The sequence below is a fragment of the Falco biarmicus genome, chromosome 1 (assembly GCF_023638135.1).
Source record: "Falco biarmicus isolate bFalBia1 chromosome 1, bFalBia1.pri, whole genome shotgun sequence".
NCBI classification, from domain to species: domain Eukaryota; kingdom Metazoa; phylum Chordata; class Aves; order Falconiformes; family Falconidae; genus Falco; species Falco biarmicus.
Window position 1 is genome coordinate 3,895,343 of NC_079288.1, and position 203,133 is coordinate 4,098,475.

Sequence of the window (203,133 nt, forward strand, 5' to 3'; positions counted from 1 at the left end):
CACTTTCCATGGTGGGAGAATGCCCCTCGGAACGACCTAAGTACTTCTAGGCTTCTATGACCTAAGTACTGGGAGTATTAGGCTGCTCTATACACACCATACAACCTGTTGTAAATGCATCCACTTCAAGTATTTGCCCTTTAGCACCAAGGGGCAAGAGAAGAGCATCACGTCTCTGTTTTGACCGAAACAGCGGATGAGATTGCTCTTGGATCGATGTTCTGGCTCTGGCGAAGCTACTGAACATAAATTCAAGCCATACAGACATCCTATATGCACACCCTGCATCTAGGCAGACTGAGCCGAAACGGAGAGAAGGGAATCGGCTCGGCTTTCTGCCCTACATTCTTTTTAGCAGAACCATAGCACGCGCCGGTTTGGCACGGCTGCACCCAGGGCCCACCGTCACCGGGCTCCCCACGAGCACCGCGACGGCGTTACAGCTGCTCTCTGCCCTGCAGCAGGGAAGGGCAGATGTCCATCTTTGTCGTCAGTCCATTTTCTTATGTAAAACAGACCAACAGCATCTTCTATAATGGTAAGTCAGATCACAAAGCGTTTTCTGTCATTTATCAGAAGCATCTATTAATGAGGTAAAAACTCTTGAACGTTTCTTACCTAAAGCTCAAGTGGCCAAAAAAAACCCACCCCAAAGTGGCATTGCCATGGCATTTGCTTTAAATCCTTTTACTTTTCTTGAATGAAAGAAAACAAAAATTTAGAATTATTCAATCCTTGCTCCCTGGCACAACTAATACAAAGATCCTGGCACAAGTATTGCTGTACCAACAGAAACAGCCCATCTTTCATACCAAGGAACATGATGTGCAAATTTTTCTAGGCACCATCGATCATCCCCATCCATCTTGACAAGTTAATTGTCTGCAGTTTTTTCTAGGAAAACCACAAAATTAAAAAACTAACAAAACAAATGAAATGTGCTTAACAATGATATGGGCAGAGCAGGAAGCGTCATGGGCTCGATGCTCTGGAAACGTGCAGATCCGATACGCCCGAGTTCCTTCTAAAAAGAACATTTAGAGTGGTCAAACACACTGTTCTTGGTGCTACTTATAGCAGAGATGCCACATACATAGCAGGATTGCTTACGCAGCATGATCTCTACAAAAGAACCTGCCGAACCAGACAAATCTGGGAACAAAACATTAATTAATCAAAGTAAGGAACAGTACTTAGAGGGTTTGTAAAGCCAACGGCAGCGTTCACGTACAGCTACGGACCAGTGGTGCCACAGCCCGTGCGATTAAGTAAACCAGTACGAACTACAGTAGATGACAACTTCCACGACAACATATGGACGCGAGGGCTTCGGCTCTAACCAGCCGGCTTCTGCGCGTAGCAGCTCGTTATCGGTTGCACGTGGGACACCGCAGGCTGCCGCGCGAGGAGCTGCTCAGCACCGCAGAGGGTGAAGCTTCAGGCGAGACCGAGCGGAGGGGGAATCGCCCCCACGACACGCTCCTGGTCCGGAGGAGCGCGACGCTGTGGACAGACCCCAGCACACACCCCAGGTGGATCCACGGCACCTAAGCGTCCTACAGAGGAGGGAGACCGGCACACACAGAGGAGCCTACGGCAGCGGGAGCAGCGATGGCACGTGAGAGGGAGGCAGCGGGAACGCTCTGCCCCACGCCCCGGCTGCCCCACAGCTTTTCCGAAAGAGGCTGTTTCCAAAATTCAGTCTTCAAATACACACAGCAAAATCTACCAGTTGCATTCACTCAGTAGCTTTTTAAAGGGCAGATGCTCTATTTTGAAATGCAAAAAAAAGTTTAATTTTTTTCAAGTCTAAATAGTTTTCTAAGAATCTTTCCAGCTGGAAAGGCAGGAGCAAACCAGGCACGCTATGGACATGCACATTCATACCCCACATCAGAACAAAGTCTACCCAGGACACATACTGTACCATCAAAAGGTGTGAGCATTATTTCAAAATCCCTCTCCAAGTTACCCCTGTGCTCAGGGGAGAGCATCGCCCCCCACGCATCCCCCCCGTTTCTTTCTCTGACTTAGCAAGGCCAAGTTTAAAGCTTGCAGTTTCCAAAAACTTCAGTCTTCAAATACACACAGCAAAATCTACCAGTTGCATTCACTCAGTAGCTTTTTAAAGGGCAGATGCTCTATTTGAAATGCAAAAAAAAAGTTTAATTTTTTTCAAGTCTAAATAATTTTCTAAGAATCTTTCTCTCAACTCCTTATTAGTTCTTCTCACCGCTGTGACAACCTCCTGTGAGACACCTGGATTTTTCTCGTGAAAAACTGGAATTTGAGAAAATAAACCCAGAACTTATTCTTGATATTAAATACAAGCTTTCTAAATTTAGATCTGGATGACCTTGCCATTTTAAGTTTTCCAAAGACAACGACGGGGGTTTATTCCTGGACAAGGAGCATGGCATTTGGCACTAATTGTACTTCTAAGCATAAAAAAGTCAAGGAGCCACATACCGAGTCGGTGTATATGCCCCAGCCACCACCCACTTCCTCCACGTTGAGACAATTTACACAAACCGAACTTGTAATTTTGAATTTTCGCTGTTAACTGCAACAGGTCTGTATTTTCGGTGCAGCCTGAGCCAGTGACCACTGCAGCCATCTGTAAGGCTTGATTTGACTTTAGTAAGAGTTCTATTAAAGCTGTAGAAGAGTTTACAATGCAGTTTTAGGGTTTTTTTTGTAAAACAGCTATGTCTTCAATAAACATTGGATGATTTGCTCCAAAAAGATCCCGCTCAGGGTTACATACATGACATATAAAGGCCAGGCAAGACATTCCAAAATACATAGTCTTTTGGAAAAAAACTAGCTCTAAGAAATGCAACTGAAGCACGCTAAACATTTCCAAAGCCAAGAGCCAGAAAATCTCTACCATACCATCCTCTAACTCCTAGATGAGGGCACTTGTGAAAATTCAGAACCCAAACCAGCAGGGATTTTCATAAAGTTATAGAACTGAAATTGTAATTCAGAGAGAAAATGCTCCTTCACCCATACTACTTTCAGTGCAGATAAAATGCCAGGGTAAAACAGAATAAAACGTGGCGAGATGCAACCATCTCCCCCTTAACTGATCGACAGATAGCAGTAAATTAACAAGTGATGTTTATTAGTTTAATATTCAAATATGGTGAACAGAATCAAAAGACTGCTCCATATAAATGAATGATTTTTGAAACCCCTGAAATTACAATGCCGACTCGGCGAAGTGAAGTGCATTTGAACCCTACCTCTCCTCGGTCATAGTCTCGCACATCTCATCAAGAACTCTTCACAGACCACAGCGTTCAGGCGCACCGACTCTTCTCCCAGAGCAGTGCCAGGTGCTCCGCCGAGGAGAACTGGCACGGTTCCGCTGAAGGAAAAAGACTTGAGGCTAACTTACACTGAGCACACGTCCAGCCCTTGCAAACGAATTTCCCATGGACCTATTTCTGCAGCCATCAGCTGGGCAAAAACCCATTTAACAGTAGTTTTGCTTGATTCAAGGTTGCAGAATTTGTCCTCTACTCATTTTTGGGTCCTCTTGATTTGATGCCATATGCTGAAGTGCTAAGCATAACTTGGCAGGGGCTTTCCCCTCCCCCAGCATCTTTCGTTTGGTATAGCCATTAGGAAATAAATTAACGAGTTATGCACGCTTTTCTTTACAGCAAAAAGAAGGAAGAAGTTTTTCAGATAAGTTTCTGAATCATAAACCAGCAAAGATTTATAATAAAAAATGTATATGCAAACCTCTGCAGTGTACTGAGTTTAAATCAACCCCATTATATAAAGACTCTTGCCTTAAAACATGAAGTCAAACGCAAAAAAACCCCTGATTGTAACCAGAGCAAAAATCTGATTGAATACAGCAGCAGCCACTGCTCATTAGTCAGGTGTCCCATGGACAGCTGTACAAATCTGGAATCACCCCCACACCCCTCTAAAATTTTAATTCTTTTATGCAATAAGTGGAGGAATACTGCAACTACACCCAGCTCAGTCCCTGTAAAATATTTCCCAGATTTAAAGTTATTTCAAGTGTAAAAGGAGGACTGCTCATCTGGAGAAGCTCTACAAACACCCCTCTCCATCTCCCCAGATGCAAAAGTATGAACAGTGTGCAAGACCACAAATCTTTATGGACAAAATTTATCTTCTGAGTTTTCATACACACTTGTTTCTTTAATTTTTAAATATCCCGTAACTAATTTTTTTTTTTTTTTTCAGTTTGTATTCCTAAAGGGCCAGGTTTGTGAAGTACTTAGCAGAACTCATACAGATAAATAACCTGGTAACCATTCCTATCCCCACAAAAGATTTAGATTAATTTGGATACAGCTTTGACAAACATTAAATCTCTTCTTTAATGATGTTCCTCAAACAAAACAGTTAGCAAAATATCTGAATTTCCTTGTATAATGTCACATTTTAATGTAAACATCAAATAATGTACCAAAAGTTTTACCGGAAAAAAAAAAAAATTAAAGCGGCACAATTCTTTATACCACTGGAGAAAGGGGGAGGAAAAAGCCAGATTACAAACATTTACACATGCATAGTGGAAAAAAAATTAAACAAACAAACAAAAAAGTATTTTACTAAATTCACGCATTTTTTTTAAAATAGTTATTAAATCTACTAAGCACCAACATACCTAAAAATTTATTTTCAGCTTCATGATTCATTTAAAAAACCTATCAAATTAACTTTTCAAACAAGCTTATATTACTAGCTTGTCCAAAAATAAAATGTAGAGTTTTTTGTTTTTTTGTTGGGTTTTTTTTTTGTTTTTTGTTTTTTATTGTTTTTTTTAAAGTATACCAATACTTTTTATCTGAATGTTTCCAAACAATGGCATAGGTGTCTGCAAAGAATGCCTTTACTTTACCCTACAGTGGATGGAAAATACAATACCACATCATACAGAATCTAAAACTATAAAAGTCTGAGAATGCAGCATCCCTTCACAAAAAAGCTGATAAAACTGAAAGTATTTAGAAGATGCTGCACCTTTATTTAAAAAAAAAAAAAAATTAAATGAATTTAAGCAGAAATAACATACATTTTTACATTAACTGGCCATTTCTGGTACAGAAACCCAGCATAGTATGCTAATGTTATTGAATAAATGTAAATGCTACTTACAATCTTCTTAAATACAATTTAGACAAACTTTTTTTCTTTTTTTCTTTTTTCCTTTTTTTTTTTTCTTTTTTAAAGTTGCACAGGTAACCTCTCAGCTGCTAGTTTAATGCAACATATCATTAACATTACACAAATTAAAAAATAACGTGTGATTTCCTACAGAAAAGCTTCCAAAAAACTGACCCACATCAAAAAATGCAAAATAATGGAATATAATTAAAAAATTAGTTGCAAGTCTAGCAGCAAAGCAATTAAGTGAGGATATATTTACTAATATAAACAAAGGGAATATTTGCAACTACAGGTGAAGCCCCAACTATCTTAGTTCTACCAACACAAATAAAAATTAAATTCTCTCTAAAAAAAATAATCTTGATTATTTAAAATAGGAGTAAAAGCCATTGCTACCTGATGAACTACCTAGGCTAAGTTCCTGAAACAAGGACAAAGGGTCGCTATTCTTTTTTGTCTGCTCAGGAGGAGGTTTGGGCTTTGGCGGAGCCCGCAGAGCACTTGCGTAGGACATGACGGGCTTGCTCCCACCGGCGTTCTGCTGGCTGCTGCTGTTCGACTCGACGATCTGCTTGTTGGGCATGAGAGGGGGGAACTGGCCGAGATGCTGGAGCACGCTGTAGTTGAAGGAGTTGGATAGCTGTATGTTCTCGGCCTTCAGGTGTTCCTCTGGGGGCTTGACCGTCTTCGGTGGAGCTGCGAAAGGAGTAACCAGAGTTTGTCTACATGAACAGCGCTGACCGCAGAAATCTGCCTGTAGTAACCCCCAAGCAAGTTCTGCAGGGGACAGAGACCACCTCTGCTGGTAACCTTCCCACCACCACCCATCTTCTGTGTTTGTCACTCTGGGTCCTAGGAAATGTCTTATTATGAAGTTATCGAGCTTCATTCCCAGCTACTGGATCTGGTCTTGCCTCGTCAGCAACGCCGAGCAGACCGACATTACCGACACATTCTCCGTCTGCGTGTACCTACACAGTTCCTAACACTGAACCTGCAATTCTGCACAGGCGGATTTAGCAGAGGCACTGAAGGTAAGCTGCTTCAGAACGGGATATACTCTAATTTAAACACTTCATCCACTGAGACAGCACAAAGAGTATTTCATTCTTCTTGCTTTATAGCTTAATAGGCTAAAATTAAAATTTACAACACCATATATAATTCATTCTCAAACAGCAATTCAGACTCCTGAATGCCAACCAACTAATTACTGGTATTTTAGTCTGAATGCATTCCTGCTAATTGATATGTTCTTGCTCCACATTTAACAACTCCTGTAACTATCAGAAAAAATGATGCTTTAAACCATAGGTATAAAACTGCTTTCAAGTGAATTTCCTGAATCCTAATGAGGTATTTCACTTTTGTCTGGAGAATTCTGCAGTCTTACATAGCTGGAGAAACTCTACACTGAAATGCAGGTATATATTCTATCTAAAATAGCCTAGGAGCTGGGCAACAGATACATTCTGCAATTATTTCAGTCTGTTAATGAGTACAAAAGTAGAAAATCGAAGTATATAGTTAAGTTTCTCACTGGAAGGATCACATACAGGCTTTTGTTTTTGATAAAATACTCAAAAAAAAAAAATCCAACCCATAGAAGAATGCACATGGGAAGACCATAAGTAAAACAGTTCTGCTAGGGTTGCTACGATTAAAAAAAAACAAAACAGAACACAAGCAGAAAAATCTCCACAAAATAACAACAGCACTCAAGAGTAGACAAGTAATGACAAGCAGAGCCAGAGGTAAAAGCTGTGTGTGGTAGAGGTGTCTAACAGAAGAAAAAATACAAAATAAACATCTTGACTAAGAACTTAAAATAATTTTCTTTCTACCCAGAGAAAAAGCAATACAAATCAAGCTCTCGGCTAGCAATTTAGGGAAGTGCTTGCATATAACAACACTGAGCACTTCAAAGCAGCTCTCCCTGCACTCCATAAATCCATGCTGTTGTAACTGAATACTTGTGCCACAGCCATTTCTGATGTATAGAATATATAAGCCCTTGAACGGTCTGGTGTCAGGATTGCTCACTCTCAGGCAACGAATACAGGTACAGGACTGGTTCATAGCATCTCATTCTCCTGGGTTTTTATTTCATGCATAGAAATCAATAGTAACCAGAAACACCGAAGTTACTGGTCATTAACCCTTAGAACTATAAAACACCATTTGGGCTTTAAATATGATCATCACAGCCAGTGAGCTGTAAATGCAGAAAAGCACAGCAGCCACAAAAATGGAGATTTGTTTGCATGAACTATTAGGTACAGGGCAGTGTTGCACAGATGTTTATTTACAAAACAGAAACCAGCCTTAACTACAGTAAAAAACATTTTCATAGCAAATGCAAATGCTAGTCAAAACTTGCCCCTTTCATTTAGGATTTATTATTTGACAGCAAATGTATAGGTATGGTACTTTTCCATACACATATTTCCTCTGAGGATTTTACTCACAAACGTGTTCCCAACCTTTACATAAAAGCAAGAAAACGTGGTATCAGCTGATCCCAGTGCAACCTTGCCAGGGTTCCTGAGCTCCTGTTAGATAACCACAGAGCCTACAGAGCAACTTCAGAGACAGATGCTACTCTCGATGACACATAATAATCATGCATTCAGCTCCTTGATTTTCAGTAAAAATATAAATAGACTGAAGGAGGTGCCCTGAACTTGAAGCTTTTAACTTAGCACAAAAGACGCTGCCATAAACATGGTTTTGTAAAATAACATTTTCACACTTTGGAAATGAAAATGTACATTAGGGACTTAACTCTTGAGTGCTGTCACTGATGTAAACAGCTTTTTTTCATTCATTCCACACTGCATGTTTCTACTTCACAATTACTATACCAGGAAATTACAAGATAATTTGGCCAAAAGCAATTAGATCTTTTAAGGGCAATAAAACCAGCTTATAAATATTTTAAAATTATTATTAATTTTTACTAAAAACATTATTGAATGTTTTTAATATTCACAATGGAAAGATTTTCATATTTTTATCATTTTTTTTTTTTTAATTATCACTGGAAATCCTTGCAGCAAAATCACGGAGAAGAAACTGTACTATCCTGGTAATTTTGTTTCTCGCAAATATTAAAAATATGGAGAACAGAAGAATGCTCTACTTGCAGCTTTTTTTAAATCACTGAATTTCATTTCTCTCTGCTAAATCAATCAACACTGCTACTACCACCAGGGAAGCCCGGTTCCAGCGTGATTCTTCCACACTGAGAGTTTAAACTTCATCATTACTTTGATGGAATACCAGCATTTACTAGGGAAGACAATGAGATTACTAATTCAGTTCATGTTGTTTCTCCCCCAGACTGTACTACCAACAAGAAATACCACTGACTCTGGAAATAAACAATCTACCTTGCAAATAAATCCCACCAGTTACCCCAGCTCCTCTTCGAAAAGCTCAGTTGCACTTGAAACCACTGGCAGAGAATATGTGGGGTTACTAACTCCTGTGAGAAGACTGAGAAGCAGCGTTGCTTTCTGTAGATGAAGAATACTCAGCAGTATTCTTTAGACATCAGCAGCGCACCAGAATGTTAACAAGATAGCAAATGAAACCAGGATTACTCTCAGCAAACCTTTAACTACTGAAACAATGGAGACTTCAAAAATCTTTGTTCAAATTAGTTTGGGGATTTGAAGAGATGTAGGAAAGGTTTTGTGAAAAGAAAAAACAAAAACAAACCCCAAACCAACAACAGACCCTTTCATTTAGACTTGCTCACTCCACTGAACGGTCTACTTAATGGAGCAGAGACAGAGAGAAGCAAGGAGCAGGTCTGCACCTACCTAACAACTCCCGGGGTGGAACTGCTCTGTTGGCTCCGTTGCATGGAATGTTTGGGTATGGGGCAGATGAGGAGGAGTTTACCCACAACTCAGGTGATGAATAGTTGAAAGATGACTGGTTGCTGTGGTCCTGAAGCTCTTTACACTGACCAAGACTGTCTTGAGGAGTGCTTAATTCTTCAGAACAAGCCTGGACTGAACTAGAGGAAATTCTTCTTTGGTACAACGGCCTGCCTGGTCCTCTTGGTTCATACTACGAACAGAAAAAAACATAACAAAAAAGTTTTTTTGCTCCTTTGATTCAACTGCATGTATCAATTACCAATTTTCCATCCATTTTTTTCCATGCAATGGCTTATGAAAAAAGAAAAAAAGTCGTTTGCATTTAGAAAAAAAACCTAACTCATTTAAAATTATATGTTGTATATTGCGGGCACTGGCAATGCATTTTAATCACACAAAACAGAAACAGAACCTTAAAAGGAAGTGCAAGGAGCATCAACAGATTCCTAAATTCTTATCAACCTGTACATCTCACACTCCTACCTGGGAGATGTACCACACAGTGAGAAGGAAGACACCCATAATTCACAAAGAAGCAAAGGAAGCACAGAAACATACAAGAGCAAGAGAAAATGTTCAATTGCAATGTAGAGAGGAAAAAAAAAGAAAAAAAAAAAAGACTTTTCATTTCCAAAGGACAAATGAGTAACTCGTATACCAGGATTTGGGGAAGCACGATAGATGTGTATACTGGATTTTGTGTATATACATACAAAACAAATGCTATGCAGAAGTGTGTGCCCGCAGGAAATAACGCAGAGAATTCTACCCAAACCCACAGAAATTACTCGCTTCCATGATCTACAGGGTTTATGTAGATGAAACTGGCAGGTGCTCCATCATTTAACCCGTTAGCTTCAAGTTCAGGTTTAAGGACTCTCTCAAACTTCCTCAAGATTCAAAGCGAGTCTGTTGTACTACAGATTATTTTTAAAAATAAATACAATATTTTCTCCCTTCTGCACTGTACTAACAAGAGCAAAAATAACAGAAAAGTCATAGAAGTATATCTATACTTGGTAAAGGGAAAAAGTAAGTATTTGAGTGAAATGTCTTAAAAAATTAGCTAAATAAACATCAAATAACTCGCATGCAGTGCCCCAACATTGTTATTATATCATCCACAAAAAGATGGGGAGAAAAACAGCGCATGAAAGAAAACTGTAGTATCTCATTAGAGCCACCACACTACTGTATCGAGGGGACAGCACTCGGACATCCCACCACTCAACCCTCTAATATTCTTCAATAATAAATAAAAATTAAAAAAAAAAACCCCACACCCAAAAAAACCCTCAGATGTTATGGCCTGAATCACACCCAAAAAGTACACTTTTCAGTAGGTTTAACAGGCAATTTTGGTAAGCAATCAGGAAGTTACCAAAGTTCTGGATACTTGCAAGAACAGGACCAGCCAGAATAACTTCAGTATTCCCTTTGATACGCAGTTTAAATCTGGTTTGACTAAACACAGGCAAAAGCTTTTAAGTATCAATTCCATGAGCGGTTTTATAAATTGTGATCAAGAAAACTGTTTAGTGAGGATACTGGAAGTTGTGACACCTCCCCTGACACCCGCCTTATATGAAAGAACTGTTAAAAATATACATAAAACTCTAATTTCTTTGTGTATTCAGTCCCACCTACCAGCTAACTAGCAATCTTGGAAACTTTACAAGCAAGTTTCTGTCTTGTAATACTTTTACTGCATTTGGCATTTCTGTCACATATTTCAAAAGGATGAAGGAATGAGAACTAAAACAAATTTGCGCTAATTACATAAAGGCTCGACTATTTGTCTTCAGATAGCGGGAGCTGTCACAAACTCTATAGGAATATTTATTAGTTTATTACTGCTGAAAAGTCATTGTTCCTATGTCCCGCTGTACTGATGGCATTAACTGTTGTCACAAAGTATTAGATTTTATACAAGGTGGCACGGCTTAATGGACCAAGACATAGAATTTCTAAATGTCTATAAAACCAAACATTATTACACCTCTATCTGGGCCTGAGGACTCCATTAACCTCTCTGGATCTGTATAAGACAGAAATTTGTAAAATGCACTGGAATTCAATTTTAGTTATTTTGCTCAGGCACACAAAGTAAGTATTTTCTATTTTCAGAAGTTGAAAGACAATTAAATATGTTATCACATTGGATAGTGATGAGCAGGGATACCCCACACAGCTTCTCTGAAATCCTTGACAGAAATGCATCACAGAACAAGCTGCTTAACTTGATGTACAAATACTGGATTACATGCAGTCAGTGCAAGATTATCTGGGAATATTAATTCTGGCATTCCAGGAATACATCCTGGCCCCAGCATACTTCATGGCTACGTGTCATACACTCCTTAGCACTCCAGATTACAACAGGGATTAAAAACGCCTGTTCAGAACGTGACCTGTCCGAGTTATGGGATGCAGATCATGCAAGCGCATACATCACACCCCCTCAGAGTCCAGAACAAAAAAAGATCCAGGGGGACAGAGCCAGCTCTGGTGTGGCAGGATTTGTGCTGGACCCAGATTCACGCAGCACAGCTGGGTATTTCTGCACTGATTTCTGACACTGAGCCCCCAGAGTACACAGGACGGCTTTACACAGAATTAGCTCAGGCCAGGTGGGATTTATTACATCAGGTTTCTTGAACCAGTTGTACTGCTCTGGTCTCAAGTTCTTATGAAAAGTAAGTCAACCACATTCACAGGTTAACACTGAGCCAAATGGCTGGCTTATTCAAACTGACGTTCCAAAGAGTCATTTCATGAGGTTTCACCTGGGGTGTCATTAATTCGCACTCCAGATAAATGACAGGCAGATAACAGAGCAGTGACTGCGAGAAAACTCCAAGTAACATTCAAAAATCCGAGACCTCCTGCTCAGTAGAGACAGTGTTATACCTGTGGTGATGGGAACTGCAAGTATGCACATGGTGAACAGAGAAGACAGAAAGTTTTTACCTCGCCGAAATTCCCAGTGTGAGCTTTTAATACGTGAGGCATTTTGCATTCGTGACCACTTCAAAGTATAATTTGATATCAAAATGACACGACGATTGCACACGCAGACAAAAATGCCTACCTCTTCTAAGCTGTGGAGCGAAGAAGCAGATACTGCTCGAGATGCGAGTGGATGAAATGGCTCCTGACCAACTGCATGCTGATGATTCTGTATTTGTATAAAAGGGTTTTGTTGCGACCTATGGGGCAATGGAGGTATACCATAATGAAAGCCCTGCCCCATAAGGTGATTCTGCTGTAGGTTAGCATAAGTCCACGATCCATCAGGTTGCAGGTATTTCAAGGGGGACGGGGTTATATGTTCAGATGGCATCGAGAAAGGGGGATTGTATATTTGGGGTAAATGCTGCTGAAATGCTGGGTTACTGGGTATTTCAATGTCTCTGTTGTTTTCAGTGAAGTTAGGGAAGTGACCGCTGTGGTTGGAGTTGCAGGAAGGAGAAGGGAGAGCTGGTGGGCTTCTGGGCTGCACTTGTCTGTATTGCAACAGTCTTGACTGAGGGGGTGGCATTTCAGCTAAGTCCCGACTTTCACTTTGATCACGGTGTGACAGTTCTCTGAGCAAATCCTGGAATCTGTATTGACAGAATAAATGTATCAAGAGAAAGAAAAAAAATGTTTTGCTGAAATCCCACTCTTTTTTTCAGGTGGAGAAAACTCAAAAGCACAAAACACCGGTTTTAAGTATCCTCATCCTTGCGCTTACTGACCCTAACTTCAAAGGATGTGACTGAGCCATCAGAAATTAGGCACAAGAGGATTAACTGAATGAAATACCTACCTGAATCATCTCAAAGTTTTAGTAACTCTTGAGATTTCCTTTTCAGTCAGAAGAATCAATTTTTTGTTATCTCTTAAGAGACAACTAAGGGAAGCATTTCCTGCTTTATTATACAAAGTAAAAAACTTCACACAGTTAAAGAAAATTTTAACCCCTTAAAAGGCAAAAGCCAGAACCATCAGGGATTCCCCTCATTCGCACCATATACTTCCAAACTTCTCCAAAAGGTCAAGAATATTCAATTCAGCACTTCACAGAGTCAGACAAGAGAGCATTTAGATGCTTTACCATGGCTATAACAAACCAGATGAAAATAAAGCATAGTGGGAGATGACAGTAAACAGAGGCAATTTAAAAACCCAGCCTTCTCAATATACGTGATTAAAGCTGATGACCACTGGAACCATTTTTCTGTTTATGTTCAACAGCTTCCTTTCTTGCCCCCTAACGCTCCATCTCAAACATAATTTTTTTTTTCATCTGCTTTTAAAAGCAAAGGCTTTTTGAAAAGGTTCAGGTTTTATTGGGAGGCAGTGCTTGGGGAGGGGTTGGTTTGTTTCTTTTCAAGCACATAAATCTGAGACTGCTAATTCAATTCGAAGAATTTACAACTTAAATAGGCCTTAACTATACTCAGACACCTCCTTCATAAACACAAGGTTGTTACACTCTATCCATTCCTTATTCCATAAATACAGCACTGAAAAGCTCCATAAAAGTATTTTTTCCACTACAGCTTTACTACCCAATATACTAACAGAATAAAGCATAACACATAATAAAAGCATAGTTGTAAGTCAGCCTGCCAACTATTTTAACCTTCATCATAACGGCAGCAAAAAGCAATACCTTTAAGTGTCTTGCACTTGATCACAGTGTTACAGATAGGTGCCCACTGCTCAATTTTACACAAGCTCTGATGACTCAGTAAACAAATACCTTGAATATGTTGCCTCTGTTTCATCTTCTGTATTACTGGCAAGTTTCCAGTTTGCCCTAACTTGCTGCTGTTGATGCAATCCAATTGGTTGCTGAGGAAGATGTGGTAGATGAGGATGGTGATGGTGTTGATATGGAATAGTGCCTTGACTGAGATAGGCATTATGTTCATTCCATTGCTGTAACCTGGCTTGTTGTTGCTGCCTTATTGTTTCCAAAGCTACATTTCCATGCATACGATCTATAAAAATAGTTTTAAAAAAAAAATTTATCTAATGCCCCTTTTTAAAGATCTTTATGTCAGAGATAAAAGAAAACTTTTTATACAACATATTCCAGGGCCTACCATATACTAACTGCATTGCAGTGTAAAACCTGGTTATTTAAATCATATGGAAAAAAATCATATAAACATGAATCTTCTAATAAAGTGCTGAATAGTCAAACATGCCTCAAGCAGCAAATTATGCTCAATGACATTACTTATGGAAACTAACCCAACGTCCCAATTCAGAGCAATATGCCTGAAAAGGTAAATACCTCCTTCATTTTCACTTCAATGTAGTTATAATTGCACACTCTGAATTTAAATAAAGAAAAGTCACCTACCTAAAGTGTCCCCTAAGGGCATTCCTGATGGATTCTCTTCCACGAAGTTGTTCAAGTGGGTTGGCAGAACAGGGTTGTGCTGTGCAATGGGCCTCAAAGGATTACTGACTTCTTGTAACATAGGTGGGGGGTGTTGTTCTGAAATCACAGCATCTATAGCAGGAGAATGCGGTCGGTGGGGAATTGGATTATTAAAAAAAGATTGGCTGGGGCCTGCCTGGTAAGCAGGGGAAAGCTGCGAAGGTTGTGGAGGCTGCTGATTCAAATGATTATGCTGCTGCACTACCTGGCTTTGCTGGGGTGGCATTTGGTTTTGTTGTTCAGGCAAATGATTTTGTTGCTGAGTTAAAAGGTTTTGCTGCTGTTGCAGAGGATATGGCTGCCTTGGTATCTGTGACAGGTGCTGGAAGTGGCGATTGGGAACTGCGTACTGGGAGTGGGGTGGGGTGAGATGCAGGTTCAGCTGCCTGGGGTTAAGATTATCTTTGCGATGAAATTTAGCGTTAGGATAACCAACACCGGAACGTGACTCTGGGCTTCTGTTCTGAGAATTCACTTCTAAGTCAACCTAGAAAAACAGAATGAAAAACTTTGAAAATTAACATTAAAAAACCTAAACTAGAACACGTCAGTAATGAATAAATCCATTAAAAGAGAGAATATTAAAAATACACCAACTCACAAACCCAAAAAAGACAAACCCACCTGCTTGGATTCCAGAGGTTTCTTCTCAGGTGTTCGAATTTTACTGATTTCAGGTCCAGCAGGGGTTTCACTTTTCCCTAAAAACATTAATTAGTTTCAATGTAGAAATTATTATTTGGGTTGGGTTGGGTTTTTTTCCCCGACACAGGAAAATTTAGACTTACTAGTATAGCATTTGCAGCATCAGAGACATTTAATATAATTTACCCAAATATCACTCTTTCTTTAATCTCTGCACTTTGCTCATTATTCATCACCAAGTAGTTCTTCCAACTTAATTGCAAAGAACATCAGCAGTAGTTACCACTGGACTACAGGACAGAGACAGACCAATTATACCCTCAACACACATACACTCCCCAACTTTGAATCTCACAAAATCTTAGTTATTTTGTATTGGCAAATCACAAGTTACTTCCTTCACTCTGTAGATTCCTCAACGTCACTTAAAAGACAGAAAGAAAAAATTCCTTTCCACCGCACCCTAAAGTACAAACTCCCTCAAAACAAAACTAATTTGCAATGCAATTTCAACAACTAACCATTTCGACTTTGTTCATGTTGCTCCTTGTCTTGATGCTGAAGCTGCTGCTGTTGTCCTATGCTAACTGGGGAATGATGTCCCAGGCCATAAGGTATAGGAGACCCACGCCCATGTGCCTGTAACAGGTTCATATTATATGCCATAGCTGCTTGATGAGTAATGATTCGAGGGTCAACTGCAAACCTACCCTGATACCCCGTCCACGGTACCTACATAATTTAAAAAAAAAAAAAAAAAAGAAAAAAATTGCAATCTGTTAAGGTACACTAAAGGAAGTAAAGTAACAAGCACACTGATATTAGCTGAGTAATAAGCAATTTTCCATACATCAGATGACCTGACACACTAACACACAACTGCAGGTGGTGCTGCAAAGGGAGAGCAGTAGGAACAGACCTAGCAGCAAGAGGCAAGGAGCAAAAGTTTTGGAGAACTATCCTGGGCAAAAAAAATTTGTATCAAAACCCATTCTTGTTTCAACGGTCTCAAAATTCACAGAGAAGAGACTGATGGACAAACCGCATTTTAATAAACTTGATATTAATCTCTTCTGTAAATTAATAGGAGGGGGTGAAGTTCAAGAAAATGAAACACCCTTTCTCCCGGTAATTAAGAGACATTAGGCTACGTCTCAGGGGGGGTGGAAAGAGCCTCTAACCTGAGGTCCTTTATGGTCCTTTTACCACTCAGTGCTGTAATCTTGTAACAGGAGCGGGTGTATCGTACCTCAGCACCCATGAGACGCCCGGTGAAGTAACAGGACTACTGGTAAAATCAAGGGTCTCTTGGTATGTTAAGGATGGCAGGGCTGCTCCCCAGTGCCTGTGCTACATGGCACAGCTGTGACAGATCATCTTCCTAAATACTGGAAGTAAAATCCACCTCCTGAAAGCATGTCAGAGTCAGGAGTTTTTACAACGTTTTAAATTTTACTCCTAAAAGGAATGCAAAGGAAGACAGCTCTGGATCAAATTCGTTCCATTTTGCCCTGTAGGGAATTTATTAAAAGAAGGAAAATTTTGCATAAGAGGAGAGTGCAGGGGAAGTAATCATCAACACTCAGGCTGACAAAGCATCCTTTACTGATGACAGCAGACAACCTCCTCATGTTTTTACCTTGGATATGGAAACTGCCTTAAACAAAGCAAAGAGATCATTTTATCTTACATGAACATAAACACATTTTACTTCAGTCCCTACCTGGTTTAAGAGTAACAACTTTCATGCAATTCTTTTTTTAATTTAGTGTTTGCCCTTGAAATGTGCACTTTGAACTTCAGCTTTAGGCTACTACTGCATCTGTACAACCTCAAATCATCTCCAACAAGCTTCTTTTCAAAATTAGATGTCTCATTAGTACCTCAGTCACCCCACTTAGTAATTTAAAAAATCCATCCTCAGGGAAGGTGAGCTCAAAAATACTTTTTTAAAAATATATTTCTTTTGACTGGAAATACATAAAAATACATTAACCTTGGAACAATAAGACAGAACTTTTTAAGTTACCTTGACTTAATATTAATATAATGTGAGCAAACATGACAGAGATACAGCTGCCGGCCTCCTCACTGCATTTAAAAGTATCCATCAAATGAGGATTTCTAGTAAGCTAGGAAGAGGAAGAAATCTTGACCCAGCAGCAAAAACCAATTTATAGAAGCCAGCTGGTCTAAGACATACAACTGAAACTAGAGTTCCTACAGAAGTCCCCTATACAGCATCAATAACCAATAGAGGACTCATAATTATTAAGAAAACAAAGTAACTGTATGCCAACATTTAGCACTATGATGGAATTAAACACATCTGCAAGCGTGGGTTCCACGTCCTTCCCAGAGTCTTCAGGAGCTGTGTACAAGACATACATGTCACTCCACAGCATCACATGTGCAGCTTTTGTTCTTTTCTCCCCTTTTTCCTCCTGGAATATGTGACTGTGAAGGTTAGAAAATAAAGCAGATGCTGCTTCTTTAATTTGTGTGAATTTTGGTGGGATAGGTTTATTTGTAATGCAAAATGCCATACACTAATGTAGCCTAAAAGACCTGATTAGGGATCTTCATCGTGTTCTCAAATGCCATTAAGGAAAGGGACTGGAGAAGAAATTGATTCACTATGAGGTTCTGGAAGGGGAAAATATCCCATTATGCTTATTTTTCTTATCACTTCACTTCAGACACCTTGCACTGCAGACATCCAAAGCTGGTAATTTAAACTGCACGAAGCCAATAAAGAGAAACAAGCTCCATCTGAATCACCTGTGTCTCTCCAATGATTAAGAACTGAAATAGGCAATTAATTCAGATGCAGGTATCTCAAGTCAGATGAGACAGATTCCACTGGTGTGCCTAAACCTAAAGCTGAGAATATACACCAAGTTACATGAACATGAAATTGCTTTTAGGCTGCCTCGAGTTATTTGTGGGAGCAATAGTTTTAAGCCCTCATTTTCTGATGGTTCTCTGCACAGCCACTCCTAAAGGGGACATATTTGAAGTAAAATGCTGAAAAAAACTTGCAAAATATTCACTAACTGATTTTGCTATTTATTTTTGTATGTACAATAATTGAGGGGAGGAGAAAAAAAAAACAAACAAACAATGAATTCTTACAGGCAAAGGCACAGACATGACCATATTTCCTCCATAGACAGCAGGTACATAGAGAATACTTGTCCCAGTGTGTGGATCTATCCTTTGAACAGGACTTGGAGATTTCCCCAGATTGGGGTGAGGTCCCAGAGGAGGAGGGGGAGGAGTATATGCTCGGATAGGATTTCCAATTAGAACAGAAGGATTGGGCTGAACTGAAAAGAAAGAAAGAAAGAAAGAAAAAAAAAAGATATATACATACATACACCAAAAAAAAAAAAGATCATCACACTCAAAAGGAATATGAAGACTACTTCTTTCTTTTTTTCATCCTAATAGCTTCTATCTTTATAAAGTACGTGTGCAACTCTCTAACACTATAGCTCTGATACATCTACAGAAATCATTAATCAAATCCTGTTTCCCATTTCAAAAATTTGAAGAGGCAGAAAATATGAGTTGAGATGCAGAGAAACAGGTAGCTGGTAACTGCATTAATGAAAGAATGTCCCAACCCAATTAAATATGTTGACAGTCAGACTGGCTGTTAAACACTGCATCAAAAACTAAAATAATCCTCCTGTCGTTAGGGAAGACAAGCTTTACATTATTGCTTTTTCAAATTAATAACAAAATTATTAAGCTGTTACATACTACCTTGCAAAAGTATGATCAGTAACATCTGGATATATGACAGCACAATTTAAGTTCAAAGTACATCATTAAACAGTGCATGCAACACAATATCCTAACTCTTCTAGTGCAAATACACTGGTACAGTATTTTACATCATGAATTTCAAACACAGCCGGTTTTAAGCAGCCAACAACTATGCTGTGTTAAGGCTCTGCACAACACCTATAAAGGGACAGCCTTGGAAATACCTGATGTCCACTTAACAGCCTATAATCCGTTTCCCAAATGCACACAAGTAGTAAATGGCTTTCGAATAGAGACCAGGCACTCAATTTATACGAAATTATTATCAACCTCACCGGAGCCAAATCAGCATGAGCTCGGAGGAATTCTTCAGTAACCGCAGAGATACTTACCAATTCCATCAGGTGGGAAATGGTCATTCTGATTATGAAGATGGACCTTGCCCTTTAAACAGAAAAAACAGTAACAGTTATGTTTTGCATTCTTACATAAACCAAAGCTTTTTATTTCAAGTGAACATTATAATTAAATACAAAATAAAGTTTGAAAGAAGTTAGCAAAACGTTTCATTCTTACGCATTCCGCTGTTCACTTCCATTACCTGACTACGAATTCAGAAAGCTGGACATTAAATACCACTAATTCAATTAACCAGTGGGTCATTGCTGTCCCTCTGGGAATACTCTCTCCTAAGGTGTTTTCAGATGCAAGGACAGTTACAGCAAGCTGCCTTGAGTTTCATTTCTCACCGTTTTATTTCCTGCTGCCTCATTTCTTGAAGGAGCACCATCCAGTATAACACAACCCTCAGTATTCCTCTTCCATAGCAGCTCTTAGTGGAAGCATGATCCATTTTCTTCTGCAGGTTTCAGCTCAAGAACCTTGGAGACGAAGCAGCTGCCACTAGTTTTACTCACTTACTCACCCAGCCTCATTAGATATTGCCTGCCTACCCCATCTCCTGTATCTGCTTCTGGACTGCTCCCCAAAGTATGGGATAGCAGACTCAAAACCCAGAGTATTCTGGGGAAACTGTCTTTCCTTGGTGAATTGTACATTAGAAAAGGAGATTAACAGAACCGAGTTATCCCTCCTACATGCTCATGAGCTTACAGCATCAACTAATTAGTTAATATGCATAAACTGTGAGCACACATTCAAATGCTAGTATGCTCTACAGTCTTTTGCAGGATAGGAATACCTTACTTAATCTGGACCTAAGTACTTTCACAAATTTAAAATAAATCTTAAGACTCTTTGATGCTACAAAACTTTTTTTGCCCAGGAGATAAGTCTAGGCAGTTTTCCAGCAGTCTGAGCAAATTAGTCAGGGTACAGAGACAGGTTGTTTGACAATGTTGACTCATGCATAAACCAGATTAAAGAACTGGTCTCTGCATTTCCCTCTCATTTTAAAAATGAATTATTGAAAAATAAAATAATACTTGCTTTTCATTGCAGTACTTAAAAGAAACCTGTTTATTCACTAAAGAGAAGATTCAGTCTAAAACTGTAGAGCAGCTATATGCCTTAATCACTTATGGTTTGCACAAAGTATTTCTGTATCTCTTACGCTGTCAGTTAGCATCAAGCTATGTGCAGAAGTCTACCAAATCTCTGGTTTTACCTACCAGACTTGTATTTTATAGGTGCCATATTTTTAAAACTGAAATAGCAAATAATGACATAAATTCATAAGAATAGCTGTCCTGTTGAACATTTAGCATGTAACGGTATCAGACCGGTAAATATATACCAACTGGGGCCACGTGTGCGTCAGGGAAGGGAGGTGCTGGCTTCCTTCTGTCTTTTTCTTTTAATGGTTTTGATAGTTTAATCACTTTCTAATTGTCTATTATTACATTAACTGTTGTAATTTCTCAAAGATTTCCACGACAAGGTTCGTTTCCCCACCCATCTAAAAACCAGCTAAACCTACATTTTACCTGATGGCAGTTGAGAGCACTGGAGCACAGCTACACTCAGTTTCCTCTAAAAGCCTGCTCCACCTTCAGAGTATAAAAATCCACATTACATAAAGGCACTTAGAGGCAATTCAGACCGAGATTCAGGTGACTTAAGCAGTTAACAGCCTCGTCACTCCTAGGATCCTCCTTTCCGTCAGCTGGCAGGAGAGGAGAGGATTCTCCAGAGTTAATCAGACCAGTGGTCCTCACCGCCTGTATGAAATGTCCAGGATGACAATGCATCCTGATTAAGTGCCTGAATCCGGGCCAAAAAGCTGGAGCACAGGCAGTGAGCGGGAGGTAGGCAGAGCTGTAAAATTCAGAGCCTAATTTACTGGATGTTAACTACCCTGCAGGAAGCTCCGAGTTCTGAAACTTTCCGTTTCCACATCACCACCTTTAATAAGGGCTGCGCCCACCCAGCTCTGCTGCTCCTCCCGCAGTGCCACCACCCCCGGCCAAACCACCCGGACGCAGGTGAAGGCAGATGCCCCCCCAGACAGGGCTGCCACGAGCACAGCAGCCCCACCGCTAGCCAGCTCCACAGTAGCTATTTGCTTCTCAGAGAGACGGGACTGAAACTTCTCCTCTTCTTTAAAAAATAAACAGTAAAGAGGTTTTTAATGTCCTTACATAAATCCAAGAGCAATTCTGCTGAATAAGGCAGCGCCAGTTTTACAAAATCACTTTTCACAGCATGTGAAAAACAAGCCCTGAACTGCACAGATGTCCATAAACTCACCACAAAATGCTGTTCTCACTTTTTCGCTACAAAATACACCAGCACTAGGCTTTTAATCTTTCATCTTTTAATGTTAAATATTGTACTTAGGAGGTCTAAAATAAGCAAAGCTAACCATCTGCTTTTAAGGCTTGAGCAAAGGGAAATGTATCGCTTATCACAGACATCTTCTGTGTGTGTTGCAGTATTACCTGCTTGCTTTCTGTTTCTGCACATGCTAGCTGTCAACTGTATTCAGAGGGAAGAGATTTTATTACAATTATGATCTAGGTGGTTAAAGCACTTCAGATCTTAAGCTGAAACGACAGTGCTGGCAGTTTGAAGGTGTCTCTTCTGATTTCTGCAGCACAAGCGCTCAGTTTACTAACAAACTGGAAGAAAAATAAACAGAATGGTCTAGTCACAAGACTCTGACTTCCCTCACCCTTTTTTTTTTTTTTTTTTAAATGTACCATACCTGCATTTTCAAACACTCTTCTTTCGGTTTAGGAAACAAAAGTATGGAGAGTGATGTTCTATTATTAAAGAAAATGTGTTCAAGACCAAAGCACTCATGAAAAATCAGAGTGCAGCAATGATTTTTAAAGACAATGATTTTTTAATTCACAGTTTTCTGTACGCCTAGTGTTTTGACACATGACTAGATGCTTTAGAAATCTGGTGTTTGTTTCAGAAAGTAATGCAATCTTGATGAAGAAACCAAATGTTCTCACTTACAAACTCTCTTTTGGGAAGGACTGCCAAAGGGAAGGCTTTCCTTTTTGTACTGTTAAAAAGCCTGTTGTAAAAATTTCATTTAAATGATAAAGCCAGCAGCAAAAATGCAAAGCCATGGAAAACATGCATGTTTCTTCCTTCTTGTACAGCAGAATTCATCACAAAGCTAACAACCTGCATTTTATTTGCGTCTCTAAACACAATTTAATTAAATTATAACTCAAATGGGTTTGAAATAAACTACAAAGAACTATGAAAACTGAATTAATTACTAATATATCACCCCCCAAAAAAGCTCCAAAATTTAGTCTTATTCTCTATCACCTTAAGGAAGCGATGTATTTGTATCACTTCTTTACCTACTTTTATAAAAACAACTAGTAAAATTACCACTGAGCGGCAATTTCATCTCTCTGCTCTCTTGATGCTAATGAGATCTGGTCTTCTGAAGGACATTATCAGTGAGCTAATCTACGTGATACACTGGTTTATAAAGTATTATTAATTAAATCACACAACTATCTTACATAACAGAAACCCCTGAATTTTAAATGTGATTTTTAGATCAAACCAAATTGCTATTTATTACTTTGTTGCTTCCTTGTACTTCTTGCCACTGCTACATCAACCCGCTGGTTTTTGGGGTACAGTCAGAGCACAAGCTGCTCGGGACCGGGATTGCCTCTTGTTCAGAAGCTTTCATTTGCCTTATCTAAATACTGAGGCCAAGATCCATGGCTGAAATTCATCAGAGTCGGTGCAACACAGTCAATGAACAGAGTGACCCAAGGTTTATCTTTCAGTAAGGAAACAAGGCTTGGACAACCCCGAGCTACATTGCTAAATACTGTATTATAATACAAGCCTAGAGCTTTCACTTGAAAATGCCGAGGATCCCTCTGGAATTTGCATTCATAGCTGACTGCATTGATGCCATTTTAAAACAAACAACTTGTTCCATAAACCTTTTTATATCATTTCTCAAAAGGCATTTCTACATTCACTTCCACCTCCTGACAAAATTCATCATCAGTAAAACCTTACCTTCGGTGGCGACTGCTGCTGTTTGGTGGCATTCGCTGAATGTTGGTGCCGAAGAGCTCGGGGGATAAACTCTGGAGCCAGTGGGTTCAACACATAAGTTTTCTTTAACTCCAAAGCTTCCAGCTGAGCTTTGATCTGTTCAAATGTGATACCATGGAGACTTTCATTCTCGTGACATAGGGCAATAAACCTTTCCCAAAATTTCCTATGGAAACAATTTTTAGAAACAATAAAAAGGAGTAAGACTCGATGGGTGTTGTTAAAATTAAAATAGATTTAATATAACTGTGTGGCATTTTTATTTTTCATGTATGCTCATTTTACACACCAAGCCAGCCATCCTGCAACCTGATCCACGCATCTGAACCCCACAGCATAATGCAAAGCTCCCCAGTCACTTAAAATGGACATATGGGTCTGTCCACACATATCAGATCACAGCACTGTGTATCACATTTAAATACCATGTGTATATCACATTTAAATATGGTCACAGACAGGTCTGACTTGGAATTTTTTCCTAGAAAATAAAACACAGTGAATAAAATGCTTAGAATTCTGGAAAGCATGTGATTTATGGAATTTAATAAAGCTCAAAGAGTCACAGGGATTATATAGATTGTCAGTCCCAGAACATGCCCAAAAGATTCTACGAATTTAAATAGGTCATTCAATTCCAGTGTCACAAATACCAGAGTCAAGATATACCCTCAAAACTACTCTTGGGAAACACTTCAGAGTCACATGAAAATGTCAGAGGAGCATCTAGAGGGCCGTTGAGATCCTCTGGTGGAAAACAAAAGCACCTATTTCACCGTGTGTTAGATACTCCTTTAAAATGTAGAAGGTGTGTCAAGCCAGAAAGACAACCATCAGATGACACGTGACCTCTAGAAAAATTCTGTATCCAACTTTTTGGAGGGTGGAGGGGTTATTTAAACCATGTAATAGAAGAGAATTCCTACCCATCTTCTGCTTTCTCATGACGTGTCTTTCTATTGCTTACAAAAAAAGCCTTTACGTTTTCAATATCCAGCCAGATCTACACAAAAATTTTAGACTTGCAATTTATTTTTTTTTAACGTCAAGGGAATTTTTAGGTGAAGTTACTTAAGCCTAAAAGCTATTTAAATAAGATCTGAAGATGTCACTTAAAAAGAAAACCAAACACCTGATCGAGTTGTTCTCTTTCAAAAAATCAAGTGTAATGAAAATTATTTTAAAAGAGTATTAAAAAGACAATGATCTTAAAGGTGGACTTGACTATAACTCACTCTAGTTATATAGAGTCTATATCTATATATATAGATATATACAGATATATATAGAGTATATATCTATATATATATATAGAGAGAGACCTCAGTAATAAGGTCTGGCCTATAAGCAAGCACTGTTATACTGTTATTTCCCCAAAACCTGTAAAATGAGATTGCTACATGCTAATTTTAATAGCAGTGTCACATTTTGCTGAGTACCTGGCTTGTGAAAAAGAGTAAGTGCCTCTCCTGCAAGAATACTGTAATGTTACTGATGTATTTAAGAATTCAAAATAGTTTTCCCTAAAAGCCCATCTTCTGTTGTGATTTTATAGAGGGAAGAAATGCTCTTTTAAAATTCAGAATACAAGATGGCCCTTTTTCTGCATTTCCCTGTAAGGCAAATGTAACTTGCAAGGTTTTAAGCAAGGATTAAAAACCAAAATGAAATACTTCGCTGGGATGCTTTAATGACGGAACTCCCTCTGATTAATCAATTCAGTCACCAAACCCACTGCCAAGTACCACAAATCCACTGAGACCTATCCACTTTTGCTTAAAATGCCCCAAGCAGTCTCTCTACACGTGGAACACTTGTACTGGGGTGTAAGAACAGAGAATAAAATACCGCTGCCTCTGTTTTACAGTGTGCTCTGGAGTTTAAAGTGAGTGTCTGCCAAAACAGCCCTGTCTAGTCCGATTGCAACACACAGAAATGTAATGATTACCCTGGGCATACTTCACAAAGCTCTCTACAACTATCATTACAGAGCCTTGACTCATTTTGACAGGTATTAGAATATTTATAAAATTCAAGTACTCTCTAAACTTTTTTGAGGTCTGTTTTTCCTAACGAAATGTCACTTCTTTCAGACTTCTGTACTCCTGTTGTACTAAAAAAGAACCATCTTTCCAGCAGCATGCCTGAGCCCCTCCAGCACTGTTTCAAAGGGTGAACGTTCAATTATTCAGTGAAACAAGACAATGGTGTATTAAAGCGAAAGCTTGAGATACATCTTAATAAAGCTCCACTGCTCCTTGTTTCTTAATTATCTTTTGGGTTTATAATTTTGAGCAGCTATACATATATAAAGCTGCTGTTCTTCGAAAAGCAAACTCAATCCCTAACTGCCAAGACTAACTCATGTACCATGCTGATAGCCTATACTTTGATTTTAACAAGTTTTTGCATGCCCTATTTCAGATACGTTGAAGGAGCCATACTTGGAGAAACTGCTGAGCTCCCACATTTGAAAACTGGGTCCCCCTTGAGTATCTAATTTAAAGCCTCAACACTCAAAATTCAGGAGGTTATCTTCCCCGTTGGGATTCAGAGTACAATGCATGATCGTTCTCCAACAAAAGCTGTATTTAAACAAATGGTTAGAGAACCAATAATGGTCCTAGTTAGACTAACTAGGGATTAACTAACTCTCTGACTTAGGCAACACCGCACATCCTGAACCCCAACGTAGGGAAAAGAAGCAAAATTTATCAACTCAGAGTAATTTCCGAACAAGTGGTAAGAGAAACCTCCGTCAGCACAGCACGGCAACCTCTACAGCTAGTCATGAATCTCTGCAGCGTAAGCATCATGATGGACTAGAGACTGTTACCAGCAGACTGTAACAGACATCATTTATGGATCAAGTGCTCGGGAGGCACAGAGCTCCTTCTCATCAGTTACATAAACCAGATCGTGTCTAAAAAGAAAACCAGGCAGGTAATGGGAAAAGTAAAATAAAACCACAGCCATTACTTCTCTTTTAATAAGAAGTTATTAGCAGTTTAGAGCCAATCACTGTGTTAATGTATGGATGCTTGTGACGTCCCCAGCAGGTATGTGGTTGAATTCAGGTCACATTTCATATCAAAAGTTTGGTTTCCATTTGGGTTTTCAATCCTAATCTTTGAAAACCGCATCCATTTTCAATACAGTAGATGAATACTGCTCAGGAAAGTAGAACACAACATAGATAAAACAACTAACACATATTTTTAGCTTTATTTTAATAATGTAGTCAGTGCAGCATTTCCTCTCTTCGAGAAATAAGCCTCAGGGTTTATCTCTGATCATCCCAAAATTTCAGCTCTTCCATCAAAGAAGAAACCTTTGAAGACCAACAACTTGGTATCCTTAACATCAGTGTTTACATCTCTTAGCATTTTTCACATTTCTTCATTTAGGTCTATAAAAAGTAAATTCACTCAAATCTTAATGAGTTTTTCCCTAATATCATGAAGACACATAAAAACACAAATAATGGTTTTCAAGTCTTCTACTCTCATACAACTGCCATAATATTCAACTTCACAATACTACATTACGTCACAATTTTTAATTCCAAATTATATATTACTTTTATTTATAGATAAAATAATAAAATTATAACAGGCATATTAACAAAACCACTAGAAAATAAAATGAAGCTTCTTCAATTGTTACTGTCAAGTAAAAACTAGAGCAACTATATATACATTAAAAGACAGTTTATCAACGACCAGGTGGTGGATATCTCACACTTTTTCTCTGTAGGCTGTTACATGTGGTGACTCTGGATAAGAAGGTAAAACCAGAACAAACCAAACCCAAAAAAGCAACAAAAAAAGCCAGACTTGTCCACCCACAGAGGATACTAAAACGCTCTGCCTCTCGTCTGGAGTGGTTTTCTTCACTATCATTGAAAACAAAATGTCCCCTCTCTTCCCTGTGAGCAAGACTTACTAATCGGGGGACAGGGTGGCCCTTGCACAACTGCATGCTTCCAGCTCCACGGTGACCTGGCAGATGGCACCACAGGAGCCACCGCGGCATACGACAACGCTCCTCAGTCTGCACGGGGCTACACCTGCCTGCTCTGCCCGAGGGGTGAGCTTCAGCAGCACGCGTTGGGCAAGCTGAAATCACGCCTGCAGATTCAAGCCTCTGCAGGAGCTGGGAACACAACTAACACTTTGCCATCTTCGTGGTATTTGTATGGAATTTTAATTTCATTATACAGTTATTTTAAGGGTTTAAATATGCTGTGTCTTATTTGGCACCTGAAAGAAAATCCATCTTTTTTATTAAATCCATCAGTCACAGATAAACACATTTTCTATCATCCTTAGCCTTGATTAACTACGAAACATATATGAAGTACCTGCATCTTCCAATGGAACATAAAGCAATAGGATCTCCCACCACAGCCACCAAGGACTGTGCTCTTGTAATGGCAGTGTTCAGCAGTTTGTAATTAGACAGAAACCCATAATCCAAGTCTTCTGTTGAATCCTCCAGTAACTGCTCTTTCCTTTTAATTGGTGTTTGCTTATGTTTGCATGTGTGCCGTGTTCGTACTGTGCTGAGAAACAAAACTCTGAACTGTTTTCCTAAAAGGAAACAAAAAACAAAGGTCTGAGATAATTGTAGCTATTTCTGCTGGTAACACCATCAGACCACTGCACTTGCCAGCCAGATTTCACACCTAGATATTCTGAAGAAGCTACCCTTCACATGAATAGCTTTATGCAAGAATAATAAGATTTAAAAATTTTAAAAGATGCACTATAAATAGCACATTCTATTACAAGAATATTTTCTCTTTAAAAAACTTATTTTTCATCTTGATATTAATCACTCCAGAACTTTCTGGAATGCTAGCTATCTTTACAATGTTGCCAGTCAGCCGATAACAGATCTTGGATGGATTTATTTATTCTACCTTAAAAAAAAAAAAAAAAAAGTTCTGGACATTCTTGTATCATATTTCAAAATTTCCCAAATATACAAGTACCTACCATGATAGAACACACCACTCACTGTCACTCAGCTACTTTATTATCTTCCTTTGTTTATTACTGACTAAAACTGCAACCTAGCAACAGGCTACACCTACACAAAATTCTTGTTATCAATGTGATTCCAGGATCACATACCTAAATTCATGGATTCCTTTTTACAGTCTATTCCACAAATGCAAAAATCAGTAAAACATTTCAAGGCTAAAGCCTTGTTACATTTTTACTTGGAACTCATCATAAAAATCCAGCAGTTTTCACATTTTCAATTTTTCATTAAATCAATTCATTTTTTTAAGTAAGCTTGAACTTAATTTTGAAAAAAGATAAATAAATAAAGTTTATTGCTTTGGTATCCAATGTTGGAGCAACATATAATCAGCACAGTTGCCAATTTGATTTTGATACCTCGTTTTTTATGGACTACATCACAGCTCTCCTTTTGTTCCAATCGTTTTAAGATTATTTCAGTAAGTCTTACTTAACTTCACCAGTCACACTTTTCACTTCCTTAGCATATCTTTGAGACATGTAACTCTTACTTACCCTGAACGTTTAGCACTCTCTCTACACTGACATCAGACAGTCTTTTTTTCCGAAGTTCAGCCCGAATTCTGAACACTTGATCAGCATAAGGTGTTACGACACCTATACTGCCATCATCCAATTTGCCCCAGGCAACAGGCCATTTTCTTCTTAATTCTTCAACACGCTCTACTACCTCAAACACCTTAAAAGAAAGTCAGAATTCTTAAAAGTATGCTCCACCGAAGATCATTCTTTGATAAGCGAATTTGACTTTTAAAGCTCTAAAACGTTTACGTGACAGAGTATTACGTAGTTTTACTGAAGAAGCAAAAATACTCTTGCATTTCATAGTGATACTCTAAAATATCATGTATTAAAACAATGTATTTACCATACAGTACCTTTTTTCAATCTTAATATAAAACTTTGCTCACAGAAATGTCACCTTTCAAGTACAAGCAGGGAAATTATATCAATAACCTTAATTTTCATGCTTATGCTCTTATGAAAATGTCAAGCACAGTAGGACATTTCTTACCATAGTTTATTTAATTTCCGAAGTAAATATACTGCCTAAATAGGATTATTTTATTTTTATTCTGGATTTTATATATGTCATATTAGAATTTGATGACTCCAGAGCAGAATCAGTTCCATTCCAAAGGATACCATGAGGAGTTTCAGATTATCCATCAACTGCTAGCTCATCTCTATAAAATACTATTAAGCGTGCCACCTGAGAGGACTAACGAGTAATAAAACCCGAAAACCTCCTCCTGTGAGGAGACAGGCTCAAAGTTACCTCCTGCCAAAAAAGCACCAGGCACAGCAGCTTCTGTTTCAACACACGGAACTGATACCGCGCTACAGAAGGTACTTCTGAATAAATTCAGAAAAGGTTTGTAGTTCCCCCTTTTTTTTACATTTGCATTCACCATGTCATTCAAAAACTGTCAATATGTCATTTAATAAATATTTATCCAGCTATATAAAGCATGATAATTGATGAACGCAGTTTTCCTACAGCATCACAATGCAAGCTCAGCCCCTTCATGGAACCCAGGCAGATAGTCTTTCCGACAAGAACCTCAAGCATTCCTAACTTTCTTCTCTTCCCTGCTCACCCAGTTATCTTTGGCTGCAGAAAGGGGGTGTGAAAAATAAACGGAATGCTTCCAACTTTTATAGTATCTCTTTTTTGAATCGGTAAGCGGGAATTCTAGGGATTTTTATGGACGTTTCAGGAACGTGAGGAGGGATATGAATCACAATGGGTATGTACAATACTATAAAGCATAGTAGTTCCTAACTGCTAAGAGTCTGTTGGTTTATGCTGACTTCTTAGCATCTAAGATCTACTTACATGACAGACATTCTCATTTAAGTGTATATTTTTAAAAAATGTATCTGAACTGGAACAGTGTATTGAAAAGCTCAAGAATTTAAAAAAAAATCAGGAGGAAGCAAATAAATAAAAAATCTATTAATCCTTAAAAAGTCACAGTTTCTTTTTGATAGTTTCACGTTTTCAGAAAGTATGGAAAACAGGTGGCTGTTTCTGAGAAAATCCTGAATATAACATTTTGCAACATAAATTCTTGTATTTAAAAGCTAGTTCTACTGACAAAGGATACTGGAAAAAAACTTTACTGTCTATGAAAACCAAAGCACAAAAAAAGATCTTTTGCAGGTATTTCGGCAAGCTTCTCTGAAAGCATATAGCTGCTGGATATGTATTTAGAATTAACACCATATAGGAAAATTTTAGAATTAAAGCCAAAAATGGAAAGTGTATTTTCCAGATTAATACTTAATACAGGCATCAATGAACCATAAGATGCCCCAATGCAAAAGTCCATTAAGGGTCAAAAGCAAAAATCTCTCTCATCATCTGAATTTCAGTTTTTCATGTTGGTATTTAAGCAGCTGTTGTCCTTCATTTCTGCCTGTAGCTACTAATGACTCACAGTTTTCAGACAGTTACTTGGCCACTGAAGATATTTTTAGGTTTATACAACTTTTTTTTAAACGGCAAAGCAATTCAAGTAGATTAATGAAAGTAGTCAGGTGCCTTCAGTTTTTTTTCAGTCATGTGTCCAGGAGTCATTGGATCTGCTAACTTAAGTAGATCTTTTAATATATCAAAGAATGCATAACGAGTGCAGCATAACAACAAAAAGGTTAAAAACTGTGCACCAGATGAACTGCACAATGATCAACAAGGGGAAACAGGCAGCTCTGCAGTGCTTCATAATAAATACTGCTGGTTAACTGCATCCTAACTTCAGTTAAAATTCCTCTAAGTTTAAAAAAAAATAATGACTGCTATGTCTTTGTTTTTCTTTAAATGTCAAGGATATTTCTTAAGACATCTTTTCGGTGGGGGCGGGCAGAAGGGAGCTGGGTCAACCCTCCCCTAACTCAAGGTGACTGGAAAAAGGCATCTTCTGCTATAAAAAGTATTACCAAGCTGGGATGGGGGTGTGTGTCTGGTGTGGACAGGGGCATCGGGGGGTGTGTGCATGTGTTTTTGTTTGGTTTGGGCTGGGGGGGAGGGTTTAACTCAAGGGAAGGAATGAGAATGAAAGTAATTTTTGAAGAATACAAATAAACCTCTGTGAAACAAACATACTGAGAACAAGCTTAAGCTGTCACCTACAAAAAAAAAAATATCTCATCTGCACATGATCAGTTAGACACTGATCCTAAACATATTACAGCAAATATGAAATGTTACTCCAGAGGACTGAGTGGGAACATTTCTACAACAGTCAAAGAAATCTAAGTTTTACTTCAAATTGCAGTTACTCTCAGTTGCTAAGATACATCCATCAGAATGTCACAGAAACCATCAGAAAGACAACCTGAAGAATGAGCCCAAGAGAACTATATGCAGCATATAATTTGCAAAGAAAAAAATAAAATAAATTAGTGGAAATGTTTACTACAATTGCAATATTCACTCCTTCATGTTCAGCAAAGTCCATGTTCCCCTCCCTAGTAGAGGACAGGTTACATCTTCCACCTACACTGAGCAGAAACCAATAAATTTGGGGGGAGGGGAGCTTTAAGAAAACCATCAAGAATAAAGCCAAAGAAGAGTTACCTCTGCATTATTGTAAAAAGCTGTACTATTTTTTTCTTGCACATCTTCTCCGCGTGCTGTGAAGAAAGTCAAAGGGTAGAAATCTTTGTGTGCTGGCTGCTTTCCACTTGCCATCAATTTACCTTCATAGAAAAGTTCGGATGTATAACTGTAACAAGGCAAAACAGAATAAAATGTGGAGTCTACATATGAGTTCACTGATAAAATATGCAAATCTCACTGATAAAATATGCAATCACAAAATACTTCATAAGGAACATCGAACCACTGATTACTACTTGGCATGTTCAAGTGATTTCTCTGAACTGCTATTTCCATACTGCAGACGAGCAGAAGGCACTAAAAATATGTTTTTTCAACACTTTGTCTACAAAGGCAGTATTTTCTTCTAATCTAAAGCTCAAAGTTACTAACATTCTCACTAATGTTTCACTCAGAAGTTCTGGTGACTTGAAGCTGGGCATAAGGAACACTTGCTGTCTGGCACTGGTTATTGCTCAGGCTGGCTGGACAATGAGCCTGCTTACGTCATTTAAGAGCCATTGAACTTGGAAGATAAATTTACTAAAGATTTCGCGCCTGCTGAGCACAAGGCAGGCCAAGCGTTCAGCTTTCAAGCCAGCTTTTCCTCTGTGACTTCTGCTCCAGCCCAATCTGTGTTGCCAGTCATCAGAAACACGACGAGAACATGCTTCCTCTGCTGGCAGCAGGCATTACAGAAGCTGGCTTGAAATGAAAAAGAAATGAGGCAAGAACTACTTTCACGGGGAAAAGCAGGAGGGAAGAAGACAAACTGAATCGAACGAGACAAAAAACCAGCAAGCAGAGACTGCAGGTTACTATTGGTAGTACTGTAAGTACTGTATACTATTTGCATGCGCAATAGCGCTAAACCAATGTACTGGTTTTCATTAATTAGTGAATTCTGGTATAATCTAACTTTTGAATGCTTAGCCTCTGACCTTAATGTTCTTCAGGTCCAACTCTGTGAATGCAGTAACACGAATACAGCCTGACATGAAGGTGACAAAAGCGGGAGACCGTGCAGGCATGCGCCCACCTAGTTCTTCCCGGCTTACAACTATTGTAGCTCAAGATGTAAATAACTGGTCGTGGAGAAGCTAAAGAAATCAGTCTGCTACCAAATCACCATCAAACTGCAGCCCACTATTGACCAGAACCGGCTTACGCTCAACAATCCTGAGGAATACACATCTTTTCTGTGGACTGAGTTGCAGCACTCCACAGCTGCCAATGAGCAAAACAAACGATTTCTTCCGCAAATTAATTCTTAGTACTGAGTTCTCATTAAACAATAAAACACCCTTTCTACAAGGACTGTTTTTTCCAATCACCGCTCCAAAGTCAGGCTAAACTAATGGCTTGTTCTTTCCTTCATTTCTTGTGGTCTCTACTTCAGTTAGGTAGGTATGCTCAATGAGCCCACCACGAACCACCCTCCTAAACTTACTTCTGTCTTAAATGCCGTGGTCCCATTTGTCAGGGGAAATTCCACATTATTAAAAAAAAAAAAAAAAGTAGACTTGAGACAATATCCTAAATGGACCACCATCAGAGTATTTCGCAGGTTCCACTTCACACAGCAACACTTTCTAGTGCAACTGGGCACACTGGACTTTCACTAGACAGATGAGTAGCCCCAGCGGTATTTCTGCAATTCCTGTCTCAGTGCTCAACACAGTGGATCCTTCTAGGAATGTACTGCCTGAACTCCAACTGCTGAAGTGAATTTTCATGATTTTTCTGAGTCAAACTTCATGGAAGTGATCTCTAACCAAAAGCTGAAACGATCTCTTGCTATTGAGATTCTCTCTCATTTCAAACTTACAATTTCAAGAAACATGTAAGAAATTTAGCATCACTCAGTCTATAATTACAAGGTCTGTAAAATGAAGACAGATCAAGCTGTATAACAAAATATGTTACATTCTCACTTCTGATTCCCCAGAGCGCTTAAATACTTCTGCTATTGCTTTGAACACAGTGATAACCTAATTAGTATGACGGGATACCAACATAACATTCCTCAGTACATATCCGAGCTAGAATTTAAACTTTAGCATTTTTCCCCATGACTGCACTGATTCTTTCCAGCACTGCTCATGGATGAGTTCATTACACTAGCAGCCATTAGTTTATCATACCATAAAAATGCAAACCTACTGATTAATGTGTCTTACAAGAAGTAATAAAAGAAGACAACAGAACAGAAGCATGCCCAAAACTTGACTTATTTTTTATCTGTTCGTAGCTGTACATCCACACGTTCCTTACATTGCACATAGCTTACTATTCCAAGATAATCCACCCTAGTAATTCTAAAACTCTGAAACAGTTTAAACAAACACAGACCCTATATAATGTACTGGATAATGGTTAAAAAGGGAAAGTTAGCTCTTCTTTGGCTTACTGTGCCAATCTTGCAGCCAAAGCACCCCCACCTGATGGAGAGGTCTGTCATACACCTAACTGAACCCCTGGCATCTGTTTTAGGACACTGAATTTCAACTTAGTAACAAAGAATTACTGTACTAATTAACTTTGGAAACAACTACGATTTCATTACAGAAACACACAGCGCTTCTCTCTTCATTCAGCTGTGCTTGGCTGAAGAGTCGTTTTTGTTCACTCACACCAGTCAAAGCAGCACATGATACAGTGAAAAAGTTCACACCTACTTGATGATAGCTTCATGGGAGCGATAGTTCTCACACAGCAAGATCCTGCATGGAAATTCTGCGGGGTAGTGCTCATAGAGCCGATCAAGCAATGAAACATGAAGGTTTCTTTCCCTGGCAAATTCACTGTAGACAAAAGGACTGAGCTGTAATAGACACACACATACAAAGAAAATGTAACTAAATATGTGGACTTGGAATGTCATGCTCCCAACATACGTATTTTGCATCACAACAAAAATGAAACCTTACTTTTACTGTACATTCATAGCTGGAAGAATATACCATGGCTATTCCACAGAAATGCCCATTTCTACTGCAAAAGTGGCAAGAGACCAGCATGCTCTTAAAGGAATAATAAAACATTCAGTAACTATGTATAGAGGAGAGAAGAACCCTTATACCTGAGCTTTTCTTTGTGGCTTGCCAAGATGAATAACTCAAAGCAGAGAGCTGTTTAACAAAAAAAAAAAACAAAAACAAAAAAAACCCACCAAAAAACTACAACCAAAAACCACTCCCAAACCTGTGTTTTGAATGACGTTACACCACTACTCTGACAATCACTTTACAGTTACTACCAAAAGTAGTACAAATCAGAAAATACAGGAATTTGTAACACAATTCAAAAAAGTTAAATAGAAAGTCATTTGAAAAACTGAAACCCAAGTGACCTAGTTACTGTTACATTAAAATAATAGTGGGCTTGTTTAACAACAAAGCCGTCATCTACTACAGCAGGAAAAACAGAGCCCAAGAGGATGAAAAAAGATTTTTAAAATAAAATTTTAAAATGTAGAAATTAAGCCAACCTCTTCTGTCATTCCGAATCTGATTCAGATTCTAAGTTCTATTTTCAATTCAGATAAATATGAACTTTAGAAAAGTCAATACTTGATACCTCATAGAACAGCTTCTGTAAGAACCTGAGCTATAGAACAGCTCTTTACTTGTGTAGCCCGAGCCAAGACTCCAGCCATCCTGCTGGGCTGATGAGATCTAGCCCGAATTTAGAATTTAGGAGCCTCCCATCTCCTAAAAAGCACCTTTGAGTTCTGTATTTAAAAAGCACCATCTCAGTCCTTGGGATTACTATTATCCTGACTTGAAGTGATCCAGCAGTATTAAATCATAGGTGGCCGCACTACGTTTAGTACTATACCAAAGCAAACATCCGCTCTAGTGCTATTGTGAAATGTCAAGAGAATTAAAAGCAAATCTGTAAAAACAAATAACATCTGGCCTAAATCAACAAAGCAAGTAAAGTTGACGTGTCCAAGCATGATTTCTCGTGCCTACAAGGCTGTAAAGTTACATGCATAACCAGCACTTGAAACTCTTCTAAACTCTTTAAACCAAGCAATTGCTAGACACGTCACAGTAACATAAAGGTACTGGTTAGTTTCAGTTTCCTATTTCTGACTTGTTCAAATCCTTACCAGATTATGTGGCTTCTAATAAAAATAGAAAAGTTGTCTAAATCATCATACACATTCTCTGTATTCTTCAATTCTTTCAAAAAGCAACAAGGAACACCAGTCATAAAAAGCAGAAGAAACTCCTACCCTGATACTCCATATCTTATGCATATAACATCCCTTAAATTTTCCTTGGCTTCCCCCTCTATTATATGACCAGTAGAATTTATGCGTGTCCCTCATCAAAATGAAATTTTATCTGCATATAGTTCAGTGGTTGAGCAGGCCCAAGTCTGTTCTATCGCAGATTTCCTATGAAACTTGGACAACTCATGTGCTTTTTGCCTCAGTTCCCTTACTTAAGATGGGGACAACAGCATATTCTCGCTTAGCAGAAATACTACGAGTCTACATTAGATATTATGAGGTATTCATATACCACAGAAATTTGGAGCAGGTAAATAACTGAAATACATAAATACAAATATTATATATACACACTATACATGCAAAAATTATATAGCTCTTACTTGCATATGGTCTCCAGCCAAGACAATTCTTGTGTTTTTATTAGCTAATGCTAGAGGCATAATAGTTTCACACTCCATAGCTTGCGCAGCTTCATCTAACAGAATGTGTGTAAAAAACCCTGTGAAACAGAGAGATCAGCAAATAAATTAAACTTGAAATATGATAAAATAAAAAGTGATAACAATACAAGAATTTGTACTGAAAGTTCTGTATTCTGGTAGCAACCAAAACCAGAAAAAATTCAGTATGGCTTACACAAATTAATTTCTAGCAACTACTAGAAACCACACAAACAATTTTCAAACCCAAATGGCCAACAGTGGTGAACTCACTGCTAGTGACATCAGCAGTAGCCCACAGATCTGCCTCCTTCTGCTGATACATGTCAAGTTAAACTTATCTGAGCTTTCCTTATACCAAGAGGAACTGTCTCTTGGCAAACCTGCCTCAGGAGGTTTCTCAAACCTGGAAATCTTTCCATCACCATGAGGCTTGAAGAGCTTTGGACAACAACAACAAAAAGGACTTCCTCATGTACATCAGTCTTATTAACTATTTTATATACTATATTTCCCATTAAAATTGCACACATACCTGAGCACTTTGCTGGTTATGGGCTTTAAGGAATGTTGGGGAGAAAAAAAGGGACAGAAGTTGAAGGAAAATTTACATTCAATCTCATGATAATATTGGACCAAAACGTTTGGCGGGTGGGTGGGAATCTATGCACTGGATAACATGCACTTGAAAAAACCCTGGGCCACAGCAGACTTACATGTTATGAAATGTAAATTCAGGACAGGTATAGAAGAGAAGTGGCTTTATACATTGATATATATATATATTAAGGTTTAGCACCAACTATTAGAGGACTTTGTGTACCATCCAATTAAGATTACATACATAAAAATGTAGCAATTTTCTTTGGAAAAGATTACTTTCATACAGCTGCACACACATTACTATGGCATGACTGTACACAGCTCACAGCCAAACAAAGCAGTTACTTCCATCTAAAGACCTGGAAATATTTACCATAAATTCCATATTAGCTTTCTCTATTGCAACAAATGCCTAAATGTAGCCATAAAAAACCTAACCGTAACATCTTCTGCAAGGAAATTCCACTTTCTCCAAAAAGCAAATGGATTTCATTTAGAGATCAAGAAAACAATAAACCCTAAGCAGCTTCTGCCTCAAAAAAGTCAGTCTAATGTATTTCAGTTTAGAAAACAACTCTAGAAGTATCCCATTAACATACCATGGGGCTTGCATGTGTGGGAGTTGTTTGCAAAGCTACACAATTCACAAAACAAGAAAAAAGCTCTTTGTGTGTATTTATGCTTACATGCTCCACTGAGTATGATCTTAATGAACATAATATGCAAAGTCAGAATCTCAAACGGAATTTTCCCTCTTGGATCTCAGAAATACCAGATCATAGTACTGCTTCTTGATTTAATATTTTTTTTTAAATAAAGAAGAAACAGAATAAGCAAAAGGTTAACTTGAATGCCAGCAGCTTACAGCTCTGTAATAAACATCTATTCATTAAAAAAAAGGCAACCATTTCAAGACGATCATTGCTATATTCTTCAACAGTTCAAAGAACTGGGTAAGGAACTGATGATACTGGTAAGAGGAAGGTAATCCTCAAGCACAGACACTTCTTGTTTAGAAATTATCTTACCTGGTTCAAGATCCAGTTGACATAGATACTGTGATGTATTTAAAGTAACAACTACTACGCGTTGCTTAAGAATGTCTTCTTTCTGGGGCATCTGAAAGGTGGAATGCGTGCTTGAAATCAAACAGTACTGATGCACAACTGGGTGGACAGTCTTCACCCAGCGATTTCTGAAATATACCCTAGAAAAGAAAAAGGGAGCTTATTTTCTATACAGTTTGAACGCGCTTATTTTCTATACAGTTTGAACGCAGTGACAGCCTAATATTTCAAAAGCTAATGCCCTGTTTTCTGGTAAATAAAATGTAATCTTCAGGAAGCAAAACATTACAACTATGCAGAATTTCATGCTAAAATACACTAAAATGTCTTGGATTTACCTTCCATTATTTGCTGCAGTGCACTACTACATACATGAACAGTTACCAAGGATTAATTCACATATGGCAATCTGTAAATTCTTCACATGTTTAGGTTCTGCAACCCTCACATCAATGACTATTTCATTTTAAACTATCCATACACTCATTTTAAAGAAATATTTCCTCGGCTGAAGTATAAATATAGCCCATAGTCTTGGAACTGACAGCTGCAGTGGTCCACGCATTTCATCGACTGCAGCCACAGGATCTTTTAAAAAAATATATTTTCAAAAGACATTAATAAAACCCTGTACTTCCTTTTACACATACCATGTGTCTTCTGAGTTCTAAGAACCAAACAGGAAGTATATTCATCTTTTTATCATACAAGGCCATAATTATTATACGCTGTATAAAAGAATGAGAAAACAGTGCCAAAAAGGATAGCTAGAGCCTAAAATATCAGGACATTGTCAGCGAAGCACTGGACTTCACATTTCTTTCCAAAACACATAAGATCATTTTAATCACCCTATCATGAGATCAACAATGAATTTTTCTTAAAGTGATGAAATGTTACGGCCAGCCTAGCTAAATGGAAGAGGAACAGAGAAGACACAAAGACTATGCCCCAGAAAACAGAATACAAATAACTCCACAGAGGTATATAGGAATATACCAAAGCACAGCAGCTGAGGATCTGGATAAAGATGTCAAAGGGCTTCTCTGTGGGGTGTTCCTCAAAAATATAATCTGTATCAAGTAAGAAATGTGAATCTGAAGTGGAACCTTTAAACTAGAGGGATCTATTGTACATATATTAATATTTAGAATTATTTTTTTTAATTTCCAAAGCAAATTAATATTAGATGACTTAAACTAATTTCAGTTCTAAATACGGGATTTAATGCTGTTTGGTTTATCTATTCACTAGTTATGTTGTCCTGCATCCATATTACAAATCCCAAATCATTAACAAAGTATTTGGAGAAGTGTAATTATGCACTTAAGTGCAAAACATGATTTCACCGGCTGGACTTTGGATATCACGTGGACACCCACGTTTGGAAATTACAGCTGATTTCCAATAATGTAAGAGAAACAATTATTAGGATTATAATTATTATGCTTTGTGAAAATACAACGTCTGTTTTGGACAATAAGCACAAAAAGAGGTGCAAAGGCACTGCAGTATTCTGAACCGTTTTTGAATCCGACAACACAACCAACCACCACTGACACTCCGTGACCAAAGGTAACTCCAGTGCAGGAGCAACCACCACACTCCTGAGTCGTTCTCACAACGAGAACCTTCTAATGTTACCCCAACATATTTATTTCTTATCAGCCATCAAACTGATGAGTTCTGTTTGATAAACTGTTATTACGTCCATGTAACAACATGAAGTCATGGCTTAATTGCTAGAAGAAGGTAGTAGGAGCAAGATAACCCCTGCTCTGTTTATCCCAGCCATTCAGTCAGCTTTAATGGGATTCAGTTTCTCAATCTTAACTGAGGGCAATACTTACCTACCAACTCACAGGAGTACTGTGAGGATTAATGAGTTTATTGTGAGTTTATGTTTGTAAAGCACTTTGAGATTCTTGGATGAAAGGTGCTATTGAAATGCAAAATATTATGGTTATTAGACATTATTATACCATGCAGTGTCTTTTATTACAAAAATTCAACTATGCGTGACTCACAGATTGGCTGACAGCATTTCAAACTGCATTGCTGCTTACCCATTAATTTCTTTTATTTTGACGTGAGATCAAAAAGGTATCCCAGAGCTATTATTCACCACTGGCATAAGAACACCTGACAGATGTGACTACTTTGAAAATACCGTGATACAAGTCAGCCACACTGAACAAGGGATTTCTTCCTCAGGTGTAATTTGGTCTAATAAAATCTCCTGTAACTTCATTATTAGTTGGGTGGGGGTTTTACCTTAAAGTTAGAGGAACCCATCACAAAAATGGGTTTTACCTGCTTAACACAAATCGTAACGTTTCATCCTGCAACATAATCTTTACTTCTGATTAAGCAAGTGACTAACCTTCTAATCTTAATACCTGCATAAGTAAAGTACCTGAATGCCAGCAAAGCTGGGCTGTTACTGATCGAAACACCCACTAGTATCTGCAACACATTCTATTAGTGTGCAGCTATAGGTACAAAGACGAGCAAAAACTGCAGTTACAAAACCAAAACCCACCCATAGTTCACATGGGAGTATATTTTCCTGACATCGTGTGCCTCACATCAAGATTTCATTCTGGAGAAATTAAAACCTTGAAGGCTGAGGTTTGCCCAACAAGAGGCAGTGAAATTACTAGCAAATAACCACATCAAAATGGAAATCCCTGAAGATTATAGATTAGGGATTCAATCTTCTGCGAACAAAAGTACTGAATATATCCACCGTACTTGCTAATGCTCAGTTAACACGCACAGGATCTGCACATCACGTGGAAATTTCACCTTTATTTCAAAATGTGGCATCTGGATATCTACAACAAAAGCCTTTATTTCTGTGTCCCTCTAGCCAAAGAATGGAACAAACGGTCAACTAACCCATCTATGCTTCCACCAATTTTCCAGCCATTACATCAAAAAAGAAATTTGCCTAAATATTGCTGTTAAATGTTAGTCAAATTGAGTACTTCCTAATCTTTCATGTTTTGCTTCCATTGATAAAGTTCCACCGAAGGATTAATTGGTACAAAACAGACTATTTGCAAAAGTCGCGAATATGTATCTGTAATTAAGATTCACAATAATTTCCTTGTTCAGGTTTCAGGCTGGAACTCCTCCTAAATCACTTAAAACACACCTCTGGAAGTTAATAAAGGGGGAGTCCTGAGTCAGAACACCTGAGGGAGGCTGAGCAGTTTCATTTGCGCTCCTGTCCTACAAAAACTTCTTGTGACTTCTTACAACAGAGTGAATGAGAACTAAATTTAAGTTCTTCAAAGCCTATCTTCCCTGTTCTGAACTGGAAAACACTAACTCCTCCCAGTTCTTGATAAAAAGGCCAGGATTCTCCCTTTAGGCTGTGCTCCAAAGAACTCTCCCTGGATAAACTCCAATCCCAGCTCCCCAGCTTTTGTGCAGTTTTTTCTCACCTGAAATCCCTCAAGCAAAAAGAACACAGAAGCTTAGAGGAAAAAGAACCTAGCAGTTTAATTTCATGCCTCTGTTAAAAGACATGGGGGGGAGGGGGGAAGTCTAAGTAGTCCCAAGAAGCCTAAAGAAAACTTTAAAAGCACCTGATTTCCCTCTTACATTTCTTTTGATTCATTGCCAAAGACAGGCTCGTTCACACAAACAAGTATGTTCCTTGGGATGCAGGAAACATGTGAAGAACCTGTCTCGTAGCCTGAAAGTTAACTTTTTAAATCAGTCTTCCTTTGAGGATGGCATAAGATAGAAGCCAGTTTCAATAGGAAAAGTAATTGGCTACAGAGGCATTTATTTTACAAACTAACATTTGATAAGATAAATTAATACCATTTTCAGTATGAGAACTTTACCCCAGTCAATCTGGAAAAAAAGGGCAACCGTCCTTTAAAACCAGCTGGGTTTTTGGTTTGGGTTATGGGTTTTGTTTTTTTGATGTTGTTTGTTTTTTCGTGGTTTTTAATTCAAACTTTTGTTCGCTCTGATTGATTGATTTTTATAGTCTGGGTATCTCGAAGCTAGCAGCTACATACTAAAGGTTACATGCATACTTATACATGTATGTCATGATCTAAGTATTTAAAAAATTAATGGGAAAGGATTCAGCTGAGATATTTTAAAAGAGAATCAACTTATTTTCTGGCATTGCTGAACTGGTAGTCGGCAATAACATGATTAGGAATAAACAAAAATATTAAAAATACAGATAAAAGCAGTATTTACCTCCTTCCTTTTCCCCTAGTATTACATACCAAAACAAAATATGGATACAACTAAATTTGAAATATGTCAGTAAAATAATGGTAATAAACAGTAGGTATCTCAACCACTGTATGCCCAGAAGCATACAAAGAAACTGCTATCTGCTTCCTAGCTCTTGGCTGGATTTTTTAAGAGATGGTGATGACCTGAGGTACCTAGCTACAGTGCCCACCTCAGCAGCTGACCTCCCAAAGGCTCTAGGAGATGATGGAGAGAGACAAGCACATCCATAGAGTAAAAGGGTACACAAATCCGCAGCCAGTTACTACTCCTTACAGCTCTGACTCACTGTCTAAAAGTGCCTGCTTCTCCACACTTAAAACCAAGTGTCTCAGCACCAAACAGAAGTACTTAACCGAAGGCTCTTTCCTCCTACGTGTAGGTTAGGGTTGGGTGTTCTTTTTTTTCCTTTCAGAAACACTTCTGCATTAATTTACGTAAGTATAACAAAATTGTTTCAGTGCCAAGTTGCTTCAGTAAGAGGCTTTACAGTGTGCCCCTAATACAGTTGAATCATTTAATCAAACCCAGGGGCAACTTTTTGTTTGTTTGTTTGTTTCTGGGTACAGCATTGTTTATGAGCACCAGGACTATGAGAATTTGGCCTTCAGTCCTCACTGGTATTTGATTTACATGCAGAACTTAAGACTCAACATAAATTCTCAGTGTTCATTCTGACTGCATCTTCCAAAGGGCATGGAAAGTTATTTTGTTAGGAAAACAATATAGGCGTCAAACTTTTATGTCACATCATTGACAGGGTAATTTATTTAGTGTACATCTTACCCACAGAAATTCACAGAAACATTTACACAGTTCTCAGTACTCAGTCAATACTAAATAATTTAGCAGTCCTCCTTTAAAAACAACATAAATATGGTGCTCCCCACTAAGCTATGGAAACATTTCTAGCAAGGATACTGTTCAACCAACTCATCACTTGTAGAGTAAATAAAGAAAAAATCTAAAGCAAACTGTTCAGCCGTTTTAGAAACATAGAAACATAGAAACAGAGCACACCCAGCTCTGATAATTAGCTGCTTCTACTCCACTTGATATTTCCTTTAAAATACTGCAAGAGGCACAGAGCACCCTGTTTAAACTAACCGTAATGATTTTAACCTGAAAATACATCTCCACAACAGTCAGTAAGAAAGGTAACAGGTCCATAATTAATTTTATGCTGGGAGTCTCACATAGCTCTAGCTTTCAATTCAGATAAACCGACCCTTTAACTCCTACCAGGTCAGGTCGGCATGCAGTTGCCTTTCAAACCACATATGCTTCTCAATTATTTGTAACATTTTTAATTTGAAAACATACATACTTGTGGATTCGTAAACATATATAACTATACACACAATTCCAGAGCTGCCTCCGTCTTCTAGAACTCTAACTTCTTATAGAGGTAACAAGACCCTTTGAACAATATCATACCATCTACAGCAGCAATATCTGAAGGCTTCTTAACAAATACTATGAGAATTATACTTAAATTCAAACATTCAGTGACTTTTAAATCGTGCTGTAATTTTCTTGGCAAATAAATATATATATATTTTAACCATAAGAAAAATAGCACTTTTGTTCATGTATGTTTTTCATAAGTATTTCTAATACTGGATTATATAGTTGAACACAGCACATAAAAGAAGGTAGCAAAAGCCTGGCAACCACATTAAAACTGTATTTAACTCCTTGCTCTGCTAAATCACACTTCAATATTTCTGGGAGTGTCAATTACACACATTTTTTTCCTTCCACAAAATTAAAGACACCATACTGGTTTTCATCACAAAGTGCTTTACAAATCACATTAAGACAATCTGTGTTAAAACACAATCAGATCAAAGGTAACTTTTCAAAAATAAGCTGCCTTCTTTTCCTTGGCCAGATCTTCAGTGTCTGTAAAATGTCACATGGCAACTGAAGCCAGCAAAGCTAAGAGAATTTACACCTGTTGTAAAACTAGCTCTTCCACATAACCTCATTGGCTCTACTGACGTTGCATATAATATAAGTTCAGGATGGCTTTTAATAGCTAGCAAGTAAACACACAGAGTCATTTTCCTAGTAATATAATAAAGTCACACAGTGGCATTCAGAAAATAATGCCCATAATTTTAAAACTATAGACCAAGCTAGCAGCATACAGTATATATTGTGATTACTGCACAGAATATTCCCAGAAGCCGGTTTCTGCCCATAAATAAATCCTCCTTAACTATTTCAATGCAAGCTTACCCTCCTTGCTCTTAAAGTTTCCACCTCTTCTTCATTTTTTTTTCCTTACCTAATTTCCCCCAAACACCCACGGTAAGTACATTTAACCACATATACAATGCGGTTATCATTAACCACATATACAATGACTTATCAGAAGAGGCCAGAATACTTTCACATGATTCTCTAAATATGTAGCTCCTATGACATCAATTTTTCACTTCAAAAAGCCAGGTGGGTAGCCCCAGTTTCCAAATTATCATTGTTAAGTGTAAGTCAAAATTTTCTGGAATTAAAATACAATTAAAAATCATTTTATTTTATCATAGTAGCTTTTAAACGAGCATATCAAAAGTTTGCTCATTAGGAAAGACACATTTATCAATAGAATAATAAAAGCTTAAAAAAGGATGTCTTTATTTTTATTTAACAAATGACCCAAAATTATGTTGACAATGTTTCACGATCCTTTTAGTCTATATTTTTAAAAGCACTGCTGGTAATGCCAATATGCTTTTATGTTTTAAAAGTTCTTTAACCTTTTTTATAGACACCTTTTCTTAAGAATAGTATTTTATAGATACATAATAAGCCTTAAAAAAATACCTGAGAGGTCTTGCCTGGGGATTGCCTGCTTCTACATATGGATGTAAATAATCCTTTATGTAGAGATCAGCAGCACTATTAGAATGGGTGCAAATGAGAATCCTGCTGGAATAAATGGTGCAAATAAAAAAGCAATGAAGAAACAGAAAACAATTCAAAGCAGTAGAATACAAAAAAAAGGAAACAGTGGCCATCTTCCTGCACATTTGTCTTAATGAAACTAGTCACTAACCTACCGTAGTTTGCATGATTCAGCCCTTTAGCTCAAATCCTTCAGTTATGAGAAGATTTAAAGTTCAAACAGTTTTTCAATAATTATTTTGTGATTATTAATCTAAACTTGATTTTAAGTAAGGAACAGCTTTTATTATCTAGCATGCTGTAAAACTTTCCATGTCGAGCAAATCACAGTCATTCTACATATTGTCAATTTTAATTAGTTTTGTTCTAAATGGAAAATACAGGCTAAGACTATAAAATTACTTTATCGTTCAAAACAATGACGGATGGCTTGGGTTTTGTTTGTTTTTAAGCTGGATGGAAATACTGTATTTTTACCTTTCACTTGAATTTAGAGTAAAAAAAAAAAAAAAATCACATCATCTCTGCTAATCAAGTATTGCTCTATATTTAGTGCCCATCTCACCTAGTATCCTGTTGTTGGAGTATGTGCTTGACTGCCTGAGCCAGAGTGAACGTTTTTCCTGTCCCATAGGGACCGATGATAAGAACAGGAGGCAGTTGTATTGAAAGTGGAGTAGTGATAGCCAGAACAGCCTCTTTCTGCTTAGCATTTAGTCGAGGGTCCAACTGCTCATCCCATTGTCTGTACAAAAGGAGGCAACAGAGTTTAAAAACAAACTATGACAATCCACTGTCAGTCAGAAATGAAATGAGGTAAGATTTCAAAAGCTTTAAAGAAATTAAAGAGCCTATATGCTACTGTATTGATTGTGTCATTGAGGCACTCTGAAACAAATCTAGCAAAACAATCACACGCTTTAATCACAAAGATTTGATATCTGCAAGAAATCAGTTTGGTTTTTTTCCCCAAAAGGAATCTACTTCTCAATTTACCTTATCTCACCTAATAATAATTAACCTGCATAGTACACCTTTTAGAAAAAGCATATGCTGTATCATCACCTGATAACCAAAGCAAGTAGATACACAATGATTTTCTGCTATTACTATGCAAAATGTAACATTAGTTCTGTTTCTTCCCTGCAGTATTTACATTATCAACTTTAAAAGTCAACAGTTACACAACCCCAGGGCTTGGTAAAAGTAACAATTTTTTAAAAAAAAAGGTTACCAATTAACTACAGACCTCTCTTTACACTTTTTGTTTATTTTGAGATCATTAAGGCACATACCTCTAATGGGAAAGCAGTCTAAAAAAAGGATTTTGCTGTAACCAGCTAGTGATACCAGCATTAAGAGGAAGATGCTTTCAGAAAATTCCAATGAGCGTAAGAGGTTAAAGATTTGTAGACACAGTTTTTAATATTCCCACTGACAGATTTAAAAGTAGACACACATAGTAAAAAACACCTGTCACTGCTGCACATATGGCCATACTTTAGTAACGTGATCTACTTTGCTACAAGCGCTATGCTTCTTACAGACTGGGAAAGTTTCTATTCAGTAGTCGTTAGCAACAGGGAGTAAAATCAAGAGGGAATTGACTGAATTCCTAACTTTTAAGACAGCTATGAACTACAAACTGGCAGGAGACTATGAAATACTGAAAGTAATAGGGATGTAAAACAAAAATAGAAGAGAAACAGAGGGAAAGACAGTTTTGAGTCAGAAGTACTGATTCTCAAGGTAGGGCAAACCAAACCACCAGATGGAAAAAAACATGCTTATCACACTGACTTAAGCCGAACTACAACCATTATATATATCATTTATAAGAAATATAAAAGATTATACAAATAAATCATATCAACTACAATGGTATGTAGGTTTCCGTAAGTAAAATTCCTCGACATATAACAGAGAACATGAAGTTCTAGTTTACTTGACTTACCTTCTTACTGAAATCACTGCTTACTTCCAAACTATTCTTAAATACTATTTCCTTGCAAGATTCACTCAAAGCTGTCAGTGAAGAGATTGTCACTGACCTCCATTAACTTTGTAGTATAACTATGCAAAACCTATTCCCTTCTTTCTGCCCGTACTGTCAAAGCTTTGATGCATGCAGCAATCATCCTCACCCAGAACACTGCTCCCACCCTTTTATCATCTCTGTTCTCCCTACACTTAAGACAAACTAAAATTTTTCCAGTAATTTTTGTCTTACATTATCTTGCCGTCTCAGGTTTCTGGCCAGATCACTTTCCTTTTAATCCTCAAGCTATCTTCTGATTTGTACCGCATCACAATCACACCCTTAACCCTCACCTTCAAGACACCACGGGGCTCCTCACACGCTGTACGGGCTATCAATTCCACATACCTCTCATTTCCCTGCCTCTAAGTACGGAAACCTCATGCCTCTTTTATCCTCCCCCACGCAGTAAGAATACTGACCACGCTGCCTGAGCAACGCAGCCTCACATTTCCCTTCCCTGAATTTCCTCTCCGCCACAAACTGTTTTCACGGCATCAGCCTTTAAGTTTCCTTAAAAGTATTTCTGTAACGTAAGGGTTTATAATTTCATCCAGGAAACTGTAAGATACATACACAAAGTAACCCAGGACTGCCTGCAAGCACAATGCTGGTCCTTGCAGGACTCACTCCCACACCGTTCTCAGTCATCCCCCTCAGTTCTATGTCCAAATTTGGGCTCCCTGCACCAAACTCAGAAAGTACTAATGGATCATCCCTTACAAGCAGGAGTCTGCACGCTTGACATCCTGCACAGCAAACTCCTTGTAACTGGTAGTTACATTCCTATAAAGTATTATGCATCATTTCAGTGAAGAACAGCAGAACAGTGAACAATAGCAGAACTGTTTTCTACGGCTACAACACAACTGCAATGCCTATAAACCCACAGCTCAACCGAGGGAAAGCCAAGCAACAGATTCCAGTCCTCCGAGGATCACCTTTCTTGTTTTATTTAGAACAGTTTCACTCCCTTCTCTGAACCACCCTCATCATTAATGAGGCACAAGGCATGTTTCTTGTTCTAGGGCAGATTTCAGCCATCTGTTATGAGAAATTCAGTACTGCATTACCACACAATCTTTGATATTAAAGTGTTTGTATTCTTGTACCTGTTGGGACTCCAGGGTATGGTGGGAGTCATGCTGACATCTGGAAACAAAATACTGTTGTCCTTAATCCTGTCCAAGGCATAATGCATCTCACAGAGGGGTAAGCGATTTAACTGAAACTGAAGTTCAACCTGCAGTACAAAATGAATGAATGAATAAATAAAGAGGTGAACCAAAAATGATTAGTTCAGAAAACAGTTGTTAGACTTTGCTGCATATGATACATTTTTAGCTTCCTGCAAACTACTGAGTCTCAGAAGGAAACAGCAAACATAATTCACTCAAAAGATTTGCAATAAAGTTAACTTGCTGCTTCTGTTGTTTTGAAGCGAAGATAAATACAGCAGTCTCTCTAATGTAATTTTGTTGTTTGACTCTTAAGATTAGATTCCACTGTATTTTCAGAAAAAAAATAAAGCGAAAACATCCTTGGAATTATTTTTTGAATACAAAAAATACTCCTGGAAAATATTACTATCCTAAAACATTGTTTTTACAAATACAAGCTTCCATCCCTTATTGTAAAAACAACATAAAAAGTGACAGGCCAGAAATTTTTCCGGATCAACAGATGATATAAATGAGACGGGTGGCCAGCAGAGATAAGCCACAAACATAATTTATTTCTAATCAAACATTGTGGAATAATATCATTTGTCATTTATGTTCAATTATAAGGACTCTCCAAAAGTTAATTTCTAACAGTGCTTATCAATACATTCAATTTTTGTTCTCTCAATTACTTGTCTTTTAATGCTAGTAAATAAAACATGATATCAACAAAATTCTGGTTCAAAGCCAGAAACAACACGCAGAGCATGTTAACATTCCTGGTCAAATTCAGAACTGAACAATGGATAGTGAAATTAGTTTATACATACATATACTAAAAGAGGAAAGGGGAAAATACATTCTAAATTGGAACATGAGATAAAAGCAGCTCCTGGGGAAACAATTAATAAAAACAGTTCACTCAGATTATCATTTACACATATTTAAATTTGCAGTTGCTAATCTCTTCAAAAACAAATGAATCTGATCAGAGCATTACACCAAAGAAATACACATTAACAACTCACGCAGAAACCTTTATACAAAATTTGACAGACCTGCACTAATATAAAACAGCATAAAACCACCAAAAGCTGCTGCAGAACTTCAAATGACTGATACACATTTTTAGGTTTTTTTTTCAAAGCATTGCTATCTATGACTAAATATTTACCTAAGTACTGTGCTACAATTCTGATGAGCACTTGTGATTAAATGAGACTGAGTACTTTTCTGAGATTTACAATGAACTGTGAGCATGCTTACAAACAGCCAGCCAAATTACTGCTACCTGTCTGGAAAAGTACCCCTCATTTACCTGGAAAGCACAGCAGCAGTATTTAAAATTTCCATGGTCATTGTTACTGATAGCACCCCATGTCATCCAAGAGAAATACCTTGGAGGCAACACACTCATTCTAAATGTACCCCCATACCCAGAGCAAAAATCTCGTCTCAGATCTACTTAATCTTCTCCTCTGGTACTCACTGATTCTCTATTAGTCAGTCCATTATTACTTAATCACACTTTAATCTCATTATAATTATTGCTACCAACCAGAACTTTCAACAAACACAAAGCAATATGAGAATATAGTTTTGTAATTATCTTTTCTGACAACTTATATAAAGATTTCTAAAAGCCCTTGTCAGCTAAAAAAAATGTTCCTTATATACTACAAACAAACCCCAATTTGTTGTATTAAAGATCCTTGTGGTTATCAAAATAAGACAGCAAACTTATGGAAAAAAGGAAGAAAGAAACGGGAAAACAAAAAGAAAAGCAGATAATCACTTCTCTAAACACAACGGGTCTCCTTTAAAGTCATATAAACTTCTCTCATGAACCTTCTCCTATGGAGGAATAATTTAGCCTTCTAGATTTAACTACTTGTTGAACATGACACTCCTTTATCTGCACACAAAGTCACTTCCTACTATAGGGATGACACCTTGTGCACCTGTGATGTTTACTACTTGAAGATCATCTCCTTCAAAGGACTTGCAAAACACAGCTCTTCCGTTTGGGTTTTTTTTCCTAGCATATTTAAATATTACACTGTTGTTATTATGTAGCTTGTAAAGTCAGCACTAGCTTTGCTGGAAATAAACAATGTTTGCTTGTATCAGTGCAGAATGTAGCCATTAACTTTCAGTCTCTGGCAGATACAAAGACATTAAATATTCATCCTGACTATCACATTTTACAGCAAGACATATAACCATAACTCCAAAGAAAAGGGCAGTTAGAAATATGTACAATGTTAAGCATGGAGTTCACTAAAACGACTGTAACTCCTAGGAAAACTTTTTTTCAATAGGACATATGAACTTACAGGAATTTTTTCCCCCTGTTCCACCATGTAGTTTATGCCTATCCACTACCTTAGCAAACGCCCTGGTCTTCAAAGCGGTGTGGTTTGGCACTTGCCAGGAACGCCGGCGCCAGCTCACCCTGCCCGAGGGGCACCGTGAGCCCCCTTCCACAGCTCTGTCCTACCCACCTCTACCCAGCACCAACGTGTCTGCCCAACCGTGTCCCACAGATGTGTGGAAAACGACTTCCCAACAAATGGCAGCGGTCCCAACCTCACGGCTTGATCTGTACAGGAAAAATATCTTTGCTCAGAGACCCAAGGCTAACAAAAGGCCACTCAGCGTAACAATGATAACTTAAATGCAGAAAAAAACCGTGATGCTCATCTGAGTAACACTTTAATAGCCCTTCTTCTGGGAGCCCAAGAAAGATGCCTAGCATTAAATACCTCTTATTATCTACTTGCATTCACCACTTTTAACAGCTTGTGATTTGTTTTGTTTTTAATCCAGTTTGGATTGAATCAAATAGTTCTACTTGCTGTTGCAGAGTACTGAATGAGGCCATCTGTGAAGGAGAGGCATGTAACCTGCTTTAATATATATTCCACAACAAGAAAACAGTGGGAAAGGAAGTTAATCCATTGCCAGTTTCACAGAAGAGGACACAGAACAGAATAATCGCTCCAAAAATAAAACAGTCGCAAGTTAGTTTGGTCACCAAAAAGAGCAGCACCCAAGGGGGGTTTAAAGCACCAGTTCTCCATCCCACCTTCATGAACAATGCACTTGATAAAAGCAGAATTGTGTATTTTAGTTAAGCCAGGACAACAGGCAAACAAGTGATCAGAAAGTTTCTGAGATGAATTATTAGAAGAGGAAAGGAAGCAAACCACCAAACTTAGCCAAAAACTACAGGAATAAAAGCAATTTTGTCAATGTGTAAGAATCACACAGGGAATACCAACTCCACTGAAGACAACAGCAAAATGTCCAGCATCTTGAATAAAAATGCTATACATCCAAACTATAATATCCTTATTTTAACCTGAGGTTCCCTTTCCAAATTTGCAGTTAATTAATTTTAAAAAATCAGAATTCATTAAAATACAGGTAACACTAAGGATCTGACCATCAGTTCACTGATACATATACAAAGTACTAAATGATTTCACAAACAACTTAAGGACCCAATTTTTAATGCTGAATAGATTTGCTGCCTCAGAAGTTTTACAAGACACTCAAAGAAAAATAAACCAGTTACTGAAGCCCCAGCTCATTTTGCATTCCACTGGAGTTTCTGATAGAATCAATTAGTAAGTTTAATCATTGTTTTAAGAAAACAAACACAAAACCAAGAGCCTAGAACAACATACATCTTCCCAGACCAATTATCCACATTAAATTAAGAAATTAGGATTCTTGTATATGCTTCGCCAAAACAAAATGAATAGGAGATAATCCTCTGGTGAAAATGTATTTATTTCAAGCAATTCCAGTGACCTTAATTTGAGGTTATTTCTGTTTGGTAACAAGATCAATCATAAGATGTACTGCAGACACACACTAGGCATGGGTGAGTATTTGAATTATTTAACTAGAGTTTTGTCTTCCCTTAGAGCATTGGATGAAAAGGTAAGTATCTTGCTTGCAAACTACAAAATATTTTTTTAAAGAATTATATATTGATATATAGACATATACATCTTCACCCATTTCATGTTAATTGTAAACAAAAGCCTGATGTTAACTGCCAACACAATTTTCTCTAGCAAAAGTGTTGTAACTCCTCATTCTGTGACCGAATGCCTCCAAGACAGATAAGTCTTGGATGCAAGTGTCAGGGGAGCAAGAGACATGGAGGCAAATATTACCATTCTGAAACACAGGATATATATAATGAAAGTACTTATTCCTCTTCCTCATGCCTCCATCTACTTTACCAGCCCTCACCACCTTCATCAAGGAAATACTGTAAGTTGAAGATTTTTCCACTGAAGGACCATACTCCTTTTGTTCTAATATGGGTGCAGAAAGCAGCATAATGCCCATTCATAACATCAACAGACCTTACTGAAAATTAATCTCACCTCAGGCCTAGGAACAAATAGTGGAATACACAATGACACAAACAAAAAGAATGAGAAGATACAAAATAAAGAGTCCAAGATGCAAGAAAGACCCAGTTCTAGTTGGCTATGTCGAGAGCCACAGAGATTTTGGTTTTTATTATTATTTTTAGAAAAACCACATCCCTCCTTTGACTTCATTAAGAAAAGGTTCCTGACATCTCTGGTATGATGAGCAGGTGATAGAAGTCACAGCAGAGAGAGTAAGCTGGAGAAAAGTTCAGGCAGCAGGAGTAAGCAATATATTCAGCAGTTTTAGACTGAGGGGAGAGGGATAGGTAGGTCTGATTGAAGAAAGCCCATGAACTACCCACAAACACCTACGTGTAGGAACATAAAAATAAAACAAAGCTTTCCTTTGAAGTCCATAGAGGGCTTTGTACTTGAACCAGAGATGTAAAAACAAATGGCCAAGTCAGCTTACAAATCACAGTCTCAAAATGTTGAGATACTCAAGCAAAAATCTGCAAGCAATGCCTAATCATCTCAGAATATTGCCAGAAATTAAATTCATTAAAAAGTATTTTTACTCTGTACAAGTCCTAAAATATTATTTTCCAAATAATAAGACTCATATATACATGTGCACACCCATACGTATATACGTGTATGTTTACACATAAAAAGATTTCACCTATCTGAAATTCTCATCCATGCTCTGCTTTCCGTGTATGACAACTAATAACAAAATTCCTTTTCTTATCTTCAAGCAATTAGTTTGGGTGAAGCCAAAACAGACATAGTGCAAAGAGTTCCCATACCAAAACCATTTCGACTTCCACTTACCTGCATTTCACAATCTGCGCGAAGATTAAGTTCTTCACAGCATTCCCTGGATACCCTCAAGAAGATATAATCCTTTGTTTTTTCCTCAATAGCTGCTTCATAAACCTTCTCTTTGGTTCCTTGGGTCTGTGCTGACTTCTCTTTAGTGACAGGCAATAAATAAACAGCGTTGACTTTGGTCATCACCAGCCGTCCAGCCAAAGTGTCTTCCGAAAGCGTTTCAGTGAGCTTAAAGCGGCCAAAAAGTTGTCCATTCTGGGCATACTTTGCACCTCCAGAAACACCAGTGAGCATGAAGCTTGCTACAATCTGCAATTGCACTTTTATGTTGAACCTAAGTAAGAAAGCAACAAGTCAGTGCAGAAAAATGCTCTCAGCTTCAGAAGCCTCATTAATTCAGACTGAAGATGCACTGCCTTATATTCTGAATGCAAAACTTTTAAACAGAAACAGGTATAGCCAAACTGGCTCTTCATATGTAGCTGTCTAATGCTTACAAATTTTCCTTTCGATTATAGCCTATAAAACATATATTTAAGAGAATCAACATCTACAAAGCTTAAAAAATAGAACCCTCACAAGAGAGTATCAAATACTAGACTTTCTGAGACCAGAATAATTTTAAGGTGAATTCGAGTGCTGCACATGTCTCAAAGCAGCAAAGATTTCCAATGGAATAGTTCGTAAGCTTATGTTAGGTATTCAAGGAGAGAAGTGCAGGCAGGGACCAGAGTAAGATTCCCATTTATTTCATATTTCTTCGAGGCTGCACACCAAAGAGGGCAAGCTACATCTTAATAGGTAAATGGTATTACACCTATAATTCAGAAGGATTGATGAAATGCCTCAAAAAAAATCAAATTGTAGGCATTAAAGTGAGATAATTTTATTTGAAATGAGGGAATGGCATCACAGGCTCAGCCATATAAACCATCTATCCACTGAATTCCTATTAGCAGGAGTTTCTCCTGTAATCACAGACGTAACAAATTCATTCTTTGTAGTTACCATTTTCTAGAAGTCACGTGCATAACACATTAAAGTGACTTATTAGCACACTTTATTGACCTCTCACCAAAACATAGTAACCTCCTCCTAGAATGCTGTGGCTTTTTAAACAGATTGCTTCGACCTGGTTTTAAAAAGAACAAAAGGGGTAAGAAGTCTGTCACACTTAACAATATTCAGTTCTATTCTTATCAGCAACTTTTTTCTGAATTTGCAACAAATTACAGGAAAAAAAAAGGTAAAAACCAAAGGTTTTCACAAATGAAGTAAAATCTCTCAGGGAAAAAAAAATCCCAACATTTTCCTATAATACTTTGCATGCTCATACTGTTTTTATTTGATCTGTTCATCTTGTAATTTCTATTTTAACCCAATAAACTGTTAATTTATTGTTTAAGCCCTGTAGTATCAGTAACCATAAGCCTATAACAATAAAATCCAACATTTTAGCTTGCTTAGTAATTAAATATCTACCAAACCAATCAAATATATTTTTTGCGTATCTGGCAAATCATGAGTCTTGCACAAAAACCGCACGTTTGCCCCCTTGCGGTAGCAGCTGCTGCTTTACATAACACACATTAAGTCAGATCCAAATTTCACAGCCATCCACTCTCAAAAAGCAAGAGATGTCTTCTTACTGAACATGGGTTGGGTTGGTTCAGCAGTAACCACAAATGCCACTGCTCAAGCTACAGTTAAAACAACCACTCAGAAGCACATACTTCAGAGAGCATACCAGAATTAAGCACAACCCTTCCAATTTCCACATGTGCTAAAAAAAAACCGTAACAAAACAAAACGCAAGCTTTCTTCTATACAAGTGCTGCACTATTTCCAAAGGAGCTATCAGCAAGTTAGCAGTATCTAAACCAGCTCGTATCTCATTCACATCGCTGTTAAAATACTAGGTAAAACATTTAACACAGTATCAAGAGCTCAGCATTATTACTAAGATACAATCACTTGCCATTGTAAATTTATTTTGTTAAAATTTTCTTAAAGTTGAATCCTATACTGCTGAATACGTATCATCTCATTCTCAAATGTGGATTTGTAAAAGCATGCTGGAAAACAGTATTACTGCCGTTCTGAGCCAAGGCACGTTCATAAATGACTGAACTCAATCTGCTGTGCTAAAGGGAATCTAAAGTTTAGAGATTAGCAAGCGATTCCCATTGAGTAAACTGACACCTTCTGGCAAACTGCTAAACTACAAAATCCTCCAAAAATTATTTAAGAAAAAAAAAAAATAATCTAAAGTTGCTTCTTTCATCCATTCCGCACCCTTACTTCGCAGGTTTATACAAAATAAGAGTTTCAGTCAGGCTTATACAAATTAAATGAACAAAAACTTATGTTTCCTTCTAAACACTGCAAAATCCCCAGCCTACTTCCTGTGTTAACAAAACTAGCCGAGAAAAAAAAAAAAAAAAAAAAGGGGGGGAGGCTGCTTTATATAGTTAAAACACACAAAAATTAAAAAAAGACTTCATAAATCATTAATCCACCCAGTACCAGTGCAAACAATAAATTCCCAAAAGGCAAATAAACCCATTCTGAACAAAGCCCCATATAACACTTTCTTTAATAAGTACGTTCAGCACATTTCCCCTTACATTTACACATGCAGAATTCAGACAGCGTGTACAGTGTGACACCTACCTATGTACTGATAAATGTAAGACACAGTAATGACAAAAGCAAATCTACTTTCCATCAAAGCCAGTACTTCACATTTTCACAGCCACGAGGATAAGCCAGCTCAGTAATTCTGGTAGCAGAGTGGACTGCATGGAAGGAGCTGTATGTCACCTCACATGCTCTTTAACATTCGTATAAGAAAACACACAGTAAGTTCTAGATGCATCTGTCTACATCAATTATATGCTGTTTCTCTCTCGAATGTGCAAGAGAGAAAGGAAGAGTTTTAAAACCACCAACAGATGTATGCAGGGCAACAACTTCCAACACCAAACTAATCTCAAGATCAGAACATTGTTTTGCTTTTTCTTAAAGTGTGTTTGCAGTCGTAAATTACACAGCAGTGGCTTCCTTATTACTCTATTTTGTGATGTACTCATGCAGAGTAATTCCTACAAACACCTCCTGAAATATTAGAATAAACATGATTTAGAAGTAAAGCTCTCTGAGACCATCCAGAATGTACTCCCTTATAACCGAGTTCAAGACTTTAATGCCACCGCAGCCTTCATCCAATACTTGGTAGTAGTTCCACTCAGGTGATCGCACATAAAGTCTGAAACATTGTTTTCCTAGAAAGTGGGAAATCGTCAACATTCTTAAAACCTGGCAATACACTCCAATGTAAACGGCAGATGCTGGTGTTATTCCATCTCGTCATAAGAGACAATGTTGACAACCCTACTACTTTTACGATATACATACACAAACCCATTAGAGAACAGCAGCTCATCAACACTGTCACTCATAGCACCACTTCAGAGGTACTACAACCCACTTGCATTTGTATTTCTGGGCCCATTTCTAGGCTTGCAATCCTGACGCTTCACTGGAGAATACCAAGTGTGTGATCTTAGCCACAGAGGATCAAAAAAGCGTGCTAGTTTGAGCCTTGTTGCAAAAAAGTGGGTCAGCTACAAGATCAAAAGAGTATTTCTGTCATCAACACTATCAAAACAGAAGATTTCAAGAACATTATTAAAACTTACTTTTATTAATCCACTGGATAGAAAAAGCAGAGCAGTAACTTATCACTGCACCAAACTGTCCAAAGGGGAAGCATTACACACGAGATACACTTACTTTCCCTTCCCTTCTACAAGCATGCTGCTCTTTGGTTTCCTATGAGGCATGAGAGTGTAATTCTCAATGTGTAAATTCACCCAGTAAAAATACTGTTGACTTTTTTAACGTACTTCATAATGTTTACTTTAAACCCACTTCTGTCTTAAAAAGCACTAGAAACGTCAACCTGATTATAAATATGTATGATGGCAAATATTTCTATACGCTGAAAACAGCGTTCAAGTGTGATTCCTCCATATGTCAGATTCCAGCTCAAGAGCAGAGCACAGCAGTGATGAAAGACATGCAGAAAAACTGCTCAAATACACTGCCCTTCATCTGAGATACAACAAAGAAATTGAACCATTTTTCTGCTTTAGAAGCATTAGAAATACAACTACTCATAGTATTTTCTTCCTAAATTCCAGAGGGGTGATTCAGCTGAACCTCTATAGCTCTAGGAGTGGTTCATCTTAAAAAGACATTTCTGATTTGGAAATTAAGAAGTTGATAGAACTAAATTTGCTACCAAATTAAGTTAAAGGGAAGTTATACCTTTTTGGCTTTCCATTCTGAGTACAGCAACACTTTAAAACTTTTGTACCACATGACTGCAGGAAAAATTTTTAACCACAAATATTGAACTACAGAAAAAAGGGCCAGTGAGAGTCTAAACATGGGAAGCTCACATCTTTTTCCTAACTCTGTATTTGTTCATGCAGCTAATCCAGTTGGTAATATGGACATAATACCTAAAGACAGAACAAAACAAACAATGTATACTATATGCCTTTTATTAGGAAATTTTATTCAGAAGCTGGGTTTCAGCCTATTTAGAGAATAAATATAATAGTCAGCTGCCACATCATCATAAGATCAGAGTCTGATCCACCCACAATTCAACCCTTTACACAAAGATTTCATATATTACTTTGCTATAACCTACTTTCACCAAGGAACAAAAATATGACTCCTATTATTAATATCCTCTTGTATAACGAGAGCCAAAAAACTATAAAAAAGAATAATTATTATACAGAAATTAACAAAACATTGTACAACCGCTGTTTAAGTGCCTCCAACTGTAAGCATAGACTGATACATACTATTTATTTAAAATTAGTTACCAGTAAATTACATTTGTTAAGTACTAGTGACCTTTATCAAAAGCTGTTATTTCCAGACTCATATTCAAATTAATTTCAAAGAAATAGGAAGACTCAGTATCTTAAACAAGCCTGTAGGTTTAATGAAAATTGTTGCCACGCTCGTTTTAATAGGACAGTAAGAAATATCTAAGAAATTTTTTTATAAAAGTATCACTTACTTGCTAACTTCCTTATACTGTGCTATCTCCTCAATATAAAGGAGGTCATGTAGCCGTGACTGATAGTTGGTCTTGGTCAATGATTTGTCCAGGACAGATTGTGTAAATAGCTGGTCAGCAGAAAGAGGGATTTGGTATCTGGTAAGAAGGCTCTTCTCCAATTCAGTAGTTTCATTAGGCTCAAATTCTACAATAGTCTTAGAAGTAGAATCCCAACGCTTAGCTGTGGTTAGTAGCTGTTGCCGTGCATGCATCAGGTATTCAAGATCTGAATGTAGATACAGAATAGGGAAAGGAAATAAGTTCAAACTCCAGATGTTCTTGGGTTTTATTAAAAGACAAAACAAAACACCACCCCAAACTAACCCACTACTAAAAATAATCCCATTAGAGACAACAAACTGAATGTAAGTAAGTCTCATCTGCCTACAACAGCTTTGGTAAGTTCACTGCTAGTACTTACCACTCCTACTTTTCAGGTGTACACAGAGAGCAAGCAGGCTCTCTAACAGTATCAGAAAATAAAATATTCTATAGATAGCAAATAGAATTAATACAGACAAACAAGGAAAGCACTTATATTTTAATAATCACAAGCAACTTGCAAGGACTGGGCATCACAATATGCTTTCAAAGCCTAACTGCAACACCACCTCATTTAAAAAATATGAAGTAGTCAAGAGCCTTACAATATAGACTATAAAATTTAGAAGGTAATAGAAAGAAGTTGATAAACTAGCTGGTAAGAAACCATTAAACTTGCAGCATTGAAAATATTTTTAAAAATTCTACAGTACTGTAATATGTGTATTCTGCAGAGAGTTGCATTCTATAGCTAAATTTACTCTGCCAGGCATAACTTTGTCATGTTAGGTTACATTTCCAAACTTAGAAAAAAGGAAATTAATTTTTCAGAATACCCTAATTTGTGGGACCACATAGTTTAAATAATAAACAGAAGACCAAGCACTGTCTACAGCCACCCAAAATATATCCATTAACACCACAAAAACACTATGAGAACAGTGCATCAGCCAACAGAATTGCAGTTAAATTGCAGAGCTGAAAATATTTGGCATTTATAGTGAAGCTATGGTATCTTAATGCATCATCTCTGAGTGAGATTTAAGATAGGTATCCAGGGTATCACACCAACGCTGAAAAATGTGCAAAGAAGATATTTTCAAATTCAAATTAAATACTTAACATCATCTTGACTGCCTTTATTCTAAAGAGAAGGAAGCTTTTTAGTAAAAGAAATCTCAGTTCAGCTCAACTATGACCACAGGAACATAGCTTATTTCACTCGCTGATCTGATGTGTTCACTGAGAAACCACGTTTAAATATCCACCTTGAGCCTGAACCACACCATTCACTACAGCTGTATGGCAAGAAAGTCCATGTGTGTGTGGTTTGTGTTTGAAATGATCTCACCATAAACAAAGCTTTCTCTGGTGCTAACCGTACCTCAGGTCACAAAAGCTCAGTAATCACACTGGGATCGAATCCTTGTTTGCTAGAAAGGCAGCCACCTAATTCCCAGCACTAGAGCGGCTTCCACTGGAAAAACAGTTGCTGGCACAGATTGCACGTACAGTGAGCCTTGCTTAAAAAGCATTTTGTACATTCTCAGCACACAGAAAACTGCTCTTAGCTGTCTTCTTCCACAGCAAATAAAGATTTCAAAATGCATAACAGAGGCTCCTCCATTAGAATATTTTCATGTTGGCTTTTCTTTCCTGCCCAGGTACCTAGAGAGGCCCCTGAATTACATGCAAACGTAGAGACCTCAGGCATCTTTCTGTTTGAAAAGTACTTCCATGAGATCCCAATTCATATATATCAAAAGTAAACGAAACTCCAATGGGATCGGACACACATCCCTTTCACTTGCCTGCTCGCACACTTCTTCGATTACCTTGGCAAAAAGCCCAGGATATTTGTATCTACATTAATTTGCAAAGCACCTAGCACTCTTTTCATCTGAAATAAATACAGCAACAACCTGCTTGAAGACTTCAGCATCCCTCTGCATGCAGACAAGCCACATGTGAAAAGGGCTTGTCGGTAACTACTGTCAGTGAGTGCTATCTCAACTTCATCACTTTTCACATGGATTTGGACTGGCTATTCCTTCTGTCGCCTTGGTTACTAGTTTAAGCCAACAAGGACCCAATGATTAGTTTGACAGTAACTCTGACTTTGCAAATAAGTTATGGCTTGGTTCTCTTGATCCTAAACAGGTTTACAATAAAAGGACACCTGTTCCCCACAAGCTCCATGTCTTGGGAAGCCAGTCTGCTGTGATAACCCACATTGTTACATGGAGATCATATAATTGCTCCTGAAAAGACCACAGCCTTGCTTCTAAGCATAGCTTCTTGTTCACAATGCAATACTCTCTGCTTCATGAGGCATTACAACTTGTACAGTCTTCCTGCTCTTGGCTACAAGTATTCGGGTCATCTGGAAAGATCAGTTCACAATCTTTGCTATTTACAGTTTCTTTTTGTTAATGTTGCAAACGTTAACCTGTCATTTGAAAATAAAGGCCAAGAATAGAAAATTGCTATTTTCTTAGTTTCCTATTTTTTCCTTCTTTTTCCTTTTTCTTCTTCCTGCTTACATCCCAGTGCTACAATTCTGTTTCTTTGGTGTTTGTATCTCTCAATTTTTCATTAAAAATTACCATACTGTATCCCACTCCCTTGCTTGCTGCCAAGTGACATAGTGACCTATAGTAAGCTTTCTTAATCTTTTAACCCTAAATCAAAGTGCTTCCTTCTTTTTGCGCCTCTTCAAATATCTTTTAGTCTACTGACATCTTTCTGATAATGTGGCTATTTCAGGTTTGACTTGAAAGGCACAGATCAGTTTCATAAACTTATAATAACATGCAGTTAAGTTTTGTTTTCCTTGAAAACACACAAATATATAGTTACACTTTCTTTTATGTTTTCAAACTTCATGTCAACAGCAATTCATTGAGTTACAAGCCTATGCTTCCCCTCTTGCCTTTGACAACCCTAGTCACATATTGCAAGGGGAGAAAAATAAACCAAAAAAAACCCAAACAAAGAAAATAAACAACTTCTCAGACAAACTGCTTTAATTAAGGCATGAACTACCAGGTGTGTTCTTATACAGAAACACTTCATCTCTCTACTGACCTTTTTCTGTGTGTTTAACTTTTTCATCAATACAAAAATAGTCATAAAAAAATAAACATATGTGAACTTCCAGTGCTGTCTTCAGACACATAACAAACTAGAAATTCTCAGCATTCTGACAAGATTTAGGAGCCATATGCTGACAGACTAACAGTCATACTCCAGCTATCTATCTTAGTTAAGCTTTTGTCCACTATTTACAATCATATATCTGATGAACATAACACAGAGTAGAAGACATTCATCAGCTGTTAATACAGATGCTGTTCTGCCCAGAAATATGGGAAGAAATGGCATGAAAGATTTCCACTATTCCCAAAAATTTTTTTTAATACATTACCTTCAGTTGAAGCAGCATCAATCATTACTCGTTGCATGAGGACTGGTTCTAATCCAAAGTCAAACACAACAGTTTGGCGAAAAGTTCCAAAGATTTCTGTGTTAAAGGCTATACTGACTTTGTATATATAATGATCTATTCCGTTCTGGACCATTTTTCCTCCTATCCATTCCTGACAGTTTTCTGGAACTTCTTGTGATACCTGGGTAGTGCTGTCTCCAGCAGATATTGCAACGATACTAAAATGTGGACGATGGGCATCATAAAGCAATGCCACTCGATACAGCATTCTTGCAGGCTATAAAAAAAAGGCAAAGGTTGAAATGACACTGTGTTGGAAAACTGAAATTATCTCAGGAATATCTTCATTTGCAACCAGATAATGAGAGCTGCTAAGAACTCTCAACTTCTCAGAGCAGGTACAAGTCCTGCCCGCTTTCCAGAAATCTGGGCAGTCGATATGTAATCACCAGAGCTGCTGGGAAGAGAGAGAGGAGATGGTGCTAGGAAGTGTCTCTGTTTTAAGAAGAATTATGCAATTGAAATATTAATTGCAAAAGGCTATGGGCTGCATTCTAGTTATAATTGACTCACGTTCAAAAGATAAGTAATCCTACCTTACAAGTGAGAGCAAATGTCCATGTCTGATGAGACTTTTTGGTGGTGACAGTTACCGATAGCTCAGGGTTATGTTCTACTCTCACTCCTTCTACACATTCACTAAGCTAGATTAAAAGAAAAAGAAGATAACATTAAACTTCTACAGGCAGTATCAAAACAAAAACACTTGGGAAAAAGTAGAATTTTTTAACAGAAAGTGGAAAGTATTCTTTCCTGCACTGTGTAGAATTGATGCAAGTCCTGTGTAGGAATTAATAAAAGTATGTGCTAATTCAGAGAGACCAGCAAGCCAAATTACTAGATCATACTGTGCAAGCAAAGAATATAATAATTTAAGGACAATTAACCGCAGGACTTGTTTTTCAAAAACCAACTTAATTGTAAATGTTTGAAGTAGAATGCTATTTTGTTTGGAAAGAAGGATCTGACACAACGAGGCCCAAAGACTGCATTTCCAGAAGACCCCAGATCTCACTGACGTCAATGAGACTACTAGAGACACCAGGAAACCAGATTCAGGCTTTCTACTCATTAATGCATTCTGCAGAAAGTCCACTCTTCCCAGATTTTAATCAACAATAGATGGACCGAAAACTCCTTAGGGTCAGTGGTAAGTAGAGCTGGTCGAATGCCACGACAACACTCTCTGGATTTCCAAACAGCTGCTAAAATTGATTTATCCATACCCCACACTCTTCGGTATTCAAACGTTTTTGAACGTTTGGGGGATTGGCTTTTCTTCATACAAGTGCCTGCAGTCGCAAGCAAAGACAAGGAGCCATGCACAAGCAAAAGTATTCTCCACTAAGTCATGAAAGCTTCGCCATTTATTGTTCCCCAGTTTAAAAAGTTCTGCCATCTAGTCAAGGAACAGGAACAATACCATGAGACTTGGATGACCCATCCTGCACTGGGAGTAGTAAATATGCAAAATGCACAAGCTGTGAGTAACCCACAAGCTGTTAATTCACAAACTACTGAATTCCTGAAAAGACTGAGTACATTTGCAGAAATCAGCCTAAGTCTCTGGTATCTTTGCAAGAAGACATACGGCAGGATGGAAAGGGGAGCAAATTGGTTGGACAATTTCTTGGTAAGGAGTAATTCGACCAGCTCTGATAGTAAGGGCCAAAAACAGGCTCATCTGTTAGTTTTAAATATGAGCACATAGGGAAGTAGTATATTTTCCTTACCACTTTCTCAGGAGATAACGAATTCATCCATTTCTCAATCAAGGTTTCCATATAACTGCCCGAACATTGTTTGTTTTCCTTCTGCTGTTTTAATCTGATCAAGCGGGAAGCATATCGTTTTTGCCATTCTGTTAGCTCTTCCTGGGAATGTGCTGAAGTACACTGTGCACCGTACCTGCAGATCCCTTGCTCTAAAAATCTACATAAAATAGGAAAAACGATTATGCCTTGAACTTTTCGGTCTCCAATTAAAAAGAAAAATATAAAAATTTTACTTTTAAAGCCAGAAGGACATTCTTTAAGTCTCTTTCACAGAACTAAAGGCAGTTTAGTTCGTGTGAACTGATTTGGAAATATATACATGTACGCAGCACTTTGTAAGAGAGGTGGCAGCCTCTCTTAGTTCAAACTTCAGAAGAGTGTATCAAATTTCTTTGAAACATAGGGGAACAAAAGTCTTCTTAAGAAATTTCCAGCTTCAAAGAATCAAGTGTTTGTACAGAAATTAACACAATGAGATCATGGACCATCCCTGAAATGACTAGGCATTGTATTAATATGAATAAAACACTGTTAATCAAGGGTAAAGGGAAGACAGAGCATAATTTCCTCCAGTAGTTACATTATTAGCTGATAAATACTCAGTCAGCAGTTTTTCCTGGAGCAACAGTGACATCACATGGTCCTTTCTACTAAATACACCTACACAGAAATCACCTCAAGAAAAGGTTTCATCCTCTTCTTCGTAAACAGTGTATCAGTCTAAAAGGATCTATTTTTGCAGAGGTGAAGGATTTGATAAATAGTACATTTTTCATTTAATGGCATGTGTTGCTGCATTAAAATTAATGATATTCAAAATGCCTGTATAAAATTTAAGCATTCTAGTTCTAAGAATTTACTGCAAGTCTGGGCAAATGCCTATATAACTTGGAAACTATTTTTATAATTAAACTTTGTATTAAAATTGTAAAACACAAGGCAGTAGTTTCACCATCATTCTTCAAAACTGAAGCACTTAAAAAATAGATGACAAAATGAAGAATAAAATGGGGAGTGGGGTAAGTTCTGTAGGTGCTAAGAAAGTACAGGATATACAGAATAAACATCAGGCCAGGAGGCTGTTTTGTTCGTTTTGCATAAGGAGACTATAAAGAGTTAATTTAAGCATCATGTTTATAATAAATAAAGCCAGACAGGCTGATCTCTGTCAGGATATTAAGTTTACAGAATCTTTGTAAACATAACATCATTTTAATTTCATGTGGATATCTACATATACTAAGAATCTCTTCCTACAGTGATGACTTACTGTAAAAAAGAAAGGATGCACCAAGACTAAATTAATACAGTAAGTCAGGACCCCACATCATTGAGAAACACAGCAGAAGGGGATCAGTGACTAAATAATCTCTCCGTAATATACTACATAGTGTAACATGAATTAGAACATGAACTCTGAGCTACGTGACAAAAACAAGTTAACACCTGACTGTATGAAAACCTTGCAGCAGAAGGACCTGGATACCTAGGCCACACTTGTATCAGTGGTTATCATTCGATTTAGCATACACTTTTCCTTTAAATTTAAGTCTTTAAAGGTTTGTGTGCCCAATTGTAAATAAAATAAGCATGATATATATCATTATGTTACTAAAGACATTCCCAGGCTTAAGTTGCTTAATATATTTCAAATGAAAATATTTTCCTTGGCAGTCAATTTCAGTAGCTCTGTTTTAAATCTTCCAATTCCCCATTGCGTTAGAATGCTAAAGTACGATTATGATTTTCATGGCCCAAAGTAAATGGAGTGAAAGCATAAAAAAATTGTTGACGTGTTCTTATTAGCTACATAGCAGATTAAAAATCAAGTGAGTTTCCTTTTCGTTATTTAACTGGAAAGCATATTACTTTAAAATTTTTCATCATTATGCAAGCTTTGCAAGTGCTCATTGTTCATATTTATAACAGACAGGTTTTTTCTCATTTTTAGTTTCTTATTTAATACCTCCTGCAATTCCATAGCTTCATTAACTAGAATAAATATGCTGTACTGCTGCTTTATGGCACACAGGGGAAAAATAAACTGCAGCTTCAAAAATTCATATTCAGTACCTGTAACTGCCTCCTCATAAGGAGCTAAAATCTTTAGCCCATGGTCAGAATGATACTGTTCATATGGATTTGCTGATTAAGGCATATCCTCCTCACTGTAAGAGTTAACAGTGGGCATAAAGCTAATTACAGCTTTAGTGGAAAAAATGTTTCAGAGCAATAGTTGGAAGCATGGTACAGATGTTGCTCAACATAAAATCATCGCTAAAATCTGTAAATATCTGCTTTTTAAAAATTGCTGAATACGCACCAGATACAATAAAAGTCAACAACAGCTGCCAAGATTTGGCATCTCTAGAAAATCATGCCAAAAGCAGCCTAAATTCAGCAATTCAGTTGTGTAATTTAAAAAGGTCAGATTCCTGCTTGCACTTCCAAAATAATTTATTTGCATCAGTTACATATATGGGAGAATCAAAGGCATGATGCTGGTTCCTCCCCATTTATATTAATACAGTTTGACTTAAGTAATGATGATTAACAGCACAAACTACAGGCAATACTGACTAGATGACTGGAAAAGACAAGGAAGAGAAACTCCAATACAAGCCATCGGATCTTCAGCAAGGCAATTCACCTCTGTGTACCTGAGCTTACACAAAATGGAAATAATGAGATCTGGACGGAAATTCCATAAACATTTCTTTATCTGGAGACAAAGCTCATCTATCAACAAAGCCCATTCAGCTGAAGGCATGCACACCCTCTCTGATGTCAAAGCACACCTCACTGTGCTTCAGTTTGCTAACACTGTTGCCTGTGGGAATTTTTCACATCTCTGAAATTATACAAATTAGAAAGTTTATAAATGCAAGTGCTTCTGGATAAACTGACCCTTCTAAAAATCTGTGAACGAATCAACTCCTGTTCTAACAAGTACCTTCATTTTGCTGACCTCTTAATCGTTCTGTCAGCAGCTAAATAAAAGAGGAAACATTATGATCCCTTGGAGAATGTTGATATAAAGCACTGACTTTACCTTTTACATAGTGTATATTCTTCACTGCTTGTGACTCCCCTGGGTGGAGGGCGGAACTGCCAGCCATCCCGGGACCCTGCAGAGTAGTCAAACCATAGATTATTTTTCTAATTGCCAAGTTTTTCTGAGTCTGGCAGTAGCTGTCCAAGGAACCACATCTCTAAACATCAAACCAAAGTGTATTTGTACACAAGCAAAATTACCCACCAAAAATTAATTTTTAATCCCTAACAAATTTATTTGAAACAAAGGTCCAAAGGTTATGGAGGCAAGTTTCAAAAAATATGCAGAATGGATCAGGCTCTGATACAGTGCTTTGACCAATGAACAGAAGTTCTGCCTTCAAATTCAGTCAATAAGGATATAATTCTACCACATTTCCCAGGGCTCATCACAATAGTCAAGCCCCTTTTTTGCTTTCTGACTACTATGCAGCGCTGAGCACTGAGCAGAACCCAAGTCTTCTGACTGTGAAATCAAGTAGCTTTATAATTGAGTTCCATACCTTCTTCTAAATCTTCTACATGATATCCTGACGGTACTTTACCAGCTGCCTACAATTATATGAAAAAAACCCACAGTTATAAAGGAACACAAAACAATTTCATCAACAAGAACTGCTTTAGCTTCTTCGCTGTCAAAATATGGTTTAGAACAACCAATACAAAAATATTAATTACCACTCTGAAAACACTTCCAGTTACAAACATGAATTTCATATTAACCTAACAACTGGTCTACAGACGTTGATAAAAGGAATTCTGCCAGAAACACCGAGTCCACTCATTGTTAGAAGAAAATTTTAGAGATTTTTACAAGACCAAATTCCATCTTTTTCTATGATAGTTTTACTGTGAACTGCAGTGAAGTTTTTAAAAGGCCAAAGGTCTGAACTGTATTGAGATGTCATTGAGCTTTGAATCTACATTAAAAATAAAGCCCAAATCAATGACAAAGCGTAAGGGGAAAGAGAAGAAAAAAAGAGGGAAAAGAAAGAAGTAGCAATTTAATCAACAGATGTGACAAATTAACCTCTAATACAAAAAAAGGTAACTGAGAAGGCATTTACATTTGTTAACCAATTTCTTAAGACACATTTATTACTTCAGAATCATTTCCAACAGAGAAAAATATAATAAATAATTAAGAAATACAGATCTAACCACTTTGAATTCTTTCTACTTGCTACTTCAAGAGTCAACAACCTATTAGCATCTTCCTCTATTTTCTCATACATCATGCAAGATTGTGATGAAAGGCTCCTGAATAGGTAGGTGGTAAAGACCAACAGACCACTGGCAATAATGATGTCTGAACCAGTATGTTCACGGTGAGCCCGGATCTCCTGGGACACATGAAAACAAGCCTTTCAGCTGTTTCAGGTACTGCTCATTATTTTCCCAATAATATGCTCATTATTACCTCTGTTTCAGCAAGAAGTGTTTTCAGCCGTGTCAGATCCTTAGTTACCATCCCGTTCTGGGGGAGAAAGAATATTAATACATCAAACACATAATCCTTCACATGCATCAAACCACCAAATTCATTTCTCCCCCCACACCACCACCAAGGAGAAGGGCAAGAAGGAAAAATGAGTTTGACTTACAAGGTGCAATTTTAAATGACAGAGACTACGTAACACCAAAGCAAACATCAGGGTGAAAAAGGGAATTCACTGGCCAAAACTAGCACTAGACTTACAGCAAGTATCACTACAGGACAAAGCAGGAGAGCAGTGTACATAGCACAGCTTGGGGGAAAAAAACTTCTTATGAAGTTTGGCTGCCATTCAAGATAAATATTAATAGCTATAATGTTTATTGATTGCTATCCTCCAGAACAGTACTCTACATGCACAGTAGCCACAGAGGCAGCACAGCCCAACGGACAAGGACTCAGGAGATCCGTGCTCTGTTATCAGCTTGGCTACTGGACTGCTGGGTGACATTAGGCAAGTCCCTTCACCTCTCCACACCTCAGTTTCCCATCTGCAAAATGGGGCCTGTGAGACTGACTGTCTTCACAGAGCACTTTGCAAGCTACTGATGAAAAGCGCTACAGTGAACCATATGCTACGGTTACTGAAACACTTTGGCTCTAAAGGAATTAATATAATAAACTTGCACTGCTGTTGCATTGATGGATTCATTTCTTCTTAAGAATCTACTTTACAGCTTACTAATTTCTACAATTTCGTAACTCCTCTGAGTAACAATTTTTGAGTTTTCACTAAAAAGCAAAGATTAGCCATGTAACTAAAAATAACTGCATATTCAAGTACATCTGAAGTAACACTCTTTCAAAGTTAAGTTTATCTGAAATATATAGCTAAGTAACCATTTCACAGTCATTTAAGTCAAAACTTTGATTAAAGGAACCAAGACCTGTGGTTTTTCTTTCAATAATCTCTTGAGAAATTTAATTAATTGCTACTACATTTGTTACGACTCCTACACATTTTGACTGTGCTACTGAGCAGCAGAAATTACTCTCTCTGCTGAAAACAGACACTCAAGAATCCTCACACTTAGGCTTTTTTCAAAATGATTTTTCACTTCTTCAGTAGAAGGCTACAAACTGAACCTGTTGAGCTTAAACATATTAAGGCACAAAATTTTTTACCAAGAATCATTCTCTTAAGTCACTGGGGACGAAACTGGATGGATTCTAACTCTTCAATAAATTAAGTCCAAAACTTTGTTTCATTTCTTCTCTTAGACAATGGCAAAAGTCAGTAAATCAGTTGCTGATTTTTATTCCTACTGAAAACAACTGTGTCTAATAACCTAAAGCTTGTAAAAATCTCTCAAACTCTGCTTTGGTACAACACTCTGGAATTATATATGAAGGCACCTCTATTTGCACAACAATAGCTCAGACTAAGGGCACTGTACGTTTCCTGCGATAAGGAGCTTTTGACTATTTTACTAATTTTTCCTAAAGGCAAGTTTCCTTCAACCTCACCAGGAATTTTTCAATGAAACATTTTTTTGTTAGAAAACACCAGCCAGACAAAGAAAAAACCCTTTTCTTTACATAAAAATAACCAATGGCAGGGGGGGAGGGAATTCAGGATATATACCAGACAAACAAACAGAACTCCCTAGTAAAAACAACCTACTGATTAAGTTAAGCACCAAGATGTAGGAGACATTATCCAATTTCAAGGTAACTCTCCTACGACAGTTTCTGATGTCACTTACAAGTTCCTCATGGTCTGACCAGAACTTTTTCTCTGTGCTATGACCATGTTTCTGGATTTAGCATCACCAGCAGTTCACGATGATGAACTGTGTGCTGTTTATTCTAGACTACTGAAATAAAAAGGAAACCATCCTTTGGAGACTTACATATGTCCCTAATCTTCCCCATATGAGTAGTCACATAAGAGCCAAAACAGTTACTTACATGTATGGAGTTAAAAGCATCTTTAAAAGTTTTGACAGGTCAAGGGTAAAAATAGCAGCTTTGAACTCAAATCTTTGTCTTTGTCTTGAAATGTAAAGCTTTTTTTTTTTTTCTGAAAAGCTTTTCATGCTGTCTTACAACTTATCATGGGCCAGTTATTTAAAAGTCCTACCAATAATTTTTCTCCTTTCATGGCTAAACCTCCTGAAGCACATACAAAATGGTATCAGGTGCAATTTCAATGTAAATCTCAAGCTTTTGCTTACTTTATTTTTTCCTAGCCAATCACACAAATATGGAAATTATTTTGCATTCCCTGAGGATTCAGAGCCAACAACAAAAAAACTTTGCACAATCATAACAACTCTGAAACACTGGTAAGGCAACAACCTAGGTATCCTGATAACGTATACTTATCTTTGTCTTTTTCATACAAGTAATTTTTGTTGTAACCTGCCAGTCAAACATATGTTCAGAAGTTTGTTATTAAACACATTTTTTAAAAAGGAAATACAAAACTACTTTTTATATTATGCAGACTGCAGCAAACCCACTTACCAGTGATTCACCCATCAGTGATTTGGAAAGAACATTAGACACAATTTGCAGCTTCCCTTTAAGATGCATGCAGCAGAGCACTGCACGGAAAGATCCATCTCCCTTGGCCAGCCCCTCTCCCAGCACTGCAACACAAATCAGCAACTATTAGCTTCATCACAGCATACATTTAAATAAGCTATATACAGTTTTCCTTCACCTTTAACATGAAAATAAAGTCTGAAACCTGGGTTGAATCCATGGCTTCTTGGAAAGACAAGTCTTGGATGTAAAGGAAGTATTACTTATTCTTGTCTAACACTAACTTGAAACTTGTCTCCCACCATCTAAAAAATGCTGTACATGAGCTCAAAAAAGGTTTGTGATGTTTACATGCTAAAATAGACAAATACGGGAATGGTAAATTCAAATATCTGACACAGACACAAAGGACCTCCTCTTCACAGAAAGGATAAAAAAAATAGCAACCAACAACCTCGCAGTAACACAAACATGCTCAGGAAGATCCATTCATGCTCACAAAAAGCATGCCCTGTCGTTTCCAAATATAGCTAACCTCCTCACGGTCAATTCCTGCTACTTTAAAAGGGCTTTTATTCACTTAGGCTGTAAAGTGCAGGATATAGGAACGATTGTTTGAGTCCAGAAATTTACAGGCTCCATGTAACAGAAACCTTTCCTAATGCTTTCTAGCACTGGATCAGATAGCTAGCCAAACAGACACTTTCATTGACACTTCCAATAGTGAAAGGACTTATTTCACAATATAGACGTGCTTCAGACAAGCAGGAGTAACACTTAATCATATATATTACCTGTCCAGAAAACGAAATGCCAGAGTGACTAAAAAGCTAGTAAGCTAAGCATATGAGTTGAAAAGAAGGCTGGACAGTTGTCTAAAATTACAAAATTTTAATATATATTACTGTTATTGCAGGCAACATCAACATCTGTGTTTATACTGCTACTCACGCAGATGCAAACAGCTCCTGTTAGTACTAACAGGAATTTTACACTGATCACAACTTCAGGATTACATTTTAAAATAACAAATCAAAACTCCTCACTCAACAGACATTCACATGATTAACAGAAATTGCATTAAAGACTGAAGCAAAAAAAAACAGTCCCACAGAACATTTACATAAAAAACCCTAGAATCTCTTCCATAAAAAAACCTAGACATCTCTTCAAAACAAAAAGGTAACTAAATCCTCTTTATAAAGTGCCTCAAAGATTAGTCTGAATTCACCACTCCGATGATACTGACCGCATTTCCAAAAATAGAGCTTTACTTCCCAAACCAGAAGCAGCAGCACCAGAAATAGCTTTAACATGTCTGACAGTTTGCTATTTTAACCTCAAAGATTAGATGTCCAATTATGACATTTTATATTATTAACTGTATAGTATCACCAAGCTAAAACATACAGTTGCACATAAAAGTTTCAACACATTAACCAGTACCTTTTGGTAAAGGTTTGTGGAAACATTTAAGAGATTGTAAGTTATCATCATTCCTTGTAACAGTGCAAGCAGCATACTATAAAGAACATCTATTTCTCCAGCTACTTCAAAATGTACTTATCATTCAGGTTAAAATAAAACACTGTCACAGGTATGCAACATGTCAAGTCTTGTAAAAAGACAGAACAGCAGCTTGAATAAAACTTTTGCCTATTAAAAAAAAAATTGTATCAAGGAAGTGTGAGTATCAGGTAGTCCACACCAGGGTTGTTTCCTCCCAAGGATATTTCAAACCTAAAAACCTTCAAGATCATAAACTGTCAGATGCTGGGCTACTGTTGATAACAGCACATTATAGGCAACCACAACCAAATAGTTCATTCATATATTCAAAAAAATTGGTGGGTGGGTATATACAAATATATACACACACACAACATTTTATATACAGACACACTTAAATATGGCAGTAATAAGGTGAAAAATTATCTGGAAATAATATTTGCAGAACATGATGGCATGAAATAAGAAAATTAACGTTAAATTGGATGCTATTTCCTTGTTACTAATACACATTTGAAAGCTGTTTTCTCTACTTAATTAAAAAAAAAAAAAAGTAGAGATCAGCGCTTCTATTCCACCCACTTCTATGCCCATCCAGCAAGAGAAGAAAAACAGTTCAACATGACCATTTCTTTGAGATACTTGTAACTGACACATATGCCAATAAAAGTTTTGAAGATGAACGTCACCCATCTAACCCTATGACGAACCCATCAGATGTCATCAATGAGAATATTATTCATTAAACTTCATTCTCCCTCCTACCTCCTTTAACCATCATTCATCTTTCCGTATGTGTCTCTCTTCCTTTTATTTGCCATCATGAAAGACAACTGTAAGGTTAGTCAGAATATTACACCCTTGGCATGTAGCAACAGTTAAAAGAAGCAGCTTTAAAAAAAAATCCAGAATATTTTAAGAATGGTACTGATTAAGCCATGTTCAGCCTTTTCGAATTTGTTAAACCTTAATTTTACACCTACACAAAGCAAGTTTACTTTTCTTAGTTACGTTTTATGGACCTTCACAAGCAGGCTGCACAGCCCCACAAGTGCCCCAGACTATGACTTGAGTATCAGTGAAGACAGATGCATTTAAAACAAAAAACCAAGCAAAGAAAAAAAAAAAAAAACAACTAGGAAAACCCACACAAAACCAGAAAGGAACAATTTAAAGGTTATCATCGCTAGCACAGGAATGCCAGAATAGTGTATCACACAGTCTGTGTAACAAAACTGTGGTTTGAGGAAACCTCCTTTCAAATTCAAGAGTAGTTAAGGTACTAAAAACTGAAAGGTGGGATCTACCCACCTTTTCTTTCCAAATCTAACTGATAAACTCTGTTCCAACACTTACCAAACGCAGCAGAGTTCTCAGTGAGTTTTGAATCACTTGCATTATACATGAACAACAGAACATTAGGAAGGATGGTTAATTCCTTTAAAAATACCCTGACTGAACAAGGCAGTGAAACATGAAAGGCTCAACTTCAATGTGACATATGCACATTTGGAAGCTTTAACAAATAGGAATATATGTAAGTACACCATCTTGACGGTCTCTGAATCAAGTCCCAAAATGCAAACCAAAATATCCTCCCTGTCCCTAGGAAGAAAGACAGAACTATCAGCTGTCTTTATCTTCACAAGAATCCTAACGCTATCAATTCATCCTACATTTGTATACTGAAATATCTATTAGGCAAATAGCACCACTGTGCCAAAGACATGCATTTGAGTTCTGGTACTTGAGTGTGAGTTACAAAATAGTGAGAGCTCTCAAAACAGAAAAAGTAGAAAAAGTATTATCAAGTAGATACATAGTTTTAACCAGGGGAAAAAAGAAAAAAAAAAACATTGTTAGCAAACTAACAAATCTGGGCATCAGTTTTAAAAATTCAGACAACTGACTGCAATTCATAACACTATAATAAAAAAAAGAAATAAGCATACCATGCCTACAGTCTTCATCTGCTTGCCCATACTTTTTCTGAAAGGTAAAACATGAAAAGTTTAAAAATAGCATTATTCCAGTTAGCATAAACAACTACATGCTTGAGTTACAAGTCTCTTAAAACTTTTCAGAATCCGTTACACCTCATCTTTTCCTGGGTGGAAGATGTAAAAAACACCAGTCACATGTCAAATATAATATTATTGATTCTTAGAATGCTGACTTTTTCTCAAATTCTCAGCAAACTGACATTTTAAAAGAGGAAAATGAATGGGCAAAGGTGTATGTTTTATATGTGTTTGTATGTGGCTCACAACATCTCGGAAAAAATACAAAAACATAACTTCCTATTCTAGCCACTGTAATTTTTTTTACACTTGCACTAACATGGTACTGTTGAAATTTGTAAGGTATGTATTTTATCTTGCACTGTCTTAACACTGGTGATGTTAAAAATCACTTTTTTTAGCAAAACAAGAAGGACAATTTGGATTTTTTTTTCCTTTACTTTTTAAAAAAATTATAAACCTTCAAGTATCTATATAATTCAAGCCTTTAATAGGAAGGTTTTGATTACAAGTATTTTTCCAGAGCCCCTGAAGACTTACTGCAATAATTTACTATGATGAATATCCAGAGAGGTGTCTCGCAGGATTTGCAACAGCATCAATGTCAGGAACATATTAAATACTGCTAAGCACCTCTCTGCATATTGGCCTATGTAAATAATTTTGAGGAGTCAGGTCTGTAACAAAACAACTTCCATTAAACTAAAAAAACAAAACAACTTCAGTTATTTCTGAATTTCTTCCCCTGAAGAGCCATAAGATAGTCACCTCTTAATTTAAGAAGTTTCCCAATTCTTGTTTTGCACACAGAGTAGTCCAATTCAGCTCCCTATTTAAAGAATGCTTAAAAATGCTCCCTAATCTGATGGGCAAGGTTTATCTTAAAGCTGTCCAGCAAGGTCTTACAACTTGGCCAAACTTTTTCCACTTGAGATGAAATTGTTCATACCCAATACATGAAGATTTGGGGTGGACAAGACCCCTGTATATCTGTTAATAACATTTCCAGAACAGAAAAATACAGAAAAATGGAGGTTCATTAAGCAGATTATAGGTTTATTGTTAAGCATTGTAATGTCCTTTCCTTAAAGGAACTGCACATCTGTGATACTTTAAAGGAAGGACACAAATTTGCAATGGGATCATCTATAATTCAGGGTTATGCCTCTTCCTTGCATTTACAAACCTTTACCAAGACCCCAGTTTTCACATTTCCATTAAAAATCTGCCAGAGTCGTAGAGTTACATCTTTCACCAGATATGCTCTAGCTTAGCAGTGAAGAACTAGTATATGATCAAGTATTAAAAGATTAATGTTAGGCCTATGCTAACGGAGCTAAATCAGGTAAGAACCAGCTACCTGAATTCTGCTATTTCCTAACATTGTTTTTTTAAATATTTAGATTTGCTAGCTTAATTTCAAGCTTTTTAAAGGTCAGGTAATTTGGTATGTAATTCAGCATAACTGTACAAACCTAATACCCTAAAACCAGACAGTTTGCCTTCCTGGAATTTTTTATTATTTTTTTTAAGTATTTTTCTTCATTCTTTTAGAGCACTGTGATTCAGACCCAAACTACTTAAGAGGTCCCAATCCTGAAAAATAAACAGATCAGAGAAAACTACGAGACAGAAGCCTCATACATGCTTTAGCAAGAGAGATGCTGTGGCAAAGCAACATGCCAATCCCAGGAAAACGCTGAAACTTATTTAAAACTTGATGGTACAAGATACTTGATTGTGCTTTCCAGTTCACTAGGTACTATTAAAGAGTCACACTCACAAGTTGTAAAAAGGAAGCAATTCTATACAGAAGAGTCTCGATTTTGATGCGGTCGATTTCTGCCTGGCATGCCTCCGGGAGGTGAGCTGGGGGGTACTGGCTGAGGGAAAGGAGAGCCTCTGTGCAATGCTTCACTGCCACTTCATAATCCTGCTGCTTAAGAGATTCACATGCTTGTTCACATGACTTCTCTGGTCTTCTGTCTGCCATGACTCAGGGACAGAAATCCTAGAGTGGGGGCAGAGGGGATGATAAAATGTTGGTTAGCTGCATAATGGCAGTGACAATTTGCCAACCAACTTCCATTCCCATCTCAAGGTGCAGCACCACATCCCCTTCCTTCTGTGCCATCTGCATTTCCTATCCCGAGCTTTCTCACTAACTAACCTCTTCCCAGTCTTTTCTCCAGCGCTCCCAGCTCTGTTTCGATTCTAATTCAAGAAGGTATTTAAGCCTGTGACTGATTTTAAGAATATAAGTAGCGCTTTCAAATTTTAAAGTCAGCATGGATTTAGGCACTTGGCTACATAGAGGCTTTCGGGTCTTTGCTGGCAACATGATCTTTGCTTTGGAAGTAACACAACTCATCCACCAACTGCCCCTTCTCCAAGCCTGCAGCCATTCACTCCAAGACACCTTTCCCTTCAAAACACTTCTCACCTACGCTCAGGGGACAGTCGCTCGCTCTGGCTGGGTGAAGCACAACAGGGAAGGACAAAGATGTACGAGAAAGAAGTGGAGGTCAACAGCAAACCACTTGTCTCTTCCTCCAGCTGGGCTACTTCCATTCATGCCTCAGAAAGTCTAGATACCCCTGCACACCAACACCTTTGTGCAGAACTTCTTAAATAATTTTAAAGCAAATATTGGGGAGGGTTGAAACAGTCATGATAAAAATCTGTATGCAAGACAGACAACATTATCTGCCAGTAAACTGAGACAAACGGTTATCCACTATCTACACCACCCGCAGAAAAGCAAAGCACTTCTGTAATCTGACTACATTATCCTTTGACGTAATATTTAAATATATTATACATATCCCTAGAGACACTATACTTTAAAGCAGACTTGACACTGACAAAAATGTGTTCTGATAACTGAAAGAAGGAAAAATGTAATTCTCATTTTCATTTTTAGCAAACAGCACACTATCAATATTTATGTCTATATATCAACTATTACAATTGTCTCAACTATCTTTAGCCCATTTTAAAAATTCACTGCTAAAAAACTTCCTTTATGCTTGATCTTTTTAACCAAACTAAGGTAATGTACCTTCAAGAAGTTAATTGAAGGTCAAATAAATGTATTTTCTTTGTATGAAAAATAATTTGCTAACCCACTTCTCTCATTAACACCTGTGTAAGCAAATACACGGTAGAAATGTAAACCATACTTCCCATATGTTATGCGACACAGTGCTCTATGTGTTCCCTTCCATTCTTAAAATTTGATTTTCAATATTGATATAGAAACATAAAGGAAGATTGATTTTTCAAGACAATTTTGACTTAAGCCACCTTCTCTTTTACAACATTCATATAAAAAAATCTTATGTACAAAATGTATCTTCCCAAAAATGAAGGAACACAAGTATCAGTATTTTGCAGTTATCCTGATACAAATCTGTGACATATGTCTCTTTCTGTGATACTTAAGAATGACCTTGCAAAATATTACCCGATTCATGCAGGTAATTTCTTTTTCTATTAAAAATAAGTCCCCATTTTCAATCAGAACAGGAACAGGCAAGTAGGTTATGCATTTCCATACATATGAGTAAATTCATTCATGGAATAATTCCATTAAAGACACGCAGCTGGATCGCTTAAGCACATATTTTCAATCATATAAACGTCAGGTATTCTTAAGCTGTTTATGCAAGGATCCTTTCTAGATATAACTAAAAATTACACTCATTTCCATCTCACTAACATTTTAGGCCACGGTCCATTCTACAAATCTAGGATCTGCTTCAATAGTTAATTGATGTTTTTCTCATGTACACTCTGTTTTCCCCTAAGGGACTGAAAAGAGGGTTTCATGAACTCTGCTGCGCTGCCGGTTTCCTCACTTCCTGGCTGACATACAACCAAAATTCCTTTGACCAAAAGTCTGATCAAAGCTTCTGTGTTTATTCCCAAAACTGATTATACAGAGATCCCATCCTAACTGACCTGACCAGCATAACTGACAGGCGTCGGAAAACTGGGTTACCGAACCCTTCTCCAACATGGCGCCACGTAAAAGAAAAACATGTTACTTATCCGTTATCTTATGCTGGTTTGATACATATTGACCTTGGCTGTTTCAGGAGAAGCTGGATTTTCCATGCCCAGCAGTGGCCTACGGTACTGCAAAGGCCACACAATTTCTTTGGTCGACTTGAAAACTGAAGAGGGCAATTCAGAGGACATAACTGACCCTAAGCAAAAACCTGTGGATTAAGTGGAGCCAAGAGATGTCAGGACCTGGCTGTTTGGCTACCCGGCTAAACTGAGTCACACTATCAGTATTTCACAATGTAATTAAAAAAAACCACTGAAGTCACAGTGCATGGGACAATGATAGATAAGGAGCTGCTGCAGTGTAATTTGTTTTTAAAACAATCTAATCGTAACATAGACAACTAGTATGTGGACGACATACAGAAAATTACACACTCAGGCTCTCAGATTTAATTTCAATTCCATTTATACCCGTAAGTGCAGACACAAACATGCACGTTTATTGGGTATTTGCACCATCTACTTCAGATTCCAATCCAGATCCTCTCAACTGTTCCTTGGAGGCACCTGGCTCTTCCTGCTGACTCTTTAAAAACCCATGCTCCTAGTTTTGGTCCCCTGAGCTGTGCCCAAATTAGCAACTGAGACTAGACTATGTGGGTTACAACCATGCTTTCTTAAAATCCAGTCTACTGTAGTACCTGACCTACCCGTGTGTAAAATTATTTCAGAACAGTTAATATTTTAACAGCCAAGGAAAGGAGACACTTGTCAAAATAAATTTGAGTTCTATAAATGTATATTTTTAAAAAATTTCATGTGTAAAACTGGAATTTCTACATTCACTCCATGAGTATAAATTATTGCAGATTAGAATTGAAAACTTAAGTGTCACAAGGTCAATGTAATGTTGCCAATTCTGTTTGCAAAACTGAGCAAACTGCATATGCACTTCACTTCTTCTGTCTGTAAAACCGAAATTAAAATACTAAGCATGTAACAGAACAAATGTCAGGATTATTCATTTTCTCAAAATGACCTGGAGAGCTGCATGCCGGAAGAGTTCCAAATTCAAATCTGAGTAACAATTTATTCTAACAGCAAAGTTTAATACATCTTCAAAATTCAAAATTTTGAAGTAACAATACACAGGCATTGAAGTTACACATCTGAAATAGGTGGGCGGACATAAGAAATAGAGGCACAATGTCATATCAACAGAACTTTTATTATCAGCATTTATAAAGCATTTCTTAGCTTTGAATCGTCTCACAGCAGCACCGCTGCCTACAGAAAGGCTCCCGATTTATGCACTCAAGTAAACCATTTAAACACAGTGCCTGTGAATCCCACCTGATACAACAGTAAACATCATGGTGACTAGAGCACAGGCAAAAGTTTACACAACTCTTCCTCGCTGGCTAATCCAGAAATCTAACCCTGGCATTACTGTTTGTACCTCCAAAAAACTCCTGCCTTTTAAGCAGAAGAAAATGTACTGATCTTACATTTCTTTGAAGGTCAAGTGGTGCTCAGCTTAGCTTCCTCAAAATACTATTTAAAAGACCCGGTTAGTTCCAACTGGTATAACTTAAACTGGGTATTTTTTTTTCAATGAACTGTGAGGGACTTTTTTTTCCTCCCCTACAACTAATGATTTTCAGGCTCAATATTCCTAATGAGTATTTCGCCTTCTTTCCAAAGGGATTCTATAAACAAACGTGAAAAGAGTAATCTCCAAATAAAACTGCATATTTCCCCTCCAGAACTGCAGAGGGGGTTGGGAAAGGCAGAAGGGACAGCTTGAGGAGGAAAAGCGATAAACAATGTGATCTACACAGTCATTTATTTTCAAGCAAACACTACGCCTGCTTGGTGCACAGGAGGCTTTGGAAGAACTACTCCACAGTCTGATGAGCCAACTTCAAGCTAAAAATCAGCGTAGGAGGAGAGAACACCATGAACTAAAATTTTAGTGTTTCAAAGCAGTTTAACTCATGACTGTGCACTTTCATGCTTCACAGCTTACCAATGTATTTTATGGAATCAAAGGGTCCATACATTAAGATAATGATAAGTTAAAAGTATGCGACAGTTCCTAAAAAATTTCAAACAGATGCTTTTTCAATTCACTGTAAAGCATCTAGCCAGATAACTCTCGTGTACTTCATAAACAAACAGATTAGAGGGCACAATGCTGTTCCTATTAATGTTCTTGGCAAAATTCCCAATGTCTGCCAAGACAGAAGGATCAGATCGGAGGTCTTGCATGCCAAGCTGACAAACAGTAGACAAGTCAGTAAATATTTACATATTTTAACCAGGCATTAACATCTCTTGTAAAGATTTATGCTAAAGCAATGATGTTCAACTTGCAGTCCTACAGTGAGACTGGTAGGAATTTACTGTCAATTGAATATACTTCAAGAGCCACATCCTGGGATTTGCAAACCGAAGCCCATGAATGAGACCCATTGCCATAGGGAACATGCAGGGGAAAAGCCTCTCCAGCTGCCTCCCATTATAACCCATAACCCTTCAAACAGTTCTGCTGAGAGAAAAAAGCACCCAAATATTCCTTGCCAAAGCTGTTCAGCTGTGTCCTCCTGTTAGCAGCCCGCTGTATTGCAGGAAAGGAGCGGGTAGGAAGGGTTTGCTCTTCCATTCCCTACCGCGGTCAAGCTGGCACAGGCTCAGAGAAAGCAGGGCAGGAATTCAACTCGTTCTGCCCCTCTCTAAGGAAACACGTGTGGTGACCGTGCCGTGTTCCCGAACCCTTGGTGATTTTCCAGCCCTTCTCACAAATTGGAAAAGCTGGCCACCAACCTGGACAGAAGTTTTAAACATGTTCAGGTAGGAAGTCAAGAAGAGACAGCTGTTTTATCATAACTTCCAAGCAATTCCTTTTAAGAGGCAAGAAGAAATCTACTAGGTTTATTTTTGAGGCTGGTTGCTCTGTCCTTCCCCAGTAACTTTTGAACTTCAAGTCAATTAGAACTGAATTTCACAGAAGTCAAATGGGTCTCAAAGATGCTGCAAAGTTTTATAAAAAATGTGTAACAAGACAGATAACAAAACCCAGACTTTAAGTCCACCCAGGAAAAGGATAAGTTATAATTCAGCCTCTTATTGATACCAAGACATCAGTTACCCCACCAATTACTGCCACATGCTGCCATCTACCCAGCGAGAAGACAGCACTGTACCAAAATATCACTCATCAATTTATTTTTCTTGCCCATAATGATAAAAGCCATAAACTGCATTCATTTGCTCAAGGATCCATCCAGTACTTTTCAGGTTTCAGTAAAGCAGAGTTCCCAAACTTTTTAGACTATAGACACCAGCAGTACACATCGCATGGCTTTCTGAAGTTCGTTACTGGTAAAATTGAGATGTAAGCTATTCACATACGATGGCCTCAGATATTTGTCGTTTCCATAATACAGAAAATTAGTATTTAGGGAGTCAGAAAGTTGGTACAGACATAATCCCTGTGACTGAAGAGTCTTCTAGCTCCCTCTCGCTCAAAATTATCAGGAAAAGACCAAAAAGACACTTTTAATTTACACAGGTATGGAGAGATCTGGGTTCATTTAATAATCTGCATTAATTACCATACCTTGAGTACACTACACAGTAAAATTTTAGCTACTGTGAAAATGCCAATGTTATAGTTAAAAATGATGGGTCACTGAAATTCAACTATCAAGACAGCAAATAAAACTGCATTTGTCCATCCACATACTAAAATAGGGAATAATACATCTATCTAATGTTAAATCATATTATACAGTTCCTCTGCCATCTCTAGTGATCCCATCTTAAGGCACGCTTGCACCCCCAGATGTTAAGTAATTGCTTTTGTAGTACTCCACAACACCACTCACATACCTTTAGATTAGCAAAATAAAATTAAATATTTATTTTATCACTATAGGTGAGGAAAATAAACTTATCTTCACCTTAAGACAAAAAAACATTTTATTCAAGCCTCTAGGAAGGAATAAAACACAGCTGCAACAAAATACAGAAGTCACTTTCAGACGTACACAGGAAAAATACACTTTCCTAGTGTCACAACATACATGTCATAAATAATCCCACTCAGAAATAATTTAATAAAATGAGAGTAGATAATAATAGTGCACTATACCAATGTGAAAGGCTTAACAGAACAGCGAGAAAAAGGTGCACCTTTCATGCGCAGGGTGCAGAAAAGAATGACATGAAAGCTGCTTTTGCTTCTTTTTATTTTAAGAAAAATAAAATAGCAGAGATCTCATGCACTCATTTACTGCAATTATGGCTGAAGTCAGTAATATTAGTTATACACAGCACTCAGAAATGTACTGCACACCTTACAGAACAAATACAAAAGTCTCCACCCTTGAGAGAGAGGACAATCTAATCAGCTTTCTGAAATAACTGAATTACTCTGGTTAATGTTGTACAACTCCAGGCGAAATGACCCTACTTTAAATTCCAAAAATGATGTTAAATCTGAAATGGAGCATACAGAATGAGAAAAGCTTATTTCAAGGTTTTATTATATAGCCAAACAGCAGCAAGAACTTCTGCTACATGGCCTCTCAGGAACATGATATGCTTGATGTCAAGAAGGGGGGTGGGGGGGGGGGGTGTAATTAAAAGGTTCATGATGCCCCCTACCATTAAATACTTAGGTTACCTTTCCACATTGAAAAACCAAAGAGAGTACCATAAATTAGGAGGACAACTGATCTCTGGGCACATAAATGGAGAGTCTGATCCTGTAAACTTACATATAGAGTAAACACATCCACATTTACGGAAAAAGGAACAAGTGCTTGTGGATGCTTTACCATTCATATAACAATAGGAAGAAAAATATAGCAGCAACTGAGATTAAGAGCAAATGCCTTCCACATCTGGATCCTGTGTTCTTTAAAACATTTTACATACATCACAGATAGTAACAACTTTAGATTTTATTGCATGCATAGATTTATTTTATGCATTATATCAGTACACTTTATTAAGCCATTATTAACACTTTATTACCTTTACTAATCTCTTGTTTTCATTTTGGAAATAACAGCAGAAAGGAAAATCTATACAGCCAGTGGCAGCAACATTTACACATGGACAAAGTGTCTATCTTTGGCTCAAAATCTGAAAATAACTCATGGCCTTAGCACTTGTAAACACCTCACCCACCACAAAAGCACCCTTAACATCATCTCCTGCCTTTAAAATGATCCTTTTTCACACAGCTGTCTGAAAATATTACCCACCTTGATGAATCCAAGCAAAATACGTGACAAGTCAAAGTACAACATTGCTGAGGGAACTGAGGGTGTTTAGCTTGGAGAAAAGGAGGTTGAGGGGAGACCTACCTGAGAGGGGCTGTAGGCAGGGGGGGGCGGTCTCTTCTCCCCAGTAACAAGCAATAGGACAAGAGGAAATGGCCTCAAGTTGTACCAGGGAGGTTTAGATTGCATATTAGGAAAAATTTCTTTGCCGAACGAGTGGTCAAGCATCAGAACAGGGTGCCCAGGGAAGCGGTGGAGTCACCATCCCTGGAGGGACTTAAACGGGTAGATGTGGCACTTAGGGACACTGTTTAGTTGGGGTTGGCAGTGCTGGGTTAACAGCGGGAATTGTGATCTTAAAGGTCTTTTCAACAACCTAAATGATTCTACATTCTATGATCTACCTGGTGTGTACTTGCTTTGACTGAAAACCATTCATAACCGACAGATACCAGATTCCTAGTTACACAAAGCAAATATATAAATATATTGCATTCATTAAAATTACAGTACAAATACTAGATTGTAATGTTTAATACTCGAAAGTTGTATAATGACAAAAGTATCTGTACAAGCTTATGTTGGCCCTCTTGTGCGTCTGCGTTATGATATTGCCTTTAACTTGTTAGTCACATACTACATTTTCCAAGGGCTACCTGGCAGAATGAGCAGGCAGAACAGAGGCTGCTGCTTAATGGACACATAGTTAAATACTTCAACACAGGGCCTAAGGACTTATTTACTACATGCTGCTAAAATCTGATTCTCAAGACTGCATTTGAATGTTTTCATTAACTTTTCAATGCTCATAAATACTGTGACCCAGCACTTCACAAGTATTAAGAAAATATCTTTATCCTTCTGACGTTATTCGCATTTTACAAAGAATTAAGACATTAATACACACTGAAGTCAAAAGTTTCGGTAAATGTCTTATATTCAGATAAAGACAACTAGAAGTGATTTTTCCCCATTATGCTCTGCCCTGTATTATATAGCCCTTTATATGATCAAAGTGTCTGCCTGAGTGATTTATGAGTATTCAGCATTTCTCTACATCACAACATGGGAGCATCCATTAGAAATACAGAAAATGAAGTACAGCAAAGGTGAGGCTTAAGTATGATTTGCCCTTTTTTTTTTTTTTTGCTATCCCCTACTCCATTTCTGAAACACTTTCTAATGTATGCTAACAGTGAAACTGTATTCCAACAATTGTATTAGCATTATAAATTATAGGTACCCATACAGTACAGCTTCCCTTCTATTTCTTTCTAGCACTAATATTTTTCAATCTCAATCTCCTTGTTCAGCCACCCCATCTCCATGTTTACTCTACACATTCTGTGAAAAACTGCAGTTTGCAACCTCTGTTTAAATCCAGTCGCTGCCTCGTCTATGCTGCAGGAAGGCAGCGTTGGTAGGAAAGAGGAACTGGGTATGGGGAGTCGAGACGGGGAATTCTCTGTGCTCTCATTTTTGTCCAAAGTCATACCAGGGAACATGCAGAAGCCCTACCCTTCAAATTGTACAACAATCCCACTTAGCTCAGGCTGAAGTATATTCACTGCAGGGATGATCTTTTAGATTTGTACTAAATGCTAACTTGACCAACACGGAGCAGATTTTCACAGGGCTGATAACAAGTATACGCTTGGCAGAAACATCATACTACACCACATCTCAACTTTTTACGAAGCAGCACTATAGGTCATCAGATTTTTTTCTTTCTTTTTTTTTACCCAATTTTTAGAAAAGAACCATGCTGGCAGAACCCTTCACTCCCTGCACAGCACCCAAAAAGTCAGCCTGCGATAGACACCTACCATGGGAAATTTCAACCCGAATAATTAAAATCTGGCAAGTAATAACCAACTGAAATGAGGAGTATGTCATAGTAAGCATCAGGTAACATAATAATAGGTGGTGCTTCTGCCCCACCTAAAGTTCTTTTGGCTCCTTCCTAGAAAATCTTCACGTAAACAATCTTTCATAATAACTGGTTAACAGCAGCAGTTTGTATTCCATATACCTGTATGTCCTTAGTGCTTTTTGAGAGTAAGAGTTTCTCACACTTACCCAAGATGAGGGCATTTTAATTGAAATACTGTCCCATGGTTACCATCTTATCCCCATAACAACATCACCAATTACTTACTTTAAAAAAATGCATTAGAAAAGTAATTTAATCTTTGCTTCTCTTAATAAAATTTGCTAGAGAAAAACAAAGGGAAAAATCAGCACTGCACAACAGTCAGCTCTCCATGGAGCAGCACCAACCTGCAAGTCTCAAACTGTAACAGACTTTGCAGAAGAACACAGTATTCATATTCTAAAAGCTGTTTTAAACATCATAATCCACATCTTTTAAAACTACAGCCTACTTGTGGCAGAACCTCTCTTTTAAACACCTGAATAACAGATCACAGCCTTGCTCCTGAGTGTCACTGCACATTTCACATTATAACTTTTAGTAGTAATTTTGTCCAACAAAAGTGAACATCATTAATCTCAAGGAGTTCCACAGTCATGCAATTACCAATATTCTTCTCAGCTGAGTCATGAGATATTGCCAAAAGTCCTTTTTGAGAAATGTCTGCTGTATGATATATAGATAAATCTGTGTATATGTGACTAAATATCTGCCACCTAATTTTCAAAATGCCGAACGAGTACAGAACTGTGCTCCCAAGGAATGCACTGGGCAGTCAAAGAAGATTCCCAGGCATCATTTCAACACAAAACACATCAGAACATTTACAAATGTATTTCAGAAGTTTAAACGCAAAAACATACGTCACAGTTTTCCATGATGCTCACCGAACTTGCAACTTGCACAGCGCTGTCTTCAGAGAGCACCTGACCACAGTTCATTTGCCAAAATTCGCCAATTTCATCAGTCTCAGAAACAGAATCAAAATTAGTTCCTAACTTTCACCCTTGTGTTCAATTCACAGCTACTTTCAATACAGCTGTATTTGGATTTCAGCAATAGAAGTGTTTTTAAATTAGGAAATTATTTATGGCAGTAACTCCCTTTTTGGAAAACCCTATGCAAACTCTTCCCTGCCCCCCCGCCCCCAACCGCTAAGGAGCTCCAAAGCTCAGTGGCTTCCATCCACGCTTTCTTAGCAGGGATATTGTAGTGATGCTGAAACAGGCTTTCCTCAAATGTCACCTTCATTTTCATACAAGAACTTTCTCCACCCTTGACATGTCCCAGTATTGCAAAGCAGCACACCCCTATGATTAGCAGATCTACCTGAAGAACACAGCTATGATCACTAGTGCAAATGCAGATGCCACAGTATATACCACAGTTCTACAGGTGGATAGGAAAAAACAAATAATAAAAGCCCTAACTCCATTTTCTGTTTGAGATGCAAAACATGAGTCGCTCTTTCAATCCATTCAAGAAGGAAAAGAAAATAAAAATCTTCATAAAAAACAACTGATAGTTATGTTGCACAGTTACAGTGCACAGTTCACAAACTGAACACAGAAATAAGCCAGAAAGTTGTGACACAACAGGAAAATTTTCTTTCAACATACCTCAGTCTTCACTGCAGCATTATAATGAACTTAAATTTATTATAGTAGCGAATAATACTGTGACTGAGATTTTTGTTAGGCATTTATACAGTGCTTAGCACAAAAGGGTCCTACCATAACAGATTTAATAACACAATCATGCCACCCACAGATACTGCAAACACATCTTTCCCAAAACCATACCTATTATGTAACTGTGTATGATATTTTTGTGTGCTGTTTTGAAAGTTCAAAGCAATAACTAACCTCCACCACTAAAAATTGCTATCTTTATTGTAAATAACCTTTGAAATTCATTTTTACATGACCGTGCTTCAAACAGCTTGGCATAATACAGCTAAGCCTGGTTTAGGGAGTTGTCTTCTTACTCTGTATTTTAATTATATTAACCCTTCTGCATCTAGATAATGCTTTTAAACCACCCCTGTTTCCTCTCCTCAAATGCATGAATACAATACTACCAACAGGTTCAATTTTTAGACCTCTCCTGAAAATAGAACATGGATTCTCAAGTTCTCCTCACACAGCAAACCCTACGGGCAACACCACAACTTGTATCCAAAACACAAATTTCCCAATGGCATTCACCCTACTCATTCCTTTTGACATGAACATTAGAGATTCAGTCACGTATCTTAAACCCCACTCAAAGAACAGACATCAGCAGGAATGAGTAACGATCCTACTGTGGTTAATGGCATAATTCCGACAAAACTTCGGAAGATCAGTGCCTAGCCAAACAAATATAAACAAAACTACAGCCAAGTACTATCAGTCAGTTCAAACGACAAAACAAATGTCCTGTACCATTCCAAATGTGTGAGTGTCTTAAGATATGGTCAGAGTACGGTTACCTCAAAAACCATTAGCACAAACAACTATAATCAAAAACATCACTTCAATAAAATAGCCACAGCACTCAGCTACAGCACTGTGAGCACAGCTTCAGAAGTACAGTAAAAAAACACATTCCCCTTAACGACCTCCCTGCGTAGACAAAGAGAAAAGCCCAACTCTGGCTCCCAAGATGGCAGAGGAGCAGACGCAAGGCTGCTGTCGTGGCTGGTCAACAGTACTTGGGAATCCCAACTAGCTGATGGGGATGTAGTAGACAGCAACGAAGGAACATCACTTGGAAGCAGAAGCGCGCTGCCTGTCCCCATTCCCCCCAGAACTACCGCAGGATAAAATTAAATTTTCAGTGACAAAAATACAGATAATCTTACATTAAGTGAGAAGATATATAAGGAAGAAGCATTATTTTATATGCTGCCAAAACCACTATGCTTTTTATTTGTGGCATTTTCCATTTATTATGTCCACAAAGATTTGCTACTTTCTTGGTTTGCTGAACCACTAAATATTTTCCAGCAAATTAAACACTCATGCCACATTACTAACAACCAATATTCTCAAAAACAGCTTGTCATGTTATGTATTTTCCTTTTCCCATGGGGTCTGAAGGGCCCCAAAAGATCTTCTAAGCATATTTAAGCAGTGTAATTTTTACTGTTTTGATAAATACAGTATTTTTGCTACAGGTAACTATGAAAAAAAAAACCAAACCTGTAAAATTCACAGACTGAAAGATCATTTCTAAATAACACTTACCCTAACTACCATAAAACCAGTTTAGACAAATCCACACACTGCTCACACTTCTCCCCTTCACTTCCTGCCACTCCAACATTCAAAATTTCATACCTAACATAATTCTATTATTCTTTTTCTTCCAACGTTTAGTCATTACAGCTCTGAGAATCATCAGCCTTCCTACTGCCTACAAACAGGAGAGATCACAAAATTTATTTCCCTAAACCACATATAAGCCAAAGATTAAAAATATCCACCTCTGTCACATCATTCCTCATGCAAGTGGTACTTCCTGAGACTAACAGAAACAAATCACACAAGTTTACAGTAACATCAACAGAACATCTCTTTACAAAATCACTTGCAAAAGCTCTTGCTATCAACTGTGTACCTACTGCTTCTTGGAAAAGCTGTATAGTTCAGTGTTACAAATTCGAAATTACCTTCTTGCCAAAGTATGAGCCTCCTGACACCTAACAAAGACTCCACACCACTTAGAAAAATTGATAGTTTGTACTCATTCTAAGTAGGAAGGGGCCACAGTAACCATTCAAACTTTTTAGTTATGAAATGAAACCTCTCAGTGTAGTAAAATTACATTTAAGAAGGAAAAAAGATTGAGATGTATGATTTCTTATCTGGCTTTCCTGTATTAAGTCTGAAATTAGGTATTTTGGAGGACTCTGAGAAAAGACTGGATAAATAACCAGTGCATCTCTATTAAATTTATGACAATGAATTTGCATATAAAATTATAGAGAAATATTTTGTTATTATGTCACAGCCACATAAAGCATCCTTTAACTTCAACTAGCAGTGCAATAGAAATGCAACAGAAAAAAATTCTTACCCATGAGTAATTACAATCTCCCTGCTTAAATTCCTAATCACTTCTTTTCCTACGTTAATAGTCACTTTTCTGTGTTTCTCAGACATGAGTGAGTCTTTCTGGTTGAAACTTCATGTTGTAAATATTTGTGTGAAGAAAAGATGAAAGCTCAGTAAGCAAGACTGTTTCTGAATACAGAATTTAAGTTACATATCAATACCACCATAATGAAATCACGAGAAGCTGGCCTGTTTCTGTGGAGAGTCTGACCTTGCAGACTCCTCATTTTACTATCTATAAAGTTCAGTTATTTTCTTTCTCTTCCCCACCCCCTGTCAAATAAATACTAGGAGAAAACAAGTGTTTACTTTCCCAGTCACAAGCTCCACAAGACCAAGCATTCCTTGGGTTTTTTTATTCCATACCCTTGCTGTGTGCAAACTTTTGGAAAAGCGGTCTCTTTTTTAATATTCTCTCTTTTCTTCCTTGCTGAAAAAAGAATGACAGTTGGAGAAGTCTACCAAAGGAAGTAAGAAATCAAACATACAAAGTACAGTGTCTTTAAATATATGTCATTGATATACATAAACACAAGCGTTGACTACTGCCAAAGACCACAGAAGAAACAGCAGGACAAACAAGAACAAAAATAGGAAGGTCTTGTTTGTTCTGATAATCTAACCCATAATACTTCCATTGAGAGGGGGAAAATACATATACCATGTAGCGATAATGGGATCTTGCCTTAGGACCTCAACAAATGAAGTAAGAAAAGATTAAACAGCTATAATACGCGAGCAGGAGGGGAGGTCAGGAATACAAAATTGGCTGTTTTCTCCCCCACGATGAGCCGCTAGCAATCCTGCACAATGAGCAGCTCTGGGGATCTGCTTCCAGTAAGAAGTCTTTAGCAACTCTAGGAAAAACGTAAGGACAAGATTCACATTTACTAGGCTACTTGGCCTACTGATCCCCAAAGCAGGGGGAATGCCAGCTGTTCAACTACTCTATCCCTAAGCTAGAGTAGGACGACAGCATCCTTCCTTCTCATTCTCCAAGCCAGCTCCCACAGCTTTCCCTAGTTATTCAGCCATACACAGGGGCCAGGATTTAAATTATTACAAAAGAAGTTTCTCATTTAGATTTTGCTCCTGCTACCAGACCCATTAGGTACCACTGACCTCAGGAGGGAATGCCAGTGAGGTGAAAGATTCAAGGGCTTTCAACTAATAATCTGAATTGCTCCAGCAATTGCTTCTGCCATTACTAAAATGAAAATACCTAGAATAAAGTACAGTAGCACATGTAAGATGGTAGCAAACAACAAATAGAAAGAAAACAAAACCACAGTGAAAGTCAGAAAGAATATCCAGCTATAATTGCAAAGGGGATTTTAGTAACAAAAATAATTGCCAAAGATGGAGAAAATATTTCATCAGACTACTAAATTAAGAGAGTTGGAAAACATTAGTAGTAATATTGCCTAGCTCTTACATAGCCTCTTTCATCCACAGGCTTCAAGACTCTTCACAAGTTGGTAAGATTCACTAGTCCTGTTTTAAATTCCTTCAAAAGGAAGCATAAACAGGTGAAGTGATTTGCATCAGGCTGTCCAGATCTCTCAAGCAGTAGGCCTGTACCCTACCCATGTGGAAATATTACCTCTTCAAACCTTGTAGACACAGTTACTTTTTTCTGAGATGAGAACTTCTCCGTAAATCTAACACTGGAGCAGAAGTTCTCTCCCAACTCCAGCCCTTCTCCTGCAACCAGATCTACTAATATGGATCCCAAAGCGCAGGAGCAATTCCTCTGAAGCCAATGAGATTTCAGCACGGGAAAGATTCCTCCATGAGAGGTCAAGAAACAGAACTGGGACATATTACAGGTTAAGAAGCCACTTCCACATCTCACTTTAATTTTCAGTTTGCTGGGGAGAGCCCAAAACAATCCCCCTAAAAAACAAAACCCTCAAAAATAAAACAACAAAAAAACCCAACAAAACCAGCTATTACAACCTTTCAAGTCCTACAGCCATCAGTTTAACAAGCTTCTTTCACAGAAAAATTAATCTGACTCACTTAAAAAGGCACAGCGTCCGTATGAATTAAAGGAGGGGAAATACACACTCTGCACATTTCGTAAGTCAAAAAAATTCACAGAGGTAAGGAGTGATAATAGAAATGTGATTTTAACTAGGAAAAAAAAGTCATTTCTGCTTTCATAACAAATGACAAAGAGAACTCAATTTTATCAGTAATAACACACAAAATGTTCCTTCACTTACCAATAAAGAAAAACTGTTCTGCTAATTAAAGTTCAACAAAAAAAGCTTAATTCAGCTTTCGCTGCTCACAATTTCTGCATTGTAAAAGCTAAGATTACCAGAGCCTAAGTCATTTAAGAGTGAATCCCCCCACACTGAATCCCAAAGAGGGGGCAGGAATGTGGTGATCACTTGTACACTTTCCCTTCATTAAGTTTCAACTGCATGTTCAAAATCAGCTCCTCGCTACAGAGGACCAGCAAGCGGCCCAGCAACCCCAGGCTGTCCCAATCAAACAACTTTTGCCATTAAAAAAACAACAACAGAGTTTTCATTCACAATCTGCTATGACTCAAAAGTACTTGAACAACTGAATTTAAAGCACATTATTGTAAAACCTCCCTGTTCTACCAATCACTCTTGGAAAATAATACAAATTTGCCAAGTATAACTTAATTTAATTTTGTGGTTTGTGTTTAGGTTTGGTTTTTTTCTTTTCATTTTTACAAAAGAATGTGTCTTTTCTTAATAGAAATAAGGGGGGGAGGGGGGAATATTTTCTCCTTTGCCTTGTTTCAATTATATTATTTACCAAGAACAACATTAGAAGACCCCAACACAAGACTAGTCATGATGCACTCAACCTGTCAATGAGGATATTCATCTCTAGGACACCCTTGTATCTCACAACTGAATTCTTTTATTTCTTCAATGAAAAGCAAAATATGTTATTTTAAAACTTTACCTCAAGCTTGCTGCACCTCTGACAATGCAAAAGTCCTATTACCTTGTTACCTCTCACACATTTTCTCATTAACTGGAAAGCAATCTGGCAACTGTCTCCCTGCAGTTATTTCTTAATTTCCATCAATGATATGTTTAATCATGTTACAATAATCAAACTACAGTTTGATTAACAAATCACTGATGTCAAACGACTCCACTCATCTGGAAATTAATAAAAGGGTACGACCCACCCCAGGAGGGGTAACATATCCCCTTCCCCTACTTGGGGATTTGCCCTACATATGTTATATATATATAAATATATATATATACACACACATAGTCTCTGCTGGCAGGACCGTATCACAACCTGCAGTACAAACTCCCCTTTTTCAGTTTCAGAACAGTTGCATCGTACAAAAGGTGATCTCAGGGTCTGTTAGACCTCCCAACTTCTAGCTGCTCAGCCCTGACAAAGTCTCCTGCAGAAAACAAAAATATAAGCTCATCTGCCGGTCCTTCGATTGCTCCAAGGGTTAATTTTACAACAGCTGTTAAATTCTTTCGATTTATTTTTCCATCTTTCAACAAACCCTACCTAAACCTTTTTTTTTTTTTTTTTCTCCCCTCCCTTCTGGTTTATTATTGTTATTTCCTGGCTGTCGCTAGCCGTCCCCTCCCGCCCCGCCCGGTACAAAAACAAAGCTGACTCCCACCCCTCCGCATCCCCCCACCCTCCGCCCCGAGGCGCACCCCCGGAGCCGGGGGAAGCCGGGCTGGTGCGAGGCATCTCCGGCTCTCCCGGCCGGCCGCTCCGCCTGCCCCCGCTGCGCCGGGCGCAGGGCCGCGCCGGGCCGCCCGTCGCCGGCCGCGGGCCCCCGGGACAGCCCGGCACCCCCGGGGCTCCGGCCGAGCTGCCCGTAAACAGCCCCCGAGCGGCTGCCGCTGCAGGCCCCTCCGCAGACACAGGGCCCTCTCCAGCCGGCACCGCTCAGCCTCCGGGCCGGCCGGCAGCCCTCGCCCGGCCGCTCGGCCTGCTGCGCGGCACCGAGGATCCCCCGAGGCCTCCCCGGAGCCCTCGCCAGCCGGGCCCGACTGCCCTCGGCCCCCGCGGGGGGCGAATGGGGAAGTCCTGACTTACCTGTCATTACTTTCTACGCCATCTTGGATCCACTTGTCAACGTCCCCACAAAGCATTGTGGGAAATCCCTCCCCCGCCCTCCTCCCGGCCCGGCGGCCAGCGGGGGAAGGCGGAGGGCGGCGGGCGCAGCGCCCGGCAGGGTACCGGCACCGGGACCCACCGCCCCGCCCGCGGACCGGCACGGCAGGCGCGGCGGCGGCCCAGGGGCAGCCCCGGACTCCGGTCCGCAGCTCTCCCCTCACGCCGCAGAGGCACTGCCGAGCCGCTCGGGCTGGAAACCGGCAGCCCCAGGGCTTTGCGTTGTTGTTTTGGGGGAGGTGCGGGGTGTTTTCTTTTTGCCGCCCCTTTCGCGGGAGCCGTGCAGCGGCCTCCGCGGGTAGGCAGCGAGCGCCGGCCCGGAGCCGGAGGGGAGAGACGCTGCGCGGCCGCGGCCCGGCCGCCCTCGGGCTGGGTGCGAGGGGCGCGCACGGTGGGGCCGGGCCCGCCCGGTGAGCTGCCAGAGGCCGCCGGTGCCGAACGTGGGGCTTTTCCGCCGTCATTCGACTGTTGCAGGCTTGGTTGGCTTATTGGGGTTTTTTTAGTGGTTTGTTGTTGTTGTTCCGTTTTGTTTGGGGCTTTTTTTGAAGCAGTTAAGAGCCCATAAACGCTCCGAAGGCGGGGGCCGTGTGAGGGGGCTGCGCGCCCTGTGCCTCAGGCGCCTGCCTCGGTAACGCACCCCTGGCTGCGCGTGAACCCCACACACCGCTTTGCATAACAGCTTTATTTTCACCGAGTAACCTTCCCCGTTAGCTCTGATTTCAGAATGTGTGGCAATCCATTCTCGATACCTACGCTGTTCTTCAAGCTGGCTTTTCCAAGGCAGGCCGCAGGGCAGAGTGGGCTCGAACCTGAGGGGACAACAGCTTGCCTCAGGACCTTAATGAAGCTTAGCAACAAAACAGGATCCCAGAGTTTTTAAAAAACTTTTCCTTCAACTTTGATAAGATCCAGGTCATTTTAGTATTGGATTCTCCTAAATACATTTATATTTAAATTTACGTTTAACGCCTCCTAACTCTTTGAAGAGTAACCACCAGCCCAGCCTCTGCTGCGTTGCCACTGCAAGAAGATACTTGACGCAAGAATATTTTCCATATTCATCAGTAATGCATTTGAAAAGAGAGAGCTCCTTGCAAAAAATATAAATGCAGAAGGAAATAAATTTCAAGAAATCCTTTGCATTTACAGCCCCAGACTTAAATCATTCCACTTTTTAATTCAACTTTATAAATACAGGCGGGAATATTTATAAAGTTTCAGTGCCATGCCAGAGGGGAGTGCAGCTGGTTCCAGCCTCGACCCACGAGATGCCGCTGTGGGAGGACAAACACGCTCCTGCAGAGCTGGCCACAGGCCAACTCTGCTACCCAGCCAGGCCACCATCCCCAGTGAGCCAAAAGGGCATGCTGTGACTGAACTGTTTTCCATGGGCACTGCACAAGGGGGCAGTTAGGATGAGTCAGATAAAGATGAAACCATGTTTAGGATCTAACTTTGCATCTCATTCAGTCCAGGTTGTGGAAGTGGAATTAGTCCCTTTATTGTGGAGGTTGGTTGGGTATGGTTCCTAGTGAGCTTTTGTATTACTGGCAAATTTTTCAGTTACAAAATGCAAAGAAAGTTTTCTTTAAAATAAATGGTAATTAAAAAAAAAAATGGACAGTATAATGATTTTTATATGTGTGTATCTATCTAAAAGTACACATGTATTCTTGAGTTCAGTTTGGGGTGAAACACAAATTTGCTGGGTTTATTTTTCACATAAGCTGTCATTAACTTTTGAGTCTATTTGTCCTATATATTTGTCCATTTCTTTATACCATGCTAAGAAAAAAATAGTGTGGCTAGTGATAGAGTTATGCAAGGAAGGATTCGCTCAAAATTACAAGACACCATTTTTATTGCTGTCTGTTGTTGTTGTTTTAAAGTTTTGATATTGAAAGTACTGAAAGGCAAAGACTGCGGTAAAGCAGTGGCAACTCTGCCCTGTACAAACGGTGCAGAAAGGAGCTGGGGAAAGATTATGGTACCCATCTCAGAAAAAATGCTGCATATAAAACAATATGGAGACTGTTCCATTACACCCAGTGCTTTTTATGATCTTGTTACTTAAATTAAACCTCTTAGCCCCTATATGAAGCAGGTTTTACGCTGTTTCGTAGACAGGTTTGTCATATTGCATAAATCCAAAGTGGACATGCCAGAGGCTACAGAGGGAGCCAACAGCTCTGAGATGAGGTTTGCTGCCAAGTGCTGCTTTGTCCAAGTACTGCCACTGAGCCTGCAACACTGGAATAACTGTATTGCTTCTATGTGGTGTCCCCTCAAAGCTCTTTCATAGTTTTGTTTTGGGGGTTTTTTTTACCAGATGAAAAGATGAGCACTGCTGGTCCAAAACAAATTTGGGCTCCAAGCACTCATTAACCTTGGAAATTCTGCTCAAAGTGCAAATGACAGAGGAGGTGGCCTAAGGGACAAGAACCCAAATCCAAAGGGCCTCAACAGAACTGAACTTTATTTTCAGAGACACTTCTAGTGTAACAGCACAAAAGACAGAGTATGCTACTAGCAACCGGTTATATACTACATGGGGGGGGGGGGGGAATAAAGAGAGTTCTTGTGGCTTTTATTGACATCCTTCTATACCGTATTGAAGGATAATTTAAATAAATACGCTTATAATGTTAGCTGCTACTGTGGGACAGACTCCGTGAGATCTCTCTCTCTCTCTCCTTGATGTGTATTACCCCAGCAGAAGCTGCAATTTTGACTTCCAACCTCTGCAATCAAACACATCATTCACAACTCTACAGGCCGAGTTGACTAGCCAGGTCTTCAATCAGTGTTACACTAGGCACAGAAACATGTTACATGCTGACTGCTGGCCTGCATTTCTAGAATTGTCCAGGCTTCCTGAGTTCCTGGAATGCCCATGTGCTACGCTCACTAATGGGATTTCATGACAAGAGGAGAGCTCACAGTACTAGGCCCAAGAAGACCAGGAGCAGCTGGTCACATGGAATCTGGGAGCAGAAGAAAAGCAACAGTGTATGTTGCAAAGGCACAATGGGGAGGCATGAGATAGGAACAAAAAGAAGGAATCTCTGCTCAGCATCATGAGACTTGACAGGGCTCAGATCCTCAAAAGCCTAACAGTGGTATTCCTAAGGATGCATTAGAACGGTGAGATTAAAACAAGAAACATGAACAAAAAACCCTCCAATGATTGCACCAATACCAAATTCAATTCCGTTTTTACATTTTCCTAGTGTTTCAAAACTTTTCAGATCTGAAAATTGCAATTTCCTGCTGGAAGTTCAGAAAGTCCGACCTCACAGGGACCGCAATTTCAAGGAAGCCCTGTACAGAAGGCACTAACACATCCAGTCTCCCTACCCTTAAGTCAGGATTCTGGAAATCCATGGCTGTTCACAGGCCTTCTCCCCATTCCATGAAGCTAGGAGCCATACCCAGGTCCTTGGAGAATCTAGGCTCCTTGCCAAAAAACAGGAGTTTGAAAACCTGGGGCCACTCAGGGCTGGCAGGCTCCCTGCCATGAAGCAAAGATCTGAGCAGAGCTCCGAAAGGTGTGGCACGGATTCTGGAAGAGTTGGGAACTCTCAAACCCTCACTTGCTTCAGGGCTAATGGAGAGCTGCTAGCCAAAAAGCCCTAGAGTCCTGGCTCACCCATGAGCTGCACACTTGGAATCACAGCTATAGCTTAGTTTCTACATTTTCAAAGCAAAACTATTTCAATTATTTCAGACTTACGCTGCTGGGTTTTTTCCTTCTGCAACTTTGGCTTTCACAGGACATTCAGAACCATCAATTTCCATTCTATGATAAAGTTCACTCCTGTTTCTTGGAACTGGCATTTCTTAAATTCCGATACAGAGAACTCTATTTTCAATCAGCTCCACTCATGATGTCTAACTTCACAATACAGGAAAAAACATTACAATTAACACGTAAAAGTACCGTTCAACACTGAATTGCCTCCCCGACCCTGGAGCCTAACATCCCAGCAGTTAACGTCTTGAGCAGTTTTCACCTCTGAGAACAAACAACAGGAGGCCTTTCTCAATATAAGTTCCAGACTGATTGCAGTAATAGAAGCAATGTTTTTATTGTCTTAGCACACTGGGCCTTTACAAATTTTTGAACTCCCTCAGAAGCAGCAGTCATGGGAAACTAGCAGAAAGAAGTTAAGTGGTTTACCCTCTGCCACAAACAAGTCAGTGGTAGACCTGAGGTTAGATAGCAACAGTAAGACTTAGTCTCACTAAACAATAAAGCGAACTGTTTCTAAGTAGCCATTAATGTCTGATTATTAGGCTGTAGAGTAGCAAGTTTCGATTTTCCAGCATGAAAATTTCCCTGGAATTCCTCCAGAGTCCTCTAATGAACAGATGATCTCAACTTTAATCTTACTTCATAATTACCCAAGGATAAAATTTCTTCAGTGTGGACTCTTTAAACACATACAATTTCTAGAGCAACTGGTAGTCAAACTAATTCACTTTTCCTTTGATCCACAAAATGAGGGTGTTGAGAAGCAAACAGCAATAAGGGGGTGCTGAGGGTACATTGAGGAGATAGGAAATACAAAGTTCAGATTAACATGATGGTTTGATCCCACATTGTCAAGATCAAAGATCTTCAATCTCAATGCATTTTTTTTTAAAAAAGACTGCATGCCTTTATGTTGACCTTTAAATTGCTCACGGAGGAGTTATATCTGACATGTATCTGCATTCTTCAGATGAACTAGCACCAAAAATGTACAGTTTTTCTTTTTTTCTAGCAATCTGAATGTGGCAACCTTTTCCAGAGAGACACAAGATACACTCCTTTCATTTTCATTAACAGTAGTTTGCCAACAACAACAACAAAAAAAACCAAAGTAAAACAAAAAACCTCCAAGCAAAATGAATAGATTTTTTCACTCACTTGGGCTTACTGTACAGCCTAGTAATTGTACAATTGTGTTTTAAAACTCCTTTTTTGAGTTTGTGATGTGTGAGGAGGGAAATCCTGAGAGATTCTTGCTTCTGGCACCAAGTACTAGGTACACAACAGGTGTATCTCACCCTGAGGATGGAGTTAGGTAGGAGTTTGCCTTGCGCAGTATGTTGTCAAACCAAGACAGAGGTGTTGTAAGTGAACTCAAGTGAGGACAAAAAATATATTTCAGACCAAAAGGCAAAAAAACTTGATCACTGTGGATCTTTGGTACAAATACAGACCATTAATGTGAACCTTCATAATCCTTCTGAGTTTTAAGGAGATACCTGGGCTGTTGAAATTTAAGAGTGTTTCCAACGTTCTTTCCAATGCTGACAGCAAAAGGTAGTTGTGAGGGGAAGAAACCACCTCCTTTCTCCAACAAACTCATGCTCTAAATGCAAAGGCAGCAGAGAGGTATATAGCTAGGGCAGAGAGGGAGAAGCATCTGCAAGACCCCACCAGAACAAGGGCCAGGGAACCACTGAACCATTCCACTCCAGGATAAAAAGGAAAATAGGATTGGCTGGGAAAACAGGTCCAGTATGTCTCATCTGGTAGAAGTGTCACAGAGTCCATAAGCTTAAATGCTTGGAGTTGAAGATTCCCGATCAGACTTGCAAAAAAGAAGAAAATAGGTCTATGCTAAGAAGAACAGGGAGAGGCAAGTTCCCACTTTCCCTAACGATCCATTGTTCCCCTTTCTGATAGCTCTTGCCTCAGTTTGCAAAAGATTTATTTTTTTTTTCAATTGACAAGGTCAAAACTGCAGTTACTTCATTCATTATCCCAGCAGCCACTTTCACTCATGCTGCTAAGGCTAGCCTCACAAAGACCAGTACAGCCCATTCTCGGGCAAGATTTGTGGTTGTGACAAGATTTTACACAACTTGTACAACTGGGATTATAATACAATTTAGGAAGCTAGATGGTAAGCATTCTATGCATTCTAAACAGTCTGCTCCTCTTTCTCCCTTCCCTCACCAATTGTTCAGCAGCTTTTTTTGTTGCTTAAATGCAATGAGCTGGACTGGTATGGCTTGATAAAGTTGCAAGTCTCTGAAATGACATTTCCCTTAAACTACATCCAAAGTCTAAATTTCAAATGCAAATCACTGCTTAAAAGCTTCTGTCTTTTCCTGTCCCTTCACACACTTCCCACCCTCAAAATCACTGCCTAGCTTCCTGACTTACTGTGTATTCATCCAATAATTACCTGTGCTAAGAGTGTTAGTCCGAATGAAGTTCGGTGTGCTTTTAAAGGGATAGCATTTACACACATCTCAACATATTATTTACTATTATAGTCTCTACCTAATTATGAACAGAACAGTTAGTTATGACTAACTAGCATTAAAAAATTAAGAAACAGCACTTTCAATAAAAGTTCTATTGATTCTTCCTATACTATTCGTGCTACTATTTACTTTCTAAAAAAACCAGAACAGGGACATGGGGAAAGTCTACAGCTGCCCTCCATTACAAGTAGGTTAAAGCAAATAATAGGATGTTATCTTCTATGAATGTAACACATTCAATTATAAGAAGCAGCAGCTTTGAAGTACTGTCCCCGCTAATTGTGTAATTGCTATTGTAGCCATTACAAGCTGCAACAACAAAATAGTGAACATTAGTGACTTGCAGCCAGCAGACAAAATTCAGTAATTTCTCAGTCAGTTCAGAATTAAGTCTCTCTGTAGTTCCACATCACAAGAAACAGCATTATTCTTAAGCATGAACATCCAGAATTTTGTTCAAACAGTATCTTGACATAACAATATAATCATTTTAATTTACCTCAATGCATGCTACTGTAAACCCCTAGGATTTTTTATTTATAGCACATCCTTTCAATCACAGCCTCAAAAAAAGTCCTGTAATGAAATAACCACAGGATTATGTGTTAGATAAAGGTATACATGGAAAAGAAGCCACAAGACTACTATTATACAGGCAATACAGTTTTATTATGTTTTTTCACCAACTGTAGCAAAAACACATAACAACCGAATGTATAATCACGGGAACTTAATTATCAACAGGAATTTCAGAATTGTGTTCTAAACTTTAGACCAGGAAGGCCTGACAGGGAGAAAACAAACCATATACACACTGGAATAATAGTCTCTATTATGAAGATTTAATGCCTTTAAAAGCATTGAGATTATTGAGGCACCTTACTGCAGGTTATGTATCATCTCCTCTTTGGCAATGAGATGCGTGGTTTTGTTAACTAGGGCCATTAACGAGTTGAGCTTGTGAGACCAGTCATTGAGTATATTGTTTGGGTCCTTAGGCCTCTGAAAATTGATAATTCCTGCCAGCCTGTCTACTTTAGCAAAGATGGTCTTATTAACTACTAGGTTAGACAGGAACTCCTCCGATTCCTGTAAAGACAAACAGCACTAAGTCAAGAAAATAGCATTTTTATCTATAAAAACATCAGAATTCTTCCCAGACAGCATTAAAGCACAGGGAACTAGATTTTCTTTATACTTAACAGACATACAGCTACAGTAGTATTGTACTTAAAACAAACGATACTTTAATATTACATGTTGGCACTGCAAGATACTAGCATGATCTATTAAAAAATTCTTTTTTTCTCACCTGTTTCTCATTATCTTTCTTGAAATTAAGTTTAATATACTACACCAACAGACTTTCATACTTTGGAGTACTTGGCTAACCTGATAGCAGAACAAGCCTTCTGACAAGCAAGGCATATGAAAATCTGCATGAATTATTGACCACTGTCAAGGAAGGTTTATTCTGAGTTTGTGGGAAAGAGCAGATTTAATTAAAAGACAGTAGGGTAAAGCTTTTCATTTGCGCTCAAAACACCAATATGCCAAGATGTATTAATCTCTTCTGAAAGCTCTTGAAAAGACAAAGTGGAATGACAGGAAGACTACTCCACCCCATTTTCCCAAAGTACAACCATCTATAAACACGGGCGTCTAAAGGTGAGAAACCCTGTATCTTCACCCAGTGACAAGAACATTTTAACACTAAAACACAAGACAAGAAGCTCCAGCATTTAAATGAGACCTTGAATATAAATGAATTTTTAAGAGCAACTTTTGCCTTATGGGCACACGCATCATGAAACTGAGTTCTCCCTGGATTATAAACCAGTTTAACTCCCATAAAGGCGTGAGAATACACTCAGGTCATCATATTGACTAATAAAGTGCCAAATACTCAGACAATTTATTCTCAACAGACTTTTACACTACTTCTCATAAACAGAATCCAATGAACTAAAGCTCAGTTAATGCTCCCTGTCTATCACTACAGCACACTTTGTTCTTCCTGTAAGAGCTGAAAAGCACTGGTAACACAAACAGGGGAATTAGACTAAGGATGAAGCCAGGAGAGGTACACGCATAATACCAAGACAAATATAGAGAGATACAACAACAGATACTGTATCCATGAACATTCATAAACACACAAGTGTAAACCCTGAGAATTTTGTAGCAAGCAGTGTATTTCTACAGCGCTACATCTTTCTGCACTGTCTGTAAAACAATGCAATGATGACCTATAGCATCACTAACAGAGCATTTTAAGCTAAAGAGAACTCATATTCAAGTTACAGGAGAACGTTAATCTGCTGAATAATTACATTTTTGCCACAAACACATACACACATACACTTCCACACCTCTTACGAAAGAAGGAAAAGCAAAGCAACACTTACATCAACAGATAGATCCAGAAGCTGTGCCATTCTCTTCATTGTAATTCTGGTATAATATTTAGCCATTATTCTAATATTCTGGAATAAAAGTGTTCAGAGTAGAGGGTTATGTGCAAAAAATAATTGAAGCAGGCTGCAAAAATATAAAAGTCAATGTTAAAAGCAGATTAGGAGCTCTAATGGCAGTGCAGCATAAGGTATTGTGAGGGAGTTACAAACGAACAGTTCTTTTGCTTGTAAAAGGCATAGAAGTCTTTACATGACAAATTATTAAGTAATGATATCAAGTCATTATGAATTTAATAAAAAGCAAGACTTCCAAATTTCTGCTGTATTGAATGTGAATGCTAAATCTCACAATTCGAATGCAACATGCTCTTTTTTATGGCAACCGTGCCAAACACCTATTTATAACAAAGATACATGAGTAAATAAAATCTGGAAAATACAGCACAATGGAAAAGGCAACTTATCTGCTGCTTTACTACATACCTTTTCCCCCCCCCGCCCCTTTGTAACTAACATAAGGCAAACGAAAAGCATTTATAGTTGAGGCACTGAATACACAGCTAATGCTTAAAGACAGCCATACTTACATGTTCCACAACTCTGTTCTTCAAATCTTTCCATCTCTTTTCACCTTCCTCTGTACAGCCAAAAACATCTGTTGCAGGACTGTCAAGGGATCCTTCTCTCAATTCTTTCCCATATTCTTCAACTAGGGCAGTCCATCGCATCAATTCCATAGTGGTAAATAGTTTTAGGAGGTCTCTAAATGATTTAGTAAAGGTGATTTACAATACTGTATTAATAAGGCTTATTTCGTACTTAAATAGATCAAAGAAATAATTGTAAATGCTTTCATTTTTTTACCATTGATTTCATTGCTCTTCATGAATATACTGTAATGCTTCATACTATCGGGCAGCTCAAGTCAGACTGTGTTTCTAATAAAGCTCTTTCTCTTATAAGACGTATTTTAATGTAGAACTTGCACAATCAGAAAAATTTTGCATAATTTTTCACACATTCAGAGATTCTTACAGCAGACTTAGCATAAACAATTTCATTTGAACAGCTAGTTTGAGATACTTTTTTTTTTCACCTAATTGTTTATTAGAAAGAATACTTACTTATACTTTGGGATTTCTTCTAGCTTCTTGTCACTACTAATTCTGTGCACCAAATCAGATTGTTCATTGTCATAAGGTGAAAGAATAACATAAAGGACAACGCTCTTCAGTGCCTGTTGAAGAGGAAAGAGTGTGGGTTTTTCCCCAATAATTAAATGATGGAATTGAAAACACTCACAGAGCTTAGAGTTTAACATGTAAAAGGCTTAAACCCAGCATATGAAAGTTAAGGTGAAAGAAATGTAATCTTGCAGAAATGAACCCTGAATTCACAGTGATACATTTAAATGGATTCAGGTTAACTGAAACACTAGTATTTAAAGTAAATATGTGGGGGAAAAATCTTTTTAAATATGTAACATCTGTACTGCATACACAACAGTATCATTTAGACCACAACTGCACAGCTGTTTCTAATTCCTGCACTTGAACAGACAAGAAATTCTCAAGATTTCAAAGACAATATAATGAAGATGTTAGTTATAAATATTCATTTGAAATCAACTTTATTTGTTTTCAACTAACTGATTTGTTAATATACCCATTTAAAAAAAAAAACAACCACTAAGAACAACAAACTGATGAGCTATTTAATCTGCCATAAATTGATCTGGTAATGAAATGGGTATTTGCCACATGAAAATACAGACATTTTGTACATGATGTTTTTTTACCTGCTGCCACTTTTCACTTTCAGCCTGGATACACGGAGTATCATAAATGGCTCTGTAGTGCTTACAGATGGAGAGGTAGGAGCCTTCATGTTGATCCAGCTGGATCATTAAGTTGTAGTATTTCAACTTCAGTTTCTGAAACAGAATCAAACAGTGAAATTAATACAGCTTCATGAATCATGAAAATTAAATCCAACTGGATCACAGAAAACAGGGATTCAAATACACTTGGATTTGAAGAGAGACATGTCAGATTGGGGGGGGGGGGCAAGCAGGGGAAAGGAGAGAAAGAAATCCTCCAATGACTTACTTCTGTGTTTTCTTCTTGAAAGAATTTTGTATTAATTTTTTTGCTGATAATTTGAGTCCGAATATAGTCTTTTACAGCTAGACAGAGTCTCATCTGCTCCAAGATAAATTCTACACGTTCTTTCTTTTCCATTGAACCATAGGTTTCCACCTAAAATAAAAATGTAACTATTTAACAATGTCAAAGTCAAAACAAGTGAATTCTTAACTTCCCAGGAAGAGCAGGAGGTTGGTGGTGGGGGAAACAAAACAGGAAAAACATGCCAGAGCATGTGAAAATGGAGAAAAGGTTATTCAATTTTCAATTATAACCCCCACTTACACCAAAAGAATCTGCTAACACTGAATTCAATACACTACCTAGACAACTGGAATCTGTTTTCCAAATGGCAAGTATTCCACGTAACCTAACCGTGAGACTAACAAAAGCAGTTAAAACTGAATTACACCCTCACTAGTAACAGGTAAACTCATTCCAGGCATTTCTGCAAACATACGTGATTAAGTTTCTAAACAATAACCTAAGAGCAGTCACAATTAATTTTTATTGCTGACACAGTTTTGAGTTACAAGGCACATTACCTGCAGTTCTTGCAGAATAGAGGCAGCCTCTTTCACCTCACCATTCTGTTCTTTTATTGTTGCAAGCGTCTTTGTCAGGCGAGCACGTTCAATTTCCACATATATCTGAAATCAGAAGTAGTTGTTTAAACATTGGCATTTTCTAAAGAGTGAAAACTTAAGACTGCAACCCCACTAAGACACATATTTGATGTTGTCATACACCAATTAATTCCCTGTGTATCCCTACGCTATACTGACACTATCCACAAGATACACAGCTGAAGTAGAAAGGATAGTTGACACACCGGAACTATTTGGACCAAATTAATCTAAAAAACTATGTCTAAATTCATCTACCGTTCTTCAAGCAAACATAAAAGGATGTGCACTGTGCATGAAGTATTAGATATTTTGCCTGTTAAAATATATTGAAACAGATATAAAGTAAAGACTTTAATCGTTAATGTGTACTAAGTACTACCATTTGCATTATTTTGCTCACTACTAACCACCCATAAATCGACAATACTTGTTTACTAACAATTTGGACTAACTTTGAACAGACAAAAGTCATCCAGCAAAAGGAGTATTATCTAAATTATTAACGTGGTATAATGCTTTAGTATCACCCTCTAGTTACCGTAACTGTACCTAATACCTTGCTAAGTGCAGGAGAAATTAAATGAAACCTGCCCATTTCTCTAACAAACTCAAATACATCACGTTTTAAAAAGTGAAAAATAAAGTGGCATTTTAGAACTCTGAACTGTACTATTAATTATATCAATAATATAGCCAAATATCTACATCATGGAAATATAAGCAGTGTTTCAGCAAATTATTTAAATATGAAATCTGGAAAACATTTGCAGTCTTTCAGAAAGAAATACACTACTTGGCTTCTCAAGTTACTTTAAAAATTAATTTTGCTCTTATTTGAACAAGATTAAAAAACAAGGTTAAGCAGCTATGCTTTTAAAGGAGGTGAACATTTTTATTCTACCTTATAGACAGTCTTAAAACAAAACCTTACTTTTCCTTCCGTAACCATACGCAACGTGTCAATTAAGCGCAGTTTGACTGGTAAGTCTGTGATGTCTTCAACATAAGTGCAGCACTGCTGGACCATTTTAGCAACTGCCTAGTACAGTAACAGAAAAGAAGAACATACTGTGTTTTTTAGATATTGCAAATGCATTCCAACTATAACAGTCAGATAGGTTTGATATGAAACTGTTCAGTACTTCAGAGACTCATTTCAACAAAAAGCATGGAGGCTACATCTCATCACTTTGCTTCTAAAAATGTGTAAAATGACGCTAGCAACTGAAGTCAAATGTGATGCTGTTCTGTCTCTTCTTTCACCTCAGTTTTTCCAGTGATATTCAAAATGATTAATCCCACAGAGCTTTCTCTTGAAAAGCAGTACTCCTGCCAAATTCACATGACTCTCACATGGACCGACAAAATTTGTATGCCCCAAGACCTGCATGGCCCAGGAAAGGTGTTATCTTCTCTTAAGCGTGTGCACTAGCCCTTCTCTTTAGGACACCTGTAGATTTTTCAGGAAAGGAAGGAAGAGGGCTAATTATTTCTGACTGATTATTTTCCATCTCTGCATACTCCCAAAAAAGCACTAATAAACTAGCATCCTTCAGTGGCAAGCACAGCTATCGGAATATGTTCTTCTGGTAACAATGCTGTCAAAGCTGTTGCTATTATTATTAAAATACCTACTTCAAAAAAGAAAAGAGAGAGAATGAAACCTCTTCCTCAAGAAGAAAATTCAGCTGAAATGATCCAAGTCTTCAGCAACATTTTTTGTGCAAATTATCAAACTAAACTGTACTCTACTTTTATACAAACTCCTAACATTTTTGAACATTAAAAAGGAGGCAACCTTTTCCTTCCTAAAGCAATACCATTGAAACTACCTGTTGCTGACTTCTACTAAGTTAAACTAAATACACGATGCAATAAACTTTGTACCTCCTTAAGTTCAAGTGCCTTCAGCTATCCTGATAGCCCATTTCTCAGAACTAAATACCCGAGTATGACAGTTTCAAAAGCAAGCCTGTAAAGCACACACCTTATTTGATCACAGTAAGCTGCAATAACTCTGCTTAATGTACACTCATGAACACAAAAAATTAAGAATATGGCCACAATACAGACTGTATAAGAGCGTAACGATGAACTACTGTCTAAAGTACTGGCATGCACAAAAGCAGGAAAGTCACAGCTGTGTTGCCAAGAATGGCAAGCTGGACCATGTGGAGCTCAGGCACAGGGTGGAGACAGACTAATTCCAGACATCAGTTTCATTATTGGCTTTCCTAAGTCTACCAAAAAACACCAACAGAAGCTAGTAACAATATATTCAGGCAGGTGCTACAAAGTCAGGAAAGTCCCTACACACAAGTGGGAATCAGATACACAGGTCCAAATACGATTTCATTTTTTGTTTCAAAGGATGAAATTCACCTGTTTTAACTGACTTCTTCTCTTTGATAGAAGAATAATATTTTCATTAAGAGCATCCCAGTCTTTAGCTTCGTAACACATTTTCACTATAGCAACTAAGATACGGGATGTGGAGACCATGTCAGATGCCTGTAACAAACAAACAGCATATTAGTGATGGGATAAACAACGTGCAGACCTCTATCACCTGCGCTTCTATTACACCAAGGTAAAGAACCTGATTATATCTAAACTTATTAATTTTCTTTTTAAAGAAAAGAACAACAAAATAGAAAGACTGATACTCCAGTTCCCTTCACAACTTAAATGTAGTGGAACAAGGGGGTGCATAGGACAACCCAGCCTAAATGCTGCACACCATATGGTACTTACCGTGCGTGTTTGTTTTTCCAAGGAGAGAAGGTTTTCAATTACTTCTTGCAATCTTCCTTCCTAATGTGACAGGCAAAGAATTATCATAATGAGTGATAAACACAGTTTAGTTTAAATAGAGAGCAGCTCCAATTCTCATGCAAGTAAAAAACAGACTAGTCTGTACACCCATTTTTAAGTTGGGTTTGGATTTTTTTTCTTAATAAAAGAAACATACATAGCAGTAACTTTAAATATATGGTTCTACACACAGAATAAACCGGAAAGGTTTTTGAAATTCCATTTTTGCCCAATACGTGCTGGAAGTTGGTTGTCTGGAGCAAAAAACCTAGCAAGTTTCAGACAGGTTTGTTTAGCTCACATTCACCGAGCTAGATGGAAGACTCATTTCTTTCCTAGCCAAAACAAAGCCTTAAGTGAGAACAGATAAGCAATTAGGTATTTTGGCCAAAAGAAATTTTTACTATTACTTTCATCCACATACATCATATCTTAATTAGCATATTATAGAAAGCATAAACTACATGCTTTATAGTCTAAGCATGGAATTATAATAGTCCTGCTTTTTGAGTTTTGAGAACTATATTTGTTTAGAGGAGTTAAAGACACTACAATCTACTTTTAGTCCTACATCATAATTCTTAGCAAATATCTCACTAAAAAAATGTTAACATGGAAGAGTTTGAAACAGTCCCTGGCAACTGTGGGGCTGCAAAAAGTGCTTAGAAACTAGCAAATTAGTAACAAAAAAGAGAGAATTACATCTGTTTTTAAAACATACCTACCTTACTGAAATCTTTTAAGCTATATACAATGGTTTGCCAGGGATGTGCTACAAAATTTACACGTTACACAACAATGAACCATAGTCATGGTGTCTGTACCTAATGCAGCATGTGGGATAAAACTCTCCACACAGCACAGCCTTAAGACAGTAAAAAGACGCTATTTGCTTAAGGCCACTGCCTTCAGAATCCTACAACACGCTACACAGTACAACATGTCTGAGAAACATGAATCCAGCGGAGGATGGGCAGCATGTAAAGAATCAGATACCATCCTAACGGGACAGAGCGTAACAGCAAATCCGGTCTATCTGTCCTGAGGTCTACGCAAAGGCACAAATCCATACAAGATCCTTAACATAGACCATATGCATGATTACGATCCTAACTGGCAAGCCATCCCGAGGTCGCCCCGGGTGGGTGCACAGGCCTGGTTGTGGAGCAGACACCCAGCACCCTGGCAGGGCTCTGCCCCCCCCCGCCCCCCCCGCAGCCCCAGGCCCGTACCCAGGTGGAAGCGGCAGAGCGCTGCCCAGACGGGTCCGGGGCCCCTGACAGGGAGGCAGCTCTGGGGGGCAGCGGTCCAGGGATGAACGAGCCCCCCGCAGTCGGGTGCGCTGCCCGCGGCTGTCCCGCCACACCGGGGAAAGCCGCGGCCCTACTGGGCACGCCGGGCCTCCCGCTGCCCTCAGCCGCCCGGCCGCACCCCGACAGCTCCGGCCGCCCTCCTGCCCTGCGCTGCCAGGGAATGGCACGGCAGCCCCTACTCGCCGCACACGGCACAGCAGGGCCCGAGCCCCGCACCCTCCTGCACCGGACCGGGTGACAAGAGGCGCCTGCGGGCCGGGCCGCGCCGCGGGTCCCCCCGCCACCGGGCCGCCTCGCCGAGCGCGGCCTAGCGCGCCCCACGCCATGACTCAGCCCATCGGCGCCGCCGGGCTCCCTCCCGCCCCTCACCTGCGCCAGCCGCTCGCACTCGGGCAGCCGCTGGTCCACCGTCGCGCTGTAATCCACCTCCATTTTCACGATGCGGCCATCGGCCCGCTCCGCGCCGCCCTCCGCCATCTCCCTGCTCCGCTGCGCGGCCCCCGCCGAACACACACCGGAAGCAGGCAGGCGCGCAGCCCCGCCCGCGCGGCCCGGCGGAAGGGAACGGCCCGGCACCGCCCCGCGCAGGCGCTGCCGAGGCCACCTGCGGCCGCCGCAGGGACCGGGGCGGGGCGGGGGGCGGTGCCGACGTAGGCCCCGCCGCTGAGGGGACAGGCCCCGCCGCTGAGGGGACAGGCCCCGCCGCTGAGGGGACAGGCCCCGCCGCTGAGGGGACAGGCCCCGCCGCTGAGGGGACAGGCCCCGCCGCTGAGGGGACAGGCCCCGCCGCTGAGGGGACAGGCCCCGCCGCTGAGGGGACAGGCCCCGGGCCGCCCGCTGTCCCGAACTCCGCTGTCGAGCTGCACCCTCAGCACCGAGGGTGGCGGCTTCTCACGGAGCCTAGTCCCGGCCCTCAGCCTGCCCTTGGCCCCAGCAGGGCCGTGGGGTTTCGGCAGCCGCGGTGTTGCTCATAGCTTGCGTGTCAAGAGCTTGAGGCCTGGTGCGGCCATGAGGAGGGGGGCGGATCGTGGGCCTGTGCTGTGCCCCCCTGTCCCCGGAGCGCCGTGCCGCCTGGCCATGGCAGGCCGCGCCTGGGAGCAGGCCTCGGGGTGCGGGCGGGTCTCACCCAGATGGTGTCGGGTGTCCAACCCTCCAGACATCTAATCACCTTGCATTGCTGGAGAGGCTAGGAACAGGTAGGAGACACAGTGATTTTTAAGAGCACAGGGATCCTGGGTTTACACGTTGCACCGTCAATGCGTTTGATAAGTTGTGGTGAGGTGCTGGTGCAACACTCCTGCCTGCAGGTTGCCATCATCTCCGGTTCCAGAGCAGAATTTCATATGCCTCGGGGGTTTTAATTCACTGGAGAAACTCAGAGAAACTTGCTCATGCTTGCAAGTAAACAGCTCACGAGGAAATACTGATCAGTGAATGCCCTATATCTTTGGGTGTTAAATTTAAGACTCCCAGAAAAAATGTTGTCATCACATCCTGGTTTGGGTTACTTTATGACTGTACTGCATATGTTACAAGACAGTAATGTGGCAAAGAGCTATTTGAAATAACCACTTTCAAATCTTCTGTTTACAGAATTAAGACTTGAGTTATGACATCTACTACACTGGTATAAATTCAGAGTAATTCAATTAAGTGAATTCAGAGCTGTAATACTGTATTGTGCAATCGTGCCTGATAGATGCTTTCAAATTAGCACAGCACAGACCGTGGACTTCAAGTCACTTTCTGTTTGAACTCAGACTTGATTTATCAAGTCCAGTAACAGAATTTATCCATGGTCCTTAATCATTTTTAGTTACTAATTGACCTGAGTACTAAAAAGGCATGCATCAGAGCGTGTATGAGTCGTTCTTTCCTAACCCTGGCCATTTACAAATTTTTACAGAGCTTTGACTACTTATTTTAAATTGTAAAATCTCATTCTTTTAGTTCATAATGTTGGTATAATTGTACAGTCAATGGATAAGGAGTCATGGCTTTCAGGGAAGTTAAAAGGCACATACTAATCTAATCAAACATACTCCTGTACACAGTAATTTTGGTTCAGACAGTGAGTGAAAGAGGGAAAAAAAATTAATGCATACTGCAACTGTTACCTTCCTTTACCTGCATGGGTATGCTGGGAGACAAGGAGGCTGCTTTTGCTGCCAATGTAGACTTCCTGAATGGCTCCTAAAAAACTAAATTCTTATTCAAAAGCCCTTAGTAATGCTTGAAGAAACAACTTGACTTTTACCGTCTCTTATTATGAAGCGACATTTTGCTGACACAAGTCCATCTGGAGTTAATGTTCAGCATGATTTAACATATGGGTTTTTCCCCCCCAGGTCAGAAATGGAAGATGAGTGAAAAGTATTTTTACAACTGATGGTAGAGAGCGTGTTGCAGAGGTAAGAGTAATAGTTTCTGACAATTCACAGACAACAAAGAACCAAAATTGTGGCAGACGTGCTTGGCAGAAACTTCCTGGCTAGCTGGAACTGGAAGTTTTCTCTCTCGGTGTGGCCCCTAGAAAGCATTTGCTGAGCATGCTTTGTAGAGAGTTCCGGGAACAGTAGTCACAGTGGGGAACTGTAAAGGATGCTGTTAGGGTCACTGTTTTTTTTCCCCACATTTGTGTGCGGACAGCACAAGACTGAGCTGTGCCTCTGGCAAAAGTATGGGGTGACTGAAGAATGTTTTGCTGTAGGTATGGGAAGTAATTTTGGCTTCCATTTTAAGTAGTTTCTGGGTTTGACACACTACTTTCTGCAGATCTGGATGCTTTGTTGTTTTAAATGGATCTTTAAGGTTTGGTTTATGTTGAAAGCATATAATAGGTTATAAACTAGTTTAGGTCTTTCTCCTGGTTTTATTGTAGTCAATGTCTTTGCCTATAAATGGGTAGCATCAAGGCCCTATGCAAAGAAGTTCAAATTTTTTACACTGCTTTTCAGCAGAAATCCAGAGGTATGGTTCCCGATGAATGAAACCACTAGCAAATCACTTAAAACAGAAGTAGATGTTTTAGATCTGAATTTGGATTACCTCTCATCTATAGGTAATACCACAGGCATCTCCTTGTTTTGGCTGTTTTGCATAGAAGTTTCAGGAGCATACTACTACTGACGTTATGGATTACAGCTACAGTTTCGGTAGTTACAAATGGCTGTTGTCAGATTTGAGATAGAAGTATCATTAACCACGTTCTTCATACCTCCGTTGAAAATCCAGACTGCTAACAGAGCTCCCAGATTTTCTATTTCTTTGTGTAGGTGTTTGTACTTGACTGGAAAGGCAGGGTGTGTGAAATATTGTGCCATTATGGCAACGGAATGGAAAAGTGATGTCGTTAGCTCCAGGAGATGGCACTGTGTCCTCTCCGGGCTAAGAATTATATACATAGCTTTGAAATGTACATTCAGAACCAAGAAGTTCTGAGGGTTTTGTGCTCTTTCTTCTTATGAAACACGCATTTCATTGTAGACCTAAATCTTTAGGTGTCCCAAATATGGTATTTCATCACTTTTATTTTTGCAAATAATTTATACTTAAATGCAGATGTGTATTTTACCATTATCTGTAGTGCCTTGCAGTTTCATGTTACTGTCACAGTGCTTCTGTGTGATGCATGCTTTACAGCCATTTCAAGACAGGAGAAACAGCAATATGAACATTTTACGATTTACCTAGGGTTGTGTAACAGTTCGGGGTTCTCGGCTAGTTTCAGAACTGGGTTCCTGTGCACATCAAGTTGTGACTTAACGGGGTAATTTCTCTGAAAAACACAAACCCCAGGCATATTAAAAACCGATTTAACAAACAAATTGCCAGCTAAGGGGAGGATCCCTCCTGAAACGGTTCTGGCTTTATTGTCCAGCAAGGAAGGAGGGCCCTTTTCCACTGAACTTTCTGCGTGGCATTTGAAAGTAAATAGCCGACACGAAAAAAGAGTTTTATCTGCGTTGCAAAATCTGCTGGCAGATAACGAAGGGCTGACCAGAAGGGAAATGGGTGAGGCCTCCACATCCTGCGCTGCCTGCACCCAGCCGGCTGCCCTGCTCGCGGCGGCGGGGGGACCTGGGCCGGGCAACCTTACGCCGCCTCGTAAACGTGTTTCAAGGTGCGTTGTCACACGTAGGGCAATAAACTTCCCCCCACATCGAGAAGCCTCCGCGGCGGAGTCCGCTGCAATGGCGATGTCTCCCGGCCGGCGGCCCCTTCCCCAGGGGTCGGCGGGCCGCCCACGCCGTTGTTTAAACCCGCCCGAGCGGCGGCCGCCCCCCCCCCCGCCCCGCTGATGTCAGCCGCGCCCCCGCCGGGGCCGCCGCTGCAGCCGCTCCGCGCCCGCGGCCAGAGCTGCGCCGGGAGCCCGCGGCCGCCGGAGCGCGCTGCCCCCCCGCCCCCCGCCGAGCGGCAGCCCCGCGGCCGCGCTGCCGTGCCGGGAGGCGGGAGCCGCGCTCGGCAGCCGGGGAGGGAAGCGCGGTGCGAAGCCTTTGTCTCGGCAGCCAGCGGCTCGTCCTTGTGCCGCCCGACGGGCTGCCGGCCCCGGCTGCGGCTCGATTGTGCTTTTCGCCGCCCCGGGCATGTCTTGACATAGCTGCGCTGTCGTGCACTTCCGACGGATGTCTCTGGCCGCCGCGACAGCGTTCGGGGTCTGAGCCTCGGCAGCGGCTGGCGGCGGAGCGAGTGTGACATTCCCCCGCTCGCCGTCTGAGGGAGGGAGAAGGGGAAGAAAGGAGCAGTCGCTCCCGCAAGGTTTTCCTTCTTGCTGGGTCAGCCTTCCTGGATGGTTGCATTACTCCCTCGTGGACACGTTGCCAAGCGCCTACAGAGAAAGAGGCTGGAATATTTTTTCCCCTGATTGGTTTTCGTCGTGCTCGTCGTGCCGAAATCCCCACTTTTCTCCCAGTTTGCTGGTCCGCACCGAGGCAGCAGGAATATGCTCATGAAGGAGTACCGGATCTGTATGCCTTTGACAGTTGAGGAGGTAAGCTCCGCCGCGGCTCCTGGCTAGGCTGTGCCCTACTCAGGGTTTGCTCTTTCAAGGCGAGTTGAGGCTCTGTTTGTTTTACTGAATATTTGTTCTCCGTGGGATGAACCGAAGTCGGAGATGATGGGCTAGAGAGGAATGTTTTTATTGGAAAATAAGGCAATCCTGCAGGAACGAAGGGAACTTAAGTCTCTCGAAAGCATTGTGTCGACAAAGTGTTGGTTATAAAGATTTATCAACCAGACTTTTTAAGAAGAATCTCAGGGATATTTGCAAGGGAATGCTTTGTGCTGAAATCCTGTCTGATAAAGCGTTTGTCCAAAACCCAGATTCTAAATATATCCTCACCTTTGCTTAAAATACCCTTGCAGCTGAACATGGCCTGAAACTCTAGCACAGGTACGGTAGGTAGGTGATCATCTATTAGTAAAACTTCTTTGTCATTTCAAGAAAGGATTGAAAGTCAGACTGCTCTTTGTCGATGCTCTAAACTCGGTGTTAGGAACATGATGTTTGTATTTATCTGCAAACGGCCTACCTGCTTGTTGGTTTAAGTAAGACAGTAATACCTGCGTGCAATACTCGTGCTATATAGTTACTTGTGCGCGTGAACAGTGCTCGTTTATAGGTGCGATGGGTACCTAAAGGCCTGATGGCAGATGTAAATGAGACGGTGCTTTCTGCTTTATAGTGCCTCATGTATCTATAAAAAAAGCTCGCCGTTGTTTTGTTGAGCCACTTACGCCCTAGAAGCGGGTACTGCAGCGGGGGAACAAGCCTGCTCCTGCACGCACCCACCACGCCAGCCGGCCCCGCCGGGGCGGCCGCACCTGCGCATCTTTGCGCCGAGCTGGGCGCAAAGTTTTCCGTCGTCGTCGGGCGATGCCGCGGCCGCCAGGGGGCGCCGTGCCGGCGGCCAGCAGCGGCGTGCAGCGGCCGTGCCCCCCGCAGCGCGGTTCCCTGCCCTGGCCCCGCGGGGCACAGCAAAGCGCGCTCACCGCGCCGATTAATTTACGCGGTTTTCTTGCTATAAATGTATCCAGGTGAGTGTTTTGCGGCACTGCTTGATTATTTTTTGCAGTATCTGTGGAGCAGTGCTCGCGAGTGTGACAAGAGTTGGCGTTTCAGTGGTCTTTTTTGGCTACATCTTCAGATTTGGCAAATTAACAGTATTCTAAAACGGAGAATTTAAACTGCCAAATATTTCCTTCGGGCTGCTGGGGAAATTCATTCTGGGAGCAGGACCTAAACCCATCACATACATGTAGGTAAATAGATAGAGGTTTAATTCTCGCATTTATCCAACCAACTTACATAATATGCAGTGTTATTGGATAGGATTATTCTTTTGATACATAGTTTTATTTGTTTATTGTATTATCCTAATATAGACAACATTTTATCCAAGCCAGTTCCTGATGTCCTCAGACTACCATGCTTCATTAATAGCAGTTCATTATGTCATCAGAAGGGAGCAGGTCTAATTTATTTTGAAAAATTGTTGTTAAACAAGATTTCCAGGTACAGAAGAGTTCAAAAATCTCCCAAAACAGGAACGATTGGTGCATGATGAGGCAGAAGACAATGCTGGAAGTCTGTTGTTCTGAAGAATGTTAACAGTATTACTAAAGATACTCATGCATCTTGTAGTTTCTCTTATGATGAATCATCCATTACTTAATCATTGAGATGCCTTAATGAGGAACCTAGAACATGTCTGATATTTAACTTGAGTTTCATTATTAATTGTAACATGAACTAGGACAAAATTATGAAATTAGCTAGTAGCTTATTTTTGTTACGCTATCTGCATACTATAAAAGTCCCAGACTGTATTTCTCATAGCGGTTCATCTTCATGGTGTTTCCTACAGTCTATGAAGGTGTTACTGTCTTATTTTTGCCATTAGTTGCACATTAACTACCAATAACACATGATATTTTTGGCATCTGCCTAGAGTAAGGTGGTGCATTACACAGTCATTAGAACATCATGAGGCAACTCCACCCTTCAAAAAACAAAAGCATTTTGGATCTAAGAGGCCCAGACTGCCTTCTGCAAGGTGCTAAGTCACTCTGAAATTTAGTGGGCTTTGATGGAAACACAATTTCCAAAGGATGTGCCAATTTCTCGCAGAACTGGGATGTTTGGCCCTTATCTACAGTGGCACTGACATTACCTGGAGTAAGCACCTAAGTCTTTTTGAGGTTGTAGGTTTCAACAGGTATGTGAAAATGCAGTTCTTTCTTATGCAGCTGCATAGCTTCTCTTTTTTGTGCTGTTTTTCTTAGGCTTTACAGCTCTGTTTTTTCTGCTGTTTGGAAGTTCTGGCTTTCAGCCTGTGCACTTTATACATACATTCAAAAGCATTTCCTTGAGCAGTTTTCTTTTTTAGCACTGACAGTTATCCATACATAGAAGTCTCACAACATGAATGAGAAAGAATTCCATCTTTAGTCTGTGTTGTGTCGTCACCAAAACCAGAGTGGCTTCCCATGTCATTCCTGTGAAAATAATCAGGCACAGGAGGCAAAGCCGAGTGCTATGTCAGCCAGGCACCTGTACCTAATCTTCTGTAGTCAGATTTTGTGTGTAATGTGAAAAAGTTTGCGTTAAAATGCTACATAATGTCCAGTCGAGTAACTAGAAGTCATTACTTTGCATGTAAATAAATATGCACTCAGCAGTACAGCAATTAGCACTACACTGGCTGACCTAAATACATCTTTAGAGAAGAGTAAAAAAACTGGTAGATGTCACTAAAACAGCAACACTCTTGCCAGGTTTGAAGACTTTGTGGCATCTTTGTGTGTAGAAGGTTTTGCATAGCGGGTCTTTGTTATCTACTGCGGATCGGGTTCTTGAGGCACTATTATGTGGATTCCCTGATTTGATAAGATACAAAAATATTTATGGGGATTTTGTTTGTATACCTGTCAGCTTGGAAGCCAAATGGTTTCCTGTAAATAAAATGTTTCCAAAGAAATGCAGATTGCTACGGACTTAACTGTTCTTGTGTATTTTGCGCTGAGTTGCATCTTTGTTCCCTTGTCCTTAAGCACCAGGAAAGACAGGTTGCTCCAAGAGTGCTGGCTGAGATGCTGTGGCACCACACTGTAATTCTCGTTCAAGGTTGAGGCTGACTCATTGAACTGCATCGTTATTGACAGTTATTTAGGACTGTTACTTACATATTGGTGCAAGCTGCCTAATCAGCTTTAAAATAATTTGAGAAAGGAAATACCATGCTAATTTCTAAGCAAAATAGTAACTGCTGTAAGAACTTTGCAAATTAGGGCAGAACATAGCTGTTGATTGACTAAGCCAATATGATTGCCAATTATAAATTGTTCTTTACCTCGTTTGTGGTACCTTTGGGTGGCATGAATGCAAACTCAGTCCTTTTGTTAACTTGAGACCTTGTAAGTTAGAAAAAGCCGTTTATTTTCATTACTACATAAAGGAAGTAAAATCTGTTGCAGTAATTGCTTAGGATGTGTTACCAGTCTTCATCCCAGCTGCAATTAATAAGCGAGCCTGCCTCTTGGTTATTTTTCCCCTTGCATTTTCATGTGTTAGTTCATTCTTAGAAATAGTTTGTTACATCATATGACAGAATGTTACAATAGGCTGCATTGTGGTTTTTTAAAATATTATCAGTTAAAAAAACCCACATTCCTAAGCAAGTGAAAAGAATGCCAAGCAATTGAAAAGAGCAGAGATGCTAAAAAATTCTCAGACTTGGGTCTTATTGCATTGCAAGTCATAATTCCACAGTTCTTCACAGGAAGGATCACATGGTTTTGTGCTTTTGAGATGCCTTTCTCTGAAATGGTAAACCACATCGGATAGGTTAACTTGTTACTGAACTTCTGTTTTGGAAGGGGCAAAGTACGGTGAAGTTTGATCTGTGTGGAAAGTGATTATTCTTTAAGGGAATAGGTGGAAAGGCATTGTTGCTGAATCCTGTTGAAATTGTTATTGCTGTAAAATGCTAACAAAGATGTGAAGCTAGGTTGTATATATTTAAAAGCTGAACATTAAATAAAATACAGTAGTCATAAGTTTTTTTCCTTGGAAACAAGAATGACCATTAACATCTCTGTTAGTTTTGAACCATGTCTGTATGGCGAGTACCTAAAGTCCTAACAGATTTTTCTTTATTTATTTCAACCAAGATTATCTCTGCTGAAGTTGGTGGAATTGCCCCCATTCTGTGCTTTAAATAAAAGCTAAGTTGGATCTGTGGGGAGTGCTGCCTGCATGAGGTGTATAGGAACAGCTGTATTGTCATGAATACAAACAAGCAGAGACCTGCAAAATGTCTGTAAATGTAGATAATTTTTCAACAAAAAAATCTTTTCAACGTGAACAAATTCTGGGTTTAGAGGTGTTTTGCTTACTCCTTTATAAAAACAACCATTGTCTAGCTCTTTTTCAAACATTATGAATTCTCCCAGTGTCGATTATTTACATAAAATTATATCAACAACATATGTGTAAACAGTATTTGTATTCTCTGGATCTTGTGTACATTTCTTCTTTAAAAGATTTCATAGTCTACTTACTGTCTTGTGTACAAAGGGTACTTGTTATAACATGTTTTATTCAGACAGATTTAAAGCTCAATGAAGGCATCTAAGAAAGTGGGTTTATGCCCTGAGAGTTAGCAGGTGTTATGATATTTAGACATAACCATATGTATGTAGAACAGAAAAAGCCTTTCATAGGGTATAAAGTCTGAAATACATATTTTTCTACACTGCAGTTGTCTACTGCAGGATAAACTACATACACTCATCCTGCAGTTAATACAGATAGATTAAATAATGATCAGTGAGGTAAGCTTTTTTTCATTTCCCAGCTATAGCCACAGAACATATTTTCAGGAATATGTAAAAGTATGGAAGATTTGAAAAAGCAGTATTTTGGTTGTAAGCAAGAGGGCTATAAGCAAACATAATGTGAAGTCAGCTTTTCAAATTTAATTCAATTTAATTACTTGTAAATAAAATAATAGTCAGACCATGCCATGACCATGACCTCTGCAAAGAGTTTATCTGGCAGTTTTGAGCTGAATTTGTCCAGCAAAAATGGAGGCTTATTGTGCAACTTTAGTATCTTCTAAAGGAATCAGGGTAAGACTACAGATGCATTATAGCTGTTGACAGTTTAATTTAAAGTGCTGTTTTACTGAAGAATTTTTACTCTAGTTAATCATTCTTTCTGGATATGTCTTACAAGAACATCACAAGCCTTACCTTATTTTTGCAATTAATACTGTGAAGGCACTGATATATTTGTCTGAGGAGTATTCAGAGTTAATTATTGATCTAGAAAAGCTCTTTACACCACTATGAACATCTTTTTACCCTTCAAAATAAATGATTGTGTAAGACTGTTGTTAGTGAACTGATCTGATCTGGTTTTTCTGTGGCCAGTCATGTCTACTCGCATCACAAGGCCTTTGCCACATACAGTGTGACCTTAAATTGACCTTAAAGCTTATGGACTGGGAAGAATCATTATAATGATGTAACAGAGAAAATAGGTGAGAGAAAGCACCAGGAGTTAACTTTTAGTACCAATTAAAAAGCTATTTAATTTTCTTCTGATGCACGGTCTAGTAAGAATGAACAGATGAAAGGGAGCGCTGTGTTTTACCATGGGAAAAAACGGAATACCTTGCTTTAGCTTGACCTTCCTGTTGGAGTTGTGGTCACCTAGAGAGCTATAAAAGCAAAGGAATGCAGAGCACATGTCAAATCTTTGTTGAACTCTGGATATATTTGGTCTACTATTTGCACTAATTTTCTTCTTTTACTCTTGTTTGCACATTTCAGTACAGCTCTGAAAGAAACAAGACAATCTTTGTTCCTAAAGTTTCAGTGTAAATCATTAAAAAAATCTTTCAGTGGAAAGGATTAGATATTACCAAAGGAACTCCAGAGTCTGACGTACATCTCTCTAGCTCTGCCTCTCCCTGTCAACACTTGTTTTCTCCAAGGTATATATATAGCAAATAATACTATACATGTGATTTGAGGGCTTCGTTGGCAAAATACAGGGCCCGGTTTTGCATTTCCCATAAAACAAAATTCAGCTTGTCAGTGTTTTAGGACATTTTCTAGCTAAAACACTCTACAGAGCTTTGATGCTATCGAGATCTGTGCAAAGTGTGTTTGTCTTTGAAGTTTAATGTAGGTTTGGAAACAAAAGAGCAGGGAGAGAAAGATGCAGAATGTCAATACTGGCTTTTTAAACTTGGTGCTTTCTGGTTTTGTATTTTTTGGGAAGAACTTTGAGTTGCTGAGAGCATGAAGTTCTTGTAAGAGTTGTTATGAATGGTAAATGATCAGCACTTTTGAAATTGCAGCCACTTTTGTTTATGTACCTAATAATGTAGATGCCTATATTAGCACCTTGAAGTTTGGTAACTGATATGTCAAATACATTTTCTCGTAGTCTAGCCTGTTTAATTTCCTCATCTGTCTATTGTAAGGTTAGAAATAACGTAATTATTCCAATTTTCATGTGCTTTTTGCCTGACCGCACATATTAAGAAAATGGTAGGTGATTTATAGCCCTTGAAGTATATAAAGCTCTTTAGATGATAGGAACAGAAAGATCTCTGTAATAACTAGGAAAGGTTAAAAAAATTGTATTTTCCTTCATGAGTATTCAGTTTAGTGTGATAGACATTTGTATTGTTAAAATCTGTTAGAGATCATGTTCTTTTGTACAAAAGACTGCCTAGCTAGGTAATGGAAAACCCATAGTATGGAACAATGATTCATTCACGATACTCTTCTTTGTGACTAGTGAGCTGACAAATGTGTACCCCAGGCTGTCCTTACAGAACCCAGTCAGTTGTGGATGCTGAAATACATGCAGGCTTTCCATCTTGAACATCTAACCTAACACACAAGCAACCATTAGGTACTGTAAGGATGGAGACAGACAATACACGCATGCAAACCGTTGCAATATACTCAGCAACTGTGGGTGAGGAGTAATTCTTCATATTCTTGCTCATTGAAAACTTATTTGCAATTTAAAAAAAAAAATTATAGCTTGTTACATTTTATTCTTATCTTTGGTTTATAGAGCATCTATCATGACCAACAGTATATTTTCTAAGTGAATAGTGACATTTCATGCGAATTTGCCATGGTAGTTCTCCAGTGCAGCCTGAGGAACTTTGTGTAGGCATATTGTGCACCTGTTCAAGTGAAATTACTGATGTCTGCATGTGTCTAGAAAGCAAGGAGAGAGGTGCTCCCCAGGATTACTGACTAGGTTTAAAAAGGAGCAAAGAAAAAGTAATTTAGATTTCAAGTTGGGTTAACAGATGGTTTACAGTCTGTAGGTGGAGGAAACTAGACTTGAACTTAACCTGTGTTTATATATAATGCTTTTAGTCTAGCCTTAGTCGTCTTTATCTCCTTCTCAGTTCATCATTTCTTCCCAGTTTTGGTTATAAGTGATTTAAAATCCTTGGATATGTATTAAAATACTGTTTTTGTTTTTATAAAGTATAATGCAGGGTGCTAAATTGTAGGAATGACATTTTGATGGCTTTTCTTGGAAAAAAACATGTATCTTCCATCTTTTTCCTGTTTGTGGTTAGAAAATGCTGAAGCAGTTTTGGATTCTAATAGTTTTGTACTTTTATGATTCTAAAGCTGGTTTTACAGTGCACACTCCTAACTTTTGCATATACTTAACTTGTGCACGTACTTAATTTAAAGCACATGTCATGAGTCACATGCATAAATGTTTATAGGCTGGGTTTAGTAAAAGACTTGTTCATATGCTCTCCACAAAAATCATGGTCTCTGTTTAAGAGTTTTTAGATGTCTGTTCTAAGATTAATCTTGCCTAAGTGATCTAGGAATACTTGGGCTCTGTGGGAATTGTTTTCTGTGAGCATGCTGAGTGTGCTTTATTTTCTATTTCATCACACTAAATGTCATATTAGGTTTAATGTGTTGCCCAATTAATGACTATGTTTAATGTTTTTCAGTAAAAATATTATTATAATACATGACAAAATAATTATGTGATAATGACACTCCAGTATAACACACTGTTGCTCCATTGCTTGATTAACAATCAGTCACTGATGACAGTCAGAAACACAACTAATTGTTGAATATATTTCCAGCTTTTTGCTCTCAATTTATATAAAAAATAAGAAAAAATATAGAAATAACCTTTTGTGCTAGCATCACCATGTTACTTGAAAGGTTACCGAAATACTGGAGTCCACCATGAACCAAAACATTGTGCCTGTGAGAGAGATAAAGACAAATTATTATTCTATTGATAAGCATGAAGTTCTTAGACGTGCCAAGCTTGTATTTCTCCTGGTCATACATAGATGGTTTTTTAAGTAGTCTCACTTGTTAGGTCCATTGAATGTGCTGGTCCTAGTATGTGTGTAATTCTTACCTTCTAAAAGGTGCTTGACAAATTTATCCAGCTATTTATCTGATTTTTTCAGGGGTTTTGAAAGTGCATATTAGCTGAACGTTAAGTAATATTTCATTTAACAAATTATTTATACAGTGACTTGGAATAAGCCAGATGAGACATATGAAATGTACATCTGATTGCGGTCTTAAGTAAACTGCTTGCTTCTGTTATCACACAAACTTGATACGAAATTTATTTGGACCTTACTTCAGTGGATCAGCTTTTGTTTTGCTTCACTCTGTGTAAAAGGAAAAATCATTCAATGGAATTTAGACCATAGTAATACCAATGAGTTCTGTCACTGATGTCAGAGGCCAAGATTTCACCAAATATGTATGACAAAACACAGCATATCTTTGGAATACAAATGTTGGGAATTTAAATTCCATTTTAGTTGCATGGTGCAAATCTAAAGTAATGCCGTTGACCTCAGTAGATCCATTCCAGGTTTTTATCAGTTTGATCAAAAGTAGGCTTTATCAATGGCTGTAAACCAAAAGAAAATGTAGATTTCGCAAATCTTTTGTTCTTACCGAGAAAGAAACCAGTCTGACGTCTCTAAATCTTTAGCATTCTTGCCTAACCTAAAAGACATTTTCACATGGTTAGATTCAGGCCCCAGATTTGTGTCCAACCTATGATAATGTCTTTGGGCCGACATACAATCAAATAATTGCTGTCCTCGCTCCTCGCACCACTGAACTTGGCAGTAACCTCTTTGCTCTCAGTTTTCAATCCTAACTTTGTAGGAGCTCTGATTCTCTTGTTTTTCTCCCATTTTTGAGGTTTTGGTCCCAGTCCCAAGCAAGGAAGCCCAGCCAAGCACAGCAGGCGGCTGGCCAGCTGGCAGAAACCTGCTGCTCCCAACAAGAGCCTGCTGCCCTGGCCCGCTCAGCCTCGCTGGGGATAAGGAGCTACACAGCCCGCTAGAACAATCCGGAATTCAGCTTCCCTCTGAGGGCTGGGCCGAGGCTTGCGTCTCGGTATTCCCTCAGTTACCATGGATCTTTGCACCGAGACTGAAGCTGAAAAGAGTACTGAGCACAAAATCTTTTAGAGGGTTGCTAAGTTTGTTTGCATTTCCAAACTGTTTGGTGCTTAGTTAAGCCCAGTGTTTTTTGGTTGGTTTTGCTTTTTTCTTTTATTTTTGTTTTTTCCTCAGGGATGGTTCAGTATAAAAACATGTTTCTATATATTAAAGGGATTCTTTTATACATTTGGGATAGGTTGTTTTGGGGGGGTTTCCCATTAACTTCAATGGAAACAGAATAAAGCCTACTATGGGGATTTTTTTTTAATTTGTTTTCCACTGTTTTGCTATAGCTTATTTTCTCCGCAGTCTCTGCTTTTTTCATGTCTGAACATGAACTCACTCAGAGTCAAGTGATGCCGAACTTCTAAATCTATTTTGAGTGGGTTTGAGATGAGGCAAACAACATTTTAGTGGAAATGTTATGTCATAGTAACAAATGCCTATGGATTAGTTAGTTTATTTCCAGGACCTCATGGCCTATACATTGCTATTTATAATTTAACTTTCTCAAGCAGCCACGACTGTGTTTATGTTACCATGGTGTTACTTGCCATACTTGAGGGTGGATAGTAAATGCTATAATTGAAAATAGATACTCCCACTGAAATAAGTGTAACAGGTGGTTATGTTTTTATTTAATCATGCTGCCAGCATAATACAAGTTAAATGTGGATATCTCCAACCCTGCCTTTTAGCTAGGACGTTTTCAGACATGCCAATTTGTGTTTAGTGGCCAGAACTGTAGTAAGCAACATGAGTGGCTTGTCTTGTGACAGTCCAAGGAAGGTCAGTGGTAATCAGTGAGTATCCTCCAGGTCAGACTTCAGAAAGAAAATGTTACGCGGGAGAAAGGGAGATGCTTTGGTGCAAGGCGGGGAGGTCTGTATCTCATCCTTCTTCTGTGGACCATCATCTGGACAAAGCTCTAATTCTGTAGGAGTATTTGATGAACAGAGTTTGCTGTTTCCTTGTGATTTCCTCATATTAGCCCTCTTATCTCATCACTTAATTTCCTTCAGGTGTCCACCGTAAGGAAATGCACATCTGTTTTGAGGTCTGCCCCGTATTAATACAGCGTGGCTTGGATTGACGTTAGCTTGTACCCACCTTCTTGGTGCTGGCAACACATATCCTAGCGGCAAAACTGTCCAAGACACTTCCTTCTCACAAGGATAAGAATAGCTTTTGATTAGATTTCATCAACTTCTATAAAATTAGTTAAAGGTTTTATATATGTGTGTGTATATATAAAATACATAAATGACATAACATATAAATACATATTTTATATGTGAATACCTATATATTTTTCCATTCTTCAAAGTAAAAGGACAGAAAGATACAGATATTGGCATAAATTCTCCTAAATATTTAGGCAGGGAAAAAAGGATTCTAGATTTTTCTCTCAGAAATATTCTAAAATGTGAAAACTGAATAATTTGGAGTAGCAGTATTGTTTCACACTCTACTTACTGCACAAAGTCATATGCTCAAGAGTATTGAGCAACCAAGTACAAACGCTTCAGTCAGGATAGTATGGGTGTTATCAATGGCATTTGTAAAATACATTTGAGTAGATACAGAAGATGCCCAGTTGGTATGACGGTATGAACAGTAAAGTGCAGAGCAGAGATTGTCACATGAGTTCCGCACAGCAGTTGCCTGTTGAGGATTTTTGTACCTTTTTTAGAAGTAGCTGTCAGACTTCTGTCTGTATTAAGCTTTGTAACAACCCAAGGTTAATTGGGTCCTCCAAATTTTCATATAGCTGTGGGATATAAAATGAGTTTGCAGCAGCAGCAGATGTTGTGAGCATACATAGATTTTTCTCTTGAGCTCAGTTCAAGGTTGTGCCTCAGTTTTCCATTTTGCCCAATGAATAAAGCAAAGCCAAAAAACCAACCCCTCACTCATGGTTCAGAAGGTGGTATGATTTGTCATAGTTTGGTTTTAAGCTGGTTTATATTTTATATTATATAAAAAACATTAACATTAATAAACCAGTATCACCTCCTATGTGCACAAGACAGAGTTTGCCTCTTAAACTTTGCAAGGAGGTCCTTAAGGCCTTTTGCAAACTTCTAGCAATTACATTCCTTTCCATAGGTTGTTATACTTAACATCTTTACTTGAAGCCTTTTCCACATGTGGCACTTCTGGAGGTTAGACTTGCAAATTAAGTGAGCTACTTCAGCTTTCTGGGCTTACCTTACAGGTAGCAGTTGATTGACTTCATTGTTACAGAAAAGCTGAGGACTTTCCCTAGGGCCACTAACAAATTTCGGACTAACCGTTATGTATGCAGTAAAGCATTAGTCTTTGAAGCGTTCATGCATATTTAATGGTAAGGAAAGAAGAAGAAACTCAGCATTGTAGCCAATCCAAACCTTTGACAAGTACAATGAGTTAAGAGAAAAACCACTGAGTTTGCAAGAGCTTTTTGATCAAATGAAATAAAAAATGGATGACTGAAGACGATTAATGTGGATTAGTAGATCGTGTCTATTACGAATTGTGTCATAGGTCCGCACATCCATATGGACGTTCACTATCAAGCTTGGGTTTTGCTGAGTTACCCCTGTTCAGCTGGCCCTTTGCCTGGGCTTTTTGTAGATGTAGGACCTCTGCTTTCCTTTGGTGCTGGTACCGCGTCTGGAAGTCACAGAACCCTTGCTTAAACCTGTGGTGCCCTGGAGCTGCCTAAATCTCATCTAGAATAGAATATTCACCTGGGAGATAACTAAACTAGCATTTCTAACCAGTGTAGCCCATGTGGGTACAGGAATAAGAGTCTTGATTCAGGCTGCTGTTTTAGCAAAGTCTTCATCAGTTACAGACCAGAATTTTGTATTTATGTTTATGAAATATTAGCCATTGCACTGTACCAGCCTTTATTTTGAGTTTATATCTGGTTATTCCATGCTTTTCTTAAACAAAAATACCTATTGGTATTCATTCTTAACAGTTGTAATTCTCTGTGTGAAATTGTAGTATAAATTTTTATATTGCTGTTGATAGCTGGTTCCTGATATTGCCCCCTTTCCACCCTGAGTGTCTTGCTTCTTAATGCCATGTTAGACAGTGCAATGTAAATGCTCCCTGAGTTTGGGTCTAAACCGAGATTTTAACCCATTTTGTCAGCTAAAAGAAAATAAGTGAAAAGGGAACAAGGATATATACAGAAGGCATTTTTCAGAGAAATGAATTTAATAAATAATAAGGTTGTATAGCAATAAGCAGAATTCACTTGCTTCATCAGCTGCATAGTTAAAAGCATTTTCCTTTTTTTTTTTTTTTTTGAGCTGGAAATAAAAGAAAGCTATGTAGGAAAAGGAGTAGGCTTACTGATTAATGAAAGCTTTGCCATCCTTCAAAAATTTTGTCATGTAATCACTGGCAAAAATAATTATAGAGCTGTTTGGGTACATTTTTGTCTGTCTTATTTTGAAAACCCTTATTTTTCTTTTGTACTTCTGACACCTTCTGGTCAAGAGTTTCAAAGAAAAAGGACTTACACTCCATTTTGTCTACGTAACAGTTCATCACTCTGCTGATTTCATGTGTGCAAGTTATTTGCATATGTCAGATTTAAACATATGTGGTTTTGGAGGCACAGTGAGTTTTGCAAGTTGATATACAAAGTTATTGTCAGTAAGTCAGCAGATCTGGTCCCTGTGTCCTTTCTGTAATGAATTGTTGTGCTGTATCGGCTTGTGATATTCTAGAAAACAGAAAGAAAAAACTGATACTATCAATCTGTAAAAGATGTGGAGCAGCTTTAGACTTCTTTTTACCATTTCCCATACCTGTGTATTGATACTAGTTTCTTTTTCTTAGGCTTCAAATATCAAATATTTCTTCATATTTTGCATTTATACTGATGAGATGAAAGGTTCAAACTGATGAAGAGTTACTGGGTTTGTTCCTGTTAAATCTTCAGCATTTTTTTATAAACTCCAAAAATATATAAACTCTTCTGTGAATCATTTCTTGATTGAAAACCAGTGTTTCAGTTTATCTAATGAAGTTGCTGAGGAGGCTCATTTAGGGAGTTGCTGACATGAAAATGCGAAGGCTTGTGGGTGACACAAAGCCATTCTAATATTCCAAGTAGGAGATGCTTTTCAAGCAGGTTCTACACAACTTTACAAATTAGTCATTACCTTAAGGTAGGATGGCACTGTGGCATGTATTGCATTCTCATAAGAATGAGAAATAACTCAAGCCCGAGATTGAAGGCTTGTGTACTATATCCCTAAGCACTGGTAACAGGGGAGGTCTTGTTTCCTCCTGGTCGGCTTTTTGAGATGTTTCTCTGTAGTTTCACACTGTTAGGTCTTGTGTCCCTAGTAGTGTATTTATATGTTTTCATAAGTAGAAGCAGTAACAGCAGCTGCATGATAAGGACTGATTAGTGGTAAATGGGGCAGTTTGGTTCTTCTGCCTGTAAAAGACCATGGTGAAGCCTACATTTCCATCCCTGAATTCTTCCATCTGTCATGCCTTGAGGTGACCCTGTGGTGGATTTGCACTAAAGAATTTTAAGCTGTTGTTCCAGGTGTTTGTTGCCACTGGGGTCAAGGAGATGAAGTTACTCAGCTTTTAATCTAATCAAGAGTTGCATTCTGAGCGTTGCAGGCTGCAAGTGATCACTGTAACTCTGCACCCTCTCTGCTCTGTTCTCCCCTTGTTTCTCTTTGTACTATTTGTAACATGCCTCCTACTCTCTCTTATAAATCTTTTTTGTAGGAGGTTAATTACAAAAATGTAGCTTTCCATCTTTGTTGGGTTCAAGTTATCGTTTTGTTCTTTTTATATATTGTTCATTGGGGATTTTTTTAATAAGTTGTGGATGAGCGTGCTACCATCGTTAATGAGTATGTTGAACACTTCAAGACCTAGCACAAATTCCTCTGTGACTTCACTAGTGTCCTCTCTCCAGTGATAAAAATTACTTGTCTATTTATTTTACCTTAAAGCTGTATCTTTAAAACTGTGTCTTTTAAACAATGATTTATCCATGGAAGGAACTTTCTTCTTGTCTTACAGAACATCTGGCAAGTGACCTTGGCAAAATAGGCTTTTGCTATTGGCTTGGCCTGTATCAGCTTGGTCTCCTGTCTGTGTACCTGTTGACCCCTTCAGAGACAGATTAAGACATGACCTCGCTTCACTAAAACTGTGTTAACTTTTCGCTCTATATTTATGCATTCAAGCTGTGCTAGTCACACCTTTTTTTTTTTTTTTTCTTTTCCCTTGAGTAATAGAAATTGCTCTCATATGCTCTTTTCTCAGCTTTCTGTTCAATATATTGAATTGATGATAGCAAATGAAAAGTATATGAGAAGCAAATACAACTCCTGCCCTGCTTGGTGAAAGTGTAAAATTTTCATTTAATGCTAATACAATATGTTGAATTACTTGTAAGTTCAAAGAGAGAATTCCAATTAGAGTACCACCTGATATGGTTTTTTTAGCATGGTTATCTGCTTTACTGCATTTAAGTACAAAACTTTGGTAGAGGAGTTTTGATTACTTTTTAAAAATACTCATTAAAATCATTGACTATTTGGGGACTGCTTCTTAAAGAGAATCGGAGAGGTAGCAATAATGCTAACAATTAGGATTTCAGGGGTTTAATAGTATTTTTGGCAAACAATATTTGTTAGTGGTGTGCAACAGTATTTCCATATTATAAGGTGTTTTGCCAAGTGGTTGTTGGCAGTATGTCATGTTCCTTAGGTTCCATTTGGAGCTGAGCACTTTTCTGATAGTTTTATCTCTGAAAGGGAATAACATTTACTTTATTTTAGATACCAGATCTTGTAGGGTGCATATCATTTAAACTAACAGTTACGAGGCATGATTCTTTTGTTTTTCTAGGCTTTGGCATTGCCGGTAGCAAACACTGTTCTGCTGTCATTTCATCGCCACGGTCTTAGTTCATGCCTAATGCACACAGAATTGGCAGACTTGAAAACAAAGATAAATTTCCATGTCCATGTTTAACTTTGATTTGTTCTTACACTTCTATTATAACCTCCTCCACGGGCTGTAAATCAGTAAGGGAAAAGCACACCATGTACACTGTCTGCAGCCAAGCATTTGATATGGTTGTAATTAATTGACAGCACTTCCATAGTATGCTGATAAGTGAGATTAGTGCCCTTCTCAGGTCTGCTTCTGCTCACAGTGAAGTCAGTGGGAGTTGCCCTTCTTTTACACTAAGAATGCAAAAACGTGATCCTAAGAGAATTCATTGAATGAGGAGCTGTGTATGAAACACAAGACAAATTCTGTACTGAACAGCACTCTGTAGAACTCCATTGGCTTTAGGTAAAGTGGAAGAAAATCTAGTAATTAATGTATCCGTGCGAAATAAGGGTCTGCAGGCTTGTGAATTTTGAATTAAAGATTTACCTCAGTTGCGGTGCCTTTGGATTGTAATAATACATTGAATCAGTGTGTAGTAAAATCTATGGACCAAGTTAATACCACCTTTGTTAAAAATTATAATTAAGACAGGTAGTTTTGTAGTAAGAAGGTACTTACTTGAAAATATTTTTTCTAAGGTAAGATCTAAAAATGCTTAAAAAATGAAGTATTATTTCTGTGGACTACCAGCTACTGTCACATCAAAATCTCATGGCCTTTGAAAACCACATACATCACTGCAAAACTTTCTCTGATATGTTTCTGTCTTTCACACTTATATAGGAGATATATGGGTTAGGTGTAATGGTCAGAAGGAAGCAAGGTCAGGAAAAACGAGTGTGTGATCCAGTGCTAATGGCAACTTAATAGCTGACCAGCGTTTGAACAGAAGGTAAGGTTTGCATTAAGAAGATACACTTTTAGGTTGCCCATACTCACATTTTGTTCCTGGAATGCTGAACAACTTTTTGTTTGTATATATTTGTATAACATGATACCTGAAAAAAATCACACCTGGTTTCATGATTCAAGCAAGTGCTCTTTGTGTTACTCTTCCACAAAGTACTACAAGTCATTTTTGCGTATGACATTCATATCAGTGTGTTCTTTAACTCTGTTCTATCAGACGACCAAATTATGTTAAAAGATTCAAACTGCTTCCTAGGGACTTTTAATAAAACTGTGGAACAGGTTATTTGATAAATGATGTATATTATGGACAAAATGGCACAAGATGAAGCAAATTTTTGTCTGGTCAGTAGATTTCTAGGAGAGATGAGCCTGGCTTTGTAAGTGCTGATACATTTTTCTTTTCTGGCCCTTGTTACTTTACTGCCTCATCTTCTTTAGCAAGTGATTTAATAGTAAAAAAAAAAAAAAAAAAATCTTCATGTGGACCTGAGTTCTGGAACTTAGGCAATTTCATTGTCTTCTGTGATATGAAGTCTTAAAGCCTGTCCTCTTCAGGAGAAACCCCATTTTCCTCATTGGAAAATTAAAGCATCCTATGACCACAAATGCAGGAATCCTGGCAGTCTCAGTTACGCTCCATGTTCAAATAGGAATGACATCAATAGACGTTGGGACCTTTTTGTTTTGCTGGTCATGCTCTCTTGTGGCTGTAGGCCTGAAACTGATGGCCCATGGAAGCCTTCACTCTTAGTAATGGAAAATGTGTGAATATAATAACCTTCTGAATCATCTTTTATAAGGCATTACTGTAGTCTGAGACAGAATTACAAGCCACCAAAACATGCAAATCACGTTTGTGTGAGTGACAGAGTGAGGGTGTCCCTGTGTTTAAATAGGGCATTACTCAAAATAGTACTATTCCAGCTTTCCATGGGAAAGTACTTTCTGTTCAGTGAGATGTTTTCTTTCTCTACCTAGTCATCAAAACCACCATCAATCCCATTTCCAGTGAGCCAAGCTTCTGTGGAATGTGGCGTTTGTTATTTCCCTTACCTGATAAGAACTGTATACCTAGATTTGTACAGAATGTAACACATTTTTTTTTTTCTGTTTGAAATTTTTTACGCTTGAAAAGGGGCTTGTTCAGGAGAACTTGGCCCCAAAAAATTGTTTTTCTGGCTAGATGCAGGAAATGTGAATTCACTCTTTCTATTGTTTTCAAGCACCTTAATGCAAAGAAGGAAATAAGAGTGAGTTTTCTTGGTGGTGTGAACGAGCATATAGCTGGAAATAATTCAAAGGTAATCCCCTGCTAGTATTGCTGCATCTGTTAAAAGAATGAATGTTATTATAGCACACAACTCTCAGATGAAATATCAGAATTTATGTGTTATAGAAATAGAATATACTATGCATATCACAATCATGTTACTGATTTATTTAATGTTTTTTATGAGATTAGCAACATGAAATTGAAATCTATGTAGGCTATAAGCATATTATTCAACTAGCTACCCTCCTGGATCTTCAGGCTTGATCTTCTTTTCTCTGCATGCATGGAATTTGTACAGGCATCAAGAATGTTGTAGTAATATGTAGAACTGACTGTCAAACAAGATAGTGAACAGGGTGATAAAATTCCCCCCCGCCCGCCAAAAAAATAAAAAGTGTAGTTGCATCACAGGTATATCTTTGCATGTTTGGATATAAGAAGAAGCTTTAAAACAAATCACAGGAACTAATGTGTCAGTTTTTATGTGGTTTTACAAGACTTCAGTTGGTCCTGTAAAATAAAATGTTATTATTCTTACTGTTTATTTTTTTGCAGTTTCTATGAGCTCAAACATTTAGGAAGATCCACCACTTCAGTCTGAAGTACTAAAGGGACTGTATTCATTGCAAGTATTAGTACCAGTGTTTGTCCTTCTGAACATCAAATTAATAGTTTGAGTCTTGGAGGTTAAAAGGAATTTTAAGTGCTGCTTTAATGAGGACAGACACATCTTTTGATACCTTGTATCGAATTTAAGTAGTATGCCTATCTGATATACTATTATAGTGGTGCCCGCTAGTGCTTCCATAATTATGGGCCTGTCAGCATTTCCATTACAAACCCCTATATTACAGCTGAAAATACCACTCTAGGATGAAGTTTTGTATAAAGGCTTTCAGCCTTGAACGAAGAAGCTTTCAGAATTAATTTTGCTGCTTCTTCAATTTAAAAACTGAAGTTTTGTTTACTCTATCCTGTATTAACATCTTGTTTTCAGGAAAAAGACCCACGAGGTAAAAATACTGATGTTTGTTTCCTGTAGCATGAATATTACACATCCAAAAGATAAGAATTGAAAGCTGAACGCTTTTATTTAACCTCAAAAAGGAAACAAAACAAAACAAAAAATCGTTGCAAGCAGGAAAAAGTACATCTGCAAGCTGCCACTCTTGAGTTCTTACCAACTTCACTTGCAACCTGTCTACAAAGATTTCAGTAGCCTAGATCCTTTTTCATAGACTCCAAAACATCAATGAAATTATGATTTCATTTTTTTTATAACATGGTCTGGTTTAAAAATCATTATTTAAGGGTTCAAGGACAAGTACTTGGAATTAGGAGGTGCCAAAATTAACATTGCCTATACAGTTTTGGTTTGCCTGCTTTTTGAATATATTTTCCATAAAACTGGTTTGTGGAGAGGCTGGGTGATGCTCAACACCAGTTTTTCATTATACAATTTTTTGTCATCTTTTCCAGTAACTTATTGCTCATCTCTGAAGTTGGAACTGCTGTCTACAATGGTTTTGAGTCATGCTTATCATTAAAGTGTCTGAATGTTTTAATAAACATGAATAAGTTTATTTTCATTACACTTTTGTAAAATGAGCAAATTTTGTAATTTTACCAGTGATGAACATCTGTATTGAGGTATGATAGTTCGCTTATGTTGAATATTTAACACTTGGAACCTTATTTTTCAGAGTGGAATTATATACCCCGTTTATAACACAGTTCTGATTGACTTTAGCTATCTGGTAAATATTTAGCATTTCTTTGATTCAGATCTTTTGTGTCAGGTGGGGTACCTAAATGATGGTTAACGAGGAGACAGCAATTGCTAGCGAAGAATTTGAGTGTTTTTTAGTAAATTTAGCAAATTTTATGATTTGCCTTGTGTTATCTAGATTTCTTAATTTCTGTAATTTCTCATCCTTATACATCACAACTGGGTACTGTTGTGATGCCCAGAGGATACGTGCTGATGTGGATTCTTCAATGCGTTTGACCTTGAGCTGGCACAGTTTTCGTTTCCCAGTGTTTTTCAGCTGTTCAGCAAATGGAGCAGAAGCCCTCTGTAAAATCATCTGCATTAGTATGCAGCTACTTTGAATAGGGAGAAAAAGTGGTACATGATTATTTATTTGTGCCATAGTGTTTATGTACACAAGTGCATTAATACCCAATAAGCCATCCATCACTTTTCCGTAACTCTTGAGTTGCCTGGCTTTGCAAGCTGGATAAGATTTCCTTAAGCCTAATTTTTGTTTGTAATTATTTTGGGGACATTTAAAATGTTCTGAGGAAAACCAGCTTGACTGTATGGCCTCATGTGAGCCACTGTCTGTATTACCATCTGTGTTGGAACCTTGAGATGCACTGCACAGGCTCCTGCGCTTGAGATAATGGAGGGTAATAGATAAAATAATAATTTAAAATGTACATGATGACATATGATAGAAGAGAATAAGCAAAAGAAAAAAGTGTGATAACGAGGAAAACATATCCTATATATACTAGGATCAGTGAGAGGCTCGAGAGTATACAGTAAGAACATAATATTTTGGTAATTCTTCTGGAAAGCTCTAAAAAGTTTCTGTTTTGAATGGAACACCATTTGCAAAGGCTTAAATTTAAAGGTTTAGACTTAGCCAAGGGGCTAAACATGAATAGATTTTCATGTGAACGGCATAAGACAAGTATTTATGCAAAGACTACATGTCTGTTGAATTTCAAGTCCCTTTTCTAGCCTACTCTAGGCATAAGAGCTTTCTAAAAGGAAAAAAACCCACATTTATTCCCAATACAATGAATCTTTTATTTAACAATTAGTGTTATTCTTACCAGCAACTGAAACATTCCTGAGCCATTTTGATTGCATCTTTTTGAGTCTAAAGGAGACACAGTAAAACATTCATGCAACTGAAATTCAGCAGAGTTGTTACCAACAGAACAGTCTCTGCTAGTGGGAGTTGTCAGCAAGCTGAATGATAGGTGATCTGTTACTTTCTCTGCTTATAGTTTAGATACATATCTCTTCAATGTACGTGCTTCATTTTCATATTACTGTAACTGATGGGGTAAATTTTAAATACAGTCCTGTTAACAGAAGAATACTACTACTTATTTACACGATATACTGCCTATGTCAATGTTAAAATAAATGGTTAATGGTAATGTAAGTCTGTGTTTTACTTAACTGGCAATGACCTGCTACAATATCAACATCATTGCTGGTAATATAAACAGTACAGCTAGTAAATACGCAAGACATTCACTAAACTGGCTTCATTGGAATTGTTGTCAGAGCAGTATTTTCTTAAGTGAAACTGCGAGCTATGGTGTGTTAGACCAGGTTTGGCATGACAGTGGCCATCTTCAAGTCGAATTCAAATCAGTAGGAGATGAGAATGTTATTTGGCTTCACTCAGAAGCTCCTTTATCATTTGTTCCAAAAAATAACAATAAAACATAAGTCAAAGTTAGCAAAATATAAGTAAGAGCTAGGAGTATAGGTACACTTCTGAGTGCAATATTGCAGTCAGTTATCTACACCTGGATTATCTGCAAATGTTACCCTGGGTGGGTGTTGGAAACAATCTAGCCACGGCAGCCCAGAGCAATACAGCCAAAGGAATTAGTCCATGCTGAGCTTGCACTGCAGTGTCAGTATTTTTTATTATTTTCATGTTGTTTCATGCATGAATTATTTGCTAGCCTTTAAATCTCATCATCTTTTAGCATCCTGTTCATATAACCTCTTAAAAACACATCTAATCTTTCATTTCAAGAAAATTTAAGGTTGTTCCAGTTCTTTGAGCTTCTTGCTTAATAGCTGTTCATACAGATCTTTAAGCTGATGGTGTTCTCTGATAGGCCAAGATGAATTTCTTCTATGTTTTAGTGTATTTCTGAAAGGATAAAATACCACATTTTTGTTCATGGTTTCGTATTGTTGCAGGGGCAATTGCAGTTTTAGGAATTTCCACGAGGTTGTTGTGACATCTAGAAAATTTTTTGAAGCCAATATCTGCTGGTAACCTGAGAATTCATTTAATGTCACTTTTTCTTTCTGATGTCGTTGGAAGGAGAAATGTCAGTTGCATGGCTTTAATGAAACATTTGATCTACAGATGAGTGGAGAGGCAAGTGTGTTTGTGCAAGTTTCCCTTTGGGATTGCTTGCCTTTCTAGATTGGAGAGAGCACATACTGTGCTCTGTTGTTGCCCTGAATGTATGTCTTCACAAAGATGAAATAGTTATACCGCAGTGACATCTTCCAGTTAATCACGTGGCAAACGTACTATACGGTAGAAAACTGTTTCACATCATCCTGACTTCACAAACACCTTAGCTGCAAAGATAAAAGCATCCATTTTGTAAAGGTTGATAGTTTTGTGATATAAATATCACCAATAGATGGAAAGAAAATAATCTAAAAATGGAATGGCAAAGAATGGCATAGTATTTCAGCCCTGCACGATTACCTTTAATAGTAAGTGGAAAACCAATGCTAGTTTTATCTTCCTGATGTAATGAAATTACTGAATTATCCTTTCATTTCCACAGGCAAAAAAAAAAAAAAAAAAAAAAGGAATTTGATCCTTCATAGGCATTTATTCATATGAATGAATCTTTAATTACTCTGGCTGCCTTTGTGGCAGGGAAGTCATTTGTTGAATAGTTGGAGTTGTCAGGGCTTTGTGGCAGAGTAAAGGACTAGAATAACATAAATAGCAAGCCTCAAATTCAAACCTTCTGGCTACAGAAGAGTATGTTGTGTCCCTGTAGCATACATTACGGCTTATAGGAAAAACATACAGTCTTCTTTAAGAAAACACCCTTACTAAATGAAGGCAGCGTACAGAAAGCTTGGTTCTCTGATTTGTGCGAGCTGTGGCACAGAAAATGAGGTGACCTTCAAGGGAGTCAGCTGCAGCTGGCGGGTTCTGAGCCCTGTCCTGTTCATGTGGCTCAAGAAGTTTCCTATATTTTGTTTAGGAGGCCACCAAGAGGCCATCAGATCTATAGTGCTGTGTGTAGTCGTCCTTTTTCTCTCTACCATGTTTTGTACGTAAAAAAGAAGCTGAGAAAGGTGGAAGACTGACATGAGAGCTGGTTATGCTGGATTTGTACCAGTTGGAGAGAACTGTGACATATTTGCTATGTGTGGGATTGTCTGGTGTTTAAGAGAGTTCAGCTGGGAATACAGGAAAAGCCAGCAAAGATGAATCCAAGGCTGCAACTCTGACTTCATTTCCTCTCCTCCTCACATTATAATATGTGCTATAATAAAAATCTTCTATTTGTTCTCAGTAACTCAGAAAGAACTAGGCAATGGGAATCCTCAGAGTTGTAAAAAAGAGCTCTGACCCTTCACTAAATTCAATTGAATTAAACACACTGTTTGCCCTTTTGGAAGGCTTATTTGGTTGTCAGGTCTGAGCTTTTGTATTCCATGTTGATGGTCATTATGTGTTTTTGTGTTAGAAATTATTGGAAGAATAAGAACATAAAGCAGCAATCAGTCATGCTTCCCAGACTCTGTAGTTTTAACATCACTAAGTGCCATGGGAAAATGACATGAAAACAGCGTGTTATCATCCAGCAGCCCTGAATGCAGTCTTGCATCTTCTCTTTCCCTAAATGAACTTTGTTTTGCAAACACTAAGTCCTCTCTTATGTTTAGGCCTCACTTCAAACATCTTAAATATTTTTGAATAGTATTTACTTATTTTGCAATCTAAATTTAAAGTAGTAAGTTGCAATCAAAAAGTTTGGTTTGATTTTTAAAAAAAATATAATTCCCTTGTTGGCATTAAATATTATTTTTGTGACCACTGCACTTTCTGTTCTATTTCATTGTCATACCTGGGGTGCTTTTTCTTTAGAAAGTGACTGAATGTATGTATCTTAGTTGTTTATTTATAAAGTAACTTCATTTATCTATCTTAGTTGTTTATTTGGTGTAATTGTTTGGACATCCAGGTTATATCAGGTAGCTATTGAGCTATTCAGAATCATGATAAGAGAATCTGGCACATGACAGGTTTAGTCAACTAGAGTATACACTCTCAGTGTATGAAGCCATAGCTGCTGATACACATGCAAGCATCCCACTGGAAATGCCAGATTTCTTCCCACACACTGCACTGCTTGTCAGCATTTGTGTTCACAGCAAGACGACCATTTGGCTCCCACTGAAGTAACACTGCAAGCTTCCCACAGAGCCAACCTGATAGCTGGCTCTCAATGACAGTTGTGACCACTTAAGACAGCAAATTTGTCATTGCCATCCTTTCAATCAAAGAGTAGAATTTTATACATTAATTTAGTTGGTTTTAATTGTATGCAGCGTAGCTAGAAGAAAAGATTCAAGAAGTAGTTTAGTCTGGTTGTGTGCGATGGCAGGGACTGGCTTTGATAATCCAAGATTGAGAAGCAGGTATATCAGATGCTGGTGATCAAGGAAGATGCAGCTGAAGAACATGCTTACTCTGCTGTGACACTGTGTAGCTTTAATTTGTCAGTCTGAGGTGCTGGATAGCAGTTCAGCCATGGCAGTGAGGAATTCGGAGTGCACTGCCTGCCCAGATGGTTATCTGCTTCTCAGAATTGTGCAGTCCACACTGGGCACAAGGCAAAACAACAACAACAAAAAAGACAAACAGAGAATTTAGGTTTTGAACTTGGATAATTAACCATTAACATTCCTATTGTATTCATGCTGTGCAGTGAATGTGCGAGAGGGAAGAATGGGATGTTATAAAGTTTAACAAGTGGCTGGGAAGTGACCTCGTGGATCCTGCACTAACAGTGTGCCATGAGCTCCCATTGAACCTGCACCTAGCTAAAATATTCCTAGACAAGCTCCAGCCCCCAGGCGCTGCTTAAAGTACCACATTCTGGAGTTTTCCCTGTTTTGGGAACACCTAGTAGGTAGTGTGACATCCCCTCCCTCCCTTCCCACCCCAAAAGTTTTCAAACGGGAGGAGGATTTACGTTAAAATAAATCTGAGAAACGATGCGCTAGAGCACTCCAAGTTTGTTGGATGGAAAAATTAAGTGTGTATTTGCCTGGCCTTTGAGCTGTAGAATAAAGCGCTGAGTATTCATACTCAAATTTAGCGTTATCTGGTTAACAAAACTGATAGTTCATAGTTTTTAGAATAAAAAATCCTTTCATAAAAATGTTTGTCACCTATAGAAATAGTAGAAACCATCTAAAACGTTTTAAAAGCTATGTTTGAGCTCAAAAGTAATACTGTTTCGTACTGTTATGAATGTTTGACTGAATCACATGTATTTTACAAGTATGTTAGACTAAAATTTGATTACTGGCCAACCTGTGAGGCCAGTTTGGGCATGGATATTTTTAGTGAGATTCATTCATGTTTTAATCTTTTGTCTTCTTTCTTGGTTACACCTTTTTATGTTTTCTGAGGAATAATTTACAGCCACAAAGCATATGTGAAAGAAATCTATAAGCTTGTCTGAATTCCTTATTTTTATGAAAAGTAGTAAGTTTATCAAATAAGCAGGTTACGAACTAGAGGAGAGTCAAGCTATGTCGGCATGCAACAAGTTTGTGTCCTTGCTGTCTGCTCATTCTGCATGCTATAAAAAATAAAAACTGTATTGCACAGAGCTTTCCTTGGGTTGCCACTGCTACAGCAACCACTTCCTCGCTGAGTCCGATCCAATGACTCATTGAGAGTTTTGTTGTTTGGGTAGTGGAAGGTCTTGGGGTAGTGAGAAAGGAAGCAATGCTATCTCTAACTGTATTTCTAGACAACGTGTGTGTGTGTATTTAGCTTTTGTGTGTGTAGTTTTGGGGGCTTTTTTAAATTACTGAGGTCTACAGCAGAACGCTCCAGATGAATTCTCAGACTTTTGTACAAAAACCAGCTTTTTCTAAGGTGCATGCATTTAAAGTTTTTGAGCTATATGTTTTCTTTTTAAGATGTGTATCTTTGATAGCAGATTACAGCCCAGAGTACTTGCATAAACTGTAATCTCGTGATTATCTCAGAGCACTATGCTGTGGTCTGAAGGACTAGAGGAAGAAAACCAGGTTCTCAATAAAGATGTCTATTTATACACTTTGTTGTTACGTCTTTCATCTTTATTCCCTGGTGCTACTGTACACCATGAACTCTTATACCCAGAGGATCCGTTCCAGATGACGCAGCTGGCTCTAACTAATGAGGAAGTGGTTAACTTTGGACTAGAAAGTACAGAAAAGCTGTTTGTTCACTTACAAAGCTCTCCGGAGTCAACAGGAGAGTCTTTCCATTGAACTTGACGGGATCAATTCCAGCTGAAGTGGCCTCTTGGAAACCTCTCTGTAGCAGAAATTTTGAACACCAAAGAGAATTCTTTGTGGTGGAAAGGAAGATACTCCCACTTTAGGAGTATTGAGAAATTGTTTTATCTGTCACTTGTGGTATAGAGTATGCACAGTCCGGCACAGAAGCAGGAGCTACTCACTCTTCTGCTGGCACTGGTGATCAGTACTGCTGTTGCTGGTGTCCAGCAGAGCCAGGGCAGCAGTATCTGTCCTAGAAGAGTTGTTTGGTTCTCTGGTGTATTGTCACGGCTCCGTTTGTAACATTGGATTCTCTTACATGCTATATATCTTCATTGATAAATTGCCAGCTATGACTTACAGCTCCCGTATAACAAGACTGTAGGTATCTCTGCAGAATATAGAGATAATTATTTGCTGTATAAGCTTGAGAAATGATATCCCATTTAACCCAAGCATTATCACTTTAACTCTGTTAGTATGGATAAGGTCCTTAGAGAAAGGTAATTACCTTTCTGTGTGTACGCTTAAAATGATATATTGTGACCATGTGAAGTTTTGAGGGATTATGTTTGGCCCCTTACAAATGTTTGAGTTTTTAATGAAACTGTTGTAAGTTGGTTTGCAGTCCTTCAATTTACTGGATTCATCAGAATAATTACATTGTATCATTTCTAATACATTATGTTAGACTTTTTTTTTATTTTGGTATGGCAGATGTTATTTTGATATCAGCTTTAAAATTTATTCTGGCATTTTTAAAATATGATAATTAAAAGTGCATGTGGAAGAATATTGCATTGAGATTTCTGTAGCAAGATTTTTAAAATCCATGCACTCTAAAGTTACAGCATATTTTAAAAGGTTTGATTTCTTTAATCTTCCTAAGTATGATGAGCTTGTGTAATTCTTCTGTATTGGTTAAAATCTACAGTTTTGTTGTAGTTTTCCCTCTGTACTGTTTCCAAGTTCTGTTCCAGAGGAGGTGCTGGTTGTGTTTGTTGTGATGTTCTGGACTTTCCTTACAGGATTTGTGTGGGATCTGACACTGGTCAGTCAAAACAGATAAGCACTGGTAGAATGCCTAATGCTGTGACACCATCTGTCAAAAACATCTGGAGACCTTATAGCTTCACATATCTGGATTATGATAAAATTGAATTAAGCCTATAGAGTCCCTTGGTGGTAATTCTTTGCCTTCATCCTCCTTTTATTCTGCATATGGTATTGAAAGAATGTCTGATCTGGAAGCTTTGGAGTCTGTCAGTTAGTCAGGAATGCGGTCCTTCCTGGAAATTTTACTTCTACTTACGTAAGAGCTTTCGTTCTCTGTTGTGCTGGAAAGCAGCAATTCTGTTCATCTGTATATTGTCAAAGTACTGGCACTTTTAAGGTGGAAAAGTTAGAAGTGAAAGGTTCTGTATTCTGTGATTAATGTAGACAAAGGTATTAGATGACAGACACACGTTGTCCCAAGCATCATCACTTCGCCAGCATGTGCACTCCACGGACGTCACAGCCGCACTGCATTCTGCAGCAAACTTCAGGTTTCTTGCCCGAGAGTTTTATTTGGCAGCAGTTGTGATTTTCCATAAGTCAATAGCAAACAGATTTCTACCCTAAATCTACTTACTACTTTTATTAGAGACTTCATGCATGTAAAAAAGGCATCAGTGCAAAAGTATTACGTTGCTACAGTAGTGGCTTATTTTAACATTGGGGGGGGGGGGGTGTCACTTGCAGATTTGTGCTAATGAACCACAATGGGAAAATTATCTTCTTTTGGTATTAGCTTTCAGATTTCAGTGTATCTTAAAATCTGGGAATGAGGAGGAAAGTGTGTCTTCATTTCCTTATATAATTCAAGTCTTGCTGTCATGTACTTCCTTTCATCAGAGGACTTTAGATAACCTTAATATCTTCATCACCCTAATCTCTAGGTTAGATGCAGAGATGCAGGAGTGACCTCAACTATTTGCAGACACAGAATTGTATCTAACATTATTTTATATTCAGGTTGTAGGCATAAAACAAGAGCATTTTAAAAATCCAATTGAAGTCAGTTTCATTTTAGAAGATCAGAATGTAGGATGAAGTATTTGTGATAATCAAAATATTCTGGACTGTGAATATATTTTTGTTTCATTGGAAGTAGCAAATAAAATTTTACTTTCTTCTGAATAAGATATCAGAATGCAGGTTGGATTTGTCTTGTTCAGCTTGCAAATAGTAGATACTAAATCCTGATGATCAGGATTTTGTCATTTTAGGTTGTGTATCCTAAGGAAGTTCTCCTTTTTTCACATTTATAAGCAGAATTCTATGATGCAGAATTATTCCCCTCTGTGATTCTGGCAAAGGTCATGGAGTCCTTTGTAGTCTCTTTGGTGCTTCTAAACCCAGAGTTTACAGGCAAAATTTTTTCCTGAAAGCATCAAAATCTTTGTACTTGAAAGTTGATGGGTTTGGTGTAAGAGATTTTTGTAAGTCACAAAAATGAGTAATTACTGGAGAAGAGTAATTAGAGAAAAGAAGCCTGAGGGGAAGTTCTACTTAAACATTGAGCAAATACCGTTAGCTCTGCAAAAAGAGAAAAATAATTTCTAGAAGTGTGAATAGATGTACCAAACGCGTGTGTTTGTAGTTAAACCTAACTCCCGAGTCCATTTCTGTGCTCCAGTGAATTTTGAAAGTGTCAAAGGATGTAAGCAACTCAGAATACTCCCAGCTTAAACTAAGCTGAATTAATATAAGTAAAATTTTAAAAATCCTGTGCTTCAGAGAAGTTAACCTTTATGTTCAAACTCAGCTTTTTTGCTCATGCCCTTTGATGTATTGCATTGTCTGGCTGCCCTCATCACTCTTTTTCTAGCCAACAAAAATTATATGCACAGTACGCAAGCTCAGTTTCTCTTTTTTTCCTGCTCAATCTTATTTTTTAGTGGAAAACCATGTAAGAAATTTTGCTGTCTGGTTTGATAAAGCAAGCTTCTTGATCGCCATCACTAATCCATGGGAAATGTTACTTTTCACTGTGAGCAAAATAGACTTAGGTGTCACCCCATGTGCAGGGCTGGTGCACGCTGCTGAAAAAGAGATCAGTGACGGTGATCAAGACAGAAGCCTACACATTTCCATTTTGAGTTTTCTTGGAATATCTGAACTGGAAATAGTATTTTCCTGGAATATCAGGAAAAGAGTTTGGATTGCTAAAAAAAACTTAAGTAACCTCTGCAAAAACTATGTTGAAATTTTACTTCATTTTCCTGCATTCTTGGTTAAAATTCTAAGAGATTAACTGAACAGCTTCTTGAGCTTCAGCCTTCAAATTAACTACCATCTCATGAATGAGTTGTGGTTATAAAAATATGCTTTTGTATTGACTTAGAAAAAGCATCAATAATATTTGATGGTTATCAGACCAGTTTTGCACTATAAGACAAGAATTGTGCCTGGAAAGCACATTTGTAATTAAGGTGTGGCATATTTGTGGCTTATTCCGAGGCAGGTACTCGTAAATAGGGAACAGCAGATGTGAAGGGTGTTTCAGTGTGCCTTCCTGACAGTCTGGTTACAAGTCAAGTGACACAGTAAGTCCCTTTTAGCTGTTCTTTCTGGTTTTGTGAACAGAGGACATTTTAGACAGCCTCCTGGAAATGCATGTGTATCCTTTGTAGAAAATACATGTGTCTTCATAAATCTAAATAATAGAATATTGTTAGTATTTATGTAAAAAGCACATAGTTTAAACAGTTGAAAAATGTAACCAGCTGACTCACTGTAAAATACCGTTCATAAAACCTTAATTCATGAAACCTTAATTGTTAATAAATTCTTAAAAATTGCATGAGCTTGTACACTCAGGATAAACAGCTGGCTTTTTTCAATAGCACAGCTGGTGTAGAAGCATAAAATTGCTACCATTTGAACAGGACGTGAGCTATATTTGGCAAAACATTTGCATGAAAGCTGAAAATTTGCAACCTAATTTTCACGTATTTTGATTTTCTTTGTACACCTATTAACCACAGATCTGAACCTGTTCCTATTGATTTCACTATCACTTGTTTAGGTTGTAAGCCATTATGTGCCAGGATACTGTATATTTAGAGTAAGCCATTTTTCTTTAGCTGTGTAAATACTAGCGGAGGATACGGTCTCTCTGAACATCCAAAATGTTGTTGCTGAACTGTCATTCACAGGAATTTAAACAGATAAAGTAACTTAAGGATGTAATTTCTTCCTTGAAAAGGCAAAGCAAACATGAAAGCAGTAAGAATTATGCTTCACAGCATGCAAAAGTCAACTGTTCCTGCTGCAACTGTTCATTTGTGAGGCTACAAAAGCATGTTCCCATGAATTTGGGCAATACTAAAGAAGACTGCTGATGCAAGTCTGCAGATGTGTAGTGCACTGTGAATCATGGATGCATGCAGGGATTAACTGAAAGAAAAATTTCAAGCTCAACTCTAAACTTTAACCAATCAGATTCTTTATATATTACTAGGGAAAGTGACATTTATACCACTAGATTACTTGTACGGGTTTTTTGGGCTCTCAGATCACACCAGTGCATCATACTTACGTTCAAATTTGAGGACCCAGATGTTTACAGTTGTTGTTATAGCCTTCCTGCTAAAGCTTTCTATAGACCTTGTTCATCTGGCTGTTGTTTTAAATGAAATTACATGAAACCATTCATTGTATGCTAGTTTAGAAAGTACTGTCACCTCCGTGACAGCTCATTCTGTCTTTTCCTCGTTTAGCTTTAATTTAGTCTAAGGACTACTAGACAGGGAAATGACTGCACAGGCAAGGTCTGTTCCCTCATTTGCACTGTGATGAAGCAGAAGACATCGCTCTGCCAGAAAATTTATCTTTACTATTCAATTGGTGTAGGAAGTCTTACACAGATTCATGTCCTGAGCACTAATGGCATTAATCACATAAAATCATCTGTAAACAAAATAAGCCTCTGAAATATTTAACATTAATTCCCTTGCATCTTATTTCTGCCACAGTTAGTGAATACTGTCTTGATTTCTCCTATGGCTTCTCTTTCTCCTGTGCACATTTTTCTCATTGCTGGTGTTTTTCTGTGTTGCTCTGTTATTCAATTCATTTGCTTCCTACAACTGATTTTTGAGGCAATTTACACCTCTAATATGTTTAAACCCAAAGGTAAAATGACACTTGGAACTATGGCACTCACTTAACTGTGGCATCTCGCTAGTAATCTATAACTGGATAAGGTCTGTTGTGTAGATTTTTGGTGTTAGTCCTTCTTGTAACAAGTCCATCCTGCTGTTGTTTCAGAAGGTTGATTGATCTTTTGTTTAGGTAAAACCAGATTTGCTTTTGAAGGCAATAATTTTAGAAAGCTACCTTTGATTCTGGAGTTTCTTCCTTGTATTTGTGCCTCAGGAACAGCTGTTTTAAAATTACAGTTCATAAAGCCTCTTTGCACTTAGGGTATTTCTACATGGCAAATAGAATGCAGTACAAAGGTGCCCGGTTTGCTCTGAACAGCTTTGATACTAGAAGTCAAATAATTTGTTGGTGCAGATTCCACACTGCTGTTCAGCCAGGCCAAAGGAGACTTAATACCAGTTCCGTGGTGGTCTGGGTATCTCTGCAAGGCACCACACCAGGCAATCGGAACACACCCCTTCAGCGTTCTCTGTTCACTATTTGTGCTTTCCTTGCAGATTTTCCCAGCAGTCTTTCCCAGCAGTCCTCTTTTTGCATGGCTCTAGCCCACAATGTAGTTACTTTACCAGGAAAAAATCACTATTTTAGAAATATAAACTGCTGCCTTCACACTGGTAAGTTATGCTACGTAAGAGACACCTCCAAGTTCCAATTTACAGCGAGTTTATTTTCTTCCCGAACATGGCTATCTAGGCAAAGGGAATTATTAATCCAGTGGCAAAAAGTTTTCTAGCTATGCAATGATTACAAGTCTGACTAATTTCCCTCCATAGCATTGTCCTGCAGTAAAACCTTGAGGTCGTGGCTAATGAGAAATACTCACTTCTATTGCTTGCAGGGTAGTAGCCCTGAGATCCAGAAGTCCAACTGAAACAAAATCAAAACAAACAAAAACCTAATTCAAAAAGCAGGCCAAGTAGAGGCCAATAGAAATCCACCAGTACATGAAACATCAAATACCAGTACATCATACGTTCCTCTATGCTAGTTAAAACCAATGTAGGAATGTTAATAACAAGGAAGACAAATCACCTTGTCAGAACCTGGAGCTTGTCTCATGGAAACGATTTTCTTAAATTATTCTTAATAGGTATGAGTCATCATCTACACGAGGATGGGGATCAGAAAGCACAATCTTGGTGCTCCATCAGCCAGTGTTGGAATTGCCCACAGGTGAGGGCTCTGCTTTAACCTCCAGATGAGCATGAAGATGCATTAGGCTTCGCCCATTTTAGAAGGCAGACGGAATGATGCCTAATAACAATAATAACATGAGGGATTTATAGTCAGCGAGTAAGATACGAGAAACCACTTCTGTTTAAGTAATTACTGTTTAGAATTTTTTTAAATTATATCTACGTCTTGTGGTAAAAGCTCTGAGCTGGAAATCACTAGATTGAGGCTAAATTCCCTGTTCTATCACAGACAACTTTTTTAAAGTTGAGGTATTAATTTCTGTTTCAATTAATCAAATATAAAATAAGGATAATACTTTCTTTGCCTGTCTTCAATATCCAGCTGTAAGCTTTTCATATTTATGGCAGTGTGGGGCTTAGGTTTTAATCAGGACCTGGAAGCAATGCTTTCTAACATCAAAACAAAACACACAATAGGAAACTATCCTCCTAAACAAAGATACTTACTCAAGCAAGTACATTTTCATGGAAGTTATTCTAGAGATAAAATATCTCTGTAAAAATGCTGTTAAGAGATTGCTTAGAGTGACAGGCAGTGCATGTTTAAACAAGTAACTTAGCTGGGGATCACCATGCTTGTCACATGGTGGTACGTAGAGGAAAAATTAGAATTTGTTTTAAATCATTCTAAACATGGAAATTATTACACAAGTGCTGAATAATATTCCTATTATTCTTTTTAGTTAAAAAATGGCCTGAAATGAAGTCTTGGAAGACATTCACCAAAGAGCACACCAACAGTCTTCCAAAGACTGTGACTTGAAAATAAATCAGAGACTTATCAGTCCATTTTAAAATAGTTTTCTATTAATGAGACAGCATTCTGTTAATCAGAATTCCTTAATCAAATTGCTGCTGTTTTGCCATAATCAATGTCCTTGGATTCAGTGTAGCCAGATACAACTGGTGATGAAGTTGATCCATTATATTTTCTTGCTAGAAGTAAATCTTTACTAAATTGAGGTCAATGACAACACACCTACTGCCATCAGTGGAGGCAAAATTGTGCCCTTTATAGCTGCCTCTGCAAAGCAGCACGTTTGCACATAAGTTCAGATTTGTTTCAGTTTAGTTGTAGCAGGTTCTCTTCTTTTTTTTTCTTTTTTTTTTTTTTTTTCTGTTTTACCTTTGCGGTTTTCTGAGGACAGGATTAGAAGCCACCGGCATGTTTTAGCATGAATCACTGGGTGAGAAATACTTCCCATTGTCAAAATGCAGTGTGCGGAACAATTGTTACCTTTAACAGGTATAAAAGACATGCAGCATCTTCTGGACTCTGGCTTCTAACTGCAGGGAGGGATCTCACTACTGACTGAAAATAATCAATTGCAGAAATTGAAATGGCAGCAGCATCCCTGATGTTTTAGTTTAGTTATAGAAGAGTAAACAGGTGAAAGGGTTCAACAATTCTTTTGAATATGAGAATTGCTATATAAGATGAAACCAATGATAAATCTGTTACGTTTTCTGTGAGAATTTAGGTAAGAACTTCAAGGAATGGTAAAGAAAATTAATATTATGGATACCTTTGGCACAATTTCTCCTTTGAGGGTATGTTACTTTTTACATTCCATGTGAAGTTTGGAAGATTGTACTCTAAGACTAGTATTAAGTCCAAAAGTGAGCAACAGTCAGGCTGAAAAAATGCAGGTGTGTTTGTACAATGATTTCTTTTGCAGCTCCTGCTGAAGACAATGGGAGTTCTCCAATTGAAAGATGTGTAGGGTGGACACCCTTCTGTGTTATTTTTGTGGGTTTTTTTTCCCCCTCCTGTCTCAAGAATGCAAAAAAAATTATTCTGATCTCACTTGTAATTTTAAGCAAATTGAGATTGACCATCGTTATGCTGTTGCTAACATAAACCTTGTTTTTTGTATGACTGAACTCCCAATACGCAAACACCATCTGCCTGTTGAAGGAAAAGGGAATTCACCACTGAGACAATGTGGAACTCATTAGGAGTTGAGAAACATCAAGCCTACTGCAAAAGCTATGTAGCAGTATCCTTAGAAATCTCTAACTCTGCATTCAGTGCCTGCGTTTGTTGAAGTTCTTCCTGTGATACTGAAGAAATTTTCCACTGTTAAACTGAAGAGTTTCCAAACAAAAGCTTTCCTCCAGAGCCAATTTCAGATCAGGTGCCACTGTGTGAAATTTTATTGACTTCCTTGAAACATTATATAGCCTTGGAAAATTATGTTACAGCTAAGAACACGGAAATTCAGATTGTGATGGAGCAACGTAAATAATAGTGGCACGTCACTTTACCCTTGCAGGAATAATGAGTATTTCTTACTCCTGTAAAATGTTTCTTGAGTGATAATTCTCCGCGATATCAACAGGAACTTAGAAAAAGCTGTGCCTTTATTTTCAGGCATTTAAATTTAGCAAGTTCTAAAAGATACACCTTTGCTTTGGATTTCATTCATGTAAATATAAACATACACTTTTTTAAAAGTTGATTTATCTGAAATAAGTTGTGTGCTCTCTGGTTTAGCAAAGTACTCTATTTTTGGAAGTTAACTTTCTTATCATCAAGCTCTAAAATGATATTAAAATTGTATAAGCCAGATAAAAAGAAATTAATAGGACGCAAAAGAGCTAAGTTAACTACCTTGAAGTACATGTAAGAGTATGTTCCTTTTGCAGAATACAGCTGCTTTCTAGCAGGACTGCAGAGTCATTTGAGTAGTTAGGAAAGGTGGGTACTTCCACCTGCCCGGGGTCAGGTCTGTAGGTATGGAAGGTCATCGCCTGGGGAGAGGTGAGTAGCAGTCTGGTTCCTACAGCAGAGCTGTCCAGTACCAGTTATGGTGCCTTCTGGTTTCTTCAGCATCTTCCAAGTGAAAAGTGCCGTGCTGAGCTGCCTTGGATACCCTCTGTGAGATGTTGAGTATAATTGGGAGTGTGTGTGATTTTGAGTCTCTTCAGAGAAGTAGAACCTTTCGCTAACTACTGACTATGCAACATCTGTAAAGCAATTTCTGCTTGACAGCACTGATCATCAGCTGCAGAGTGCAGCCTAGTCACTCTTAGCCGTGCGCTGGGATTGATTTACTGTCTCTGTGATTTGAACTTCTGCTAGTGTTTTATGGGAGTGTGGGTCCACGAAGGAGTAACAGTCTGTTAGGAAAGCACGTGATGTTATAGGTAGATAGCTGATTCATGATGCTGGAGCAAGCGAGTGCTTTAGTACAACCCCATTGTTAGTTGTCGGTGTGAACCTACATTCATCCTGAGGTTTCTGAGCTAATATTTCCAGCAGAAATGGAGATGTCTGGATTTGACCATGAAAACTAAGAGCAAAATGGCAAAAGACTACATGCAAGTAGGAAATCAAAGCATGCAGGGATATGTGCAATTATGAAACGATTTCCAGAGATGACCATGGCAACTAAAAGTCATAATTTTATGGCATGGCAAAAATCTCAATAGAGATCTCAGTAGAAATATTGGCTTTGTGGCAAATCGTAATTCCTCTCCCCTCACCTAACCTTTTCATATTCCACGGGCTATAAATTACTGATCTCTTTCTTTCCATTAGAAGATAAGCACCTTATCACCTCTCCTCTTTTCTAACATCCTTATCGCTCCACAGGCAGTAAGTATCTTTACTCTCAGGTGGTCTGATTGATATGTATCTAATTAAAGGCAAAACATTTTTTCTCAAATTGCCTTCAGCTTTGAAGTATGTTGCTTTGATTTCAGACCTGAAGAACAGCTTCATGTGCCTGGAAGTTATCTTTTTTCAAAGTGTACTGGTTGATCAAATACAATATACTACCTCTGTCCACAAACTTTGCCTTACCTGTATACCAATGCATTCATTTATTTTTAATGAAAAAGAGAAAAGACAGCTTTTCATGGAACTACTTGAAGGGTAGGTGTGAGGACTGCGGCTCTTCAGAGCCTTGAAGATTAGGACAAAATGTTCAAATATGATGAGAAAGAGAAGAAAAGGATTCAGTAGAGACTAAGGTAGATAACTGGATTAGCAAGAAAAATAATTTTAGGACTTATCTCTTAAATGGGGACATTTTGTGTGAAAGAAGTACCAGAGATGAGAAAGCTGAATATATAGGCAGGAGGTAGTACCAGCATCAAATTGTTTTAAATAGCATTATTCTACTTATCATTTTAATGAATGTCTTAGGAACATTTGTAGGTGGTGAGAGGGTAGATTCTCCAAAGTTATATAGGATATTTTTAAAAAGCCATTAATTCTCTCTAATTATGAGTAGAAAGGAGAGGAAGAAACATCATGTGCGTAACACTGAAATTTCCAGGCAGTTCCAATTTGCATAGCCAGCACTTACACAGAGATTTACTGATTATTTTTTTTTTTTTTTTTCAGATGTTACAAGGGTCACACAATTAATTGACCTGACCCATAGGGCATTTGCTAGTTTTATGACAACAGTATCTTTTGGGGTTTTTTTCCTCCCAGTCCTCTTCTTTACTAGTTCCAACAAGTTTTAAGAGTGGGTTATATTCTTCACTGCGAGGAGGTGTTTCAAAATAAGTAATGGAAAAAAAATCCACTGAAACTACCTAATTAGATTAGAGGAAAAGAGAATAGATCCAAGTTACTTTATCCTTCCCCTAGAGCACCTTTTTGCCCTTAAAGAACCTTTTTGTAAACTTGAGGCATTTTTAGTACTTTGGAACGATCTTCTGAAAGGCGCATTTTGATGCAAATCATTCACTTGCTGTTGCAGTGTGTGGCTGGCCAGGAAGGAGTTGGTGTCCATTCAGTGCTAGAACAGAAATCCCTGTTCCCTGAACAAATGATCCCGCAAGGTGCAAGTTCCAAATTGCTTACCTTCTTGTGGCCTGCCTGTTGCAGGGGAATGAAATAGCGTTATGTGGAATTTAAGAATTTCTGTAGGGAGCCCTCCATGGTCCTATTCCTTACGTTTTGTTTAGTAAGGCTGCCTTGCTGTTGTTAATAAGGTCTGTCTTGGTTTGGTTTTCCCCCTCTGCTAATTGCTTTTTTGATTTGGGCTTTTTAAAGTATGTGATAGGATTGCCGTTCATAATACGTAATAACCACAAGAATCTCTGAGGTCAGACTGTCACTGTGCTTTTGTTTGTTTATGCTTAGCTGGTACTTGGCAGCTTGTGCCATTCTCTAAATTAACAGGTTGTTCTTTGTATTTGAAGTGATTGATGTGATTGAAGTGATTAGCATGTATATGCCTAAATGAATAATTCTGGGGGAGGGAGGGATCCAAATGGAGAAAACTTGATAGGTCCAAAGAGAGTTTGTTGTAAGAACCATGTTATGTTCAGGAATACGGAACGGACGTAAGTGAGGATAAAATCTCAGACCAAAAAATGTATGGGAAAGTACAGTTTTACTCTAAAATCTTTGCTAATGAAGGTTAAGGGATGTACTTTTTGTTACATTTCTCTAGAGGCAAAAGCCCTGGTGTAGGTGCAGACATACTGAGAAAAAATTCAATTGCTGGTACAACGATTTGTTTTTCCGTGATAGCAACATCGGGTCAAACCTCCTGGGTTTTGGCTTCCAAAGTAACTCAAGAGCCTATAGAAAAAGGACCATTTAAGTGCTTAAATTAATTTTAATAATATTGCCAAATCACTTGTCTCAAACTTCTTTTTTGAAGAACTTGGAGTCTACATGTTTCTTTTTCTTAAGAGCTGGTGCTCTTGTTTCTGTGAATGAGCAATAGTTGTCCTGAATTTTTTGCAGGGCTTCAGTATTTGGCATTGTGTTGGTGTGAGGGGGGATTCCTGTGTCCCACAGAACTTCAAGAGTTCACCTGCTGGTTAAAAAGCCCTTGCATGTCAGCATGTGGAAGCAGTAGATCATTTATTTATTCCTAACATACATAGTTAGAGTCTAAAATTAAAGGGCAGATCTGATTCTCTACATCTGTATGCACATGAGTTTTGTTATTTTTTCCACAAGTGATGCCCTAGACTCAATAAGGTAATGGGATAATGGGAGGTCCCCAACTGATAGGTCTAAATGAAGCTGCGAAATCCTGGGTTTTGCCCTTGAACTACCTTTTATTTGCGCATACTGCCGTATCATTGTGTGCCATTGGCTTTTGAATACATGTGTATTACATAAAGTTAATATGTTGTTCTTGATTTTGCTTTGCAGTACAGAATTGGACAGCTGTACATGATAAGCAAGCATAGCCATGAGCAGAGTGACAGAGGTGAAGGTGTGGAAGTGGTGCAGAATGAACCCTATGAAGATCCAAACCATGGCAATGGTCAGCTAACAGAGAAACGGGTTTATCTCAACAGGCAAGTGCAGTAGAACTGTTTCCCTCAGTGTGGGCTGTAATAAAAATTTGCAAGACAATAGCCTTTCTGTTTCAAGTAGAACATGTTCCTGTGAACACGTGCTGCTTCCTGGCAGCCGCAGGAAGAAGGAAGGTGAAATAGTTCAGAGGCTTGAAAGAAGACAGCGATTAGTTGTCATTTCTTCTAGAGCATCTTTTCCAAGAGAAAGAACTCTAACTTGATGTTAAGGATGTACTGAAAATCAGAGCTTTTGTTTTCTTTTATACTTCACTGTCATTTTGCTTTCCAAAATTGAAGGGGGAAGCTGAAAAAATGAAAAACAAACCAAACAAACAGTCCACCCCAAACAAAAATGAAAACCAAACCATTAAAATGGTTTAAGGGTTTCTTACTTCATGATAATGACACAAAGCCAGTATCCCGTGTCTGGTGAGAAGAGATTTGCCTCAGCAAAGTTAATTGACATTGTGAATGGGCTTGTACAATGATGACCTTCTGTACCAAAATAATAGGATTGGAACATGATGGGAAAATTGTTTTTGTTTCCCTGAAGTTCCATCATTTCTTAAAGTGAAATATGTGTCTCTTTTTTTATGGTGAAATAATACTGCTGAGGATCAATGCCTCCACACTCACAGGCCAGAGATGTGTTTATATTTTTAATTTTTTTCTTTTTTTTTTTTATGGGGTCCTGTGAAATATACTGCTCAGTCTGTTCCCATTTTTACTGTGGCTGATCTAATTGAATATCACTGCTTTTCTGAAGTGCTTCTGTTCCCCTGGGCCTGTTTCATTTTATTAAACTTACGCTCTGCAGCATTTCATACTGGGCATAGAAACACTATAGCTATTGCTTCTACATTGCTCCTCCACTGCAAACCTGACATATCTAACCTTAACTTAGGCTAAATTCAATCACCAGTAATGTTGCGCGCGCGCGCACACACACAAGTCCAATAATATGTATTTTGACACCATCTAATATTATTGTGATTGTAACTCTGCTCTCTCACAGGCTAGACACAGGACTTGAGAAAAATCAATAAATGTGTTCCTGTTGTAGAGCTCTCAGAAGTTGTGGGGTTTTTTTTTAATGTTTCTGGATATTTCTTTCCTTCATGTTAAAAAGAAGTAAGGCTTTAAGCGCTAACGAGTGTATTCAGAATGACCATTTCAGGGTAATTCAGAATTACCCTAAGGACTGTGTGCTACAAGGCGCATATGGGACATCCGTAGTATTAGGAAGCACGTAGTTTCTGGTAGTGCAGGCAATAGAACAAAGGATCTCTTGCCCAAAGCTGCTTACAAACACTGACAAAGAAAATCTCTGTGCCTACAACAACTTGGGAAGTTTACCTAAAGCTATGGTGGATGGTTAAGTCAGTTCACTGAGTTTAATGATAATTGTAAATATTCCTTGATAATCATGACCCGACTAGCTATTTAAATCTGGTTTTGGTGTCACCATACCACCAGATAATGCAGTACTGTCAAAGCTTTGTGGAAAGGCTTAGCAGGTTTTCAGGCCACTATGGATTTGGCTGGGAGGCCAGGATCTCTCTGGAAGACTTCTCTTAAGGAGACATGCTGCCATACAAGATGTGCTGAAAACTACTTCTCTGCCTGCCTCCCTTGAGGAACAGGACTCCTTACACAGGTTTTGCTCTCATCTTGTCTTCTTCCAGGGTCCACCACCCTAATAAACTTGCTGGCTTCACTTTATTTTGCTCTGGGCTGATCTCCTGAAGAACTTTGAGCTTATATATTTCAGTGGTGGTTTCTTGGAAAGATTTTTGCATTATTTTCATTTATTTTTTCTTGCCTGCTAATACTTCAAGTCTTGCAGAGAGGGTCTTCTTGCTGACCAATGGTTTCAGGTTTTTTATTTCTTCCTCCCCATGTGCTGAAAGACTGAAATTCATCCAGGGAAGGAAGAAATAAAAAATAGAATTAAAAAAAAACCATAAAATTGATCCACAGATTCCTGTGATCTGCTAAAACAGAAATACTATATTTTCTTTCTCTGAGTGGACCCTTGGAACAATTCATGTTTGTCTATGACTGTCATTTGATGGCAGCTCTGAGAATAACGTGTGTTTTGCTCATAAAATTATTTGGTTTGGAGATGCGTCATAACAGTGAAGACAGGTAGACAGGCAAATATGCTAAAAACAACAATAACCAAAAAAAGTGCAAAACAAGCAGCTGTATGTGAACAAAGATATTAATAGTAAAAATTTCTAGTGTCACTGTAAGCCAGTTATACTGAGAATTGATTGCTATGTCTTCTCTCCTGCTGGAGCATTGTTTTCAGAAGCTGAAAGTCTGCATCCTCTGGTATTTATTATTTAGGTATCAGAGTAAAGTTTAGTGGGGATAAGAGAGGGAGCAGACATGCAGTCATAAAAAGACACTGACAGAGGCTGAGAAAATAAACAAAAGGTCCAATACAGTGAAGTCTATTATACAGTATGTAAAATGCTGCTTAAAAGATTACACAAGAAAGGTTTATGTAAAGAAAAGAATCTCGTGAGCAATGTCATCGCAGAGCAAAAGTCAATGCACTTGATGTTGAATCATCAGTGAACTCGATGTCTCTTGCCTCTGGACAAATGAAATATTTATGTGTAGCTAGGTCTTGGTTAAATAAGCCTCAATGATCCAAACTCTGTATTTGCTTCAGAAATTTGCTAATATGGAAAGTTAATTTACATTCTGCACACAGTTATCTAAACATAACTGTTTCAGACATTTACACTTGGAAAACTGAGGTTTGACAGCATCTACTTTAGTTCAGTAAAGGTTCAGTTTAAGGCTTGGTCATCAGCTTGACACAGCACCAGACTCACAGCAGTTTTAACTGAGTCCCACGTGCAGTGCTGTTTCTGGTCTCCAAAGGTCTGCCTGCCTTGGGGTGACTGGTGCTGCATCTTTGTTCCTGGCAGCTTCTGTCATTATAATTGATGTCATTAAGAAAAGGTTGAAAGATGAATTATCATGAACTTCCCTTTTTAAAATGTATGTTTGTTCATCACTTCTTTGGTACCTCATGTGACCAGAGTTCTGGAAATGAGAGAGCCAGGATCTATGATCCAAGATCCATGGTAAAGAAAATGTTCCCACTCTTCCATAGTATTATACAATTAACCTCTAATGAACTTTCCATGTGCTGTGTCCATGTATTTCATTTCTTACTTTACTGCTGTTGTACTGCTGCATTGGTAAGTTCTCTTGGCAGATTGAGCTCTGAGCTGTGCCATCAATTCCATTATTTCTCCTCACTTCTGTGATTTACTTTTCCCATCAGCAAAATGGGACTAATACGGAGGTGGTTTGAGTGATTTGTTAATTTTAATAAGAAAGCTTCCTACTCGGGAGCTGGTGTTGGTAGCGTGGGAAAACCTGCGTGCCAGGTGAGTCAAACATAAGGGTTTGTGTGCTGGCAAAGAATATGGAGGAAGAAGAAATAGTCTCTAAGAAGAAATAATGGAAGGGTTTGAAGTGGACTGGAATCACGTCCTTCAGAGCTCTTGTTAGAGAGTGCCTCCCTGTGGCTACGGGCGCTGTCAGACAGTTATGCCTTGTATGGTCCAACCTGCTCCCTGCATCCAAGACCAAACGTTTGAGGCCATAAATTCTTGAAATCTGCAACTTCAGTTTAATAATATATACAAGGCTCGGAGGTTGTTGCGCTGGCAGCACATCGCTGGCTTTGAGGGGGGGCAGGCAGGCTTGGTTTCAGACGTGCTTGCGGAGAAAGCTGAGACAATGCGTAGTCATGAGATGAAAACCCTGCTGTGAAGTCTAGGAGTCCAGGTACTGCTGTCTCCTGAGAGACACCTGTCAAAGTAGGAGCACGTTTGGAAGTATCTTCTCTTCTAAAATACTCCTAAGCCGTAACATATTCTAATCTTCTATTTTCTTTTTATTTTCAGCAAACTGCCTAGCTGGGCTAGGGCAGTTGTTCCCAAAATCTTCTATGTTACAGAGAAGGCTTGGAATTACTATCCTTATACCATCACAGGTAAGGAATAAAGCAGAAACGATGACTGATTTGTACTTTTGGGATAGTTTAGTTTATCTTCAGAAGCTCCAAGTTAAATACTGAGCCATAGATACGAAGTTCCTTTAACCACTCCTGTTGAACTGCACATACTATTGCATCTTATATTGACCAGTAACAGGAAGTAAAGATTATAAGCCACGGACAAGTAAAAACTATAGAATGTTGTATCTATGCAATTTCTTCCTTGCAAAGAAAACATCAGGTGCTTAGATTTTTGTGCTGACTTGTACCCCTTTATTGTCCCATAGGCTTCAGTCAAATATAAATCAGCAGACTATCTGACACGTTTTTTGATTATTAATGTATGTTTAGTGTAAGGATCTTGCATCATTGTTTTATTTCACATTTCTTTTTTTTTTTCTTTTCCCTCATCATTCTGTTTTTTTACAAATGGACAATTGGAAATCAGAATACACAGTAAGTTTTTCTTCCTCTTTTTATTCTAAAAATAATTGTGAAATATAGTGGTCAAATCCAAACTGATTCATTCTTTATATAACTAACGCATAATGCATTCAATAGTGGAACTTTATTTTAGCAATTTTTTTAAGAAATTTAAGGTTAAATTTGAAGTGTTTCTGTGGGGATCCTATAAATTATTTACCTTATTTTTTTATCACTTCAAAATAACTTGATGTATTTTTAGTCACTGACTGTAACAGAGATGCTTCTATAAAACAGGGCAAGGCTTTTAAGATTCCAGTTATTACGTGGAGACATGAGAACAGATTTTATTTTATTTATTGTTTTATTAACTTATAAAATGCTCATCTCTGGTATAGTATCTGGGAAACTGTACAATCTGTAGACAAAATTAAACATAATCTGGGCACAGTGCCCAGAAAAATCAGCCATTCCCTCTAGCAGAGCTAAGGCAAAATATAGCACATAAATCATGAGAAAAATTGTTGTAAATGTGCTGGCCTCAATAATATACAGTAAGTTTTCAGCAACCTTTGGAAGATGAGGAGGAGATGGTGAGAAAGTTCCAGGTGAAGGGACCTTTCAGAAACTCCTGCCTTGATTTAGTTGGAACTTCTGACTGCAGATAAAACATAATCCACTTGTTTTTCTTCCCGAAGTGCTCTAAGTGTTTGTGCAGATTTTTTTTTAAAACCAGTAAAGCATATGGAGAAGAAAAAGATTTTAATGTGATAAATGGGAAAGAAAAAAATTCAAGGGATTTAAAGGTTTAGATCTGAAAGCTGGAGACTTAGGAATTGAAACTGTGATCACCTGTGTTGAAAATCTAAAGTACCAAACTGTGCTTTTCAGTATGTACTGTAATACTTACAACATACTCTGTTTTGTTTCATATTTAAAATTCATTTGATTGTCATAATCAAATAATATCCCATAATGGACAGTAGCAATGAGGGGACAGATTCTCAGCTACTTTTGTTAGAAGATATCTTTAGTGGAGCCTATCACAGTTTATATTACTTAAGGGTTTACCCTTTGATAGCAGGTTTAAACTTGGTCTGGGAAGATGACACGTGCTATGTTGTATTGACGTCTCTTACTTACACTCTGTGGTATATTTTTTCTTTAGTGAAAGTAAATTTGAAAATTTTAATGTGATTTTTTTTTTCTTTAACTGAAAGAGACAAGTAGAAAATTATTAAAGGGGTGATAGCAGACAGAAATATAGGTCTGAATTTGAAATACAGTACACTATCAAAACCAAACAGCAATGCTGTACTCGTAGAACTTGAATCAGCAGGTGATCTTTATCTGATCTGATGGGACAACACCTGGAACACATTTTGGTGAAGGTATACAGCTATGGAGATGTTCAAGAGCATCAGCAAAAACGATTGCAGGGTTGAATAGACTTGTAAAGAAAAATTAAATCGGTCTACAAATGTTGAAGGTAGGCAAAACAGTCACTAAGTGACAGTATAACTGCCTATGGGAGTTGGGGACTAATTACTCACCATGGTGCAAAGAAACAGAACTAGAAATATTGGGATGAGATTAAGGAAACTGTACTTCAGACAAACATCTAACATCTATTTTAATGGAGCTGATAGACTATGAAATTATCTTGAAGGGAAATAAAGAAAGCGTCTTTGCCTCAAACTGCTGAATCTGGAACAGAAATGTTAAATATACCACTGGGAATAATTCCTATCCTTGTCTGAAATATTCCTCTAAATTTTGATCTTCTATATTCATTAGAGAATTCTGAAAGAAAGAATAAACCCACAGACACTGCCCAAAATATGTAAGATAGCTTGGAAACCCTTTTCTAAATGATAGCAAATTCCCTCCCAAGGTCGGTGGGGCATCCTAAGAATTAAATTGGGCCTCACTTCAAGGCAAATTGATTCTAAAGGCAGGCCCATAATTGGGTAAATAAAACATAGTCTTACCAAGTCAAGTACATACTGCTATGTAGTATGTTCACACCTCAACCTTCTAAGTTCCATGCTAAATAAAGAGCAAGGACCTTAAAGGCTCAGTAGTGTTACTTATTTCGGTGTCTGTTAGTGATATGGAAGAGGATGTGAACAACAGATTGAATCTTGCTGATAGTCCTAAGATTTTTCAGTTGTAAAATATGAAGGCTGTTGGGAAATTGCATTCAGGAACATACACTAGCATTCAGAGATTCAATGCAGAATAATTTCAGCAATCTGATTTTCCTGTGGAAGTAGTATGGATTTCATAAATATGTCCTAATTTCAGGTGCTTAAGAAGGTCATCTTCAAAGAAAAAAAAGCTCAGCAGGCATGATAGTATTCTCTGCAGTGGTAGTATAAAAAGCCAAGAGTGAGTGGATGCATGAAAACAGGAATGGAAATTAGATCGTCATGGTGTTAGTACATCTGGGTCCAGTTATGATGGCACCTGCTTTAAGGGATGGTATTCTCTACACAGCAAGCCCCTGAATTTGACAGCAAACAACAGGGCTACTACCAAGCCTCTCCAACCATATAAATAATATGTAAAGCAAATGACACACTTCAAAAAAGGAGTTTAGCAGAACGATTGCACAATTGATGCTTTTGTGTTGTGTGATATGCGAAGTATTGTCATGTCAGGAGAGCGTTTTAGAACCTACCCTGTGCTGTTTGTGGAGCCTCATTAAAGCTGCAATACAAAAGATTTCCGATCAGGAAGATGAGACGTGGGTGATGTCCCGAGAAATGCTGTATCAAAGCTTGTGCTAATCCTCGCAAGCTTCCTGCTGATGTTGAGAGGGAGGAGGAAGTAGAAAAAATACTTTCGAAGCTGAAGCCAAAGGACGTCATCCAGATCTGGGGGCACTATTTAGAGAGCCAGACACGAGATCCTCCTATAAAGGTCAAACCCTTGTTTCAGTGTCCAGGGCATTACTGAAGAACTGTACGTGAGAAAGTGTCTGAAACTCAGGAGTTGCTTTGGTTTTGATCTAGTGATCAGAAACCTGACAAGATATCTTGCTAAAATAAATGTTTGATTTGTAAGTTCACTTAATATTGTGATTAGGTTGATGTTAAGCTCGTACATTTGGGATGAAGCTGAAAGGGAGCCCTGTAGAAGTCACTCCTAGGGGCTCTGCTCTGTGAGCAGGTATAGGACCTGGGTGCTGGTGCCTCCTGTCAGGCTACACATGCTGGTGGGGAATGGTTGTTGCTAGCTGCTAGCTTTTGGAAAGAATTCCTTTGCTAGTCACAGCCTGGAGTCTTTTTCACTTGGAGGATGGAGGAAAGACCTTGCAGCTCTTGACAAACCCATATGTGCCAGCTTATCACAGCATTTGCAAATACGTATCTTCAGTGTAAAATATTTATGCTATTCTTAGATAATGTGGACAAGAATGACTGAACTTCCAGGGAGCTTTCTTATTTTTCTTTCTGAGGTTGTCCAGCTAGATTAGAAATTATTAACTAGATAGCAAACCTGTCTCTGTAGCAAACCAAACAAAAAAGGATTGCATAGAACTAAGTTTCTTTACCTGCATCAGGATACTGGTAGACAATAAGCAGCACAAAGCAAATATCCATTTGACCTGTTCCAGTGACAGTTGAGATTGTGGACAAAAAGAGAGGAGCCTCAAGCAAACAAATAATCACATCACGAACGTATGGTGACATGGTAGAAAACTATGGCACAAAAAATTCATGGGATCAAAGTACACTGAAAAAATGAGCCTAACAAAGTTTAGCTGTCAAGTTGGAGTGCAGGGACGTTAGGAAAAATACAATTTAAGCAAACTCTTCTGAGTTTGGAGGTGTAGTTCAAGTGTTTACCAGGGATAATTTCAAATAGTTTTTGCTGATAATCTGAACACTTCAGTGTTGTTAGCACTATTTCAATTCCAGGGCTGAAATTTAAAAACAGCTGGACAATTTTTTTTGTGCATAATTTATGGCTAGCTGTTAGTTTCACAATTATAAGTATATAAAGCAAAATAAACACTAAAAATGGCATTTACTACTCTGCAAGGAGGAAGAACATTCTTTCAACCTGCCAGTGTCTCAAATCAACTTAGGAACAGCATATAAATTCAGAATATTTATGAAAAACAGTTACGGGAAGGAAAGCAGGAGACAACGATTCCTTTGATGTATCACAATGACACTAATTCTTCTACAGTAAATGACTGAGGCAAATAAAATTATTTAGTCTGGTATGTGTCAAGGCCCCAGAGTGATAGTAGCTAAATGTTCCATTATTGACCTGCTGGCTTCTGATTACTTTTCAAAACAGGCATGTTTTGTGCTTCACTTAGCAGCTGCCAGTTTATCTATGAAGTAAATTATCTGGAAGGAATGTTTTTGTTACTTCCATAATGAGATGACTTGAGAAGGAAAAAAAAAAAAAGTTGTTTAAGACAAACATTGCAAGGAAGCTGTAGAGTGGGTTTTTTCCCTGTGTTCTTTTTACCTGATTACCAGTACTTGAAATTTGGATGTAACCCATCCGTATTCAGTGCACAAATGTTTCTCCAGCTTGAGTATACGAGGGCTGCATCAAAAGAGCAACACAATCTGTATTGCAGGATGAGAGCCCAATACAAAGTCACTACCAAAATTCCTCCCCTCTCACCCCCCAACTAAGAAGACAGGCTAACTGGTGACAGCGCTCTAGTAAAACACGTATTTCATTCCTTTAGAGATTCTAGCAAAAGGAAGGACCTCTGTAGTATATAAAAGAAACAAATAATATATTTTTAGAAAGCTGCAAACCTGTATTCTCATTTAATAGCTTAATCCCATTGAATCAGAGTAAATCAAACTGCTTGGGAGAATTCCCTTTTTTCCACCACTGGCTTGTTATAAAGGAGTCCAAACCCCTCTCTGATTCATAGGACTGTCATTTTCTGGCTTCCGTTTTTCCTCAATAAACAGGTTACTGTTTTTGTGTGTTGAAGAAGGAAATCCTAAGGGAAGGCAAACCCAGAGATAAGTGCTGAGTTTCATAGTGATCAGAGGCAACTTGTTAGTCGACTGCTTCATCTTCATGTTATTATATGTAATACAAACAAATGGTAGCTTTCTTTCTGAGCTTGTTTACGAGAGTTTAACTCCTTTGCTTATTTTCAAGCCCCCATTTTTTTTGCATTGTTCTTACTCTTTCCACTCAACACCACTTTTTCTACTCTTTGCTGCCTTCCTGTACTTATCTCGCTTTCAAATTCTCCTCCCTCTCATTGAGTCACATTTTCCCAATTCTGCCATCATCCTGTCCAGCCCTTTCCGTCTATTCTCTTCTGACTTTGTCATCCTGATTGATGCTACTAGCCTGTGTAGCAAGTAACCTGTATCACATAGCAGCTCTGCGTGCTCAGGTGCAGTGCTGCCCAGAGTATTCTGAAGGTAGTCAGTAACGTGGTGGCCATCTTCCATAAAACTCTGAATATTCAATTAAAGAAACTATCTTTATTCTTTCTGTAGAAAGCTGAAGGAAATACTGTTATTTGAAATCTGCTGGAGAGACATCACTATATTATCTTCACGTACCTTCTTGCATTTAAACTGTGGAGACAACATCTTGTTTATCCATATCAGTGTGTGATTTTGATTTTTCTCCCGTATCGAGGTCTCTTTGTTCTTCCTCTCTATTGCCCAGAGGCACTGGCAGTCTCCCGTGTTACCTTGCTCCTCTCATTCCACCCATCCTTCTGGTTTATAAATGCCCCCCCCGTTGCTCCAGGGCTGGTGGGGTGGGGGTGCCTGCCCCTTTCCCCCCTGCCCCTTGCTGTGCTGGGCATTCCCTCCTGCCCCATTGAGTCCAAGGACCTTCCACTACCCCACAGGCCCCATTTCCCTGTGCCTGTTACAGAGAAGTAGGGACTGCGTTTGTCTTTTCAAGGTTTTTGATCTTCAGTAAAGAAATGATTTTGCTACCCACTGATTCCCAAAACAGTGCCCAAAATTTTTGAATTCCAAGGATGTGGTATCTAGAAGTTATCTTATTAAAAAAAAAACTAATTTTGCTTGGGCAGTCTCACCTCACTGTAGCAGTTACTGTGTTCCTTACCTCGAGGCTCAGTGGAGATTGCTCTGTAAAGGATCCAGTTCCACCTGTATTGCCAAAATAATGTATATGTGGCTGTAGTAAAAAAAAAAAAAAAAAAAAAAAAAAAAAAAAAAAACATCAGTCTGAAAAGTGGTGGGAGATCAGAGAAAAAATTTACATGAAATGACTGCTTCTCCAGGCTTTTGTGTTAAGATTTAGGGGGATATGCTTCTGATGCTGAAAAAAACCAAACCCAGGTGGGATTAATGTTTACTGTACAAAAATAACTCCCAAGGACTGTGGATTAACATCACAAGGAGCAGGAGAAGTGAAGTACCATAATGGGGTCCCTAGCGGTTCTTTGAACATTCTGCAGAAAGAAACCAAATGGAAAATGAAACTCCCTAAAACTATTGATGGAATAGCACTCACTTGTACAAAGCAGGTAACCCAGGGGAGAGAAACCCTTCTGTTACCCTCCGTCCACCGTATTTACTGACAACTCCAGTGATGCCTGCAGCCACCTCGGGTGTAGTTACTACGCAAAGGTTATTTTTACAGTCATTTCCATAAAACGATTGTAAAACACCATATGTGTTTGACTCTCTCTTTAAGGCTTTGGCAAGTGTTTTGGCATACTTTGGTTCTACCCTGTTCTTGTAAGTGTTGCTTATTGCTATGGCAACACTAATCAATCATCGTGCTAAAAATAGGCCTTTCATTTTTCAAGAGGTTATCTGGAGTGAATTGAAAATGCAACTGCGGTCTGTGTTTTCTGTGTGCTGCTTTCATTTCACTTTGTTTTAATCTGGAAATACCCATGCTTATGTGCGGTAATTACTGTTACAGACTCTGGTTATACCTGGTTGTTTCCTTGAGCCTTAAACCTCTCCTAGTTCTTCCAAAAGGGGTGCCAAGTGTATGAATTTTAAGAAAACAAACAAAAAGCCCAGAATATTCTCCTTATTTGTCACAGGTGTACTGGATTATAACAAATTTTTAAGGGGGTTTATAACATCTAAAAAATCTGGAAGTGACAATAAAAGACACCTCCTTTGAGAGCTTTACACAAAGAAACCTTATCATTGAAGACACTGGGACTCTGAAGATTTTGTCCTATTATGTAGAATTTAAGCCTAATTTCAAGTTAAAGAATCAATTTACCTTTTTTTTTTTTTTTTTCCCCCAAAGAGAAACCTTGTAAGCTGTAGAGATAGTGAAATGGGAAACTGGAAAGGCTGCCCAGCGCATTCCTGTGCTCAGTGTGTGGATTGGCAGCCAGGTTTGTGCTGGAAGAACACACACCCCGGGGGAGGCAGAGCAGAAAGGGAGTGGTGCTTTGAGCGGAAAAAAAAAAAAATCTAGTAAAAGGTTCATTACTTACCATTCACTCCCAAGTTTGATTCCTACTGTTGCATAACACTTTTAATCCCTGGCTAAGTAAATACACAGCCCCTTAAGGAGGGGTGGGGGGGGGAAAAGCAACTTTGTGCATGATGAATAATAAAGTCTTTTGAATGATGCATAAACAGTTTTCTGGTTCTGCCAGAGCCCTCTGCCAATTAGTCAGAGTGCAGCTGATGAATCATGAGACACATTCTGTGAAATGTTCAAAAATTTGGACCCTGCTAAGTGTTCCTGAAAGCCAGTGAGACCCCCCACAGCTGCTAAAACAGTGGTTGCCAGTCAGTTGAGTTTCTGAGAAATATATTTGAATCGGAGTACTTTTTGGTGGATTTTTGTTTTTATTTTGGGTAAATTCATGTTACCATTTGTAATCTCAAATTAGATTGTTAGAGCCCTTGCCCTTACACTAAATACCCAGGGAGGCTGACTTTTAATGCCTTTATGCAGAAAATGACTTTGTGCTGTCCAATGAGGTGGCTTGAGGTATATGGAATTTACAATTCCTATTCTGTAATACTCTGAAGATCCTTACTTTTTTTTACTTTTTTTTTTTTTAAACGCAGGGTTAGATCTCTTCTGTTTTTGTTACAGTTTAGATTCTGGGTCACAGGAAACAACAACTAGAATCAAGCAGTGGCTTGCTGAACTGCTACAGGCAGCCTAATGAATCCTTGAGTTCAATAAATTAAATGGCTCCATTTCAAAGTTTTGTGATCTGACTCATTGCTGGTAAACTCTAGACAGTGGCTGAAAATAATAGATAGTTTTGAATAGCAAGGTAAAAGGGGAAATCTGGCATTTTGCTTTATTCAGTTTCCTCTGAAACTGTAGCCATGCATCAAATCAACAGCACAAAGGTTTTTCGTATTTTGCATTTTGATCCTCCACTGTGCCTGAAAGTGTGACATAAACCCAACTGTTTTGATAAAGAAAAATGGTTTTAGTATTGAAAAATACGCTCCATCCAAGTCCTATATTTCTATAGTTAGATCATAGGTAAAGATACTTCAATCACAACAGGACCTGCTTTGGTGAGGATGTCGGTTTGTATTCGCTGTCTGTGTGGAAGATGCTATATTGAAGTTCCTTCTGTCAGTGAGTTTTCAAACGTGACAAAGGGACCATGAGAGCAGCACCAAGCCCTGTGGTGGACTCTGTGGATACTTAAAAGAGCTGAGAGAGCTGCACTGCCCAGAGCTGCTAAGGTCAGCAGTCGGTTTCCATAGCCACTGAGGCTTCTGACAAACCTCTAGACTCGGGATGCGTAACTGAAAAGTGTGCACAAACTCACAAAGCTCTGACCTACATACTCAGGCTGCTCAAACATTATATTCCTGATGACCCTTCCACTAGTGACAGATCACTGATGTCATTCTGCTTCCTGTTTTTATCAATTACCAGATTTTATTTAGGGGGTGTTGATTGTATTTAATTACATAGCAAAGAAAATTAAATTTTGGTCCTCAGCTCAAGAGCACAGTTGCTAAACACAAGCTAACATGTAAGTAAAACATAGCCTAGAGCAGTAACCTGGAAATATGCAGATGTGATGCTAGTAAAACGTTCTAAACAACTGGTGTATCATAAATAGTACGGCATGCATCTCTACTATTTCCAGTGAAAATGTTTCTAAAAGCTGTTATTCAGACCTAAACATTGACTCCTCGGTAGCGCAGTACGGGTTACTGCATTCAGTAAGCAGCACTAGTAAGTGCTAATAAAACGAAATCCTCGCTGGCAATCTCCTGTTTCCTCGCAGATGTTCCCACAGGATGCCCATACGCAGAGGTCTAGGTTGCTGTCAGCAGGAGCTCTGTACACCTGGACTGTCATCCCTGTAGATAAACAACTTCGTAAAATACAAGGCTGCCATATACTAAAGTTTTGAGATCAATAACCCATGGTTTTACCACCCTAGCGCCAATGGAGTTGTTTTCCAAATGTGTTAAAAACTGTGCAGTAGATGATGTCTGTTGTTAGGTTATGCATTTTCTTAAAATCTGCTTTTCATAATCCACCTCCAGTAGTAATTTACTTTTCAATCCTCCATCTTCTTCTGTGAATATGGAAAACAACTAGAATGTTGGTTTATGCTGTTTGAATACGAATCCTCTCAATGGCATCAGTTTTAGGACATGCTGGCATCCCTGTGTCTCCTCGGTCATTCCCTGCTTTTTGGTAACACCACATTTACAACTTTTCTTACTCTAGAAACATTTGCTTACAGAATTCTTTTAATCAACCCCTTTTATTCATCTTTTCTTCCAGCTAACCATATAGTTCAAGGACGTTCTTTCCACCTTTTGGTTAATTTTGGAGGTACAAACAGAACCTTATGACAAACATTGGCTCGCCTTTGGGGTTTTTTTCCCCCAACTTCTTTCCCTGTAGTGCCTGCTGTTTGCCAAGGCTTTTGCTTGCAGATGCCTTTGGATGTCTGCCAGAATAGGAGCAACATACTGAGATACATGGTGAAACCTCAATTGGGAGAATATTTGGATTTTTGTGTGTGTTAATTCCTGTTACAAGATCCCCAGTTCTGACAGACTGCTTATAAATATTGTATATTTTCAGCTGGCACTTCTTGAGATGTATACATAGGAAATGTTTAATTGCCCACAAAATATGGGTAATAGGAGCTAGCAGATCTGTCACTGAACTTGCCCCATCCTGCACTCCACATACTGCTGATTTCATAGTTTTGTGGGGGTGGTTTTCCCCCCTCCCACGTATTCACTCAATGAACAAGTTGCAGAGCTGAGAGCCTGTCACAGCTCAGGTTGAACTGAAATTCAGAAATGTGCTCCTCCACAGAAACCTTGAATAAAAGGCAAAACACGTAAGACGTGAAGAGCAGCCTGTGCGGTGTGGGCAGCTGCAGCACCAGCAAGATCCATGGGAGTGTTTCATTATGATACTGGGAAGACAGTTTGACCAGAAGCCTTCCATGGCATCAGAACCTTATTCTGGCAAAACTTCACTGAGGATTGATTCGAGATCTGCTTGTGAATACCGGATGCCCTGTGATCAGAAGAAGTTTGAACAATGACTTGTTGGCTGCTGTCTGTGGCATCAGGAATATATTCTCTGCAGTCTCAAAGGAGCTGGCTTGTCATTTCAGTTTTGCTGCACTACAGCTGCTCTTCTAAATCACCTCTTTTCTTAGTCATCAGCCCCTCCCTTAAAAGAACTCTCCAAATTTTATCAAGTCCAAACTTGGACCAACAGCAATGCGAGCACTGAGGCATCATAATGTCCTCATTGTATAATCTGTGTGTACAGCACATTAAATAGTCATGGTCTTTACAAAGCCACTTTGCCACAGGGTATTAGCGATGCATCATGCAGGGAACTGGCACTTCGGTTTCACTGGCAGTTAGTGCAAGAAAAGACTTGATGACTTAACATTAAAGATGCTGAACCGGTATCCTTCAGAGCTCGTTAGACAGTTACTCTATCTGCCTATCTGAAACGTTGTTTTGAAAGAATAACTGTGAAAGGCTAAAGAAAAGATACTTGAAATATTTTTTCCAGTGGAACTGTGTTGCCTAGTATTATAAATTCTAGCTGTGATAAGCCAACTAAATTAAGTAATGCATAGAAAAATAAATTTATTTGGGCGTAAAATACAGAAATTGTCTTTAATAGAAAATAAAATATTGTCTTTAATAGAAGAAACATTTGCGTATTCTTAATTTTTTGCATTATTATGTAAAGATTGATTTGGGCTTAGTATAAAGGAATTTCCACAGCGGCTCATAATCCATCTTAATATCATTAATAGGAAATTATGCTGAAGTTAATTTCTCACTGGAAAACTAGAAGCCCTCACATATCAAAGCATTGTTGTCTGTTTGGTTAGCGCCTGCAGCTAGTGAAGTGTCCTTGGATTGTTTTGTATGGAGAATAGACTAACCTTTGATAACAAATACCTAGTTGCTGCCGAGATCCTAGTGAACTGAACTTTTAACAAGATTTTCAGGATATTTGTACTCTTGCGCATCGTGGGCATTAAAACTACTGTCTCTAGTTATTCCAGAGTACTTACACTAATTTATTTATACCTTTGTTATAGATAGAATCTCTACATCCTTCCAGAATCATAAAAACCTTCACTCTTATCTTCTATGTACGTTTACTCTTCCTTGAAGTAATCTGAAAAAATTAAGAAAGCTGATACCAGACAGGATGTGCTGCATATGTCAGCTGATGAAGCAAGGCATATTTTTGTCAAACATATTTTTCTTTTGTTGCAGTGTTCATTTTTGCCTAAATTCTCCATTCACATAGAGACAAAATACGAGGACAACAAAGGAAGCAATGACAGCGTAAGTACGATGGCTTTTACAAAATTTCATTTAATCCTTTTAGTTAATCGTGGTCCATAACTGGAGGTTTGTAGGTCTTTCAGTCAGGGAAAAAGGTGTAATCAAGCTTGTATCTTTGCACCTACCTGGGTGTCCTGTTCATTAGCAGCTTGCCAGCTTGCAGAGTAGCTAGCTCTAAAGCACCCTAAAATGAAAGGTTTCTGTACAGAACTTCCTTTCTGAATCTCATTTTCTACTTGTTGCTTTTCTAAACACAACATAACTTAATATGTTAATTTAGTCCTGATGAATATTCATGGAGAGTAAAGAAAAGATTATTCTTTCTATTTATTTTTTTTGTGTGTGTGTGTTAATTGTATTCCACTTTATCTGCTTCATGTTATTTTCCTCTGAGTTAAGGGGGTTGAATTCCAAGGAGCTGTTAGGAAGAGCAAACAGGAAACTAAACAATGGTCAGAGATGAGACATCCCAGTAAACGACTTCGAGGGAACAATGGCTGGGCTGTTAAGGTGATGCTTTTGGCAACCACCTCCCAAAAGTTAAAAAGTTATCAACAGTTAGAGCTGAAAAGGATAATTAACTATGCAAATTCCTCTCCAGAGGAAGGGTGGCAGTGAGTAGCCAGCAGCTGCTGATCGGGAGATGCTCGGGATAGAAGGCAGGAGGTCCGTCGGATTTTGTTGCCCTGACAGGGAGAACAGCAGTCTGTACAGCACAGCTTGCAAGAAAACAATAACAATAAAGCCAGGCATGTAAAGATTCAGCCTTTGGATTAATACACAAATATGTTTCTCTCTGTTTCATGTTGGTACACTTTAAACAGTCATTTGTTGCAGACTTACGGGAGGAAGTTTCCTATAGGTGTGATACACAGGTTAAAATGTCTGGAAAATGGATCTGTAACACAGAGACCTAATGAAGGAGCGTTTAAACTCATCCTTGAGGAGGAAGGTGGCGGTAAAGCAGATTTTAAGGGGTGTGAGACAGAGCCCTTCAGCTTCCCGGGGTGTCCCTCTAGCAGCCCAGTTAAGGTTAAAGCGTTCTGCTCTCCAGATGGGAGGTACATTTCCCTAACTGCCTTGGGCCTGCGTGTTAATAAGCCCGACAGCTGTTGCACTGCTTATGGCAGAATAATCACATGTAAAAGAACAAGGTTTAATTCTGAATAATGCTTTTGGCATGCAGACGCTTTCCCAATGGGAACATGACAGCGATCATGCATTAGCCACCAGATACCAACAACTTTCTGTCACTGCGAGTCTAAGCCAGATCAGTGAGAGAGGACAACAGCGTATTACATGACCAACAATATGAGCATTATGTCATTTACACACTCTTTAATGGTCACTTCTGATTTTTGGCAGCACTTTAATTCTGAGCAAGCCCACACCTTTGCTTTCCGGAGGGTACAGGCTCGTTTTCTGGTAATGATAATGTCAGCAATGAGAAGACACGTTCCGTAGTGATGCCTAACAGAGGAAGAACCAAAGCTATTTAATCAGTAAATTTTCAACTTTTTTCTGTCTGTCAGCTTTGTGGCTAAAATACTATGAATCAAGTCCCAAGTAGTACCCCGCCAGTGAATTTAAGATGAAAGGAACACGGAGGTAGGGTACACAAATGATGTAAATCAAAGAAGAATGGAGGTGGGGTAATATATTTCCTTTATATTGTGGTACCTGAGTCACAGACTAGGCAAGTATTTACCAAGATTAACAAATGTAATTGACTCTTAAGATGAATTAGAGGCCTGCACTCCAGCCCTAATTTACATGATTTTGTAATTCTGAGAGCTATGCTACTCACTTGTGTGAACACGATAAACCAATGGAAGATGTACGTTTTTGCTGTTGACCCAGTGACATTGGTCTGGTGGCACAGATGCGGCTGGTACAGCACTGAAATGCTGGAAGGTTAGTAAAGATGGAGTGACATGATTGAGCCTCTGGAGAGACTTCTGTTAAACCAAACACGTTGGAGCTAGGACTAGGAGTTGATCTTGTTTGTATTACTCAATGAGTAGGCTTAAACCCCACTTAAGAAAATGCGAAGTGTATTTCTCCTTCGTGTTAGACAAGTTTAGTTTAAATTTCACTCTGTTTGCCTGGTCAGAAAACAAAGGAAACATAGAATCCATTTCTGTAGATTTCCATAGATACACTGTATTTTTCTTCATTGTAACTATCAACCTCGGCTGATGAAGAATTAATCCAAAATATACTTACTTAAATTTTGCAGTTGTAATGCAGAATATACTGAATGAGTATTAATAGGACAGTAATGAGGATAACTCAACTCAACTATTTCTAGCTATATTTTTCGAGATCATACAGGTTTTTTGAACTCTTTGAACTCTGATCTATTCTTCATTTCCATGCTAACAAAGTAGATATTGATTGTGAAAAACAATGATTAGATATAAGGATACTAAAACTAATTCCATTGATTAGTGGAAGAAATCTAAATATAGAAGAAATATAAATGCTCTCGGGTTCCTGTTGTCGTTTAGCAGGCTAGTATGCTATTCAAATTATTTTATTTAACATGCTGTATTGTCTGGTAAAATTCTACCTAATCACTGCAATGTATCTTGATGCAGAAGTCTTCCTGATTTTTCTTCTAAATTGTCATGATAGAAGAAACTAGTGAAGGATAATAGTATCTGCTTTGGAACTTGATTTTTCTATCAAGTCATCACTTCAACCTGTTTTAAATATACTTAAAGCATCGTTGTCCCAGCCTCTTAAAAAGTTTGCACTTGATTTGCACAAATATAAATGTTGTCAGAAAGAACAATGGACAATAAACCCTTTATTTCAATAAAACGTTGGCTAGGTGGTAGTAGCGCAGTACCATAAATCCATCCAGTTGCGATTTCTAGTGCTACAGTGGAGCTGATTTGGCTGTGTCCTGTCTCGATGTTCGCATGGCAACTCCCTCCTTAGCAAAACAGAATCAGTGTAGGATTAAAATGTGAGTACATCAAATATTGTTGTTGCTACCTTGCAGCTTTATAGCTTCATTAATAGTGTTAGAAACTAGACCAGTGAGTCAAGCCATTCAGTGTTTCCTCTTACAAGTCTTTTGAAAAGTAAACTTAAAGAGAAATTTTATTTTTATTTTACTTTTCTTTTTAAGTTACAAAATGGAATTTCTAAAAATTAGAATATTTTCTGAAATGTAAATGACACTGTAGGTGGTATCTGTGAAAATACGGCTTCCTTATTGCGTCTTTAGCTGCTTACGCAAGTCAAGGTTGCAGCAGATACCGCTGGGAAGAGGGAAGTGCAGGTGCCCGCAACAGACGGCATCACTGAGCACAGACAAGCTATAAAAGTGCATATTAATCACCCAGTGCACTTTTTTCCCATAAGAACAATTGGCAATTAGGGAAATTGAATATGGATACGCAAAGTCAATATTTGGATATTAAAACCGTTAATACAAGAGTTTATATTAATACAAGTTAAATACAAGAGAATTCTTAAGGTTATCTAATTAATGAAGCAGTCAGAAATCACAGGCAGGAGTGGTATGAGTTACTGCTTGTTTGCGAATAAATGATTAGTCTGGTTTTCATCAGCAGACTTCGTTAAACCTCTTTTTTTACCTGGGCAGATGTTACTTTCTTTTAAAAATCCATTGATTGCTCAGTATTTATGTCACATAAGTCTGATTTCATTCTATATGGTGTATTGCTCTCCCCTTTCTCCCATCTCTATTCTTCCTGTCTGACTGTACACTACAAACAGTTAGGGTTTTTTTAATTTTAGTGGGGAATGCACCAACTCAGGCTTTCTGTCGATGAGAAAGGACCTACCACATGGCTCCGGTAGATACCGTAATTAGTGCACAGTAATCTCACGCACTGCAGCTCCGTGTCTGCTTCCATGCCACGGTCTAGTCGTTCTGAAAATTTCTGACAAGCAGTTTGTAGCTGAAGGTAGAGGAAAGCTGAAGTGAAGGTGGACACTGTGCAAGCAAACCACTGAATCACAGAGACTTTTCAGTTTTCCTATTTGTTGCAGGAGGATCATTACGTTTGACTGGGTTTTGTTGTTTTGTTTTGTTTTTTAGTCACAGAATTAATTTCTGGTGATATTTGGGCAGTGAATTTTTGCCATCTGATAGCATCTGGGGAGAGTAAAAAAGTACAGCTTGTAAAAATAATCCAATAGTTTTCAATAATGAAAATTCACTATATGTAAAACTTCCAGTGCCTTGCTCTTTGTAGCACAACACTTTGCTCTGGAAAACTCAACGGCTGGATCTTGATTATTAAAGAATAACACGCAAGATCTTAAAACAGTGCGATCTTTGTTAAAGGGCTGTGATATTGATTAATAAGAATAACGTTCTTAAGGGTAATGAAGGTGTGGAGTAAAGATTTTGAGGCAGAGTTACATTTCAAAATGACAAAGTATGGGCATCACTGGACAAGTTTTTCTAAGTGTATGTCTCAGTAATGCCAATAAAGTCATCAGAGCTACAGCATTAATTCTTCGTCAGTCAAGAGAAAAATATATTATCAGCGTGTTTCTTGCCTTTCAAAGATAATATAGTGTTGAAAGTGCATCTCAGAATGATGACAAAAGCTAGTTCTGTATTCCATATAGTTATAAATTAACACCAGCATCATTTGACACATTAATATCTTGAGCACGCTAAACCCAGCCAGTTAATAGCAGATATTATTTGATAGGCAACCTAAGTAAATTGCAGTGCCATCATGTAAAGTCAGAAAATCCTTTCCTGACAGCGAGATCTAATTCTGCAGCCCTACAAGTGACCAGGTGTACAGTATTGGATCACTTATCATGCTTCATCCTTAGTGTGTATTTCTGAAGTGTTGGTTGTGGAACAGTTGACTAAAGTAAAATATATTTTAGGTATGGCCAGCTAAGAAGAAAAGCAGTTTCTAGTTTTGCTAGTTTTAGGGTGTTGTTTTCCTCTATTTTTGTCTCCTATCTTAGTAACTTGGAACTAGGTTGTAACAAACTTCAATATAGCACATGTAAATTAAATGTAAATTCACTATTTAAGGAAACTGCATGAAACACTGATTTCAGCTGAAACGGATTCAGCTGTGCCCTGGCTTAGCCTTGCTGCACTACAGCATATCGTTCTGTAAATTGTATAAAGGATTGCTAAGCATCACTGCAAAATATGTCAAAAGGGTCACTTTGAGGGACGATTTCATTTGCACCGGGACTTTTTCTGTAGGGTGGTATGGAGTGTCTGTTTATCTCCTGTATAATTTGCAATGAAAAATCTTGATTTTGTGAAGCTTTCCCCCTCTAACAAGTCTCAAAAAAACCAGGCAAACGAATGGAGAGGTTAGCCTAAAATGTCTTCTGTGTGGAGAGCTTTCTTTGTGTTGAACGTAACTGCAAACAGTATGTCCCAAGCACAGATGGCTATCACTGAGCATAACATAAGGCCCATACTGACAGAGAGTGTGAACAAGTAACATGGTTGTGGCTCAACTTCTTGATTTTTCTTAACTACTGAAATTAATTAGTAAATCTGGCACTTGCAATAGATGTGCCTTGAAAAAAAACCTAATCCCAGTAAATATTATTGGTAGTCTATTATGGTCTTGGAAGCATAGCTACTGTGGCATCATTACATAAGAATACATTTCTTTGTTCAGAAAGTACAAATCTCAATGAGATATTTTCTAAGAGATGGAATAGTAGAAGAGTCGTGACATGGAGATAAAAAGGAGCAGGGAGGGAGGCTGCTGATAAATATGTAACTGCCTCTTCCACTCTGTGGCAGACAGCAATATTCCCATGCTGTTCAGTGAGCCAAATTTACTTCTCACCAGGAGAGCTTCAATCTTTTTCCATAGAAGAATTGCTCCCAATTATGTGTGTCCACATAAATAGTTGTAGCCAGTGAACAGGTTTGAAATTGGTCAATTCTTGAAATCTTTGCCCAAGTAAATCTCAAAAGCAAATTAATGGACTTTGGGGGTACCGGAGGTTGGAACGTGACTTACTGAAAAGCTATACACTGAATAAAGCTCCATAGATCAAGTTCTGAGTAGGTGTTCTTTTCTTTTAGACCAAATTTTCCTTGAGAAAAATGGGAATTAAAGTGGACACAACCTGCTGAAGGATGCTGTAGTAATGAATTGGAGACTAGCCAGTAGTTCTGACAATGGCAATCTAAGGAGATTAGAATTTCAAGGTGGAGACTAGGTTTTATGCCAGGTTTTAACCTTCTTTTGATAGGAAGAAAAAAAAAAAATACTGCAGTTCTAACTGCAATTAAACCTCTAACTTTCACGTACTATGAAATCAGATTTAAACCATCCTACAAATGGTAGATACATAGGTATTCTGCTCATAGAAAGTGCTCGTCATCATGCAGGTTGCTCAATACCTGCAGCTGCAATACTGGACTGCATTTCAGGGATAGGAGAAAATACAGAGAAACGCCAAAAGCTTCAGTGAAGTATCAATATTTGAATTAAAAAAAGAAGAATTTATGTTGCATATATGCATTCAAGCTTGGGGGCTCTTCTAGATGTGTACTGTGTTTTTTCCTGTTTTGTTGAAGCTTGATGACAATGAATGAATCGATATAATGGTGAGAAAGGCAGATATAAATTTAATTTGATTTCAAATTCTAATGTTTAAAGATATACTTGTCGTGCCATTCATGTCATAGCCTGCCTATCCCGCTAAGATGCCATCTTGTGATGTCCAGCTCTGCAAAGTCAAGATTGAAGTTTGTCGGGATGCCTGTTGGCTTTGTTGGCAGGGCAGGGAAAATGGGGAGGCAGAAAGAGAAAAGCTGCATTTTCAGGTGTAGATATTAACTCAAGGATTCAATAGAAGAGGAAATTTGATTTAAAGTAGAATTTTTCATCTCAAGAAATTGAATTTACACATTGCACATTGAACAATGTAGTCATTTTGGCTTAAGTTTGTAGATAGGCACAGGTGTCTGATTACTTAGCACATGGGATAATACCCATTACCTGCCTGTAATTAATTTAGGGGTGCTCTGCTTTTTTGGAAAAAAAGCCTTTAGCTCTTACCTGTTTCATTTCTCTGCCTTAGCTGCATTTCTCAGCAATGGCTGACTGTCTGGATCGAACAGAACAAGTAAGAAAAACATAGAGATCTTTTCTTGCCCAAAGCGTCACAAGGGATGAAAAAAATAGCTTCCAGAAAAAAACATATCCATTTTCAAACTTGTTTGTTTATAGTACTTATTTTTTTTGTATAGGCTGCCTTATCACTTTCTAACAACTTGTCTTTATTGCTAAGTTGACCTGTTATTTAACTGTTTCCACAGGGAGTTTTGTGTCCTGTATGTACTGTTCAAAATGTGAATTAGCTGCCTTATTACAGTCTTCTGACCACAAACTCCTGGTATCTAGGCTGGCGGAAAAACCATTTTGTAGTAAAGACCAAGATGAACAGCTTTCCAGCTGGTAATCCCTTGAATACCTTCTTTACTCTCACTGAGGGGGAAAAAAAAAAAAAAAAAGAATCACGAGAGGGAAGCCTATGTTATGAAACAAAAGCCTAGCCAAACAAGCGCAGGTTTGACCATCAGTCCTGGTGGTGTAGACGAGTGAGGAGTTTGCCAGTGTGAATATGATCCATGGATTCAGCTCAGCCTGGCTTTAGACTGTTTATATCCAGACCAGCTTAGCTGTAGTGATTGGCCATAAAAGTTAAATTTTGCATTAGCTACATCTGAGTGAGGTTGAAGCCAGCAACTGAGCCTGAAGGTAGAAGAAAAAGAAGAAAAATGGGAAGGGAGCTTGTAGGAAAAAAGATATTAAATTTGTTGTTGACTTACTGTTGTCTCATAACCTGACTTTCTGTTCTGGCTTTGGCTACAAGGAAGAAAGAAGTTACTAGCAAAGTATGCGCTAGGACATGTCATTGTAGGTCCTGAGGAAAATGAAGAAAAGTAAGTTAAATACACCAGCACTTGTATTTCTGCAGTATCCTGTGTCATCTTTCTTTCCTGAAAGAATCCTCAATCATCTGCCAGGAGATTTTTTATTTTATTTTATTTTCTTCAAAAGTAACTATTGACAATTGTAAAGATGACCCAGTTGAAACTTTTCTTGCACTTTTTGTCACGATGTGGGTGAATCGGTCTCAATAATGAGTTCTCATTCCTCTTCGAAAGTGGAAGTGGACAAATGCTAGTCTGTTGCAAAAAAGCTGTCGCAGCCCCCCCAGAAAGACCCCAAAACCTACAGCAAAAAGGACATTTCAGTCTGAATGTTATTCTTTGTTTTGCATTTGATTGTGTATTTCAATCTCAATTAATTACTTGGCTTCCAAATGTAAAGCCTGTCCAGTTCTTTCCAATGTAATATTTAATATTCTGCTTTTCTACATCATCTTCTTAAGGGTACAGATTGTTCTCACCATTCATTTTCTGCACATTTGCAAATACAGTTGCACAGATTGGGAGCCTTATGCTTCTTTTCGTGGCCTTTAATCTCTTCCTTTAAAACTTTTAAATTTCTTTAGTCGCTTTGATCACAAACGCAATAAACCCATTCCTCCCTACAGGTTTTAAGACAATCCCAGATTATGTGGCTAGGAGAGGCAATAAGAGAATTAGAGCTAAGAAAGAAAATCAGTCTTGTTCTCTAACGACCTGTTATTTTCTACTGCTGATAGAATGAGAAAATTAAATCTCTATCTGCAAATCTTGTGAGAACAATCTAAGAAGGGGAGAAGCATAAATGATTAGACAAGAGCTTCTGCCAGCAAAGGGAGGCGAGAATGACATTCAGCAACTTTTGGAATGGAAGAAATGGTCAGAGATAGCCTGAGCAGCAAATAAGGCATAGTTGAAATGGTTGAAAAATTCCTCTTGGTTTTGACAGACTGGCAAAGGCATCTGTCATCCCTGCTTCTATCAAAGCATTTTAAAGAGAGAAAAATAATTTTAAACTGTATTACTTCGATGTGCATTATGTGGATCAAGCCTGTGACAGAGCAGGGCACAGTTCTTCAGATGAGATACTGGGTAATGGTCCACATTTAGATCTCTGCAGATGTGCAGAAATCTGCATGTGCTTGAATTTATTAGGCTTGTACTTCAGCCATAGACTGATGCAGAGCCTCGGCTGACCTGGTAACGTCCATTTGAGAGAAATCTCCATTATTTTATTTAAAGCTCAGAGATTACGGTGAAATGTATCTTGTTCCAGAAATAGTTCAACTGATTTCATCAAGGAACATCTGAATTTGTTTAGGAAAAAAACAAGTGAGGAAGCTTATAAAAAGTGACCTACATTATATATATAAAAAACATAACAGTTATTTTAAAAAATGTACCCTGATTCTAAGAAAGAGCACTACAGAGGAAGGACCTCTCAGCTCAAATTTGTTCAAATAATCAACGTAATCTTTTGCAAAACAAGGTTTGGAGAAGGAAAATAAGTACACAAATAAAACCAGACTGGAGTTTCCCTTTGTTCAGTTGTGCAGTTTCAGAGACGTCCACATTTTATATGCAGCTCAGTAAGCACTCAGTGTTGCCTGTTTTATTCCAGTACTGTTAACTACCAAGACAAGTTAAAATTGTAGGGTCAAACTTTGGCTTTTCGAATATTTGAATTATGATTTCCTGAGCAACGTTCTTCTTACCAGCTGCGGTACTTGTTCACTGTAGCCTATTGCTCACTTTGAATGCTTTAAATGGGCAGCCGCATTTCTTTCAGAAATAATGAAGTAGCATTCTTGTTACTGAATAATTGCTGGCATTTTATATTTTTAACTGTTCCTCTAGGATGAAATGTAATGAAATGAACAGAGCGTACGGTACATTTATTTTTCTTAAAAAAAGGAAAACAAAAATATTTATGCTTCCTGGAAATGTTAGCTATAGAACATTGTGCCTCAAAGGAAAAAAACACATCGTTAGCTTGTTACCCATCTTGACACTGTATGCACGGCTTCCCTGAATTTTATGATAGCCTTTTAACTAGTCACTATTTCCAAGTCCCAGAATCATGAGTAGAAATTTATTGCAGACAAAGCGTAAGTTGCATGGGTCACTGAGATGCCTAAATAATTAAATTACGGAAACAGGCACAGAAGCCTACTACGGTGCAGATGCAAATGGCCTGCATTTGCAAAATATACCTGTCATTTGCCTTGCATAAAACAAGAGACTTGGTGTTCAAAACCAGTTCCTAAAGGATTAAAATTAAAATAAGCTGTATGTGTGCACAAATGAATAGTGGAAGTTTCCAGCTTCCACTGAGGGCTGTTCAACCAAAATTTTGATTCTCAGTATAACAGCAACTTCGCCTGACCCGTTCACGCAAAACAGCTGCAACTCATTAGTGTCCCTAGAGTGAAAACGTTAGAAACACCCAGAGTCCAGAAAGTCAGGTTTTTACACAGTGATGGAATCTAGTTCAGAGGTTAGTTAGAGGATTCGAGTTCTAGTTAAAGGATGCAATGAAACCAAGCCTAGTTGTTGACTTTACTATTTGTGACGGAAGTCTCCATGTACAAAAGGCAAGAGCAGCGGTGTGAGCAGTAGGTGCTGAACGCAGTGTGTTCTAATGTACAGTCCACTGTCCCCTGACCTGACATAGTGAATTGTTCCCAAAACAGCCTGTGGCCTCATTCAGACTGTTGTTAACCTTGCTCAGGAACACCTTGCTCGTATATGATCTTTTCTTCCCTTTGATGTTTGCAGTGGGCTACAGAATGTGACCGTGACCCTGCAAAAGCTTTCGATTCTTGCATCAGAGGCAGTTCAGGTGCAAGCCCAACATACGTCATGTTGCACAAATCATTGAAATCACTCATAACCATTATTCCAGGTGGATTTTGCATGGGTGGTGTTTTGTTACAGTGTTGAATTTCTTTACATCTCGCAGATTTTTGACAAAGAAGCTAAAGATCTGGAGCGAGAAGTCTGCTTTATTGATATTGCGAGCGATGAAATCCCCGAGCGCTATTACAAGGAATCGGAGGTAAGAGACAACTTGGTTGTGAAATGGTGAAGAAGGGGATGTAAAAGCAGGAAAGCTTTGATAGGAATCAAAACAATTTTATTTTTGTATGAAACCTTGCTGGTCAGCAGTATTTGAAAAGCTTTCAGTCAGAGGGGAAGCAGATAGCAACCCTCTGTCTGGGTTGCCTGACACTTTCTTTTGCAGATTCCTCCAACCTTTTGAAATGCTTTCATACCCTTATCAGAACATACCCTGTACTACACCTTTGATTTTCAGCTGACTTCGTTTGAAGCTGAAAGGGCCTTTTCTTTGAATTGTGGAGCTCAGTGAAGTGTCTGCAGGTCCGAGAAGTTTTAAACGTGCCTGTTGTCCTTATTTGCATCCTGCCCCAACTACTAAGTCATGCGAAGTGTCGCAGCCTGGGCAAAGAAAAGGTGCTGCAGTGAGAACAGGGCTGATGCTTGGGGGCCACCATGCCACAAAAGCAAGGAGGACTGAAGCATACTGCATACCCTGGTAAATCTGCCAAAAGGCATCGATGGCAGCAGACACATTCAGTCTCTTAAAATTCCCTGGAAAACTGCTCCCATGCATATTTGATAGCGCGTGGCTCTGAAGAACGTGTTTCTTTTAGGTCAGTGCAGTTTGCTGGTTTGAAATCAGCAGCCACCATGCGAATGAAGGTGAGGTCTCAATGTTATAACCTCAGACTTGAAAAATCACGGTTCAGGAAGCAGCAGGAGAGGAATGATCAGATCTATGCTTGCATTTAATTTTGGAGATAGGATTTGCCTCTGGAGCCAAGTATATATTCATAGCTGGCAATGAGTATGGCAGCTGTTGGACTATACAAAACGAGACTACATAATCATTTTTAGGATAGAAAATGAAGACCTGCCAATGAATGTATTTCTATACCATAGGAGACATGATTTTCAGACTAAAAAAAAGTCAGGGACTTGTTATCTTCCATTTATAGACCCTATTTCAAGTTTTATGTATGGGTCATAAACCAAAAATGGGTCTACGGTAGAATGAAAAGTAATTTCATTAGTTTCCTTCGATAATGAAACCCATCTGTTTAGTACCAAGAATTATATAACACCTCATGAAACAGCTGATCGATCCCATCATCTTATCTGAACTCCACGGTCTTCTGGTTCCATTTAGGAATGACTGCTGCTATTGAACGGGTCAGCATTTGACTGTGTTTTAAAGAAATCATGTAAGATTTTTCATCTCAGTGTCTGCACTTTCGGAAATTGTAAACACGAAGGTAACAACTAGCTTTTCAGCTTTCCCTCCTATTTTTAATAGCCAACTATTAAGGAAAATTTCAATGGGATTACTCCTATGATATATAAAACCAGCCTCATGACAAGTAAGAAAAGGATTTCAGAGTCTTTGTGTTGTTATTTCAAAGACAAATCTAGATCCCAAGCAAAATGGAATTTTATATGGGTTTAAACAACAAAAATAGCCCAGCATCTGCTGTTTTTTCTGTACTGATGGATGATTTGTATGTTGGTTACCAAATTCTGTTTCAGAATTCATACAAAATATTATGAACACCTTAGCACTTAACTGTGTACACATCCTGTAATTGATACTGAATTAATAATAGTTGAATTCAGTATCTTCCAAAGTTTACAAACTATGCAGTTTTAATGCTAGTATATGATGAAGATGAAGCCAAATTCCCATTTCTGATGAGGCCTCTCGCATAATTTAGGGACTATAAAAAGAATTTTATTGTTTGTGAATGTAATTTCCATCTGTTTTCAATCAGAACAGCATAAAAAAGTAACTCTTATGTAAATGAGAAATGATCTGTTTTCCAAATAACAGTTTCAGAGATAACTAAAAACCATTTACTGTAAGCTTTTGAAAGGTATTTTAGTTATACAGATAACAACAGTTTGGCTGCTTTTAGACCATCTAATCTGAATCGATGCTAAGTTTAAAGATTAAAAGTGAAGTACGATCCTCAGGATTTAAGAATTAGATCCCACAGGGTAAGTTCTGACTCCTGTCCGGAAAGATCAGTGAGAATGATTTTAACTTCAGGCATGTTAGTAATCTTAGTAATGGATCTTTCACATGCTTAAAATTAAGCAAGTTCCAGGATCAGCATACTTCGTGGCTTCTAGAAATGAGCTTTTAAAATTCTTTTATATCCTAACAAAAGTGCACCCCTCTTCAATGAAAAATATCCTTCAGTTTTTAGTAGCAAATTGCATTATTGGGTTGTATTACTGTATATTAGAGAGGTAGCTTAAATAATTGAAACCTTTCACTCCTGATTTCAACTGCTTGCACCTATGATCTAAAAAATTATCTTTTCAGTTGTCCTGATTTGAATGTTATAAACAGATCTATATTCTTTCTTCGAGTGTAACTTCCATAATAATGATTCACACATAAAAATACAAAATGTATAAAACAGCTTCATATGTATACTATTCCATTTGAATTGCACAGCTCATTTTGACTTGTGCTGGTACTGCTGAGAGAGGAGAAGTGTTCCATGAAAATGCTGTGATGGCTGAAGGGAAGATGATTGAATTCAACTTTGTGCACATCTGCTTTGTCTCTCCTTCTAAATATTAACTAAAATTGAAGAAAAAAAAATACAGTTAGCTGGAGGCTTAAGGAGAGCTGCTTTTTTATTGAGGGACGCTTTAAAGGAACCTCTGCCCACATAATACCGAGTGATCTCTTGACCAGAATCATCCAAGTGATGTGAATTCCCTTAAGAATGGAGGGCTTATCTGTCGGTATATGCATGAGAGGACTTAAATCACCAAGTAAACAGTGAATAAGAAGACAGTTTTGTTAGCTGTTACAAACACACACAGTCCAATTGTGTCTCCCGTGGAGGTACACTGATTTCTGCTGGCAGAAGAGTTGCCCTTGTGGAAGGCTGGAGGAGCTATGACTGACTGCAGCCCTTCTGGCTGTCTCAGAACAGGTGACTTAATTTGAGCTTAATGACCATCTACAAACTTCATTGTGAAGTACCCACCAGAATACTTAGCAGTGCTGCCATATATTAAAGAAAGCTTTTTTTTGCAGGCATGGACCTAAAACCCCTTAAACTTGTAAGAAGTTTATATGCCAGGTTCCAAATTGAGAAAGTTTGAATCTAGATCCAAGCTAACAAGTTTGCCTGTCTTTCCTAAGGAGTCACATACGTTTCCAGATCTGAACGTACCTATTACATTGAATACTGAATTTTATATTTGTGTATGAAGAATGTACAAGCCTACAGGTAAGGGTAGTTGTGCATTTTGTGAAGTCATTTCCTTGCAACTTTACCATCAATGAATATGTATCACCAGCCATTGTGTATTCCCTAAATAGACATACGTATTTATCTGAATTATAGAAAAGAATAAAACGGAGCTATGCTGAAGAGCGAGGGCCTCAAGTGAATCATTCGCTGAAATGAAACATTTACTATGGATGTGAGCTACTGAGCAAAATGTTCTTTGTAAACATACTCAAGTTCTCAAAATTAACAGTGTCTCATTTCCTGTTTGTAACAAAGCAGTTGAGAGTCGGACAAATGGAATAAACTTTTTAAGTTACCTCCGAACAGAAAGACTTTGTGCAGCTGCTGCAGTTTTCTTCTTCAGTTGCCGGCTTTTTTTACTTTAACACAGCTGCACTGTAATAGGTCCAGCTTAGTACTGTCCAGGTGCTTTCAGAATAACAAAACCTCTATCCCATTACAGAGCCAGAAAATTATGGTAGTTGAAATAATACAGCTGCCTCAGCCCCCACACTGAACGTGTGCGACACTGCAGCACAGCAGTCCGGGACAGCGCACAGCAAAACCAGATGAAAATTGTCCTTTTCCCTACTAACTTGGGTTGTGAGCTCACGTAAAGGCTGGCAGGATTATCATATTTTAACATCTCAGTTATTAACACCCCAATATTTACACTCCTTAAAGTATTTAGCTCTTCCAGAAAATACATTTTAATGGAAATTCAAAAAGAAGTAAAAAAAAAATCCTTTAAAAAAATTCCTCCACATAAATGTCTATAGTAACATCTTTACATCAGCAAATCTTTCCAGAGCCCTAGCTATATAAGCTTAAATCCAAAACCTAGTAACTGCAGCTGATGGGGAAATGCCAGATCACATGTATTAAACCCGTGAAGGATTAATTCTGAAATTCAAGATCAAACAAAATGGTCTTCACCTTAAAGGAGGAAAAAAGCCTGACTGCACTTCAAAAGCATGGTGGTGGAATCTATTGCAATAGGACTCGGAAAAAAATGAATCCATGCACCAAAAGGAAGGAAGGAGGAATCCATTTCTGGAAGATCTGAGCACCTTCCAGTAGGAGAATAGGATGCATGGCATAAGCACAAAGCTCTTTCACCTCTGGAGAGCGCATTCAGCTTGGGGATCTTTTTCCATGTGAAAATGGCTGAACAAGCAAGTAATTTTCAAGACAGACCGGTGACAAGGCTAACAAGATATTCCACGCAGGCTTCCAGTGTACAAACAAAGGGGGTGCTGCCAGCTGCGGAATAGTACGGCATCTTCAAAGCACGCCTGATACCATGGCAAAGCTAAGGGAAAGTGTGCCCGTTCGGATTCGGAAGTTTTCTCCAAGCAATGAACTTTTTTCAGTAAAATATTTCAGTAAAATTATTTCAGTAAAAATAACGTTTCGGAATGAAATCTGAAAAGGCATTGTGACAACCCAGCGCTATATCGTCAGCGTGTTGGTGTTTGCCTCCTGGTGGGGGGTGCAGTCCCGCATCTGATGCCCATGACATCTGCAGTCCAGGAGGAAGGTTAAGTAAATAAATGCTAAATGCCAAATAATGGAATCTCCCATAATAAGCATGTTGAGACAGGAACCACCAGCCACAGCCGAAGTAAGAAACATGGGGAGAGTGCTGTGTTTGAAACCATACCCATCACACTGTGGCTTTTATTTTACTTTCTTGTAATTTTACATTTTATTCTCAAATAAGCCCAGCTTATGGGTCATGATGTTTCTGCTACGTTAGCAGAAGTGCTATTTTTAAATCACTCTGCACCTGGCAATAATGTATTGCAAACACAGAGTAGGTTTTGCTCCTCTGTAGCAAAAGGATTTGCCAGATGGGCTTTCCTAATAAATTGTGCCTGATAAAAGGACGAGAAGGTTATTTAAACAAAAAGATTTTAGCTATGCCATTACATTTAAAACAGATTGAGGATTTTGCCGGTAGATAAATTAAGGGGAAAATAGTGAATAGAGTCAGTATCCTTTGGATGACGGCTTCTCTAGAGAGGAAGGCGTGGTGTGGCTAAAAGCAAAAAATAAGGCACATGCACAAAATTAATGATCTAAATAATAACATAAAACCAGGGTCAGACCAAAGATCAGCTCACCCAGTTTCTGGTCACTGACAGAAGCGTTTCAGAGGCGTGTGCCACAATTCCTGCCCGCAGAGCACGCTGCCTCGCCCCAGCCTGCTGTGCTTTGCAAATCGCCATGCCTTTCACAGGGGAGCAGCACGAGGACGGCCGTGCTCCGGCAGAGGCAGGTGCTCCACGCTTCCTCCTGGGAGCTGCAGGGATGGCAGCGTGGCCCTGAGTCTAGTCTGTTCTGACGAACTTAATCAGTGAGCTACGGCATGAAAGTCAGGAGGAGAAGCAGTGTTGTGTCCCAGCGTAATTTCTGCTTGCATTTAATAGAAAATTATCATCCCTAGTTCCTGGGGTTTGGGGTGGGTTTTTTTTTTGAGAAGGACCTTGTATGCCTGGATTGCAGAAAGGATTCCAGGCTGTGACTCAATCTGGCCATGTGAAGCATGAGTTAGGCACATAAAATCGTTCTGGGTTGTGGCTTTCACGTCAAAGTTCTCATTGGTTTCAGTGGGCTTTGGGGCAGATATTGAAAAGTGAAAAGCAAAAAATGAGCAGTTCTGGTCACACCAAAGGTGCCTCTGGCGTGGTGTGCTCCCCATGGCTGTGGCCAACAGCAGAGGCCTAGGAAAAGCATAAATATATGCAAAATATAGAGTTAATATAGAGATTCTTCCCCTAAATACTTCCTTGTGTGAACCATAGCACAAGCAATTGCTGAGCCAGAATGTGTGTCTGTCTAAACCAACGACTTTTTTAAAAACACTGGGGTTTTAGATCCAGGTAAAAAGCCCAGTGATGTTCGTTTTACTTAGGGTAAGGACTCCCCCTGTAAAACATCGATGCCCTTTGAAGTGATGGGCCAGAGATTAACCTCTCAAGTTCACTTTGCTTCACGTTGCCTCGTGTCTTGCAGCCCACGACGCAGCTCGTGCGCAGGCTGAGTTTGAGCTCGCCTGAGCAAGCACTCAGTAAAATCTGTAATGCCTTCATCTTGCATACGGCCAGCTGGAAATCTATTCCTCTGAATTCTTGCTGTTCCCTGGCTTCCCTTCATCGCTCAACAGTTTTAGAGTATCAGTATGTGAGTGTTTTCAGAAAAGCAGGAATTTCCATGACAGCTACGAGACGTGTTGCCCAGCATTGCAAATCGTCGTGTCCTTCAAGGAAAATGGACACGATTAAGGGAAGCGAATGTGCCGTCTCTGGGTGCTGTTAAAGGAATTTGCAGCCAGGAGTGATGCCGTGGATTCACTGTATTGCAGTAGGTGGATTAATTGTGGGGCACCAGTTTCAGAACGATTTCCAGTATGAAACCCCTTGTCTGCTGGGTTAACTTCACAAAAATAAAACAGGCGAACACGGCTTTCACAGCATCCCGTGGGCTCGCGCCGTCTGAACGAGGCGCAAGTTTTTATGCATAACTGAGCAGGCAGGCAGGGTGGCTGTTCTTTATTTAATTTTCATTTATAAATTCTGAATACTTGATGCCGACTCAAATTCATTACGTTAAATCCCTTTGGACTAACGTGAAGTTAGTCCATTACAGAGCTGGTTATCGCTGAAGGGATGTGAAATGTAACACTCAGGATTATTAAAGTGCGTATCTGCAATGCTTAATCAAGACAACGGCTCCATCACACTAGCACCATAGGTGTATGTAAGAAACAGCAGACCCTTCCTTACAGGAAACTACTTTTCTTTGATTTTCCTTTTTAGAAATAATAACTTTACAGGGGAATATTTTTGCAGGAATGTTTGAAATCCTATTTTCTGTAATTATTTCTTCATTCATGGAACCATCTATTAGAATTTTACGTCTTTCTGAATATTGTATCTTAGTCCTTCCCTTTTTACTTTTTTTTATATATATATATATACCATTATTATGCTAATTGCTTCAGGCAGTGATCAGTTATAAAACAGCTCTTCCAGCCAGAAAATATCTAGATACATCTGAGGTCAAGCTTTATTGAGTGAGAAGATTGGCAGCATCATGTGGCTGTGCGTTGTGATATACAGTGGTACATAGCTCTGAGTGATGATGACGCTGAATTGTTTTTATGGTGATTTAACATTGAAACCTTATTATACTGAGAGCTTAAAGTTTCTATTTAGGAAAGAATGTGTCAGCAATAAAAGCAATGACTTTCACCGAGAAAGAAGACTGTCACCTCACTAGAGCTTTGTAGAGATGCTTTAATGACAGAGCTTCCGTTTATGGATAAAATCAGATGCCAAGTCAGGAGATACCTAAACAGTAGAAAAAAGGGATGCAGAATGGTATATAAGCTCTCACTTATGAAAGAAAATTAAGGTCAGATCAATTTTTTGGTTTTTTTTTTTCTCCTGATTTGTCTTCCATTTAGTGCATAATTTAAGTACGTACTTAATACATATTTAACTGCTTTCGTAACAAAAAGATGGATTTAAAAGATCTTCCCAGATCTCAGCTGTGGGGAAGGCAACACAGATGAACACTGGTGGTTATTCTTGAAGACAGATTTTACAAGCTCCGCTGTGAATTTACTGAAACATTATTTTCAAGTTTAGAAAATCAGTTCTTAACTGCAAATTATTTCTATTTAAAAGATGTAATTAGCAGTATTGGACATAAGGAGAAATGGAATTATACCAGTATGGAAAATAACACTTTGATAGATAAAACTGTATTTTGTACAGATAAAAGTAAATTTTAAAGATGAACTAACGTCCTTATTGTTTATTTGGTCTTGCTGTTGTAATTTCAAAACCAATTTATTTTATTTTCCTGTTCGTAAAACAGAGACAGGGATGAAATTAGTGTTTTGACAATAACTCAGTTGTAACCAGAGCTGGCTACGTTGGAGGAGTTTCAGACTTAGCTGGTCACCTGCATATACAAGTTCACTTAAAATTGAAAATGGCATTATCAGGGTCACGTCAGTGTCCGTGTGTCAAAGCTCAAGCTGGACATGAGTTCAGGAAGACAGGCATGGGTAGAAAGTACGAGTAAGTCACGCTGAGGGAGTAGTGGAAAAGCAAGCTCTGAAGAAGTAATGTTGTTTTTTCCAAAGGCCATAAATAACACTTGGAGTGCGCTGTATTGTAATGACTTGCAATAACATATTTTCCTATAGCTGAAAATGCCCTCGATGCTCTGATTGTCAAAGCATATCCAAGAATATGCTGCTGCCGACTCACTGGCCATTGGATAAAAGACAGGATTGGATTTTGGTATATCCTCGTCCTTATTTAAGTCAATTTCGTATTACTTTTTCATGATCTTTATTAGCATGTTTTCATGTTTTATGTCTTATCAAAGCATTTACTTTAGCAAACTGGCAAACGGGACTTTCTCTCCTGCACTTCCCAGTATGTTTTCTTTGTTTTGCAGGATCCTAAATATTTCAAGTCACAGAAGACTGGGAGGGGCCAGTTAAAAGAAGGCTGGAGAGAGACCCATCAGCCGATTATGTGTTCCTACAAACTTGTGACTGTGAAATTTGAAGTCTGGGGACTTCAAACCAGAGTAGAGCAATTTGTACACAAGGTCAGTGAAACAGGAGCCATTTCTTATCCTTCACATAAACAGAACTTGAGCACTACCCTGCGGAGGAATGTAACCGTGGCTGTGCAGAAGCTAGGATGCTCAGCTGAATCAGCTCTCAGACCTCTCTCAAGGTCTGAAGGATCTGGAGCAGAGCCAAAGAGTTCATCTCTGGGTACAGACTTGACAAAGCCTGGAGCTGCTCATGTCTAAGGTTGAGAAACACTATCAATAACTTTATGGTAGAATCACAGAATGGTTTTGGGTTGGAGGGGACCATACAGATGACCTGGTTCCACCCCCTGCCCTGGGCAGGGACCCCTCCCACCAGCCCAGGTTGCCCCCAGCCCCGTCCAGCCTGGCCTGGGACACTGCCAGGGATGGGGCACCCACAGCTGTTCTGGGCACCCTGTGCCGGTGTCCTGCCACCCTCACAGGGGAGGATTTCTTCCTAATATCTCGCCTAAATCTCCCCTCAATACTCTGATAAATATAGGAGCTAAAGTATGAGTACACGAGTACCGTACGTGTAGCAATGATGTGCAGAACTTCTTACAAACAGGTAGTGTGGAAGTTTTCCAGTCCATCTACCAAAATTAATTAATGAACAGTGTAACAGCCAAATCGTAGTATTTTTCAGAGTATTGACTTTCCACACGTGTGAAAAACGTAACAAGGAAAAAGAAGAGTTCCAGAACAGGTAATTGCCCAAAGATTAATGGGTTCTGTACACATTCCCAAATGGCTTCCCGTGCTCATCAAAGCCACGCTAATGTGATCCAGTGTTGGCGACAGATCCACTTCAGGTGGGAGGCTGGACTGCAAGACCTCCAGAGCCAGCGTGTCTGGCTCTCTAGGGCATGTCTTTTTAGACACAAAACTGTCAGAATATTTTTCACTTTAAATCATGTAGAAAGACAGCTGTGACTTTTCGAAAATGTTTTGTTGCTGCAGATGTATTTAACCTTTTCCTTGTTTTGCAGGTGGTCAGAGATATACTATTGATTGGTCACCGGCAGGCTTTTGCCTGGGTTGATGAGTGGTATGGTGAGTATTCTCCAAATCCAGCCCATTTAAAAGGGCTGGTGCAAAGCTTATGGCAGTTAACAACAGGTTTGCATTGATTTCATGGATCGTCAGGCCCTAGTGTAAGTTGTTCATGAAAGGGATGGAACAATGTTCAGTTTCTCTGGAACGCACGGAGCCCATTTACAGCAGGTTCTTCGTAACAAGAGTGGGCTGTGCTTTAGGCAGCCAGCAGGCAGCATACAGGGACACCTTTACATCCTGCACATCTTGGTGTATATGCATCAGTCCCGTCACCCTGCATTGTAGGCAGATAAAAGCTGCCCCTGCCGAGAGCCATCTATATGGAGAACTGCATGCAGGTCTGAATAAAGCTTCTTATTAAGACTGCGTTGACGTGCAGTCACTTCCATACCACAAACTCTGATCCAGCACAGTTTCAGCTTTTTAGGAAAGTTTTAAGCTCTTAATATGGATTGCAGTAAAGAAAAGATGAAGCTCTTAATGTCCTTTCTGAAAAACAGATATAAATGTAAAGCCTACTGGGTCTGATTCAACAGCAGCTGCGTGCAAAAACTGTTCTGAATCCACGAACCAGCTGTAGGAATGGGCACTTTCAATAGTACAGAGTAATCTGAATATCAAAACAGCCGATTACAGTTTGTAAAATAAGCTCATGGGGTTTGTGCTTTTTACGTGTATTTTCAGAAAGATGTATCCATAATCATAGATACTTGTAGAGCAGATTCTAAGACGTTCCTGTAACATATAATAGGAATTTGGGAATATATTTAGAATGTTTATTTAGACCCTCCTTAAGCTTCAGGAAACACTGTTTTGGGCATTTCGTGGATAAGAATGACACCTTCTTTCATCAAAACTCAGAAACATGCTGCATTGCTTAGAAATAGTCAGTTAGCCCAGCTGGTGCGCACACATCTCCAGTGACTTCATAAACATGCATAATTTTACACTAGAATCTACACCAAAGTCATTGTGCTGTTTTTTTGAAAATACAGAAAAATTTGCTGTTGAAAACATAAAGTTCTAATACATGTAATACTGCATGAAAACCTTGTGCTGTAATGATCATCAAAATACTGAAATCTCCTAAAAATATCTTCTATTTCGGGATAGCCATGAACTAGTAAGCAAGTTTTGTATCCAGGTAGAAAGATTTCTTAAGCAATACTGGGGGGGGGGAGTATTTTAGATATTTTTTTTTTCTACCTGAAATATAACCACCTGTCATTTTTCCTGTACAAAGTCAGGGAAACTGATAACTTTACACAAAGCAGCCTGACTTCATGTAATAAATAAGCCCATGAATTTGCCCCAAATCTACGCAAAATATTTGTAAAAGTGAGGCATAAAGACATGTTCCTGGGAAGCAAAGAGTCATCTGCACTTCAGCAGAGTTATTGAAGTCATTAACAAGTGAGGAGTCGTAAAGTTAAACATATGGAATAGGTTTAGCCCAAAAACATTTAACTACAGATTTTCTCAACTTAACTCTGAATCCACAGTCTAAAATATTCTTTCCACAAATACTGTGATACACAATTATCTTGTGAATTTTTACTGTCACAGTGAGTCTTTTTAGTAAATAATGTAGTGTACTTTTAGAACTTAATTGTCAGGCGAAGCACAAAACCTAAAAAATCTGGGCTTACTAAAATTGATATGAGTAAAGGCTAAATATATATCAAGATTTATAAAAAAAGAAAGTACGGAAAGGTAGTTTGGGTGACTCTGTGCTGTCTGCAGCCCTTATGCCGCTGCGTTGTTCTGAAGTACAACAGTTGGTAAGACTTGCTGGCTAGAAACCAAGTATGTCATTATCCAAAACGAGTGAGATCTAATTTGTATTTATCCATTTCAGTTTAATACCTATGATCCGTAAAACTCTCGTGGTACTGCTCTTGACATGCTTATTATGTGTGTAGGGAGGGTTTTTCAAAAGTATAATTTTTAAAGCATCTGTGTGCCTTCACTGTGTCTCTTACCATCTTTTAAAATAAAATTTTAACAAAGACTTGGAGATGATGTTAGTCAGCTAAACTGGATCAAATAATCAGTGTGATAAAACTGAGTATCAATCAGTTACGTTATGGATCTTACTGACTGATTACTGTTACTGATACTGTAAGTATGAATGTGTCTTGTCATTAAATTTACTAAACTGTATTTAGCTTTATTATAAGAAAATCTATTTTCACCGTGTTATTTACTAATAAAGAGCATGTTCTCTGCTTGGCACAGTGCATCCTTAGCATGTGATTGACATGGCTTATGAGCTTATTTTTCATTTCAGATAACACTAAAAGCAAAAGACTAAGAGAGTATGAGTTAGTGGTGTTCCATGTTTCCTTTTGATCAGAATTTTAGACTGCATTTCATTTTCACTGATGTAGTGCTACATTGTACTACGAATCATGGAATCATTGAGGTTGGAAAAGACCTGTAAGATCATCAAGTCCAACCATTAACCCAGCACTGCCAAGGCCACCGCTGACCCATGTCCCTAAGTGCCACATCTACAGGGCTTTTAAATCCCTCCAGGGGTCGTGAGTCCACCACCTCCCTGGGCAGCCTGTTCCAGTGCTGGACAACCCTTTTGGCAAAGGAATTTTTCCCAATATATCTTTTTCTTAAAAGCTGTCTCGTAAAATGCAGCAATAGCCTCGTATCAAATAACGAGGAGTGGTGTGATACAAGAATTTGCAAATCCAAGTGGCACATAATAAACTGGAGAAAAACGGTAGCCTCAAGAACAAAAGCACAGTGTACGTTACCAAAAGGGGTAATACATCTGCAAGTATACTGTGCTAATAAAACGCTACTTAAGTTTTACGAGTAAAAAGTTGATGGCTGCTGTCATGAAGCTCTGAAGTTACCAAACCATTGTAAAGAACAGACCAAAATTCTGACAGATTTATGTTCCCTTACACCTTGCTCTCCGGTAGATTTATTGAAAGCATGGGAATACTCAGAAGAGTAAGATCACAAGTCAGTTAATTGGATGCTTTATGTTTTTACTGGAAGTGTGGTTTATGACAAATCTTTCTAAAATCTGTAATAAACGCTTGGAGTTAACTAGCAGGCACCTACCAGATTACGCAGTCGTTTGACAACGTCAGGCATGTCTAGACAGTGACAAATGATCCCGCTGGTAGAATCAGCCTGATTTATAGACTATTTCTAATTCTTATAATTCATTAATTTGCTTGAGGCTACAAAACTGTTAACATAGTCACGATTAATTCACTTACCAGTATAATTAAGTGTTAGTTTCTGGAATCTAAGCTGATGTGTGCTCTAACAGTAAAAATGTTTGCTGGTTATGAGATGTACTATGCAAAGATAACGTAAAATCTTTTTGAAAGTGCCTGGAAAGGTAAGTAAATATTTATATTTCTATATCTATCTTTTATTCCAAGGGATCTTCTAAAATCTTTTTAGAAGATCGTGGCCTTTGCCAAGTCCTGCACTTCAGTACTTTTTGCCTACCTTATGTCACACAGATACTCCTAAACAATTTCCACTCCTTCCTGTTCTCTGACTCCCTTTGACTTAACCTTCTTACACCTTCCTTGGCTGACACAACTACCTTTATGAGTCAGTTTTCATAAAGCTAGTTGCTCTGTGCTTTTTTTTAAATCCTTTTTTGGCTTCTGCTGAAAGACTATGTGTTCCTAGAATCTTCTCCTTAAAAAGAAAAAAAAAAAATGAAGTTTGCACTGAATCAATGGAAAATGCCAACAATTTTGAACTTTTTACAGATATGACTATGGATGATGTTCGAGAATACGAGAAAAATATGCATGAAAAAACCAACATTAAAGTTTGCAACCAACATTCATCTACTGTGGATGAAATAGAGAGCCATGCCAAAGCAAGAGTATGTCAATTTTTAACACATATTGCCATCCTCAGCTAATAGACCTGCACAGATCAGCGAAGAGCAACTGACTGATCTTGCTGGCCAGTCAGTGGAATTTTTTGGAGGTTTTGGTTCCGTAGGAACAGAATCTTTCTCCGTGAAGTGTGATCCTGCCTTTCATTTGCACTGTAAACTGCCACTGATGTAAGAAAGGGTGGGGATGAGCTCACGTACAACTCCTCGTCTTCCAGGAAAACACAATTCTCAAATTTCAGTTGGATGCATAAAGAGGAAGTTAAAGAGGAGTTTTACTTTCTATTATTTCAGTAGTTTAAAAATGCAGGAGTTCAGAGTGCTTCAGTCAAAAAGCCAGGAACGTGGGGAGTGGAAAATTTCTATGGGACTGGTAAAATTGTTTGCTTCACCAGGAAAAAAAAAAAAAAGCTCACTAATGAGTCTCTCTTTTCAAACTAATTCTAATGTTGTCATTGATTAGTTACCAACAAGGTGAGAAACTTTCGGAAGTATGTGACAGCAGCTTGTGGAGAAGGGTGGTCTTCTGCGTAGGTTCTTTGATTCAGATTCTGGAAATTTCATAATGTATTTAAGTTCCTAATTTGGGCACCTCAAGTAGAGGGTTTTTCTAATATATTTCTATTAGAAATAATCATTTTCTAATAAATCTATTAGAAATAATTTCTAAAAACAGAAATTATTACTCCCTGCAAATAGAAAAGAAGCAGTGATATTTGCTTTTGAAATGGTTTTATTCCTTTATTTCTACTAGTTGCACCGTAGAACTGGGTGATGGTTTCACTGACGTCGTGAGTGTGGGGCAAAGCCTGCAGGGCTCCAAGTCTTTCCTTTGTTCTTACTCCACAGAAATTGCCACCAGCAATTTGTTGGTGAAGTAATAACCAGGGGAGGTAATTCTTGTGTTTGTGATGCTGTAGCTCCACTGGCATCAAGGTTACTCCTGAGCTGAGCAGTAAATCGCGAATCAGTTCTGAACGTGGCTCTGAGATTGAGGATTTTGCTTTGAATGAAGCCTGCCATCCTTAGTTCCCATGTGGAAAAATCACCTTTGAGGTCAGAACAGAATTTGTCATTAATGAAAAAAAAAATTTAAAAAATGAAAAAATGTCTGAGCTTTCTTAGCTCAGGGCAAAGACTTGTTTTACTTGACTGTATTGCAGACCACAAGGGAATTTAAAGCAAATATGAGCTAAAAAACAGAAGGCAACTGAAGGGACAGTAAGTATTTCGTGTCTGAATTTAAAATGAACAGTCACTTAGCAAGACTTTATCAACCTTCATTTCAATGGCCAGGAAGCTGAGAAATCTTTCCGTCCTCTTTCACTTTCATTTATCCGAGACAGCTTTTGTTTGGGCCAGTACAGGAGCCCTGGGTCGAAATCAGCTGGAATAAATGCAGGGGTGCCCTTCGGAGTCCGGGGGCTTCTCAGCCCTTCGGGTTTGGGAACACCGCACACACGGGTGCAGGGGGTGAAACGAGATGTAAATCAGCAGGACAGGCTCGGATCTATCTCCAGCACGAGTAGGTACAGTTCTTCAGGGACCATCTGTTTATTTCTGCCACTTACCTCAGATTTGAAAGCAGCGTAGTCCTCGCTCCTAATAACCTGCAATGTGGGCTGGAAAGGTCCCGGGAATGTCGTCTGCAGGGAAGGGAGAAGGCAGCTGGCAACATGCGGGCTCTTGTTTATTTAAAATGGTTTGTAATGCAACATAAAGCTTCTACATCACGTTTGCAGCCAAGGCTACAGCTGCATACAGCTGGGTAATCTTAAAAAGTATGGATGTATGGAAAGCGTAGGATTTTGTCACGCACACGGTATGCACCATTGCCAGTCCCGTGTCTCAGGCGCCCAAATATGCAAGAATTTTAAATCGATTAAAATGCTAGTGTCTTTATTTCTGTGGGGTTTTTTGAGCTTTCAGAGCTGAAAGAATCTATAAAACAGCGTAATGAAATACTTCACGTTTGCAGATTTAACGTGATGTTTAGTGAAAGCCATAAAATTTGTTCCAGTTGGCTCAGTGGGCATCTTCCAGGCAGCGCAGACGTGAAGTAGCAGGTTTCAGCAGAGTCTCGCTGATTTTTCGCTCGGTTTGCCGTGTGTAGCAGATGTCAGTCATTTGGGATTTATCCGGAAAAGTTTTGCAGGGCTGAGCTCGGACCACGGGAGGCTGGGCTTGCTCTGCCCTCTCGTGGGTTCCCGCAGCACTGTGACACGCACACGGGCCGCTGCTGTGGACCAGTTTCCCATTGCAAAGTGGCTTCTACCTCTCGGCCTCTGTTTTGCAGGGAATTAAGCTGTGGATTTGTCAGTTGGCCAGAAATGTTTTCAGTACGGATTCTGGATGGGAAAGCTGAAAAGCATGTTGTGGCTTTCTCCAGCAAGAGGGGGGGCTGGGGGATTTGGCAGTGAAAAGCAAAACGGCCTCAGTCCGTGCGTGCAGGCGCATCGTGCGATGGGAGCTGTGCAGGGGGGAGAGAGAATTTATCATCCCTTGGTAATTACAGTAGATGAACAAAGCGATGACAGCCAGCCCTTTACCCGGTCATGCTTATCATCTCAATGAAAGCAACAAACCCCCTATCAGTTTTATTTGGTTTCAAGTCCTGAAAAAGTCGACTTGCTGACTGTGTATCTAAATGTATTCTTTAATTGCCTGTGAAATAGCTTGATTTTTCCAGCAATTACAGAGGTAGCAATCTTTATTCCGTTCAGACACAGGTAGAAGAACCATTAGTACGTGATTAATGTACTTAACTTCATTTCCTTTATGTTGGCCACATTGTACTCCCATCAATGCATTACAATAGGAAGGCATTCACGTGGAGAATCACTTAATGATATGCATGATAAGCAATCATTCCTTGATTTATAATTTGGATGGAAGTAGTTTAACTGAGTTAATGAAATGATAATTTGAAATTATTCTAACATGCCTTTTATCTTTCTTTCCTTCTTGCCGAAGACATGACAATGGATCAAGTTCGAGAGTTTGAAAGAGCCACTCAGGAAGCTACCAACAAGAAGATCGGCGTCTTCCCACCTGCAATATCTATCGCTAACATTTCCATGCCTTCTTCAACCCGCAGTGCTCCATCTAGTGCTCCGTCAACTCCTCTCTCCACAGATGCTCCTGAATTCCTAACGGTTCCCAAAGACCGGCCTCGGAAAACATCTGCTCCAGAAACTCTCACTCTTCCAGATCCAGCGAAAAAAACCCTTTGAATTAACCCAGCATGTTTCCTCCTGATAAGCCATGTCTACCACAGCAAGACTGATGTAACTTAATTTCTACAAAGGTCATGGTGGTTTGTTAGTTGGTTGTTTGGGTTTTTTTTCCTCTTAAAATAATCTTACTGGTGTGGAAAGATTACTTCTTTCCTCAGAATTGATCCTTAAAACCTTCAGAGAAGTGCATGCAAGAGAATGTAGTTTATATACTCCTAAAGTAGTGTTTCAAGCCATCTTACTGACATACGGTGAAATAGCCTGAGGGGAACCCTAAAAAACCATAAATCGTCCTGTAGCAGTACCCTACCTACAAATCCTCATCTAGGTCATAGCATTTATAATTAGGAGTAAGTATTTAGTAAAGCTGCCAAGGACTTCTGAGGCAAATCAGTGCCAACTAAAACGCAGGGTTAACAGGAAAAAACCCTCCCGTTTTCTTCTTTTATAGCGGATTTTAAAAGCCTTCCTACTCTCAGGCTTCTCCTGTGTATTCATAAACCTTTGACCTGTAACTCATTGCACTCGAACACCAACAGCAATCGCTCAGACTTGCAGTTCGCTTAATATGACTCAGGATTTGGGGCCTTAGCTAACAAACGCAAAACTTTTCAAACCTAAAATACCGCTGTATCGAAGCCCCGATTGTAATTAATTATACTGACTTTGAGGCCATTGAACTATTTCTACCTTGCACAGAATTTGTAAAAGAAACCACCTGTTTGTTGTAAATAATGTATTTTAATAGCTCTCCCCTGTCCTTTTTGTGGTCTCTGAAGTCCGTATTGGTGTTCATCGGTGGTGTTCCTTGTGTAAGACTGAAAAAAAAGCAGCTAAATTGAGCCAGTTGAGAAGCAAAACCAATGAATTCTGTCTTTTCCTTGCTGGAAGAAGAGTGGTAGTTACGCTGTAGGATCTTGAATGTAAAGGAAAGAGAATATCAGGCTCTTTTTTCTTTCCCGCCTCCCGTCTTTCCCAAACAGCACGTTCCCAAAAGCTGGTCCCAGGCTTTGCCATCGTCCCAGGAAGGGGTGAGCAAACCTGGTGACTTTAGGAAGCAAGGGAATGGTGGGGCTGCGCGGTCCGTGGAGGGCGACGCTAAGGGAACAGAAGCTCTTCGATCTCAGGAATTAAAATGCAGAAAAGGATGTTTCCCGGTAGGGAAGTGTAGACTGGAAGGAGGAGAAAAAGAAATGGCAGAAGCGGTTTCTTCCTTCCTTCTCAAAACGGGAGCTCGGTGAGAAACGTCCCCCACTGCCCCCACCTGGGGTGCGCTGCCTGTCACACAGGTGGGCGCTGCCGGGACCTGCGGGTGCTGCAGGAGGTGTTCAACAATCCACTGCTCAGTTCCCAGGGAGCGACAGCCATTACCTGAAGCAAGAGCAAAGCGGGTGAAATTTTGCGCCACCGGTGGGGTGTTAGGTGGATGGTAAAAAAGAGGGTCCCCCAGAGCTGAACGGGGGTCGGATGTTGAACACTCCGTTTGGGGTGGCCTTTTACCTGGGCGGGACGTTCGTGCCGTCTTCTCAGCACCACGCTGGGATCTGCTGGCTGAAATGCACTGAACTTCTCGATGGCTGTAGATCCAGTAGGAGTTACCTTGAATGTGTGGTATTTGTAGAGTAGTTTTAGTAGCAGGAGAAGTAATTCCACTGCCAGCCTGCACTGAAAACAAGTGTATATTTGTTTGATAGTTAAAATCCTGTAGCTAGCAAAATCCTGCGGCTCTTTGTAGGGTAGCTGTGGTCTGACTTCATGCGTTCCCCCCCTTACTGTCCATGTTTTGCTTTGCTTTTCTTCTCAGAGCTAGTAATTCTGTGTGGTTAGTAAACCAATGGGTAACGATTTATTTGTTTGAAAAGAATCCGCTGTAACGATGCAAACAAAACTTGCCTACGCTAGTTTATGATTTCAGCTTAAAAAGTGTGCAGATTGTATATTCATGATTATAACTGGTCTGCTCTTTTAATTATTATTATTTGTTTAGTTGCACGATTGGAACATCGGAAGAGAAGGGAAACCTTTGAAAACATGAAGCATTGTCTGGTGGGGTTTTAATTTCCTGAATTTGACCTATATAGGAATAGTCGAGGTCTGCTCCCCCTGACGTCTGGTTTTCAGTGACTGTCGTCTTTGTCAAGGCAGAATTTGCTCAGCTCCATCACAGTGTCCTTGTGCTTACACGTTACTGTTTCTAGATAAGTTCTGGCATCTGCATCTGACAGGGATTATTAGATCAAAGCAGTCCTGCCTTTACTTACATTTAACCGATTGATTTCCAATCCCACGTGGATACAGTGATTATCATATTAGGTGGCTTTGGGGATAAGGCATGTGTGACAGTTACTAACAGACCTGAATAGGACACATCTTAATAGCTGCGTGACAGAGATGTCGGAGAAAGACACTGATCACATCATGATAAAAATGACAGACTGTTCCGTGTCCCGTCTGCCGGTGCTGCTGCTGTCACCCTGCCACCCAGCAGGGCTGCTCTCCAGGAGCACCGGGTTTGCTGACGGAACAGCCGGAGTTCCCCGTTGGCCACAACAAGGATCAGTCACGTTGCCCCCGCGTTGCTTGCTGATGAAGGCAGATAAAAAGATGGGTGATGTTTCATTGCTTTGGGTCAGAAATGCCCCAGGCTTGTCATTGCCTTTGTCAGTAACCCTCTGCTGTGTCCAGCTTGGCTTTCCCCTCTGCTCAGTACCATGTAGTCAATGTCATCTGTAAATACCTTCTTCTGTTTGGTTGGGGTTTGTTTGTTTTCTAAGTAGGATAACTTTCTAGAATATTCCCAGCAAATGCTCAGAAGCACACGAAATTAAATGAAAAGCAAGGTCTGAACACTTCAGCATAACATCTCGAGGCAAAGGGGTCGGTTTCATTACCGATTTTTTTCACAGTGCTTTCTGTTGTATTTTCAAACATGTTTATGAGGAGAAAAATAGAGAGCAATTTGCAGGTGTTCATCACTTCTTTTGCAAAAATAAATGCTGTGATCGTTCAGTGGGTGCATCTTTAGAGCCTGGTGCTGTGCAGCAAAGCTGAACAGGCACAGTAGCTGTGTTCCTGTTCTCTGCCACAGCGGCTGAAGGATTGCACGATCCAGCTCTGCTGGGGCTTGGCAAGGAGCTTTTCATCAAGGAGAATACAGTTCAGAGCAAAGAACACAATGAGTTTCTTTGGGTTTCTATTGAAACTTCTTCCCAGCTTTGCTTGTACATTTATGTATTTCGTATAGAACAATCATTACAAAATAACTGGCAATTCATTGCAGTCTTTAGGAGGGGACGTCTCCCAGTAAATTAAAAAAGGGAGGTATCCATAAAGACTATGAGGAGCAGCACATTCCTGAAACACATACTGAATAGGATTTCTTATGAATGTAATGGTTAATTTTGTAAATGACTGGATAAATCCTGTGAAAATAAACTATTTGACCTTATTCTTTGGCTTTTTTGATTATTCTGGAAGGTGATTTTGTGACATCTAGTAGCCAATTTGCATTAATTGCTGCTGTAGAGATTTTGAAATGGAAATACTTGTTCCTTGAATTTTAGTTTGTAACAAGACCGCTGTATTTTGTTCAAACTGCTTTGAAGCTTGCTGCACTATAACTTCAAAACAATGTGCTCTCATTTGAAATAAGCCAAATGTATATGCTTTACATGAGTTAGTGAGTGCGGTGAGAGAGAATTCATCATCTTGTCAATAGGAGCTTTTCTGTTCTCATTGTTTGGACTTGGGTTTTTATGTGCAAGTTAAAATTGCTATAGAAGTCTAAACGTTTTGCTTTAAATGAAGAGCATGGTCATTGAATTACAATCTCCTGTAGTTTCGTGGCATCACTAAAACAGGTTTCATTGGTTTATTTCATTTCTGTGATAATTCCATGTGACCCTGAATGTCCAGTAACTCATTTCTTTAGAGCAATGGTGGCTGCTTTAGGCAACGCATGACCACCACCAAAGGAGGACCAAGTCTGGAAATGCTCTGCACCTTAAACGATGCAAGGCTCAGCAGGAGAATTTGATTGTCATATTCCTCATTCATATCACTTAGTTTCTGATTTTTTCCGAATTATTTATTATTTTTAATATTGTATTTTCCCTCTCATTTTGTTGTAAATAAACTACCAACAATTATTCTTTACAACTGTGGCTATTTTCTTTGACTAGGTCTCCATTAACATATCTATGGATGTATATAACTACAACATATCTAGATAACATATCAATGGAACATATCCACGAACATTTCTACCCCCAGCTCTGCAAGTCACTTCCTTAAAAGTAAATACCACAAAGAATTGCCCTTGTAAGGAAAATTTAAACCCTTTACAACAATTACCGGAGTTTTGTTGTGCCTCAGCTTTTAAACGAGTTTCTTAAGGCCAGTGCTCCTTGGTCTGGGGCCGGCCTATTGATTTGTAAATGGCCATTTGGTTGACAAGGAAGTTTTTCAGTAGGAAGTGTAATTTTCTATGCAGGATTTGGTGGCCCAGTGTTGTAAAGACTGGAAAAAACTGGAAAAGAGAGCGCTTAAAACCTCTCAGACTTGTCTACGAGTCAGTTAATTGTGGTCAGCAGAAATTGCCCATGTACAAGGATTCTTTTAGGCGGTTCAGCAGCGGCTGACTCCCCCGGACAGCTTTCTCTGCATGGGGAGCGGCTGGTCTCCGTTCAGCTCAGAAACAACAGCACGGGCCAGACACCAGGAACTGGGATGGGCCTGGAGACGGTGGTGGCTCCTGGGTGGCTTCGCCCCTGGGGTGGCCATGGGCTCTGCGGGCTGCGGGACCCCGGCCCGGGGCTCTGCCACCGGCGTGAGGCCATGGCTGCTCTCTGCCAGGGGGACACGGCTGGAGCCTGGTGTGACAGTGCTGCCACGGCCTGTCCCCAGCTCCTGCGTGTCCCTAGCCCTTGTGTGTCCCTGGCCCCTGCGTGTCCCCAGCCCTTGTGTGTCCCCAGCCCTTGCCACGGTGTGTCCCCAGCCCTTGTGTGTCCCCAGCCCCTGCGTATCCCCAGCCCCTGCTCGTCCCCAGCCCCTGCCATG

General features: G+C 38.8%; 3 protein-coding genes across 9 annotated transcripts; 1 reads left to right on the plus strand and 2 right to left on the minus strand.

Annotated features, from left to right (window-relative positions):
- Window positions 1-3,106: 3,106 nt before the first annotated feature.
- On the minus strand, window positions 3,107-94,585 carry HELZ (helicase with zinc finger). Of its 4 annotated transcripts, none has more exons than XM_056333156.1 (31): window positions 94,496-94,585; window positions 76,864-77,091; window positions 75,012-75,048; window positions 71,530-71,654; window positions 68,986-69,042; window positions 68,069-68,117; window positions 67,564-67,639; window positions 64,470-64,668; window positions 63,273-63,380; window positions 62,656-62,953; window positions 59,145-59,412; window positions 54,041-54,374; window positions 48,759-48,889; window positions 46,174-46,353; window positions 45,528-45,629; window positions 38,391-38,569; window positions 36,700-36,818; window positions 34,752-34,897; window positions 32,053-32,200; window positions 28,965-29,148; window positions 27,782-28,010; window positions 23,380-23,584; window positions 19,302-19,353; window positions 18,271-18,464; window positions 15,657-15,867; window positions 15,115-15,191; window positions 14,410-14,977; window positions 13,801-14,041; window positions 12,142-12,655; window positions 8,988-9,240; window positions 3,107-5,856 (listed from the first exon to the last, which is right to left on the minus strand). In XM_056333156.1, exons 2-31 carry the CDS (start codon window positions 77,071-77,073, stop codon window positions 5,525-5,527), a joined length of 5,826 nt encoding a protein of 1,941 aa, XP_056189131.1. In that variant the 5' UTR covers window positions 77,074-77,091; window positions 94,496-94,585; the 3' UTR covers window positions 3,107-5,524. The 4 variants fall into 4 exon arrangements, with proteins under 4 accessions (XP_056189131.1, XP_056189042.1, XP_056189206.1 ...); XM_056333067.1 differs by having other exon boundaries at window positions 45,528-45,632; XM_056333231.1 differs by lacking the exon at window positions 45,528-45,629.
- A 6,899-nt stretch (window positions 94,586-101,484) lies between these two features.
- On the minus strand, window positions 101,485-110,704 carry PSMD12 (proteasome 26S subunit, non-ATPase 12). 2 transcript variants are annotated; one of them, XM_056333431.1, is made up of 11 exons: window positions 110,524-110,702; window positions 108,782-108,841; window positions 108,410-108,538; window positions 106,959-107,066; window positions 105,944-106,048; window positions 105,363-105,512; window positions 105,053-105,187; window positions 104,379-104,491; window positions 103,842-104,016; window positions 103,246-103,323; window positions 101,485-101,926 (listed from the first exon to the last, which is right to left on the minus strand). In XM_056333431.1, the coding sequence occupies exons 1-11, from the start codon at window positions 110,629-110,631 to the stop codon at window positions 101,717-101,719; spliced, it is 1,371 nt and encodes a 456-aa protein (XP_056189406.1). In that variant the 5' UTR covers window positions 110,632-110,702; the 3' UTR covers window positions 101,485-101,716. The 2 variants fall into 2 exon arrangements, with proteins under 2 accessions (XP_056189406.1, XP_056189493.1); XM_056333518.1 differs by lacking the exon at window positions 101,485-101,926 and having other exon boundaries at window positions 103,259-103,378; window positions 110,524-110,704.
- Window positions 110,705-111,236: 532 nt separating this feature from the next.
- PITPNC1 (phosphatidylinositol transfer protein cytoplasmic 1) lies at window positions 111,237-201,523 on the plus strand. Of its 3 annotated transcripts, XM_056327401.1 has the most exons (10): window positions 111,237-111,350; window positions 112,503-112,565; window positions 153,626-153,774; window positions 157,710-157,798; window positions 158,250-158,257; window positions 169,954-170,025; window positions 180,915-181,010; window positions 189,745-189,900; window positions 190,881-190,944; window positions 197,813-201,523. In XM_056327401.1, exons 3-10 carry the CDS (start codon window positions 153,647-153,649, stop codon window positions 198,070-198,072), a joined length of 873 nt encoding a protein of 290 aa, XP_056183376.1. In that variant the 5' UTR covers window positions 111,237-111,350; window positions 112,503-112,565; window positions 153,626-153,646; the 3' UTR covers window positions 198,073-201,523. The 3 variants fall into 3 exon arrangements, with proteins under 3 accessions (XP_056183376.1, XP_056183385.1, XP_056183366.1); XM_056327410.1 differs by lacking the exons at window positions 111,237-111,350; window positions 112,503-112,565 and adding an exon at window positions 113,752-114,277; XM_056327391.1 differs by lacking the exons at window positions 111,237-111,350; window positions 112,503-112,565 and adding an exon at window positions 114,495-115,144.
- The last annotated feature ends 1,610 nt before the right edge of the window (window positions 201,524-203,133 follow it).

What these genes read in the sequence shown, in the direction of transcription:
- PSMD12 (XM_056333431.1), bottom strand. Translation starts at nt 110,631, where the DNA reads ATGGCGGAGGGCGGCGCGGAGCGGGCCGATGGCCGCATCGTGAAAATG. An exon ending in AAAGTGAAAAGTGGCAGCAG is followed by an intron (nt 104,492 to 105,052) that starts GTAAAAAAACAT and finishes CCTCTTCAACAG; the next exon opens with GCACTGAAGAGCGTTGTCCT. An exon ending in TTCTGGATCTATCTGTTGAT is followed by an intron (nt 101,927 to 103,245) that starts GTAAGTGTTGCT and finishes TTGTCTTTACAG; the next exon opens with GAATCGGAGGAGTTCCTGTC.
- PITPNC1 (XM_056327391.1), top strand. Translation starts at nt 115,097, where the DNA reads ATGCTCATGAAGGAGTACCGGATCTGTATGCCTTTGACAGTTGAGGAG. An exon ending in TGCCTTTGACAGTTGAGGAG is followed by an intron (nt 115,145 to 153,625) that starts GTAAGCTCCGCC and finishes TTTGCTTTGCAG; the next exon opens with TACAGAATTGGACAGCTGTA. An exon ending in GCTATTACAAGGAATCGGAG is followed by an intron (nt 181,011 to 189,744) that starts GTAAGAGACAAC and finishes TTTGTTTTGCAG; the next exon opens with GATCCTAAATATTTCAAGTC.
- HELZ (XM_056333067.1), bottom strand. Translation starts at nt 77,073, where the DNA reads ATGGCAGACAGAAGACCAGAGAAGTCATGTGAACAAGCATGTGAATCT. An exon ending in TGATGCTGCTTCAACTGAAG is followed by an intron (nt 59,413 to 62,655) that starts GTAATGTATTAA and finishes ATCTACATTCAG; the next exon opens with ATCTTGAATACCTGATGCAT. An exon ending in TGTTCCATTGGAAGATGCAG is followed by an intron (nt 23,585 to 27,781) that starts GTACTTCATATA and finishes TTGTTTCCATAG; the next exon opens with GAAATTTTGGGAAAGGTTTA.